Source organism: Rattus norvegicus, chromosome 2, assembly GCF_036323735.1.
Source record: "Rattus norvegicus strain BN/NHsdMcwi chromosome 2, GRCr8, whole genome shotgun sequence".
Classification (NCBI taxonomy): domain Eukaryota; kingdom Metazoa; phylum Chordata; class Mammalia; order Rodentia; family Muridae; genus Rattus; species Rattus norvegicus.
In genome coordinates this window covers 206,469,869-206,758,226 of record NC_086020.1, presented here as the reverse complement: position 1 = coordinate 206,758,226, position 288,358 = coordinate 206,469,869, and the positions used below count along the sequence as shown (strand labels likewise).

The following is a 288,358-nucleotide window of genomic DNA, read 5'->3' as shown; positions in this document are numbered from 1 at the left end:
TCTGGTTTCTTTGGAGACTCAGTTGTATCATATATGTTTTTCCCCCCTCTGGAAGCTGTGTGATGAGAGGATGTTTTGCTGAAGCAGACACATGAGAGGATGAGTGATATTTGGAAAGGGTATAAAAGCCCACAGACAGTGAATCACGTTCTTGCTGGTCTTTGTTGATGAAGCTCTTGCATTGGTAGGCCTTGCAATGCTTTACTGGTCTTCTCTGATACTCACTTGATGTGACGTGATAAGAGAAATGTGCCAAAGAACTTCTTGTAGTATTCTGGCTGCTTCTTGCCTCTTCCTTGATCTCATGCAGTTCCAGGGAGCCTCATGGTTTCTTCTGGATTGAGCCACTGCTACTGATTCATGTTTTGTGTTTGCCATTGGACTGGACTACCACTACTGATTTGTGTTTGATATTTTGGACTGGATTGCTGATATCCTAATAATAAATATTGGAATCACCTCAGAAAACTACTTCTAAACAGGTTCACAACTTCCTTGTCCTATTAACTATCTTTCTTCCCTACATTTGGTCAGTGGACTAGAGGAGAGGTTGAAGCATTTAAGAACCTTTATTAAAGTAGGTTTTGAAAAATATAAGCTTATAATTCCCTAGCCCTTTTTATGTATTATTTTTGACCCTAGCCCTTTTATCATATTAAATCTGTCACCTTTTTGAATATTTGTATTCTTTCAAAGGGAATGTTACTTTAGGTGCGTTTAATTTATATTATACTTCATTCTATTTTAACATTTTTAAATTTTATTTTATCTTTTACTTATTCACTTTACATCTACTCACTGACCCCCCTCCCAGTCACTCCCTTTCACAATCCTTTCCCACTTCCTCCTCCCCCCTCACCTTCTCCTCTGATCAAGTGGAGACCCTCTGTGTAGGCTAAGCACTTCCTCTTCCACTGAGGCCAGACAAAGCAGCCCAGCTAGTATAACATATCCTACAGGCAGGGAACAGCTTTTGGACTAGGTCCCTGTTCCAGTTGTTCAAGACCCACATGAAGATCAAGGCATCTGCTACATATGTGTGGGGAGGCCAAGGTCCAGCTTGTGTATGTTCTTTGGTTGATGGTTCAGTCTCTGACAGCCCCAAGGGTCTACATTAGTTCACTTTGTTGATCTTCCTGTGGAGTTCCTATCCCCTTCTGGACCTGCAAACCTTCCTCCTATTCTTCCATAAGAGTCCCCAAGCTCCATCCACTGTTTGGCTGTGAATGTCTGAATTTATTTGAGTCGGTTGCTTGGTCTAGCCTCTCAGAGGACAGCCATGCTAGTCTCCTATCTGCAAACATAACAGAATGTCAGTAATAGTGTCAGGGATTGGTGCTTGCCCATGGGATGAGTCTCAAGTTGGGCCAGTTAATTGCTTGGTCATTCCCTCAGTCTCTGCTCTATACCCCATCCCTGCATTTATTGTAGATAGGATAAATTTGGGGTTGAAAGTTTTGTGGTTGGGTTGGAGTCCATATTACTCCCTTAGGGTTCTTGCCTGGTTGGCTACAGGAGGTAACTCCTCAGGTTCCATATCCTCAGTGCTGTGAGTCACAGCTAAGGACACCACCAATGATTTTTGGGCAACTCATCTATTCTAGGTCTCTGTCTTGTCCTAGAGATGCTCCCTATCTCCCCACTCATCAGTTGGCAGATTTCCACTGATTCTCATGGTCATCTTGCCATTTCTCCTGCTCCTTCCCACATGGGAAATACTATGCAGCTAATAAAAACAAAAACATCATGAACTTTGCAGGCAAATGGCTAGATCTTAAAAATATTGTTTTGAGTGTGTTAACCCAGTCCCCAAAGGATATGCATGGTATGTACTTACTTATAAGTGGTATTAACCATATAATACAGGATAGCCATTCTATACTCCATAGACCCAAAGAAGTTAAACAAGAAGGAAGGCCCAAGGGAGGATGCTTGAATCTCACTTAGAAGGGAGAATAAAATAGTCATAAGATGGATGGAGGGAACTGGGCAGGAGAAGAGATGGGGAGGGGAATGGGGGCTCAGGATCACATCTTCTGACTTGGGCCCAAGTTTAAGATCCACACTGCCGAACACTCAGCCGTGGCCTTGCCTGTAACTTCCTTAGGAGACGGTGATGCTCCTTGTGTGCTTTCTCAGTGATGTGCACCCAGATCCTCTCCAGTTACCTCACTTCAAAGGATGCTGGAGTCAAAATACAGGGACCATCAAGGATCCACAGGAGAGTAGAAAGTAAGGCCAATTGCAAGACAGATTTCTAAAGCTTCACCGCAGTTTTCTCTACCTCTGGGATTAGCAGGATAATAATTTTTGAAGTGGATACCAGCTGTGTGTCCACCTGCCCAGCCAAAGCTCACGGGGCTCAACATTATTCCAGACACAAAAGGCTACTTGCCTCACGCAAGGAACCAGAACCCAGGATTCTGCTTAAAATCAACTTCCTGAAAATATGTTTTGCTACTTTTGAAAAGATGAAAACATTGTGGCAATTGCGAAACCCCCAAAGAGAATTTTAATAAAACCCTATTTAATTTTACTGCATGTGTGCTTCCGAACACCTGTTTTCTGAGCCGGGTAAAGATGGTTGATCAAGTGACCTGTGACGTCTCCATTGTCTGGAGGGCCTGAAGTGAGATAGCAGGCGTTGTTCTGAACATCATAGAATGAGGTAACTTAGGGCTGGCTCTTCTGAGACCTTCTGGATGAGGGGACTATATCTCTTAGGTAATGGCTCACAGTTTTAAGCCTTTCAATCTCCAATACAAATACTCATATCCCAGGATCCTCCAGAGAACTCTCCACCCCATTTCTAAGTTAAGCCTAATTACTTCCTTAGGTAAAGTAAATTTCTTTCATGACTAAAATTGGGGTGTATTCTCCCTTGCAAGCAGAGTCTTGACTCATTATCAAAATTGAAGTCCTTGTAACTGACAGTAATGCCTGTTTAAGAATGTCAGGAATGACCCTATCATGCTTTCTTAAGGGTTTAGAACCTCATGTAGATAAGAGAGGCATTGCAGTGTGGCCACTGGGGCTGCTATGGGACAGTACCAGAAGATGAAAGGGCCTTATCCAGAGCATTAAAAAAATGCAGATAGAATGACTATATGAATTCAAAAAACATTTGCTCCAGTTCAGAGTATTTATAAACTATTTTTGAGAAATCTATCATAAAATATCTTAATTTGGTTCCTTCTCCAGGAAAATTTGATATTATTCTCCATTTGTACAATCCCAAGGTTATTTTTGGGCTCTCTTTTGATATGTCTGACATACAAAGGCTAGCAGTTAAAAATTGTGTTGCCGTTGTTCTAGTGGATTGCCAGAACTTAGCAACTCAGAAATTTATATTGAATACCTGTGACAGTAAATTATAGACTTTTGTTGGTCTTTAGTTTTGAGGAAAAGTACTATGTCTCGTGCACCAGAATATAGTTAAAGGAGGCTGTGAGCATTATCTATCAATGAGGAGCATGTGTGCCCAGAGCATTGGCCTCACTCACAAAGGAAGGAATGGCAGCTTGTAGGAAATGTACTGCAAGAAACATAATCTTGAGCTAGGGAGATGACTCAGTAGGTAAAGCATTGGCAAATGCAAGATGAAGACCTGAGGATGACTTCCCACAACACAAGTAAAGCCAGATGCAGTAACCAGATGCAGTAGATGGTGTCTGGAATCCCAGTGAAGCAGAGACATCCAAGAACTCTGATGACCAGATAACTTTGTGCACAGATCTGTGAGCAACAAGGAGCCTCTCTCTAAAACAGCTTGAAGAATGAAGACTGATACCCAAGGTTATCTCTTGACCTCACACATGCACAGTGGTACATATGCTTCCACACTTTTATAACTGAATACACCACACACACACACACACACACACACACACACACACACACACACACAGAGAGAGAGAGAGAGAGAGAGAGAGAGAGAGAGAGAGAGAGAGAGAGGGAGGGGCAGGCAGACAGACAGACAGATTTAAAAATTCCCTACTCTAATCCTTCTCCATTTTGGGTAGAGGAAGTTTATGGGGGTTTGTGATGTCACCCAAAGAACAGAGAAGACCAGTATAGTCAGAAGTTTATACCAAGGCTCTTGGTGACTGTGAGGGTCCTACCTGAGTTCTGATCTTTCCTCTTTACTTGTAAAGTTGATGACGATCTTCACTATAACCCCACACTAAAGACAAGGTAGTAAAACAAACAAAAAACTTAATAAAATATTCTGACCTTATTACCAGCAATGCCACTTGGGTTGGATCCATGTAAAACCTATTTTCTTTCGACACATCTTTCTGTGATTTATTCTTCTTTTTGAGCAAAATGGGTAATATACATGAAGTCTGTGATCAAAGGAACAGCACATGTCTTTCTATTTCTTTTCTATAGGAAGAAAAGGAGACTTTTGGGGGTGTCATGGAGGGAAGGGGTACTGAAAGAAGTTTCTTTTATACTTACGTAATAACATCAGAATCCAGAGATTACTGGACAATCCTCTAGAATTGTTTCAGTGTATCTGAGGTGATGTCTGAGAATTTGCACTTGTAATGCATTTTTGCATGGTGCTGAACACATTTAGAGAACCCACTTCTTTTTTTTTTTTAAAAGATTTATTTATTTATTATATATAAGTACACTGTAGCTGTCTTCAGATACACCAGAAGAGGGCATCAGATCTCTTTACAGATGGTTGTGAGCCACCATGTGGTTGCTGGGAATTGAACTCATGACCTCTGAAAGAGCAGTCGGGTGCTCTTAACCGCTGAGCCATCTCTCCAGCCCGAGAACCCACTTCTTGACCACCAGTTATTCACCATTAAGGCAGCACTGTCTCCTGGTTGACTCATGTGATGGGTAGGCTATGAGACAATGTAGAAATGTCTGTCCTTCTTCCACAATGGCCTGCTTTCTGGTAACATCAACACACAGGAGAGAAAAAGGGCAACACACAAAGTAGTAAGAGGGAATGTTTATGCACAGTCATAAATTTCTCTAGGATTTTTTCACCATGGCTCTCATCCCAGGAAAGTATTATGTGGCTCCCAACATCATACCCCAGTGCCAAAAGGTTGTATGACACTGGTAGAAAGTCTACGTCACAAAGCTGGTCTAATGTAATAAAAAGGTGTTTCTTTTGGACAGCGCTTCATGGATTCATGGCAACATGCAGTAGCTAAAGGGTTCAGACGTGGACTAGAGTCTCTTTCTCCTGAGTAGCCGATACTTATTAGATGCTTTCTGCTTACAATTCTGTGAGCTACTGACTTCATATGTATTAGCTTATGCTATCCTGAGATGGATATTACTAAGAAGACCAAAATATGGGTAGAACAATTTGCCTGAGATTGGATATGGGACAACTATGATGTGTTTCTCCCAACCATACGACAGTGGAAAGCCATAAAACACCCTCCTTACTGTTCATGTTCTCAAAATGTCTGTATCTCCCAGAGGAAAAGCATGGAGAACTAGCTGTTTTATTGAGTGCCACTGAGAAAGGTTGAGTTATGGGTTCCTTCCTTTCACAAAACAAATCAAAGTCTATGTCTCACACTTATCAGTAGCTGCTTTATCTTCTTTATATTTCTATTTGTTAAGGAATTATAGTATCAAAATGACCATGCGCTTTTTCCCCTCTGATGACACACAAGGAACTATTTTAGTTTGACACGTAAGCCTCTGGTGACTGTTGCACTGTCGTAGGGCTAAATAGAAAGACTATCTGACTCAGTTTGCCTTTGCATCTAATGGAACAAGAGTCATCAGAAGGGCTCGAATTTTTCCTAGAATTTGTAGGATAAGTGACATTCATATTTACACATTCAGTTTGGGGTGAAATTCATATGTGTTTTGTGGAGAAGTAACACAACTATCACTGCAGACGCTTTCTTCCCCTGGCTGCCACAAACACAGTAAATAGCGACACGTCCAACTCTTAGCTCCCTCTCTGTGTCCTAGATAAGATAGACTGAGGGTTATCAGTAATTCCCAGAGGTGGCTCCAACCCCACCTCTTTCCTTCCAGTCAAGAAAGCACTCAGTGCAAGCCAGAGTGATGACATTCCCAAGGCAATTGTTTGCATTCTAATCAAATTTACTTCTTAAGAAGGAAACCTTTCCAAACAGCAGCATAGCTGTATTAATCATAAATTATTGGTGTGAGCATTCCGTCATGATCACCTCTGTGAGTAAGAATCCCGGGACTAGACAATTTTGAGACCTCCTCCCACAACTCATTTTTCATCTTGGACTTGCACTCAGTTGACCTTCGTAACGAACTTTCTAGATCCACCACGTTGAAAAATGTTATGCTGTGCAATAACTTCTAAGTTATGTCTAGTTTGGTAATCGAGAGAAGTGGGGGTTGGGTGGGGGGAACTCAGCGTGTTCCAGTCATCTCCTGAAATATTTACCTCTGAGATGAAGATGAAAAGTCTAGATTTCTTCCCCCTGCCAAATCGTGAGAGATCTGAAAGGTGTATGATTCTGGGTGGTGTGTGATGGCCTCAGCCTCAGATGATAATGATGTCAAGGGCCACTGCTTTATAGGTGAGGAGAAATCTCTTAGAATAAATTGCTTTCATTTCTATATGAAATATTCTACCCATTCACTTTTTATTTATTCCATTTTTAGGTTCTTAAGATCCTGATGGGAGAAATTTTAGGTTTGTAATGTTTCAGTTACAATTTTCCTTTGAAGTATTTTAATCACTGGGTTCTTGCCCTATCTATCCTGGCACAGAGGTAGCAAAAACAGGACATTCTCCCTAAGCCTTCTTTTAGCTATAATGTGGCAAATGACAATCCAACTTGTATGATATTTGATATGGAAGTCTTGGAATTTCCACACGTACGTTCCGAGCCAACAAAAATACACAGAGGCGAGGAACAGGAAAATTTTGAACTCTGTTGCCTCACTTGACTGTGAGACTTCTCTGCAGATAACATTTGCCTAACAGGATACCCGATTTAAACCATGATTTGAAAATGGAAAGCTATCTTTGTGAACTCAGAGGAAAATACGATGAAAATAGTTTACCTTGGATGATAACACCTCCCAAGATGCGTTATCGGTGAGGCATTCCTGGACTTTTTTCGGTACAGGAAGACCAAAAATGGTCTGGGGTTGAGCTAATCTGAGGTTGTTTCAAAAGTAGGCACAGTAGAAAGAATGGTTAATGGAGGCTTAACTTCTAGTGTGAGCCTTCTGTTACCTACCTATGGGCCTCCGAGTGGCCAGTTAGCCTTACTGACCTGTGTGTCTCTCCTTCTAATGAAAATAAAAAAAGTCATCTCCCATGTCTCCTAAGAGAAAGGCTTGTTAGCAGATTCATATAAAAGGGAAGGTCTTTAAAGTATGTCTCCTATGAAGCATGTTATAAATATGAGCTCGTCTTGAATGCCTTCCTACAGGTTGGTTGGTCTGAGCACACTGTATGTTTAAATTAGATAGGAGGGAAAGGTTAATTGGAAAATATTTACTCAAGAGGATGTGTCTTGTTTAGTATTAGCATTTATTTACACTTATATGTCTAGTTTTGGGCTCAGCTAAGTTCTGCTCTAAAACACAAGGGAAATGTGAATCCTAGAGTTCCTGTTAAGAGTATACTTGCCTGTTAGGTTCTTTCAAAGCCCAGTGAACTTTGGAAACAGGATCTCTCCATGCCTGCCTATGAAGTAGATCTATGAAACAGATGAAAGCTGAGGTGTCGTCTCACACCTTCCTCTAACAGCATCAGGGATAATTTCCTTACATCCCCATTGGCAGGTTGGAGCTCTATGGTAACCTCCTTATCAATACATATCAGTACACTCGTTATTCGGATCCAATTCTGGGTCTCTCAACACTTTCTTTGTACACTCTGCAACTGAGATCACTCATCTACAAAATCCTTGATGGTCTCACTTTCACAAAACCTTTTCTTCATCTTTTCATTCCCATGGAAGCCTGGTCTGGTTTGAAATATGCCATCAGAGCCCTGTCACATGGTGATTCCATGTGCACCAGAGCCTGGAGGTTAGACTAAGGAGCTTTCATTTCTCAATGATACTTCTAATACCCTTTTCCTTTAGACCACAACCCAAAGCCTATGTCTGTTAGCCTCCTGACAGTGTCTGAGACTCCACTCCACCCTTGAGATTTCAACACCTGGTTTAGTGTCTTCCTCTCCTCTGTTCTATCTATCTATGTATCTTGCACTCTTATAGATGTGGGTGCTGAATTTCTTGACTCCATGTCTATAACAGTCAACACACCTGGCAAACCTTAGTCATCTTCTCCCAGGGTCATAGCATAGCATAATGACCCTAACTAAAATCTTGACATCAAGGTTCTCATTTTCTGACCCGTTTCAATTACTATATTATAATTCCAATTTAATGGGTCTTTGGCTCCATTTTTATTGTTCTGTGTTATTTGTTACTGGTGGTCTGGGTCTGTACCAGGCATCTCTAGGTCCTTGGACTCCCATTCAATGGATAAAAATGAAGACACACACAGATTGTGATGTCTAAGGGAACATTTTTAATCAAAGCAAAGGGATAGCTCAGATTAGAAAGGAATATACTATCAAGATTAAGAGCAGCCCCGTGAACTAAAGTGCTCAAGGGCCTTGGTTATTGTTTGGTGCCACTTTTTAGCGGATTCAAGAGAAAGAGGACTTTGTTTACTAGGGACCTAATTTACGGAGATTTCTATTTTGGCTACCAGGCTTGTATTTGTATAATCTTTTGCATACCATATGCATGGTCCCATAATGTATCTGATTTTAATCATATATATGACCAGTAATGTTTAGGCATAAGATGGTAAATAGAGGATTCTTTGTAAAATTTCACTTGAAGAGAGGGTTTGTCTTATTATCTATGCACCCCAAAAAGTCTAGCGAAATATGTCCATGTCCTGTAGTTTGGGATTGTATTCCAGGATGAGTTTGAATAGAAACAGGCAGAACCAAGGAGTTGCTAAAAGGAGTTAACTTCCATTAAGACAAGTGTACTGTAACTCTACCTAGGTGGGGTCCTAGGCTGCTAACAGGTTCCTAGGTGCATTGTTCCGGGAAGGGTGTGTGTGTAGCCTCGGCGAGTGGTCCAGGTTGCTGAGACAGTCTTCATGCTTGCCTGCTTTAGCCGCACACCGTGTTCCAGACTTAATCTCCTTGACCCTCTGCTACCACACTGTTCTCATCTGGAAACCCTCAGCCATTGGTTAATCCAATGTGTCCCCATGGAGCCTGTATTGCTGCAGCTAAAGCCGCCAGAGTGTAGCCAACTAGTCTTTCAGATGCATGGCCACTTAACATATGTCAAACCAGCCACCAGTCTCCTTCATGACTACTTTGAGATATATCCTTGCTATGTGACCTTGAACTTGCTTCTGTCTTCTGAGTGAAAACCATAGTTTACAATCCTACATTTTATTTTTTCTCCATCTTCATTAAATTGGGTATTTCTTATTTACATTTCAATTGTTATTACCTTCCCTGGTTTCCAGGCAAACATCCCCCTAACTCCTCCCTCTCCCCTTCTATGCGGGCTTCCCCTCCCCATCCTTCCCCCATTACCACCCTCCCCCGCAACATTCATGTTCACTGGGGGTTCAGTCTTGGCAGGATCAAGGGCTTCCCCTTCCACTGGTGCCCTTACTAGGCTATTCATTGCTACCTATGCAGTTGGAGCCCAGGGTCAGTCCATGTATAGTCTTTGGGTAGTGGCTTAGTCCCTGGAAGCTCTGGTTGGTTGGCATTGTTGTTCATATGGGGCCTCAAGACCCTTCAAGTTCTTTAAGTCCTTTTTCTGATTCCTTCAATGGGGGTCCCATTCTCAATTCAGTGGTTTGCTGCTGGCATTCACCTATGTATTTGCTGTATTCTGGCTGTGTCTCTCAGGAGAGAGCCACATCCGATTCCTGTCAGCCTGCACTTCTTTGCTTCATCCATCTTATCTAGTCTGGTGGCTGTATATGTATGGGCCACATGTGGGGCAGGCTCTGAATGGGTGTTCCTTCTGTCTCTGTTCTAAACTTTGCCTCCCTATTCCCTCCCAAGGGTATTCTTGTCCCTTTTTAAAGAAGGAGTGAAGCATTCACATTTTGGTCATCCTTCTTGAGTTTCACGTGTTCTGTGCATTTAGCGTAATTTGAGCATTTGGGCTAATATCCACTTATCAATGAGTGCATACCATGTGTGTTTTTCTGTGATTGGGTTACCTCACTCAGGATGATATTTTCCAGTTCCATCCATTTGCCTATGAATATCATAAAGTCATTTTTTTATAGCGACAATCCTACATTTTAAAACAGACTAAAAGAATAGTCTGGGAAAGACTGTTACCAACTCACCACTATCTGATTCCAGGATTATTTCTACCTGTGTTTACTCTGCCTTCCTGCCTTGTGGACATAATGCTCTTTGCCTTTCTTTGTTTCAATCCCTTAGAGTGTGGACTCCAAGGGAGAGGGATGTCTTTCATTACTTTGCTTTTGAGCACTTGGCCCAGTAGTTGTTACAGAAGAGTTAACTTAGTAAATATTCATTCGTCTCCAACCATAGCATAGAGAGGGAACGGACATACCTGCTCATGAGGTCAAATAGAAACACTAGTATATGCAGAGTAAAGCTAAGAGCCTGTTGCTCGTGTCTGAAAGTCTGTCTAAAACACAAAGGTAACAAATGACTTAAAGATATGAATTGATGTTAGCCCCCTTCTCTCTTCAGTGCTGGCCATAGAACCCAAAATCTTGTGCATACAAGGTGGACAGTCTACCACTGAGCAATTTTGAACTAGGATTTTTTAAAAAACGATTTTCCACAAAGAACACACAACTTTCAAGAGGACCTCTGTTTCTTTGCCTGAAGTCATAAATCCTGAGACATTTAGGGCAACGTGGCCACTATTTGTTGGCTACTCATTATTGGTCTAGAACTCATCATGACCAAACAGAATGATTTGGAGAACACTGGATCTGCCCTCACCCCTCACCCCCCACCTCTGTAGATGAGAAAATTTTGACCTTGGGAGTAAAGAACCTTACCTCCTCTTACTCTTTCATGTACAGGACAGAGATGAAAAACTCTGCTTCCTCTTTTCTGACTACTTCGTTTTATCTTCCTGTATCCTAAAAGTGCTAAAATGGTTTTAGCATTTGCTGGTGAGCTGCAGTTCTTTTTTTTTTTTTATTAACTTGAGTATTTCTTATTTACATTTCGAATGTTATTCCCTTTCCTGGTTTCCGGGCAAACATCCCCCTAATCCCTCCCCCTCCCCTTCCTTATGGGTGTTCCCCTTCCCACCCTCCCCCCATTGCCGCCCTCCCCCCAACAGTCACGTTCACTGGGGGTTCAGTCTTAGCAGGACCAAGGGCTTTCTCTTACACTGGAGCATTTACTAGGTTATTCATTGTTACCTATGTGGTTGGAGCCCAGGGTCAGTCCATGTATAGTCTTTAGGTAGTGGCTTAGTCCCTGGAAGCTCTGGTTGCTTGGCATTGTTGTTCATAAGGGGTCTCGAGCCCCTTCAATGAGCTGCAGTTCTTAAAAAGTCATTAAGTTCCAAAAGGAAACCTTAAGTGTTGTTTAAGAAAGATTTGTACTATAATCAATTATTTGTACTATAATCAATTATTTGTAAAAGCTATCATATTTTAAGGGAGATTTCTAAAAGCATTATACCCTGGGAAAAATACTTGTGATATAGTTGTGTAGCAGAAAAATAGAATTTCTTACTTCTTTGATGTGATAAACTCTGACACCTACTTGCACGAGCCATTTACAAGTAGATACAGCACACTTGGTTTACAACAATTCCCCGACTCCCACTACGTTAGGTGTTCATTTTTTATGAGTTTTCTCATCCTTGTCTAATTTGAGCTCATCACATGACTTCTCCAAGCCTCTTCTCAGTAATACAAACACATTTTACAATCATTTAGAATGGACGAAGACCTAAATGTTTTCTTAAATCCTCCCATGAAAAGGGGAGTTTATTTGGCATCAGATTGAACGATTGAAGCGGGTGTATGGAATTCTCATCAAAAGAACTCCCAATTGGATCCTCTGGAGACAGCTACTAGATTAAGGGAGCAGGGGTGTTTGCTAGCTCAAGGACTTCACTAATTTTCATTCTAAGCTTCAACAACGGCCAAGTGGAATTCTCTACACTTAGATTCACAGTCTTAAGTTGCTAGGGTGTTCTCATACAGTCCCTCTTGTTTGTGGGTAACTACAGAAGATTTGGACTACTCATTGGCTGTTCCTATGGTATTAAATTACAAAACAGTAGCTCTAAGTTGGTACTAGGAAGCTATTACTCATCAGTTGAGAAGTGGGCACAGTCTTGGGTCATGATGAGTATCCTAGTCAAACTGTTAAATCTTATGGTGGCATTAATGCTTGAAGGAAAGGTGAAACCCTCCTGCAGACATTGAGGTGACTTGGTCGAATATTGTGTACGATGTAGAAATCCCTGGGTAAGGAAACGTGGTTTTAAAACACAACTCCTGGTACTTATGGCCAGGATCACTCACTGTCTGATATTTCCCAAACAATCAAACTTCTGAGTTTTCTGATCTTGTGAATAAAGTAAAAATCCCCTCCCTTTCCTCATAGCTCAATAGCAAAGACCGAAATGCGTTTTGGTTGACAGATTAGGTAAAGAATTGCAAAACCGTGAAATGTTACTAGAAACTGAAAGAAAAGTCTGAAATTACTGCCCCAGAAGGAATGTCTTGTTTATTTTATATCACTTTATAGACACTTGAAGCAGACCTAACATCGGGTCAGGTAAACGTGGAAATGATCGTGAATGCTTTCTAAGGGCCAGGAGGTAAAACTGTTGAAACTGGGAGAGTGAATTAGTTCAAGGAGAGCTGTTCTTTTGTTTGGATGCATGGTTGGGTTTTTTCTTCTTTTTTTAATAAAAAGTCACAGAAGTGGGTTAGTAGAAACCTTAGAGGTCATCCGGAGAACATAGAAATAACCAAGAGCATCTCTGTACACAAACACACCAGAGCACCAATGACAAAATTCAAATTCTTCTAAGTGAACTTACAAAGTGGAGAGGAGAATTTTTTTTTAAATACTGAAAACCTTTCTGATGTGTAACAAAACATCCTCTTTGTGAAAAAATCCAGAAATACCCATAGTGTGTGTGCATTTTGTTGAATATAATTTGTTTTCTACACTCAGTGATATCAGTAATGTTTCCCTCAAAATCCCTGAGAGTCACAATAGCGTCATGGCAGTAGGTATCTTAGCACATGATTTTCTGTATAGTTTAGTTTTAGAAAATCTTAAGCCTACATCACTGAAGAACATTTTTTCTTGACTTGCAGACAAACCAGTGGTCCCTTCATTGAGTCATCTATTGGCGATCTGTAAAAGTCTTTTATTGGCATCATGACAGTCAAAAATTATTCTCAAAACGCCATCCCTGTCAGTTCCTTCCAAGAAGGAGGCAACCTCCACTGCCTTTGAGTTTTTGCCCTTTACCTTCTGTATTTTATCCCTGAAACACATACTCGATGTTTTGGTGAAGGAATGACCATTGTAGAATCATGAGGCTAACCACATAAGGATTGCAGAATTAAGACTGGCTTAATCTTGGTCCTCAGTTTTGCTTCAAACACAATTGATCCAACTCCAAACATCAGGCCCTTGGGTCACTAATGAAGCTGCTATAAAAGATTTACGTAGCCACAGGCAGGTTCTTCAGCTACCTTAGAATAGTGATTCTTAAATGAGGAAGGATTTGACCTTGTGAAATCCACCAAGTGTTTTTATTTTTTCACTTCCTGGTGGTATTTACTATTCCCGTCTCCCAAAAAGGAATGATTCTTCCACTCACTTGGGTGAGAACTGATACCAAGTAATGTGAGTTTGAATGATCCAAGTAGTTAGTTTATTTTTAAGTGTCAATGACGTGGATTAAAGTTTTTTTTACATACCTTTGATCTATAGAGAAGGTAAGTAGCAGTAGGGAGTGGCTTAGAGCCTCCTTCTATGACATGGTGTTGTTGAGTTCCTCTAGGTTACTTGCTTGGCAGCTAATGTCATTTAACCCCTGGATATGTCATCATAGCCCTAGAATATACTCCTCAACCACCCTTCCTACCTGCCTTTCAGTGGGAGCCACATGCATTCCCGAGGGGAAGTTCAGAAGTCTCTCTTGCCAGTTTGGAGACTGCAGGTCTGTCTCACTTGTACCTTTGACAAATGACTCAGTATTGTTAATTTTACACGTGTCCAAACGTCTGGGAACTTGCACTTCTCTTGTGGAATTATTTCCTTTTCTCATGTGGCACTTACGTATTATGCTCAGTATTTTGAAAGTTTCTCTTCTAGATTTTTAAACATCTACTGCTGCAGGTTTTATAGTCATCATATATAAAACCATGCATTATATATAAGGAATAGAAGCAGCGATGAAGAAGAACTAGTCCTGACCATTCGGGGGAACTGATCATGCCATGTGGGAGGTAGCCCTGCACGTGTAGAATACAAGGAAGTGGCTATTCCGGTTTCTTTCTGATGGGCAAGCATTTTGCAAGGGCATGGGCTATGCATGGGTCTAAGACCTACAGAGAGAGTTAAGACAGTTAGTTGAGCCTTTCAAAAAGTCATTTCACGGGGGGTAGAAAATAATAAAAACTGGTTGTCATTTCATCTTCGACAAGAGAAAGCAAATCTGTTTACATATCCAATTTGGACTTGTGGCTAAATAATGTAGCCAAAGAAACCCACCACAAAAATTTAGTAGACAAATCCCATTCTTCAGCATTCAGGTCTGCAAAAGACTTCTATCATCCAATAACTGGCAAAAGGGCTGGGGCATCCTTAAAAGAAAAACATAATTTTCATGATTCTGCATCAACATCCCTTCATTTACTACTTCTGAAAATTATTTCAAGTTGATTTTTTGACAAAAAATACACTTATGAATAAGACTATAAAAAATAAGTTGTACTGTCTCCTATTCTAAAGGATTTTCCTTCTTGTCCTCTTGTTGAAAGATAATTTTTATTTTTTAAATGGCAAATGCATTTCTTAATGAAGAAAGGTCGGTGGTTATTTACTGAGTGATCTCTGTCTTTGTCTTACACACACACACACACACACACACACACACAGTGGGCAGTTTCGTTTTGCAATGATTCTTGTATCTTTTCAGGAAAGAAAACCCTTTCGGAGCTGAAGGTCAGGAAAAGCCTGAGATTTATGTACTTGGAAGTGTCGCATTTCCCAGGACTCAGAATGACTTCAGCCCTGAAAGCAGCTGAAAGGGTTAACGTGGGGACTTGGCTGGCTGTCAGTTAAACTTTTTCCCTGGCTCTGCCCTGGGTTTCCCCTTGAAGGGATTTCCCTCCGCCTCTCCAGCAAGACCCTTTATAAAGAGCAGACTTTCTATTTCACTCACACCAGCCTGGCTGGCTTTGGGAGCTGAACACTTTTCCCAGACACTTTCACGTGGGGCACAAAGAAGGCTTTGAAGCAGAGACTTGAAATGCCTGTGAAGATGGTCGCGATCTTCGGAGCCTCAACGGTACTTTGGATACTGTTTGCAGTCTGTAAGTTCCTGACCTATTTCCCACGTCTGCAGCTTCTGGTGTACCTCAGAGTTTTGCTGTAAGAGCCAGCATTCTCACAGAGCTGCGGACGGATGTTTTTCGATACCCTTTTCCACTGTCAAATGAGTAATTTGGATTATATCCGTAGTAGGTCTATCTCTTTAGTTTCCTGTACTCGACAATGAAATCAAACCGAGAAAGGAACAAAACAGCTTTGTGCAATGGGCTTCGAAGTCAGAACTGAGCATTCCTCCTCACGGTGACGATTCCAGCACCTTCCTCAACAGCAACTTTTGGGCTTTGGGTCTGTCCTGTGCTGTTAGTCTGAGACGATTTAAAAAGTAGATAATCCAGGCTGTGTTTCGGACACTGCATTGCTGCACAAGAGAAAAAGGACACAGCATGGGACAGACCGTGGTAAACTTGTTCTCTCCCTCTCTCTCCCTCTCTCTCGCTTTTTCAGCTCAAGCTTTTAAAATCGAGATCTCCCCTGAATACAAAACGCTCGCTCAGATTGGAGACTCCATGCTCCTGACTTGCAGCACCACAGGCTGTGAGTCGCCATCATTCTCTTGGAGAACCCAGATAGACAGTCCACTAAATGGGAAGGTGAAGACAGAGGGGGCCAAGTCCGTTCTGACCATGGACCCTGTCAGCTTTGAGAATGAACACTCTTACCTGTGCACAGCAACATGTAACTCTGGGAAACTGGAAAGAGGAATCCAAGTGGACATCTACTGTAAGTGCCCGAAAGGGCTTTTGATTTCTCTCAATTTTGTTTGAAAAAAAAAACTTAATGATTATATTTAATAGACACTTTTAAAGAATATTTAGATCCTTAGCTAGAAAATACATGATTTCAATAAAGTCGGAGAAAGAAGAAGCTAGTTGAGAACAGGAAACTGAATTTTAACCTCTGTGTCCTTGTTACACACACACACACACACACACACACACACACACACACACACACACAAATGGTGCCCACACCTTCTTGGCTCCAATTCTTAGCTGAAATGTGAACATCCCAATGGTTCTAGTAGGTTTTTTTGGTTTTTGTTTTTTTTTTAACCTCTAATCTTTCATCTGGTTGTATTTCTACAAACTCATGTACTGATGTATCCAAAGGATTGACGAGCTCCTTCTTTCTGGGAGTTTCCATTCACTTATTCTTGGGCAACTTGGTGCTTAAGAACTGCTTGCGGACTCAGGAACTCTGTGGGTATGCAAGCCTTCTCCACAGACATAATTAAACATCCAATTAGCATTTCAATCATTGGACGCAGATAAATTTGGGAGTTTTTGTTGTTGCTGCCAGAAAGCTTTGCTTTTAGTCCTCAAAGGGATTTTTGTTTAATAAATTAGATTTGTCTCTGGGATATATGAACAGGCACTCATATTACATACACTAGCCTAGCATCCTACTATCATCCTCAACTCGGCAAATAAAACTACCAAGGAGAGGTTGGGGGAAATGAGCCCCATAGAAATCATTTGTCTATGGTTACTGATGGTGTTGCTTTTCAAAAATAAAAATAAAATAAAAGAGGGACTCCCATAAGGCATTTCTTCATGAGCATCTTGTTTGATTCCTCTTCTAATCACCTTGGTTCTGTCCTATTGTGCTCAAGCCCAACTTTGCCGATTAGCCGTAATTGAAATTTCAGCAAGCTCCTTGTGTAGCTGGTCCTCCCAAGCAGCTGAGGAGCCCGGACGGCTGCTTTCAATTATGCTGGCTGTGCATGCGTAGTTTATGTCTAGGCGGCCTTCTGAGCTCCCTGGAAGGTCCCGTTATATAAATACCAGGAAAGAGTAGCAAGTTCTTATATTACCTGTCGTTAAACTGTGTGGATTCTAGGCACATTTCCTGAAGACTGCGACAGACATAAATAATTGGAGGGGAAATTTAAAATACCATGTTTTTAGATAATAAAGCATTTCCAGTTCCTTTGGCCCACAAGTACTATACAGTTGGAGACTTAAAAAAGAGAAGTGAGGACCTTTCTGGATTTAATTATATTGCCTGTTCTCTCCCATAACCCCCTGCAAGAATACCCATTTCTTGTTGCTTTTAACAGTTCTGTCTCCACTCCATATTTGATTGTAATATTCTGTGGATCTGGGACACAACCATGACAGATGCAATAAGAAGGATTAACTCTGTGTCTGTGTGTGGAGGGGGGGCAGGCATGTGTCCCATTGTCGTGTTGGGCTCAGTAAAGTGCAGATTAAAACACTGAGTTAGACTTTTAGGGGAATAGATCCAGTCTGGGGAGATTGCATAGGAATGTCGTTCTGGTGGATGAATTCTTGCCAGAGGTCTCATATTCAGAAGCCAGCCCGTTAAAGTCATTCTCATTTCGTAGGCAACCTTACATAGTAACACTTCTTTGTGATACCATTCTGAGCCCTGGGCTTCTCATCTGGAATGTGGGACTGTATCTGCACTAACAGTAGAGAATGGGGTGTGAGATGTCACTGGAATCTCAGTGCAGAGTGAGTGACAGAAAGCATGAACTTTGCTCCCAGCCTCACTATGGACTCACTGCGTGACCAAAGCTGGTTCTGCAATCACACTATGTCCAAGCTTCTTCCATATCTGTAAACTGTGGTCACCGTTGTCCAGGATCATCGTCAAAAAAGAGCAAACTTCTTTATGTTACACGTATAGATGAGTTTAAATAAATATTCTTTCTCTTTTCTTTAATAACACACACTCTTTAACAGTTACAGAATTAAAACTGAAAAGGCCTCTAAAGAGTGCTTCCTGTGTTCACCACAGAACATGACTAGCTACTTAAACCAATTAGCTTTGCTGAATTAAGCCCAGTATTAAAAATATTTGTTTGGACTCCGGTTGTGTTAAAACAGTCAGAGGTGTTCTCAGCAGAAGCCAAAAGCCTACTTGTGCATTTGTTTGGCTCTGCAGCATTCCCTAAGGATCCAGAGATTCAATTCAGTGGCCCCCTGGAGGTTGGGAAGCCGGTCATGGTCAAGTGTTTGGCTCCTGATGTTTACCCAATTGACAGACTGGAGATAGAACTGTTCAAGGGTGACCGTCTCATGAAGAAACAGGATTTTGTAGACGAGATGGCAAAGAAGTCTCTGGAAACCAAGAGTTTGGAAGTCATCTTTACTCCTGTCATTGAGGATATTGAAAAGGCTCTTGTTTGCCGAGCTAAATTATACATTGACCAAACTGATTCTATTCCCAAAGAAAGGGAGACTGTCAGAGAACTACAAGTCTACAGTAAGTACTTGCACAATGATCTCTGGTCTGTGGGAGTTTGGGCATGCATTATGTTATTTATTGTTACAATAAATGTATCAAGTAGTAGATTAACAAGAGATATGTTTTACTGCATCATTTAATCCAGGAGATGATATTATTGAAAGAACAAGATACTGGCCTTTGGGTTTAGAGCACTTGAGTGTCATGTCCCCCTGTTAGCTGGGAGACTTTAAGGTTGTTTAATTCCTCTGTTTTCCTATCTATCGAGGAGGAATCATCATAACACTATCTGCTTGAATAGGAGGAATAGGCTCAAATGATACAATGTTCTATAAAATTTTATAAGAAGCCTTGAAACATTCATTTCTCAGATTAAACAATGACAAAATGATTTCTTATTCTCTCTCTCTCTCTCTCTCTCTCTCTCTGTGTGTGTGTGTGTGTGTGTGTGTGTGTGTGTGTGTGTGTGTATGTTTACAAGAGGATGCTCACATGTAATAAGTGGGAAGGTGTTAGGGTTTGTCTTCCTAGAGACTGCTGGTGAATGTGAAGCTTCCTTCCTGTACTAGACCGTGTCTAACTGGACTCATTGCACCATGTTAAAGCTAAAATGTCTTCCACTTTGAGCCCTATATCTAAAAGCATTGGTGTCAAACGCACTTTTATTTACCCAGAGCACAATAAGGTAGAAAAGGGTTTCAACAACCTTTTGAGAAAGCAATCAAGAAGGGAGATATTTCTCCTCACAGAATATAGCCCTTTGAGAGAGGTGTGGCTAAGTCATTGAAAGCCAGTTGTGTGATAGAAGATCATCACCCATTTATCTGTAAGAACAGAATGCTAGACTATGACCACCGTATTCCAGGAAAATTTCAGTTCAGTGAGAGAATTTTTCAATAATTAACGATATTCAGAAGGCAACGGGTTGGTCCTGGGTAGATTGTCTCCCTCCATAAGTGCTGAAGCTGACCTGGATGGCAAGTATTTCTCCACAGGACTTCAGTTGTTAAGAGGCTAAAACACGAAAGGACTTCCCTTAATTTCCCTTCATTTTGAGGGCTTCTCTTAATTTCTACCTATCTGTGGCTCCCTGAAAACACTAAAGATCAAAAACTATAATTTACTGGTTAGAAATTAGCCAGCCTAATTCTGTAATGACTCGGTGATTCCTGACTCCAAATTGGCAGAGCGGTTTTGCCAAGTTTGTGGCAGCCATGAATACAGCGTGAAAAGAATGAAGTCATCGCCATTGGGTGGAGATGCTGATTCATGATGAAGGCTCTTACTATGGTCTGCCTTTTCAGCCTCCCCCAAGAATACAGAGATCTCTGTACATCCCTCCACAAGGCTACATGAGGGTGCTGCTGTGACGATGACATGTGCCAGCGAGGGTCTACCAGCTCCTGAGATTTTCTGGAGCAAGAAATTAGATAATGGAGTTCTACAGCTCCTCTCGGGAAATGCCACCCTCACCTTAATTGCTATGAGGATGGAAGATTCTGGAATCTATGTGTGTGAAGGAGTGAATCTGGTTGGGAGAGACAAAACAGAAGTGGAATTAATTGTTCAAGGTGAGTCAATGCCAATGATGAAATGCCTTCCATAAATTTGCGTGTTGGCACATCTGGTATTCATGTGCTTCACCATATGTGTATACATGGATCACCCTTATACTTCCTGGGACTCTTTTTTCCAGCACCTCCACACTGGTCCTTTCTAGCTCCTGTCATTTCACTATTGTCTCATGTCATGGCTTGGTCTCTGTCTCCTGCCCTATGGATACTGGCATTCCCAGGCGACGTCACCTCCTCTTCTCACTCCACATCCTCAGGAATTACACCGCCGCATACTTGTTACTACTGAATATATGCTCCTGTTCAAAATTACTTAATCTTGACCACCCTGCCTCAAAATGATTCCCTATGACCTAACTTCCTTTCCAACCAACTCTCTTGATGTTCCCGAATATAAATTTTCATTTGGGATTTTTCAAGATTTTCTTAAACATCAGGTGTACTTCTGGCATTTTATATAAGTTATCCACAGCCTCCAAGAAATAACTAAAAGGTATTTTCTATCCATTTTGCAGATGGGAGAATGAAGTCTCAGATTACTAATGGTCATCAATTGACTATACACCTAATGTCTGCCAAGAGTTTCTACTTCCTATATTGTCTCTGTCTTTACCATGCTCTGTGAGGTAGTTGAAAACCTCAGGTGCAATAGAATTCATCATTTGCCTAGGGTTAAATGGCTCTTAGTTTCATTTATAGGCTGTTCTTAATTCAAAATCCTATAGTTTTTCAATTGTAGCTAATTTTCTCTATTTCTAAATATTTAAAATAATTGACCAATCAAAACTACATGCATACATTGGGTATGGTGTGATATTTTGATAAATTTATACAATGTAGAATGAGTAAATCAAAGTATATATTTTAGTAAGAGCACAAAAAAGTATGTATTTGAATTTTTCCATTAAACTGTGAGGTTCTTAAACTCAGAAAGTCAGGAACTCATTGTGTTGTGTTTGTGACTTTGAATGGATTAATGGCTGACACAGAATGTTTAGTGAACATTTGCTAAATGAAAGCATGAACTGTAAGTATGGAGAACACATTCTTTTCTATCCTATGAAAACATGGGTTTTAAGTTTAGATGATTAGAAACTAGAATTCAGACACCATCAGTTACTTAATTCAGGTGGGTTGACTGCTCTTCTCATATGAACAGACAAGATATTTTTATTGGATATTTTATGTATTTACATTTCAAGTGTTATCCCCTTTCCCCCTGCTTCTATGAGGGTGCTCACCCACCCACTCCCTCCCACCTCCCCACCTTGGCATTCCTCTACACTAGGCTATCCCATGGATGCCCGACAAGGCCATCCTCTGCTGCACATGTGGCTGGAGCCATGGGTTCCTCCATGTGTACTCTTCGGTTGTGTTTTAGTCCCTGGGAGCTCTGGGTCTGGTTGGTTGATGTTGTTGTTCTTTCTATGGGGTTGCAAACCCCTTCAGCTCCCTTAGTCCTTTCAGAGAAGATATTTTAAAGCTAAAAGTATGGAAGACTTGCTGTCTGTCCTGGAATGATTGCATCCTGAAATGATTAGGCCTGTTTCAAATGGGCAAAAAATGTGTTCTAGGCATGGAAAGGGGTGGTATCATGTGAGCTATCAAGAGTGTCCATGCTGAAGTTAGAAGGTCCTTCAGCTACTTCAGGGGATTCTGTCCAGTAGCTTCAAGAATACACAGTGGTAGATGTCAGTCAGCCTCTATGCAGGCAGGAAGTAAATCTCCTACCAAGTTCCCCATTCTCACAGTAGCTTCTGCGGAACTTGGGCAGCTTGGCCACTGTTTTAAATAATATCTTTGAAAATATCGTGGCATATTAATGTATTTGGGGATAATTTGAGGACATCTTTGGAAAAATGCTACAATGCCACCAATTACACAAACTAAAATGAGAAAAGCCACATTTTCTGGCACAGAAAAGAACCATGCAAAATGGAGAATGTGTGCAGAGATTTCTGTCTGTCTCCAGCTTGCTAGAACACTCTACTGATTTTCTTTGGGGTTTCCTTTGTCACTTGCAGAGTTGCTCAGCCACTCCCAGGATTTCCAGAGGAGTAACACCAAAATTTAGAATTCTTTCTCTCAAAACATGTCATTTCATCCAAGTCTGTCTAAGTTTCTAGAAGCTAGAAAACACTTTGGACACTTGATCACTCAGCTTTCTACCCTGAATGGCTATAAAGTATTTTGATAATGCACCAAACATATTTGATGCCACCTTTATTTTGTTTACAGTGTGACTTTGTATGACTGTCAAAGATACTACTTTATATTGAAACTCCAATATATAGATATATGTGAATGTTTTTCATTAATTAATTAATCTTTCACTTTACATCCCAATTGCAGCCCACCCCTCTCCTCCTTGTCCCCCTCACATACCCCTCCCTCCCTCTCCCTTCTTGTCTCTTCTGATAAGGGGGAGGGACCCCTGGGTACCAACCCACACAGGCATGTCAAGTCACTACAGGATTGGCTACATCCTCCCCCACTGAGGCCAGACAAGGCACCCCAGTCAGGGGAATAAGTTTCATAGGCAGGCAACAGGGTCAGAGCCAGCCCCTGCTCCAGTTTTTGGGGAACCTGAAGGAAGATCAAGCTGCACATCTGCTACATATGTGTTTGGGGGGGTAGGTTCAGCCTGTGTATGTTCTTTGATTGGAGGTTTTGCATAGTATGTACTCACTTATAAGTTAATATTAACCATAAAGTACAGAATACCCACACTACAATCCACAGACCCAAGGAAGCTAAATAGCAAGGAGGGCCCATGGGAGGATGCTTGACTATTCACGGTTCCTTCCGTATAGTGCATCTAATTAGAGGACATTTTGGTGCAGTTTCCCCTGAAATCCTTTAAGATTTCATTTTATCTTTAAATGAGGATAACTTGATTTAGTTGTCTAGGAACAGGAAAGCTAGGATCTCGAGGCAGATCCATCTCACATCAAGTTTCCATTATTACGCTTGCAAATTTAGCCTAAGCCATTTAGCATTTCTGAGCCTAAATGTCTTAAAGGAGAGATAGGATGAGGAGATAGAAGAAGAGAAGGGGAAAGCACAGGAGCAGAAGCATGAGAAGGTAGAAAAGAAACAAGAGTCCCGGGTAACAAATTGTTTTGAGAATTGAATGAGCAGGCATATGACATCGAATGTGCGGTTTTTGACAAAAACCAGGGGACGATTTGAGGTCTTGAGGAACTGTGGAGAGCAAAGGGTGGGTTATCTTCCTGAAAAGATGCCAACCACATTCCTTTTTTATTGCATATTTTATTTATTTATACTTCAAATGTTATACCCTTTTCTGGTTTCCCCTCTGGAAACCCCCAACCCAAACCCCTTCCCCCTGCTTCTATTAAGGTGCCCCCCACCCACTCCCTCTTGCCTCCCCTCCATGGCTTTTCCCAGGACCAAGGGCCTCTCCTCCCATTGATGTCCCACAAGGCCATCCTCTGCTACATACGTGGCTGGAGCCAGCAACCACATTCTTTACAAGTTGTTATCTGCACTTATTCTGATAGGCTGACTCAACAGAACAGCACGGGTTTATTCTTAAAAGATGTGGTCTTATTCCCGAGATGGCTCCAAGATAGAAAGAAGTAATTTCTTCTTGGCACAGATAGTAGCTGAATAGAGATCAAGAAAGATAAACACTGAATATGGCAATATGATGCAATAAGAAAAGAATCTTATCTGTTGTTCATCTTGTTCTCTCTTCTTTTTTTCCCCCTCCAGAGAAACCATTTACTGTTGACATCTCCCCTGGATCTCAGGTGGCTGCACAGGTTGGGGATTCCGTTGTTCTGACATGTGCTGCTGTTGGCTGTGACTCTCCCTCCTTTTCTTGGAGAACCCAGACAGACAGTCCCCTCAATGGGGAGGTGAGGGATGAAGGGGCTACATCCACACTGACGCTGAGCCCTGTGGGTGTTGAGGATGAGCACTCTTACCTGTGCACTGTGACCTGTCAGCGAAGGAAACTGGAGAAGACAATCCAAGTGGAGGTCTACTGTAAGTGCTTTCCGAAATTGGTGACTCTCTGATGGTTTCCCTTTCCTCTGGCTTTTTTTCTGGAAGAAAAAGAATGCTAATCTGTAATGATAGCCATTTGTGTAGAGAGAGATTTGGCATTGTAAATCATCCCTAGATCTCTGAACGTAGTTTGATGCAATAAGTTGGCCCTGCTCTTCAGTATATGTGACATATGTTTACAGCGTGCACACATGCGTGACTGGTCCTAATCTCTGCCTCGTGCGCTTGACCTTACTCCACGCTCTGCTTCTCTCCCCTTGCACACATACATAGGGCGTATGGAGGTGACGGGTGAGAGCAGCCGGGGAACTGTGCCCGTTCAGATAATTACTACGTGACGGGTGACTGCCTCAGCTATTCAAATTGTGGGTGAGGCCTAAGTCTGCCTTTTTATTTCATTCCATTTTCTTTTGAAACGGTACACATGGAACTAACGGCTTTGCGCATGTGTGGCCAGTGCCCTGCAGTAGAGCTGTGGCCCCAGCCTGCCAGCCTACTGAGGTCTTTTGTTTGTTTGTTTGTTTATTTTGGGGTTTGTTTGTCTGTTTGGTTGGTTGGTTGGTTTTTGTTTGCTTTGCTTTGTTTGCTTTTTATTACCACTTAAAAAGTCTTCATTTCTCCATTTTTGGAAGATAGTTTTACTGTGTACAGTATTTATTTTTTTTTAATAGAATGGGAAATAACGGGCCACTGTGATTTCTTCCTATTCACCCGCGACTGTGTCTTATCCCTTCTCCACTGTCCCTTTCCTCTTCCCAAGTAGTTATGCTTCTTTTTATTGTATATATACATAATTTATGATATTACTATATATAATAGTCCATATTTATAAATATGTTATTTTAAATTAAACATATGTTAGATATTATGATTTTTTTTTCAAATAAGAAAGAATGGAGGACTGTAGGGTTGGGAGGAAGGTAGCAGGGGGAAGAGAGAATTTGGGGAAGAAGTCGAGTGCTTTAAGGCAGATTTGAGAAGCTGATCTGTAGGATTCTGGAGTAGGGAACAGTGGGAAACATCAGAGTGCCGGAAACACACAGAAAAGGACAGGTTTTACTTGCTCTGAGTGTGGAACAGTCTGTATGCGGAGCTGAGGCAGAAACAAGTGCCAACAGCAGCAGCTTTTCAGCTGATCTACCCAGTGAACAAGTGGCACGTGTTTTCTTGTCCCTTCCGTTTTTATCACCTTAACAGAAATCCTTTTCTTTCTTTTTTTTTTTTTTTTTTTTTTGGTTCTTTTTTTTCGGAGCTGGGGACCGAACTCCGGGCCTTGCGCTTCCTAGGTAAGCGCTCTACCACTGAGCTAAATCCCCAGCCCCCAGAAATCCTTTTCAACCCCCAGTCTCTATGACTTGCTGGAATCCCTCAGTCTACCCTGAGTGCGGAAAGAAGCCCACAGCGATCACGTGACCGTGACCACGTGATCATGACCACGTGACCGTGAAGTTATTTTTGTGGAGAGGGTGGTGTTGCCCAGTTTTGTTCACCCAATCACAGAGAACATATTGTAAAGCTTTTCCATCTAAATCCTTACTCAAATTTGTGTTGGCCTTCAGGATTTTGTACAGAATAAGACTGCCCATTAAGAGATTTAAATCTCTCAAAAGGAGTGTAAATTTTATTGCTTTATCATGTTACCAAGGCTCCAGGCTCTGCTGGTGTAGGCACATTCCCAAGAGCATGACAGCTTATTGCAATGTGGCTGTTTCAAAATCCACCACTTTAACAGGTTTTACTTAAGGAAGGAATGAAAAAAAAAGCTTAGTTTTGGTTTTTCGGGGTTTTGTTCTGTTTTGTATAACTTTTACCTTGATAATTATTTTAATGTCATTTTTGTTAATGTACAGAGAATATATTATAAATGTTATATAGATAGATGAAAGAATAAGTACTCAGACTTTAAATAATATGGTTGAATAGTTCTTTTACACCTTCTTATTGGTGGTTAAAGTTAGCATACAAAGAAGTGCCTTGATTGTGGCACCATCAGATCTCCATGTCATTATGCTTTCTTCTCTGTTCCCATGTTCCGTTGCCTTCTCATGCCTGTTTCCTCTCTACCTGCTTCCCTCCCTGCCCCCGGACAGCTTCCTCTTCTTCTTTCCTATTGAATATGTTCTATTACCCTTTCTATTTCCCACATCCCTTTAAGATGCCGTCCCCTCTCCTGATCCTCCTTAGTCCAATGACCTGCAAGCACCTACACATCAATGTATATATGTAAATAATTTAAAATTTAAACTCAGGTTCCACACATGTATGAAAACATACAGTATTAAGTAATTTCTTTTCTTTATTTTTTGAGATAAGTTTTCCCCGTGTATCCCTGGCTGTCCTGGAACTCACTCTGTGGGCCAGGCTGGCCTTGAATACAGAGATCCACCCCCCTTTGCCTCCCAAGTGCTGGGATCAAAGGTGTGTGCCACCATGCCTGACTGTCAGTTAACTAGAGGAATTACCTTATAAGGTGGCAGAGGTAGGCAGATCCCTGTGGGTTTGAGGCCAGCCTAGTCTACATAGATACTTCTAGGTCAGCCAGGTCTAAAAAGTGAGCCCCTGTCTTTAAGAAAGAATGTGAAAAGTATTTAAAACTTCTTGCCTAAGTTTAGTCATAAAGCAAATTGTACAGATTTTGATAAACTAACTAAACTGAGAATTGCGTTAAGGCTTATTTGATATTGGACAAACTGTATAGCCAAGACTCATAGCTCATAGGGACAGACTTTGACTAGTTCTGGTCTATTAGAGAAAGTCTTGTTTGTCCCTGTAAGTTTCTTTTTCTAGCTATGAAATAAGTTACACAATAACCATTTTAATCAGGCTGCTCAGAAAAAGGAGATAATGAAGGCTGAGGGGATTAGTTTATATTTAGTTGTCAATATGTTTATGACAAATATTTAAAATATTTAAATTATGTGGTTAATTAATAAGACGGCCAAAGCCATTGTGTCCCTAGAAAATAATAGGCAAGACGGCATTGTTATAAGAGAAAACTAAGGAGTAGAAGGATTTATTTCTCCTTGACTTAAAATGTTAAGTATTTTGTTTCTATTATTTTGATTATTATTATAATTGCATAGTTCTACTTAATAGTGTTATTTACTACTTGAGACCATGCTATTCCCAGCTCATCAAAAGCTGACATTTTGAGACCTTTGCATTTAATAGAATCTGGCTGTATATTCCCTTGAATAGCATATATTAATATTATTTTTGCTTGGTATCTGCAGCATTCCCTGAAGACCCAGAAATTGAAATAAGTGGACCACTTGTACACGGGAGACCTGTCACTGTCAACTGCACGGTCCCTAATGTGTACCCCTTTGACCATCTGGAGATTGAACTACTGAAGGGGGAGACAACACTGTTGAATAAATTTTTAAGGGAGGAAATTGGCACAAAGTCTCTAGAGACCAAAAGTTTGGAAATGACCTTCATCCCCACCGCTGAAGACACCGGGAAAGCTCTTGTTTGCCTCGCTAAGTTACACAGCAGTCAAATGGAGTCTGAACCCAAACAAAGGCAGAGTACACAGACTCTTTATGTCAACGGTAAGTGCACACATGGGGCGGGTACAATTGAATATGGATTTCTTTACTGTATTCACCAGCTAATAGTTAACAGAAGGTTAACAATCAAAACCTCTGTGAAACAGAAAAAAAACCGAATCAAGATAATAGTGATTATAATAAAAATCATTCTCCATAATGTAAACCAAACTATTTATTTATGTATGATTCTGTGCACTGGCATTCAGGAATGGGTCATCCAGGCAGAGACTCATCCTCAGGTCAATTCAAACATCTTCAGGCAAGCCAGCAGCTGGCTTGTCACAGACCTGTCACTTAACATGGTTCCACCTGTCATTTCTTAGTGTGCCGTAATCCTCAGGGAAGGTAGTCTTGATTTACTTGCCAGAACACAGCTGAGAAAGGTGGGGATGAAAGTAACTTCATAAAGGTCTATGTCAGGAGTATCCAGCCCTCCACCCCTGTGTCACGTCATTTACATCCCATTGATCAAATGATCAACCCAGGTTCAAGGGGTCGCAAACGGGCTTTTCTTATTCACAGGGGATATTCCAATGCCTCATGCTTAGGCCATGCATACCATTAATGTCTCTCTCTCTCTCTCTCTCTCTCTCTCTCTCTCTCTCTTTCTCGTGGTGTGTGTGTGTGTGTGTGTGTGTGTGTGTGTGTGTGTGTTTCTGAGCTCTTCTCTTTCTTAATAGAGTTAATCCTCTTTTATCCTGTTTCTTCTCTATGGGTCATGCAGAGACTTCTAATCACCATTTCACCCAAACACTGCACTATACTTGATTCTCTGTGCTTTAACATTAAGAGAGTTCTACAGATCTTTCTGCCATTTGAAAATATCCACATTTCATCTCTATTCTAACTCCCCTTGTGTCTCCTCCCCAGAAACATCCTGGGCTGGCTATCACAGTGTATAGACCATGCTAACCCAGAGTCCTTTGCCTGGTTTTACAACATTGTCTAGACTCTGGAATTCAGGGCATAAAGATTCAAGCTAAGTGTTCTTTGCTTTTCAGTTGCTCCGAAAGAACCCACCATCTGGGTTAGCCCCTCTCCTGTCCCAGAGGAGGGCAGTCCTGTGAACCTGACCTGCTCAAGTGATGGTTTTCCAACTCCCAAAATCCTGTGGAGCAGACAGCTAAAGAACGGGGAACTGCAGCCTCTTTCTCAAAATACAACACTCTCCTTCATGGCTACAAAAATGGAAGATTCCGGCATTTATGTATGTGAAGGGATTAATGAGGCTGGAATTAGCAAAAAATCAGTTGAACTGATTATCCAAGGTGAGCATTTCCTATTGAGTTACTGATGGTGAACAAGATCTCCTTTGAAAAGAAAGCCTCTGGGGGCAGAGAGACGGCCTATCCATAAGAAGGGCCTACTACTCTTACAGATGACTTCGGTTCTGTTCACAGTCCTCACATCAGGACACTCACAACTGCCCATAGCTCCACCTCCAGGGGGTCCTTGATTCCATGGGCACTGCACCCCATGCATGTACACAGACACATACAAATAAACATAACTTAATAAAAAAATAAGCCTTGAAAAGAAAGAAAAGTAAAACCTTTATTCCAAAACTTTATTCCAATTTTGCATTTATGTGCAAAATTACAAAATTAAAAATTAATTAATTATCAAGGCAGTTCCACACTGCTCCTGGAATGGATTTTCATTTCAGACCAATTTTTTTGCCCTAAAATCCTATTCCTATCAAATGAAATGCTCACTCCGGAAGCTAAGCTGGAAGCTCGAGGACTCTCAGGAATCATGGTTTTGGTGGAGAAACAAGGGTAGAAAATTACTGAGGGTTAAGACCATCATATTCGGCTGAACAGGATCCTAAGAAGCATCTTCCCAGAAGCTGCCTAGGATTTGCTTAGAGGCCCACGAGGGCACCATTTGAAAACTCTGAGATTAAGGGTCACAGTAATCATGCCCTCTGGCCTCTCAACCTACTGCTGAGAACCACTGGGGTGAATACAGATATAGCTCTCCCTTCTCCAGGAGAAAGACCCAAGATGGAAAACAAAACAGTTTCTGCTTGGCACATAGAAGCCATAGGGTTTCATGGACAAAATTATGCAAGCCACCAACTTGCATTGCCCCCCCCCGTGCTTTTTCTTTGGGGGGACCAGGGTGGCAGTCTCCTGCATCAGCTTCCATTATTCCTGTTAAGGCAAATACTAGGGTTTGTTGTTCCTGCTGCCTCGGTTCTCTGAGGTCTGTAATTCAAAAGAAGAACCAGGGAAGGGTACCACATAATCTCAAGGAAAGCCTTTAGGAGACTCTCAGGTCTGTCCGGGTGACACAGTGTGACCATCTGAGAGAAAAGGAAACCTAAGTGTGGATGTCACGGCCCTGTGGCCTTGGGGCAGGAGCATCAGTGTGACAAGGTCTTAAGCAAGTGTTTATAAAACAGACTAAGGGTGTTTCCCTCTAAGGTTTTTGCCCTTACAGAAATGTTCTATCTCTCAGGAGAGATCAGCCGGAAATTTGAAAATTAATTACTATGTTCTTAAAGACAGTAAAAGGAAAAATAATCTCTATATATCCTAATTTCTGGTCAGGGAGCACCTAGCTCATAAGGCTTTTATGCTTCTAGGAAAGTTCAGTGAACAATGTGGTTTTTTAAAAAAATAATAAAAAATAAAGGTTTTTTTCGATGTTTAAATTCTACAGCTACTTATTAAATACCTAATTTTTGTCTTTGCCTGGGTAAAGAATCATACTAAGGGTAGAAAGGAACCCTGAGATATGCCTTCTCTTGCTTACAATATTATCGTTGAGAATTGGTCCAATGCCCGGCTTCTGTGCTTGCCTTCCTTCCTTCCAGCTCATGCAGAAAGCCTCGCAAACAGCTTGGCAATGGCTGCCAACGTTTTCAGGCAGTATGGGATTGCTGTACCCCTCCCGCACGCACCAACTGTCCATTCTCTCTTCAGGCTCTTCGAAGGACATACAGCTTACAGTCTTCCCATCTAAGAGCGTCAAAGAGGGAGACACTGTCATTATCTCCTGTACTTGTGGAAGTGTGCCCGAAATATGGATAATTCTGAAAAAGAAAGCCAAGACAGGAGACATGGTGCTAAAGTCTGTTAATGGCTCGTACACCATCCGCAAGGCACAGCTGCAGGATGCCGGAGTATACGAGTGTGAATCGAAAACCGAAGTCGGCTCGCAGTTGCGAAGTTTAACACTTGATGTGAAAGGTTAGCTTTCGGTGTTTGCTTTCTTTTTTTTCTTCTTAATTTATTTTTAAAATGATTCCAAGTTTCCAAGGAGAGTAACAAGTTTCTACTGTTAGCTGGAGTTGGTAAAATGAGACTGAATTCTGTCCGCGCTGACCGCTTGTTTCTTAAACGCGTCTCGAAATAATCAGACGCAGCTGTTCTATCCTATCACGTTTAGCCAGGAAGTGGACATTAATCATCATTGATGTGGAATTCCCATTTGTTTTTTTTTTTTCCCTGAAGTTGCCAATTCATCATTGGTCTCTGTGGTCTTAGATTTGCTAAGAGTTTAACGACATATTTTACAACGTTTCCCCTAGGGTGAAAGGAAACTAAGGAATTGGGGCGGGCATAGCAGATGAACTGTCCTCTGCAGACCTTGCTCCCCAGTGAGGAGAAGTTCTGCTTTCAGAGTACAGAAAAACTGCGTGTATTTTCGGCATGGCTCTTTTGTGAGGATGCTAATTGGAGAGAGTGGCCTGGATCCGAGGCAGGATCTCTAGATTCCACAAGAGCTCCCTTTGAAATCCATGCCCCAGTTGTCCGACTTTAACCTGATGCAGAGGAAGGGGGCACAGTGCCCCTCACCCACGGACACATAATGGCACTCCTTACTTTCCTGTTCTCTCTTGTGAGTGCCTGCTAATTTTATTGATGCTAGCCTTGACTAATGAGCCTTGGACCCTTTGCACACCAAAGAGCTGTTGTACGCTGAAATCCAGTCGGGTAGAGGGAGCAACACTGCTAATGAATGCCAACTCTGAAGAAGGCTGGCCTTGACTATGAGAGTTAACGAGTCACACGTCAGTGCAGAGAAAATCTGAACATGCGTGAGAAAACACATACACACTGTACTAGCCACATTCTTCAAGATGACAGACCTTAGCATACACTGCTTTTCTGTCCTCATAGCACCTCCTCAAATCAGAGCAAATACATCTACTTAGAAATGTTAAAGGAAAGGGAAATATCATAATTACATGTCAGACTTCTAGTCTCCTGCTCATGGTGATTGTTCTGAAAACAATCTGGCCAAGGAGGCTACCATGAATTCAAAGAGCGGAACAGTAGCTCCCATCACGTCACTGGGTATGACACAGTGTGTGCAGCCGTTGCCTCCGGTGAGATGGACCGAGATCTCAATTATGCATAGGCTGAGATATGTCTTCCTCTGGCCAGCTCTAATTTAGCCTAGCCCCAGGAAATTGCACTTCTAAGATTTTTGTCATCCTGCGTGTGCCTGGCTGTTTCTCCTCAAGAACATAAAAACTGTCCCTTCCCACATTGTCTTTTCTAATTGCTTAATTAATTTCTTATGTATTTGTCACCTTTAATTTATCTTTTAAATGAACAATGAAAACATATTAGTCACCCAGCCAGACATCTATGCTCCCAATATGAAGATGATTTCAAATAACTGCATATGAAAAGACCCAAAGTTGACCTCCCTTCCTCCCTGCTCGATAGTTTAAACTGGTTTTTCTTTGTATTCCTAGCTGAATGTTTATGTTTGTTGTCTTGTTTGGTTTTGGCTTAAATGCATCCCATTGATGCAAATGATCAGGAATCGTTAGAACTTTCAAAGTTTATATAATTAACAGGAAAAAATGTGTTGGGACATTGTCCTAGCAACTGGATCCATTTTGAGTTTCTGACAGATGTCTGAGGGACAAACTGAAAGGCAAAGATAATAATTAAATTGAAAAGAAAACAATAGCAGAAATACTTCTTCCTAGTTTGACATCAATATTGACGAGTAACCACAATTATGATAAGTATCCCATTAAACCATTACCCTTCGATCAATTCTATCAAAGGAAAGCAGAGAAATGAGGTCATTATCATGATGCCCAAGGTGAAGCATCGTTTTTTATCCTTCAGTAATTTGAAACAATTCACTCATGAGATGCTAACGAGTCTTTTCTACTTGAATGACTTTCTGTGTTTTGAAAGTTCTGGAAGGAGTTGTCAATGTGCTTCAGATCAGATCTCTAATCCCTGCCCAGACTCAGACAGCATACCCTTCCACTTAGTGAAACATAACTGTGAGGCCACACTGTGGGGTGCAAAAAAAACAGAGGCAAGTCTTGGGAGCATGCCAGGCTCTCTGGAGATGTTTTTATGCAGCTTGGATGTTGCTCGAGGTGTTGCTATACTCGTGTGTTCTCTGAAAAGATTTTAAACTGTTTATATATTGTCATTTTCAGTACTCGATTTATGACCATGTAGCAAAATTATAAGATTTAGAAAGGCAAACACTTTTTTGGTGCTCAAATAATATTTTGGGACTATCCGGAGTGCCAAGACGTGTCTGAAGTGCTGGGTAGTTGTGAGGCACCTTCTATAAACACAGCTGTCTTTACAGAGTTTGCAGTTAGGGGAGGAAACCAGATAATTGCTCGGTCAAATATTGAATTACAAGCTATGAGGGGGATAAGAAGTTGTGCTGGTTGGATTTTGAAGGAATGGTGGAGTGAGTATCAATTTACATACTCCAGTTTAGGTGTAGGTCAGAGAATGTACTCTGCCAGTAACTACGACATTTACTTAAGTGAAATACCCAAAGACCATCAGTAAATGAAGAGAAGTTGTCGATGCTGGAGGGGAGTAATCATATAAAGATACTTTTGCTTCAGCCACTCAGAACACACCACACAAGCACATCCAGGCAACCACTGACAAGAATGCTCTGTCGTTAACCTTAATGCCCACACTGAGTGTTACATAGACTGTCTTATAGAACTCGTTAGGCATTGCTGTTCATGACTATCAGTGTCGCAGGGTTATTTCTGATTTCTACTCTTATAAAACAGGTCACTAAAATGTGCACTACCCCTTCCTTTCAGCACCCAGAACAATCTTTTAAAATCCAAGTTTGTAGAGTCAAAAAGTGTCATCCCTGTACCCATCCTGAGCATAGCAACCAAAAGCTGCTTATTTGGATATTTCAGGAAAAAAAGAAATGTGTTATATGAGTCTCGATGGTCCTCAGCACAGCTTTTACTGCCTCTTTTGAAGAACTAGTTGTACTGTTACAATCAAACACACACTGCGGTTGAATTATTTCCCTTTGTGCTAGACATTAATTGAATCCATTTGCTGATTTTCCAGGAAAAGAAAATAACAAGGACTATTTTTCCCCTGAACTCCTTGCACTCTACTTTGCATCCTCCTTGGTAATACCCGCCATTGGGATGATCATTTACTTTGCAAGAAAAGCCAACATGAAAGGATCGTACAGTCTGGTGGAGGCACAGAAGTCAAAAGTGTAGCTAACGTCTGAACTGTTGGAGAAAAGACATTATTTATAAACCCCGGACCCTTCATACTCTTTATTGCAGCACTGTTCCCCCTCCACAAACCAAGCTATGCATTCAGACTTCTCAGAACCCTTCTCGGCAAAGAAGGAAAAGAAGTGGCCACTTGATCCCTTGCTGAGTGCAAGAAGCCAACTAGAAATCTTCTGCTCGGCAAGTCCCCATTGCTGAAGAGACCGGAACAGTACCATGACATGTATATAAATAGCCTCAGTGTACATATGTAAAATAAAATGATGTCATTGCGAGGTCGTTTAGAGTAGTAGCACTCCAGATGTAGGTCAGAACAAAATCAAAACGTGTTGCTTGGACTGACTGTTGTAACTTCATGCTTCTTAGGAAAGTTTAATGTTGGTGTTAATGTTGAGTAGGCAGCTGACCAGTGTCACCTTTTTGTACTTTATTTTCTTCAGCCTAATTTTATTCCTATGCATTTTATTGACAATGATTTCATTTTTTTTTAAAGAAGCCAGGGTTTTATATTTTTATAGGCAAATGGTAAAAAGGTCACTGGGTTGACTTTCAGGTACTACTTTCCTAATTCATGGTATACTGATTAAGTAGTTTTCTCAACTGTACGGTACGGGGACGTGTTTCTTCATCAGGATCTTGTATAATGACTAACATGGTTTAAATGCAACTTCATTTGACTTATAAATACTACAGTAAAGTGAAAGTTTCTGAACATGGAAGAGCTGCATTTCGTTTGTTGTAAATTGTCTCCTTTAACTGTTGTCTTGTTCTTCTGGAATTGTCAGTTATCAGAGTAAAAAACTTCAAACTATTAACATAATACAGATACTCAAAACATGGTCTTCAGACCACGATTTATCAAAATTGCCATGAGAATATGACAAACAGATTTATTCATATCATCTCACCATAATACATTAAGAACTGTAGTTTGTCATAGACAAGAGCCTAGCATAATCATCATCAGAGAGGCTTCATCCAGCAACTGATGGGGACAGATGCAGAGACCCACAGTCAAACATTAGGCAAAGCTTGGAAACCCTGCAGAAGAGGGAGAGGAGGATTGCAGGAGCCAGAGGGGTCACGGGAACCACAAGAAACCCCACAGAATCAACTAACCCAGGCACACGAGGAGCCACAGAGACTAAACCAACAATCATGGAGCCTGAAGTGCATCTGACCTAGGTCCTTTCCATATAAGTTGTGGTTGTGTAGTGTGGTCTTCTTATAAGACTCCTGACAGTGCCTGCTTTGGGACCCTTTTCTTCCTACTGGGTTGCCTCATCCAGTCTTAATATGAAGGGCAATGTCTAGTCATACTGCAACATGATATGCCATGTATGGTTGACAACCCCGTGTGACCTGTCCTTTTCTGGAGAGAAACAGGAGGAGAATTGGATTCATGGAGATAGGAGGTGGAGAGGAAGGACTGGGAGCAGAGGAGGGAAAGGAATTTCTGGTCAGGATGTAATACAGGAGAAAAGAATGAATAAAAAAATTTAAAGATGATTTGTAGTTTAGGATTCTTGGAATCTAACAATTCGGTTAAAAAATACAGCAAATACAGAGGCGAATGCCAGCAGCAAACCACTGAACTGAGAATAGGACCCCCGTTGAAGGAATCAGAGAAAGAACTGGAAGAGCTTGAAGGGGCTCGAGACCCCATATGTACAACAATGTCAAGCAACCAGAGCTTCCAGGGACTAAGCCACTACCTAAAGACTATACATGGACTGACCCTGGACTCTGGCCTCATAGGTAGCAATGAATATCCTAGTAAGAGCACCAGTGGAAGGGGAAGCCCTGGGTCCTGCTAAGACTGAACCCCCAGTGAACTAGACTGTTGGGGGGAGGGCGGCAATGGGGGGAGGGTTGGGAGGGGAACACCCATAAGGAAGGGGAGGGGGAGGGGGATGTTTGCCCGGATACTGGGAAAGGGAATAACACTCGAAATGTATATAAGAAATACTCAAGTTAATAAATAAAAAAAATAAAAAATAAAAAACGGTTATGCAATATGTACAATAGATTGGCAAAGAATAAACTCTTAGGTACATACTACAAAGTCTAAAAGACAAAACTGTTATTTTTCAGGTCATCTTGTATGTGTAACACAGTAGCAACTCTCTTCCCACTGAGTCAGTAGGTCCTGAATTATGGCTTGGTCATTTTCCCTCTCTGGAGGATCTGTACCTGTATAAATAAGTAACTCTTAGTAGTACATGAGCTTGCTAGGCTTTGAATTGTATACAAGCAAAATCCAATGACATGTGTGCCCTGTGACTTTATTCTTTTTTCAAACTTTAATTCTTGCACAATTTAGCCATTGTTAGTTGTTACAGACAATATAGGTCACTCGTTTTCTCTGCTCTCCAGGGTTCTACTCTAAGACTTTATGTTTCTTGTTTGTCCATCCTTTTATTAATAGATATTTGTGTGTTTTCATCTTTTCTGATATGAAAAGAAGCTCCTGTAAGCGTTACTGCAATGTGAGAATTTATGAATGTTGCCATGGTTTCCCTAGAGCCTGTACCAATCAGCCAGTATTCTTGATGGTAGTTTGTGTGCACTGTCAGGTTCATCAGGGAAGCCAATCCTTTCAAAAGTAGTTACATAATGTCTTCCTTCTCTACAGTGAAGAATTCCCACCAGTGCTCACCCTGCTCAATGTGGCGTCATCTGACTTAAATAATTTATTTATTCTCAATTATTGTTTCTCAAAATGCTTTAACATTAAATTGACCTGATCATTAGTGAATTTGAACATTATTTTCATATATTTAAGAATGATTTTATCTTTACTGACACTTGAACTCTCTTCCCTAAAAATATCTATATATCAGACAAGAGTCTAGCATGGCTGTCCTCTGAGAGGTTCCTTCCAGCAACTGACTCAGACAGATACAGACACCCACAGCCAGTGAATAGAGCTTGAACTCATGGAAGAATAGGGGGAAGAATTGCAAGCCCCCAAAGGGGATAAAACTCTGTAGGAAGATCAACAGAGTAAACTAACCTCAACCTTTGGGGCTCTCAGAGACTGAACCATCAGCCAAAGAACATTCAAAGGCTGGACCTAGGCCTCCCCACACATGTGTAGCAGATTTGCAGCCTGGTCGTCACGTGGGTCCTGAACAACTGGAGCAGGGGCCATCCCTAAAGCTGTTGTCTGTCTATGGGATATGTTCTTCTAGCTGGGCTGCCTTGTCTGGCCTCGGTGGGAGAGGATGTGCCTAGTCTCACAGAGATTTAATGTATCAAGGTGAGGGGATACCCAGGGGAGCTCCCACCCACTCAGAGGAGAAGGGGAGGAGGGGATAGGGAAGGATTGTGGGAGAGGGTTACCGAGAGGTGGTCAGAGTATATTGACCTTTTATTCTGGAGTATAGTGATCTGTTTTTATTAACACATAAATACACACAAATACTCTTTTCCTTGATCCCAGTCCTTTGATTTCCTTTTATAATCGCTCAGCTGCTCTACATAGTCCACTACCCCATTTATGACCTATGGATTCACCTCTGGGGTCTCTTCAGATGACAGTAATTTAAATTCCACCATACTCAAATGTGTTGAGTTTTCTATTTTGGCTTCCAAGTTCTGTCATAATTAAAACATATTTTTCTGCTCAGAGGTAGAATGTTTACTACCCTGCCTCAAAAAGTTTTGTAGTTTCCTATGCATAAAATCCATGCGAGTTCAAGCCAGACCAAATGCCATCATTGAGAGGGGCATAGGATACCACCCCAGCAGAACAGCTACTGGTAACTGATAGTTGCTGGGAGGGGGAGAAATAGTCTCCAGGGAAGAGCACATATTATCTAATAGCAAATGGTCAGCACTGAAAACATACATACAGGTACCATCATATAGACTGAACAGGTTATATTTACAAATACATATGTATATACATATACATGTGTGCATGTAACAACGAAAAGGGGGCAATGGATTTGAAAGAGAGCAAGAAGGGTTGCGTGGGAGGGTTTGGCGGAAGCAGAAAGAAGTGGTTGTAATTATATGACAATCTCAAAAATAAAACTCAAACACACACACACACACACACACACACACACAAATAGAATATTATTATTCTTTTAATGACTGGAGGATCTTTATGTACTCCCCTGCATTAACGTTGGTGACTTGTGTTTTCTCTTTCCTTGGTTAGACGAGTAGAGGTTGATCTATGCCACTGAGCTTTGCAAAGCACTGCCTTCTCGTTTCCTTGATTTTAACCTACTGCTTTTGCTTCCTGTGCCACTGACCTTTGTGCCTTCTTATGACTTCATTTCCCTGTTTTCTTTAGATGGGGCTTGCTATTCTTTTTCTAGACTATTTGGGAGAGACCTTATTCAACTATTTAGAGCCTTCCATAGCTTTAGTATAAGCAGTTGAGGGATAATTATTCCATGTAATTAGCTTCGTGTCACAAACTGTTATGTGGTATATTTCATTCTCATTCAGTTAAAATATGTACTAAATCCCTGTGTGATTTCTTCTTTTTTTAAAAAACATGAGTTATTTAAAAGAAGGTCCCATGTATCTGGGGCCTTCCCATTCAGTCATCTCTCTATTAATTATCTTTAGTTAATTCCAGAAGTAAATCTGGGAGCTTACTTCTTATGAATTAAATATTGATTGAATTTGTTGAGGTTTATTGTGTTGTTCACAATACAGTCTTTCACAGAGAATATTTGATGTGTACTTGTAAACAATTTGTGTTCCCTAGCTGTTGGATAAGTGGAATTATAAAAACAACCAGGTCTAGTCATTTGCTCAACAATTTTCAAGTGTTCTGTATTGTATTTATTCTTAGTCTGTATCTCCTCTCAATCTGAGAGCATTCTGAATTATCCAGTTATAACTGTGAGTTTTGCCTCTTTCCCTTGATGAGCCCAAGGAAAGTAAAAACCCATTGGATATAACAATGAGAAAGGTGAGGCTCAACCATACCGCAGACACCCAGTGGAAAACAGCCAGAAAAAGAAAGATCCTGCTGTTATCAGTAATAGTGACAGCCCGAAACTAAATATTACCTAATAGTTCATCCACAAGTGAGTGGCCAAATGCCATATCTGTGCAGAGGGAAATGATGCAGCCTCAATAAGTAATGGACTTTGGAAACCCAAGACAACATAAACCTCCTTACTTTAATGGACAAAGGGAACCAGAGCAAAGAGAAGGCATGAATGAATGAGTAGCATATGTCTATTTAAATTGGGGGGCTGAGTGTACTGTGTCTAATGTGCAATCCCATCATTCAAGAGACTAAGGCCAGAGGAAGAGTTCAAGCTTTACTTGAGCTATACAGTGAGTTCAAGGTCAGCCTGGGCTACATGCTGAGTCCTAGGTCAGTATGGGCTATAGTGTAATGGCCAGATTACCTTACTTAAATAAATTCTATGAAATGAAACCTAATCTATAGTGATGGAGCTATAGGCCAGCCATTGCTTTGGGAGGGATGGAAAGCAGGAAAGTAATTGCAAAAACGTATGAAGAAACTGTAGGAGGTGACATATGCTAATAATGTTAATTTTGATGTTTTTGTAGCTTTGTGAACTTTACGATGTGGAGGTTGTCGTAGTCAAGCCTCTTACGTTCTATTCTGATCTCTGCCTCTGTGATAAAATTATCTGACCAAAGTAACTTGAGGAGGAAAGGGTTTACTTGATTAATATTTCCGGGTCATAATCCATCCATGTGGTCACTAAACTTCCCTGGGAAGTAAAGAGTCAGGACACTTATCTAATGTGTCAAGGAACTTTAGTATTTTTGTTTGTTTGTTTGTTTGTTTTTGTTTTTGTATGTGAAATTAAGATTTTTGGGGCAGTTAAATTTTAAGTTTCCCTCCAATTCTCAGGCATAACTATTCTTTACAACATAACATCGGCAAGTTAAATTTCATTTTCTTTCCCCTCCCTCCCTCCCTCCCTCCCTCCCTCCCTCCCTCCCTCCCTCCCTCCCTCCCTCCCTTCCTTCCTTCCTTCCTTCCTTCCTTCTTCCGTTCTTTCTTGTATGTGGGGATTGCATGCCACAGAGTGCTGTAGGGAGGTCAGAGAACAACTTGCCAGTCAGGGTTTTTCTTCCACTATGTGGGAACCAAACTCAGGTTGTCAGGGCTTCTGATGCCTTTAATCTGCTGAGCCGTCTAGCGGGCCCACAGTAACTTTTTGTGTGTGTGATTTTATTTCAGATGCTCTCCTTTTGTATTTAGCTCTAACCAAGGCCTCTGTAGCTTATTTTCATCATTGCATAATCAACTTTAACAGTCTTGAGAAGAAAAATGCAAGAGAAGCGAGTCCCAAAACCAGTTTATAGCGACTGCCGGGCTTCCATTATCACTGTTCTTCACTGCAAAGGAAGTGAGGCATTTGTAAAGTCCTTTGAAATGGCATTTGTTTTGGTCACGGGGTTTTGTGAGAACCGCACTTCTAAGAAACAAAATGCATGCAATGCCCTGTGAGTCTCTGCTGCCCATGAAGTGGAAGTTTGCAATGTGACTAATGTGCGGGTCTTGCTCGAGGTGTGTGACAAATTTGGTTCCGGGCTCCTAGTGAAGGGCGACGCTATTGGCGGAGAGCCCTGTACCATTTGCAATGCGTTCTTCATTGGCAGGGCCTCTCAGAGGCATTGTGGACATCAGAACAAGATGATTATGTAAATGAAAAGAAACACTTTTAAATCTTTGAACAGACGAGAATAATGAAGTGGCATTGACTTCGTGGGGTGGTGAGAGATGCTGTGAATCACTCCAGAATTGAATTGTATTGTGGAAAATTTCTCAAGTGAAAGTTTCAATCTTGAGGAAAAAGGGAAAGAAATTTTGAAAGCAACATATGTAATTAAAGAATGTTATGACTACTTTCATTTAATCCAACTTGCATGCAATTAAAATGCACTTAATTACCTGGATGTTGAATGCTGTCATGCTGGAAACCCAACAAAGAGTGCTATTAAATTTAGACAAGTGATAAAAATAAACATTATTACTTTGGCTTGAGACCGTATATACTGTTTAAAAGTTTAAGGACACAGCCATGACTCACTGAACGACAGAGTAATGGATTCTAAGAAATGTAGCATTGTATAGTTCCATTGCTGTGCAAATATGGGGTACGAATACATAAACCCAGATGGTACGGTCCAGTACAAACTCAGGATGCAAAGCTTTGCATTGAGTTACTGTACTGGATACTGGGGTATAGAAATGCCATCACAATTGTGTCTATATGTCTAAATATAGAGAAAATCAGAAAGGATGAAGTGAAAATATAGTGAAAAGGATACAAAAGGGTACAGCTATGTGGGGCATGTAGAATGGCAGAGTGTGTAGACCTGAATGTTGCCATGACCAGTCAATCAAGGGAGTGAGGAGGGGCGGGGCAAGATGGTGGATGGGAAGACAGGACATTACTGCTCCACACATAGGCTGCGCTAAACTTGCATCGTAGTTCTCTTCAGTAGTAAATTAAACTTAGTTTACTATAACTTGCTACTTTACAAAACACTTTTTTGTTTTGTTTTGAGGTAGGGTTTCTCCATGTCATATCCTGGAATTTGCTCTGTAGACCAGGACAGTCTCAGACTCAAATAGACCTGCCTGCCTCTGCTTCATATGTGCTGGGATTAAAGGCATGCAAAAACCCTTATGTTTTTGGTAAAAAACAAACAAACCATGATTTATTTTAATAATATGGCTTGAACACATCAACTATAAAAATATTTTTCTTCATACTTTTACTTATAAGTTTCTTAATGTAGATATTTATTTTTAAGCTATTGTTAAAAGCCCAAAACACAAACTGTACAAGGCTCTCCCAAGGCAAGCATATGTACATCTTCAGGTTCACCTTTCACGCCACTGGAGGATGAGAAGAAACATGGATGGAGCTGGTCTCACCTATAATGAGGCCTCCTTCTGGCTACCTCCTGAAGAATGTGAAGGACAGATCTGGGGCTCTTTCAGAGCTAACAATTTTTAAAATAATAAGAATATACTCTAAAATAAGAATATCATTGAAAACGTCTAATAGTCATATATATATATATATATATATACACATATATATTTCCCTGCTCTGCATCGACATATAAGGGATGCCTTGTGCTATGATTTAACAATGGCTATGACATAACTAACCACAGGAAATTTTCAGTCATGATACTGTACATCTCCAATTCAGATTCCTTCTTCCCTCTGCCCCCTCTGCATATAGAAGAATGCAAATAGATCCATATTTATCACCCTGCACAAAACTCAAGTCCAAATGGATCAAAGGCCTCAAAACGCACTGAATCTAATAGAAGAGAAAGTGGGGAAATCTTGGAATGCATTGGCACAGGGGAAAATTTTCTGAACAGAACATCAGTGGCTCAGGCACTAAGGTCAAGATTTAATAAATGGGACCTCACGAAACTGAAAAGCTTCTGTAAGGCAAAGGGCACTGTCAATAGGACAAAACAGCAACCTACAGGTTGGGAAAAGATCTTCACTAACCCTTCATTCAACAGAGGGCTAGAATAAACAACTCAAGTGACAGCACATGCTGGCAAGGGTGTGGAAAAAGGAGAATACTCCCCCGTTTTTTGGTGGGATTGCAATGTTGTAAGACCAATCTGAAAATCAATTTGGTGGTTTCTCAGAAAGTTGGAAATAGTTGTACTTGAAGGCCCAGCTATACCACCCCTGGGCATCTGCCCCAAAGGTGCTCTACCTTTTCTCAAGGGCACACGTTCACTGCAGCTTTGTTCATAATAGCCAGAAGATGGAAAGAACCCAGATATCCCTCAACTGAAGCATGGATAAAGAAAATGTGATACATTTACACAATGAAGTACTACTCAGCTATTAAAAACAAAGACACCAGGAGTTTCACAGGCAAAGGGATGAAACTAGAAAATATCATCCTGAGTGAGGTAACAGAGACCAAAAAGTACATGCATGGTATGTACTCACATGTATGTACTTCATGGTATGTAAGTGGATATTAGCCAAAAAGTACAGAATGCCCATGATACAGACCCAAAGAAGTTAGACAAGAAGTTAGACTCAAGTGAGGATGCTTGAACCCCACTTAAAAGTGGGGAACTTTATGTACTTTTGAGTTCTCTAATTAAGTGTATAACTATTTAAAATTATGTTCTCTTGAAAAATTGTCCCTTTAACAATTATGTAAAAATTCTTTATTACTTTATAAAAATGTTTCTCTAAAATCTAATTTGCCTCATATAAACATGACTACTCTGGCCATGTTTTAACTAATGTCACCATGCTGTATTTTTGCGTCCATTTACTATCAAGCTATTTCTCTATTTATTTTAGAGTAAATTTATTGTAGGTATACTTGGGTCTTTTAAAAAAAAGATAGTCTCTCCACCTTGATAGGAATATTTTAACCATTCACACTTATTATTGTTGACATGGTTAAGCTTAAATCAACCACTGGGTATTCTCTATATTCCCATGTGTTTATTTTTATTTCAATGTGGTGATGAAGAGAATGTAAGCAGCAAACCACTGAACTGAGAATAGGATCCCTGTTGCAGGAATTATAGAAAGAATTGGAAGAGCTGAAAGGGCTTGCAACAATGTCAACCAACCAGAGCACCCAGGGACTAAACCACTACCCAAAGGCTATACCTGGACTGACCCATGGCTCCAGCTGTATTGTAGCAGCGGATAGCCTTGTTGGGCACCAATGGAAGGAGAAGCCCTTGGTCCTGTCAAGGCTGGACCTCCCCCAGTGTAGGGGAATGTTGGGGGGGGCAAAAGGGAGGGTAGTTGGGGAGAGGAGCACTCTTATATAAGAAGGGGAGGTGGAGCGGATAGGGGGCTTATGTCCAGGAAACCGGGAAAGGGAATAACATTTGAAATGTAAATTTAAAAATATCCAATAAAAAATAAAGAGAATAAGGAGGAGAGGCAAGAACGCTAGCAGCTATTTCCCACTAGTCTGCCTCTCTGGTTTCCTAAATATGGCTTTGGGTGAAGGGACGATGGCATCAACAGCCTGCACACTATCACTCCACACTCTCCCATGTCTCAGGGTCAGAAGGTTCCAGGATTAACAATTTGGCAAAAAGCCACACTGAAGGGAACTGCCAGGGCTTACACCTCAAGTCTGGAACACTCGTAGCTTCAGCTAATTATTCTCACATTTTCTCTCAGGTGAAGTATAACACTGTTACTTAAGAATCACAGCTTTAAAATTGATTATTCTTGTACAGATTAAGGAGGATTTAAGGAACCTCTGTGGAAAGAGAAGTTTTACTAGATTGTTCTATAAAAGCATGTAAGCAGCTAGACTAATGCATTCATCTATTTTCTCCGTAATTTCAATGCTATAGACACAGAAAATTATTCTCATGTCTACCAATCAGGTCCAACCTTTTAAATAAAAACTATAGGTCAGACAACGGACTTTGCTAGGAAAGTTGGTAAGGTAGAGCTGGTCTGAGTCCCCAGAATCTCAGGCCCACACCTGAGACAGTAGGCGGCTTCCTGCTTCCTGCGAGATTCCTGGCCTAGGATACATCTCCACACTTCCATAAGGAAGCCTGACCTGTGGTCATGTAGGCCCAGACCAGAGTTCTCCATCCTGGTGAGGAACCTAAAGGCCCTGAGGATTTAGCCAATAAGCTTCCTTTCCCAGACATTCCTCCCTGCAAAAGGTATTCAATCTCCAGGCCACTCTGAGAAGTGGGTTTGGTATGTTACGTATACATTTCCTGTGATGAACAACCAATAAACAGTCTGGAACCAAGGACTGTCTCTTCTATCTACCAACACCACGGGGAGCATGGAGCAGGCCTTCGCCTGCAGAGCTGCTACCTGAATCTCCCTTAGAAACAACCCCCACATCCGCCATCCCCCCCCACCCCTTGCTTCCAAACAACTACCACTACCTTCACTGATGAGCTAAACTAGAGCTCCCAGCCCTGAGCCCAGGCTAGACTGTCCTCAACCCAAGGCCACCAATGTCCTGGCCTTGTTGTAGGCCGGGAACCCCCAACACTTTGTTCCCAACTTCTGTGTGCAGTTTTATAGTGGCCACTAGATGACTGGAAGGTAAGGAATTTCATCTCCCCATCTCAGACTGTGTTTTCCCACCCCTAGAGCAGTGTCAGAGCACTTCCCCAAGGGACAGCAGCAGCTTTGGGGAAATGGAGTCAAGCTCCCCATGTTTCACTTCTCCAGTGGCTATGCATGGTCCCACGACTACATTTTGTGTGTGTGTGTGTGTGTGTATGTGTGTGTGTGTGTGTTGTGTGTGTATGTGTGTGTGTGTGTGTGTGAGCGCGCACGCATGCGTGCGCTCTCGCACATGTGAAGGTCAGAAAATACTTAAATCTTAGGGATTATTCTCTGTTTCCTTGTGGGATCTAGGAATGGAAGTCAAGTTGTCAGGCTTGCATGCAGGCACCTTTGTCTGCTGAGCCATCATACCCTTCTTCAGATTCACCATTAATCTCCCCACACATACTTTTTTGTTTTTGCTTGTGTGTGGTGTGAATCCATGTGTACATATGTTCACATGTGTAGGGATCGTGTGTGTGTGTGTGTGTGTGTGTGTGTGTGTGTGTGTGTGTAGTGTGCATGGAGGCCAATTTTTAATGTCAGTAACTTCCTAGATGATGTTCACTTTTTATATGGATGTATTCACAGTTCACCAATCTGGCTAGTCTAGCTAGCAAATCCAGTAACTCCTTCTCACTACCACAGACACTGGATTCAGGCAGGTAGTAAAGCCTTCAAGTGAATGCTGGGGACCCAAACTCTGATCCACTTACACAGCAAGAATTTTTAGCTACTGAGCTGTCTTTCTGGTATGTACCATGTCCCATTTACTTATCATTTATTTACGTTTGCTCCTTTTCCTCCTTTTTATTAACTCATACACAACTACTTGTCTTCGGGTTTGTTGAAGCAGTAAGTCAGACAACACTTGCCACAGTATGCCTGTCAAAGTAGTTATCCATGAAAACTCCAGCACCATGTTCATCAGAAGGACATTCCCGAGGAAGTCGGCTGATTTTGTCATTTTCACCCACCTTATAGTGTTTCAGCACAGCCAGCTTAACCTTCTTCCTCCTATGCCTACTGTCCTTGGGTGTGGTGTAAGACTTCTTCCTTTTCTTAGCACAAGATGAAGGATGGACTCCTTTTGAATGCTGTAGTCAAAGTACGGCCATCTTCCAGCCACTTACCAGCAAAGATCGACCTCTGACCTCTGCTGATCAGGAGGAATTCCTTCCTCATCCTGGATCTTGGCCTTTACATTTTCTATAGTGTCCATAGTGTCCGAGGGCTCAACGCTAAGCATGATGGTCTTCCCTGTAATTGTCTTCACAAAAGATCTGCATTGTGGCTATGGCTTCAGTCATGAGAGCAGACAGGAAAGGCTACTTATTTACTTTTATCTATTTATTTATTTAGTCAGAATCTTATTGATATGTAGCTCAGGCTGACTTCAAATTTATGATCATCTACCTGCTCAGTCCCCCTCCTTACTGCTGAGATTATAGGTATAAGACCTCATACGTGACTTCTGGGTTCATTCTTATTGAGTGAGGTCTTTGTGAATTTTCTTTCTGCCATTCAAAGGAAATATGGGCTTCTCTAGAATTTATCTAGTTAGCAGTAGTCCTAATTTTTCAAGCTCTCTAAATCAAATAAATAAATGCTGTCTTAGAAAGTATTCCCAGAAAGAGTAAAGCAAAATGTGACAGCAAAGAAATTTTAGAAAATAGGTCTTTCTCCTTCTTGTCTCCTTTTTACAAAGTATATCCAGGCACAGAAGCTCAAGATAATAACAGCATAAACCAGTTTGCTACATTTTAATCAGCAAATGAAACCGAAGCCCAGCACAAGAGAGATGAGGAGGTCCTGAGTTTCCTGTTGTCAGTGTCCTGCTGCTTCAAGGTTGCCTTTGCTGTAATGGGGTCTCCAGCTGGCCAAAGACAGTGGTAAAGACTCTGGTATGCATCACAGATGTATTTTTATCTTTTATTTATTTTGAGTCAGGGTCCTACCATGTACCCCTGTATGTCCTATAGTTTGCTATGTAAGACCAGGCTGGTCTCAAATTCACAGAGATCTTTCTGCCTCTGTTTCCCAAGTACTAAAGTTAAGGACATTGAGCTAGCATGTCTGGTAACAACACACATTTTTAATGGATCTAACTTTTTAAAAGCATTGATAGTTAATGTTTATTGAGAAATCAATATATAACTGTTCTAGAGTAAAAGCTTTGAAAGAATTATTTTCATTAGTAATCATAACAACTCAATTTAACATTACTATTGACCAATAAGAAACTGCATGAGCCTGTACACAATTTTCTGAAAGTCATTACAAAATGGAGCTGTGATTACTAATACTTAGTCTGGCTCAAGATCCTGCGCTGTTGTTCTATGCACTGTTTCACTTTTAATTTGTTTACAAGATATAGACTTCCACAAGCTTGGACACCTCTGATAAACAGATGGTCAGAAATCTAAAAAAAGTACACTTAACTTAGGCCTTCAGTTTGTTTCAGGAAAGAAGAAATCCTGGTGCTTTAGAATCTCATAATACTATGCTAAATCTTTGAGATGGGCTCACTGGGCACCTATCCCCTTGTGCTACATTTTGAAGCATATGGGTTGCTATGTTAAAACAGCCATCTGCCATCAAGAGCAAATTCTTGAGGAAATTGCTTTGGACCTAAAAGTATAGCACATGTTTGCTCAAAATGCTTATCATATGTTTACAATCTGGAAGCTTAAAAGAAAGAGGTTAAAAAGGGGGAGGGTGTATAAAAAGAAAAATGAAAAAGAGAAGCAAAAACAAAAGGAAAACCCCAACTAGTTAAAGAAATAAAAGGGATCACTTTAAAAGGATCATATTGTCCTTTAACAGTGAGGGTAAGAGAGAGTTAAAGCTGACCAAATAGAGTGAGCCACAAAATATTATGCTGGAAGATGGTGTTAATGTGTGCCCAGGTAAAATTGGTCATTTGAGGTAAAGGAAGTTCAAATATTATGTATCTTATGTAGGCTTTCTATCATGGCCCCTTAATGATGTCCCAGCCCTAATCTCCAAAACCTGTGGATGTGTTACCTTACATGGCGAAAGGGACTTGTAATTAGATGAAAGCTCTTGACTTAAAAAATCTCCTGCATCCCTGAAGTGGTTCTAGTGGAATCACAAGAGTTCTTATTAAAGGGAAATAGGAGGAACACAGTCAGAAATGAAGATAGGCTATCAGCAACAAAGTAATAACTTTAAGGATGGAGGAAGGGACCACACGAGTCAGTTGGCCTCTGGCAGATGGAAAGTGTGAGAAAGTAGATCATCTCCCCAATTCCCGTAAAACAGCACAGACTACGGACACTGAGCATAGTCCTATAAAACTCATTTCTGGGGGTTGGGGATTTAGCTCAGTGGTAGAGCGCTTGCCTAGGAAGCGCAAGGCCGTGGGTTCGGTTCCCAGCTCCGAAAAAAAGAACAAAAAAAAAACTCATTTCTGGGTTCTTATGTAAATATCTCTAAGAAATTTATTTTTGTGTTTTAAGACACTGAGTTCTTGGTAATTTAATAGCCACAATAGAAAACTACAGAGAATTCCAAAACTTCGTAATAGAAACATACACATTCCTTATCCTCTTGTCCTTCATCTTTAGATCTAGTCCATGCCCCAAATCCATCTGTTTCCTCTGACCGTGTCTCCTTCCCATGCTGCTTCTTCTCTTCCACATCCCTTGGTCACCTTCTGACTGTATTCTCTAGGTTATTATCTCTATTCCCTGTAGTCTAACTGCAGGGTGCACCTCCTCTGCCAGGACACTGCTAAGTGTCTGTGTAAGAAAGTTGGTTGATGTATACTACTTAAAGAAGAAGGCCCAACTCTTCACAATGACATCCAGGACAAGCTGTTCTTCCATTCTCTGCATCTTTGTGCACTGTGACCCAAAACACAGCATTCAGCCTTCCCCTGGGCCTTGACTCCTGCCCGGGATACTTTTCTCCCTCTGGTTCAGCTCAACTCATCACACGGGATCAATGCAACTCAAGTTCAAAGTTAGCCTTCCCTAAATATTGACTGCCTCTGGCTTCTTGGTATGTAATCTGTTGTAGCTGTTTGCATCCGTCAAGGCCAATGCCAGATGGTCTTAGAAAACTTCCTCCACTCTTTCAGCTAGAAGTTAGTACTCTCATCTTGAAACCCACTTATTTATAAAATTACTAAAACACCTGTCACATTCTTTCTTGTCATAATTGCTCCTGTGCGCACACATTTTCATTAAATAAGCAATTAAAAACAGAGAAACTCTTGCACACCATTATTATCCAACTCTCCACAGCCTAGTGTATACACTGTTTGATAAATTATCGGGTTATTAAACTACTCAATTGCATGTGTTTGGAAAGATAGCAACCTATCTGCCATTCCTCTTCTTCCAGCTCAAGTTCTTGGTATAATGGAAGCTCCTAATGACCAGGGGAAACTGAGCACGGTGGGTCTTGCCGCCGGTGAGAACAACTGGTGGTTTCCTCTTCACAGACAGAGCAAAAACATCAGTTGCTATAAACCCTAAAAGCCAAAGTGACAATAGTTTTAGAGGACTGAGTCTTTTGAGGGGAAAGAGTGGAACAGATTCCCAAACTGTTATCATGTACAGTCCAGAAAATCTGTGTGGTGCTGGGTCATTAGCCCCTGTGGTAGAATTCCATCTATTTTCAATCTTCTGTGAACCTGCCAACACAGAGAAGGCTACATCAGTCAGATCCAAGCATCAATAATTTAGTGGGAGAAACCAAAGTGGGTTTCTTTTAGGGAGAGGGAGGGAAGAAGGAAGGATAACTCGATATCAAGAAGTCTGTTAACATAATTGATAGCAATCACTTTGAAGGGAAAATATCAATTAGATTTCAGTATTTGTAATTAACTATGGCTCCAAATGACATAAGAATGAAAAGAAATTGGGGATGGAAAGCTAACTCAGGAGTTAGGAGTACATACTGCTTTTGCAAAGGACCCAAGTTCAGTTCCCCACACACCCAAGTTGGACTCACAACTGCTTGTAACTCCAGCTCCAGGGGGATCTGATACTGTTGGCTTCTAATGATATCTACACACTACACACAAACATACACACACACACACACACACACACACATACACACACATACACACACATACACATACATACACGTACACACACGCATGCAAGTACACTTGAGCGCACACACACACACATGAAACACATGTGCAATTAAATTGTTTAAAAGAATGAAAAGAAATGAACTATAATAAAATTGCCTAAATCCAATAAAATATCCATTAGACTGTATGATAAAATATGAAGGTACCTTTACACACTACCATCAGTACTCGTGAATGTGCCTTAGAACTACTAAAATATGCAAGTTGACACAAATGTAAAATAATTGGTTTGAAAAAAAAATCGAATTCTTCTTTTGCAAATGACTGAAAACCTAGAATACCAGACAAATTTTAGCAAAATAGAAGTGATGTGAGATAGTTGGTTAGAAGACAGGGTGCCAAGGACCAATACTTTTTTATGCTAAATAGTAAAACTTAGAAGGAGAAAACTCAGCCCTCTCCCAGTTCCAACACTTCAAAACATCTAGGAAGAACTTCACCAATAAAGATTATAAAGAAAACTATAAAATTTTATTTAAAGTTATAAAATGAAATATAAATGGAGAAAATCCAAAGATAAAAATGCAACTGACTTACTTGGAAAGAATTATTGGAGTGGTAGGCCCAAGAGAAAGTAAATATTAATGATGTACAAAAACTTTATAAACTGGTGAGTAACTGAGCAGGAAGTTGAGCAGGGTGCATGGAAAGTCATAGAAAGCAGAAGTCACAAAGTGACACTTCCTGGATGTCCAGAATCCAGAGGCTGGATAGCCCGAGAGACCCAGGATAGAACCAAACTTGACTGGAAAAAAGAAGTCAATGAAACGATTCCTATTGGTGCCCAGCCCAGTTGACACCAGAGAGGCTTCCTCCCACAGCTGATGGGATCACAAGCAGAGACCCACAGGCAAATATAGGTGGAGCTCAGGGAACCCCACAGATGAGAGGGAGGAAGGATTATAGGACCCACAGGGGTCAAGGACACCAGGAGAACATAGCCCAGGGTTCCTAAGAGCTCATAGAGAATGAAGCAATCATGAAGCCTACATGGGTTTGTGCTAGGTCCTCAGCCTATGCTATGACTGAGTGTCATGGTGTTCTTATGGGATTCCTAACAGTGGGAGTAGAGGCTGACTCAGACTCTTTTGCCTGCCCTTGGGACCCCTTTCTTTCTCCTTGATTGACTTTTCCAGCCTAGATAGGAGGATTTGTACAATTGTACAAGTCAGTGTAACTAGTTACACTGTGTTCAGTTGCTATCCCTAGGAGAGCTGCTTTCTTTATGAAGGGAAATGAGAAGTAGATCTGGAGGAGAAGGGAGGTGTGTGGGGGAAGGGGAGGCAGGGATTTGGGGAGGAGTGGAGGGAAAAGGAGGGAGGCGTGGGAGGCAGGATGGGAATGGGAGGAGTGGAGGGAAGGGAGGTGTGTGTGTGAAGGCAGAAGGACTGGGAGGAGTGGAGGGAGGGGACAACTGCAGTCAGGATGTGTTGTATGAGAGAAGAATGAAAAGTAAAACATAAACGGGCTTCCAAGGATAAATTTTAGATTTTTCTAATGACTGGTATTGATCACCATACCTTATGTTCATTGGTTATTCATACACCTTCTTCCATAAAGTATCTATTGAAAAAACAAAGATTTCAAAGGTACAAAAGAACACACAAACTCAGGATAGTATAAACATGTAGTAATGAGGTTTTATTTAGAAAACAGATGCCTATTAAATATTAGCATTAGACACAGAATACTGGTGGAGAGCTCTTAGGCAAGAAGTCTTATCACGAGAGAGAGGGGGAGGGGTTCTACTGTGTTTGGGGCCAGGCACCTAGCAACAGTGATTAGCAAAGTGGAAATAATTTCCTTCTTGGTATTCTCTACCATTGAAAATATGGATCGGGGGTGTGTGGGGTGTAAATGTTAGGATCTGCATCAGTAGTCATGCTAGAAGTGAGTATGTTTTTAAATAATAAGTTGTATTTATTATTGTTCTCTGTGTGTGCCTGATGTGTGTGTGTGTGTGTGTGTGCGTGTGTGTGTGTGTTGGGGGTGGGGATTCTTATGAGGAGGTCAGACAGAGGACAATGCTATGGAGTTTCTTTTCCCTTCTTACCTAGTGTCGGTGCCAGGAATTGAACTCAGGTCTCCAGGTCTAAATGGCTAGTGTCTTTTCCGCCTGAGTTCTCTCTCCTGCATTCAGACGGTCTCTTCTGAATTTCTCCTAAGGGTCGTGTTCTGCACCCGATACACAGAAGTATGATAAAGAGCTCCCACTTTACAAAGGCTCTGCTTGTAGCTGAGGAGAGACTGCACAGGGACGCAGCAGCAAGGAGCAGATAATTCGGCTCCTGCAAATGGAAGCAAGGAATGGTGGGTAAGGTAGAGCTCATACTTGGGTAGGGGGAGGGCAGTGTGCCACCAGAGAGGACAGTTATATCCTGATTAGTGAAAAGAATTACTAATCCTGACAAACTTTATCGGGGAGCTTCACGTGGGCCATGGTTAAGACGCTAATGTAACAAAGCTGCAGTGGCAAGAAACCCCACAATTTTCAAGGGGCTGTGGAAGAAAGCCAAACTAAACTCATTTTTCACTTCCCATGAAGTCTCAAAGTAAGGGAAATGGGACGGTCGCAGCGAAAGCAGAATGTTTTCTGCAGATGTACAACAGTCATCAGGGCTGATTAAGTGACTCCGCAGTGTGTCCTGTCTGGGTGAAAGGGTCAGGCACATAGAGGGCATTTCCTAGGTAAACGGGAATAGACAGGCACACAGAAGTAAGCCAGGAAGCTGTATGTGCCTGGGAGCTGGCACTGAAAAGTCAATTAGCATGGGATTACTGCTTCCCTCTGAGAAATGCCTTGCCCACTGGCATTCAGGTGGTCTGGGAACAAGAGAAAAAGAAGAGAGCTGTGATTGTCAGAGAGAAAAGACATGTTCACTCCCCAAATGTCCATAAAGCATCTGCTGTCCACAGGGCAGCAAGAGATGAATCCGAATAGAAACTACTGGAATCTGCTAATCTTGTGGTGAGCATGCCTTGTCCCCCTTCTACCCAATTGCAGTGTTATGGTCTAGAACTATAATGAGCCTGAAGCCAGGAACAGGTAATCCATTAATTCCTGAACTAGATGGTTATAGGAGATCTCAACCTGCACCATGAAAAGGGAAGGAAAAAGACAATCATAAATCATACAAGCATTATGCTGGTCCAAATTTGTCAGAACATAATGGGAACACTGTGTTGAAAGTGTGCACAGCAGCCATTGTACTCAGGGCATTCATTAAATGTTGCTAAATTAGAGGAAGTCAATCAGGCTGAGACAGTGATTAAAGGAGCTGAGCTGCTGAACAGAGAAGAGCTGGGGTTACGGAATACGCCTCCAAATATATTTTATTAAAATGGGAAATCATAGAGCGTGCCGAGATAGACGGTGAACTACAGGATTTCTCTTAAACGTGAGATTGTAGGAAATTGTAGAGCGATTTTTAGATGGGCTAACTTGGGAAGGCTTGGGGCCCATTCCTCTGATATCAAAGACCAAGATCAGAGTCGACCCCTAAAGCGATGGAGCCTATGCCAGCACGGCTTCCTGTAGTAGCAATTCTGAAGAAGGCCATCCAGGGGACAAGCCCAGGGGCTAGCTCACAAACAGGAAGGTTGGACCAATGCCCCTGTGATGGGACAGCAGCACTCCAGTACTGATAATAATAATTAAAAATGATATTAACAATATTAATAAGTAATGCAAAAGTAACTGGAGAAGCCAAACTATCAGGATGTTATAACCAAGGGTTATAAAAAAAATAAAGATTGAAACTGATATTTTAGGTGGGTGGCAACGACTAAGTTCAAGTCAGGTTAGAAGAAAGTTTACATCATGTCAGAGTGTGTGACCACCATATGAAAGATGATTTCTGCCCAGCACACTCAGTAAACATGTGCTATTTTACTTCTATTTTTTTCTAATTAAATGAGACAAAACCCAAGATTTTCAACAACTAGGACATGTCAGTCTAGTCTCATTTTTGTTACTTCTATAAACCGCCTGAACAAGAAGCAACTTCGAGGAGAGGCCTGTACCACCGTATGCTTCTTGGCCACAAGTCCATCGCTGTGAGGAATGCACAGTGACAGGAGCTAAAAGCAGCTGCTCACATCAGAGCCACAGTCAAGAGAAATAACTGAATGCCATTTGTTTGACAGCTTGGCCTCCTGACTTGTGTATAGTTCAGGACACACACACCCTCCTCAGAATAATGCCTTCCACAGTGGGCTAGGTCCTCCAGTATCTGAATTAATTAGTGAAACCCTACAGATAACGCTTACAGACCCGAAGGTATATGAACATTGCTCTATGGGTATAGAAAATTCTCTCGAAGCATGTGAACTGGGGGGTGTTCGTGGAGCAGTACTCATGTAATATTTGTAAAGAAGATATGTGTAGAATAAGAGACTGGGCCAGCAGAAATGGTTTCTCACATAAAAAGAAAGAAAAAAAGTAACTGGAATGGTACATGCCTGTAATGCCAGCATAGGCTGAGGCAGGAGAAGACTGAGTCTAAGGCCAGTTGGAGATATAAAGAGAGTTCTAGGCCAGACTAGGGTACGTAGTGAAGTTCTGTCTCAAGGGAGACTAAGAAGTAGTACCATTGGCTTTTGTTGGAGTTGAGAGAAGCAGGGAGCATAAGAAAAAAAAAAAAAACAAGAGGGTTAATCTAAGCACACATTGCCAAATTGACGCCATGAAAAACTACGCCTTCATTCACACCTTTATCCTGGTTTATCCGGCGACAGAGCAGGTTGAGAGCAACCAACAAACACTACTCGATGGCTTCAAAACAAGATGGCCTCAAAACAAGGAGAATCTTAGGAAACCTGAAGTGCTTGCAACTGAGAGCATCGGTTCCTAGTGTGACTGCTTTCATCAGTGAGGCACAAGCTTGAAGAAAGTTAGAATGGCATTTGAATCTCAGCTGGTGAGGAGATAGGGAGTAGGGAGGAGACTGATCTCACAGAAGTGTAACTCTGTGGGGCTCACAGTGTCAGATGCTGGGAGGCAGCAATGTAAAGACTGAAGAGTGGCCAAGTAGTCAGAATCAAGGCATATGGCTTCCAGATTTATATACTCACGTCAAGATCAGAGGATATGATGTGATCTTTTAAACACATGGTAGTAAGAACGGAATCTTGTAACCATTAGCAAAAATTTGGAAAGATGGAGTTCAAAGTTGTAACATAATGAGGGATAATTTCAAACATTTTGCTGGATCTCTTAATACAGCACAAGACTTCATTGACATGATGGACAAGCCTGTCAAGAGGATGCATGGCATTTAAGACAGAGCGATCACAGCCAACGGTCAGAGGAGTACAATGGGAACAGTATCTGATTTCATGAGAACAGAAGTAGCCCCTGATACAGGCTTACCAAAAATATAAGCTGTTAGGAGAGTAATTCATTTCCTCTCGCATTTATCCAAGGAAATGTGACAAACCCAGCCTTTCCTTTAGGTCATTCAACAACCAGAAATTCCATAGAAATGGCTTGAGAGGTAAACTGGGTCCTGAAAGAGAATATGTTACTCCCAGTGAAGAGATGGAGAAAAACCTTCTAGTCAAGATTTCAAGTTAGAAGACACGAGTGAGTAGAGCCATCTCTTTGCTAGTAAGGTATTTACTGATAATAGAACACAATTCTTTCTGCTAGATAGGAATACCTTGAGAGTCGAGATAACTAAACCCTGGGAAAGGCAGAGACAGACAATTGGGACTTTGAAACACACACACACACACACACACACACACACAAATCAACACACATGCAAATAATTTTATCTCGTCTCCTCTGTATAGACAAGTTTCTACTTTCAGATGAGAGTCTCCATGAGATGTAAGAGTAGGTCTAGTTTATGGAAGCTCTTAGCTTTCTGGCCTGGGAAGAAAGACATTCCTTTCCTTTTATGAAATCCTTAAGACAGGAAGATGGATATTCCAGGCTACTTCCTTTACTATTCTCCTAAGTAGACTCTTCCCGTCTGAGACATGCCCATGCTGGGAAGGGTACCTGGCTCCAAGGAAATGATAACCTGGTGTCTCTTCATGTTTATACCCGTGGCATAAACAAGTGATGAGTATACTCTTAGAGGGGGCTGCAAGTGAACACGCTAGCTATGTTCCCAGCACAGCGGAAAGCTACTTAGGAGATCGCAGATGGAGCAGATCAGAGGCAGAAGGATGGACGTGAGGACATTAGAAAGTAGAATTAATGGAACCTGGTGATAGATTCAAAGTAGAAAACAAGGGAGGTGATAAGAGAAATGGAAACAACATCTAAGGGCCCTAGCTCTGGAACTTGACAAGGGCAAATGGGAGATAATAAGAACCAAGTAGACAGAAAACATGGTCCAATGGCAGCACCTGGATTGTATGAACAAAGATGTTAGTTGCATAGATAAACACAGAGTCTGGAGTGAGGAGTTAAAAAACAGATGTGCTATAATCTGCAAAGCACAGGCAAAAATTCCTCTACCATTTACCTCAGTGAAACCGATCAAACAACAGACCTTTGACAGAGAAGAGGCTGCTGGCGAGCTTCGCCAAGCACCGTCATGACAGCTAGGTGCTGTGTAGTGATGATTTCGGGAGTGAATGAGAGGCAGGTGGGGAAGGAGCAAGCATGCATTAACTGCTGTGAAAGTGTGTTTATGAAAATATCATTTAAAGAGGTCAGAATCACCCGAAGAAAGGAAGGAGTCATGAAGCTTAATTCTAGAAACATTTCAAAACAGTCATATAACTTCCTGTTATTACCACAGTGAGAGTCCCTCTTCACATCCTCACCAACACTTAATATTTCTGTACTCTTCAATTTAACCTCTTAGGAAATAGAAACGGTTCTATTTATTTATTTATTTATTTATTTATTTATTATTTTAAGAGATGACTGCTTTAAGGAAGATTTTCTTTTTTATTGGATTGTTTTAATTTATTTACATTTCAAATGTTATCCCCTTTCCCGGTTTCCCATCCATAAATCTCCTATCCTATTCCCCCACCCCAGTCTTCTATGAGGGCGTTCCCCCTCCCACTTACCCACCCCTTCCCGCCTACCCCTGACATTCCTCTACACTCAGGGGTAGGGGCAGCCTTGGCAGGACCAAGGGCTTCTCCACCCATTGGTGCCCAACAAGGCCATCCTCTGCTACATATGCAGCTGGAGCCATGGGTCTGCCCATGTGTACTCTTTGGATGGTGGTTTAGTCCCTGGGAGCTCTGGTTGGTTGATATTATTGTTCTTATGGGGTTGCAAACCCCTTCAGCTCCTTCAATCATTTCTCTAATCCAACTGGGACCCCGTTCTCAGTTCAATGGTTGGCTGCGAGAGTCCGCCTCTGCATTCTTCGTGTTCTGGCAGATCCTCTCAGGAGACAGAAGATTTTCTGTGCTCATGATGACCATTCTTGTAGTCTCTTTTGTTTGTCTTTTCAATTCTTCTTCCTATTTCTTAAAAACTAGACTGTGGTTTTAAAATTATCGTTGTTGTTGTTGTTCTTTTACTAAACCATTTCTTTTCTAAAGATTTATTTATCTTTGCTTATGGAGGTATTTGCTTTGCCTGCGTGTTTATCTATGCACCATGTGTGTGCAATGCCAAGGAAGGCCAGAGGAGGGCAGCAGATCCTGCAGAACTGTAGTTACAGACGGTCGTTAGCCACCTTGTGGATGCTGGGAACTAAACCACAGTCCTCTGGAAGAGCAGCTGGTGCCCTTCACCACCGAGTCAGCTCCCAGACCCAACTAAAGCATTTCTTCACACGACCTGGAAATAAGCCATTTATCAGATTCACATTTGAGAATAATTTCTCCCAGTCTCTGTCTTATACTTCTTTGTTGGTGTTTTATTATGAGGCAAAATTCTGTTCTTTGGGTTTGTTTGTTTGCTCTACGGAAAATTTATTACAACTCTCCAAGCACGCATTACTTTTTCTTTTCAACATCCTGCTCTTCTTTTGCCCTTTTTTACTCGGATGCCAAAGAGCCAGGCATTGGCACGGGCCATGGGAAAACTGGCAAAAGCCTTAAAGTTCTTCTCTTCTTCTATAATGACTCAGGCCTTTTCCTTTTTGTACACATTCTGGATGAGCATCACAGGTCCTGTTAGCTGGGTGGCCAATTTAAGTTCTTCAGCAGAACTGTCTCCCTTCTTCGGAGCAAAGGGCTTCCTGGGGAAAAGCATGAGCTTGGAGTGGTACTCCTTCAGGCACTGCATGTTGGCCTGCAGTGACTCAGTGGGTTTGTTTCGCTTCCTCGGGTCCACAGAGATGCCGATGGTGCAAGTCATTTTCTTGTGGATACCAGCCACCCTGAGTTCCTCCAGGCTGAAGCCCCTGGCATCCCCAACCTTGGTGTGGCATCTAACTGTAGGGCACCTCACGATGGGCCTGATGGATCCGGACGCGGGACAAGGGGCAATGCGGAGCGCTTTTGCTTGCTGGGCCTTGCATCTGCAGATCTTGCTTGCTGGCTGGTTGAACCAAGTGTCCACTCGCTGCTGCAATCCTTTTGGAAGTGGGGCTTCAGGATCATGCCATTCCGGCTGGGTATGGGAGAACGGCCGAGCGGAAAGGACCGGGCACCGCAAAGCACTCTGGGGTTTTGGGACAACAAAATTTTAATACTCATAGACTACAACAATTTTTCTTTATGACTATTGCTTTTCTTTACAACTATTTCCTAAGAAGCCTTCGTGTTCCTAAAAGTCATAGAGAGGGGCTGGGGATTTAGCTCAGTGGTAGAGCGCTTATCTAGGAAGCGCAAGGCCCTGGGTTCGGTCCCCAGCTCCGAAAAAAAGAACCAAAAAAAAAAAAAAAAGTCATAGAGATGCTTCCGATGTTTCATTCCCAGTGTATTTCTAGAGTATTAAGCATTTTAGTTCAGTCCTGTCAGCCATCTCAAATACTTATGGATCATGCATTATAGCAGTTAAGATTTTGTTCTCATCTGTATACATTTCTCAATGTTACAGTAACATTTGTTGGGAAGGGTGGGGATGTCTTTCTCCATGGGATTGGCTTGGTTATTTGCCAAAATTTGATTGGCATTTTGAAATATCCATGCTTATTTTTCGCCTCTATACCCAGTTCCACAGATCAGTTTATATACTCAACAGCACTTTGTTTATTCTGTGGTGTTCTGATAAAATTAGGTAAGTTTTGATATCAGTATAAGAACTACTAGTTTATCCCTAAGATTTATACGCTAACTTTTGTGTATTTGCACACAAATTTTAGATCCAGCTGATCGGTTTCTACCAAGTTAGGAATGAGTCTGCTTAGAATTTAAGAGAGATTTCCTTGAATATACACCTCAGTGTAGGGAACTCCATTATGTTAATGACATACAGTCTTCCAATGCATGGACCCATAGATACAAAAACATTTGTTTTACTGGAAATTGAGTCTAGCACGTTTGGACTTCAGTTCCCGTTAACTTTTGTTGTATGTTACTTTGACGCTGCTATTATGAACATATGCACTAGAGATGCTGGGTTTTCTTAGCTAATTGGTCTTTTTAATAGTATGAAATGCCCTCATCTTTGATGACGTCCTTTGTTCAGATGACTCTTTTCTTTTTTCTTCTTAAAGATTAATTTTATTTTTAGTCATGTGTGTATGAGTATGGGTATGTCCACATGAGAGGGCAGGTCTCTGTAATATCTAAGGAACTCCTGGAGCTGGAGTTACAGACAATTGCAAGTCCCCTGACTTGGATGCTGGGAGCTGGCTGTGTCCTTTGGAAGAGCACTACAGTGCTGATCCACAAACCATCTCTCCAGCCCCTTGAAACCTTTTCTTGGGCATTAATAGAAGACTGGTGTAACTATATTACACTTCCCTATTTTGTTGCAGTTTTCTGTCCTTTGTTTTTAACATCCTTAAACATATTTAAATTTTGTGTCTTCTTAAATGTGTGGTTCAGACCTTAAATTTTTGAAGGGTGATCCGCCTTTTAACATAGCTTTTCGTTGTGACTTAAGTGTTGGAATGTTTAAACGGATTTAAATCTGTCATTTGGCATTTGCTTTGCACCGCCCCTTTCTTTTCTATTCCCGTTGTTGGAGGACTGAACGACCTCTCCATTATCATGGTACTTTGTAGTTTGTCTCGAGAGTACAACAGGCACCCTCAGTTTGTCCGCCTGTGTAGATTGACTATCTCACTGACACACGTATGACCTGTGCTAAAGTCACCATACCTTACTGCTACAGTGTTTTGATCCCCAACTGCACTCTAAATATTTTAAGTCATATATCTTTTACAGAAATTAACAAAAGACAAATTTAGCATTTACAGAAATACCTAAAGATTTTTAAACTTCCTTCCTTTCCATCCAGATTTCTGTTCTGCGTTATTTCCTTTCAAGCTGAGCTTCCTCTGATGCTTCTTCCTGTACAAAGACACCGACAACATAGTTGCTTTGTTTTTGATTATCTAAAGATGTTCTGCTTTGTGTTTTCCTTTTAAAATACTTGTCTCTTTAAACATTTTTGAATGAGAATTCATGAGCCATATAACTCTAACTGCTATAAGTGCACAGTTCAGTTTCACGAAACACATTAGGAATGCTGTGCCACCATCACTGCTATTAATTTTATGAACTTCTTTTTTTAATTGGGTATTTCTTTATTTAGATTTCAAATGTTATTCCTGACCATAAGCCCCCTATCCCCTCACCCTCCCCTTCTTCTACAAGGATGTTCCCCTCCCCATCCACCCTCTTACCGCCCTCCCCAACATTCCCCTACATTGGGGGTCCAACCTTGGTAGGACCAAGGGCTTCCCCTTCCACTGGTGCCCCAACAAAGCTGTTCTCTGCTACATGTGCAGTTGGAGCCCTGGGTCAGTCCATGTATAGTCTTTGGGTAGTGGTTTAGTCCCTGGAAGCTCAGGTTGGTTGACATTGTTGTTCATATGGGGTCTCGAGCCCCTTCAAGCTCTTTCAATCCTTTCTCTAAATCCTCCAAGTAGGGGTCCTGTTCTCAGTTCACTGCTTTGCTGCTAGCATTCACCTCTGTATTTGACATGTTCTAGCTGTGTCTCTCAGGAGACAGCTATATCCAGTTCCTGTCAGCATGCACTTCTTAGTTCATCAATCTTATTTAGTTTTGGTGTCTGTATATGTATGGGCCACATGTGGGGCAAGCTCTGAATGGCAGTTCCTTCAGTCTCTGCTCCAAACTTTGCATCCATATCCCCTCCAATGGATATTTTTCCCCTTTTAAGAAGAAGTGGAAGCATCCACATTTTGGTCATCCTTCTTCTTGAGCTTTAAGTGGTCTATGGATTGTATCTTGGGTAATCCAAGCTTTTGGGCTAATATCTACTTATCAATGAATGCATACCATGTGTGTTTTCTGTGATTGGGTTACCTCACTCAGGATGATATTTTCTAGCTCAATCCATTTGCCTATAAATTTTATAAAATCATTGTTTTAGTACTCCATTGTGTAGATGTACCACATTTTCTGTATCCACTCCTCTGTTGAAGGGCATCTGGGTTCTTTCCAGCTTCTGGCTATTATAAATAAGGCTGCAATGAACATAGTGGAGCACGTGTCTTTTTTATATGTTGGGGCATCTTTTGGGTATATGCCCAAGAGAGGTATAGCTGGATCCTCAGGCAGTTCAATGTCCAATTTTCTGAGGACCCTCCAGACTGATTTCCAGAATGGTTGTACCAGTTTGCAATCCCACCAACAATGGAGGAGTGTTCCTCTTTCTCCGCATCCTCGACAACATTTTTTTCTGAACATCTTAGCACAGCAACCCCCCTCTATTCTCTAAGCAAGCAGTGAGTTATACCTTGCGATTCCATCATTCCTTCCAACCCTTGACAACCTCAAATCTGTTTCTTTCTCTATCCTAAAAATCTCCTATATGTAGAACCATACAGTAGCTGTTTTCTATTTTGAGTTACTTTATGAAGTATAGTTTTGAATTTCATCTGCATTACACATTTATTTTTCTATGAGCAAACTGAGTCACGCGTGGATATATGTATGCAACCCCGGTATGTAGGAAGCAGATTCAGGCAGATCTCTCTGAGTTCAACTACGGCTGGATCTATGTAGCAAGTTCCAGGTCATCCAGTGCTACATAGGAAGATCCTGCTTGTTAAAAGGATTGTATGACTAAACCATATGTCACACTTTAGTAACCCATCCATCACTTGACAGACACTTGGGTGACTTTCTCCCTTTTGATATTATCACAGGGAAATTAATACGAAGTAAAATATCTTGAAGTTCCATTTTCAATTTTGGAGGGCATATAGATATATTAATGTTCTTATTATTTTGACAAAAGTCACTTAGGGAAAGACAGGTTTGGTTTTGGTTCACAGTTTGCTGAGATGTGATCCGTGATGGTGGGGAAGACACGGAAGCAGGTGCATGAGGTGACAGGTCATCCTTCCTTTGACTTCAGTCAGGAAACATAGATAACTGTTAGTACTCAACTGCCTTTCTCTTTTTCTCATTATTCAGTCTGACACTTCAATCCCTCTGGTAGAGCAGTTGCATTAAAGGAGAGACTTCCGTTGATCTCTGGAAACATCCTTAAAGACTTACCCAGAGGTGTGTCTGCTCGGTGATTCCACATCCGATCCAACTACACAGTTGAGAACAATCATGATCACACCTAAGAACAGACTCACTGGATCACGTGGTGAGGCAGTGCTTAGCTTTTCCAGGGAAGGCGGAGCTGATTTCTAGAACAGCATCACACTCACGCCAACAGTACACAAGGGTTTATTTATTAATGTTTTGGCCCACATTTACTTTTCTTTGTTTTGCTTTTTAAATTACAGTCACCCGAATAGACATGAAGTGCTCGCTAGCCCTTTGGCTTGTGTTCCACAAATTACCAGCGATACCGAATGGCTTGCATGTGCTCACCAGCTACTTCATTACTGAAGTGGAAAGTTTGGTTTGGCAACTCAGTTGTGTCATGTGATACTTTTCTGAGCACTGTCTTTTTTTTTTTTTTTTTTGGTTCTTTTTTTCAGAGCTGGGGACTGAACCCAGGGCCTTGCGCTTCCTAGGCAAGCGCTCTACCACTGAGCTAAATCCCCAACCCCTCTGAGCACTGTCTTATGAGAGGATGTTTTTGCTGAAGCAGGCACATAGGAGGATGTTTTGCTCATGTGGTATTTTTTAAAGGCTGCCTAAAAAAGGGGGCGGGGGATATGATGTTTTGCTAGAGCAGATGCTTGAGAGAACAAGTAATGTTTCAAAAGGATATAAATACAATAAAAAATGAACAGGGCTGTGTGGTATTGGTTCGCCTTGCCACTCTTTGCTGGTCATTGTTTGTTGTGAGTTCAGGGAGGAGAGGAACACCAAAACCTACTGGTAGTATACCAGCAGCTTCTTGCTACCTCTGAAGACTCAGGCTGATTGGCAGAGCCTCACAGTTTCTCTAAATTGAACTACCATTGCTGATGCTGCTGATTCATAAATGGTGTTTGAGAGTGGATCAAGCTTCCACTGCTAATCCATGTAAACTAAACTACAGTATCCTGACAACACAGATTGGATTCTCTTGCCCCAAACTATTTCTTAAAAGGTCCACATACTCCTTTGACCTATTAACCTTTTCTTTCCAACACTTCTGGTGGGTGGTGGGCTAAAAGGGAAGTTAAAGCATTTAAGTACAAGTATATGCTGACAGGAGCCTAATTTAGCTGTCTCCTGAGAGGCTCTGCCAAATACAGAGGTGAATGTTCACAGTCAACCATTGGACAGAGAAGGGGTCCTCAATGGAGGAGTTAGAGAAAAAACTGAAGGAGCTGAAGGGGTTTGCAACCCCATGGGAAGAATAACAATATCAACCAATCAGCTACACCATAGCTCCCAAGGACTAAACCACCAACCAACAAGTACACATGGAGCAACCCATGGCTCCAGCCACATTTGTAACAGTGGATGACCTTGTAGGGCATCAATGGGAGAAGAGACCCTTGGTCCTGTGGAGGCTCTATGCCCCAGTGTAGGGGAATGGCAGGGCGGGGGGAGGCAGGAGGGAGTGGGTGGGTGACTGGAGGAGAACCCTCATAGAAACAGGGGGAGGGAGGAAGAGATGGGGTTTTCTGGAGAGGAAACCAGAAAAGGGGATAACATTTGAAATGTAAATAAAGAAAATATCCAATAAAAAAAGCATTTAAGTACACATATCACAGTAGGTTTAAAAAAATATAAGCCTATACACTATCTTGGGAAAAAGTCTCTAAGTTCTCTGCCCATTTGCAAGATTGGTTGCTTCTGCTGTTGCTGTTGTTGTTGCTGTAAGATGATAGATAAACCAACTGATCAGTCGATTATGGATGGATAGAAAGGCATTCTGGATGTTAAATCCTCTATAAGATACGATTTGAAAATATTTTCCCCACCCTATAGGTTGTCTTTTCTCTTCTGTAGCTGACACTCAGGAGAGGTAATGGAACCTTTATGAGGTAAAGCCTTTCTGGAAGAATCACTTCACTGGGCTTTAAGAGATGATAGCCCTCCCCCACATCTTGTTCCTCTCTCCCTCCAGCACCAGTGTGAATAAAAATTTGATCAGCCAGCTTTCTGCTCCCGCTGCCATGCCCTCCCCGCCTTGATAGACTGTATTGTTCTGGAACCTTAAGCTAAAATGGACAATGTCTCCCTTAGGTTGCTTTTGTTAGAGTATTTTATGCCAACACGAGAGAATAGCTAATACACTGCCCCATCTTTCCCACAGTCCTCTACTGCCCCATCGTTCCCACAGTCCTCTACTGCCCCATCTTTCCCACAGTCCTCTACTGCCCCATCTTTCCCATAGTCCTCTACTGCCCCATCTTTCCCATAGTCCTCTACTGCCCCATCTTTCCCACAGTCCTCTACTGCCCCATCTTTCCCACAGTCCTCTACTGCCCCATCTTTCCCACAGTCCTCTACTGCCCCATCTTTCCCACAGTCCTCTACTGCCCCATCTTTCCCACAGTCCTCTACTGCCCCATCTTTCCCATAGTCCTCTACTGCCCCATCTTTCCCACAGTCCTCTACTGCCCCATCTTTCCCATAGTCCTCTACTGCCCCATCTTTCCCACAGTCCCCTTGATAGCTGTGCATTAACCTTCCCTTCATTCTTCATATACGTCAAAGCTGGTTTTATCCTGGATCTTTGCATAACTCCTCTCTATAACTGGAAACTTTTATCTTTCAGGTAGTATAATGACCTGTTTTCTCACTTTCTTATGAATTTTGTTTACATTGGACATCCTCATAGAGCCTTTTGGTACTCTGTAAAAGCAGGTATTACATAAGTATGTCGTTACCTAACCCTTTATCCTGAATTTTTGTAGCACTTACTACTCCTTGATATCACATTATAAATTCAGTGTTTATTTAGTGTTCTCAGAAACAGAACGTCTGCTCCCGAGAACAGGAGTGTTATGTTATTGCCATATCCCCAGTTCCTGGAGTAAAGTACTTGATGAGCTCTATTGCTTGCATCAATGTCCTTCGATACGTAATCGTTCCATGGTTTGTTTTAATTATCTAGCCATCAATTAAAATCATGAAGTAGAACATAAAATAGAATATTGTTGTGTTTTATGTCCCCAACTATTGAGCCACGCTGGGAAATGTCCAGAAGAAGGAACTCATTTAGCCTGAAGAATAAATACATGAAATTTTGTTGTGGTTGTTGTTGTCTGTACAGAATACTAACATGAAGTACATGAAGTTCGGTGAACTTCTTGTGTGGCTCTCTGCCCTTCAAATAAAAGGGCCCAGGACATTTTTTTTTCTTTCTCAGTTCACATTGAACTTCCTGTTCACAGAAGTGCTGAATTCATGCTCAAACCTGCCCATTAAGCATTAGGTTAATTGCCAGTTCAGTGGGTTTAGCACAAGACATCTAGATTTTAATAAATAAGAATTACAATCAACTCACTATGAAAGCTGCACGTGGGAATCTGTAATTAGCTTAATGGAGTCTGAATCATTATATACGACCCTTTCTTAGGGACTATACTTTTATATCATAGTACAGTTTGAAAGTTTTCTTTAAAAACTTCCTGGGATATCTAGTTATTTTTTAAAATCTATGTATCAGTTAATATAAGTAACAATGCAAACTAACATCATGAAGACCAGGACTAGATTTGTATCATATGTGACCATTGTAAATGTTAACACCTGTTACTAACATGTTAGTATCATGTCCGTTCATGACAACTTTAGCAATACATATTTTCTCAGAGTAAGCTATAAAAAAATGTATGGTCAAGTGCTCTCTTTCATAGTTGACAAACTACAAGATTGCTCCCATGTGCTATGGGGGTGGGGTGTGGTAGGGGGGCATGACTTTATCACAGCTGTTAGAAAGATTTAACCCATAGTTCCCATGTTTTGATATTTAACTACCTTTAGAGTCAGGAAGCCATAGAACAAATCATAGTTCTGTGTTTTCACCTCTCACTGATATTTGTGTAGATTTTATGTAGTAACTTCACAATGGTCTTTAAATGTAGACATTTATTTTTCTGATGATAAAAGTGATACATAATCATGATGGAAAACTGCGGAAGGGATCATAAAAGACAAAAAATAAGGGAAGACTTCAGTTGGGAACTGAGTGGGGACTTTGTAAGTAACCTAAGTACTGTTAAATTATCAATACATGCATCTTTGTGTCTCAAAAATAAAAATATATTTTATTGAACATTGAAAGTTTTTATTATATTAATGGAAAATTACCTGCATGTAATGTCTACACATGTATACAACATAACTGTACTGTCCCCTAATTCCAATATTTCACAGATTTCCCTAAATTTCAGATATTCTAATATTGACATTTTATGCATTAATTATTATTAATAACTATTTGTTTTACAACATTAATACATCAGAAGCAGAATTCCATTCAGCTGCTAAAATACTTGTTGCCCAAACATGAAGACCTGTGTTCAATTCCAAGCACACAGGTAAAAAGCTAGATTTCATGGCTCATGTTTTTAACCTTAGTGCTGGGAAGGTGGAGACTTGGAGAGTCCCAGGGACACACTTTGTCACAGAAAATAGGCTGGACTGCTCCCAAAGAACAAGGTTAACCTCTGGCCTCCACATGCACAGGCATATGCCTCCTGTGTATCCATACATATGAACATGCACACACAATCAGTTAATTGTTAAACATAGAGTAGCATTTTGTGGCACATTTCTGAGCTTCTTCTCAGGGTCAAGTGTGATAAATTATCCAGATGAAGGCAGAGGCCTCATCTCATCTCTGTTGTCTGGGCTTCCCTGAACAGTTTTTATAAATATGAAGGCCAGGAATAATGGTCTCATTATACTTCACTTTGACTCTGTATTGTTAGCTCATGCTTTTATATTATTAGTTACTTCTTCTCTGTAAATAATACTGGTTTCTGCCAATTTTGCTCTTAGGATTCCTTTTTCTTATGGTTTTATAATGCTGAGAATATTACCTTGTTGCATTTTTTTTCTCATATATGTTTTCCAGCAATTTGTAGACTGTGTGCTCCATTCACTCTTGTAGTAAAGTAGCACATCCTTTCACACAGGTGTGTGTCAACATAAGTGGAAGAATAAAACTGCCTCTCCCAATTTAAAAGTTCGTAACCCGGGATTCACCTGAGTTAACATAGGCTGTATTAACTTTTCAATGAAGAGCTAAAGTGTGGCCTTTAAGAGTAATTTTGTGCATCATTCCAGTCTCCTCCTTTTATACAAAGTTAGAAAAAGGCAGGTGTGAAGGATAGTAAGAAAAGATTTGAGACTGAAGGATAGCAATGACCTTTGCCCTGCCAAATGAGATGCTGACTGGAAATGGAAAGTTTGCACAGCAGACGTCCAGGTGTCTGAGACTTTCTATTCAGCTTCTCCCACGTGACTCGTGCCATGTGTTCTCTGATTCACAGAATATGAGCGTGTCTGTATTTGTGTGTGTGTGACTGTGTAAATGCCTCTGTGTGTCTGTGTGTGTGCTTTTGTGTGTCTCTGTGTGTGCCTGTCTGTGTGTATATTGTTTGAAAATGTGTGTGTGTGTGTGTGTGTGTGTGTGTGTGTGTGTGTGTGTGTATCTGATTACTTAGTGGGAAGTCGATGTGATATGAATCTGGAAGCAAGCTATCTAAGTGCGAATCATGATATGTTCCCCTGCTCGTGGGGATTTATTCAAAAGAAAAAAAACCAAAAAGGCAGAAGTCTTTGATTAACATTAGCAAGAATGATCTTAAAGGGAACTAAGTTTAGAATGTCCACCCACTCCCAATCTGTCTGTCTTATTGTGTAGAGTTTTTATGTCAATAATTATCACTTCTTATTTTCTCTTAGAAAGCATTGCTCTCAGCCTAGGGACCCAGGTTCAGTACTGAGTCTTGTATGTCACACGAGGACAGCATCCCCAGGTTTTAGCTTCTAGGCTGCTGCTTTCTCTGAACCTTGGGGCAAGTCATAATAAAACACAGCATGCTCTATTCCTTTCAGTAAAACCCAAACCTTGTCACAGAACCGAGGACAAGAAGACAAGGAAAGGAGAGAGGCAGACACTCTCCACTCAGTCCCTTCGAAGCTCACGTTGAGAGGGCAAAGAGCTCCCTGCTGAGGGGTCTCTGGGGATCTAGAACAGTGGTTCTCCACCTTCCTAATGCTCTGACCTTTTAATGACAGCCCCTCCTATCATGCTGACCCACACCTATCCAATTACTTTGTTGCTACTCCATAACTAGCTTTGCTACTGCTATGAATCATAATGTAAATATGCGGGATATATGATATATGACCTCTGTGACCCCCAGAGGGATCATGACCCACAGGTTGAGAAACACTGGTTAGAAGGTGACCAGGAGCCATGTGCACGTGGCCCAAGAAGAATCACAAGACATTAAGATCCCCTTCTGAGTAGACACTTCTCTAAGCAAGCCTTAGTCGAGGAATGTCCTTCCTTCTCCATATACTGCTGAGTAGTCATCCTCCTGGGAAAGGAGAGGGCTGAGGAGCTCAGGCAGATTCGTGGGTTCTGAATGTTTGTCTGTGCACCAAGCTGTTAACAAAGAATCAGAAACAGCCACCAGCAGGGTGAGAGCGGGAGGAACTCAGTTTCACTCCTCCATATGTAAACTTCTTCCATACCACTTGGACATTTTGCATAATTAACTATATATTAATGTAGAGATTCTGAAGTATGGTATATATATAAACATTCCTCTCAGCCTATTCTCTTCTTTTAATACTTCCTTTTTATGTGCAAAGGTCGTCTGTGTGGATTTTTCCCTTAATATGGTTTCCACTGTTTCATCTTTTCCTATGGACTAGTTGGCTTTTTGTTTAACGTATGTTTATGGTTACAGGGTCTGTGCATGTGCCCTGCTGAGAGTAAAATATGTAGTAAAATACCATCTGGATTTTGTCAAGCAATGTATTAAAACACAGGATAAAGAAAGAAAGGCTTTAAGAAGACATGTGGGATTGTGATTAATGGAGGTTGGTTATATTCCAAAAACCATCTAGTCCCTATGGTCCGCAAGGGCCTAGTGCACTCTGAAGACAGATTTTATTTTATGAGCAATCTCACCACGTCCTTTGTCACACACTTCAGAATCCTTCCTGCGAAAGGGCCTCCGATTTGCCGAAGCGGCTGATAGAAAACTGGAGGCGAGGCCTCACAAACTGGTGACAATTTCTGAGTCTCCTACCACCTCCAACTAATCCAAGCAACAGAAGCAGTCACGGTAGGGCTGGATGATGATGGTCACAACCCCACCGCAGCCACACACTCTCCAGAGCGACTCCCTACATCTAGCCATGTGTCCCCGAGAATCTATGAACCTTCCAGATTGAGGGCCAAATGTTTTCTTACCACTGTTGCCATCTTTCCTAATCCTGTTTCTTTCCCCTTTTCTTTCTCTTTCCTACACCATCCTCTTCTCTTTTTTTTTAAGATTGTTTTTTATGTATATGAGTACACTGTAGCTATCTTCAGACACCAGAAGAGGGCATCTGATCCCATTACAGATGGTTGTGAGCCACCATGTGGTTGCTGGGAATTGAACTCAGGACCTCTGGAAGAGCAGTCAGTGCTCTTAACCACTGAGCCATCTCTCCAGCCCCACCATCTTCTTCACTTAGCTGTTGTTCGTGGGTTGTGTTGTTGTTATTGTTATTGTTATTTTATTATTGTTGTTGTTGTTGAGATAATAATATAATTATAACACATCTCCCTTGTTTTTCCTCCCTTCAAGCCCTCCATATACTCCTCCCCCCTCTTCAAATCCGTGACCTCTTTTATTAATTGATATGGCATGCATATGTGAACATACATATATTTTCCTAACCACAACTCTATTTCTCAAAGGGTGAGAAGGCAACAGAGCAACAAGTTAAACACCACTTTGTTTCCAATTCTCCTTTTATTAAAGATGGAATTTCAGAAAACTGAAACCTCCTCACATCCTATACAATTCAGTTTCCCTGGTTTGGATCTATAACTTGGGCACTGACTCTGTGTTCTCTACTATTTTACTTTTGATATAAAAGTGGTTTTCAGCCAGGTGTGGAGGTGCAGGACTTTAACGCCAGCACTCGGGAGACGGAAGTTCCAGAACTTTACAAGTTTGAAACCAGCTCTTTCTACATAGAGAGTTTTGGGGCACCTGAGGATACATAGTAAGACCCTTTCTCAAAAGATAAAACTGTTTTCAGTGATAGTAACTTTGACAACCCAAAATGTACAGAGACATCGAACGATAGGCGTCTTTCTTAGCAATTAAAGAAAGTAGCCATGCAATTCATCTTCTCCACAGTACGAATGTGCGCTCTTGAAAGTGCTGACTGTTAACTGCTAGTGCGAACAGGAAATTCATGCTGCTGCTATGCGCATGCCTTGCTATCACTCTGCAATGCCGACGACGCGGCTGTGTCGCGGAGACTGCTGAACTGATGGTGCAACCCCCCAAACGTGTACATTATCCAGAACTGGAAGAAACAAGGAGACATAAACATACGATAAAGATGTTCGTTGTTAGCATTGCCATAGTTCTGTGTTCCCAAATGCTCTGGCCATGTGTGCGAAAGAGCATAACCAGCTATCTAGCTTGAAGGTTTAATTAGCCGAGTGATGGCAAACTGTTGATGCTGGACTGGCTACAAGACAATGAGTCAACCCATATGCTTTCTGTCACTGGAATAGGAGCTTATAAACAGACTGTCTATGGGGGAAAACTCACAGATGAATGATACATGGATTTTGGCAGTAGCCCATGATCAGAACTGGCAATAACTGAGGAAAATATTGACATTGATAAAACTAGTTGAGCAGTCCAGAAATCCTCCTGGACCAGGGAGATTTTCAATTGAGCCTTTTTGGGTAGAAGGAGGGTAACAAATGGAAGCGAAAGCCTTTCAGTCTAAAGACTATAGACTGTGTGTGTGTGTGTTGTGTGTTTTCATCATTGTTTATTAATGATTCTCCAATGGATAGCTATGGTGAGTAGCTATGGACGAAGAAGGGAAATGTGTTAACCTACAGTTCCAAAGCCCATTGATCCCATTTGGACTTGAGAACTCTGCCTTCTGTCCTGATTTGCTCCAACTCAGGAGATCTCATGCCTTTCCTGGGTCTTCTCAGAGAGCTGTGGGGGAATAGATGGGAAAGGAATCAGTGGTGGCATCTCACAGAGCTTGAATTCCTAAGTCATCAGTGCCAGGTAAAAGCTCACTCCACAATTGCTTTGGAAATGAGGGGGAGAAGACAGCAGACCCAGAATAGCAGCGCTGTCCACCTAACTATTTGTGTCAAAATCCTGCCAGAGAGATGCCTGTTTGTTTCAATTAGACACTTTTGAGGCTTCAGTTATCAGAGATTTTTGTGCAGGGACATGGCATCTACCTCATATGACTGAGCTGTCACTTGAGAATAGCAATATATATACTTGTTAACCGAGCAGGAGATTTTCTCCCCTCATCCAATAGACACTTTTGAGCATTAGTTACACAGCGAACTCCATGCTGTCACAGAGAATGCTCAATAGCATAAGATATTCTAGGTGGCGCTCTCGATTTAGTAGGAAAGTGGCACAGGAACAGATAAGCTATTACACAATGAAAGTCATATTATAAGTGGAACAAAATGCTCTGCTAGTCCCTTAAACAGATGGACTTGGTCCACAGCTTCCAGGAATGGCTCATATAAGGGCTGAAGTTTCAGAAACTCGGTTTAAAGATATTTCCTAGCTGGAAAAAAAAAGTCAAAGGAATTGGAAGAGTTAGGCATGCTTATAGAACTGATTATGCTTACATTTCTTGAATATACAGATCTACAAACTCATCAACGTGATACATTAAGCGTGTAAATTCTTTTGCATCACAATCAAATATAGCCACACAGGCATCTGGAAAGACGGTTCAGTGGTTAAGAACTAAATGGAGAGAACTTGAAGCAATCCCACTAAAATCAGGGACTAGACAAGGCTGCCCACTCTCTCCCTACTTATTCAATATAGTTCTTGAAGTTCTAGCCAGAGCAATCAGACAACAAAAGGAGGTCAAGGGGATACAGATCGGAAAAGAAGAAGTCAAAATATCACTATTTGCAGACGACATGATAGTATATTTAAGTGATCCCAAAAGTTCCACCAGAGAACTACTAAAGCTGATAAACAACTTCAGCAAAGTGGCTGGGTATAAAATTAACTCAAATAAATCAGTTGCCTTCCTCTATACAAAAGAGAAACAAGCCGAGAAAGAAATTAGGGAAACGACACCCTTCATAATAGACCCAAATAATATAAAGTACCTCGGTGTGACTTTAACCAAGCAAGTAAAAGATCTGTACAATAAGAACTTCAAGACACTGAGGAAAGAAATTAAAGAAGACCTCAGAAGATGGAAAGATCTCCCATGCTCATGGATTGGCAGGATTAATATAGTAAAAATGGCCATTTTACCAAAAGCGATCTACAGATTCAATGCAATCCCCATCAAAATACCAATCCAATTCTTCAAAGAGTTAGACAGAACAATTTGCAAATTCATCTGGAATAACAAAAAACCCAGGATAGCTAAAACTATCCTCAACAATAAAAGGACTTCAGGAGGAATCACTATCCCTGAACTCAAGCAGTATCACAGAGCAATAGTGATAAAAACTGCATGGTATTGGTACAGAGACAGACAGATAGACCAATGGAATAGAATTGAAGACCCAGAAATGAACCCACACACCTATGGTCACTTGATTTTTGACAAAGGAGCCAAAACCATCCAATGGAAAAAAGATAGCATTTTCAGCAAATGGTGCTGGTTCAACTGGAGGGCAACATGTAGAAGAATGCAGATTGATCCATGCTTATCACCCTGTACAAAGCTTAAGTCCAAGTGGATCAAGGACCTCCACATCAAACCTGACACACTCAAACTAATAGAAGAAAAACTAGGGAAGCATCTGGAACACATGGGCACTGGAAAAAATGTCCTGAACAAAACACCAATGGCTTACGCTCTAAGATCAAGAATCAACAAATGGGATCGCATAAAACTGCAAAGCTTCTGTAAGGCAAAGGACACTGTGGTTAGGACAAATCGGCAACCAACAAATTGGGAAAAGATCTTTACCAATCCTACAACAGATAGAGGCCTTATATCCAAAATATACAAAGAACTCAAGAAGTTAGACCGCAGGGAGACAAATAACTCTATTAAAAAATGGGGTTCAGAGCTAAACAAAGAATTCACAGCTGAGGAATGCCGAATGGCTGAGAAACACCTAAAGAAATGTTCAACATCTTTAGTCATAAGGGAAATGCAAATCAAAACAACCCTGAGATTTCACCTCACACCAGTGAGAATGGCTAAGATCAAAAACTCAGGTGACAGCAGATGCTGGCGAGGATGTGGAGAAAGAGGAACACTCCTCCATTGTTGATGGGATTGCAAACTGGTACAACCATTCTGGAAATCAGTCTGGAGGATCCTCAGAAAATTGGACATTGAACTGCCTGAGGATCCAGCTATACCTCTCTTGGGCATATACCCAAAAGATGCCCCAACATATAAAAAAGACGCGTGCTCCACTATGTTCATCGCAGCCTTATTTATAATAGCCAGAAGCTGGAAAGAACCCAGATGCCCTTCAACAGAGGAATGGATACAGAAAATGTGGTACATCTACACAATGGAATATTACTCAGCTATCAAAAACAACGGCTTTATGAAATTCGTAGGCAAATGGTTGGAACTGGAAAATATCATCCTGAGTGAGCTAACCCAATCACAGAAAGACATACATGGTATGCACTCATTGATAAGTGGCTATTAGCCCAAATGCTTGAATTACCCTAGATGCCTAGAACAAAGGAAACTCAAGACAGATGATCTAAATGTGAATGCTTCACTCCTTCTCTAAAAGGGGAACAAGAATACCCTTGGCAGGGAAGAGAGAGGCAAAGATTAAAACAGAGACTGAAGGAACACCCATTCAGAGCCTGCCCCACATGTGGCCCATACATATACAGCCACCCAATTAGACAAGATGGATGAAGCAAAGAAGTGCAGACCGACAGGGGCCGGATGTAGATTGCTCCTGAGAGACACAGCCAGAATACAGCAAATACAGAGGCGAATGCCAGCAGCAAACCACTGAACTGAGAACGGGACCCCCGTTGAAGGAATCAGAGAAAGAACTGGAAGAGCTTGAAGGGGCTCGAGACCCCATATGTACAACAATGCCAAGCAACCAGAGCTTCCAGGGACTAAGCCACTACCTAAAGACTATACATGGACTGACCCTGGACTCTGGCCTCATAGGTAGCAATGAATATCCTAGTAAGAGCACCAGTGGAAGGGGAAGCCCTGGGTCCTGCTAAGACTGAACCCCCAGTGAACTAGACTGTTGGGGGGAGGGCGGCAATGGGGGGAGGGTTGGGAGGGGAACACCCATAAGGAAGGGGAGGGGGAGGGGATGTTTGCCCGGAAACCAAAGAATTATTATTAAGTATTAAATAAATTAAAAAATAAAAAAAATCTACTATTCTTGCGGGGGACCCAGGTTCAATTCCCAGAAACTGATGTAGTGGCTAGCAACCATGTGCAATATCAGTTCCAGAGGATCTGCCACCTCCTGGCCTCTGAGGGCACCAGACATACACATGGTCCACTTATATACTTGCAGGCTAAACACACATACACATAAAATAAAACATAAATCTTTAAAAAGTATCTAGATAGAACCTAAAAGTCATGAGGTAGACTGACAAGAAGAAAAGACAGTTTGCAATTAGCCTGTGACGGGGAAAGGCAACAGTGCTAGATCAGGGAAGGTGCCTCGAGGAGATACCTAGGTCTGGACTGGAAAGTGTTTTATAAGTCAGGGGACAACACTGGGTTACTTTCCCTGAAGGGGACGGGAAGCCAACAAAGATTTATACAGACAAAAGCACATGCCTGGATTTATGGCTAAGCATATAAACTCAGACTATGGTGGGGAAAAGAATTGAGTGGGGGAGAAACCGGTATCATGGAGTTGGCGGCAAGAGCAGCAAAATCATTAACCTTGAAAATAATTGGTACTGGTCTCTGTGAAGCAATGTGCCTATGGAAAGAGTTAGGTTTGTTGAGCACAGGACAGAGAACTCCATGAGAAAAGCCGAACACAAATGAAAGTAAAATGTTTTGCCCACGGTCATGACATACCCTTCTTTTATGGTCTCTCAAGTCTATATTATAAATAAAATTTCAGAGTAAGCAGCAGTTGCCTGCTTAGACTTTATGGCTCCAATTAAGTCGGGAGAAACAACACTTGCAGGCAAACAGGAAGCGATGCCCTTGCGATACTACCAGGAAATGCTCTCACATAACTATATCCACAGCGTCCAATCTAAGCTTAATAAATGGTGGGGAGCAATTCAAAGATGCTGCCTGGGAAAATGGTCCTGGCTAAAACAAGATCAGCCGAGATCCAGTGCACAGGGTGGAAGGTAACTGCTTGATTGAGATTAATACGTGGTAATTGTGTAATAAATACTGTTGATGGCTATTCACACTCTGAGGAGATGCTAATGGTTGGAATGTGAGCATAGGGACTCAGAGAAATAGCTTTTATAAAATTATTGTTACAAAACAATGACAGTAACAATATCAACAATGACGAGCATGGTTACTGGCCTTGTTTACTTAACTTACCCATGAATCATCTTGGCTTTTTCTGAGGAAATGTCTGTGTTGTTTAGTCAACTCCCTGGTAGAAACTAAGATACTAATGAACACAACCTCCACCCCATCCCACAGCACATAACCACGCTGCTGAACAATTGAGCTGGATATAAATCCGACCTTAGATTATGGTATGTGCTTAAGGAAAACTTAAACTCTCAGCTTTGCTACCAAGATCAATTTGTTCATGGACAGTGGCGAATACAGGGATTTCAAGAGAGCAGGAGATTGTTTTCATTCACAGAACGAGTCATATTCCTTACTAGATTTTTTTAACTCCTCATCTACTGAGATCCCCCTTTCCTGAGCAATCAAAGGGAACACGAGTAGTTTCATAACCTTTGTCCAATTGGAGAAAATTAGCCATATATCTCTTTCCCAAATGTCTTTCACACAAAGTTTCTAATCATTCTCTGTTTAAATCCCTAAGTATTTGGCCAAACCCAAGAATCAGAATCAGGAATCAATCACACATCTGGCCATTTCTCCTTCCAAGGAAAATGTATGAGCATGAGTTCTGCCTGAAGTTGTGGTCTCTGTGAAGGTTTCTTTTCACCAGTGTCCTTTAGGATTGTCCTAGAGGGAGCTGGAGTACTGCAGCTGCCCTCTTCTGAATGGCAACTACATCTGTGAACCACAGCTCTTGAGGCCAAAAGTGCATTCTTGGACATAGAAGACATTTTATTATAATTAGAAATAAAAGGCAACTGGAAAACTTCCTTATGCTACTCATTTGTATCTCTAGGAAGGATCTTCTGGGCTGATCGCATGTATACCACTTCCACCTGATGGTGGAGTGTTAGTGTGAACATTCACCATGGCTTGGCGAGTTAAACAACATCTAGCTTGGGATAGGTAGTTCTGTCTACCGTCAAATGTCCCATTAGCAAGACAAGAGCTGACTCTCAAAGAGAAAATAGCTGTATGCAGATGACGGCATCTGTTCCAAAATCCTAAGACCCTTTGCTATGATTCATCTATAAGTACCTGCCAGAGACCTGAAACATCATCCTTATCTGGCACCAATAGCTCAAGTACCATTGAGTATGCTGTGTCACATGGTTCAAGTGGCATAGAAGCCTGTGCAGAACCCTGCATCTATTCAAGAGTTTCCCCCACATTCCCTGACCCATTTAAATCTAAGAGTCTTCTAAGCCATTAGATATATGGACCAGAGTGATATCCTAGAGTTATGGGTATAATACTTCCCAAATTGAAATATACCACTAAGAATTGCACTTATTAATTTGTATATATATTTACTGATGGTAGAAGACAGGTGCAACAACTTATCCTTCACCTTAGATCAGTGGTTCTCAACCTCCCGAATGCTAAGACCCTTAATACAGTTCCTTATGTTGTGGTGAGCCCAACTATAAACTCATTTTTGTTGCTACTTTATAATTGTAATTTTGCCACTATTATGAATAATAATGTAAATATCTATGTTTTTCGGTGGTTTAGGTGGCTCCTGTGAAAGGGTCATTCAACCCCCAAAGGGAACATGGCTTCCTTAGAGGGAACATCTATCTCTAAGGTCTTTCAGTTTTGGTTGAACTTATTTCCTACCATCTAAGAGGATGCTTTATTGACAAATCTAGAGTGGTCGCTACCAAGTGAGTAATGGTGATTGTGGAAGAGACTGAAAATCAAGATCCCTACAAATTAACTTATGACATGGGGCTAGAGTCCATGAAGGTAGGAGAGTGAGATGTATTGACAGTTTTGCGAGTAGAAAGCAAATCGCTTCTACTCTTTATGATCTTTATCTGATCTTTATGGATGAGAAGCAGTAAGAAAGCGTTTAATTTTAACTGGTGTCTTACCAAAAACCTCTGCCCACAGTATGTTCACTCAGGGACTGCTTGAGTTTCTGTACATGTAAAACTGACCCTTGGCTGTTGACTCAAGGTAGTGAGGCTAAGTCTAGGTGGATTGAAGGAAATGTGAAAGATCTGAGTAGAGTAACTAGAGGAATTCAGGAGTTGCACTGAGGAGTAGTGCAAAGAACTTCTTGTTTTCACTACTAAAGGAAGCAAAACATGAGGTGACATTTACAGTTAGCTTAAACAAATACTAGCACATCAGAGGAATACACCTAATGTTATGACTTATGAACATGATCTTGGTCCTGTTTAAGAGACAAGAATATTCCTCCTAGGCCATTACGTTTCCTACAAAGACAGTGTGAGCATGTCAGGGCACTCCCTTCATATCCTTACTTTCAAGTGCATTCATTTTTCACAGTTTGTGTAGTTCTTTCTAGAAGGCTACCTGGTGGGAAGAATATTCTCCATTCTACCTCATCTTTAATTCTCAGTAAATTCACAGCTTTTTTGCACAGGTTTCCACACTCTACATGCCATTGTATTTCATTGTGGAGTGATTTATACACCTCTTCTCTGTCTTCATTTACAGTACCGTGTTCCCAAAGTACATAAGTTGTCTCTGGCTGCCCACAGACAGCATGATGGAGAATAGTGTTACCACCACTACCCTCTGTGATGGTTTGCATATGCTGGGCCCAGAGAACGGCACTATTAGAAGGTGTGGCCTTCTTGGAGTAGGTGTGTCACTGTGGGTGTGCGCTGTCAGACCCACTTTCTAGCTGTCTGGAAGTCAGATGAAGATGTAGACCTCGCAGCTCCTCCTGCACTATGCCTGCCTGGATGTTGCCATGTTCCAGCCTTGATGATACTGAACTGGACTTCTGAATCTGTAAGCCAGCCCCAATTAAATGTTGTCCTTAGAAGGATTGCCTCGGTCATGGTGTCTGCTCACAGCAGTAAAACCCTAACTAAAACACCCTCTCTGTCTCAATCAGCACGGTGTTTGAGAAGGTAGTAGACAATATTCCCTTGGAATCTTTGGCAACCTGTGAGTTTTGTAACTTCAAGAGTACTGGCTGAAGGAATCTTAGACAAACATTCCACACACTCCCTAATTACTTATATTGAAATGAACTGAACTCATTCTTATACTAGCGACTTAAAACCTTCTCAAGCTGAAACTGCTTGATTCTACCTTTGTTCATCAGTGAATTGCAACTGTGTTCATTACACACTTAAATATTACAGTGTCCACCACGAGAGTAACCAAGTCAGTTTGTCAATAGCAATGGATGAAGAGCTGCTCTGTTTTCAACAGAGGTATGACCCACTCTGTCAGCACCCAGACAGAGTTACTGGGGCTCTTTGTCTCTTGCTCTTAGAGCTGTTCATGTCACATTTCCAGAGTTTAATGAGACATATCTATGGAAACTTCCAGGCCAAAAGCACTCGAAGCTCCCTTTCTTCAAGAAACTCTTTATAAAGGGCTCTTACGTCTTCTCTGGAAGGTCCATGATGGTGGAGCTTCCATGGATCAAGAAGTGAAAGGCTGAACACAGAAACCGTGGGATCTCATCCACTTACTCCTAAGGGTATATATCCCAACTACACATCTTGAGGCCGACAAAATAAAAAAGATGAGTTTTAGGGATCCATTGGACCTACTGCAAGTGGACCTTTAGTAGAGATTCCATTGACCAGTTGTCCTGTATCATTACTACTTTAACTAGAGGGCTGGAGTATTGTTTGCAGCCACCTAAAATCAATGTCAAGTCAAAGCCAGTGTCTAGTAGGCCCTTCAAAATCAGTGAAAGGACATAAATCTTTTTGGAAAATGATTGGAAAAAAATTTACCAGCAAAGCCTTGAAGAATTGTAGTGAGGACCTTCCTTAAGGGGACCTGGCCTCCCCTTTATTTTAGGGGCTCTGCATCTGTAAATTGGTTCCAGTCTAGAAATTGTTTGAAGGGCAATGTTTGCTGTTGGTATAATTCAATATAGCATTTTATTAACTTGTTCTGTGATTGTTCTGCCTATAGATCAAGTGGCCCCATAAAATTTTAAGGATTGATTGATTGATTCAAACAATTGAATTGATTGTAAGAAAGCGTTTAATTTTTGACTGTTCAAAACAATACAAAAATAAAAAAACAAAACTTAGGTCTTACTGTGTAGTTCTGGCAGCCCTGAAACTCAGTTTTATGAAGAGCAGACTGGTTTAGAACTCACAATGCTCTGCCTTCTTCTGTCTGCCTCTCCTCTCCAGTGCTAGGATTAAATGAAAGCACCACTAAGCCAGCTGAGGAGATATATTTCTTTCCATAGCATGACACGTCAGAATTTAAATTGATTTCTTTTATTCATAAGTCTGGGCTCTTGCATATAAAACTGAATTTCACATGTTGGCCTTCAACATTGTACTGAGTGTGAGAAGCTGATTTAAATTTGGAAATGGCAGAGAGGTCACTTTATAGCATCAGCATACTGCAGTCACATTATTTTTAGGCCTTTCTACATTATCTTGCGCATAGAGCTGTTTTGGGAAGCTGTGTGAGAAGCCTGTTATTAGTGACACATTTAGTGCTGAGGCATACTACAAAGGAATCTTAACAGGACTTGAGTCAAGCAACAAGTATGAAATCGGAGGCAAGATATTCAACAATCTTATGAGTTGGGGTGAAAGTGGCTCATTTCTGTGACCCCAGTACTTGGGACTCAGTGTCAAAAGAATTAATTCAAGATCTGGTGCATGCCTGTAATCCCAGCACTGAGCATTTTTAGCTATGTGATTGAGTCTGAGACCACACTGAGATACATAAGACAAACAAACAAAAACGACATTCAGCTCCAAGGAGATGTTCTCCTCCAAGGTGTCGTCCTTATCCCGTTGCACTGAGTTATTTTCTGCTTTACTTCTTCCTGACTGCAGATACCAGTCAAGCTTGTTTTGAATGACCCAAAAATTAGCTTAAAATAGCAAAACCTGACTGCTTCTTTAAAAGTAGCATGTTCTGCTGAGGCCTTGTTTTTTTCAGAAATAAGCATCAGAGAGACATATGTAAGGCCCTACAGAATACAGCGGTAAATTGTAGATATGCATTTACCAGTGTACTTAGAAGGTGAGCTGGCCAAAGAAAGATATTAAAGTCAAAAGTAGCATGTTATCCCATGTGAAAGTGAACACACATACACACACGTACACACACACACACACACACACACACATACACATGCACATGGTTTTGACAGGCAAAAGCATTAAATTAGGAAAGAAATGCCAGTCAAGCTAACAATTTGAAAGCAGAATTATGCTTGTGTACTTGATTCTCTCAACAAGACTGACAGTAAAAATAGAAAACACCCGTACTGTCCACAAAATTTAGCTTCTAGGGTAGAATTTCAACAAACTCCCACCTTTCACCTATTGGAAATTTAAATGATGGCTCAATTTTTGGAGATGTGAACTCCAGAATCAGTACTTCTGTACAATTTTAGTTGTTTGTTGATGCCACAAACTAATAATGTGTACTGCTGAGCATTATGTAGACGCTAGTACCATGTGCTGCTGGTGTATTTATTTACAGGATTCTATTTTATCATAATGAGTTATATTTTCAAGTTTTATTCAATTTTTGGGTGAGCACCAGTTTAGACCCTGGTTATCATGAGGAACAGATTGCTGAGGGTGAAATTTATGTGACTTGTGATAAGAGGTTGATTCCTGTGTAAAATAATCTCACCTTTGTCCTGGGCCGGAAAACAAAGATAGCAATATGTGAAGGCTTTGTAAACTAGTGCCCCTTCCTGAATCAAAAGTATATGTGTGTGTGTGTATGTGTGTGTGAGGGATAAATATAGCCAAGTTCAAGGACTGTAAGGTTCAAGTGAGCAGGAGAAGGTAAATGAAAATAGACCACACAGAAGATAAAGTAAAAGAAAATGAACGAAAGGAAGGAAATATACTCAAGAAAGCAATTACCATTGTCAGACTGAAGGTGACTGAAGAGGAAAAAAAGGAAAAAAAATTTCCTGTTTTTATAATATTGAGGTAAAATACAATTGTCATAAAGGACAAAAGCCTCTAAAAATGTCTAAAAATGTTGTGTGTCTAGAAAAAATAAAGGTTTTCCACTGTATAGGTCAGTTTTGAGTAAGTCAGCATCTGGGATTCATTCGCTGATGTTTTTTATTCAAGTATGAGTTTTATATAATGTGTTCTGATCATATTCCCCTCCCAGACTCTTCCCACATACATCCTCCATTCTCTACTCACACAACTTTGTGTCTTAAAAGGAAAATCAAGACCAATTTGTGCTGCCCAATTATCCTTGGATGTGTGGTCTTCCCTGTGTGGTCGACTTTACCAGGGGCTACACTCTTAGACAAAACTGTCCCCCCGTTTCTCGGCAGCTACAAACTGCCATTAGTTCCACGGTTAGCAGTGGAGTTCTGCGACCAGATGCCCTCTCCATTCTGGGATTTGGTCTGATTGGACCTGTACGGGTTTAGGACACTCTGTGACAACCACTGTGAGTTCATATGTGCTGTTCCGTGTCCAGAAGACATTCTTCCTTGGATCACGCGCTATCTCTGCTTTACCCCTTCTTTCTCAATGTTCTCTGTGCCCTGGAAAGGGGTTTGGAATGTATGTGGATGTATTATGTATATTCCAAACGCCATTCCAAGGGATAGATATAGATATAGGTAGAGGTAGAGGGAGAGAGGGAGAGAGGGAGGGAGGGAGGGAGGAAGGGAGAGAGAGAGAGAGAGAGAGAGAGAGAGATCCTTTATGACCAAATATTCTGCTGTTTCCTGTCCTCTATGCCTTGGCCAGAGTGGGTCACTGTGTTAGTCACTATCTACTGCAAATAGAAACTTCCAAGATAAGGGTTAAGAGATATATTGAACTATGGGTACGATGCTAAGGAGTCAATTTAAAGACTACGTTCACTTTGTAGCATAACAATTGTAGGTTATCCTTCAGAACTACAATTTGCCTGGCTACAGGTTATGAGCCCATAATGTTAATAGTGCAATACGTGAATCTTATTTTTTGAAGCAGGGCTTAAATTCAATAGGAAAATTGTTGGTTGGTCTCATGACGTTCATGCCAATACGGCATCAGTAGGCACGGCTCTCTATTACAGCAATTACTGTAGCTCCAAGGGTTCATAGCTGAATACGACTGATAGTTTTCATCATTCTGAAAGGTAGCCAGAAAGGGTGAAGTTTTCAGGTCATACCAGCCTGATTTTGCCATGTTCTATGACTGAGATTGCAGGGTCTTTAATAATAGGGTCTAACCGTCACGTTTCAGATGGTAATCAAAACAATAGCAGTAGACTTTAACATTTTGGGGTCTATAGGACTTCATTGGCCCACAATTGCAAAAGAAATAAAGCATTAATAGCCCCCTTTTTAAAAAATTAGTTTACCTCTGGTGTTTAGTAGAATAATTAGTGCCCATTTATGGGGTAACCCTACCTTAACTTTTTTTGAATAAATATTTGTAAGCTTCTATGGTAGTAGATTTCCATACAATATATCATAGATCATATTATTAACATGCACATGACTATGCTCTAGGGAAATATTCAGTGTGACTCTATATAAACTAATTTCAATGGACCAGTTTCCAAAATACAATATAGGATAAACATACTTTAGCACACTGTGCGAGTACCCATTCTAGAGCTGTACTTGAGATATGAGTTAGACTACTCTAAGTGCTGACAAAGATCATTGAGAGCACAAGGAACAAGTAGAACTTGTTATAAAAATCTGCATGAAGCTTTTCTGAAAATTATTTGTAAGAAAGAGAATTAACAAAAATTCTGTGGTCAGTAAAAGACTTAGCAGAAATGTGAACTTAGGCAGACTTAAAGGTATTGTTAAGGCAGAAGCCTTACTCATTGATGAGAACATGGTTGCACTGAACCCTGAGGTGTCCAGGCCAGTTAGCTTGTTTTGTCTAAGACTCCCACAGGAAACAAGCCATGCAAATGACTATCTTTGACCCAATTGCACTAGGACTAAGGTCTTTTCCAAGTACAACGCAGTCAGTTCCTTCATGGAACAAGCAAGGAGGAAATCAGTCAGCTGATCAGTAGGACTATGACAATGAACGAGACAAACACTTCTCTCACTGCCCGGAATGGCCTAACTGGGGAGAGCATGTTTTATGTTTGAAAAGCACATGCTGCAGCTGAGAAATGGAATGTGCATTTGCATTGCAAACAATAACATGTCGACAGGAACAAAGCAAACCAAATCAAAGGCTTCTTGAAAGATTCTTAGAATTGAAAGGAAGCCAACTGTGAGCAAAGAGTAGGGAGGGCATCAGAGAACACTGAGGCTGGAGAGCAACGGTGTCTTCAACAGTAGTGCCTCGGTCCCCAGAGCCACCCAGAAGTGTCCGTGTTTCCTTGGAGCAGAGTTCTTACTCTCTAACTTTAGCTTATAAAAGGAACTGTGGGAGGAGAGACTGGGAGGGGGTCAACAACTGGAAGGTAAATAAATAAAAATAATTAAGACTAAGAAAATGTGTTCCTTGACCTCACTTTCCAGACCGATGTCCCTAATAAAATCCTATGTGAACCCAAACTAGTGGATCTCAATGATTATTTTATGAGTAGCCATTAAAGGTTTTGAAGCAGTGGTGTGAAGTAACCAGGTTTTCATTTTAATATCATGTTAGCTTCTCTGTATGTAAAGATGCTCACTTTAGAGCGGGCATCTGTCCCAGTAGCAGTAGAGCAAACCACAGAGGACAGTGATGTAGCTAGGGAGACCTACATCTACCCATGTAGATTTATAGCCAGTGAGGTCAGCTAGTGATAAAGAGCAGTCCACTTCTGGAGGGGAGCAGGTGATTAAGTATATTCAAAAGGTAAAATGATAATTGATAATTTAAGATAAATTATATAGATATTTTAAATATATTTCTGACACTCTATGAAATAAAGGTCGATTTTGTAAAATTATTCACTCATATTCATATTAATTTCATTAGACTAACACTTTCTGAATATGCAAATTATCTCGGGCATGGTTATTTCAACTCACGGGAGCCTTTGGTAAACCTAAAAGTAGCAGCACCTGAACCAGTGCTAGTTCAACATCAGGCTCACGGGAAATAACACTAAGGAGTCCCTAACTTGGAGCTGCAAAAGGAGGAACTGTGAAAATATGTTCTTTCTACTTCACAAATTTCATTGGGGATTAAAACAGGAAGCAGGAGATGAATGACGTGCCCCAGACAGCTCATGCTAAAAATAAAACATGTCTCCCTAAGATGAAATTTTTAAAAAGGTCAGGAATTTAAACTTTGGTCTCATTAATATTCAGATATCACCAAAAGCAGTGTTAGTCGTACTGAGGACTGATGGATGACTGACTTCGTTTAGGGACCATTTCATGTCCAATGAGCCAGAGTGCCAAACATAAAATAAATAAAATAATAAAATAAAATCAATTATTAGAAGAAACGCCTCCGTATCTGACTATGAAAATGGAAATTTTAATTTCTGAATAGAAAGCATTAGTGATACCTTGGCTTTGCGGTCAGTTCTGAAGTGAGACTCAGATAACGTGTTGTTTCCAAGTTGACTCTAAGTACCCGATTGGTGCCCTCAAGGGAAAGAGTTCAGATTGGAAATGTCAAACATTAGGGAGCTCAGTCGTGGTGAACGGCAACCCATGTAGTCCCTATCCAGTCTTCTTGCCAACATGCCTATTCCTCTCAGTGTGCCCTTGTGCCAGCACAAGAGTGCCTGACAACAGGGGCCAGATAATATAATAATTACCATCTTGGTTGTTTAGTGCCTCTTTCGTACAATACGTTCATGTGTGGAAAAGAAAAGACTTCATATGTTATATATCCAGTTCTTCAGGAGGTCACCCATATGCCTTGCCTCTAAATTTTCCATTCTTTATCTTCAGGTATTTCTTTTTCCAGACTCCTAATACACAGTTGAAGGAATACTGACTTGTATACATTCTTTTTTTTTTTCATCTTTATTAACTTGGGTATTTCTTATTTACATTTCGATTGTTATTCCCTTTCCCGGTTTCCGGGCCAACATCCCCCTAACCCCAACCCCTCCCCTTCTATATGGGTGTTCCCCTCCCCATCCTTCCCCCATTACCACCCTCCCCCCAACAATCACATTCACTGGGGGTTCAGTCTTGGCAGGACCAAGGGCTTCCCCTTCCACTGGTGCCCTTACTAGGATATTCATTGCTACCTATGAGATTGGAGCCCAGGGTCAGTCCATGTATAGTTTTGGGGTAGTACATTCTTATTTGGAGTACTTCTTCCACTCAAAGATAAACACACAGTCTATAGTGATCTGCTCAATGGAAAGATAACCCCACTGTTGAATTTTAGGGCCATCCATCCATAGGACCATGGCCCAGTGGTGAGGCAGTCTTTAGAAGTCTGGAGCTATGCGTTGAACCAACATATCGATAAATTAACATTGCCCTTTTCATCTCTTACCAGCTCATCGTAATGGAATCCCTGTCCTTGTTGATACAGGTATAAGCTAAGGACTTGGGGGCTCATGCAACAATCATGGATGATAAAGTAGTTCTGGAATGTTCATAGCTTCTTGTGCCTGTTACTCATGTTCCTTCATTCCTTCAGACATCCATGCAAAGAATGCATAAGATTCTATGTAATCTTATGACTCAGGTGGTTTGACAGAACTCAGAGTTTAAGAAGCCACTCTTGCCAAGTGGTTGTTACTTCCCTCATTTGTGAGATCTACTGTTCTTTTCATCTTAGTTAGACGTTAATGATTTCCCCTCTATTACTGACAATAAGATGACAATTTTCTAGACCTTCATTAGGTAATCAGATTATTCTCAATGGCAATAACGGATTCTAAAATAAAATTTTACGGAATATAATATAAAATTTTTCCAAAGACCAAACGTCCTGCCCGGAGAGCCATTGCAGGTGTGGCTGCTGTGTCACGTGTGTGTCCATAGGTGACTTGGTTCAAACCTATGAACATCTGAATGATTAATAACTTAACCTTCCCTGAAAAAAAGTGAGCCTGTCATGACAACCAGTCCAACTAGGCTCCCAGGACAGGACAGGGATCAAGTCACTAGCCTCATCCCCCTTGTGGTGGGCTGGACAAGAGAGAGATACCCTTCACCCCCTAGTCCCTCAACCCCTCAATAGGCAGGAGACTTGGCCCTGGGGTTATAAGAGCAGAAGAACTGCCTGCCCCACACCAGCTGCAGTATGCTGGAGAGCGGGCCCTGCACTCAAAAGATGTTGCATGGTGATATAGTGAGATTTAATCGTTATTGTTGTTTTATTAAAATCACCACTAGAGCATTGTTACAGTTTCTTATTACTGACTGCATAAAATCCGTCTTGCAGGTGATCAGCAGATATGTGAGATAGTTTACGGGTAACAAAATAAGGAAACTGATCTTAATTTTACTACCATATTCAAAGGTACACTAGAGACATGTATTATACATGGGTGTATATGGGTGAACACATACCGCTCACAAACTGTATCTTTTAAATAAACTAACTCACTAAGTAAGCCATTAAGAATGTTTCAAAGTTCCTCAACTCATACTTCTTTTTTAGAAGTTTTATGAAAATGTACCCTTCATTTCTTCAGAATTTCAAGGGGTGTGGAGCTGCAGAAAATGAGGTCCAAACATAGGAAGACCAACAACGTAGAGACTTAGATAACAGAGTTCTTAAAGAAAATATTTAAGTTGAATGAACAGAGAGGTCATGGGAGAACCAGCAGATGATGATGTCATAAACACGAAAGCAAGAACATCTCAGGGGGATGAACCAGTGGCATACTGTGAGAAGAGTTAAGGTAAGAGGTATATTTTAGATTGGTGGCTAAGATTTCACTTGGGTCCTTGAGATGGGCATTTTAGTACAGGCTGAGAATAAAATAAAATTGTTTCTCACATGAGAAGCAAAAGTGAGCTGAAAAAATATGAAGTACCTTTTTTTTTATTTTTTACCATTTTATAATTGTTTCATTAGTGTATGCCAATTGCATACAATAACGGGTTTACTTATGACAGTTTCACACATATATGTATAATGTATGTCAATCACATTCACCTCTGGTTACCCGGGAGAGGCCTGTGAAAGAAGAAGGAGGGTATTTTCAAATGATGTTAATGCAGTGTTTTGCATAACTTTTTCTTTTGTTGTGCTAAGGGTAGCAGCAACTTCCGAGAGCTTTTTGATAAAATATAGATATACAATAGTTTTATATATATTGGCCTTTTACTAATCTTATCGAATTCATTTATAATTTCTAGTAAGCTTGTAGTTTTCCTTTTTCTTTCTTTTTGTTGTTGTTGTTTTGGATGTTGTGGTTTTTTGTTTTGTGTTTGGTTTTGGTTTTAGGTTTTTTTTTTTCAAATTCCTTAGTATTTCTAGGTAAGTAGGTAAAGTGATTATGTTATTTGATTTTTTCCCTACTATCAGATATTTGCTTTTCTTCTTTTTTCTTATTTTATTGGTGAGCACAACATAACACCCAGTGAGAGTGGTACAGGGACATATATCCTTGCCTTGTGCCTGAACTTAGAGGGAACATGTCCTGTTTTCAGTCTTTTCCAGTATTTTAGTAAAGAAGTATTTCAGTAAATAGCTTTTGGGTTAAGAAAAATTTCCTTTATTTGTAGTTCAGTAAAAAGTTTGTAAAATATTGTAGGCATTTCACTTATCTATTGAGATTACATGCTTTTTGGTTTTGTATGTTAATGTGATGATTTATGTGTTTTAATAAGAATATGACTTTCTTGATGAGGTCCACTCGATCAGAGAATCAATTCCTTTAAAGTATCATATATATATATATATATATATGTATATATATACATACACACATATATATGTGTGTGTATTATATATATGTGTGTGTGTTATATATTTGTGTGTATTACGTATATATATATTATATATCCAAGAATCTTCATATATAGTGAATCGGGAAGTATTGCTTCTCCTCTACTGTCTATAAGAAGCTATGTACAGTTAGCATTTTATCTTTCCTAGCAATTTAATAGACTTGCCCTTTAATACCGCACAACCATGTCACTTTGTTGGTTGGCAGTATTAAGACTGGATTTATCGATTGCTCCTGGGAGTGCAAACGTATCCAGCCACTATGGAAAGCAATATGATCATTCATCAGAAGATTGGGAATCAATCTACCTCAAGGTGCCCCATTCTACCTTAAGGACACTTGCTGAACTATGCTCTTAGTGGTTTTATTTATAATAGCCTGAAACTGGAAACTTGAGATGACCCTCAACTGAAGAATGGATAAAGAAATAAGTGTTACATTTACAATGAAGTATTAACCAGCTGTTAGGGAAGAAAATGATATCATTAAATTTGCAGGGATAGAACTAGAAAAAAAGTCATCCTGAGAGGTAGCCCAGACCTAGAAAGACAAGCATGATATGTCCTCATTTGTAAGTGGGTACTTAGCCGATAAAGTAAAACCCACAGCTCCAGAGAACTTAGATAAAGAGAAGTGGTCCAGCAAGGAGACATGGGTCTCCCCTGGAAGGAAAAATAGAATAGATTTTGTTGGTGAACTGGGGTGCATGGATATGGGGACAGGAGGGGGAGGAAGAGATCAGAGGTGAAAGGCAAGTGAAGTGGTTGGATATTTAGGTGACAATATTAAAACCTAGGACAGTGGAGACTTCCTGAAACCTATGAGGGTGACCTTAGCAAGGATTCCTAGTAATGGCGCATATGGAGCCTGAATCAGCTATCTTCTTTAACCAGGCAAGGCTCCCAGTGGTAGGACTAGGACACCAATCCAGTCACATAATCTATGACCCATAACCTACCCTGCCTGCCAGATTCACTGGGGAATGGTGGGTCAGGGCTTGCGAGAGTGGCTAACCAATGACTGGTCTAACCTGAGGCCAACACAAGAAGAAGCACACGCCAGACACTGCCTCGATGGCCAGCATCCATCTAGAAGCTGGATGGCTCAAAGACCTAAGGTTGAGCTAAACATGGCTGATAAAGAAAAGTCAATGAATGATTCTTAGTGATATTCTACGATAATCATGGGATCAGTGCCTAGATGAATTGTCATCTAAGAGGCTTCCTCCACCAGTTGATGGGAGCAGATGCAGAGACCCACAGCCAAACAGCAGGCAGAACTTGGGGAACTGTGCAGAAGTTAGGGAGGAAGGATTGTATGAACCATGAGGGGTCCAGGAGAGCAGAACATTGCCCACAAAATGAACTAAGCAGAGCTCGTTTTAAGAACTGACAGAGACTGGAGCAGCAACTACAAAGCCTCGCATTGGCCTGCACCAGGCCCTCTGCACACAGACAGTTATTCATTAGCCTGGATTTTTTGTGGAGCTCCTAACAATGGAAGTGGGAGTGCTTCTGACTCTTAAACCAGCTCATGTGACCTATTTCCTCCTTCTGGGTTGTCTTTTCCAGCCTTGAGATGAGCACATATGACTAGTCTTACTGAATCCTGTCATGCTGTGTTCAGTTGTCATCACTGGGAGGCCTGCTCTTTTCTGAATGGAAAGGAAAGAGCTGTAGATCTGTCAGAGAGGGGGGGGTTGTAGGGATTGGGAGGAGAAAGGTAGCTGGGGTTGGGATGTATTATATGAGAGAAGAATAAGTAAAAAAGACTTGCTTTAATAGAATATGGATGGATCCCAATGATCTTTTTATTGTTTAATTAAGTTCATGAGTTTTCTCTTTCACTTACTTCGATCATCACATTTATCAATAATAATAATAATAATAATAATAATAATAATAATATGGTATCTGTAAATTCTGTGATGTCTCTGTACAATCTATAAGGTAGAGATTGTGCTGTGAAGACTCCCTTGAGGACTCTCAACCGGAGTGCTACCGGTCCTTATTGTGAGAAACATTCTTATGCTTCTGCTCCACAATGGTGGGACCAAAACTGTCTCCTGACATTACCAGGTACCCTGAGATGCAGGGAGGGGGGCATATTGCTCTCCCGAGGGGTTTAGCTTGAATTTTTCCCTCTATTGTTAATGTTTCCTTATTTCACGGATTTCTTATTTTTAAGCACACACCTACTCTTTGATCTTAATTTTTTTTAAAAGCTAAAGAGGTAGGGATGTTTACAATTGACTTTAGATCTTTCTAATGAAAGCATTTAATGATAAAGAGTTCTGGTAAACTTCAGTTTGGCAGCATTTCCCACACATATGGTGGTTTTGATTTCACTCCATTGAAATCACTTTCTGGTTTCTTTATGACTCTTTGTTTTTAAATATCTTTAGTTATTTTTATTTTATATTATGAGTGCTTTTCCTGCACTTACACAGGTGTACTGCGTGTACACCTGGTGCTGAAAGAGGCCAGAATGTGTATAGGGTCCCTTGGAACTAGAGTTATAGACAGCTGTAAGCCACCATATGGGTGCTGAGAATTGAACTTAGTCCTCTTCAATAGCAGCCAGTGTTCTTGACCACTTAGCCCTCTCTTCAGCCCCACTGACTGGTCCCCAGATGATAGAGCCCTTCCCCTCCTCCCTCCCTCATCTTAAATGATAAACAGCAATTGACTCCAGTAATTCCTTCCAAGGCAATGCTGTTTTCTTCCACATGCCTTAAAATGAGCCGCACTGGACACTGTTTCTGAAACAGGTCATAAATGATCACCATCAATTTTAAAACAGTCACTTAATTAGAGCCATATAATACAGCCAATCATTTTCAAACATTAACAATTATACATGAAGAATAATTACATTGAACTAAAGAATATGTATCAGATGGTTTTTGAGGAAATGTCACAGTCCGTTGTGATGGCTAAGTATATGTGCTCTATGAACTAGTGATTAATTTTGGGTCACCAATAATGTACTAGTGTCACATTAGGGGAAGAAGCAAAAGCACTTGCCCTCAGAGTTATTTAACTAAGATCGAGTCCAGATTTGAATTCTCTACTTTGTGTTCCCCGTGTCCTCTGCCTTCTGTCCATCTGTTGCATGAGCCTGAATCTGCGCATGCCTGAAGGCTGTTATATCTCTGTCCCTGTGTCTATCTCTGTCTGTATGTCCCTGTCTGTTGTACGAGTTCTGTGTGTCTGTTCCTAACGAAGGACTTTGCTCTCTAGGTATTGAACAGCACAGAAAGCATCTCGTGGGGAAAGGAGTGGGATACTTTACAGAAAGCTTTGACAGAGTTTTACAAGAGATTAAGTCGGTGACTCCAACTGGCCCAGATAACAAGCACCATTGTTTATCAGCCAATATCCACAAATAGTTGCTCTCTAATGAAAGACAGAAAGGGAGTAGATCTGGGTGAGAGGGGAGGTGGGGAGGGACTGGGAGGGATAGGGGAAACAATCAGGATATAGTACGTGAGAAAATATCTACATTCAGTAAAAGGAAGAAAAATGCCCATGGTGGTCACTGAGGAGATAACATTTCTCTGAATAAATTTGTAGAGGCCTCCCCATACACCCTCTCCTGAAAAGTGTACGCACACCAGCCAGTATTGTGTTTGGCACTTTAGTACTCTTAGGGAAAGATGAACCGCCTCTCTTTGTAGATGTGGTTTGAATGCTGGACTTCTGATCTTCCAGGACACAAGCATGCGAATTACCTTCTGCAAACTCACTGCTTCTCTTCTGAATGTGGGTCCCTCTTTTCATCTCTGCTCTCATTTATGCAAAAGAGACAAGTTCTGAACTTCATTCCTCTAATTGTCATAATAAACCAGTGAAAGGACATTAAAAAGTTCCTCTGTCTGACTGCCTGGTCTCCTAAGTGGTACATCAGCCGGCAGCCTTAATAGCTCCATGCTCTTGTAGTCAGCATTAGCTTTCAACTTAAAACTAATTACAGCATCACAAAGGAGTAGGTGAATGCAAGAACAAAGACAGCAGACGTGCCGAGCACCACCCCACCACGCACAGGAATCGAGTACAAAAAGATGAGCAGAGAGAGTTGCTAAAGACAAAGCCTTTAATTTAACACCAAGGTGTGGGAAAGGGGTTTTTATCGTGTTCATTAATATAAAAGGCTCAACACTAAGTTGTTATGATCTCCCATTAGAAATATGATTCATTGTCACTTGGGTTATGTGTTTGGGAAGAAGATGCTAATAACTAAATGAACTAAGTAAAAAACATAAAACGTGTTAAACTAGCATTGGTGTAGCAAGGCTGGTGTAGCAAGGCACAGACTCCTTTCCTAAGACTGGGGCTTTGAGGTGTCGTGTTTGAGCTGGTTAGCTAGTCACAGAAATGTGTACTCATCCAGGCTCATCCAAGACTGATGGCCAAAGGCCAAAGGCTACACAGAATTGTGTAGAATATAGAATTAGGCTTCAGACTGCCTGGAAGAGTTTTCCAGTGTAATCCCAATCTGTCCCTATTGAGTTAGCCTTTGCCAGCAGTTCAGTGGCTATTTGTTGGCAATGCTCTAGGTGACCCTAAGGAGCAGTTAGATATGAGACCTCCGTATTGATTTAGGATTTAAATGCTCACCCCCTCCCTCCTCTCTCCCTCTAACTCTCCTTCTCCTATCTCATGTGCGTATGTGTGAATTAGTCAAAAGGCAATCTTTGGTGTCATTTCTCATTCATTTATCTATTTTTTTGTTCTTTGAGATGGGGTCTCACACTGGCCTGGAACTTGACAAAGAGTCTAGTCTTTGCTAGTAAACCCCCCAGATCCACCTGTCTCCACTTTCCAAAGACTGAGATTAGATGCCTTAGTCATTACATCTAAATTTCTTTCTTTTAAGTATGGGTCCTGGAGATTAATCTTGTGTCTCAGCACTTACAAACCACTTTACCAGTGGAGCCATTCCCCCAACCCTAATCCAGTTATGTTGATGACTTCTCTGATTAGACCCCAATCATTAGGGCCATCTCTTTGTCCTTTAAGGAACGTGGTAAAGTGGTGGTTGTTTTTAAAATAACTTGAAAGATAAAATGATTACTCTGGTCTGTCTTATAAATATTTTATCAAATTATATATGGTATAGAGAATATGAGAAACTCAGTGTATTGTCAGATAAACAATGTTTAATCTGTTTAAAGCCTTGCTTGGAAATGAACTGAGTTTTGTAGACATAAGATAACTTATTGATATTCCAACAACTCTGGTGGCTTTCTGTGTACAGTCCCCTCCCCCGGTCTCTTTCCTGGTTTGATCCCATACTGTAATAATTTCTTGCCATATTTTTCATGACATATTCCCATTTACATAAGATTGTCTTCAATTTGTAATCATTGCTTAGTATCTATTTTCTTTACATTCTTCTCCCCTGATAGCCGTTCATCCTCTTTATTTATTTCTCAACTTACGTCAAATGACATAGTTGAGGTGTATTTTTTTTTATTAACTTGAGTATTTCTTATATACATTTCAAGTGTTATTCCCTTTCCCGTTTCCGGACAAACATCCCCCTCCCCCCTCCCCTTCCTTATGGGTGTCCCCCTCCCAACCCTCCCCCCATTGCCGCCCTCCCCCCATAGTCTAGTTCACTGGGGGTTCAGTCTTAGCAGGACCCAGGGCTTCCCCTTCCACTGGTGCTCTTACTAGGATATTCATTGCTATCTATGGGGTCAGAGTCCAGGGTCAGTCCATGTATAGTATTTAGGTAGTGGCTTAGTCCCTGGAAGCTCTGGTTGCTTGACATTGTTGTACTTTTGGGGTCTCGAGCCCCTTCAAGCTCTTCCAGTTCTTTCTCTGATTCCTTCAACGGGGGACCTATTCTCAGTTCAGTGGTTTGCTGCTGGCATTCGCCTCTGTATTTGCTGTATTCTGGCTGTGTCTCTCAGGAGCGATCTACATCTGGTTCCTGTAGGCCTGCACTTCTTTGCTTCGTCCATCTTCTCTAATTGGGTGGCTGTATATGTATGGGTCATATGTGGGGCAGGCTCTGAATGGGTGTTCCTTCAGTCTCTGTTTTAATCTTTGCCTCTCCCTTCCCTGCCAAGGGTATTCTTTTTCCTCATTTAAAGAAGGAGTGAAGCATTCACATTTTGATCATCCGTCTTGAGTTTCGTTTGTTCTAGGCATCTAGGGTAATTCAAGCATTTGGGCTAATAGCCACTTATCAATGAGTGCATACCATGTATGTCTTTCTGTGATTGGGTTAGCTCACTCAGGATGATATTTTCCAGTTCCAACCATTTGCCTACGAATTTCATAAACTCGTTGTTTTTGATAGCTGAGTAATATTCCATTGTGTAGATGTACCACATTTTCTGTATCCATTCCTCTGTTGAAGGGGATCTGGGTTCTTTCCAGTTTCTGGCTATAATAAGTAAGGCTGCGATGAACATAGTGGAGCACATGTCTCTTTTATATGTTGAGGCATCTTTTGGGTATATGCCCAAGAGAGGTATAGCTGGATCCTCAGGCAGTTCAATGTCCAATTTTCTGAGGAACCTCCAGACTGATTTCCGGAATGGTTTTACCAGTCTGCAATCCCACCAACAAGGGAGGAGTGTTTCTCTTTCTCCACATCCTCGCCAGCATCTGCTGTCACCTGAGTTTTTGATCTTAGCCATTCTCACTGGTGTGAGGTGAAATCTCAGGGTTGTTTTGATTTGCATTTCCCTTATGAATAAAGATGTTGAACATTTCTTTAGGTGTTTCTCAGCCATTCGGCATTCCTCAGCTGTGAATTCTTTGTTTAGCTCTGAACCCCATTTTTTAATAGGGTTATTTGTTTCCCTGCGGTCTAACTTCTTGAGTTCTTTGTATATTTTGGATATAAGGCCTCTATCTGTTGTAGGATTGGTAAAGATCTTTTCCCAATCTGTTGGTTGCCGTTTTGTCCTAACCACAGTGTCCTTTGCCTTACAGAAGCTTTGCAGTTTTATGAGATCCCATTTGTCGATTCTTGATCTTAGAGCATAAGCCATTGGTGTTTTGTTCAGGAAATTTTTTCCAGTGCCCATGTGTTCCAGATGCTTCCCTAGTTTTTCTTCTATTAGTTTGAGTGTGTCTGGTTTGATGTGTAGGTCCTTGATCCACTTGGACTTAAGCTTTGTACAGGGTGATAAGGATGGATCGATCTGCATTCTTCTACATGTTGCCCTCCAGTTGAACCAGCACCATTTGCTGAAAATGCTATCTTTTTTCCATTGGATGGTTTTGGCTCCTTTGTCAAAAATCAAGTGACCATAGGTGTGTGGGTTCATTTCTGGGTCTTCAATTCTATTCCATTGGTCTATCTGTCTGTCTCTGTACCAATACCATGCAGTTTTTATCACTATTGCTCTGTAATACTGCTTGAGTTCAGGGATAGTGTTTCCCCCTGAAGTCCTTTTACTGTTGAGGATAGCTTTAGCTATCCTGGGTTTTTTGTTATTCCAGATGAATTTGCAAATTGTTCTGTCTAACTCTTTGAAGAATTGGATTGGTATTTTGATGGGGATTGCATTGAATCTGTAGATCGCTTTTGGTAAAATGGCCATTTTTACTATATTAATCCTGCCAATCCATGAGCATGGGAGATCTTTCCATCTTCTGAGGTCTTCTTCAATTTCTTTCCTCAGTGTCTTGAAGTTCTTATTGTACAGATCTTTTACTTGCTTGGTTAAAGTCACACCGAGGTACTTTATATTATTTGGGTCTATTATGAAGGGTGTCGTTTCCCTAATTTCTTTCTCGGCTTGTTTCTCTTTTGTATAGAGGAAGGCAACTGATTTATTTGAGTTAATTTTATACCCAGCCACTTTGCTGAAGTTGTTTATCAGCTTTAGTAGTTCTCTGGTGGAACATTTGGGATCACTTAAATATACTATCATGTCGTCTGCAAATAGTGATATTTTGACTTCTTCTTTTCCGATCTGTATCCCCTTGATCTCCTTTTGTTGTCTCATTGCTCTGGCTAGAACTTCAAGAACTATATTGAATAAGTAGGGAGAGAGTGGGCAGCCTTGTCTAGTCCCTGATTTTAGTGGGATTGCTTCAAGTTTCTCTCCATTTAGTTTAATGTTAGCAACTGGTTTGCTGTATATGGCTTTTACTATGTTTAGGTATGGGCCTTGAATTCCTATTCTTTCCAGGACTTTTATCATGAAGGGGTGTTGAATTTTGTCAAATGCTTTCTCAGCATCTAATGAAATGATCATGTGGTTCTGTTCTTTCAGTTTGTTTATAGAATGGATCACGTTGATGGTTTTCCTTATATTAAACCATCCCTGCATGCCTGGGATGAAGCCTACTTGATCATGGTGGATGATTGTTTTGATGTGCTCTTGGATTCGGTTTGCCAGAATTTTATTGAGTATTTTTGCGTCGATATTCATAAGGGAAATTGGTCTGAAGTTCTCTTTCTTTGTTGTGTCTTTGTGTGGTTTAGGTATAAGAGTAATTGTGGCTTCGTAGAAGGAATTCGGTAGTGCTCCATCTGTTTCAATTTTGTGGAATAGTTTGGATAATATTGGTATGAGGTCTTCTATGAAGGTTTGATAGAATTCTGCACTAAACCCGTCTGGACCTGGGCTCTTTTTGGTTGGGAGACCTTTAATGACTGCTTCTATTTCCTTAGGAGTTATGGGGTTGTTTAACTGGTTTATCTGTTCCTGATTTAACTTCGATACCTGGTATCTGTCTAGGAAATTGTCCATTTCCTGAAGATTTTCAAGTTTTGTTGAATATAGGTTTTTATAGTAAGATCTGATGATTTTTTGAATTTCCTCTGAATCTGTAGTTATGTCTCCCTTTTCATTTCTGATTTTGTTAATTTGGACGCACTCTCTGTGTCCTCTCGTTAGTCTGGCTAAGGGTTTATCTATCTTGTTGATTTTCTCAAAGAACCAACTTTTGGTTCTGTTGATTCTTTCTATGGTCCTTTTTGTTTCTACTTGGTTGATTTCAGCTCTGAGTTTGATTATTTCCTGCCTTCTACTCCTCCTGGGTGTATTTGCTTCTTTTTGTTCTAGAGCTTTTAGGTGTGCTGTCAAGCTGCTGACATATGCTCTTTCCTGTTTCTTTCTGCAGGCACTCAGCGCTATGAGTTTTCCTCTTAGCACAGCTTTCATTGTGTCCCATAAGTTTGGGTATGTTGTACCTTCATTTTCATTAAATTCTAAAAAGTTTTTAATTTCTTTCTTTATTTCTTCCTTGACCAGGTTATCATTGAGTAGAGCATTGTTCAATTTCCACGTATATGTGGGCATTCTTCCTTGATTGTTATTGAAGACCAGTTTTAGGCCGTGGTGGTCCGATAGCACGCATGGGATTATTTCTATCTTTCTGTACCTGTTGAGGCCCGTTTTTTTTACCAATTATATGGTCAATTTTGGAGAAAGTACCATGAGGAGCTGAGAAGAAGGTATATCCTTTTGCTTTAGGATAGAATGTTCTATAAATATCCGTTAAGTCCATTTGGCTCATGACTTCTCTTAGTCTGTCTACATCTCTGTTTAATTTCTGTTTCCATGATCTGTCCATTGATGAGAGTGGGGTGTTGAAATCTCCCACTATTATTGTGTGAGGTGCAATGTGTGTTTTGAGCTTTAGTAAGGTTTCTTTTACATATGTAGGTGCCCTTGTATTTGGGGCATAGATATTTAGGATTGAGACTTCATCTTGGTGGATTTTTCCTTTGATGAATATGAAGTGTCCTTCCTTATCTTTTTTGATGACTTTTAGTTGAAAATTGATTTTATTTGATATTAGAATGGCTACTCCAGCTTGCTTCTTCTGACCATTTGCTTGGAAAGTTGTTTTCCAGCCTTTCACTCTGAGGTAGTGTCTGTCTTTGTCTCTGAGGTGTGTTTCCTGTAGGCAGCAGAATGCAGGGTCCTCGTTGCGTATCCAGTTTGTTAATCTATGTCTTTTTATTGGGGAGTTGAGGCCATTGATATTGAGAGATATTAAGGAATAGTGATTATTGCTTCCCGTTATATTCATATTTGGAAGTGAGGTTATGTTTGTGTACTTTCATTCTCTTTGTTTTGTTGCCAAGACGATTAGTTTCTTGCTTCTTCTAGGGTATAGCTTGCCTCCTTATGTTGGGCTTTACCATTTATTATCCTTTGTAGTGCTGGATTTGTAGAAAGATATTGTGTAAATTTGGTTTTGTCATGGAATATCTTGGTTTCTCCATCAATGTTAATTGAGAGTTTTGCTGGATACAGTAACCTGGGCTGGCATTTGTGTTCTCTTAGGGTCTGTATGACATCAGTCCAGGATCTTCTGGCCTTCATAGTTTCTGGCGAGAAGTCTGGTGTGATTCTGATAGGTCTGCCTTTATATGTTACTTGACCTTTTTCTTTTACTGCTTTTAATATTCTTTCTTTATTTTGTGCGTTTGGTGTTTTGACAATTATGTGACGGGAGGTGTTTCTTTTCTGGTCCAATCTATTTGGAGTTCTGTAGGCTTCTTGTATGTCTATGGGTATCTCTTTTTTTAGGTTAGGGAAGTTTTCTTCTATGATTTTGTTGAAGATATTTACTGGTCCTTTGAGCTGGGAGTCTTCACTCTCTTCTATACCTATTATCCTTAGGTTTGATCTTCTCATTGAGTCCTGGATTTCCTGTATGTTTTGGACCAGTAGCTTTTTCTGCTTTACATTATCTTTGACAGTTGAGTCAATGATTTCTATGGAATCTTCTGCTCCTGAGATTCTCTCTTCCATCTCTTGTAATCTGTTGGTGAAGCTTGTATCTACAGCTCCTTGTCTCTTCTTTTGGTTTTCTATATCCAGGGTTGTTTCCATGTGTTCTTTCTTGATTGCTTCTATTTCCATTTTTAATTCCTTCAAGTGTTTGATTGTGTTTTCCTAGAATTCTTTCAGGGATTTTTGTGTCTCCTCTCTATGGGCTTCTACTTGTTTATTTATGTTTTCCTGGAATTCTTTCAGGCATTTTTGCGATTCCTCTCTGTAGGCTTCTACTTGTTCTCTAAGGGAGTTCTTCACGTCTTTCTTGAAGTCCTCCAGCATCATGATCAAAAATGATTTTGAAACTAGATCTTGCTTTTCTGGTGTATTTGGATATTCCATGTTTGTTTTGATGGGAGAATTGGGCTCCGATGGTGCCATGTAGTCTTGGTTTCTGTTGCTTGGGTTCCTGCGCTTGCCTCTCGCCATCAGATTATCTCTAGTGTTACTTTGTTCTGCTATTTCTGACAGTGGCTAGACTGTCCTATAAGCCTGTGTGTCAGGAGTGCTGTAGACCTGTTTTCCTCTCTTTCAGTCAGTTATGGGGACAGAGTGTTCTGCTTTCGGGCGTGTAGTTTTTCCTTTCTACAGGTCTTCAGCTGTTCCTGTGGGCCTGTGTCTTGAGTTCACCAGGCAGCTTTCTTGCAGCAGAAAATTTGGTCTTACCTGTGGTCCCGAGGCTCAAGTTCGCTCGTGGGGTGCTACCCACGGGCTCTCTGCAGCGGCAGCAACCAGGAAGACCTGCGCCGCCCCTTCCGGGAGCTTCAGTGCACCAGGGTTCCAGATGGCCTTTGGCTTTTTCCTCTGGCGTCCGAGATATGTGTGCAGGGAGCAGTCTCTTCTGGTTTCCCAGGCTTGTCCGCCTCTCTGAAGGTTTAGCTCTCCCTCCCACGGGATTTGGGTGCAGAGAACTGTTTATCCGGTCTGTTTCCTTCAGGTTCCGGCGGTGTCTCAGGCAGGGGTCCTGCCGCTCCTGGGCCCTCCCCCACGGGAGCCCAGAGGCCTTATACAGTTTCCTCGTGGGCCAGGGATGTGGGCAGGGGTGAGCAGTGTTGGTGGTCTCTTCCGCTCTGCAGCCTCAGGAGTGCCCACCTGACCAGGCGGTTGGGTCTCTCTCTCTCACGGGGTCTGAGAGCAGAGAGCTGCTGCGGGCCGAGATCCGCGGGTGTGGGACTTCCGGTAAACACAGAACGTGCCCGGTCCTAGAGGAATTCTGCTTCCGTGTATCCCAAGCTCACCAGGCAGCTTTCTTGTAGCAGAAAAGTTGGTCTTACCTGTGGTCCCGAGGCTCAAGTTCGCTCGTGGGGTGCTGCCCACGGGCTCTCTGCAGCGGCAGCAACCAGGAAGACTGAGGTGTATTTTTTAATACAGAGTTTTGCCCTAAAAATAACCCAGGTATTAGAGTTAAGTATCGATCTTACATATTTAATGTCTCTTTAGTATGACTAATAGGAAAATTCTGTTTACTTGTCATTGAAGATCAAAAAGTCTATCCGGTAGAAATAAATGCTCAGTGAGTTGCTCAGATGAAGCATAAAAATAGAAACTAGAACTAAGTTATATTTTTCATCAAATTCAGCAGGACTCTTATGAGCCATGATAGGTCACTGATGACAGGTACAGCTGAAACATCTCCATCATAACAAGGAAATAGAACAAAGCGTTATCCTTGATTTGATTTTAAGTTCCATTCTGCTTGATGATTGTATGATGATGGGGAAGTCTTAACCTTTCTGGGTATAATTGCTTGTGGGATGCAGTTTCCTGTCTATGCTTGCTTGTTCGTTGTGAGCTAGACAAGTGTGGCCTGCACAGGTACATTCCTAACCCTAATTGCTGTTGTTCCAGTGAATAGAAATGGTCATAGAAGGCACTTTTCTTCTCAAATTATATGGCTACTTCCTGCAAGCTGTGTAGCTTTGGTGAAGTTACTTAACCTCTCTGTGCCCCCCCCCAGGGATAATATCAATGTCAATTCACCAAGCTGATGGGGGGAGCAGGTAAGATAATTAGGAAAAGGATTGGAAGTCTATAAAAAAACAATTTTAAAGATGATAATGTATTGGCTAGTTTTGTATTGCTGTGACCAGAATCCTTCACAAAGGTAGGAAGGTGACTTATTCTCGCTCACAGTTTCAGAGAGTTTATAGTAGAGTCCATGGCTAGAGCATGGGACAATAGTGCCTCTGGGACAATGGGGAAGCCCAGGAACAGGGTGCAGCAGGTAGACAGGGGCTGGGCTACATAAACTTCAAAGACCCACACTCCTAGTGACCTAGTAAAAGCAGCGAGCTCGACAACCTGGATTCTATAGCTTCTCAAAAACAGTGCCACAGTGTGGGGAACAAGCATTCAGAAGACAGCCCTAGTTGACAGTTCAGGTTCAAACCGTAACACATGCCTTTTGGACACATGTGGATGAGTACAGTGAGATCTCTGGAGTCCAGCAGACCTGATGAATGGTGTGACGTCTGGCAAGTTCCTTAATGACTTTGGACCTGTTTACTCTGATCATTGTGGAGCTTAGGTCAAAGCGCCGTGTTTGTGAGGTCAATAGTTTGTTTTCCATGGTCACTCATTCTTAGTATGTGAAAGTGAATATGGTGAAGAGAAGAGTGCAGCTTGCCAGCTCACATCTTTTAGCATCTAAGCTCTCGGGGATGGAGACGGTGATGCTGACTAAGAAGGACTAGACTAGTCATAGTTTGTCAAAGTCACGAGACTTGAGATCATTGTGTTTTAAGTAGAAACACTGTATTTGTTACAATGATCCAGTCCCCTGACAAATACACCTACATCCTTGTGTGGAGATGTTTTCAAAGTAATAGAGAATTTCTAAAAGGGCCCATGAGTATATCTAGCTACTGTACAAATGCAACAGCATTTGGATGGCGCTGTAATCACGGGCTGGCTTCTTCCATTTCATCTTTTCCCTCAAAAATGCCAAGCTGTGCATTGTCTTGTGATAAAAAGGTGCATGTTCCATTTGCGGTAACATGAATTAGAACACAGAATTGGAACATAGAGGTCTTCCAGAGTCACGTTGCCGGTAGCTACATATCACCAAGTTTCCGTGGGAATCACTCCTGCCTCTCTCTCTGATCCAAACAGGGTCCGAGGAAGCAAGTCCAAGTGACTCAGGGCTGAACAACCTCAAGCTCTCTCCTCTTCTGATAACCAAGGCTTCGGTGTTTGAACATGTGATGTCTGACTTTTACCCAAGTTCAGCTCTTTGCTAGAAGGATCTTCTTAGCACCGTAATGGAGATCGATTTGTTCAGCAGATACCTGAACTGCATGTGTAGATTTTCTCAGCGTCATGCAGAGAGCCCATGCACGTATGTGAAGCCAGGTGGACCACTGCCATGGAGAAGTTCCATCCATGGTATCGTTGTTATCGAAAGTTGTCACCGGTAGCTTATATGGTAGATTCCTGATTTAAAATTTCCTTTCCTCTGTGAGGTGGCACAAGCCTTCAGTCTCAGTACTCAGGAGGCAGAGGCAGGGGGATCTCTGTGAGTTCCAGTCCAGCTTGGTCTATGTAGCAAGGACGAGGCCAGTAAGGTGGATCACTGCACAACCTTGGCTCAAAAATAATTAATTGGATTTAATTTAATACAAGTTCCTCTCTGTCTCTGTGCCTCATCTGTATTGTATGCTTTTGAATCATTACTGTCAGAAAGTTTGACTGACTGATTTTGCAAGGTGTCATGCAGCAGAATGTCCTGTACACTGGGGTGGATTTACTCTTACCTCTGATAGAAATCAAGTCAGAGAAACGGACTCAGAATGTCTCATATCCGTTCCAATTCACCCACTATTGTTTTAAGATCTATTTTCAAACACTGAAATAGAATTTTCTTTCTGCTGGTGAATTTTCTTTTGGTTTTCGTCAAATACGAATCTTTAAACTTAGTGAGTTTGCTACACCATGGTGATTTCCCAAGGAAAGTGAGAGTGTTTGATGCACCAGGGACTTTTACAGCCTTTGATCTTTCTTTAAAGCACTCTTCAAGCAGAACATGTGAGCCAGACTTTCACTTAGCTGATACAACCATTAACATGTATTGTCTCGCTTCCTTCAGAAAATACTAAAGGGAATTTTCTGCTGTTTTTAGTGGACAAAGTCTAACAAAAACAGGGCCTAGTATAATAAGCCGTTGGGTGTTTCTTTTTTCCTGTGTTAATACAAACAGTCCCGTTTATAAACTTTTAAAATGAAGCCATTAATACCAACAATAAGAATTTGAGTTTCTATTTTCTTTCTAAGTTTGTTTACTGATTACAAATTCTATCGAAAATGAAGGCCTAAATAAAATATTTGGAGTGGAAAAAAGATTCATTTAACCCAATCACCTTTTCTTTTTTTTTTCTTCTTGCAATGCTAGGAACAGGGTTTTGGCCATTCTAGCCAAGTACTTTGTCACTGAGACACACTCCCAGCCCTAAACAAACCATTTGAGCATACATACTAACATGATAGCCAGAGATATTGCATCACTTACACAGAGCATTGTTTTTGTCCATTTGGAAGGCAGTAATAAAATCCGATAGACTCTTTGGCTTAAGTCAGAAGCAGTTTTTTTCACAATTCAAGTTAGGGAGTTTAATTAGTTGGATTTAAGTGTAATGAGGGTTTGCTTTGTGTTTCACAGACCTTGGTCCTCTGGATGTGTCCTTGAATGGAAGAAACATCAAGAGAGACCCCTCCCTGGGTTTCTTATTCCATTCATGAAGGCTCAACCCTCATGGCCCAGTCACTTCCCAAAGACCATTCTTCCCCAAACCATGGCTTTTGAGTTTGAGATCTCAACACATAAATCTTGGGCAAAGGGAACAAATATTTCATTTCCATAAAACACAAAGTTGGTTAGTGAAAGACTCAATTTATGGTAGTTTCCATGTGTTGTATGAAAATGTCTCTTTCAAATAAGCATTCATGTCATAAATATTTATACTGGGATAGGACGTCAGCAAGAGTTATGCTAAACATTGCTCATGTATTATGAATACATGCTAAGGCTCATTCTACTTGGTCACCATTCTGTAACAGCTGCATACATCTTCTGGTGCAAATGATGTGTTAAGAAAGGAAAAGAGAGCTAGAGAGATGGCGCAGAGGTTAAGAGCACTGTCTGATGTTCCAGAGGTCCTGAGTTCAAGTCCCAGCAACCACATAAACTATCATAATCATCTATAATGAGATCTGGTTCTGAGTTCTGGCCTGTAGGCATACATGTAGGCAAAACACTGTATACGTAATAAATAAATCTTTTTTTAAAAAAGGAAAAAGAGAGAAGTGTTTCAAAGTAAAGTACTAAAGTCTGAATTTGTGAGAAAAGTAACATTAACCTGTTTACCTCATCTTCTTCCCCCCAAAGGCATTGTATTTTTAGAGACTCCCAATGTCCCACTGTTGGTTTTGTGGCCTTGGTATTTCACACTGTAGCACAAAGAACATGGAAATTGCAACTTCAGCTCAATGTGCTGTATTTTCTAAAGTGACAAAAGCATCCGCTTCCACATTGAATGTAGATGTTCATCTGAAATCACCAGGGCTATGTCAAGTAAGGGTCTTTACTAGCGGAAAGGAAGGATACCATAGAAAACAAACTAACATGTATTCCAAGATTTGGCTCTTCAGGATGAACTGCAAACCTTCCCTTTACCCCTACCTCAGAGGGACTGGGCATTTCTTTCAGCTCAATCCTTACTTATATCAGGTGTCTATTGGACTCCACTTCAAATGCTTTTAACCTCCTGATAATCCAGTTCCCGCAGTAGCTGTGAAACGCTTGCTTCGGTCATTCCGACTGGATTAACAGTTCCCCTCTCTGTGCCTCTGACTTCCTCTTCTGCCAGGACTTCTCTGAAATCTGCAGTACATCTACGGCAACCTGCTTCATACTAAAATCTTTCTAGATTCAATAAGAGTAGCGGATCCATCCCTATGGCGGCCATATTTGTTGTAAGGTTCTGGCCTTATAAACCTACTGTCAGAGTGTGGCTAAAGTTCGTTCTAGTAGTTTTCTGACTCTATGAGGTTATAATCTCATCAAAGGTAAGGCCTTGGTTAACTGTTGGCTGCATGTTTTAATATATTTATCCATAAGAAAGGTATTCTGTAAATACATGTTAACTAAATGCATTACAATTTTTAAGTGGGTAAGCTTATCTAAAGGCCAAGATTAAGACTAAGATATGAATGAATTTAAAGGTTTATTAACAGTGTTTTCTTTAAGGGTAAAAGCTAGAACCACCCTTCCTCAGCCTTTTTATTATTTGTTTGTTTGTTTATTATTTTTTAAATTTTTTAAATTAGATCTATTTCTTTACTTACATTACAAATGCTATTCCCTTTCCTGGTTTCCTGACCATAAGCTTGCATCCCCACCACCTCTCCCATAAGGGTGTCCCCCCATCCACCTCCCTTACCGCCTCCCCGACATTCTCCTGCATTGGGGGTCCAACTTGGCAGGACCAAGGGCTTCCCCTTCCACTGGTGCCCCAACAAGGCTATTCTCTGCTACATATGCAGTTGGAGCCCTGGGTCAGTCCGTGTATATATAGTCTTTTGGTAGTGGTTTAGTCCCTGGAAGCTCTGGTTGGTTGGCATTGTTATTCTTATGGCATTGCAAGCCCCTTCAGCTCTTTCAATCCTTTCTCTAATTCCCTCCAAGGGAGGTCTTATTCTCAATTCGATGATTTGCTGGTAGCATTGACCCCTCTGGATTGGACATGCTCTGGATGTGTCTCTCAGGAGAGATCTATATTCGGTCCCTTTCGGCCTGCATTTTTTAGCTTCATCAATCTTTATCTAGTTTGGTGCCTGTATATGTATGGGCCACATGTGGGGCAGGCTCTGAATGGCCATTCCTTGAGTCTAAACTTTGCTTCCATATCCCCTCCTCTAGATATTTTTCCCCTTTCAAGAAGGAGTGGGAGCATCCACATTTTGGTCATCCTTCTTCTTGAGCTTCCTGTGGTCTGTGGATTGCATCTTGGGTAATTAGAGCTTTTGGGCTAATATCCACTTATCGATGAGTGCATACCAAATGTGTTTTTCTGTGATTGTGTTGCCTCACTCAGGATGATATTTTCTAGTTCATTCCATTTGCCTATGAATTTTAAGAAGTCATTTTTTTTTTGGTTCTTTTTTTTCGGAGCTGGGGACCGAATCCAGGGCCTTGTGCTTCCTAGGTAAGCGCTCTACCACTGAGCTAAATCCCCAGCCCCTAGAAGTCATTGTTTTTGATAGTCGAGTAGTACTCCATTTTGTAGATGTACCACATTTTTTTTGAATCCATTCCTCTGTTGAAGGGCATCTGGGTTCTTTCTAGTTTCTGGCTATTATAAATAAGGCTGCTATGAACATAGTGGATCATGTGTCTTTGTTGTATGTTGGAGCATCTTTTGGGTATATGATCAGGAGAGGTATAGCTGGGTCCTCAGGTAGTAGAATGTCCAATTTTCTGAGGAACCTCCAGACTGATTTCCAGAGTGGTTGTACCAGTTTGCAATCCCAGCAACAATGGAGGAGTGTTTCTCTTTCTCCACATCCTTGCCAGCATCTGCTATCACCTGAGTTTTTTTTATCTTAGCTATTATTTATTATTTTTAATGTATATGCTCTCTTGCTGTCTTTAGACTTACCAGAAGAGGTCATCATTGTATCCCATTACAAATGGTTGTGAGCCACCATGTGGTTGGTTGCTGGGAATTGAACTCAGAACCTCTGGAAGAGCAGCCAACACTCTTAATCACTACGCCATCTTTCCAGCCCCTCCCTCAGTCTCAAAAAAATACAACATGGTGAAACATTCTGTATTTTAAAGCTCTCTTATTAATAAAGGAATTAAAACTCTGTATAAGTAGCATGAAAATTTTAAGGCTGTGTATAAGATGAATATTTTTATTAATTAATATGGACACACACACAAACACACCAGACAGTGTAGCATAGAAAAAAAATCACTAAACTATACACAAAGGCTCACTGGCCATGAAAGAGACTCAGAACTATAAACAGCCCAAAGAAGCCATGGTGTCATGAGCTCTTCTTTTAGAAAGGCACAAACGCATGTTAAGAAAGAAGCTGCAAGTGGTGATACACTTGGTGAACTGCTTGAACTGTTCTGAGAAAAAACTTCATCCCAGAGGTGCAACTTGTGCTGTATAGTTCCCCGGGCACTGTGATATTTTCAGCAGAGAAGTGTGAGGCAAAAGGATGACCTTAAATTAAGGTCAGACCTGTTATTCTACTCTCCTCACGTACCAGCCAATTCCTCTGCTCCAGCTGACAGTGAATACCACCATGTACTTGTTTCTTGAATGAGCACAGAGGTTTAGGCACAAGCAACCTGACTCTAAGGCCTGTTCTCTTAGATGTTTTATATTTAAGAATATGTATATATATTCATATATATTCATGTATATGAAACAACTCATATATTGAATACTTGTATATTGAAGACTTGACCCCTAGTGCAGTAATTTGCAGATTTGAGTGGATCATGAAAACACTCACTTCATCTGTGAGTTAGTCAATGACAGATGTCTTCATAATTTGATGAGCTACAGGGAAATGATGGAATTTGGAAAGCAAGACCTTATTCTGTCTGTCTGCCTGCCTGCCTGCCTGCCTGCCTGCCTGCCTGCCTTCCTTCCTCCTTCCTCCCTTCTTTCCTTACTGCCATTATTCCTCACTTTCTTTTTTATGTAATAAAACACTCTACAGTAGAAATGAAACAACACGGAGAAAGAAAGTGATAACTTGGCTTATACTTCCAGGTCATAGTCTATCACCAAAGAAAGTCAGTGGAGGAACTAATGCAAAAACTTGAATCAGAAAACATGGATGAGTACTGCTGGCTGCCTCACTTGCAGGCTAATGCTTAGTTAGACTTTTTATACATTCCAGAACTACCTGCCCAGAGGATGGTGCCACCCACAGTGGACTGGGCCCTCCTAATCCATTATCAGTTAAGACAAACCCCCAGAGGCCAATCTGTTCTGGGCAATCCTCAGTTGAGGCTCCATTCTCAGATGACTTTAGACTCTGAAAAGTTGACAATTAGTGCTAAGATAAACCTTGTTGAAAATAATGGGTACTTGGGGACTAAATCTTGTCCCTATCTTGTTCCCAACCATGTTCTCTGGCTTCCATGTGTTTCCATGCTTTCCTTCACCATGACCTGCTGCCATGATGTTCTGCCTCACCATAGATGACCTCAGAAACAAAGGAGCCAAGCCACCACAAACTAAACCCTCAAATACTGTGACACACACACACAAAATCTTCCTTTCATTACATTGTTCTCATGTATCACATCATAGTGATGTAAAACTAACACAGTGTTATTAATTTTTAATAATGAAGTTGTATAACACAAATAAACATATTTCTCATAAAATAGCTGTATGTTTATCAGCCAGGACGAATAGGTATTAGCTTATCATATTTGGAAATTTTTAAACTTCTATTTCCTCAAAATTGTTTTATTCCCTGTGATCTCTCCCTTATCTTTTTCCCTTTGGAGAATTCAATTACATATATGTTACATCATCTTTACTTACTTATTTATACCTAATTATGCTTATGCAATATATTATCCTATATTACACTTAGTACTATCCTACTGTTCCTCATGATTTATTATTTAGTTATTTTTTTATCTTGGTTTAAAATTTGCAATCATATTTATGTATGGGGGCACATGTATGGCATGGTGTGCATATGAAGGCTAGAAGACAACTTGTGGGAGTCAGCCCTCTTTCTTTCTCTACCCGAGATCCATCTCAGTGACCTATTGCGGTTTTAATCCAGATGGCTTTTATTGAGTTGTTCTTACGTTCATCAATCCCTTTTTTCTAGTGATCTATCTACTCTTAAATATGCTGAGTGTGATTTTTACTTCAAACATTATACTTTCCCGTTTCAGAACATTGAAGGGTTTCCTTTGATTTTGAGTTTACTTACTATTAGTCCAACATTCTCTTACATCTTTTTTTTTTAATCAAATCAAATTAACCTGGGGGTCAATGGTGTTTCCTTTTAAAATATTTTTAGTTCACATTGTATCGTTAATACGTTAGGACTTAGAATCTAATTTCCACAAGTATGCGAAAGACCATATCCCTACCCCATCCCCATCCTTTTCGCTTTCTGAGGAAATGTTGCTTTGTAGTTCTAAATTTTATTTGGTATTCAAGGCTTTTCTAAATATAATCCTGTTCTGTCAAAGTTATCATCTAACACTGTCTTAGTTCAGTCTCTGCAACAATGAGAGACTTTAATTAATTCTTCTATTAATTTATTCACATACAAGGGATGTCTGTCCTTCCATCCTAAGAGAAAAGCAACCAAGTTTCTTTGACAGAACAAACAAAGCTCACTTCGGTTCATAGTTTAGTTTCAAAAAAGCTTCTCTGGTGTCCGTGTCTGAATCTCAGGGAAGGAAGACTCTATGGTTCCGGTTTACAGGCGAGCACTGGGGAAAATCGCGGTGGTAGGAACCCGGATAGCTGTTTGCGTGATTTCCACAGGTAAAGGTGTTCAGCTTCTTCTTCACTTTCACAGTCCTGAATTCCTGTCCAAGGAAAGGTGCTGACCATGGTGGGCTGGGTCTCCCCGCAGTAATTAGCATAAGACCGCCCACTATACTTACAGGCCAAGCTGATCAGGACAGGTCCTCATCAAGACTTTCTTCCCACATGATTTTGGCATCAAGCGGACAATTAAAGCTAGCCATTACACTACTTACTTTTTTCCCTTCCTGGTCCATTTGTTCTGTCCCTTCCCAGAGTCAACTATGGCCTGGAGGGTTATAGTTACTTTAAGCTTTCTATTTACATTATTTCAAAGTCCACAGGATATATTTTGGTTTTGAAATTCAGAAAAAAAGAAACAAAACAAAAAACAATGGTATCACACAATATGAATTGATGTCAGTATTCCTACACTTCAGGTAGAATCTTCAAAAAAGGGTTCTTGCCTGTTTCATTTACAGATGTATCTGAATTGCTAATTGGCATTAACTTGTTACTTGAATGAATGGGAGTTGATTTTTCTAGATAGTTTCATCTTTCTTCATACATGAAGCTTAGAAACTTGGCCTAGTTCCTATCCGAACACAAAGGTCAGCTGCTTTGGGGGATGGCTTACTAGTCTTTCTGAGGTAGCCATTTCCTTGTCTTTAGATAAAACTAAGCAGTACTAAGTAAGCCCGTTTTAGTAATATGATATGCCTGCCTGCTTATCTTACTGTGTGAGTATGCTGTGCCTATGCCAGAAATAACTTCTCCAAGCAATGAGTTTTGCCCGTCACAGGAGCAGGAAGGTAACACAAAGCGGAGATTTTCTTCCGTGTACTGCTAACTCTCCACCTGCCCTGCAGAATACTTGTTTAACCGAACAAGAGCTCAGAGATCTGCAGGTATCTGAGCAAGCATTAAAAGTATTAGTATCTCATAATATCTATACCATCTTATGATATAGCATACTATAATATCACTAGCATATTATGTTTAAAGATTTATTTATTTATTTATTTATTTATTTATTTATTTATTTATTTAATGTATATGAGTACACTCTCACTCTCTTCATATACACCAGAAGAGGGCATCAGATCCTACTACAGATGGTTGTGAACCTCCATGTGGTTTCAGGGAATTGAACTCAGGACCTCTGGAAGAGCAGCCACTGCTCTTAACCCCTGAGCCATCTCTCTCCAGCCCATCATTAGGATATTATATACATCTTTTCTTTAAACTAAGTCTCTCTGTGTAGCTCAGAGAGACCTTAGATAATCTTTTTTTATTATTTTAATTAATTACTTCACATTCTGCTCCAAACTTACCCCCACCTATGCTCCCAGTTTCTCCTTCTCCTCCCCATCCCACCGACCACTCTAGAAAGGGAAGGCCTCCCATGAATATTAAACAAGGAACATCTTCTCCTATTTGAGGTTAGAAGAGACAGCCCAGTAGGGAGAAAGTGTCCCAAAGGCAGGCAACAGAGTCAGAGAAAGACCCCACCCCCACATGAAGACCAAGTTATACAATAATCACCTATGCTCAGAGGACCTAGGTCAGTCCTCCCTGACTGCTTGCTCCCTGGGGACCCCTATTGGGAGTAGGGGTGAGGGTGGGGTGGGGGCGGGGTAGGAACAGGAGGGATTATATTGAGGAGAGTACTGAGAGAGACAACTGGAATTGAAGGCATCACTGGGACAAGCTAGAAACCTAGGACAATGGAAACTCCCAAGAATCTATGATAGTGACCCTAGCTAGCTAAGACTCCTAGCAATGGGGAATATGGAGACAGAACTGGCCAACTCCTATAACCAGGCAAGACTTCTGATGGAGGGATTGGGACACCAACAAAACCTTTGACCTACAACGTGTCCTACCTACAGGTTTGGAGGAGAAATTGAGGGAGTGGCTGACAAATGACTGTCCCATCTTAAGACCCATGCAATGGTAGGAAGCCCGCCCCTGACACTGTTAATGATGTAACTTTAATTCTTTCAAAGTCTATTTTTAATGATTGCTCTCAAATGTTTTAACCTCCCTTGTAGCCCACCACCCACCAGAGGTGGTAGGAAAGAAAGGACATGGGAAATGGACCTGTTTAGAGAGGTTCTTTGAAGCAACTCCCATCTGTGTTGTCTGGAAATTAGCAGTTCAGTTCACAGGTTCCACCCACAAACACTTCACAGGTATACCAGCAGTCCATTTCAGTAGAATCAGGATAGCAAACAGGAATCAGCAGCGGTGGGACTACCTGACAGAGACAGCCAGTCCTCAGCCTCAGCACAAGTCAGCAGGAGGAACCTGGAGGGATACCAGGAGAAGTTCTCAGCTATGCCTTTGTCAGGGAAGTGAAGATCAGCGAAGACTCGAGACCAATAAACACTGTGCATCTAGCTCTACCAGCAAGTCTCGCTCTGCCTCCATCACTGTCCATAGAGTTCTAGTTATACTCCCTCCACACATCACTTATCCTCCATGGGTCCTGCTTCCGTCATGGGTCTTGCCTTAGCACCTGTCTTACCTCAGCATGTGAGTCTCTTTCAACTGACATCACTTTGCCAATCAGCCCAAGTCCGCAGGAGTGGCAAGAAATTGCAGCACACCACCAGACATTTTTTGGTGCATTTCTCTCTATGGAGACCTGGCAAATGGAGCTCAACTATGCAATGTAAGGCAGACCAACACATGCATGTTATTAGCAAAGACTCCCTCATTATGCATCCTTTCACACACTTGCTTTAGCAGAACATACTTTTTCCTGTGTCTGATTCAGCAGAACATTCTTCCTTAGCCTTTCACCTGTGTCCACTTCAGGAAAACACTCCTTCATGTGTTTACCCCAGCAAAACACTATCCAACACAACTGACTTTGCAAAGAATCCTTAACGTTTTCACTTTATTCTGCTGTGCTTGCAGACAGGAGTTTAGCATAACCTTCACCAGAGAGGCTTCACCAAATAACTGATGGAAACAGATGTAGAGATCCACAGCCAGACATTAGGCTAAGCTTCGGAAATCCTATGGAAGAGGAGGAGGAAGGATTATAGGAGCCAGAGGGGTCAGAGACACCACGAGAAACCATAGAATCAAGTAACCTGGGCTCATACAGGCCTATAGGGACCTCAGATCCTTGGATTTTCTATGCAGTCCTGACTGGACTTGAGTCTGAAATCTGACTCAGCCTCACGACCCACTTTTTTTTTTTAAGATAGCATTTCACACAGCCTAGGCCTGCATACCTGAGGATGTCCTTGAACTTCAGATCTTCTTGCCTTCACCTTCAATGTGCTAGGATTGATTACAGGTGTATATCACCACTTCATTTTATGTTGTTACAGGAACTCAAGTCTAGGGGTTATGAATATTAAACAAGTTCTTTATGTGATGCACCATTTCTTTCTATTGAGTGTTGACTCTTTTTAAATATTAATTATTTTTTACTGTTTCTTACAATGCATATTTTATATGTACGTCATCTAATTTCTGTATTGTAGAATGGGAGCCTGAAGTCCTGTGGGATAAAAACTTCTAAGCTGCAGGATGCCTACTAAAAGTTGCTAATGCATTTAATCAGAAAGATACCACAGACGGTCTGAAGTTTTATAAACAAGGAAGCCTCGCAGTGGAGTAGGGATGGCTGCTTTGAGATTGCGAGAGCTCTGTAGGCTGCAGAAGGGAGCCGATCTTCTGTGTGTCTACTACGTTGCCATGGACGCCTATTCATTAGCAAGGCATTCCTGTGTGTTCTGCTTTGAAAAACTGGAAATTCCCAGAGAACTTTCCCAGAAAGCTGCAAGCCATTTAAAGGGAAAGAAAACTGAAAGTCCGCACAATCACAATATGTGGGCAATGAACCTAAGAAAGTAGAGGCCTGGCTTTTTTCTAAGGGGTGGTATTTTTGAAAGATATAATAATATTCTTCTGTCTTAGGCATGGGTGTATGCATTGTTGTCTCTTGTGCTGGATTTTTCCCAGTCTATAATCAACCAAAAATGTATTAGACTCCTAATACTTAGCACTGCTTGAGACAGTGGGATCTCTACAGAAGAATCTGTGTACTCTGCCCTTCCAGAGTTTCCCACTAAGGACAAAGAATAAAACCACCATGTTTAAGGCATAAGGCAGGGCAAGATGGTAGTTAATTGCTCTAAGTGCTAAACTGTAATATACAAACTGTTAGTACCATACAATTGGTTAGAGAAGGAGGCATGGAGTTCAGGAATTGCTTCCAGAATTCTAAAAGTCTATTTAGTCTAAAAGTCATTTCTGAGGGAGGCAGGGTTGTTCTTTCTTACACCCAGTGGGTAAACTGAACTCATTAGTTCAATTCACTTTGTTTATCTTACAGTTCACAATAGAAGTCTTAAGGGGAGATGAATAAGACCCACAACAATTTGGGGAAAAAACCCACAGAGGAAATAGAATTGTTGTGGGCATTAACGTTGGCAAAGAGAAGAACAATTCGTGTAAACACCGAGGGTGAATTGGGGCGTGGGGATGGTGGGTGCTGGCCAGAGTAGATTCGGAGTTTTGTGGGGAAGTCCAGAACCAAAATCAAAGTTGAACAAGCTGAGAGTGGGGTGGGAGAGGGGAATTAAGGGGTTGAATGACTTAAGATAGAGGCAAAAGAAGAAACTTGATGCATATTTTAAAATATCCACAGGTTGCAGGTTTTTAATTTGGTGACAACAGTCATTCGCAATCTTCCTAATGCTGCGACACCTTATGTTGTGGTGATCCCCGGTCATAAAATTATTTTTATTTTTGTTTCTACCTCATAACTGTACTTTTGTTACTATTATAAATCCTAATGCAAATAACTGATATGTGGGATATATTATATGCAACCCCTATGAAAGGGCTGTTTGACCCCAAAGGGGTTGAGACCTTCAAGTTGAGAACTTCTGGGTTACAGGAGCTGAAGGGAAATGGTTGTGGCTTTGGTGTCCTTGTAAAAGAAACTAGGAAGCTGGCATGATAAAGAGGCATCTGTGAGAAACTCTACAGAGAAGAAAATGCTCACATCCGGTAGACAGCAAGATGAAGGGATAGGCAGGAATGATGAACTCCGTGCTCTATGGTGCCTGGGAGATCTCATTGTCAGTGACAGCACAGAGGAGGGGAACTAGAATTCGATAGGATAATTTAATCTTTCCTGTGAGATGTCGACATGATAATGAAGCTGGGCAATGGTACTATGGTAATTTTGCAGAGTTGCACAGACACATTCTGTTGAACATAGTTAAATGCAAAATACCCCAGCCACAAAAGAATCTCCACAGTATATTATACAATACACGTCATTAAATGCCCAATAATAACAGTAGCTTTCAGTAAGAATGTCAGACAAGAAAATCAAGACCATTTCTCTGACTGGAAGTTGTCCCCAAACTTGCCACTATTCTTGTCCATTTCTGCCTCAGACTGGTTCGTGCATTATATATATACCTGAGTTAAAGACTGTGTACCCTACTGAGTGGCAAATGCTTTCCTTCCTATTGGTGGTAATGTCTAGGTGAGACAAGCCATCCTAATGATGTTTTAAATAAATGTGATTCTATGTCTTTTTAAAATGTGAAGAATAACACTATAGAAATGAAATCTATAAAAGTCCAAGGGTCAGATAGAATCAAGGAGGCAGATTTTGATTCAATACAAAAAGCACTTTCTAAAAATGTGAGCTACCCATAAATGGAAAAAGCTAAGCATATTCCCTCTTCTGGAAATCTTGTAGCAGTAGCTCTACTCTGTAAAGAGGCTATATATAGGATTCTTACTTGGGGCTTAGGACTGAGAGACCTCCACAGCAAGTTTTCTATTATCTTCCTCTTGTGTCATGGGTAAGGAGAGAAAGCTTGTATGAAAACCAGTTGTGTTCTCTTACACTGGGGTTTGGGGTCTTTAATTAGACATTGAGGACATAATAATGCACAGCCTGAACCTATCTACACGACTTTACAGATAGTGAGAGATGCAGGTAGCAGGCGGACAAATGCTGTCCTAGAAGTAAATATGTGGTACTTGGGGAGTATATAATTCAACCTTAGGGTGCCCAGGAATACTTTAGGGAATAGATGACATATAATCTAAAACATCAACCATTAAACTGAACTTGATTGATGAAGTTAGAGAGACTTCAGCCACTGTAATCTGTTTACATGTTCAGTCTTCATGGTACAAGACCACTGACTGACAGGTTATGAAGCTTAGGAGAGGGCTCTCTATGAACTACATTCTCAAAAGTGTAAAGACAGTCTTTATGCATAAGATAATATTGTTATTTATGATTTTCTTGTGTGTGTGTGCGTGCGTGCGTGTGTGCGTGCGTGTGTGTGTGTGTGTGTGTGTGTGTGTGTAAGTTGGACACTGAATCTTCCTTATCCAAGGCTGCTAGATCAAATTGAGTTGTTCCATTGACCTGAGCAGAGGCAAGACAGAGAAGTAGAGGGAGAGAGAGGGGTCATAGCAAAGCTGGAAAATAATAGCATCAAACTGTTGACTCTTTTTCACTGTAGATGTCAAGTAATATAAAGATATATTCAAGGATTTGCAGATAAAATTTCCCTCCTAGAAGGAGATAACGTGAAGGATTTTTTTATTGTCATTGAGTTTTTTTGTTTTGTTTTGTTTTGTTTTTGAGGTAAGGAAAATAAGAGGTTGGGAATGGTTATGGGAAACACAATATAAGGACTACTGCAAATCTATCAAGTGTCCCTGTTCCAGAATCTACTTCATCATACCAATGCCTCAGTGATTGTTTCTAATAGTTTCCTCTCATTGTAGTTTTCCCAAATCGATGAGAAAACAATGGGATCCCTGGAAAGGGTCAGGGCTTTGAGAATAAATTAAACTTAAACTGTTATGTAAACTTTAGCTATGAATTTATACCTTAACAAATTGAATCAATGACCTGAAGCTAGCAATGGACTGGATGATGAGGCTTCACTGTGATCAAGTTGGAGTACTTCAGGCATGCGGGCAAAGTGGGGTTGGAGAGATGACCTTGCCATTACAGGCTAGGCTCACAACTGAAACTATAAGAATGCAAAACTTGTAACACTTTGGAAAATTCTAGAATGCCATTAATCAGGAGGAAAGACTAAAGGAAGTAAATCTTGTGGGCTTTTTTCCTTGAAAACTTGATATTACTCCAAAGAATATTTGTTAAGAAGAAACTCAAAGTTCCTAAGTTTGCACTAAGGGTCACTCAGAAAACATAGTTTCTTTTAAAAAAAGTTGAAGAGTGTCAACCTTTACTAAGGATCTTATTTTAGTCAATTGCTTTTTATAAATTATTCTTGATACGTATATGAACAAATGTCCCACTAATTTAAAGTTAGTAAGATTGCCATGTTTTCTCATGAAAACGAAACAAAAACCACAAAACCAAAATGTTCTGAGGACTCTTGCCTGTTCCTCCTTTCAGTCACCATTACTACCATCTATGTCCTTGCTCAGTCCAAAACCGCAGGAGTCAAAACTCGGTGTGGGAGAGTATACTACTAATTCCATTACACGGGAGGATGATCGATCACAAGTTCAAGACCAGCATAGTCAATTTAAGATCAGACCAGCCCAGGGCTCTATAGCAAAATAGAATAGAATAGAATAGAATAGAATAGAATAGAATAGAATAGAATAGAATAGAATAGAATAGAATAGAATAGAATAGAATAGAATAAGGAGTCAACAGCCAACCTGTCAGCACATCCCATGAGTTTATCAGCTACCTCCAAATCTATTTGAAGTAACTGCTTCTCACAGCTTCCATTACTAACACCCTGACCTGAAACACTATCATTTCTCTTTAGAGTCCAAGACGCCAGTAGCATTCACAGTGCACCATCTATGAAAACCAAAATCTCCCCAATCCTTACCAAATACCCTCTGGGAAGTTAGAAGACACTAAGTCACCTCATGAATATTGTACATTATTACTCTTCTTAATTGCTCCATTTTACCCTTCTATAATCCACACCTGATTCAGTAGCCAGAAAAATCTTATTAAAGTATGTAAGAACCCTGAAAGACCATAGGTAGCCAAGTACAGTGATGAGATTTGTCTCTTGGGAGAAAGAACTTTGTGTTGAAGGAAGGTGCACAGGTTTGAGGTCAAAGATAACAGAAACTTGGAGAAATGAAAAAAAAACCATTCAGCTTTGGGGGTCAACAGAATGTTACTCTAATCCCGGCTCTGCCATTTAAAAGCCCCAAAGCCTTACTTAGCCAAGCTTTTGCCTTCTTGGGCTTCAGTTTCTAGATCTATCTGATAGGCATAATCACACTTACCCTTGGGGTGGCAGGAAGATTAAATAAGACGACATGTTAAAACATTGCATTGCGCCTGACACATTGTTAGCAGTAAGTGACTGGCAGCCATTACAGCATCTGAGGTAGTAATCACAGAGTGTTGGAGGAGGGTAGATTGCAGAGATCTTAAGATAAGCAAGTCTGAAGAGCTGACTCTTTCAGGTTTGGGGCTTAGGGAGAAGGAAAGCACAGCTTTCAGTTTCTTGACACTGCAGGCTTACAGGTAAAATGAAGTGAACACCATAAACTCTGTGAAGAAGAGGGGGAGGTCTTTCCTGCAGAAGGAAGTTTCCTCTGCTTTCCTTTTTCATGGATCCTCTTCCCCCACCATCCTGTCTTCTTTCTACCTCACGGTCTGTGTGTAGCTTCGCCTCCTCAAATTGTAGTACATTAAACAACAAAGCCGTGCTTAGAAAGAAAAAAAACTACAACTTTAATTTCACTAAACTAAATCTAGTGTTTTCACCACCTGTCCAATTAGGGGGAAGAAAAAGAAAACTACAGAAGGTAACAGTACCTATGACATAAAAACATCCATCTTGGGCTTGGTGAGAGGTCTCAGCAGGTGAAAGGCCACATCCTGATGGCCTGAATTAGATCTCAAGCACCTATGTGACTGAAGGGTAGAACCCACTCTCCCAGATTGTTCTCTGACTTGGACATGTTCGACATGATATATGCAAGTCCCCTGAATAATCATAAATCTAAAGCTACAAATACAATTTTATTATTTTGAAGTTGCCACACATTTTTCCAAGTGTCAATTTTATGACTGTTATGAAATTATAGCATTCTATGTAATCCAAGTAAACATTATTCTAAGGAGTCGCTAGACATCTCCGAATGAATACTCTCCAAATACATTTGGCAGGAAAAGGTTAAGACTTCCTGTTGGATCATTATGTGAGCCATGTGTCTGTCTCACTCTCTTAAGTTGTTGTTTCTGTGTACTCCTGTCCTTACTTCTGTCCCTAAGCCTCACTGTCACCCTGTGTTCCTCCGAGGCAAACGTCCCTGTGACTTCATGCGCTTTTCAATTGTTCTGACCACTCTTTGGACCCTTCACTTTTCACCCAGTCTTAGGATGTAAGAATGATGCAGGATCTGTCCACTCGCGTTCCCACCACCAACAGGCATTATTGAGCCGAGGGTCCGATGCTACTCAGCTTGCTGTTGAGCACTGACGACTGGCAGCAGTTTGCCATTTGAGGGCGATAGTCAAAAGAGAAGACGCTTATATGGAAGTTACCAGACAGCGTGCGAGTTCCTTTGCTCAAGCTCAAGTTTTATGGCATGCGAATTCCCGGAGATTCATCAGGCGGAGGCATTGAAAAGAGGAAATTCCATGAAAGAACCAAGTTGGCCAAGATTGGGCAATGTTTGTAAAGCTGTGACTGAATTTTCTAACAATCTTCGAGACATTAAACAGAGCAAAGTGAAGCACATTTCGTTCTCTGTCTTGATGGATTTAGCACAGTTGGTTAGAGCGGGCAACAGGTGGAATATTTAGGATATTTTCATTTCTTGAATCTGTCTCGAATATGATGTTGATGATCACTCTAGGTACAAATATTAGGCAAACATTCATTTTGCTCTGAGCTGTTGATTTTTTCATAAATGAATGCACGACACCTGCTGGCTGATTATGGAGTTTGCTTAGCTTATTGAAGAGGGGTTAATGAATTTTACATACAGCGAAATCCATCAATTGCGAATGTACGAGGCTATGTGTTCTTTGATCAGTATGTGTGCTTAGCTAACCGCCATCACAACCAGGATCCAGAATAGTCCTATCGTTTCCCATGGTTTCCCTGCACACACTCACAGTCAAGTCCGTCTGCAGGACCAGGCAATGCTGACTTGCTTTCTGTTCTTCTAGTGTCACATTTTCTAAGATGTCATGAGCGTGGAACCATATTGTACGTAGTCCTTTGAGCCCTCTTTCTTTTCTTTAACTTAATGCTTCATAGATTCAGCCTTGCTGCAGCAAATATCAGTAGTTAGCTCTTTTGTATTCTAAGTAACCTTTACAAAATGAGTAAATTACAATGTTTTATCCTTTAATAAATAATAGAAATGTAGGCTATTTTCATGTTCTCTCTCTCTCTCTCTCTCCACACACACACGTGTGCACATGTGTGTGTGTATGTGTGTGTACACTTTAATCCTAGCATGTAATTGTACATATTTATGAAGCACAGTGTGGCATTTTGATACATTTTAACAAAATGTAATGATCAGAGAGTGACAACTGGCCTATCCATTGTTTCTGTAATTAACCATCTCTTTGTGTTAAAAACATTCAAGATCCTCTCTACTAGCTATTTTGAAACATACACCTAGCTGTTCTTCACCATCGTTATCCTACTGGGCTATAGAACACTTGAAATCATTCAGCCCACCCACCAGAAACCCTGACCTAGCTATACCCTCTCTTTAGTCTTTCCTCCCTAAACCTTCTCAATCTCTGGTAACCACTGTCCTATTCTCGATAAAGTTAAATTTTAGCACACCTACATGCAAGTGACAGCAAGTGGCATCTGTCGTTCTGTGCCTGATGTATTTACTCAGCACAGTGTTCTCCAGGTCCATCCATGCTGCTGCATGCTATGGATTTTCTTCTTTTTGTGGCTAAATGGTGTTCCAGCATGAAACATAACACATTTTCTTTACTCATTCATCTGCTGATGGACACCTGGGGTGATTCCATAGCTTAGCTATTCTTGGCAGAAGATTATTGGAGGGCAGATGTCTCTGTGGAGCAATAATTTGGGGATTCTTGTTTCTCTAAAAAAACACAGAAATATTGTAAGAATTTGTTTCCATCTTAATCCCAGGGGTGTGATATGGGGCTGCCTCAGACAGCTGGCGATGATTTGCCTAGTGCTCTAGGCAGGGTGTGATTTTGGCAGCCGTAGATAGTTTCTGTGACTGTATGACATTTGGAATTCTGGAAACTTTTCAGAGGGCATACAAATGCTAGGGTCCAGAGAGGTGAGGTTTGGTTGTTAGTGGGTTATGGTGACTGCTGGTTATTTGGGGGAACTGGTTGCAGTTTATAAATACTGTGCTCAAAAAAGAAACAAGAAGAAATTAGATTCAGGGATCTTTTCCTCTCTCCCCTGTATCCTTTGTTCTCTCCTATCTAGTGTTAGGGAGTTGAAGGGGTGGGTAAAGGGTGGAAAAGGGTAGAAGCAAGAACCCAGAAAGGAGCAAAGACCAGTTATACCTCTTTAATACATGGATTTAATTTTCTTGAGTTATCCACCTGGTGGCAGAAGAATGCTCTGTGGCAGCTCTATTACTATATCCCACACGGCCATATTAATTATATTACCATTAAAGTACTAAGAATAAAGTATTCTTGCCTCCTCCTTACTAATATTTGTTTTGTTTTGGGGTGTGTGTGTGTGTGTGTGTGTGTGTGTGTGTGTGTGTGTGTGTGTCTGCTTGCTGTTACAAATCACTCACTATTTATTTTAACTGGAGTGGGAGGATATCTCATCATAGCTTTGATCTCTTAGTGGTGCTTAGAATCTTTTCCATACGTTCACTAGTCATTTGATATCTTCTTTCACAGGACACCAATCAGATCATTGTCCTTCCTGAAAAAAGATAGAAAGGGATCTCTTTATTTGTTGCACAAGCATATTTCAGTTCTATAAAATCTCACCTGGCAGTCTGTAGTCTCATTTGCTATCTGTAGTTTTTTAAATATATGTGTATTGTATATTTATATTAATATATATGTGATTCTTTCAGTCTCTTAGGCTATAAGTATCTGTGTTATTTTTTTAAAGCCGGGTCACACCATGTAGTCCTAGCTGGTCTGAAATTTACTATATAGATTAGGCTGACTTAGAAAGTCATTAAAGGCATCATGCTAACATAAAGCCTTGGTTGTGTTATTCAAAATTTTAGCCTCAATTTCATCTACTTACTGTGATTTTGTTCATTTGCCTCATTGAATTTGGGGCCCACTTTTCTCATTGCTTTAATCACAATGCTAGGCTGCTTATTTGAAACCTTTTGATTTTTATTCAGGGGGATGTTGAGTTTCTGACCTTCTTTCCTTACCTTCCCAGCACTGCACCAGCCTGTCCAGTGTATGTGGTGCTGAAGATTGAACCCAGGCCCTGTGTGTGCTAGGCTTCTCTCTTAGCATAGCTTGAGCTGTATGCGATAGCTTCAGACATGATGTGTTTCTATTTTCACTTGATTCAAGGGTATTTTTACCCTTCCTGTCAATTTCTTCTTAAAAATTCTTATAGTTCTTGAGATTATAATATAATGACATAACTTCCCCCTTCCATTTCCTCCTTCCAAAGTGTTGGTCAGAACCTTTGTGTTCCTTTAGGGTGTTGTGCTTCTGTTCCTTCCATGTTCCTTCTGCCCCCACCATTGATATGTGTGCATCTATACGACCATTGTATTTTTCAATTTTAGGGATTATTCCTTTCCTCAGAGAAAGACCCATCTTTGTGGGTGCTTTGTGAGAGTATCAGCTTGGTGTGTCAGCTACAATTTTGGATAGAATTAGAGATTCCATAACTCTCTCAGCTGAGATGCTCTGGACTGGTGCAGTACCAATGACCTAGGCTGGGTGGGTGAGTGGATAAAGGGATCACCTAGATGGGCTGTTGCAGGTGCTTGGGAATATGCAGTAGAACTGACTATGTTACAGGTTCACCTGAGAGCACAGGCTGGATACTGGGCCAAGCTAAAGTGTATGTGAGTCAGGGCACAATTGGTTGCAGGTTCATGGGGTGGTGTAACACTTCACTTTGTGGCTGGCTGGCCAGTGTAGGACCATATGTATTACCCTGTAATGAGCAGGGTATGCTTGGGAATGAAAGGGAGGGAGGTCTGCTACCTAGTTGGCTTTTGAGTCAGCTTCCCCTTTGTGCAAATCTGCAGTGGACAAAGGTCCCAAATTGTCAAACTCTCTTCTGTCATGCAAAATTCTGCTGAGCAATCTGCTGTCTAATAAGGATCAAAAGGGACAAAGAAAAGCAAGGAAGAACAATGCCAACACATAGGTCTGCAAGCCAGAGTGCCAGTCTTTCTTCTGGGCCTCGGCTCTGAACAGGGAGGATTATGGTACTCCAGTGATGAGTGTCAGGAATGGACTACTGGGGCAGTGGGTCCAGTGTTGAGATGGCGTCACGCCATAGATACTTATGGCACAGAGGGCAGAGAAACACAGCGTGTGTTCCCACTCTGTAAAGCATGTGAATTCTGAGAGATTCTCCAAACTGTGAAGGCTGCAGGGCTCTCTTGTGAAGACATGAACTGACCAAAGGACCACTGGGATCTTAGAATAGACTTTCCATGGTAAAGAGAAGTCTGCTTTGTCTTTGAGCAAGTCTGGATGGGACCAGAGGCAGGGTGCTTCTGGACTTGTCATGGTCCGCAGGCACGCTTACAGCACTTCTGTGCTTCCTCAGCCACTTCAGCAGGAAGAGAGAGTCTGTCGTTGATGTACATCCCTTCTGTGGGGACAATGAGTGACAAGCCACTACATTCTGTTTTGCTGAATTTACATCTGCTTTCGGCTCTTAGCGACTACCGACAGGATTTTGGTAAACATTTGTGTCTTTGTGTGCATACCCATCTCCATGTCTGCTTGGTAAATATTTAGGCCTTGGGTACTATTACAAGATGAATGCATGTTTGGCTTTATAAGAAACAATGTCTTCTGCTTTTCAAAAGTAATTTTTATACACATTCCTTATGGTGAATGCATGTTTAAAGTTTTGTGGTTCTCTTTATTTATTTTGTTATATTTGAGTTTGAACAAAGAGTTTGAACCCAGGTCATCAGGCTTAGTGGCCAGCTCCTGTACTGGCTGAGCCAACTCGCTCTCCCTAACTTGATCTCTCTATAACTTCACTGAAGAAGACATTCTTAGGGAAAATCGGGGACAGTATTCACTGAAGAAGACATTCTTAGGGAAAATCGGGGACAGTAGGTTTTAACACTGCTAATGTCAAGCTTTGCTAAGTTTGCTGGCAAGGAGCTAAACTGACAGAAAGCTTAGTCTATTAGACTGCACTGACATCTGCTGGTAAGAAAGTCGATTCCTAAAACTTGTGTTTTGTAAGTAGGACTTTGATCTTCAAATTTTGTAATTGCATTCTAGGTTTACATTAGTGTCTGTAAGTAGAAATTTATGATTCTTGCAAGGCTGTGGCAACTTTCCATATGTACCTTATAAACCAGTGGTTCTCAACCTTACTAATGTCATAACCCTTTAATAACAAACAGTTCTTCATGTTACAGCGACCCCCCCAAACATAAAATTATTTCATTGCTACTTTATAACTGTAATTCTGCTGCTGCTATGAATCGTAATGTAAATGTCTGTGTTTTCCTAAGGTCATAGGTAGCCCTGTGAAAAGATCTTTCCACCCCCCAAAAGGGGTAGCGACCACAGGTTGAGAACCACTGCTATAAAAGAAATGCTGTTAAGGAATGAGTGTCTTCAGAGATAGCCTGTCCCAGTGTACTGGTCATATGATGACCCATCCTCAGACACTATGACACACAGCAATGTTTACGTCAGATCTCACTCCAAGACCCTGCTCTGGACAGTTGGGCCTAGGCTGTAAGTTTCAGCACCAAGTTTCAAGATGGGGATATTCCAAGGTAGAATTTTCTCTTGCCAGAAAGTAAGACGTAGCACTACTGGTTTTGTTGAAGATAGGGTTCCACATAGCCCAGGGTAGCCTCAAACTTGCCATGTAGCTGACCCTCCAGTCTCCACTTTCTGTTGAGTAGTAGGTGTGTGTCCCCACATGCAGTTGATGCTGTGTTGGGGACCGAACCTGGGGTTTTGTGCGTGCCAGCTGAGCTAACTTAATTACATGTTCAGTCCATGGCTGCTCCCTTTAAGAACAACTGATTCAACACTCTGATTTAGGATCATCGAACTTTATAATTGGAAAGACATTTACCAATCATTTAGTTTGCGCCTTTCTTCCATGAGGAAGGTGAGAAAAGTAAGTTAAAATATCTTGGATACCTGGAAGGTTCTAGGAGAAAAGCCCGTGATGTTCCTATTCTGTATTCCTTCACTAGATGCATATTTGCTTGTGATTTAAATCAAAAAGAAAAACCCTTATACATGCAAACATGCTTTAAAATTTTATTTAGCCTTTCCCAATTCATTGATGTCCGCTTTCTCAAACTCAAGATGTGTTATTCGAATACACAGAGTGTTATGTAATGCTGCTATCTGGCACTTCCAAAATATGCTCCCCCCCATCCCCCAAGTCCTTCTCAAAAAAGCAAGATCTCTTCTGCATTTCTTCAGATGTAAGAATGGAGGGGGAATGTGGACCAGTCTGAATAAACCATCCCTGGGGATGTCTGTGACTTTCTGATGGGGCTGTGCTCATAGCCTTGCACACTGGCTGTATTATCAGACAAACACATTTCCCCTCGAGTTTACATCCCAATAGGCATTGTTACACAGGCAACACATTAGCATGAAACTTGCATGTGAGAAAGCATGCTGCGTAGATAATAACCAAATGACCTAAGAACTGGCGCTAAGCAGGCTTTTTCTCAGCTGTGTCACTGTCACATCTGCCCTGTTTATTGATGGGTACTGAGCAACGCCACCCTTAATATACAGGTGGTTAGTAGCATGTCTCCAGTTGTAACAACCAAAACTATTTTTCCCAAATTGCCAAATGTTCCAGGGAACAGACAGACAGACTGACAGACAGACACACACACACACACACACACACACACTCACACACAAACTCACACACACGATTAGTCCAAGTTAACACCTGGTATGAAATGAAGCTGGTTTCTTGTGAAACAAACAAACAAACAAACAAAACAAAAAAAGAACTAAAAAATAAAGTCCCAATTGAGTTTTTAATATTTTCTCTCAGCAATAAATGAAATGCTAAGATACAGAGGCTCTAGAGTCATGTAAATGCTTCATGCAAATTCTTTCTGGAGCCAGGCATGACACCCAGGCCTATAATCCTAGTGATCAAGAAGCTCGGGCTGGAGAGATGGCTCAGTGGTTAAGAGCACCGACTGCTCTTCCTGAGGTCCTGAGTTCAAATCCCAGCAACCACATGGTGGCTCACAACCATCTGTAATGAGATCTGATGCCCTCTTCTGGTGTGTCTGAAGGCAGCTACAGTGTACTCATACAATAAAATTAAAAAAAAAAAAAGAAGCTAAGACAGGAAGACCCTGAATTGAAGGCTAGCCCAGGTAACAAACTAAAGACCATAGTGGAGTATAGAGCAAAAACAAACAAACGAAAAGCAAGCAAGCACATCCCTTTGCTCTGGTGGGCTTACTAAAGTGTATTTTGGTATTTGCAGAGGCTTGCTCTCTCTTCACGCTGTAACAGTATGATTTTGATATACCCATACTTCACAACTAACTTTAAAAACAACCGCTTAGCTGCACGGTCCTTTTTCTGTGATTTCTGAGGGCACTGCCAAGATCTTTCTGGTATGTAGCATCCTTCACGAAGAAGTGCAACATGTAAAGTTTCAGGGCAAGTGCTTCATCCTTACTCTACAGGGAAGGACACTAAGAAGGGCAAGACCCAGTGTTAGAAAATAATTGGGTTTTATATTGTGAGAGACTTCATGAAAGGAGAGAAGATGGAGGTGAATCAAGAGCAGGCCGTGTGTGTGTGTGTGTGTGTGTGTGTGTGTGTGTGTGTGTGTGTGTGTGTGTGTGTGTGTGTTGGAGTGGGGTGGAAAGAGAACAAAGTTGGAAGTATTAATAAGACAGAAACTGACATAAGTAGTGAATTATGTGTCTATGCAACAACCTTGAAATAGTTTCTTTCTAAAGCTTCCTGAAGCTTCTTCCACTGCCCTTTGAGCTGTCGTTGGGACAGTTCTTTGCCTGCCCGTTTAGCCTTCTCAACATCAAGTTCTGTGAAAGAGAAGCCTTTAAAACTCTGTAGCCCTCAGATAGTTTATGTGGAATGAGTAGATGACAGGATGGCGGAAGTCAGGAAGGCTGGTGGGAAACAGGTGTTCTCAGATGGTCTATTAATAGTGTCACCATGGCAACAGTTCTAGAGGAATCTAATAGTGTGTCTCAAAGCCCATAACAGATGAGATGAATCCCACTAGGTAGATACAGATGTGCAATTTTGTTGGACTTCATTTTAAGGGAATAATCATGGGATGCGCTCATAGATCTGTAAGGTAGGGTGGTCTATCCAGTTTGATACTCCTAACCCACATGGCGGAATGAGCTAATTGATTCTGAAAAGTTGTCCTCTGAATATCATACACACATCCATGCCCACACCCATGCCCACATACGTGCAGGCGTGAAAACACACACAGATACACAGATACAGGGTCTTACCCTGTGGCAGGGCTGATCTTCACTGGAATTCTCCCTCAGCCTTCTGAGTGCTGGGATGACAGAGGTGAGCCACCACAGCTGGATCTTTGATTTCTTTACAGTGTTGTGACCATGCCCAAACCGATAGAATAAATACGTACTGCTTTGACGTGAAGAGCCAGGTGTGATGTCTCATATCTGTAATCTCAGCATTTTGGGAGACCCAGGCAGGAGGGGCCTTGAGTTTGAGGCCAGCCCAGGTTAAAGAATAAGACTGTGTGTCTCTAAACGAACAAAGCGAAGGGGAAAAGTATATGAGGAAAAGAATGAAAACAAGGAACAATTCTCCGGTTCCTGTGTACTGTGCACAGACAGTGCTCTCAGGATTTCAGTTGGTGGATATCAGGTTTTCTAGCATTAAAACACCCCAACAGTTTTAATGCTTTGAACATCTGAAATAAGGAAGCCACTGTACCCTAGTAACGCATACCATACTATTCTTTAAAACCAATTCTTAATAAAACTGTGAATATTAACCTATTCTCAGTCTTCCAATGTTTAGGGTATATAGGCATTTCTTAAGAAAAAAATGAAGAAAAACAATCACATTTTGATGAGGAAACAGGGGCTCTTTAAATGTGATGTCTAGCAAGGATGTCCACCCAAAGTCTGACAGCAGAACCTATAGGATTCACTCCTGAGCTGTGTGGCTTCGCAGGTGTAGTCTTGAGCCTGCACCGGTGAGTTTGGATCATATGGGGCATGAGTAAGAGGTTTTCATGGTCTTAGGAGGTCTAGCCAGTGTACAAATCTTTCTTGAATATACCTAAATGTACTTTTGTTGACTATTTATAACACGTGAGAACGTAGTCTAATTCACATGCTCTAATGTCACATTTAAAACAAAATTTTAGAACAGCAGGAAATCAAACACGGGACTATTTTTCCCAGTAGGAAACTTATTCCTGGTGAGCACAAGTTTTCGGCTTCATTGTGAGCAGTACTGCGGAGCACAGAGAAACATGGCACGAATCACCAGCGCAGCCTGCTTAGCTAGTAACATGGTGGACCACTGACGTTTGTTTATTTGACAGCGGACAACCAGAGGCAAAAAAATGTATTACCAAATTTGGAGAAAGCAGATAACTGACATGACTTTTAATGAAATCAAACGAAATATATTTCTGATTGCATTAAGACACACATGCACACACACACCCGCACACACACACACACACACACACACACACACACACACACACGCCATTGTTAGACAGACAGACACTGAACTGACTGTGGGAAGATCTTGTAGTGGAACTTCGGCTGTCAGTATTGTATTTTCACGCCTTTTGAGAATGTTTAGGCCTTAGATGAAGAGAAGAAGAAAAGGGACACTGGGATGCCTGATAGGGTAATCCTTTTCAGTAGTGGTGAACAGGTCAAACCAAAGGACACCAGGAAGGGTGCAGACACTGGCTCCCATAGCGTGTAGTAGGAACAGTGAACTCCTGAGGGTACCCCACAGCCTTCCCACATGAGGGCTCAGTCCTTTTTACTTTCTGCAACTATGTAAGAGAAATTTCATCGTGATGAATAGTGCCTCGGGGCTTGAAAAATCCTAACAAAATCATGGGTTCTGGATGGAAACACTTCTGTGTAATACTCACAAGATAGCCTCTGCTTTAATAATAAAGATCTTTGATACTATGTCTTTAAATTTCTGCTAGCTTCTATTTAACCGCTCTTTCAGAAGTTATTTATACATATTTACTCAACACATTCTGGAAAATATAAGAACTAATGTCGATTCTCAAGGTCACACACGGTGGCAGGTTACAGGAGCACACTGACTCCTTGTTGCATATAAGTTGCATCTAAGAAACATGGCGGGCACATTTTAGTGATCCATGCAGAGTAGGTTCACGAAAACAAACAAACAAACAAAACCCCAAACAATTAAACAATAGTCAGCCATGAAAACTTAACACTCCCAGTCACGACAGGCATAACAGCAAAAACACCAGCACTGACGGCTTTGTCCAAACCATGCTGGGCTTAGTCAATTCTGCTTAGAGGGGCCAGAAAGGACACTGGCAACCAGGAATGTTCCTGATTCTCAACACTGGGTTCAGACTAAACTCTCCTCACATGGCTTTTCCCTATACTGCAGGCATTTCAGGCTTCAAATAAAAACAATCAACCTTCACTGAAAAGTTGAAAATTGTCTCTTTTGAGTCTCTGGAAGCAGCTCGCTGTAGGTCCATAAGGCAAATGCCAGGGCTCAAACAAAAGCAGCCTCGAGATGTAAACAATAATATTACCGCCAAGGAATTACAACCTTGGACAAAAGCTCTTTACAAGAAATACTATCTGGTAAGGTCGGCTTTTTGGCTTTTGAAGTCCATGTGTTTTATACTTGAGAAGTACTGCATATTTTTTTCTATTATACAGACTTGTGGACTAGATAAAAGTTCACGGTGTTGCTTTAAAAAAAAAAAAAGCAAAAGAACACACAGCATGGAGAAACCACTGAAAACCAAGAGGTGTTTTGGGTTTGTTTGTTTCTGGTTCACATCTTACTTTTGTGGTTGGCATATGGAAAGCCAAACTGGGAAATCATAATGTTGGAGTACTTCAAGGGCATGCCACTGAAGATGTTAACAAGCTTATTCAGACAGTAGGATCTCTGCAGAAAGTGCTCTGCCCGATGCCACATTCCTGAATAACCGTTGGTTTCTTTCTCCAAATTGATGATGTTTATAGGTTTCACGAATATCCCTGAAGACTTGCCAGTGTGCTTGCTGACGATGAAGTTCATGGCGATATCGTCACAGTTTTGGGTCTCGTCGATCAGCGTGTGGACGGCTGCAGGCTGTTTCTGGAAGAGGTCCAGGTATTTGCTGTGGAAGAAGGAGGCTCCGATGAGCACCATGGAGTACTGGTCGCCGTTTCCAAGCCCAGGAGTCTGCAGCTCAAAGCCTCCGTAACTGTAGATACCGGAGGAAGTAGATACGTGTTTTCTAGGTACAAATCCTACGATCTGATCCGGAAATTGCTGAAAAGAGAAAGAAAGGAGCAGACATAGACAGAGATGCTTATGTATTACAGATGGTGTAGCTGGTTCGTCAACTTTCCCTTATTCTTTATTTCTGCATTTTCCTTATTTTTTCACTTTAACTTTCCCAACTCTAGACAGTGTTTGTCTCAGGCTAAGCTTACAGCTTAAATTCCATCACAACCAAAAACTCTCTGAAAAATTCTTACCTTACAAATATTCTCCCACTTCTAGCATCTGATTCAAACAAATTTTAATCCCCAGGGAGTCTAGTCCTTCAAAGTTTTCTCTAAGAAAAGTTGATCATGCTGGTGTGTGTGGCATGTACCCTTAATCTCAGCACTAGGGAGGCAGAGTCAGGAGGACCAGAGGGTCTATAGAATGAGTTCCAGGACAGGCAGGACTACATAGAAGAAACCCCCTCTCAAAAAACCAAGCCAACCAACCAAATGAACCCCAGACCCCCAAAACCAGCAACAATAACACAAAACGAAAGCAAAAAAAAAAAAAGAAAGAAAGAAAGAAAGAAAGAAAGAAAGAAAGAAAGAAAGAAAACTTGCTGTCAAGAATATTATTATAGGAGATAGGAGGTAAGTGATCCTGGTTTTCTTTTTTGAGACAAGGTTTCTCTGTGTAGCTCTGGCTGTCTTTGAAATCTTTCTATAGACCAGGTTATCCTGGAACTCACAGAGATCCACCTGCCTCTGCTTCCTGAGTGCTGGGATCAAGGGCTTGTGCTACCACCACCCAACTGTAGAATTTTTTTTACTGCTTTTCAACGTTGATTTTAATGTTCTTAAAAGTCAATATTGATTTTAAACAATATTTTATCCCTCTCAGATTTTTTTGATAGTTCTTTTAAATGATATGTATTCAAATGCTAAATACTGGCTCCCAAGATCTGGTTGTATATCAGCCTTTGTTGTGTAAACCTTGCTTCTAAATCTAAAGCTACTGGTTAAATTAAAGTGGCTACAGCCAATTACCGCAGAGAATAGAGGTAGGTGGAGTTTCAGTTACCTGGCTGGGAGACACAGGTATGGACCACAAGGAGGGGGAGGAGGGAGGGAGGAATGAAGGGAGAAGGTGGAGGGAAAAGGAAGAGGAGGAAGAGGAAGGAGGGAGGAGGAGGAGCAGAAGTAGGAGGAAGAAGCAGGTGAAGGAGACAAAGATGGAGAGAGGGGGAAGGCTACATTCATTAGGCCATGTGGATCCTGAGCACATGGTCAGGAAAAGTGGGTCCTGAGGACAGGCTGAAGGAGCAGAAATAGGGCAAGACTCAAATAGCAAGCACTTGGGGAGCACAGCTGGGGAACTGAGCAGTCTAGCATATAGAAAAATAGATTAGTAATTTGCCTAGTTATTGAGCTAAAGCTGATTTTAAAAAAAATCCATGGGACTCTGCTTCAATTATTGGGGGGCTTTCCTGGTCATGTTAATAACTAGTAGCTTATTAAAATCCATTTATAAGTTCCTTTTCAAAAATATGAATTTATATAAGTAAATATGACATAAATCACATATGCATATACATTCAGATAAGGGATATGAATAGATAGTAGCAAAAATAAGTCTATTAAGGAGGGACTTAGCAAAGGTAAAACAAACAAAAGAAAACACTGAATTTACAGGATTGAAAATTTGCAAGTTTAATTCATTCTTGTGAACTATGTGAACTTCACCCAGTTTGAGTTTCATCTGCCAAGGAGAGGGGTGTTACGTTCTTTGCATTGTACCGGATCCTATCTTTATATTTAGGGAAGGGTGATTTAAAAACAAACAAACAAACAAACAAGCAAACAAACAAACAAAAAACCCCAAAACCTTAAGTGGAATTCTCATAAATGAAGCATTACATTACAACTTTTTGCCTAAGACGATTTCATTTGGGGGCAGGAAAAATCTGTTAGCATAGAAAAAAGGTACAATTCATTGATCAATAGGTAGGCATGAAATTGAAATCAGCAGCTTCTAGAAGGCCGATGTTGGCACAGCACCGTCACCGCCTGCCCTTCCTATCCTGTGGTGTTATGTGGCAGGTGGCCTTAGGGAGGACTTACAAATATGAGCAACTAGGAGAGCACAGCATTCAATCAGAAGATCTGCACACTTCTGGATTCAGGTAATCTGTAATATAGCTTGTGAAGCTCAACTATGATTAGTATATGTTCAGTGGGAGAGCTAGCAAGCAATTTATGCCAGCTCATTCAAGCTGGCATTTAGGGACAACAAAGCCGAAACAAACACCTGCCACCACAATGGTACAGAAATATGACCTCAGAATTTCTCAACATGGGCTCAACTAGTGTGATGGTTTGTATATATGCTTGGGCCAGGGAGTGGCAGTATTAGTGGCCTTGTTGAGATAGATGTGTCACTGTGGGCATGGGCTTTAATACCCCAGTCCTAGCTGCCTGGAAATCAGTCTTCTTCGAGGCCTGCAGATGAAGATGTAGACCTCTCAGCTCTTCCTGCACCATGCCTGCCTAGATGCTGTCATGCTCCTGCCTTGATGATAACGGACTGAATCTCTGAACCTGTAAATCAGCCCCAATTAAATGTTGTCCTTATAAGAGTTGCTTTGGTCACAGTGTCCGTTCACATCGGTAAAACACTAAGACAACTAGTATGCAATTTTGTTGAGGCGATGAATGCTTTCTTGTATAACAAGTTTCTTACATTGTTAGTACACAAATACATTTGGCATTTGGGATACAGATGGTCTGGGGGAAACTTTACTGCATTGTAGTCTTGGCTGCACCAGATCGTTTCATTGTTCTTGGAAGGTGGTTCCAATTTTTCCTCCTAGTACAAGAAGATGTTAAAGCCAACCTTCATGCTGTCTTAACTAAGCTCTGAAACTCTTGATTGGCTTAGGACGATTTCAGCTATGGTTTTAGATACTGTCTGTACTGTCTTCAGTAGCCTCCATTAAAAAAAACTAAGCTGCCCTGGTTAGGTATCACATGGATTAAACTTTACCCGTATGGTATCATGAAAAATATAGGACCATTACCTGCCAGATTGAGAAAGCAAAAACAAGGTCCTGGGCGCTAATGAGCACGTCATCGTCTACCATTAACACCGCTGTGAGGAAAGGAAGAAAAGAGACACTGAACAGACGGAGATGCAAAACGCAGGAAGATGAAGTTGTGTCTACACAGACCATTCAAACTGACTGTTTCTGAACCCAATTACTAAGTCAAAAAATGTATTCCTACAGAGATTTGTCCCCTGGGGGGAAAAAAGTTCTGCCTGAGGGGAAAATACCATCATGCAATTATAATCCATCCACTCAAAAAACTAATGCACGCTTAAACAAAGCCAAGGTGCTTTCAAGAAAATCATACCCAGAGAAACTGTTACACATACATTAAATGTAAATGTCATTGTGCTGGCTTTATGTCAACTTGAGTTGAGAGAAGGGAGCCTCAACTGAGAAAATGGCTCTAGAAATCAGGATGTAAGCAAGCCTGTAGGGTGCTGTCTTAACTAGTGATTGACAGGGGAGGGCCCAGTGGGTGGTGCCACTCCCTGCGCTGGTAGTCCTGAGTTCTATAAAGAAAAACCAAGCTGAACAGGCCAGTAAGGAACACCCCTCCCCCCAACACACACACATCCTCTGCTTTAGCTCCTGTCTCCACACTCCTATGTTGACTCCTTCAGTGATGAACAGTGACGTGGAAGTGTCAGACAAATGAACCCTTTCCTCCCCACGTTGCATTTGGTCATGGTGTCTCATCACAACAACAGTAACCCCGACTAGGACTGCCATCTTATGACTTTTCCTGTAGTGAGTAATATACACTCTGTGTGTACTGTGCCACACAGCATACCTTCTACAAATATTTTAACATTGTCCCCTTGGTCATCATCATAAGATGTCCGTGCAAGCCTCCCCCCGCTGCCCCCTCCCCCGGAAGCTGCTTGTTGAAATCTGGAAATTCCTTCTTAAGTGTTTCAAAGTGCCTTTTGAACGGTGCTTTCCCTGAAAGCCGGAAGTCCGCCCACACACCACAGGCGCCCTGTCAGACCTATCAGATCAACTTTGACTCACCGTTGGTCTCCACCTCAGGGAAGACCTGGAGTCGATTTCTCATTCTGTTTGCCGTTTGTGGTTTGAAGAGGACAGGGATGGGGTGAGGCCCTAGAGAATTCCACAACTCCTCTGGTCCCTTCTCTCCCACATTGTTCCACACCACGATCACTTTGTGCAGATTCGGTACCGCCTGATAATGATTTAAGAGTCTTAGTAAGAGGTCTGTTCTGTTGTACGTCTGCATGATGAGAGTGAACGAATCCAGGGCCGACTTGCTCTGGGATTTGATTTCCCTACGCACAGTGAGCATCTTGTCTTCTTTGATGTTGGGGAGTAAGTTGGTCAAAGCTCCAGCTACTAGCAGCAACACAAGGATGATCACCAGGGAGAACCGGAGCACACGGATCCCCATGACTCTTCCCGGAAGTTTGCAGATGTGGCAACCCCTGGAGTAGAGATGGCAATATAATACAGTTACTGTTTCAATTAAGTCATTGATCACTTTTGTCAGGGATTTACATTCTTTTGTAAAGTGATTTGGCCTGACAAATATTTTTAAAAAAAGTAGTCTTACATCCTTTTAAAAATGTATTTTTACCAATTCTTTGAGGACGTCATATAATGTATTTGGATCATAAGCATTTCCCACTCCTCCCCATAGCTCCGCCCCAGCTCCGCCCCAGCTCCGCCCCACAGCTCCTCCCCAAGGCTCCGCCCCACAGCTCCTCCCAGGTCTACCACCACTTCCCACACCACTTCAAGTTCTTTTTAAGCTTTTTAAGAAGAACCCACTGTTGGGGTAACCTTTTTGTACTCTGCGTGAAGGTTGTCTTTGTATTTTTCCATTGCTGATTGCTCTCCGTGCAGTCTGCTAAGTACGGGGAGGATTTCGGTATTGTTATTCTTAGGGGTCATCCCCTGCCTCGGTATTTTGTGGACATTCACCTTCCTCACTTGCTGGTCGGCTTAATAAGGGACTGATGAGCAATAGTTAGTCAGGAAAGAGAGGGCGGGCCTTCTGGGCTGAGAGAGGGTCTCAAAGAGGAGAATCAGACTCAAGGAGATTTGCCAGCAGGACACCGAGGTGGTCAGATGTACCCGGACTGAGTGAGTTAAAGAACTAGTCAAATGGTGGTCTTGACCTAGGATAATAGGATTAAGTCAGTCCAGCTAGCTGAGCTGCAGCCTAACCTAAGGCCTAAGCAATAATAAAAGTTAGTAAGTCGCTGGCATTATTTTCACCACTGGTGGGTCCAGAAAGTCCCGCTATAACTCACAGAGACCAATTTGTGCTGACCATACGTGCCTAAGTTTGGGTCTACCCCTGGAGTATAGTCCACCTCCGGGGCCATACCCTTCAAGCGAAAAGGAAAACCATGTCTCTCTCACCCTGAAGCATCAACTATCAATAGCTCTCATGGGCCCCTCCACTCATGATGAGAATGTTGTCTAGCTTGATATGTGCAGGCGGTAGCTACAGTTTTCCTCTTCCTCCCCTCCTTCTTCTTCTCCCACCTTTGTCCTCCTCCATCTTCTTCTCATTTGACAGTTTAGATAGCTCGTGGGGATGCAGTAACTTTTCTGGGACTACTCACCAACTTGAACAACAGCACTAGGTTTTCCCTCCAGGAAGCCCATGCCTGTCTGCCAGGCTGTTCAAGCCTGTGGGCCGTGCTGCTCTGCCAGGATTCACATGCATGTTGAAGTAGGGGTCACGGTGGTTTGAATGGGAACAGCCCCCACAGGGACTAAATCATCTCAGTTGATGAACTGTTTGAAAAGATTAGGAGCTGTGGCCTTGTTGGAGGAGTGTGTCAACGGGAGTGGGCATTGAAGTTTCAAAAGTACCCCCTGTCCCCCCAGCTTCCCCCTCTCCTTCCCTTCTTTCCCCCTCTCACCCCATTCTCTCTCTCTCTCTCACTCTGTCTTTCTCTGTCTCTGTCTCTGTCTCTCTCTGCTATCTATAGACATCAGAATGTAAAGCTCTCAGTTACTTCTCCAGCACCACCTCTGCCGGCCTGCAGCCATGCTCCCCACACCATAGTAATAGAGTATCCCTCTGAAATTGTACACAAGATCCAAATAAAATGTGATCTTCTGTGAGAGTTACCTTGGCTGTGGTGTCTCTACAGCAATGGAACAGTAACTAAGACCCCCAGGGGGGCTGTTGTGCTTCCACAAGACCAGGTCTCACAGCACAGATCCCAAGGTACAGTGATGCACATTGCAATCCCGGCATTCAAGAGGCTGAGGCAGGAGGATGGCAAGTTCCAGGACAGCCTGGGCTACCTAATACAGACTAAGACCTTATCTCTAACAAAATAGAGTACTCTTCCTGAGCTAATCATAGTAGCGGTGAACACAGCCGAAGAGGATAGCTTGTATCCTCACTAGTCAGAAGGTTCTAGCTAATCAACCTAGCCAACGTATGGGTTAAATCTTACTGTCAATTTTACAGACTTAGAAATTATCTCCTGGTTCCACACATTGTCATTTCCTGGATTGCTACCTCCTGCTCCAACACTGGTGGTTTTTAATTAACCCTGCTTCTGATTCCAGACGATTTATTACACCCACAAACCTCCACTAAGCTTTTCAGGCATGTCCTTACTTTGTTATTTTGGTAACTGTCTCGTATCCACTTTGCCAGTAGGTGAATCCAGCTTGCTGTAGCTGTAACCGTCTTACAATATAACCCCTAGGGCTGTCTTTGAGTAGGAAGCAAGGCTTCCCTGCATAGTTTCCCAGCGCACCATAAAGAGATAAAATCAGTGGATTCCTTAGGCTTTGCTCTCAGAACCTGCTCTAGGCAGGTACCTGAGTCTTTAATATTATTTCAAGATAAACCAAGTACAGTCTAGATAAAATGTCTGCCTTTTTCCCTCACTTTGGGGCCAGTCCTCACACCTTAGGGGCCTAGTCTACAAGTATAAAACCCAGATTTGGGAAAATAGATTCTTCAAAGAAATTCACTAATGAAGAGACTAGATTAAAAAAAAGTCAACTAGGAATTTCTGGTCAACACAAAAGTACCTTTAAGTCAACAGAACAGATTTCTCAGGATGACAATGAATAGGAGAGTCTGGGAGAGACACATCAGTGGATGAAGTTAGTCACACAAGCTTGAGGACCCGAGTTTGACCCTCAGCACTCCTGTGAGAAGCTGAGTGTGGTAAGCTCTGCAGAGACAGACAAGTGGGTTCTCGGTGCTTACTGCCCAGTTGAGCTTAGTGGGTGAACACCATATCCGAGTGAGAGAGAGAGAGAGAGAGAGAGAGAGAGAGAGAGATCATATTTCAAACAACCAAGGTGGCTGGCGCTTAAGGAAGACTAGATTTATTATTATAGATAATTGCAAATTATTGACAATGTCAAACACACTCTGGACTGACAGTGTCACCTTTATACACCAAAGTTGGAGTCTGTCCCCTGTACCATCACACAAGTCTTGTCCTTCAAACACCTTCTAATCCCCTACTTTACCTGTATCCGAAAGGTTTCTGGAGATCTGAATAATTTATGTCTTTAGAGATAGGTCATAAATATTTCATTTGGCGTGTATTAACTAATGCAGCAATTAAATTATGCAAATTTTAAAATTTGCATGGAAGTGCAAAAGAGAGGACTTTCTAAACTTCAGTACCAGGGGCACACTACTTCGAGAACAGCTGAAGTCAAGCACTCTTGTAGGCCCATTGCCAACCTTGATGCACTCTGGAGAACAGTTCAGCTTCTTGTGTTTTGTTTCTTTCTAAAGACCGACCCTATCACCTCATTCATAGCTTGTGCTCTCAGCGGGACATGAACGAACACATCAGTGAGATGTGAAGACGTGAGAAATAAATAAGCCCGGCCGCCTCGCTCTTGCTCTCAATCCCAATTTTTCTCCTTTATTTTTTTCCATTTAAAAAATAAATATACACATGTCTGTGTATATTTATTGATGCTCTGTCTTGTTGGGAAACCCTGCGATTTTCAGTGAAAGTCCACCATGTCTGGATAGCTCCTCTGAGCTAGTTGAAAAATGGAGGGCTCCTTTGCCTCTTTTCTACCTTATCTAGGGAGCCCCAACCCCCACACTCTACCTGAGGAATATCACATAATCCTTTGCAAAATTACAGGTTCAACTTCCTGGGAGCCTCTTTATGCAAATGAGCTATCCCCAGAACCTTAAACTTCAGCCAATGAAACTTCACCCTAAGAAGAACCCCTTCCCACTTTCCAAGGTTTATATAGTCCCTGTTCACCCCAATAAACTGTATTGCATAACCCGTTTCATCGAATACCGTCTGAGAGAGCTGTCTGAAGCTTGTCTAAAAGAACTGTAGCACTAAAAAGCTGTAACACTGGTATCTTCAGATGAGACCTCCTCCCTCCAGCGTTCACTGCCAGACCAGAATCCTGCTGATCCACCTGTTCCAGATTTGCCTCATCCTCTCTCCTCCCCCAGGAGTGTGCACTGGGGTCCAGACACCCCAGGGGAAGACTCGAACCTCGGAACTCGGCTCTGCTGCTCCAATCCTTCCCTGCTTGGTGTGCAGCAGAGCCTGGGCACCCAAGGGAAGGAGCAAAACCTTTTGGTTATTTTGATAGACTGTTATCCTACACAGGAGGTTTTCTTTTTTCTTTTTAAGATTTATTTATTTATTATATATAAGTACACTGTGGCAGTCTTCAGACACACCAGAGGAGGGCATCAGATCCCATTACAGATGGTTGAGAACCACCATGTGGTTGCTGGGAATTGAACTCAGGACCTCTGGAAGGGCAGTCAGTGCTCTTAACCACTGAGCCATCTCTCCAGCCCACAGGAGGTTTTCTAACCAGGGATTATTGTACCATCCAGGCAATAGCTGGCCCAGTCTGGAGATGTTTTGGGTTGTCATAGTGGAAGTGGGGATACTGTTTGCCATCTAGAGGGTAGATGTCCCAGTGAGCGGGATGGCACCCACATCAGAGTGCTACCTGGCCTGTTACGCCCAAGTGCCAAGGCAGAGAAGCCTGAGTGTTCCCTTGTGATGTGCAAACACGGGACAAAGCTGTCAAAGATGCCCCAATATTTACTTGCCTCACTGTATAGATTTATGGTTTAGGGAGAGACACTTGCCTAAGGTTGTGCAGCCACAGTGGGATACATGGCAGTGGCATCAGATCCAAGGCCAGTTTTTCTGGGTAGCAAGCCTGCCTACTACAGCATAGCTGTCACTAAAGTACCTGGCAAGGAATGTAAAAATTAATTCTTTGTGTACCAAACATTTTTATAGCTTTAGCAGGAATGCTATATTGCATATGACACATCCATCTAAAGAACACGAACATCTTGTTCTTCTAACATCCTCACGGAGGATACACAACATTTTGTTTATGTTTTTAGTTGTTGTTGTTGTTATTGTTTTGTTTTTGTTTTTAAAGATGGGGTCTTGCCATGTAGCCCAGGTTGACCTCAAATTCTAACTTGTGCTCCCTCAGCATCCTGAGTGCTGAAAATGCAGGTAAGTGCCAATGACTTATTTTCAAAACACTTTCAGTGTCCCAAGGGAACTCAGGACAGTCCCTTCAATCCCCATTAATCTCTTCCTTCCCCAGCCCCAGACAACCACAGATATACTTCCTGTCTCAATGAATATGCCTAGGTTAGTCATTTCTGTGAACGGAACTATACATTATATGGCTTTTTGTCTTACTCCTTTTACCTAGCAAAAATATATTAATCTCATACACAGATAGAGGCAAGTATGTGTATGCAGTGTGTGTATGCATGTGCATCTTGAATGTGGGTGGGCACATGTGTGTGAACTCCAGAGGCTGACACTAGGTGTCTTCCTCAGTTATCCACTTTATTAAGTGAGGCAGGGTCTTTTACTGAGCCAGGAACTTGCAGATCTGCCTCGTCTAGACAGAAAGCTTGCCCCAGGGACTCTGTCTCTGCCTCTGGAGGGAGCACAAGGAATGGGGTCGGGGGTGAGGTGAGGGGATACCATACCTGCCTGACATCTATATAGGCCCTGAAGACCCTCACATTTGCACTGCAAGTACTAAATAGTGAAGCATCTTCCTGCACTCCCCCTGTTCCCCATACCCATTCTATTCTCACTGCTAGATAACATTCTATTTGTGATGGTTTGCATATGCTGCTAGCTGCCTGGGGATACTCAGTCTGCTCCTGGCTTCCTTTGGGTGAAGATGTAGAACTCAGCTCCTCTTGCACCATGCCTGCCTGGATGCTGCGATGCTGCCACCTTGATGATAATGGACTGAACCTCTGAACCTGTAAGCCAGCCCCAATTAAATGTTGTCCTTTATAAAACTTGCATTGGTCATGGTGTCTGTTCACAGCAATAAGACCCTAACTAAGACACTATTATACAGATATTTCACATTTTGCTTTCCTATTCATTGATGGCTGGGCACTTTGGTTGTTTCCACATTTGGATTATTAACAGTATTGCTGCCGTGAACATTTGTTATCATTTCTCCTGGGTGAGTGCTGAGCAGTGGAATTACTGATTTATGGTGTTGAGGAATGTTTCAACTTCTGAGCGAAGCGGTTTCTGGGTGATCATTATTGGAGTTTTTTAATGAGGACATAAGGTAAAGTAAAAAAGAAAGCAATACACAGCGAATGAACTGTGAGTTACATGGATGCATTTAGATGGTAAGGAAGATCTGAGTTTTCTAAGACTCGCTATTTATCAACGGTCGCCAGAAGCAGTGCTGCTGGATTCTTTTCTCAGGGCTAGTTTCTTCAGACTCCAAGAGCAATGATTATGCAGAGAGAAGCTGTAAACAAATACGCCAGAGTGGAGCAGGAACAAAAAAAAAATGTCCTCTGGCTCATCAGGTAGAAACACAGCAAGCATCTTGGCACCCGACAACGAGGATCTGCCGCGTTCATCTTGTGCCACAGATGGTAGGAGGCTGATAACGATTCTGCCATTTCGCTGCGAGATCTGCCCGATACAGCACAGACTGTTTCTCTTTGGGCTCCTTCTCTAGGATGTGTACTTGCATAAAAACTGATGATTACAGACTACAGATGCTCAGAAAAAGGCCTTCGTCAGCCAGGCCTCCCCCCGCCCCCCCCCACTATCCCAAGGTGGGAATGCGGAGGTCCATTCACACCGTGGTCTTCCATCTACAGACATGCAGGACGAGAGCTGGAGCAGACAGATGCCAATGCCAATGGCCCAGCAGCCTACAGCTCCTGGCCAGGTATCGTGCATGCAAATAGCACTGTTCAAACTATAGCACTGTTCAAACTGAGGCAAAGGGGCAAGCCGGTCTCTGTATTTGCCACGTACCTACAGAGTGCCTCCTTCTGCCCGGGTGAATAAACGTTTGCTGATTCTTGCAAATACCACCCGTGCTGTGCAACTTTCCCTCACTGCTGTTCATCCTGGAACTCCATACATGGAGACAGATACTGTTTCCGGTTTTACAACTGCACCCCATCACCCTTTCTGGAGTGGATGTATCTCTTTTCTTAGATATATTTGTCTTGTGTGGGGAGTGGCCCTTATCATGCATAAGGAGGTGAGGGGACGACTGGTGGGAGTCATTTCTCTCCTTCCACTTGTGTGAGTCCTGGGGACTGTGCTCAGGTTGACAGGCTTGCCAGCAGGTGCTTTTATTTGCTGAGCCATCTCACTGTCCTACTGTGGGGCAACATTTTGAGGAACTAGGTGGCAATCTTTAGGAAACACAGTAACATCTGTCTCACTGAGGCAGTGTTGTCACTCCAAATAGCTGAACAGACTGAGGAAATCTGTGTTGAAGTTGCCCTAACTTGGGCTGGGGAGATCGTTCAGAAGTTAAGAGCACTGGGTACTTTTCCAGAGGAGCTGAGTTCAATTCCCAGCAACCACTTGGCAGCTCACAACCATCCATAATGTGATCCGATGCCCCCTTCTGATGCATGTAGGCATACATGCAGATAGAGCACTCATACATTAAAGAAATCAATCTCCAATTGCCCTAATATTTTGCAACTGATGCCTAAAGAGATAACAGGATAAATTCAAATGTAAATTAGGTCCAATCAGGAAGGCATTCAAGAAATGTTTCCCTACGTAAAAGGCCTGGGCTGTCACCGTTAGGTGATGAAACAAAAGAGTCATAAATGGGACCTCAAGCCCAAGCCATAGAGGCTACTTTTCTACTTTCAACACCAGGATTGGGACTTGCTTGGTTAGAGAATACATATGCTCAGGAAAGGGTGGTCACCTGCCAGGAGATAAAATCATCTCAAAGTGGAAAGAAGAGCTCGGTCCAGAACCTGGGCTTTGCTTCTTTCTATACACAGACGTGCACAGGTGTAGCCACGGTGCTTGAGTAATAGACAGCCCAAGTCTCTGGCTAGTTTTGTTCGCATTTGCAACTCTGACCCCACCCCATCTTTCTGCGGTTACTCTGAATGGAAATATTTTTTACTATCTCAGTTTCTACAGAAACTCTTGGTGAACACGCTTATTTATCTTGGGGGGAAAGCACCATCTGTTGGACATCATCATCCTTTGAATTTCCCCAAAGGTTTAGGAGGTAATGATAATCAAGGAGTGTCTGACTGACTCAGGCTGGCAGCAGAACAAATCTGAGCAGACAAAATTCTTACCTGCTTGACTGTCACAGTTTGGTCCTGAGCTTCCTTTCATAGGTTCATGTGACTCAATTCTGATTGTGGAGCCTTTAGGAAGTGGGGCACTCAAGGGTAGGCCTTATGGGTTATCGATCCTCCTGGGTCTAGTGGACCTCTCTGTGACCTCGCTGACCCCATGTAGTGAGCAGCACGGTCCAACCACCAACTGCCATGCCTTTCCTCCCATGATGAACTGTAACCTCCCAAACAGTGAACCAAAATAAATCCTTCTTCCATCAAGATTGTCTCTATGAGCAATAAAGTAATGAATGCATTGACAGATTAAAATTTAGTTTTAGAATTTATTGCAATCTGAAGTTTTTTTTTTCTTTTCTGGGTGTTTTAGGGTAGCTTAAGAAGAGAATATTGTTGAAGATTTATTTATTTTTATGCATGTGAGTGTTTGCCTACATGGTGCGTAAATACACAGTATGCATGCCTGATGCCTGGTGGAGGCCAGAAGCACATCCTCTTTTGCCAGATGTCATGTGGGTGCTGGGAACCGAACCTCTGGAAGAACAGCCAGTGCTCTAAAGCACTGAGCCATCTCTCTGACCCTGATTTTTGAGGATTTTGCCAACATTCAGGAATTCCTTCTTGTCACTGTTACTGTAGAAATGCCACACAGCTCTTCTTACATTCTGTCTCTCTGTCCTCTCACTTTATACCAGTGAAGCTTCACTTCTGTTACCTGCTTGGCAAGTCTAAACATACCAACAATATTTTGCTATTTTGTATTCATATTAAACTAACTACAAAAGGTAGAATAGACACACACACACACACACACACACACACACACACACACACACACCCCGTCACACATTATCATTGATAACCACCTAAGCCCTACCCTTTAGATGGCCTAATTTCGCCTTTAGTACATTTTTGAAACCACAGTTCTGAAACAGAAACTATAAAATGTAATTTTTAAAAATCTCCATGTACAGCATCACCTTTGACTGGGTAAGCGCTGCTGTACCAGGTCATTCTTCAGCACAAGCTGCGAGAAAATCACTTCTGGACCAATTACATTTCGTCCAAGCCCTCTGCTGTGGGCAGCCAGGTTGAGCAAGCCATTCCGTTACGGATAAATCAAGTTGGAGGGAATCACACTGGCAGCTTTCAAAGCAGAGCATCAGTCACGAGACACCTGTGTCTCCATTTCCCTTCCCGCTCTCCCCGGCCTGTCTGCACCAAAGCTCATCAGTCTTGGGTTTTCTGCTCTTCTTGTCTTCCTTCCTCCTTAAAACAACATTCTCAACCCTGCTGTCGGGAGCTAGTATCAATAATTAGAATTTACTATCAGTGATTTATGGAGAAAATAAAATATAAACATGTATAAATTGTTTTTAATGCAGCCTGCCTCCTCCAATCTCGTCATTTATCACTGAGGCACGCAAGGAGGTCCCCTCGATCGTCAAAGTGCACAGGTGTCAACTATTGCAGTAAAGAGTGTACCTAGCCTTGCTCCTTTCTCTTGGAACTGTCAGTTAATTACAGAGGATCAAGATGCTAATGATGTGTTGGGAGATGACCAACCCAACGCAAGCTTACTAGAAGAGGCTCGGGGGTGGCCTTGTTCCTAAGAAGAACATTGCAGACACGTACAAGGGCCCGAGGCATCAATGGATACTAAGCACAAAGCTGGAAATAGAAAAGCATTTTTAGCCCAGCAGAGTCTAATGCAAAATTAGTTTGAGAATTGGGTCAAAAAGAAGTCAAGTCCATCTGCAATCTTGAAATTTTGCCATTTCAGGACACTGGTGCTTTTCATTTGAACCTCTAGCTGTTTTAGTAATAGGAAGACTGGGGGAGAGGAGAGCAAGATTGTTAGGCAACAAAGTCCTGGACTGTCCGGCAATGCTCTCCCTCCTAGCTGAAACTAGTTTCAAAGTCACTTCTTGAAGAGAAATAGATTCATGCACATGAATTATGGCTTGTAAGTATTTTCAGATACTAAGCCTAAGATGAGTTCTTCCTATTCGTGTGAGCTTTTTCCCTTTAGTGGGGAAAGGTCACACAATCCCAGGTGCTCTATCCTGTCAACAAATATTCATAGGTTCCTACCATGTGCCCAGCACTGTGGGGGAAGAGAGGCAGACTTAGCTCCTCCCCTCACTTAGCCTAGGGATAACAACACAAGCTGTCTAATTAGACAATGGTTCCAACTGATAGTACTTCTAATTTTTGAAGAGGAAAAAAAATAAAATAGGCACACTTCATTTTGTAGATGTGATAGGTAGGATAGAATATGAAAAGTATTTCCTGCAGCACAGAGTGGTGGGACAGAACCAAATCCCCAACTCACCTAGGAGCCACTCTGTATTTTCTCTGTGTTTTACAGGACTCTGTTTTCAGCTTTATTCCAGACAGTAAGAGTATTCCATATAGAGAGATAATGGACGCAGCAGTGTACAATCAGTGACAGGGTGCATACGTAGTGTATATATGGAGCCACAGGCCCAATCCTTAGATAAACTGATAAAAACAGGTACTACATTTGATTTTAGCCAAAAGGCCAATACACAATGGCTCAATCCTAGAAAGGCTTCCATCCACCTTAAAATAAACAAACAAACAAACAAACTACAAGTATTGATTTTATCTAACATCTGGACTATGACTTCGGTGGATCCACCTTAAAAGAGGTGTTATGGTATTTTCTAATTGGTTCTGTCCCAGCCACAATTTTTATTTTTTGGAGACAAGGTCTCATTATACAGTCAAGATTGGCATAAAATTCACAGTCCTCGTGGTCTAACCTCCCTAGGGCTGGGGCTGCTTCCGCATCTGCCAGAACTTTCAGTTTCAAGGAAACAAACCAACCAACGGAGAAAATCTGAACTAAGCCAGGTATGCCACACCTGCCATTGACACAAGCCTTTGACCCAAGGACTCATAGTCAGAGCCAGAAGCAGGCAGATCTCCCTGAGTTAAGAGGCCAACTTGGTAAGCATACTGAATGGCTTCTTGGCTAGTCAGGGCTATGGAGGAGGCCCTGTGTCAACAACAACAACAACAACAACAACAACAACAACAACACATCCAAATGAAAAACAACCTCATACTAAAATGATGGTATTTCACTAATGTCATACAGAGCAAAACAAAACAAACAAAACCAGTCACCCAAGTGTCCACGGATGAACAAATAACCATCCATTTGGGAAGCGCGCTATACACACACACAATGGACTTTTAATTCAGCCTTGAAAGGGAAGTTTAACTATGTGAAACAAATTCTCACACAAAAGGGACCACGACTGTCTGCTCTCACTTACACGGGTTATTTAGTACAGCCAAAGTCACTGAAACACGATGTACACTCACGGTTGCCGAGGGTTGGGAGCAGGTGGAGGAGGAGAGTTTTATCTGGAGATCAGTTATACAACAATATAAAAATACTTGAGACTACTGAACTGCAAGAACGACTGAGATGGTACATTATGTTATATGTATTTTACTGGATTTTTTTAGTTGTTTTTTTAAAGAGACAGAACTTGTTACTTACCTCATCGTATTATTAATTTTTTTACAACAGCATTCCTTACAGCTTCAGGGCTTCATGGGAACAGGCTCTCTTGGTACTATTAAAAGACAGCAAAGAATTCTCTGTGATGCTTTGAGTGACTTTTAAATGAAAATTTGCTATTCTAGGTTCTAGAAATGACATTTGGAGACATAAGGCAGAGAGTGTTTTATTGTTGGCTGATACTAACACTGCAGCGATCTGGTTTTTAGATTTCTCCGAGGGTCCGGAAACAGAGTAAACAGAGACGATCCCAATTGATGCACTCGAAACCAGAGCATACACAGTGAAGGGTCACCAAGGCCCGTGACTGTAATTTGCATCACCAGTTAATCTCTAGCCCTAGCGTCTTTACTCTTACCCTGTATCACAACTCCTTTTTAAACCAACACTTCACAGGACATTGATCCGATGTATCTCATAAACCATGGGCCTAAAATAGGGTCGCAGACAAATGCCACAGGGATTACTGAGGTTGACAGATGGTATCCTTCTCATTCTTGCTGTCTATTACTGGACCCAGCATGGGAGGAATTTCCGTACTCTAATCTTCTCTGCTTTCATAGTTCAACCTTCCACACACTTCAATCAACCCCCTCCTAAAGTGTGCACAATTCATCTAAAGCAACTGACTATATACATAAATATTTAAAATAGAAATACATTCATCAATTTATTACCATGTCTATTTTACAGTCTTCCCTAGCCATTTAGTCCCTGTGATGAGTGAAGGACCTCTGACTGGAGACTTCATCCGGTCGCAGACTTGCTTAAACACTGACCACTAAATCAGAGCCGAGGAATCAAAAACATTGTCCCCCCACTCGCTTTTTGTAATGATAAGAATTACTGTGGGAGAAGAAGGAGTGGGTGAGCATATAGAGAAAGGCTCATCGAGCAATAGCTGTCTCTGCTCGCCGTTTCAAACTCATCCCTTGTGCACAACTTAAAGACCATGCAATTCTCAAATACCGATGAGCTTGTCTTTCTCTCCACCTCTCTCTCTTTGCATTAATTTGTCCTCTCCATAAAACTCTTCGAGGAGAAGAACCCTGTCTTATCTCAGTTTATAGTCTCAAAACCCAACACAGAGCCTGACACATACTAGATACTCAATAGAGTCCAATTTTGACAGGGGGGCCATATGTTAACATGTGGGACATATGCTCACCTATACATAAGTTAACATGTACAGGGCAGATACCATTTCAAGATTACAAAAGGAAGTGAGGCACAGGGGAAAGAACTTCACGTTTCCTGGTTTGAAGCCTGTCCTTTCGTGCTTTATATTGCAAACGAAAATGCCTTTAAGGCTGAATTGACCTTTACATTGTCCAGGGCTAAGGATGAGAAATAGCACTGCCACAGTTTGCAGGGAGAAGATCCTGAAGAGCAGAGCTACCTCTGGGGGAAAGGGGTGTTGAGGGAGGTAAATCTAGGAGTCTCTGGAAACTGATAAAGCTGAAATTAAATTCCTTTAATGTCTTTCAAAACTATTCAATAACGGGTAATGTGGGTTTCTCCCTATGCCAGCTAAGCAATTTCAGATTTACAACAGTGCAAGATGGAATACAGAATTTATTTCCAAAGGCGGAATAAAAAAAAAAAAAAACCCACATAGGCTCAAATTGCAGCTGACCTTGATGAGAAGGCTAGAAATCAGTTGCTGAAACTTGATTATTTCTATATATCATTCCTACCACTATACTGAAAAAAAGCAGTCTTGAAGGGAAAAAAAATCAATTGCAATAACTATTTAGCCTTTAACGACCTAATCTGCAACCAGTTAGAACTGCCCCAGCAATGCAGTGGGTAAAATTGAAAGACTCATCTAAACAAACAACAAACAAAAATATCCTTTCAAAAGTAAATAAATGCTACTCATTGAGAATATTTGCTTAAATAAAATAATGGCAAATAACCCAAGAAAGGCAAAGACAAAAGAGACATGTTCGTCCTACAACTTACAGAATCAAGCCATTTGTTACCAGCAGCTTTTAAAGACGAACATTTCAAAACATTACAAAATATATCTTCAAAAAATTCAAGTTACAGAATAAATCCTTCCAACCCACAAAGTTCCAAGAACGAGGGCAAAATAGGTATAGGTCCCAAATGGAAAAATTAAATCAACGAAAGAGAATTTTACAGTTGCCTCACCTCTAGTGCAGGAGATTGAAGTGGGGCCAGCAGGGTTTATTTGCAGCTTGGTTAGCATAGATCGGAAGGGGAGTCTCCTTTGCTTGCCTCCTTCCCACCCACTTCCCTAAACCGGGCTTCCAACCTCTCTGCTGGTCTAATTGATAGAAAATGTGCCGCCTGCAAAGTGAGTGCCTGGAGCAGGGGACAGTCCCTGAATGGCCACCCCTCCCTCGCTTTGGGTAACGCTCCACTTCCTGTTAGGCAAAAAGGCATTCCCGAGAAGCTCCGTTTTGTAGTTTCCAAGCCACCTCTCTAAAGCCAGACCCCCTTTCTGGGTTCCCCCTTCTAGGTAACAACTTTTAATCATACATGTTGACGGGCTAGCTGACCATGTCTAAATAATCCCCGAGAAAGATGCTGGAGTGTGCCCAGGCCCACAAGGCTCATCCCCAGCATCACTTCATCCTGGTGTCCCACCCAGCCGGCTTGTGTCTGCACCTCCAGAAATAGACCATAGTGACAGCTACTGTCTTGGGGTGACAAGGATGCTAAAGGAACGTGTATGCGGTTGTTTTCAGGGCTGCAACCAATTGAGGTTGTTGGGGAGAAATAGCATGGAGCGGACCTCAAGGCCATACTCTATGGCCCTCTTCCTAAAGGATGTCTTTCAAATACCTTTAAGAGTTTCTTTTGCAAGGCACTCAACGATCGCGTACCGCATCACGGTTTCCGCGGGTAGCGTGGGCTCCCTTAGCGTTGACCTCGTGAAGCCATCCTCGCACATCCCGCGCAGTGGCGGCGCAGCATGTGGCCGCCTGGGTTTTTCAATGATGCTGCCTAAGGCACAGCGGGGATTTGAGGTCCTTAGGGGGTTAATGCTGAAGGGGCAGGAGCGGGCTGCACTGCATCCGGGGACGTTGGTGGTGGACGATCCGGGTTGGTGACACGGGCCCTGAACCACTCAGTCACGTCTGCAGAGAGCCAGCAGGGATATCATTCGTGAGTTCAGGTGATAGGACCCCCCCAGCTTAGCTAGTGATAGATCCCCAAGCTCTCAGCCCCGACTTTCCGCAGTCTTCCACAGTCCCTCCTCCTCCCCGTAAGCCCCGCCCCTGCCGAAGCCCCCGCCCCCGCCCCCGCCTCCCGCTTTCCCGTCCCAGGACGCGTTGCGCGGCCCGGGCCGGAAGTCCTCGAATTCCCGGGTGTGTGTCTGTGTCTGTGTCTCGCGGCGGTGCCGCGGCCGTCAAGCGCTTTGGGATCCGCGTCTGAATCGTCTCTGCTGTCACTGCCGCCACCATACCGAGTCACTTCTAGAGGGACAGAGACCCGGCCTTTCGCCGGGTGGAGAAGATGTTGCCCCTGTCCATCAAGGATGATGAATACAAGCCACCCAAGTTCAATCTGTTCGGCAAGATTTCAGGCTGGTTTAGGTGCGGGGTGCTGTGTTTGCTGGGAGGGGGCTACCCGGCCGGCTGAGACAAAGCTGGGAGCTTTGGATGGCCTGAGGTCCAGGATGGGAGCGTCACCCTCCTGCTTTGGTGGAAGAAGCATGTGTACTGGGTGGATTTTGAGAGGGGAACCCGATTTCAGGGTCCCGGCCACCCCCTTGTCTCCTGCTTGCTTCTAATCACCTTTCTCGTACCCAGGTCCATCCTGTCTGACAAGACATCCCGGAACCTGTTTTTCTTCCTGTGCCTGAACCTCTCTTTCGCTTTTGTGGAACTACTCTACGGCATCTGGAGCAACTGGTAACCAAAGGGGAAGATGATTGGGGCGGAAGCAGAGGGTGAGGGAGACCAGCCACTATTTGCTTAGTGCCACGTAGCTTCTTACAGGCAGGTTCTTGTCTTACCTTTACCACTACCACTTTGGCTGCATTGCTCTCGCATACACTCACCAAAGGGCAGGGTTGCAGTTCTAAGATCGGGGACCCTTTCATTTCCTGAAACTCCATTAAGCAAAACTGACAGGCAGGCCCCCTCCTCTTTTTGGGGGGAGGCAGATGGAATGAATCTCTTTTCTAACAGCTTGCCTTTGCTATGCCTCAGGAAAAATGGGAGAATTCTATTAGCTAACTTAGCCTGGGTGTGGTGTGGTTTTTCTTTCTTTTCTTTTTTCTTTTTTGGATTTCACCCTTAAGATTATGAGAGTGAAGAGCTGAATGGCCCACATTAATTTGGTCTTTGAATGGCTTTTGAAGAGGTTTGTGAAGAGACCTTTGACAAAGCATATGCCACTGTCTTTTACAGTGAAACTAACCTGTCTCAGGATTTTCCTCATGTCTTTATTGCAGTAGAAAAACCCCTTACAGTTTTCTGAGAATGCCATTTTGATTTGATGGCTTTTGGTGTCACCTTTGGGCTTTTTGCTTGTTCGTTTTTGTTTTCTGGTGTCATGATTTAGGTAGAAGAGAATCCAGTGTGACTAAGGAAATAAAGTCACTAGTATTTAAGTATTTGCTCTGGGATTACTTCTGGGCTTGTGAAATTGCTCTGCAAATAACAGAATGAACACACCTCTCAAGTGTGCTAACTCCATTTCTAGATTTTATTCCCTTTTAAGACTTAAATAAGAGAGGGGCTGGAGTTAATAGTGCTCGGTGCTCTTGCAGTGGATCAGAATTTAGTTCTCAGCTCTATATCTGGTGGCTCACAACTGCCCGTAGCTCCAACTTCAGGAATCTGACACCCTTTTCTTGACCTCACAGCATAAACACACATGTGACAGACACAAACAGACATGCACAGACAGACAGACACGTACACACATGCAGGGATAAAAACAAAATATTAAAGAAAAAGAATCTAATAAAAGATGGGGGAATATAACTCTCCCAGAATCTTTAGGTGTGTTATATAAGGTCTTGGACTAACCTATGCCATTTGTGCTTTATTTTTTGTTACTTATAGTAAGCTAACTTGGTCTCTGTCTTTTAAAATCCATTTTCAGAGAGAAAAAAGATGATAGTCTTTGGTCTCTTGCTCTGTTGTATTTGAGCAAAGTAATTGTTTCAGCAAGGTTATCATGACACCTGTTCTCTGGTGTATACCTTTGATCCCAGCAATTGGATAGCAGAGGCAGGAGTGAATTCAAGGCCACCCTGGTCTATCTACATAGTTCCAGGACAGCCAGAACTAAGGGATCCTGTCTCAAAAAAGAAACAAACAACATAAAAGCCCCCAAACAAACCAAAACCTTTAGTAAGTAGTAAATCATAAAGATTATTGGCTTTGTTATTGCTTGGGGTACAAAGGTCAAATGAACATTAGTAACTTAATTTATTTAATAACCATTTTGATTCCCCTGAGAATTGTGTGTACATTACAAAGGATTCCTCATAACAGATTATTTTTAATCTCATAAACTACTTAATACTTTCAATATATCATATAAGTTGAAAACACTACGATCTTAACTTATATTTGAATATAATATGTTAATAGTGAATATATTCTATTTATAAAATATTTCATATTTTCTTTTTACATTGTGTCATAATTATGGCATATGTGCTGCTTAGTCTATGGCTACATTGTAGCTTATGTACACATATACACGTTTTACTAGCTGCTTTATATATATATGTATATATACATTTATAGTACATACATAGTATGTTTCATTATGACCTTTCATTGGCATAAATCACTTCATGGAATACCTGGCTCTAGGGATTCATAACTTAAGTGTCTGAGCCATTTATTTCATGGAAAGCTGGGCGTATAGAACCTTTCCAGTCTGATCACTTAAAGGACTAAAGCCACTTTTGTCCAAGCTGTTGGTCAGTATACATCATTGCACAAGGGAAATAATTAGTGGAACCTGACTTATTTATTATCTGTCCTTAGGTGATGTGCTCCTCTGTTTTTTCGGGTAACTTTCAGGTGACTTGTTCTGTCATACCCTAATGGTTTATCCTTTCATTGTGTTGTTAAATCGTTCAGCGTTGTTGCCTGTTGTGCTGCAGTCATCTGTACCTTGTATATTAAGTTTCATATCCTTAGTCTCAATATTGGTTTGTGTCAGTGGCTACGAAACAAATTATTTGGTGCTTGGGAGGAGTTAGAAGTTTGTTGTTGTGGTATAGCTTTGTGATATAGTTCTTGCCTACCATGTGCTAGGCCCTGGATTCAGTCCCTAACATTGCTAAATACAGACACACACACACACACACACACACACACACACACACACACACAGTACTATAATCCTGTAATCCCAGAAGATGGAGGCAGGAAGATCAGAAGTTAAAGGTCATGTTCAACTACATACTGAATTAAAAAAAAAAGAATTTTCTTAACTTGGGTCTTTATATAATTTAACTTCCTATGTTATTTGGACACAAAATTTTTCAGGTTTTTTTTTTTTTTTTGATTGATCGACCTCATTATTTCTTTATGATAGTGGATTATTTCTGCTTACTTCTCACCTAAACTGTACTTTGTCTTGGCCATTTCTATGTTTGACTTCATTCTTCAAAAATAAGTTTCAGGTTGTTGAATATAAAAGGCCAAGGAGTTTTTCCCGGCATAGAGGATTAAAGTGTGGACAGAACCTTCCCTTCACAGAGATGCAGAGAAATATGTGCTAGAGTAGCAGCAAGTGTTAAGTCCTGCCTTTGGACCTCCGTTTTCAAAGAAGAACTTGGTTATAGTTGGTCCGTATATACGATGGTGAGGCATCTTCAGTGGGAGAAGAGCTCAGTTCGGTGCACTTCCTCCCACTGACTTTGCGTAAAGCTCACACAGTGCCATCTGTGACAGTGGCAGTCGGGCGTCCCGGCACACAGTAGGAGCTTACTGTATATGTATGAAGGAAAGAATGAGTGATTGACCTTGTGACTCACCTGTCTATACTGACTGCTAGCTGCTAAAACACCAGAGGCAAAAATTAAGCTTCTTTCTTTGGTTCTTAGAAATTGGGAGGGAAGTGTAGGCATACTAGCTGTAATTTTTATTTCCTCCTAGAATGCTTTTCTTTCTAGTATTTTCTCTTTTTTCCCTTTTATTGAAAATAGATTTCTTTTTCATGTACTATAGCCTGGTTATAGTTTCCCCTCCCTCTATTCCTCTCAGTTTCTCTCTACTTCCTTTCCCCACTAGATTCACCCCCTTTCTGTGTCTCATTAGATAATGAACAGGCTTCTAATGGATAATAATAAAATAGAATCTAAGATAAAGCAAAACCCAACAGACTGGAATTGCACAAAACAAACAAACTGAAGGAAAAGAGCCCAAGAAAAGGCACAAGAAACAGAGAGCCACTGAGGAACCCATTAAGACACTAAACTGGAAGCCATAATTCATATGCAGAGAACCTGGTGTGGCCCAGTGCAGATCCTGTTAATTTTCATCCATTTATTGTTGGGTAACTGCATAACTTCAAGGTAATATAAGAGTGTAGTTTTCTATCATCAAGGATATTTTTTTCTGAGTTACAGAAAAAAAACAAACCCAATAATTGTTTGAACAGACAATACCTTTTTTTCCAAGATGGTTGGCAGAGCTCTACCTCTCCCTTGCACCAGAATGCCTGGAGCATCTAGAGAAAAAAAAAAGTCCATATTGGTCCATGGATTTATCTGTGCGCTAACACACAATGCTGTCCCTCACACTGTATCACATGGTCATGTCTAGAAGCAATGTGGTTTAGGGGATATATACTGGAGAAAGAGATAAAGCCATTTAACAGAGGAAGTGGAGGGGTAGTGTTTTAGTTTTCTTCTTTCCAAAGTTAGAGTAAGGCCTCCAGCTCCCTTTGTCTGGGTTGTTTGGTGCCACCCCTCCAACCCACCCCCATATTCTAGTAAGCCACTGTGTCTGGTTTATGTGGTTCACTCTCTGCTGCTGTCCATTGGCTTCACATCTATTTAAGAATTAATTTCAGTTATATCATCTACCACAACTCTTGGAAATAGTCTCACTTAGATACTGATGAAGCTAAAGATTGATGTTTCTGCTTTAATAAATATTTGTCCTAGAAATGCTTAAGGCTATATCGGGTTTATTTGGTTCTGTTTTTATGGAATGTACATAGAAGATTCTCGTAAAGTAATTTCTTGGTGAAAAGTATTCTTGTTAATTGCATAGTTTTCTATTATATTAAAATTTAAAGTTATTTTAGTCTTTTTCAAACTTCTTTTTGTATGACAACTTAACCAGCTGTGGTGGTATTGCTGGCAATGAATTTGCTTATAGTTTTATTTTACATCTTAAAAGCTTAGATAAATATTTCATTTTGAAGAACATTAAGGATCATAGAATGCTGTGGTGTTGTAAGTTATTTCACTACAGATCATCACTTTACTAATAATCAGAATTCTTGTTTTCTTTTCTGTTTTTTAGGTGTGTTCATATGTCATTGTTTGTTTGAGTGCACATGTGTTTGTGTGTGTGTGTGTGTGTGTGTGTGTGTGTGTGTGTGTGAGAGAGAGAGAGAGAGAGAGAGAGAGAGAATACCTGAATTTGAATTTAGTAGCTTTCTCTGTCACTTCCCACCTTAAATTTTGTGAAAGATTCATTGACAGTCTGCTTTTCTAATATCTTGATAATAAATGTATTCTTAGCCCTCTTATTTCACATTATGGAAATCAGCTGGGCAGGGGTTTGTGACTCAAGATAATCCCTTGTCTTCAAATGGGAATTAATAATTTAACAACCACCGTGAATAGACGATTAGCTCAGTTACCAATAGACCCTTTGAGAAAGTTTTTAGGATGGAAAATCTTAAGCAGATATAAATAGTATGGTGGACCTCGTGGAGCCATCGCCCATCGTATACAACCTACAAGCTGTCTTACTCTGTCTCTGTGTCCACTGCTGAGTGACCTGAACAGATATGAGGTGCAGTCTTTCCATATTTGCTTAGTGCTGATGCTTTAACAATGACAGCCACCCCTAAACAATTGTAAATGTTCACGTGTCCTCTATTATGCATTCTTTTTACATTATATTATATAGAGAAGAATCTAGATAACACCCATGCCTAGTGTTTGTTTAGCTGATTGGGAAGATCTTACATCTCTTAAAATCGATAGGTTTTTCTTTTTGCCTTTATTTTCACAAGTGGATTTTTTTTCTTTTTCTTTTTTAAAAACTGGTCTTATACTAGGCCCGTCTCAAGCATCCCAGGGCCAGATTATAGATTCATGCTACCACTCCGAATGTAAAATGAAATACTTTTCAGAAGTTACCTTCCCTTTTCCTCCTGCCCCTACCCCCTCCTTATTTCGGTAAAGGTTAAAGAGGATCATTTGCTCTCAGTTCCTGCAAGCTGGATTGCTCCAGTTGATACCCTGCTCTGACGTCCGCAAGCCTCCCACTCCTGGCTGTCTTAGCTGCCCTCTCTGTGTGGTCCTCTAGGCAGTAGTTACCATGCCTGACACTCACATACATATCTTGTTCTGCAGGCCCGGGCCTTCTCACTCTGCGAAGGCAACAGAATCAGATCCGCACACTCCAATTGCCTCTCAACCATTTCTTTCACACACTGTCCTCTTTAGCCTAGTAAAATCAAAGTTCCAGAAACTTGTAATTTAGCAATTAGATTTACATGTTAAATTCTCAATCCAAAATTCATCCACATAATAAATTCACTGCTAATTGATAAAGATATAAACCGCCCACCCTGACAAGATAAAATCAGTCTAGTTCACCTACATCTGAACCATCCTCCTCCGTAGACTCCAACCTGATCCCTCTCCTTCCTCCTCCTCCCTTCTTCCTAGACTTGTCCCCACCTACCCTTCCTTCTCATCCAATGGTAGGCTATGCCTTACCCTGGACTCGCCTTGCTGCATAATAACATCATCCTGCATCTCCTACCCTCTTTCTATTCTGTTCTTTGTAGGTAGCAAAACACTGTAGCCTAGGCTAGCCTAGTACTTATTAGGTAGCCAGGCTAGACTTATAGAGGTACTCTCTTCTCAGGCAAGACTACAGGTGTGAACCATGGGTGATTTCACTTTTGTTATGTAAGGCCTGTTCAAGTTCTGTTTTACTTATATGTTGCTTGGCCTTTCTCCTTTATGCTATAGTAAATCTCTCTCATTAAAATGTCTTCAACGAGTCACATAAAAACATATCATGACACTTTTAAAAAGAGATTACTGTTTAAAGAGGAACCTAAAACAAGTATGCTGATTATAGGAACTTGTTTTTTCCTTATTACATTTTACTTCATGTACACATCCATAATCTTAGGTAATATCTGTGCCACTTTTATGTTTTACTTTGCTTTTTATTTTTCAAAAGTTTTTATTACATTTTATTCAGTGTGTGTGCACGTGTGTATGTCTTGGTGGACATGTAGAGACCAAAGGATAGCCTGTGGGAATTGACTCTCTCTTTCCACCTTGTGGGTCCTGGGCCTTGAACACAGGTGTCAGGCTTGGTGTCAGGCACCTTTCCCTTCTGAATCAGCTTACTGTCCCTACCTTTATGTTTTAAAGAACACTGCTGTACAGTCCAAATGAGAACTCATAGTGAGTAATGCTTGCTAGTACTGAAGACGAGCAATGACTTTCACATTGTCCTGCCAGTATTCTTACATAGAATGAGAAGCGGAGGCTTTTCATGTTGTTTTTATCTACTCATCTGTAGCTAAGTGACTTTCACATCATGACCCTAGGCTCAGAGAAAGGGCTTCATATCACCTGCTCTAAAAGAACATGGTGCTCTTCCATTTCAGAAGAGGAAGTAGTTTTTCAGGTTGAGTTACATTTTATTAAATGCTAAAAACTACCATTGGAATATAATGCAGTGGTACATCCCGGTTCCACAAAATATATAATGTGTGTGTATGTATGTATGATGTATGTATGTATGTATGTATGTATGTATGTATGTATGATGTATGTATGTATGTTTGTATGTATGTTTGTATGTATGTTTGTATGATGTATGTATGTATGTATGATGTATGTATGTTTGTATGTATGTATGATGTATGTATGTTTGTATGTATGTATGTATGATGTATGTATGTATGATGTATGTATGTATGTTTGTATGATGTATGTATGTATGTTTGTATGTTTGTATGTATGTATGATGTATGTATGTATGTATGTATGATGTATGTATGTATGTTTGTATGTATGTATGTTGCCTGCTATAGTCTATAGGATTAGAAGTGGCAGCACAGCAGAGTCTCTAGTCGGGCGGTAGATCTAAGCTCCAGGGTGTGCTTTCCAGGTTATCTGGGGAAGAAGCTGCTCTAGCGTCCTGTGCTTCATTGTTCACATTTGCCATTTCCTTGGCTGCTGCAGCATTATCCTCATTTCTGCTTTACATCACTCGGTCTCTGTGGGAGTCTCTTCCAAACTTCTACATCTTTTAAATAAAGACACGAGTCAGGACCTCTTCTGAGTTCCTCCTAACCAAGTCTGTCTGTGGTGAGCCTGTCGGAACAAAGTCACATTCGATCTACTGAGGGTCAAACTTTAACAGTCCATGGCAGTGTTTTATTAAATGAATAGATGATAGATAGGTATCAGTAAATGTTTATTAATTTATATTTATCTAGAAAGCATTCTGTTTTTAAAGATGATTTATTGTTGCTTAAAAGCCATTTATAGAATAAAACATTAAGAAATTAAAACATGGATTTAATTGCAACCTCCTGATTTCTGAAGATGGCGAATATATAGACCACATGTAGCTGTGAGGAATCCATCATCCTTGCTGGAGTGAGGTTTATTTTTGATGGTATAGTAGTATTTTGGGAGTTACACACACTTCAGCAAGTAAGCCCTCACCCATGGTCTGCAATAAATAAATCATTGGCTGTTTCTTACAGTTACCAGTAAAGCCATTGGTTCCCCAGATTGGACTTAGGTAGAACTGTGCTTTCATTTGTTGTTGCCACCTCATAAGGAGGAGGTGTGTCTCCTCTGGGAAGACTGATGGCATTGCTCTTGCTGAGCTCAAGCTGAGGGATCTGAGGGTAGCACATGTGCAGACCCAGTTATGGTTCTGTTTCTCTGTGTGTGGGCAGTTGTAAGCTCCATTGCTGTAGCAGCAGTCACTGTGTCCTGATTCACTTAGTGAGGTGTATGGTTGAGGCCAAGATGGCTGCCCAGAGGAAACTTGGTTTTGGAAAGGAGGAAACAATTATAACACGAAAGAGACATAAGGCTACCCCATCTGGGTTAGCCTCTGAGTTGGAAAGTGGGGAAAAGGATGAAGTTGAAGTGTCGCCTTGCCATTCCTTAGGGCTGTGGGAAACAAAGGAAAGAGAATACACAGGTCTATGGTAGGAAGCTCTTTCTGTGGTCCAGAGCCTTGGAACTCAGGGGAAGAGTTGAGTAGTAAAGAGTTAAAACTCAGTGAAAGAGAAAGGTGGTGGATGGAACCCAGTTCCGCAGGCAAGAGAGGACAATTTTCATCAAGAAAGGAGGATTCGGCAGTGAACTTGGGCCTTGGACTGACTGAGCTTTAGTGGCTCCGATGAGACTCACTGTGCCTGCTGCTATGGAAGGAGCCTTTGTGGAATGGGTGAAAACCATGACAACCATTGCCTTTGGCAAGGTGGCCAGAGCACTGATTGGTAGGTCCTGTTCTCCACCCCTCACCCCTCCTCTACCCCCGCCACACCCCGTAAGCCTGGTATTGAAGTGTAGATGTATTAGTGTAGGCCATTTTATATTTTTCCCATTTTTTAGGTAATTTTTAATTTTATCAATATTTTATAGTGTCAGAGTATAAGTTTTAGCATTTGTTAAATTTATCCTTCAAAATGTTAATTTTTCTTTTGAATGCTGTTGTTTTTAACTTTTAAAGTTAAATTTTAAGTTAAATGTTTAACTTTTGTTCTTTGTTACCATGTAGGAATGAAAATTATTTTGATGTTGATTCAAGCAGGGTTTTCTATGTATTCTTTTTAATATTTTTATATGTAAGATAATAGCATCTATAAATATACATAGTTTCTCTTTTTTTACTCCGAGGAACTTTGATTTTGTTTCCTACCTTACTGCTCTGTTTAGATTCTCAGTAAAATGATGACTAACAAATGAAAAGGGGCATCACTGTCATGTTCCTGATCTTGGGGAAACAGCTTTTCGCTTTTAGTCAGTGAATTTTACCATTTAATGGCAGTACCAGCTGTATCTTTCTGTAGCTGTCATAAAGAAAGTCAAGGAGAGTCTTTGCGTTTCAGTCACCAGGTATGCTACATTTTATGCAATGTCTTTTGTCTGTTGAAATTTTTGTCCTTTATTCATATGATACATTGATTGATTTTATATAGTATCCATGAGTTCTTGAATTTAGTCACATTTGGTCAGGATATGTTTACTCTTGAATCCCATTATTGGATCTGCCTCCTGGTGTCTTGTTGAGGGATTTCGGATTCATATTCATAAGAGGTACTGGTACACAGTTTCTTTCTCATTGGCTCATCTGGCTTTGGTCTTAATCTAACACTGGTCTTACCCTGGGGACGTATTCTCTTCTGTTTTTTTCCAAGTGATCATGAAAGATTCATAGTGTTTTTAAATGCTTGTGGCTTAGTGAGGCCAACAGGGAACACTTTGTTGATAGTTGTTGCTGTAAGCTTTCAAAGAACCAAGTCAGTCTTTTCTCACCATAGGGTTCAGATTAACTTTCAGATAGATTTATGACATTTGTTGCCTCTCAGACTTGTTTTTAGATGGTTTGTTACATATAGTTCATAATCTTTCCTTATTATTCCTTTCCATTCTGTAAAGTCAACAGTATCCCTCCTTGGTGTTGGTTTTAGTGGTAAGAATGTTTCTGTTGTCATTGGTGTTTTTGATAAAAACTCACTGTGTGGCCCAGCCTCAACTTCCCTTAACTTCTGTCATCTGCAGTTACAGCCTCCATGCCTGAGGCTTGGGTCTTTTTCATGGATCAGTTGACATAATGGTTGCCAATTTCCTTGATCTTGTCAAAGAATAAACATTTGGTTTTGATATTTTTTCCCATTTAAAAAGAAATCTCAGTTGTCCTTAAAGAATAGAAGTAAGCCGAACCCCTCATGTCTTGGAACATGTTGTCATATTATGTTCTGACTTGAATCATTTCCGGTAAGGATAGTCTGTGACTTACATTTCCCCTTTCTGTCAACATGTAGGTCTTACCCTCTCCCCATGGTACTCACTAACTAACTACCCTGGATTATGATTCACTTTCTTTCAGAAATTTTGGGTAATTCTCAATTACTTCATCTGATTCTTTTTTTTTTAAGTCTTTTTTTTTTTTAAGATTTATTTATTTTATGTATGTGAGTACACTGTAGCTGTCATGAGTACGCTGTAGCTGTCCATCTGATTCTTTCATGTAAAGTTTCTGTTATGGAAATTCTCCTTTTGTTCATGAATGTTCTCCAGCTTCACAGCATATTTTTTAATGCATTCTTTATTTTTTTATTTGTATTTGTCTGTGCATCAATGCATGCCTGGTGCACACAGAGGCCAGAAGAGGGTGTTGGATCCCCTGGAACTGAAATTACAGGCGTTTGTGAGCCACTGTGGATGCTTAGAACGTAATCTGATGTTTTCTAACTACCGAGCAGTCTCTCCGGTCTCTAATCATATTTATTTTAAAGCTCTCTGACGGGGTTGGGGATTTGGCTCAGTGGCAGAGCGCTTGCCTAGGAAGCGCAAGGCCCTGGGTTCGGTCCCCAGCTCCGAAAAAAAGAACCCAAAAAAAAAAAAAAAAAAAGCTCTCTGACAGTTCTAAGATCTGGGCGCTTTCTGGTTCTGACTCTGCTGCTTGCCTTAGTTCTTCACTGGGAGTCTTTGATAATAGTACTCATCTTCTCCTCTCTTCTCCCTTTAAGTACTTCACATAATGCTTGATTATGTCACAAATAGTTACTACATACTGAGTATTATATTTAAAGTAAAGCCTGAGTTTATAGTTACTATGTACAGAAATGGCTCACCTCTGTACCTTCATGACCGTAGACTGTAGTAGGGATTTGAAGGTGGTCCGTAGTTGATCTAGGCTTGAGTCTGGGGGTTTATTTCTGATGATGAATTTTCCTGACAGTTCAGTTTTCTTGTTGCTCTTATGGACCTGTGCTTGGTGTAAGATTTAGAGTAGTAGAGTACTGGATACTTGATCATATCTCTCCAGCCTCTAATCATATAATCGATCATGATGCTTGATCAGTTCTCAGCTTTCAGCAAGTCTGTACTACAGCCAGGTCTCTCTGTGGTCTTGGTAGATTTCTCTTGCCATGTCACAAGCTTGCTGAAGACATGCTGTCATTTCTGCTGTGGTTTTCGATTCAGTTCAGTTCAGGTTCAATGAGTGTCAGAGTTCTTTTTTTTTTTAATTTTTTTTTTAAAGATTTATTCATTTATTATATATAAGTACACTGTAGCTGTCTTCAGATACACCAGAAGAGGGCATCAGAGCCCATTACAGATGGTTGTGAGCCACCATGTGGTTGCTGGGAATTGAACTCAGGACCTCTGGAAGAGCAGTCGGGTGCTCTTAACCTCTGAGCCATCTCTCCAGCCCCCGAGTGTCAGAGTTCTTGCTTGCTTGCTTGCTTTCCTTTCTTTCTTCCCTCTTCCTTTCTTCCTTCCTTCCTTTCTTTTAAATAAAGAATGGAGGTTTGGTGCTGGAGAGATGGCTCAGAGGTTAAGAGCACTAGTTGCTCTTCCAGAGGTCCTGAGTTCAATTCCCAGCAACCACATGGGCTTCATAACCATCTATAATGAGATCTGGTGCCCTCTTCTGGTATTCAGGCATATATATATAGGTATATACATAATAAGTAAATAAATTTTAAGGAAAAAAGTAGAAGTTTGTTAAACTTGTAGTTCTAGAGGCAGTGAAATCCAATATGAAGGTTCTGACAGCTGGTAAAAGGGTTTTCTGGTTGTATCAGCACAGAGAAGCTATCACAGATTGAGAGCTGAGAGTGGACAGTTAATAACAGACATGGGCCTGAAGAGACAACTTAGTTTTAAGAGTACTGGCTGCTCTTGCCGAAGACCCAGGCTCAGTTACTAGCATCCTCGTGGCAGCTCACAACTGTCCGTAACTCTGTATCTAGGAATCTAACACTCTCTTCTGGCCTCCATGGGCATCAGGCACACATGGGGTACACATGCATGCATGCAGGTGGTCATACATATAAAGTAAAACAAAAACAAATCTTTAACAATAATAATGACAGCAGGCTTCTTTGCCCTAGGATAAGGGCCTCCCCCACGTCGGCAGTATGGACCTTTGTGACGGACAGTGGGCGAGTTCTGTGCTGCTGCATGTGCACATGGCTGTTTTTACTGTTCTCAACAGCGCTGGGCTTTTAGTTAACAGGGCCTTTCTCTCTGTGTCGTACTTCAGTACTGCCTTAGGAGGTAATTCCAGATGGACCTTAGTTGTTAGGGAGAGGCTACTCTTTGCTTTGTATTATAACGCACCATTATATTTGTTCTTTTTCAGCCTAGGCTTGATCTCCGACTCGTTCCACATGTTTTTTGATAGTACTGCCATATTGGCTGGATTGGCAGCTTCTGTCATTTCCAAGTGGAGAGATAATGACGCTTTCTCTTATGGGTAAGTCTTTAAAATACGTTTATTGAACTATTAAGATACACAGAAAAATATACAACTCTTAAAGCCGTGAGATTTTGAACTTACTTGTCAGACTTTTTATAGTCCTTCCTATGCACCTCCCTCAGGGCTACCTTCTAACTTCCTGGATTAGATTTGCCTGTTTTAAAAGTGTATGGAGGAAGGAAAGGTAATGGGGAGATGAAGAATTACATTAGAATCCCAAAAATAAAAGATTTTTTGAAAATATATGATCAGACTCTGTAACGTAATGTTTTTCGTATAGAACTTTTGTTTGGGGATAAGACAATGTAGGGGATATGTTGTTGCTGTGTGAGGGCTTCCTCAGAACCTTTTTCTTTTTCTGACAAAGAAAATGATATGAAACCTATGTTTGTTTCTATTCTGTTACTAAAGGGATACTTTGCTGTTATTTCAAATCATTTCACAAAATGGTTTTATTTGTCTTTTTAGCTTTGTTCTTATATATGCTGACTTCATCTCTGATTTGTACACTCAGTCACTTACTGTGTAAGGACCTTTGATGATCCAGATTAGAGCAGAACTGACTTCCTGCCCCACTGATTGGGGAAGCAATGGGGTTTTCATTATTTGATTTAAACTTCCTGATTTTCCTGTTTTGAGTTCAAAGGCCATTTCTTACTACCATTCTGTTCATCAGAAATGAAAACTAATATCCACCTTTGTCATGGTGTTAATTCCTTCCCTCCTTCATTTCTTTCCTCGGGCCTTTCTCATGTCTGTTTCTCACCTCCTGCCTGTCTGTCTGTCTGTCTGTCTGTCTGTCTGTCAACTTTGCACCATATCCTCATGCTCATCCCTCCTGACTCTCACTCTTGCCCTCCCCTCCCATACTCCTCTTGGCCTGTCTCCTTCACCCTCTTTAGTCTGTGCTTCTCGCCTTGGCTGAGGAGTTCAGACATGAGCCATGCTTGGGCAATCTTTCATAAATTGCATTTTAATTCTAAGACTTACTCCGTTCAGGTAAACATGATCATCTATGATCATTTGTCTAGCTTTCTTTGTTTTACCAGATGCAATAGTGTACTAAGCTAACCCATGCACCATGAGAGTGCATGAAACATGTCTACCAAAAGACGCCTAAAAACGTTCTTGCCTTTGATCGTGAAATTTAGTGAGCTGAGAAACAGACGCTTTCTGTCAAGTATTAGCTCTGGGACTAGAGGGAGAGAGCAAAAATGCTCTTGTTTGAACAGTAATTCTACTGACTTATTAGATAAATCTCTTTTAGTGTTAGTTATAGAAAACTGGCTGTATATTACTTTAATTTAGTAAACTTTTCTCCAAAAAAGTACATGCTTTAATGAATAGTACATGATTTATTTTCTTGTATCTGTTTAAAATGGAGTGTAAAGATTCATACTGTGCTGCATCAATCTGATGGGATGGACTCAAATGTAACTAGGTAGAGGGGCCGTGACAAGTTTGTTCAGCCCAGCATGGTTGATTGCATACGGTTGTACTTCCAGAACTTGGAGGTAATTTCAAGCCTAGCTGTAGCTTCTCACTGAGTTCCAGGGCATCCTGAGAAGGTCTCTACATACAGCAGTCTTCTATTAGAAAAGAAAATGTTCTCTTTACTTGAAAAAAAATGTTTTTACAGCAGAACATTACATTTAGAAGTTGATATAGAAAACTAGCTAAGCCAGGTGGTAGTGGTAGTACATGCCTTTGATCTCAGCACTCGGGAGGCAGAGGCCAGCCTGATCTACAGAGTGAGTCCCAGGATAGTCAGGGCTATACTGAAAAACCCTGTCTCCAAAAAACCTTAAATAAATAAATAAATAAATAAATGGAAACAAAAATAAAGATAGGCTCTTTACATAGTCTCACTTGGCCTAGATGTCACAATCCTCCTGGTCCAGCCTCTGCTGGGGTTGCAGGTGAATGGCACCACACAGTATCTGAAAGAGGAGTTTTGCTGCTCTGCAGTGTTGATGAAGGACTAGTGGACGTGAACACACTTGGACTAACGCGAAGATATGTAAACATAAAGTAAAAGTCGTTTCCATGCCTGTAACATGCCGTAGAGATGAGTGAGATCTTCCCCCAGGGCTTCACCTACGTAGGAAGCAGAAAACACTGGATGCCAGAGAGAAAGGACAGGCATTTAAAAATGGTCTCCTAGAGCGATGTGAAGACAGAGTCAATTCTAAAAATAGATAAACAAACGTTTAGGCTGATATGTTAGTCTTAGGAAAAGATAACAAACATCTCAGGTTGTCTCTGCCACGATGCAGGGATGCAGGGATGCAGGGGTGCTTTAACCCTGCTTGAGATCAGCGCTCCATTTCCTGAAGACGTCATCACTATAAGGTATGAAGCAAAGCGTGCATTTTCAGAAAGGGAGGAAGAAGTATGTGTAAAACAGATGTCCTGGGCACATTCTCTGACTTTCTTTGTCCCTTCAGCGGTGACTTGAGACTCACAGTTCTGTGACAGGCCTTTTATGCTCAGTTACTATCAGGAGGCCTTTTGCGTTCTGAAGTCTGTGTTTTGTGACATTTGGTATTAAAAATCATTCACAGTAAATTAGTTTTCTCGTTTTGTTTACATTATCATATAAATGTTTTCTATAAATAAAAAGACTTTGTTGGCACTTAAAATTATGTAATATGCTTTATAATCTCTGAAATGTATGTGGTCATTTGGATTTTAAGACGTATAATTCAGTTTACCTCATTCTTCTTCTTTAGGTATGTTAGAGCGGAAGTCCTGGCTGGCTTTGTCAATGGGCTGTTTTTGATCTTCACTGCTTTCTTTATTTTCTCAGAAGGCGTTGAGGTACAGTAGAAAATCGTTAAAGTCAGGAAATGACCTTTTCAATGAAAGCCTTTTAAAGCTGTAATAGTAATTGAGACCTTTCCAACTATCGTGTATTGAGGTTTGTCTTGTGTTTAGAGGAGGACTTAGGAAATAGTTGAAACATTTACATTATATGAAATGTCTTGAGATGGGAAGCAAGGAAACAGTAAACGCTGTGAATGAAGCGTTGCTAGTGAGCAGTAGAGGTGCAGTCTGTGTAATGAGGGCCTTTAGGAGTTGTTTTTTAAAAAAGAACAACCTGGAGTCTAGAACCTGGGAGCTTTGCTAGTGAACTTTAAATACTTGGTGTACATTTTGTAAAAATGGAAGGAAGATGTGAAGATTAGTGAATTTACAGAGGGCAAGAGAAACAGGTTTAGAACCACATATCCTCACACCTACTTGCCTTCGTTTAGAAACAGTAATTGTTCCTTTTTCTGTAATATGCAAAGAGTAGTTTGAGCTGTCTCAACTTTTAGCAGGAGTTTTAAACACTTTTACTTCTAAAATTTTAACACTGCATCATATTGCCACCAGTTGCTCAATCTAGAATTGTATCAATGTTGTTTCCCTGTATTGTGTGTTTTCTAGAGAGCATTGGCTCCTCCAGATGTACACCACGAGAGACTGCTGCTTGTTTCGATTCTTGGATTTGTGGTAAACCTAGTAGGAATATTTGTTTTCAATCATGGAGGTCACGGACATTCTCACGGCTCTGGTATGATGGTTAGAACTATTTGTTTCTTCATTTTTTAGCTGTGTGTGTGTGTGTGTGTGTGTGTGTGTGTGTGTGTGTGTGTGACCACACACGTGCACAGAGATATCAGAGGACAGCTTGGGGATAGTTCAGGGCCATGTATGTATGTATGTATGTATGTATGTATGTATATCTCTTGCATGTTGCTGTCATTACTCTAGAAAATAATTTTAAAGTTAGAAAAGTATGCTGTCTAGATCTCAGAAATGTCTTCTTGAACCAGCCCTTGTACTTCTCCATAGCCCTCCATCCCAGTGCCTTCCAGAGCTTCTGTGTGCGTTATATTCATAGGGATCGCTCCAGAGTTCTGCCTTATGTATATTTAATTCATATGAAAAGACCAGTGTCAGAAAACCACAAATCTAGTTATTAAATCAAACTGTGTATTTGTAATTTACTATATAATGTGTTTCTAAGATCCGTCCATTGATAGATGTTGGTCTACTACCTTGCATTTTTTCATTAATTTATGAAATCATTTTATTATAACGAACTCACGTTGTCAATGGCCATAGAAAACTCCGTGTTATGAAGCCAGGATGCTTACAATTCCAGCACTTGGGAGACCAAGGCAGGAGGATTAATGCTAGCTCCAACTTACCTGTTCTACATAGTGAATTCCAGTCTATCTAGGGTATGTAGAGAAAAACTGTCTCAATCACAAAGCGAAATGAAAACGGAAACAAACAGATTAAACCCCCAGAATAAGAGAGGATAGGAGAGCATGTGAAGCTGCTGTGCTGCACAGTTCAGATCGACACCATTTCCAGCTCTACAGTCAGTTCTTTTAATTCAGTGTGTGTAAGTAGAACTCGTAAAGCATGTACACACTTTTAATACATAGATGTTTTTAGTTTTCAAATTGCCTTCCAAAATGACTGTCATTCAGTTTACTCCCAGAAACAAATGTAACTTGTTAATTTTGTAGTGTTAATTTTTCTCCCCAACCCACATCAACCTTTAATATTACAGATTAAAGTGGTTTTGCTCACATTTGATAGAGGGTAGCTTTTGTCCTTTCATGTTTCTGGTTAGTAGTGAAGATGAACAATCTGTTGGTGTGTTCCTAGGCTATAAGCGCTTCTCTGTTGTTTTTTTCCTACTCCGTTTATAAGTTACAGTATTACTTATAGTATTGCTACTTTCCTTTGTTTTATGTGTTATAAATATCTTTCCCAAGTTGATGCTTGTATTTAAGGTTTTATACAAATTAATTCCTATAGGGATTAGTCTGTGATGGTTAACATTAATTGTCACAGACACAATCTATATTTTGGGAAGACGGTCTCAATGAAGGGTTGGGTACATTAGGTGGGCATACCTGAGGGGGGTTTGTCTCAGTGTAGGTAACTGACCCGAAGGCACCATTTCCTAGAAGGGGTCCTGAACTGAGCTTAGCAGCAAGCCAATGTAGCTTCCCTGGAGAGGTGCTATGGATAGCTGTTAGAAGTCCTCGTCCTGACTGAAACCTAGCAGAGCAAGCTGAAACAAACCCTTCTCTTCACAGCAGCAGAAATGAGAGTACAATGTAGTCTGACTTTTGGTTTTTGTTTTTTGGTTTTTGTTTGTTTCTTTTGTTTTTGTTTTGTTTTGTTTTGTTTTGTTTGTTTTTTTTGGTGTATTATATTTTTCCTTTGTTTCATGGATTTCCTTTTCTAGGGCCATGGATACTAAATCCTCCATATTAATACTTTCATTTTGGTTTGATGGTTTCTTGCCACCTCTTTTGCTCTTCCATCTATACATTATTTTTTCTAATGAGTGACTTTGAGATATTTCTCCCTTAGAAGGAATAAACATTTTCCAGTCATTTTCATGTCCTGGGAATAACAGCATCTAGTTCAGGTGCTTAGTAAGTTAACTCAGTAATATACAAGCATTCCGCCCACTCTACTTTTGTCCTCTTCCTCTATGATTATTGAAATGCATGCTTGCAACCCATTGGTACAGCTTTACACTAACTGGCGCGGGTCACTATCTTTTCTGTGTCTTTGTGCTTGTCTTCCCAGTTTCCATTTTTCTTAGTGTGGGTTTGAACTACTCTTTAGTGACCTTTGATTTACCCCCAAAGCCCTCTACTATTCTGAGTGAGCAGTCGTTCACCTGGATTGCCTCAACCTCTCCTTTATTTTAAAAGGAGTTCTGTAGATTATAGAATTTTTGATTTCTGCACCTCACCATTTCGATAATTATCCATTGCCTTTTGGCCTCTAGGATTTCTTTCATTTGTTACATTTTTAAATTATTTATTTAATTTGTATGTGTGCGTGTGTTTTTGCATGTGTGTATGCATGTGTGTATGGCACATATGTTGACAAAGGTGTTATTTGGCATGTGGAGGAACATCCAACATTCTATTTGCTTATCAGCTTGGCTGTCCTGCTTGCTGCGGCTGTGGCTTCTCTTCCTCTTCCTCCCCTTCTTCCTCCTGTACGTCCTCCTCCTCTTCCTCCTTCTTCCACCTTTTGTTCTAGAACCATCTTCCTCAGAGCAAACGGTAGGCAAGCTGTCAGGCTACATATGTGTGTGCATACTCCTGTGTGATGTGGGAGTTTAGCTAAGACCCTGAGTCAGCTTGACATTATGTCTAAACAGTAGGAGCTGTACCTGTAATTCCAGCAATTGGGAGGCTGAGGCAGGATTGTTATTTCTGGGCCAACCTGGTATACATGGTGAGATCCTCAGTACTTGGGGTTTTGCTGACATCTAGAAGATCCACCTGAGTCCTGCTCTCAGTGCAACACATGCTGTTAATTGAAACAGGAACAAGGAGAGGACTCACCTTGGTCTGGTCTCCCTGAGGACTGCTCTGTGAATCTGAGATTTCAATTAGTATCTGAACTGTGGGTGGACATTAGCTATATAGCAAGAAAATCTGACCTTCAAGATTGTCTCATGTTTGGCTTTCATCAACTGATGTCTGATTTGACATCACATTCTATTTGAACTTGGATGGATCTCTTGCCTGTAATGATAATCAAACTGATAATTTCCAGCCACTGGCTCCTGTTTCTCTTGTCTCTTTCTCTTGTTTTCTGGAGACTCTGACTAGTTTTCTTCATTCCCTTTTCTTTCTGCTTTTGAGAGTGTGATTTCTATTTTCCTTTCTGTACATTGGTCTCAGATTCTGCAGCTCAGAACTCTTACCGAGTCCTAGGGATGACTGTTTTATTTCGCTGTAGTTCCAGAATCTCTGGTATTTAATTTTTTTCTACCCTTCTCCTCTCTGTACCTCTTCCATATATATTTTTGTTGTTTTGAGACAAGGCCTTGCTTTATAGCCCATGCTCAGCTTTTGACTGCTGCCTCAGCTCCCTGAGTACTTAATTATAGGCATGAGCTACTGTTTCTGGTTTTATGATTTCTATGCTGTTACTGTTAGTGACGTACTATAGTGAGTCTTCAGACCCAGTTTCTTTTGGCTTATTGAATGTGGTTATAATAGCTGGTTAAAATCTGCCCACTAAGTCCATCTCTGGGCCTTTCAGTCATTCCCTGGACCAGTTGACAAATCATATGCTTCTTATAGTGCGTGGCTATTGAGTTGTCTCGTAATTTTTACTTTAAAAGTTTTTCTTTTGTTTTTATTCTGTCTTACTAGTGGGCACACATAGTAGTCACTCAGAGTTTAGTCAGGTTCCTTAAGTGACTTGTAAATGCCCCTCTTTTGACAAAGGGATCTTTGTGAGAAAGTCCATCTTCCAATCCCACCTCCTGGTTTACGAGACAGCCCTAACATTGATTTCCCGCTTGCTCAGGGTCAGTAAGATGGAGGGCAGTTCCTTGTTTTCCTGTCACACTCATAGCCTGTGCACACCCTTTTACGTTCTCAGGAGTGTGTTGCTGCTTTCCAGAGTCCCTATGGAATCTGTCTCCGAGGTTTTCCTGAAGTTCCTAGACTCCAGAGCAGCTTATTCCCTTCTGGGATTTCCTACAGCTGTCTTAGTGCCTGGAGTTCAGGAGCTCTCAGTCAAAAATGCAGACTAACCAGAAGTTGGTGTGCACTCAAAGCAACCCGATCGATCTCTCTGTTAGCTACCGCTTGCTGGCTTTGGGTTGTTTGGGGGCTGGGGAGGAACTGTTTTCCCTAACAAAGCCCAGTCCCTGCATTCCCTGGCTCTGACTGAGTGCTAGAGCTCTGACACGGTTACTTTATTGCTTGTTTTTTCTGTGTCTTTGTGACTTAGGAGAGGGGCGATTGGCTGAGCTCCTCTTTGGGGCTTACTGGAAGGCCATCAGGAATGCAGGTCTCCCATAGATCCTGCTGGATTTGCCTTTTCTGGCCTGCAGAGTTTATTCCCATGCTCCATGGTAGGAACTCGGGATTGTTTGAGAAGCAAGTGTTGGCCGCATTGAGTCTGGAGACAGGATTCCTAACTAGTATCATTGTAATCAATTATGTATCTTTACATATATTGTTCAAATATTCTTTTTTTCTAGGCCATGGACACAGTCATTCCCTCTTTAATGGTGCTCTAGATCACAGCCATGGCCATGAAGACCATTGCCATAGTCACGGAGCCAAACATGGAGGTGCACACAGCCATGACCATGACCATGCTCATGGACATGGGCACTTGCATTCCCACGGTAAGAGCTGCTGGAGCACCAGCAGAGGGCAGCAGAGGGTTCGTCTCCAAACAAGGAGGATGAGGTGACTTTTCCTAGTTGAGAAGGGAACCTTGCAGTAGCCTGACGAGTGAGACCTCAGTTTCCTAGCTTCAGAAACAAGATTCTGATCACAAGTACAATTTGGGCTCTATGGGAACAATAAAAGACGTATATATTGAAGAAAAAAAATCATCTGCTGGAAGGACACAATCAGCCTCTAGTGAGTCTGTCTAGCTGGTTTCCAGGCTGAGATTCTCTTTTTGTACCATAATGTGAAAGTAAGGCAGTGAATTTGCTTCTTTCTTTTATTTTTTCAGTGAGTTTAAGACAATGCTAGGCCTTTGATTGTGTGAAAGAGAAACAGTTGAAGCTTAGCAAATGAAAATTATGATTAAGTCTGACAAGGTCTTTTCTAGTATATGTTATGAAAATAGTAGAAATTTTTCAATTTTTATTATAACTGGTTATGCTGATGGCCTAATACTTCCATATCCCTTCAGAGATTTTTCTGTAATAGCAGTAGATAGTAAATTATGAAGTATTTATCAACATTTTATTTCAGATCATTTATTTACAAGTTCTTAGTATACATTGATACAACTGCTTAGGTAACACAATATGACCACATCTTAAATGTTTACTGGTACTGGACATATTGACAGAATATGAAAACTTTGCATATAAAAACAACGAGAAGAGCCTTGAAGATCAGATATTCTAAGGCCTAATTGCAGTCTTCAAAGTTTCAGAATTCCTTATTGAAACATGATTGGTAAAGAAACTGCTCTGCACATTCATTGATTATGCCTGATCTCAGGGATTAGTTTGCCTGACAGACATTTCCTTCACTTCTTCATTCCATGTTCATTCATTTAGATTAGAGCACAGCATACCTACACTCCCGACAGCCGGAAGTGTGGCCGTGTTATCTGTAATTGCTCCAGTGTTGTACAGCTCTCCAGGCTTTATGCATAAGTAGTGTAATGAACCTTGTGTCCTTTGGCAATTACTTCTCCAACCTCCAGCACCTAGAAAGTGCCAACCTCCTCTCTGTTTCTGTGTGTTTGACTCTGTTAGCTTCCTCATATGGATGGTATCTGGTCTTTATCATTCTGTTTTACTCATTTCACATGTCTTCCCAATTTATCCTAGATTGCAGCTTTCTCTTTTATAAAGAAGAACGACCCCTGTTCATCCATCAGCACATTTGGGTTGCTTCTGTGGCTTGAGTGTGGACTCTTAGGCTGCAGTGAGGGGAAGTACACCTAGATGCTGGGATCTGGTTCGACTCCTTTGGTTATGTGCAGAACTGACACTGGTGCTCGTGTCGTAGCTCTGTTCACTGTTGGGGAACCACAGACTACTATTGCAGTGGTTGTGCCGTTTGCATTCCTACTAACAGTGCATAAGGATTTCCTTTTCTCCATAGGCTTGCCAGTACTTTTGAAAAAATATATTCTAGCTCTGAGTCTTCCTACAAATTTACTTGAGATTTTGGTTTGATTTTTCTGCCTAGTATTGGTGTTAAATATCTTTTTGTATACCCACAGAGCATTTTTTCAGTCTGACAAAATTTTTCCTTTGCGTTGTTTGAGTTCTTAATGTATTTTTGGTCTTAACACTCAGACATACAGCTTTTGGGTATGTTCTGCACACCTAAGACCACTGTTTCCTTTGTTGATTTGTTCCCTGGCTGTGCAGAGGCATTGTAGTTTGGTATAGTAATCCTATCAATCAGTTTGTAGGACGTCTTTCAGTCTAGTATGCTATGTTTTGAAACAGACTGGCAGTTTTAAAGACCTTGATCTTTCAACATATTTGCTTACATATATTATGCTAATAATTTTGAAAAATTGCTTACCTCTCACAAATTTATAAAATAATTTCTGAAGTATTACTGCAATTAGAAGCAAAGAATATGATTTCTGGCACACAATACTTCAATTAATTAAACAATTAATTTGCTTACTTGATTTGGCCTTTGGAGACAGGATCTCAGTATGTGGCCCTGGTGGCCTGGAACTCATTATACAGCCCCAGGTGGATACAGTTTGCTCTCTGCCTCCTCAGTGATGAGTTTCCAAGTGTCTCCTTATAAATAATATTTTAGGATGAAACATCTACACGATTCTATTGAACACTGTCCTAGTTCTATTTCTGTGTGGTAAAAACACTGACCAACAACAACTTGAAGAGGAAACCCAAGTCTACACTGTAATTCCAAATCCTGTAGCTGATGCCTGCCATCTGAGACTTATTGTCTCGTGGGCTCAGGCAGCCCCTCCTCCAGCTTTCTCATCCACAACTTGTCGCCTGGGCGCAGGCTGGCTCCTCCTCACTCCTCCACTGTCCTTGTCAGGTGTCTCCAGTCTGTTGGGGTCTCTACTGCACCTGATGTTGTACCTTCCCCAAGGGCTGAATGGTCTCTCCTTGGAAACTATAACCCTGCCACATGATGCCAAGCCTCGACTTTATCCCATAATCCCATTTAATCCTTAGGTCTCCTCAAAACTAAAGACATGCCTTCATCAGTGGTCCCTCTTGCTCTCTTACAGGACCAAGCTAAAGCTGCCATCATTGTCCATTCAGTCCTGTAGCTTTTGTGTCACCAAAGTCAGTACTATGTGGGAGACGTGCACCCTACCTGGTTCCCCTGCCAGCTTGCAGTACAGCCTTAGCCTGCTTCAGGCCACAGCCTCTGAATCCTGCTCCTGGACAGATACTTCCCAGAAGAGCTCATCTCTGATGCTGGTCTTTTCTTACTCAAAGCTGATTCTTCAGCCCCAGAGAGCCAGCATCAGCTGTCCTGGTAAAACAACAGTTTCGGCTCCACAGATTTTTAATTGAAATACCACATGAATGGGTCTGTAGGTCCCACTAAATTTCCCAAGGCAGACCGTGATCATCTGCACTGCCCAGGCCAGTCCTATCTTCCAGGCTCCTGTCACAGCTTAGGATGAGCTCTGAGCAGGCCTTATAGACCAGAGTTCCAAATACTTCTGTGGTCCTCCCTGGACAGGATTAAGCCCTAAGTATATCCTATTTGTTTCCTGCTGCTGTGATAAAGACCACAGCCAAAAGCAATCTGGGAAGGAAAGGGTTGACTTTACCTTATAGGTGACAGTCCATCAGCAAGGGAAGTCAAGGCAGGAACCTGGAGCAGGAACTAAAGTAAATACACTCAGTGGATTCACTGCCTTGATGATCTGATGCCCACCTGCCAGAGCCATAGAAAATTATAAAACTCACATCATCAGATTCCCCTTATTTCCTCCATTTCACTTCCTTTCTAGAATTTCTTATTAATGGAGTATGCTTGTATGCAGTCCTAACTGATTACGTGTCCTGCATCTTAGCAATAAGCTATGAGCACTGGACAGACACAAAGACCTTAGTTTGGTCCTCAGTGTCCTCATCAAATGTTGGGAGCAGAAGGTGTTCTGCATCTCCACCCCTGGGTGAGTAGACACAGACGGCTCCCTGAAGCAGACAGTCTAGCTCAGTGGCTCATGACCTTCCTAATGCTGTCACCCTTAGTACAGTTCCTCATATCATGGCGATCCAGCCGTAACATTATTTCATCACTACTTCACAACTGTTGTTTTGCTACTGTTATGAATCATAATGTACATGTCTGATATGCAGGGTATCTATATACCACCTCCAAAGGGGTCATGACTCACAGGTTGAGAACCACTGGACTCTAGCTGAGTAGATGGGCTTCAGGATCAGTGAGAAGCCTTGTCTCGAGAAGTAAAGATGGAGGAAGTCATGAAGGCTGACCTCAGGCCTCACACACATGTATATGATGTGTAGACACACCACATACAAAAATGATATATAAATCAATAAATACATATTCTATAAGTCTAACTTTCTTTTTCTCTGAGAACTAATACTTCCCATTCAGAGTTTTCTTTTAACGAGAATTATTGTAGTCATTAAGGAAAAAGTCAATTAAAGTAGTTTTATCTCAAATTCTGTTAGTTATGACTTGTATTTTACTTGATATATATTTCTAAATTAAAGGTTTTTTTTGTTTTGTTTTATTTATTTCCTTTTTTTCTGTTTTGTTTTTCAAGATAGGATTTCACTCTGGAGTGCAGGCCGCCCAAAACTTACTATGTAGCCCAGGCTGGCACTTCTCCCTCAGCCTCCCAAGTGCTAAGGTTAAGGAGGTTAAAGTTTTTTTTTTTTTTTAACCTAATTTACTAGAAAAGGCACTTTGTGTTTAGATTTGATAAAAATAGACACTTTGGAGTTGAGAAAAGCTTTAAAAGTTGCTCAGTTTCATTCATTTTGTGGGAGTTCAGTTAGTATCTATGGCAGTGCAGTTATCCTGAGGGCCCAATGGATACTGACCACATTCTAAGAATTTTATATGTGTTAGCTTTTAGAACTTTCTCATAGTCTATTGATGCAGATGTAGCTCCTGTCCTCATTAATTGAGGCACAAACAAATCACAGTAAATAATGAATTAAAAAGCTAGGATTCTGGACCAGTGAGCTGGCTCAGTATTTAAGGGATGCTTGCTGCCAAGTCTGATGACTTGAGTTCGATCCTTAAATCCCACATGGTGAAAAAAAGAGAACAATGCCTTAGGTTGTCTTCTCACTTCCATGTGCGTGAGTGTGTGCACACACGTGTATGCAGACACACATAACAAATGAATAATTGTAAAACAGCTAGAATTTGACCATTACATCATGCAATGGGATATGAAAGAAAATGTCCCTTGATTTTATTTTGCCTACGACCCTTCTGCATCTCACTGAGGTTTGTAGTTCCTGGAGTGCGACACTGAGGGGCCGTGTTGTTCTTAAAACTCTTTTTCTTTTTTTAATTATTTATTTTATGTATAGGAGTACACTGTAGCTGTCTTCAGACACCAGAAGACACCATCAGATCTTATTAGATGGTTGTGAGCCACCATGTGGATGCTGGGATTTGAACTCAGGACCTCTGGAAGAGCAAGCAGTCAGTGCTCTTAACCACTGAGCCATCTCTCCAGCCCGGTTTTTAAAGCTCTTAAGCCAGTTGTGCAGCAGGCAGCCCAGTGGCCCCTCTGCAGACCCCTTGTAGACATTCCCCAGCCCCTAGAAGAGGGTATGTCTTGTACATCTTTATTCACAACCCCCCACAGCACTCTCAAAGGAAACAGTTACATTGTAGACTCAGGAGGCAAAAGAAACAAGTTTAGAGAACAGTTATCGAGCCAGCTTCTGCCACAAATACCCTACAAGTTAGGGTACAAAGGAGGACTTTTAACTCAACGTTAATTGAAGGTAGGTTTTGTCAGCGACTATCCCTTTCAAGATACTGATGTTGATAATGACTTTTCTAGATCGTTCATACATCTGGAAGCTCAGACGCTAGAGTTCTACAGTGGCTCTGCATTTGACTGCCTGTGTAGGACGCTGTCCTGCTCTTTACTCTGCTGCATTTGCCCAGCACTCAGCCACTGGTTCACTGCTGCAGTGCTCAGGCCTGCTGTCAGCCTCCAGCCAGTGAGTCCTCACTCACAAAGCTTGTCTGGCCCCCATTGATCCTTTTAAACAAATGCTGCCCATCTTTTTGGGTTTTGTTTCATTGTAAGATTGATTAGTAGTCTCTGACGCAGTTAAGTATAGAGATTATAGCAATTTTTCTTTTCATCAGGAAGAAAATTTTGTGTTCTCCAAAAGGAATTTTATTGGGAGAATGGACCCCCCTACACACACACATTAACCTACTGAACATGGGACGGATCTAAAATTTAACTTTTTTGCATGTTGCTTGGCAGCACATGTCATTATGTCGCATACATACATCATCCTCTGTCCTCTTCGCCTTTCCCACAAAGTAAGTCAGCAGTGAACAAGTGCTTCACAGGTGCTTATTGACAGCTCGGCTAAAATCCTTTGCCGCTCTCGCAGGCCGTGCTACACGGCCTGTCTGCCCTTTGAGACGCCAGAGCACATCTCTGGCAGGAACTTTGCTCCTGCCCTTGTGGACAATGGAATTGTGTCGGGTGGTTCACACGATGAAAGGCAGGGTTGTAGTAAAGTGGCTGTCTTCTTCTGTCTTCTTCGTAGAAAGTGGAACAGGCGTGTGGTCTCTGAAAGCCGCTGTTTCACAGCTACCTGCTATCAGGCCTGACTTTCAGTCACAGACCTCGTCAAACTTCAAGTAGTAATTTCATTCTTTGTGAGGTTTCCAATTATGAAAGTATTAGAAGGTATTACATTAGTACAATATTGCTAGATTTTCACAACATTTTTGAATTCCATGTGATTTTTATTTCTAGTACAATAATTTCTAGAATATTCTATAACCTGTTACATTACAAAATTGTCCTCACTAAATTCACCTGTATCTAATTACTTGATTAAATTTAAAAAATAATTTTATAAGTCTACTATGATCGTATGTTCATACATCCACCATACAGTTGAGCATAAAGGACTCTGAATTGCAAACATTTGGATCAGGAGTTGAAGGGATGTTTTAAAATAACTCAACTATTTCTCTACAGATGGCCCATCCTTCAAAGAAACAGCAGGACCCAGCAGACAGATTTTACAAGGTATGTCAAGCAGTTGTGGGTTTCTTGTTTCATGAAGATGGCTTCATGGTTCTCGGTTGCCTGGAGTTCTCCTTTAAGAAAAATTAGTGCATGATAATAATACTGAAAGTGTTATCCTTCCTAGAAAATGCATGCACGCATGCACACTCACACACATGCACACTCTCACACACACACTCACACATGCACACGTACATACATGCACACTCACACATATACACTAACATACACATGTACACTCACACACATGCACACTCATACACATGCGCATGCACACACACATGCACACTCAAACACATGCACACTCACACACACATGCACACTCACACACATGCACACTCACACACACATGCACACTCACACACACATGCACACTCACACACATGCACACTCACACATACATGCACACTCAAACACACGCACACTCACACGCACATGCACACTCACACGCACATGCACTCACACACATGCACACTCACACACAAATGCACACTCACGCACATGCACACTCACACGCACATGCACACTCACACGCACATGCACACTCACATTTTGTGTTGGGTATATTAGTGATATTTTGTCACTTGGCTGTTTTCCGAGGCTTAATTTTAAAAATACAAGAAATTGAAAACTGCTAAAGGTAAGTACTAGGTCTAACTACAGTGACTCCAAGGAAGTGTGTTTGCTTCCCTAGGATTACTACAGTTTTCTAAGAACAACGTTCAAATGTTCTTAAATTGTAAGAAAATTTAGAGCTCAGAATGCAACCCAGTGAGACCTTTATCATCTGTGAAAGCATTAATTATTGATACGTAAACAGGAGCTTAGTGTTCCGTAAGTGACACCAGCTAGCGAAAACCCGTCTGTCTGTGAACTCTGATACTGTCCTCTGGGTTGTAAACCAATCCTTTTCAGTTTCCCCTAGACTGTATTGTCAAGTCTTTTAGGTTCTTATCTCCCTGCTTCTGGCTTTTTAAACCGACTTTGGTCTGGTTTCTCAGTGGCTTCAGATCCAGCCTCTCCTGCATGTGTTTTGTTCCACTGTATCTAGGTTGAGTTCTTACTGTTTGTGTTTCTCCATTACTAAGGAGACTTCTATACTACAAGGCTTTGGCTGCCTCTATCACCAGTTTTCCATTTGCAGAGTATATGGCATTGCTTTTAAAAGAGCCTTGTACATTTTTGAGGCAGCCGTAGCAAGTGCTATCATTGGCTTTGATAATAACTTATATTTTATGAAAAATCAACATAAATGTAGGAAGAAAAGCTTGATATAGCCTTCTAGTGTCTTTTGTACAATTTATTATGAAAATGAATTCATATTTCTGAAATGCACGAGCCTGTTGGTCTCAGGAAGGCCTGGAGGAAGCCGATGGGCAGCTGCTACTCCTGATATAAAAGCTATCCTACCCAAGAGCTCGACAGATACTTACGCATGAGCCCCTCGAGCTAATGCAGTTTTTATCTTCAGTTTAGTGTACCAAGTTTTAGACGTGTGAGACCATTGGTATATTACAAGTACTGTAAGGTTTAAATTTTCTGTGAGTTAAACCTATTTTATATATTTCTTCAATGACTTTTTCATGAATATTTACTATAAAGTAGTAATGATGTATGCTACTAAAATCCTCTTTCTGGCTAGGATTACATGCAGGCAGGGACTTTCCAACGTCAGGAAAATGAACAAATGATTTTTCCCCCTTTTTTCATTGTTCAGAACTATTTTTATTTCTGTTTCTACCAGTGATTGGAGAATACAAAAGCTTAAAACTGTGTTATTACATTTAAGAGTTTGTAATGTAGAGATTTTCAATTGTATTTATTTATATTCATCTTTTTCATTTTTAGTTTTTGAAACCAAAGTGGTTTTGATACATAAACATTTTATTATTTGGTATTTAAGGTACTGTAGAGAAGCTTGTTATTTACAGGTATTTACCAGTAGACACATACATTTCATTTTTATTTGCCCAAACAATAGCACTTGTTATGGAACAACTCTGGGGCCTGCGAGGTGCCCGTGTAAGGGCACATGCAGCCAAGCCTGACAACCCGAGTTCAGTCATCAGGCCCACATGGTGGAAGGAAGGAGCCCACAAGTTGTCCTGTGTCCTCTGCACATGTGTTGTGGTCTGCACATACATTTACACACACAGCCACACACAAATGTAAAACATTCTGCAGAGTGATATGCACGGATTGAAAAGGAGTAGGAGGTGTAAGGCCGGAGTGCATTTTGCTGTGACCTGCTGTAAATTTCACAGTGGCGGGTGAAGTGTCTTTTCCCAGCAATGTTAAGATTTAATGTGACTCAGTAGTGTTCACATTTTAAGCTGCTCCAAAGTTTCCTTCAGTTTTAATTGGCACGCATTTACTTTTTATTGTTCAGGGACTGTGATAGGAATTTCTAAGCTGGTCACATATCTGCCATCGTTACCAGTTCCATATAGAGCAGTTGCATTGAAGACCAGTGGTTTATGTTTTTGTTTGGTTTTGGTATTATTGATACTTATGTTTATAGACTGTTTTGCCTTGTGAAAAATTTTATTCATTAAAGATCTACATGTTGAATGAGTTACTGTCTTAGGTAGTTTCAAAAGGAATTGCATATGTAATTTCTTTCTTGACATTTTTATGGTTTTCCAGGCAGATGTTACTTATTAATCTTAATAGTGTGTTCGAGTTCTTTAGCAGTTAACCAGTGTCTTACTTAGTACTTAATTTCAAAGCTTCAATATGTATTTTCTCGTCATAGTCAGGTAACTGCCTCTTTGCATGGTAAATTTGGGTATAGTAACGAATTTAGTTAGTGGAACGTTTTGGATAATTAATGTCAGGTTAAGTAGAGTTCCGGTCCATATGAAATTTTAGTTCTAAAGCAATATTTTTAACCACCAGCAGAGGGCTCTATGTGTACATGTATTCACAATTAAAATGCTTTCTTAACCAGTTTTTTTTTTTTTTTTTTTTAAAAACACGATGCCCTTTCCTTCCCAGAACAGATTATTTAACCTTTTTTAAAGTAAGGATCAATGTTCATAAACAACATTTAAAACTAATTTTCTCTACTCTTTCACTTTTATTGTCCTATGAGATTGAGCAGAATCTGCCAGTTAGATGTTTGAACAGGTCAGTGTGAAAACAGTTATGTCCGTTCATAAACATTCTGCTACCCAGTTACTACATAGTCAGCACTCTTCCTGACGGACTTTTTCCTTTGATTTGTATTTCTTAGGAGTATAGCCCTAAGAAAGCCTCCTCTTTCATTATTCTGATCTCTGCTCTGCTTTCTTCCTAGGTGTATTTTTACACATTCTGGCAGATACACTTGGGAGTATTGGTGTAATTGCCTCCGCCATCATGATGCAGAATTTCGGGTTGATGATAGCAGATCCTATCTGTTCGATTCTTATAGCCATTCTTATAGTTGTAAGGTAAGTGGTCCAGTTGTGTGCTTACTGTCTGTTACCGAGTGAGAGGAAGGCGACAGCAGAACTAATGGCTGGAGACCTTCAGTGCAGATTTTCATGTGGGCTTCCCTTTGTTCTTTAAAACAAGTTCCTATCCAAATTCTCTTTACCTCTTCACATTTTCGTGCATTTTCCATTTCTATCTTACCTGGAGTTTTAACATTTCTTTTTAATTTTTGACATGTAATTTGTTGATCATAATTCAAATTTTAAACCATACACTCTAGCTATAGAATAAAATATTGGCAATGTAAACTGCATTGAATATTATAGTTTATATCAAGATCTGACAATGTCAAACCCTAGTATGAACGTTGCTCCTGCTAGACCCGTCTTGAACTCTACCATTTCATTGTTCTTTCCTTTGCTCACCTACCATGGTACTAGTGCTTTCTGAAGACATTATGTGTAGGGACGTCCATCGCCAATGACCGTTTGTTGCAGTGCATTGTGTAGTTAATATTATTATCACCTAAAATCCTTTGTCCTAAAACAAACTTTATTGTTGGCTTCGTTTTTATTTTAAAAATTAGAACCATATTCTTTTATCTTGCTGCATTTGATTATTTTAAAATTTGCATAATGTGTCTCAGTTGGAGTATTATCATTTCTCAGGATCTCTGCTGTCAGTGGAAGCTTTTGTAGTGAGATGAATGCTGATTAGAAGTAAGACTGCAAGACTCTGACTCAGCCTTGACTAGGATTGATGGAATAGATTGCTGTGGAATTGCAGTGCTAAAGTTAGAAGTGGTTGTTTTCAGTTTCTGCCCTAAAAATAGACATATTTTAAACATGCAGATTATTCTTTAACTATTTGCACAAGGAACCAGGTGGTGTTTGGAGGCTTTCTAAAGCTCAGAATGCCTTTTCCTCATTTGGAGGTCTTACCACACTCTCTTGAGTTAGCTTGGATGTGACCAACTCCTGATAGATTGCTCACTTCTGTGACTACCTGTCTTACTGCGGGTGTCCTGAGTGCACTTTGTTGTGCTGTGTATTATAGCGTTAGTTGCTCCCGATGGTTATTTAAGAGTATGATCCTAGTATCCTCTTTGTTTTGTCTCCACTCATTGTCACCAGAATTCTGGCCCCTGCTGTTGTGGTTTGGTGTGATGGCCTCTTTGTCCCCTCTGTCTTCCACTAGACTTGTCATGCTGCAGTGACATTTCTTTGATGCGGATTATGTGATAAACCACAATTATATCCTTCTCTGACTCTTAAAATTCAAGAATCCTTAATGAGACTTTCTGATATGGTTAACCTCCCCCTCCCTCCCTTTCTCCTGCCCCGCTTCTAGTCTGTCTTCTCTAGTGAGTTGTTTCTTTCCAGTTTCCTGAATGTGCTATGAGCCCCTGCATTCCCGCTCATGTCTCCTCTCTCAGCTCTTTCTGCATTTAATGACACACCCTTTCCCTCAGCCCTATAAATGTGTGCACCCCAACCCCACATCCTTCCCATGAAATGCCATCTTAATAGTACCCTGCAGGGAACATTTCCTGATTTGCCTGTCAAGGTGGGTAGAGCCCTTCCCTGTAGCACCTTCTACCAAAGCCTCCTTCCGAAGCACTTAGCATCTATGCAGAGTCTGCTTATGTTTCTGTAGCTCTGGGGGGGAGGGGCGGAGGGGTGAATCAGTGTCCTACTATTCTGGCAAAGGAGTTGGCACGCTTCAGATTTGAGTTGGAAGAACTTAGGCTTTTTTACCCTAAGGAGGTGCAAAACCTCTATTTCTATTCTATTTTCTATTTCCAACTTGGATTTTTTTTCGTTATCTTCTTACTCATTTATTATGCAAGCAAAAAATAAATAATGGAAAAATTCATATGCACACAACGAACTTATCTTGCCTCAATGTTGAATACGTTTTTAAAAGAATCTTTATATACCATCTTCAACAAGTAGCTTCTTTTATTGGCCTGAGAACCCTACTATTTTGATTTTATCTTATGATAGGGGAGAGACAATCAAGTCAATAAATTAAGACAAGCTGATATGATTATTATATTGTCCTAAGATAGGACTTGATGCTGGTCACTGAGATGTCATCTGAGACTGAATGATATGGGAAATCTGCAGTCCTAAATATTAGTCTCAGGAGGGCTTTCTAGTCTAGGGACCAGTTGGTTTAAAAACAAAAACAAAAAAACAAAAAACCCACAAAACCCCACCTGCCCTAACAGAGGCCAGCATGGCCGAAGCACGGGGCGGATGAGGAGAGTGGTTTGGGGTGAAGCTAAAGAAATACACCGGGGGAAATTACAGCACTCGGAGGTTGGATTTAATTCAAGTACAGTGGGAAATCATAGCAGAGTGGCCCTTCTATATGTTTTGTTTTGTAGTGCTGGACACCCACCACTCATCTGCATCCTCCTACCTTGGTCTGTATTGCTTAAATTTATTTTATTTTATGTACACGAGTGTTTTACCTGCTCGTATGTTTGTGTACCATGTTTTACCTGCCCATATGCCTGGCGCCTTGCTGAGGTCCAGAGAGCTTGTTGGATCTCCTGGAATTGGAATTTTCAGATAGAGTGAGCCACCAGCTGGGTGTTGGGAACTAAGCATCAAGTGCTCTTGGCCACAAAGCCATCTTTCCAGCCTCCTGATTTGATTTTTTAAGAATAGTTTTTAACTGGGCATGGTGGTACCTTTAATCCCAGCACTTGGGAGGCAGAGGCAAGGAGATCTCTGTGAGTTTGAGGTCAACTTCACCCTCAAGCAAGTTCTGAGCTACACAGAGCTACATAGTGAGATCCTGACTCTAATAAATAAATCGAGTAAAATAAAAGAAAAATGCTATTCTAACCTAGCTTGCAAGGGGTACTAGTATAAACAAGTGGAGCATCTAGAAGATTCCATAATGGACCAGGGGAGAGGCCACTGTAGCTAGGTCCAATCAAGCAATGGAGAAGCCAGAATAAAGCCAGAAAATGGGGTAGAACTAATGAGATTTGCTCGTGGCTATGGATGTGTGGGCCAGGGTTGAGTGAACGGGAGCCAAGGCAGTGCCTAAAGCTCTTACCGGGATGGATGGGGTTGTCACTGAGGGAAGACTGGAACAGAGCAGTACTTTCCCTCCCTTTTGAAGGCACTGTAGACAGCAGCTGTGTTCTGCTCACTGCTGGCCTGACATGCTTTGTTAGTACTGATGCAGGAGCTCCTGTAGGTGGCGGGGGTGTAGACGCAGGATTGCTGTCATCACTCCGCTAACAGAGCAGCGGAAAGTCACAGTCCGGGGGTCAGCTGGCAGCAGTGCCACCACGCCACTCCTTCCTTCTCTGAAGTGTCCCATAGTCTGTGGCTCTTTCCTTCTGAAATTGGCCTAACAGCAGTCCCTCTTCAGTATGGTGCTTTGAGCAGCCTAAGTCAATCATAACAAGTGTAACTCCTTTCTAGTTTTGTGTCCTACTGTTCAATTTCCAAAAATTTTTAGTTTCCATATACTTAACATATTGAGAAATGGAGGTATTCTGATTATAATATTATTCGTTACTGGAATATATGATGTGGCTATTAAAATCTTACCTCCTTGGGATAGTGAGTAACTATAGTGTATCTGAGAGTCAACGCTGTAGTACCTACGTAGCTGGGCAGTTGATCACTTAGCAAGGCCCTTACCCGAACCAGGAGTCAGTAAAGCAGATGGCTATACAAGGAGATAATAGGCACAGCACAGTGCAGCAAGACAGGGCAGCCTTTCACTAAGGTGGAAACCGTGATTGCTGGGCAGCACCCAGGACCCACTTTGAGGTTTGTGGCCATGAATTCAGAATAGAAACAATTAGCATGGATGTTTGTCCTCCCGTCTTATTTAGCTGCTTGGTAAATATTATAGAATGATACAAAGAATTGGGTTTAATAGATGTGCAGTTTTTCCAGATGAGTGTTACTATAACGGGGTATAAAGTAAGGGATTATAGAAATTAGCTGAGTGAGCTCCCTGCCTGTTTGTGATGGGTACGTCACAAATTATACCCTGATTTCCTGTGTGTGCTCACACACATACAGCTACTTACATGCAGGTAGGGCACTCATACACATAAAATAAAAATGTGACGTGCTTAAAATGGAGAGCTAGGGTCTGAGTTATAATCAGTGGGGTGGAGGAAAAGCGTTGTATAGAAACCCAAGATGGTGGTCCACATGAGTACCTAAACCAAGAGGAAAGACAGAAAGCAGTAGAGGTGGCAAGGCCAAAAGGACAGCTGCTCATTCTTCAGTGACCTAGGGGAGTAACCAAAAATGTGCCCCTAGTTCTCAAACAGTTGGGAGGTGTGGCGTGTGCAGTGGAAGTATGTGGGGTGAACAGCAAGATAAAAGTAGAAATAATGACGTCCCCCCCATCTTCCATAAGCCTACTTGAGGAATCTTAAACTTTATCTAAAGCACCAGCTTAGTATTACATTTCCTGTAAAGCTGTGCTTGTGTAAGGAACACCATGCGCAGCGTAGAGGGGCCCCATGCCACTCACAAGACTTCCCCCCTGGTATAACACTGAGCCTCTGGACTCTGGGCATGGTGACGGGGGCCCCATGCCACTCACAAGACTTCCCCCCTGGTATAACACTGAGCCTCTGGACTCTGGGCATGGTGACGGGTACCTGTGGTCCTAGCACCGGGGAGGCCGAGGGAGCACACTTCAAGTTTGAGGCCAGCCTGGGTTTTACAGCAAGAAAAATGAAAAGAGTATTTTTCTTTCCAGTCTTTATATGTTTTTTGTGTCATGTTGTCCAGGTAAAGTGTGCTTTGCAAACCTGCTCTGTCCTGTCTCATTTATTTAGACTCAGTTTTCCCTGACAGTAAAGGTCTTTTCCCACAGTTGGTTTTCTCCCAACATTTTTGGCCCAAGCAATGAGAGAGTGAGAATGTCTGGGTACTGGTTTGTACTGTGGTGGTGACTTGTGTTTCTCAGTGAAGAGCTGGAGTGGAAGCTGCAGGGAGAGAATGATCTTAGTTCCTGGAAATGGATCGGGTGCAGTTCACAGTGGTTTGCTCCCTTCCCCCCCCACAAGTAAAGCTGGCATTGGAAGGAAGGGGAAAGCTGAGGATGTGGTTGTGTTATTGCAAGTTCTAAGTGGTCCATTGACTTAGTGGGATTGCGTTCACCACTCAAATGAAAGGGAGCCCTGTGTTTGATGAGGGTACACAGCAGGACACAGACACAGCAATGCATGTTGTTACAGTGTGTTTCTGAAGCCTGCTGGACTTTTATTATTATCAGTTTTCTGAAGCTTTCCAGTTATCATCTTTATTGTGTTTTGTACTCATTAAAACAAAAATATAGTCATGTAGATGTAAAATAAAAGTTTTGTAGACAAAATAGTACATTTGTTTCTTAGCAGATTGAGGGAAAAACACTCATTTTTAGGGCAGGTTTTAGAGGTTTCAGCAATGATGAGCACTGGTCGTAATCACAGGTGAGAACTAGAGGGGCTGTGCATGAAGCAAACAGCTATGCAGGTGACAGTCTGTGAAGCTACCGGCCACAGTCATTGTTCATACAGATAGGATTGGACCAGGACTCCAGTTTCAGCAAACTAATTGATTCCAATTATTTGTGCTTTATAATAAGCAAAAAGCACACGTAGGAAACTACTCTGTCTTCATATAGTCAGGTATAAGAGATTGTAGGCATTGTATCTCTTTTAGAAATGTTTTTAGGCGTTCCTAACAATCTCCGTTGTGGTTGCCTTTCAATGGCTACATTTACTATCCTTTGGGCAGTGTGAGACAGAAGAAAACAGTCTCTTAGAGCTTTATTTGCTGCTTGAGTAAGTTTTCATCTTGTAAAAAACGCATTGGACATCATTACCCAGGAGTTACATTTTTTAAAAATCATATCTAAGTCATATTTAAAGCCCCTATACTGAGAGGTAAAGACTGGTCAGTCCAACACCATTTTCCAACTAGCTTTCTGGGAGGATCCGAGGGCAGAAAGTGCCTATTTATAGTAATTATCATTTCCCTCCTGTGCATCTGCAAAGTGCTGAGCTTCTGTTACTCTTGGGGAACTAAGTGGCCCTCACTCTGACCACATGTGTGTAGTGGTTCAGATGAAGAACCTGGGAATAGGAGATACTGGCCGAGAGGGTCTCTACAGATAGTGAAGGAAACCAATAGCATTGACTCAAAGATGTTGAAAAGGATTTTCAGTTTAAGAATCTATTATGTAATGCTACCATTTAACAACATGCAGTGGTTTTATTGAATCACCTTTTTTTTTTACATTCAGAGGACAGAACACTAATTCAGTTTTTAGCTGTGTGTATAAACCATAGTGAGTATATTTAGAAACTTGTTACTTCAGCAAACTCTCCATTTTTTCCCATTCTTCCTGTACACACACACACACACACACACACACACACACACACACACACACACACACACACGGGGGGGGGGTGGAATGAGAGACAGAGACAGATCATCAATACCCCTCAATTGTTAGTCTGTGTAAATTACGTAAAGTATGAATTAGTTACTTGAGGACATGGTTGTGTCTGCCACAGAGAGGAGGCATCAGGGTTTTGGTTAATAGGATCACAGTACAGGAGTAAGTTTTGTTTTCATTTGATGCTCATTGAGTTTCCTTTGAAGAACATTGGTGGCTCAGGTGCCGTAGTTTACCACCAGATGTTAATATGTGGTACAGGTCCACCTAGAGCCCACTGCCTTTGCAGTTTTCCTGGGGGGAAATGGTGTTTTTTTCCCCAAACAACTGATTAATACCTTAAGACCCAAGCTGTTTGTGGGTTAGGAGTCACTTTACCTGGTCTTCAAGTGCTTGTTCTTTGCTGAGGGGAGCACTGGGCCCCGAATGTAAAATGATTCAGACTGACGAGAGATGAGTTCTGTGAGGTGTGGTCTTCCCATGTGGCTTCTCAGCAATCCAGTTCCCTTTCAGCATCAGGCACACCGTATTGTTTTCCTCTGTCCTAAAGTCAGATGTCACGTGCATAGAGCTGCACATCCATACACACACGTGCGCGCGCGCGCGCACACACACACACACACACACACACACACACACACACCATGAAATACTAACAGAATGTATATGTGCTCCAGTGTCTGGACCTGAACTGTCACCCAGAGAAAGATCTGTGTGGTAAAGGCTTGGTCTTGATTGGGGCACAGTTGGGAGATGGAGGAGCCAGGTAGGGCCTGGCGAGGGTCCTCAGAGGGTGCTCAGATCATTGGGCGTATCCCTGAAGGAAGTAGTGAGACTGTAGCTCCTTCTCTTGTGTTTGCTCCTTGTCTCTGTGAAGCGAATGGGTTTGCATTGCCACTCCTAGTCTGCCATGAAGTGCTGCCTTGCCATGGGCCTGAAAACAGTGACTGCCTGTGACAACAGTGAGCCAAACAACCTTTCTTCTTCGTACTCCGGTAGCTCGGTATGTTTGTTATAGTAATGAAAACTGACTCACCTAACAAGGGAAGTATTGATCTGCTGATTTTATCAAGTAGACCTTTCAGAAAGTCTGTAAACCTATGAGTACTTACTGATGCTTCCAGAATAAATCTCTTAGGGTCAGAAAGCTGCTATCAGCCCCTTGCCTGTTTTTCAGGCTGTTCTTGTTTTCCATCGAAGTCCTGTTCATAACTGACACTTTGGCTTGTTATTATGGGAAATGCACTTGCTTGCCTTCATTGTGCCTTCAGTCATAGTATCCTAATCTATGATCCCCTTCTACTTCCTGTTTCCTGTCAGCCCGAGGATTCCTGAAAGCCCAGACTTCTGGAGCTCTCCCTGTTCCTAACTACTTACACCTCTGAATTTATCATTCGTTCATCATCCCCGTTTTTCTAAAAACAGTGGTGCTGTATGTGGCAGGGTCACATGGGATAGACGCGACAGTACAGCCTGACACTGGTGTACTTTGTTCACAGCAGTGTTTTGAATTCTGGAGACCTAGCTAAGGATTGGAAGGCTTGGGTTACGGTTCTGCTCTGTCATCCATGAATGTGAATTTTGTTGTTGTTGTTGTTGTTGTTGCTTTGTAAGTTTCATGATTATGTGATTAAGTGCCTTTTCAGGGATTGTTAACATAGGATATACTTCCAGCATGCTATAAGCCAAGGCTAATCATGGAAAATAGGAATTGACATACAATAGATTGCTTTACAAAGTAAAGTGGGTTTTCAGAACCAGAGGGCAAAGATTAGTAAATAACAAACAAATCTGACATTACAGTTTAAATGAAGGCAGCCAAAGGCTGTTTAGATTTGAACTGCAGAGATGAGAGAATTGAGTCTTTGCATTAGAAGCTGTATTAAAACCTTTCAACCTCTGTGTATAAATAACATTGCAAGAAGTACAGAGTTTTACTATTATTTTAACAGAAGCCTCACTCTTCCCTTAAGCGATGGAGGAGGTTGTTAATTACATACACACACACACACACACACACACACACACACATACACACACACACACACATACACACACACACACACACACACACACACACACACAAATCCAGACAACCTAATATAGAATTCTTCATTTCTGACCACCGTTCCTTCATAAGACTCATTATAGCATTATAGAGGAAGGATAAACTCTACCCTACTTTTTTTGCTCTAATTAAAGGCTTATAAGATGCCACTATTTCATACGTTTTCCCAGCCCAAAGATCTGAAATCCTGGAGTAGTTCTCTACAGTATTATTTGGGATGAACGAGATCTGTCTTTGTGAAGTGGCTGAAGGCTTCAGTGTGGAATAGGAAGGGAGCTGTAGGGGACAGCTGACTACACGGATTGTCCAGCCTGGACAGTTAGCCCACAGTTTCCGTGATCAGTATTCTGGGCATAGCCCAGCTGCCTTCTCTGCTCAGACCTCACAAAGCTGTAACTAATGTGTTGGCTGGGGTTCCAGCCTCCTCCGAGGCTCAGGGTCATCTTGCAAGCTTATGTGGTTGTCAGCAGAAATCCTGAACTTGCAGCTGTCGAGCTCATGGTGGCTACTTCTTCAGAATCGGCATGGGAGCAGCTGACCTCAACCCACACTTTAGTCCCTCTCTTAAGGGCTTGGCTCTGATCAAGTCAGGCATACCCACGGTTTTTTCCTTGACGAACTAAAAATTAACTTATTTAAACCTTAAATGCGTCTTAAATTCACTTTGCACTCGTTGTATTCCGTTCCGTTGGAGCCAGCCACAGGTTTTTCCACGCACTTGAGAATGGGGGATTCTATATCTGAGTGATTCACTGAGGGTCACGTTAAGGCATGTGACTCTTACTTTTCTTTCTCTTCTGTTTTGAGTGTCCAGCCCCATACTTAGACAAGAGCTAGGGTTCTGTCAATGAATAGTTGACAGGTGAAAGAGCAGAAAACCACAGGTACCGAGCACTTCCTCAGGGTCTCTGCCTGCTTTCACTCTTCCACTGAGTGTCCTTGTGCAGGGTGTGATTTGTCTTGCAGTAGTGTGGTTCTGGTTCCTTAAAATAAATCAACGGAATGGCATCATTCTTCAGTGTTTGTCAAAGCCATCGAAATGATTGGTGAATCCATCCCTGAGGCCTCAGATTTGTAGTTTGTGGAATGATTTTCAAGCTACAGAGGTTAGGAATTAACCGATATTTATTCAATTGCAGATTTATTATAATTTGGAACATTCAGTGCCATTGTCAAAAAGTATTCTGGAAATCATGTACAATTTGTGTTCATTCTAAGAATGCAAAGGTAATTCAGTATTACAGAGTTTACACATATTATTCATCAAATAAACAATGGAGAGAGAAAACCATGAGATCATTGCCAGAGATCCAAAGAGACATTTGGACAAATGCAGTCGCCCTTCCTCCCTCCCTCCCTCCCTCCCTCCCTCCCTCCCTCCCTCCCTCCCTCCCTTCCTTCCATCCATCTCTTGACAGTGGCATTGCCATTATCCAAAGTGGAAAAAGATACACTTGGAATTGTATCTTATGTTTTAGACCTGGAGAAACTGCCAATGGCTTTGAGCCAGAAAAGTGAAGTGTAGAAGCATGTTAGCACTAGCAGAAGCCAGGCCTGAGTGACTTAGCCGCATGAGAGTGCTACTGATGGCTATGGCTAAAACCTAGAAAGTGTGTGAGGTGAGTCATATGGGGGACGGCAGACAAGATGGCTCCGCTGGTGCTTCCACCAAGCCTGAGGACCTGAATTCCATTCTGAGACCTCCATGGTGAAAGAAGAAAACCAACCTTCAGAAGTTGTCCTGGGACCACACCTGTGACACCTGTACAACCACACACATACATACAGAATAAATAAATTATGTGTAACAAAATTAATAAATAAGAATTTGGCATAGGTAAAAGCATAAAAGGAAATTCAGAAAGCATAATCAACTTGGATAAATATGTCTTGTATAAAGACAGCCTCTAAGATCAAAAATTAAACTAGAAGCCATGTAGCTCAGTGGTAGAGTACTTGCCTCATAAGTCCCTGGGTTTAATCTCCAGTATGCCAGAAGAAAAGTAAAAGATTAACACAGTGGGAAAATAGGCAGAAATATAAGTTTACTTAGTTCACAGAAAAGATAAGCTACAAATGATATATCTATACACATATTCATGTGAATTTGAAAGCCTGTGTATATGTATGTGCAAGGCTAGTTGGCAACCCTGTTTTTTCTTAGACACAGATATGGATAGACTAAACCATCTGTCCAGCAAGCTTCAGCAATGTGCCTGTGTGTGCCTGTGTTGGCCTTGGAACTGCCGGTGTGTACCGCCACATCTGCCTTTTATTGTGTTGGACTTGGGAATTGAACTCAGGTCTCAGGCATGCCCCATAGACATTGACCTATGCCCACAGCTTACAAACGACTTCTTGTAAAATAGCAGCAACAACAAAAAAAGACAAATTCAAACTGCAATAAAACGGCATGTCTTACTGATCAGGATAAATTTCCAATCTTGTAATAGAGTAGGCCTTCTAATATACTGATGAGAGGAGTAAGAGTTGTCTCTATAAAGAGAAATGTTAAGATACTGGCATTTGTGAAATCAACCAATTTTATCCTACAGACATATCTCAGAGATAAATTGGCAAAAACATATATTCAGAAAATTGTTCTTGTGGCTGTTTGTTTCTGAGAGCAAAATATTGGGAATAACACAGGTATTTGTCAGTAAGGAAGCTGTGTGCAAGGGAGTTCTAAAAAAGAACATAGGTGGTGTCTGGTGATATGGTATGATTTCCAAGATGCAGTCTTCTGAGAACAAGATAGTCCATAAAAAGCCCTACTTCCACGAGAGAGATGTGTAGCATACATTCTATAAGGGCTCTCTAGCCATTAACATAAACAGGAAAATAAGCATAATCTACATATTCTGTAAAAGAAACATTGGAGGGAAAAAAAACCAAGTAAATAGGACGACAGAAGGGAAGGTATTTGAAGTGACATTTTACATTTTAGTATTCTTTCTGTAAATTTTATATTATTATTGTACATTTGTGCAACGTGTGAGTAGGTGTGCCACTGTGTAAATGCGGAGGTCACATGAAACCTTTGTGAAAACTGTTTTTCTGTTGGTATCAGAAATAAGACTCATTTTGCCAGGCTTGCAAGCAAATGCCTTTACCTTCTGAGGCTCTTGGTGCCTCCTTGATGTCCCTTTGACTAGAGAATCGTCAATAGTTTCAGCCTTTGAAAATAAACACAAATTAAAAGCTTGAAAGCATATCGTCATGGTCTTCATTTACTTGCTGCAAGAAAAGGATGACCTTTAGGTTTTCCGTTTTAATGGCTTTTGTTATTAATCTATATGTAGCTTAAAATTATCTGCTGCTAGGTGCAGTCTGCATCAAGGTCACTTTGTTCTTTTGCTAATGAGTCCTTTGAAAATGGTTTCATTTGCACATCCAGCACTCCTCGGCATTTCTGGGGAACCAGCATCCAGTGCAGTGGGCCGGTTAGAAACCCACTTTGAGATTCTCTGTCACACACACTCAGGGTGCTTTCTTAGTTTAGGGAAAGAATTAAAAATAGATTGCTTTGCTTCTTACCTCATATGTGACCCTTACTTCTAGCAAACGTGCAGTCTCTGAAGTCCGCACTGGGCAGTTGAGGGTCAGAGAGTCATTTCCGATCTATTCTCAGGTGTGAGGATGTCCCTCATTGCTACTACCCCCACTGCCAAGGTCCTCTTGAGTGTCCTCTGCTCTTCAGGCGCCTCTGAGACGCTTCATTTCTTTCAGTAGTCCAGGCCTCACACACATTTGAGAGTCACGTCTTTTCTGTAGGGAAAGGTACCTTGAAGGAACTAGAGAGCCATCTCCATGACTGCGTTATGTAGTATCTCAGACCTGCTAGAGCACCTCATGTGTGGCCTCTACTTGTTGGCTTTGGCCTGTGCCTTCAGATCTTACTCTTTCCCACACATTTGTTTTCTGATGCTTAGTTCATATAGTTGGAATTTATTCCTACCTCTTCTCACAAAGCTACGTCTTTTGTGGAACCATTTTGTTTTCTTCATTGATTGTGTTGTCTCTGCATTTTTTTATTTCATTATATTGATGGTTTAATGACACAATTATTAGTTTTTTATTCATTAAACTGAAGAATACATTTTATAAGAGAACAAGTTATGGTCTGTAGAGATGGCTCAGTAGTTAAGAGCACTTGTTGCTGTTGCAGAGGACCCTGGATTAGTTCTAGCGTCCATATGGTGGCTTTCAACTAGGGGATTCGATGCCCTCTTAGAGCTCTGTGGGCACCAAGCACAAATGAGGTACACCTGCATTCGTGAAGGAAAAACACACATTCACATAAAAATAAGGTAAATAAGTCTTTTAAAAAACCCAACTTTTAAACAAAACATAACAAGTTGAAATGGGACACAGCCATGCCTGTAATCTCAAACTTTAGGTGGTTGAGAGACGGGGTGGGGATCCTGTTCAGGGTCATCCTCAGCTGTGTAAGGAGTCCCAGGGCAGCTTTGGCTACTTGAGACTGTCTCAGATACACAAAACAAAACAAAGACAATGAATTATATATCAAGATCTGAAAGTGCTGAGCATTCCTAAATGGAGTTCTTTCTCCCCTGTGTGTAGTAAGCACAGAATAAAATGCCAATAGCCTTTCATTGACTAGAGGTTCTTTTTTTAAGAGTTACAGAATTGGGGGGGCACTTGACTCTTATTTTGAAGGGTTCTATGTCATATAAATAAAAGATATCCTGTATTCCAATACCTATATTGTAATTCCTATATTCTCATTACCAACTGTCTTAGTCAGGGTTTCTATTCCTGCACAAACATCATGACCAAGAAGCACGTTGGGGAGGAAAAGGGTTTATTCAGCTCACACTTCCACATTACTGTTTACCACCAAAGGAAGTCAGGACTGGAACTCACACAGGGCAGGAACTTGGAGACAGGAGCTGATGCAGAGGTCATGGAGGGGTGCTGCTTACTGGCTTGCTTCCCCTGGCTTTCTCAGCTTGCTTTCTTATAGAACCCAAGACTACCAGCCCAGGGATGGCACCACGCACAAGGGGCCCTCCTCCCTTGATTATTAATTGAGAAAGTGCCTTACAACTGGATCTCATGGAGGCATTTCCTCAAGGGAGGCTCCTTTCTCTGTGATAACCCCAGCTTGTGTCAAATTGACACACAGAACCAGCCAGTACACCAACTAAATTTTTTTATCTTGTGTGTCTGTCTTGCATAGGTTTACATGTGATTTATGTATGTTTTTATGTGTGTGGTTTATATAAAGGCGGGTGAACACTTATTGCACATGCATATGGGGTCAGGGAACAACCTCCTATGTTGATCTTTTCCTTCCAGCGTGTTTGGGGTTGAGCGTCTTCGTTGTTTGCCCTGCCTGTCTCATACCAGCTGTCCCACAAGCTGGAGACTCTCCTATCTCCGCCTCCCATCTTGTCTCAGGTTCACTGCGTTACAAGTGTGTTGTGTGAGGTTTCTGGTGACTCAAACACAAGTCTCACACTTGCGTGTCATTTGCTTTACACAGTGAACCATCTCCCCAGCCCTCGGTTGGATCTTTAAGAGATAATACATTCAATTCGTTGTTACTCATTCAGTGAATGTGTTATCTATTCACTGTGTAACTAGATGGGTGCTAAGTGTGTCCTGTGTTCAGATCGCTATGCCAGGACCTGGGAATAACGTGAGTGTAACTGGACTCAACCCTAGGATACCTAACTGAAGAGAAGCCTCAAGCAGTTCCAACGCTTGAGCCTTGGCCCTGGGTCTACAGCTTCTCACCCAGCTGTGATAAACCACAGCTGTTTGTCTGTCAGAGTTGGTTTCCATCTGTAAAAGGAGAGGTAGGGCTCAGAGACCTCCAGAGTTGTGTTTTCAATAGGAATGCTGTGATCCCAACATTTTCTTAGGATTACTTTCGGCTGTCATGGGGGATGAAATCAGACATTTTTTATGAAATTACTTTAAAAACTATTAAGTGTTATATAAACAAAAAAATATTACACTTTACTAATTTGATGTTATAAACTGATATTTTTTGTTCCAAAGAGCAAACACGTGAAGTGTTATAACCATGTCCCAGATGCTTAAGGCAAACCTCTTCATGGCTGTAGGGTTCCATAGTGTCTGTTACTGTCTCATTACTGGGTAAGAACCACTTACTGTACTGGGTACTGATTTAGATCACAGGTTTCAGAAGCTTAGTAGAGTCATACATGAACCACATTTCCAGATGAGACCATTTTAAGGGATCTGTTCTCTACCAGGTTTATAAAATTCTACATTAATTGTAATCATCCATCCAGCTAGGTAATGGTGCTGGTCTTAGCAAGAGTACGGAGTGCTCTTTACCTTTGAGCCCTCTCTCCAGTGCCACTACATTACTTTATTTATGTGTATCTAAGTGTCTGTATGCACATACACATCTATGTCCATGGAGCCCAGAGGTGGGCATCAAATCCCCTTGGAGCTAGAACTGTGGCAGTTGTCAGTTAGTAGGTGTGGACTCTGGGAACTAAGCTTGGTTCTACTCATTCTGCATGAGCAGCAAGTGTTCTTAATTGCTGAGCCATCTCACCAACCCCAATACTTAGTTCACTTTATTTATAGTTCCTGCTAGATTATTTAATTTGCTTTTGTAATGTGGTGAAAATCTTTCCCTAAAAGCTGTATCTGAAGTAAAACCTGAATTTTTCATTGCAAATTACTTGCAGCAACGAGTAAATGTTGCTCATTTAACCTGTTAAAAGGCTTTGAGATTAATTTGATATTTATTGTATGATTATAGAATTATGTTCAGCTTTTGAAAAATGAAACCATTACTTTGTATTACTGGTAAATTCATGCCTAATGAGTCATCCTCCTTGTCATTTATGATAGGAAAATAGAGTTCCATTGTGAAAGCTACAATTGAGTTAGTCAACCAGAAGCGAGCCTCTAATTGTTTCCAAATGCTTACTTTTCCTTTTCCTGTAGGGTTTGGATGCAGCTCTAACCTTAGCTCAGTCAGGAATTTGCTAAGCTTGTCTTTTCCTCCATATCCTTTCATTATGGCTAGATAGATCCATGCTAAAATCTGTTTTATGATTCCCCGTTATGATAGTTAATCAGAAAAATATGGGCAGAAACTCCTGAGCTAAACACAATTTTAAAAGGCAAAAGCTGGCATTGCTACAGACTATTTTTTGACATCTTATGGACTTTGAAAATGACCTGGTTCTGGATCGTATCTCCCTCTGTGAGTGAGGAGGCCGTCCCCCCCACCCCCACCCCAGCAGCTGGGTGTCCAACCGCAGCTCCTGCAGCTGACATTCTGACACCATTTCAGCCGTCATTAGGAAAACTGTGCGGCATTTTCATGTGCTGCGGTGAGGTTTTTACTATGATATACTAGCCATTCCAGTATTCCTAGAAGAGCCAAACAGGGAAGGTGATGGATAGCCCTGTAAGTAGGTAAAGCCTTTTCTGACTCACCCTTTTCTTTTCATGAGAAATGAAGACCTACAGAAGAAAACAAAAAGTATGGATTAATTGTACCATAGTCACTTCATCTCTTTGCCCCGCTCCTTTACTGTACCCGAGGCGTCTTCATCTGCTTCTCAGTGGTGTGCAGTAGATAGAATCAAGTGTTGCTTTTCAGCTGAGGTGCCAGTCTTCTTAACTGTCAGACTTAGTAATTCCCTCTCCAGTTGGTTTTCCTTCCCAGCCTTCTCTGACCCGTGGAAGGCCTGGAGCAGCACTGCGTTGTTTTGTAGGATGGCCTTCTGCTTGTATTTCCTTCCTTCTGTGACTTGTGTTCTGACAGAGATGTCTTTCCCATCCCCATGGGTTTCACTGACTGAGCCTTTACTGTCTGCATGAGTGCTTTTTCTCTGTTAATAATTTCATCTCTTCTAAAGGGGTTAGTAATTTTTCTTGACCTTAAAATGTACTCTTTGAATTATGTTTAGTGGAATTAGCTGTAATGTATGTTCTGTAAACATTTATATATCAAACACTGAAATGCGGGGGACACAAACGTAAGTCATAGTCCATAAAGTACTTCTCAGTGTGTATGTATAGAAAAACAACTTGGTGATTTTGCAGTATAATTCCATAGATAGCCCTAATCGTTTCCTCTTTTTCGGGACAGTCTTCTGTGCATCCCAGGTTGGCCTGAGCCTTAGAGGGCGGGGATTGCAGGCATGTGCCCGCCGCATGTGCCCGCACGTGCCCGTATGCCCCGCATCCTTCACGCTCTTACAGGAGCACAGAATGGACATCTCATCATCCGGAGGTCAGGTAGTAATCAGGAAATATACCCCAAAGGAAGTCAGACGTGAGGTTTTAAGACATACTAGAAGTCGAACAAAAGGCCACTTAATAATGTTCTAGGCAAGGATTATCGTATTAGCCAAAGCTTGAAAGAAAAAACAGCACAGGGTCAAGTACAGCGTTTTTGAAGAACTTAAAAAACAAGCAGGGATGGGGAGGAGGGAAAGGTAGAGGGGATTAGAGGCCTCCATCCTCTCCCCCAAAATAGTACCCCATTATGGAGCTTACATTTCATCCCTGAGGAAGCGGAGAGCTCTTGACCCAGCCTTAGTAGGGAACAGATAGGATCAAGTGCTTGTCTTATGACGGTCAGCCTCATAGCTCTGTAGAAAGCAGTTATGTGTAGATTCATACACAATCCCACAGAAGCCTGGCCGTGAGTATATATTATTATCATCTAGTCTCTGGGCACGGCCATGAGAGTTCTCACAAGGCGGCAATCAAGTTGTCAGTCCAGGCTGTCACTGCGGGCTCAAGCTGAGGAAGACATTCTAGATTCCCTGGAGCGGGGGCTGACAGGCTTCTGTTCTTTGGGTCTAGGGGGCTGGATCCTAGTCTCTCTGCAGGTGCGCCTTCTTCTCTTGCCCCATGGGCCTCTTTTAAAGGAGCTCACAGTATGGCAGCTGTGAGGGAGCAAGTGAGAGTGGAGGTGGAAGCTGGGTCGGAGGCCAGAGTGTAGAAGCTGACCAGGGCAGCCCTTCACCACTCGGCCTACTCAGTGCCTGTCAGTACTAAGTTGTTAGGTCTCCGTCCAACCTAAACACAGCTTGGAGTGAAGACCACATGGGCACATGAGTCCAAAGGGTCTTGAGTGCCATCTTTGAAGCTACCTACCCAGTGGACTTAAAGGATGTAAGATTAGATAGCAAGGAACACTTTGGAGGCTAATGTAGTAATCCAGGTGAAAGGTCTGGAAACCACTGTGTCTGTGGAGAGGGATGAACTGGCTAACAACTGTCAGGACAGTGTTTTAGTTCGTAGAGCACAAAGGCTATGCAGGTTAAGGAGTCACAGGTGACGTTTAATTCTTGGTTCTTATTGCTGTCTTACTAAACAAATGTTTTCGATTCCTGTCCATGTTGAAATTGTCTTGTCCTTGTTCTACCTTGCTTCCAGCCTTTCGTCCGTCATCTAGCCTTGTCCTCAGCCTGGCTGTCATTGTGTCTCACTCTATTGTAAGATACCAGGTGTTTAACTCTCCTGTCTTTGTCCCCGTTGCTATTCTTCAGTCAAGAACCAGTCTGTACGTAAACGTTGGAAATAGACTTCTAATTCTTTTTCTGTGTCCTTTTCTTTAATCTAGATTCTAAAATGCCTGGTATCTGAATCTTTCAGTCATTCAGCCAACACTTTTCATGGGCACACTGGGTGACCAGCACTTACTAGGCCTCCTTGGGAATATGATGGTGAGCAAGACCATGCCCTGTCCCTTTGGTCCGCATTAGTATTTCCTCTTCCTTCTCACCTGGCAGATACCATGAGTCCTTTAGGCACAGTTGTGAATGCGAGCCCCTGCTCCTTTTGGTCTGCATTAGTGTTTCTTTTTCTCATCTCTCAGAGATAGCATGAATCCTTAAGGCACAGTTACACTTTGACTCTTCTGGGAGGTGCTGAGGACTCCCAGGCACAAATTCCCTAAGTCTCCTCCTGTAGCTGTTCCCAAGAGATTTCTCTATTTGACGCTTAGAGATTGCATAAGGTTAAAAGTAAGCAGTGGCTTCAGTTGTTAAAGGCAGTGAAGCTGTTTCTGACCTCTCCCCTCGGTCTATAACCAACAGTTGAGCCAAGAGCCCTTCTCTGGCTTGCTGGGATCACCTGCAGAGCTTTGCAGACCTGTAGACATCTGGGCCTTCCTTAGCTATTCTGAAGTCAGTCTGTTAAAGTTGAAAGGAAATTAGCTTCAAGGTAAACCTGTATCTAGCTGGACGCTGGGGCCACTGCACTGGCACCACCCTTAGCCCTGTGCCGTTTGCTCTTTGTGTACAGAGTCATCCAAATGGTCTAAAGTTGTGATCCGACATTATTAGGTGGTGATCGCCTGTGCCAGCCTTTCTGCTCCATTCCTAGAGGTGCCCTCATTCCTCTGTGGAAGTAAACTGCCTACTCTAAATTTTAAATAATGAAACTATGCTGTCAGGGCTAGGGGGATGAGCTCAGTGCTTATGAGCACCTGCTGCTCTTGCAGAGCAAGAATTTAGTTCCCAGCTCCTACATTGGATGACTCAAAACTGACTCCCTAGGGGGTCTGGTCTGAAAGCCTCTTCATACTTCCTAGGTACCCAGAGGCACAGGTGCATGAGTACACCACACACACACACACACACACCACACACACACACACACACACACCACACACACACACACACACACCATACACACACACACCACACACACATACCACACACACCACACACACACACACACACACACACCACACACACCACACACACACACACACACACCACACACAAACACACACACACACCACACACACATACCACACACACCACACACACACACACACACCACACACACCACACACAAACACACACACACCACACACACAAACACACACACACCACACACACACACACACACCACACACACCACACACACACACCATACATACACACACACACACACCACACACAAACACACACACACACACCACACACACACACACACACACACACCACACATCTCACACACACACACCATACACACACACACCATACACACATACCACACACACCACACACACACACACACCACACACACCACACACACACACCATACACACACACACACCACACACATATACACACACACACCACACACACACACACCACTCACACACACCACACACACACACACACACACACACACACACACACACATCACACACACACACACTTTTTAAAACTATGACTGGTAAATAACCAGATAGAGAAACAGTAGATGGATCAATGGCTCCATTCGTGGATGTAGTCTCTCCAGCTCCTTTACTCTAATAGCTTACTGATTCTATGAGAAATGTGGAACAAAGACTAGTAGATTGGTTTTTTCCAGAAATTCTAAATACTTATGTTCTGTTCTTTGAAGAAGTATATTATCATCTTGCAAACAGAGATTGTTAAAATGTGAATTAATAAAGTTGTGTTTCCCCCTTAGTGTTATTCCACTTTTAAGAGAGTCTATTGGAATATTAATGCAAAGAACTCCTCCCTCGTTGGAAAATGTGCTTCCCCAGTGCTATCAGAGGGTAAGTTTTGCAAAGCATTGGATTGTATGTTGTTTCCAAACTTTTAGGGTTTCATCTTTCATAAATATGGGTAGTGTATGAATATAATTTGATCTTTCAAGATAGCATGGTGACCATGAGTATAGTGTCATTTGTATAAGCCCGGGTGAATTCATTAGAAAATAGTGAACTTTACTAAGAAAATGTGTGCACTGTCTTCATCAAGAAACTGAGCCATTACAAAGCATTCCATATGGGTGACAGAGGAAATAAGTGTATATTCAGCTGTCTTAGTCAGTGCTTTATTGCTGTAAAGACACCGTGAGCAAAGCAACTCTTATAAATGAAGAGTGTACTTAATTGGAGGCTTACAGTTTCTGAGGGTCAGTTTATTGTCTTTACAGTAAGGAGCACGGTGGCATACAGGCAGGCATGACACTGGAACAGTAGTTGAGTTCTGCATCCTGACCAGAGAGACACAGACAGACAGACACATAGACACAGACACACACACACACACACACACACACACACACACACACACACACACACACACACACACACAGAGTTTAATGTGGTCCTTTGAAACCTCAAAGCCAACTCCCAGTGACATACTTCCTCCAATAATGCCATACGTCCTGTAACAAGGCCACACTTCCTGATCGCCCATACACCCTAGTAAGAAGCATTCACCTATATGGGCCTATATTCACCTATATATGAGCCTATGGGTCCATTCTCATTCAAACCGCTATATGAATGTAATTGAAAATACGCATTTTTCCTTATGTGTATGTGTGTTTCCATGTATGTATGTCACATGTGTGTGGGTACCGTTGAGGGCGGAGGGGGATCAGAGCCCCTGGAGCTAGAGTTAACAGGAAGTTGTGAGCAGCCTGACGTGGATGCTGAGAACTAAGCTCCAGATCTCTGAGGAGCTACAAGTGTTCTTCCCTGCAGAACCATCCCTTCAGCCTTCTGGATGCTTTTTGCTTGTTTGTTACATTGTATTTGTCTTTCTGGCATCCACTGTGTATCAGATTCTCTTCTACAATACTGGAGGCCATGGTGAACAAAGACACTGGCAGCCTAGCTGGGAGAAGTAAATGTTAGGTTCTGCTGATGGTGAGCAAATGCCAGGGATGTGCTAAGAGAGGAAATGAGAGTGAGGTAGATATGGATGGCTGTCGGACGGCTCAGTAAGGAAGCCATAGCCAAGGAAACTGAAACCCTGGTGACCAGAAGTATCCAGCCATGTACAAATCTTCAAGTCTGCGAGAAGAATGTCCCAGGGAAAAAGAAAACCGCTAATGTGAGGCAGCTATGGCTGGAACTAATTTAGTGTATTTGGAGAACAGCATAACAGGTTTTGTGGCTGCAGCATGATAAATAAAGGGAAAGTGATTGAAAGGCTGGAAAGAAGGCGAGGCCCAGATGTTAGGAGGACCTGGTCATCCTCCGAGTCAGACTTCATTACTGCCTCTCAGTGGAAGCATCCGGAACGCACTGAGTCTTGTGCTTTAACATGATTGTCCCACGTGGAGAGCACGTTTTGGGAAAAGCTGGCTGAGACGACTGTCATTGGCAGCAAGATAGAGGCAAATAGACATTTGGGTGTAGCTCTGGAGGGGGCTTGCATTAGTGAAGGGAAAGGGGTGTTGTCTCACAGCTTGGTATCTAGAATGCTATCGAAGTTTGCTCAGCTGTTGGGGCTGAGACTAGAGTGGGAAATGTTTGCGAGTAGGAAGTTATTCCAAAGTCTATAATGTTATTCTGTTTATAATGTATTAAAAACGAAATACCAAACAGGCATTTAGGGAGAATGCCAGCTAAGTAGCACATTTGGAATGGTGGGCACTGATTAGCACTGAAAAGATTTCAAGTGAGACCAGGGAAGTAGCTCACGGGTAGAGAGCGATCCAGCATGTGCAGGCCCCAGGTTGGGTTCTCAGGGCAGGGGCCTGAGGATGGCACAGCGTCTGAAGCACTGACACAGTGTGTGGTGAGGACCATGCAGAGGACATGGTTCTGTTCTCAGCTCTGAGTTCACCTCCAGATCCAGCACAGGGGGACGAGCCAGAAAAGGAGTTAGCAGAGCTGAAAAGTAACTGCATTCCTTCTGCTTACAAAAGTATGTCCATTGACGTCTCTATTCAGGATTGTGTCCTGAATAGACACAGACAGACAGACAGACAGACAGACAGATAGACAAACAGATCAAAAGTCCCTCTATCCTGTTAACCTTTTCTCCAGGAGCCTTTTCTGTGTAATGAATTCTCTCATTTCTATACGTGTTGATTTCTGTCCTTTTCCCTCCCCTTCATTTCTGTGGCCTACTTTTTCATTCTTTTTCTAGCTCCATAGTTTGCCTGTACTCTGATTAATGTGTTGAAGTTAGAACTTCTGACAAGTGTTCATTCATTCTGTCCCTAACCTGTCTCAGGGTGACCTGCAACATACTGAGTCCTCCATAGGCATTTGACTGAACATGTCTTTACAAGTAGGGGGTTGAGTCCAACTTTCTGACTCTCTTCACGATCATATTTGGGTGGGGGCCAGCTTGTTCTCGATGCTGACATCTGCCTGGTGTTTCAGGTGCAACAGTTACAAGGAGTTTACAACTTGCAAGAACAGCACTTCTGGACACTCTGTTCTGATGTTTACGTTGGAACCTTGAAGCTTGTAGTAGCCCCTGATGCAGACGCCAGGTGGATCTTGAGCCAAACACATAATATTTTTACTCAGGTATGACTTGTTATAAATCTCTTTTAAGAAACTTATATTTCTCTGTACCTTGCTAGCTTTAAAAATCCTATATTTAACGTATCAAATACAGAAACTACTAAAGTAAAAGAGGAGGAAACATTCTCAATCAGAGTCAAACTTAGAAAGTCTATTTTCCTCAACGAAATCCACCCCACCCCCCTTCTCTCTCTGTCTTTCTCTTTTTAGTGCTTTTCAATTTTAGTTAGTATTGTTGGCTGGAGTGGAAACATTCCAATAAGCAGAATTATTTTCTGTGACATATGTCACTGTGCACATATTCTCTTTCTCTGTGTTCACATCTTCAGACATGAATATGATATGCAGTCTAGTTGAATTCAAGGCATTACATAAATTAGAGATTGCCTCCTGATGAGAGACACACATGCTTAGGTTCCTTATGAATGAATTACTGACAGATATGATGTTAATTAGAAGTTACATAATCCTTATCTTAGATGCAGTTAAGACTGCTATACTGCGCACTAGCTTTACTTGTTCAGAATTTTAACAGCTTTCTGAGAAGACATTGTATATAAATATGTATCCTTGTGACTTTCATAATGAAGCCTTGGATGCCCAGGCAGGATATCTGACTACTTCTCATACTGACTCCATGAGTCAGGGGCAAAGGAGAACAATGTGCAGTAAGCAGCAGGCTGCTCTCTGCAGACCACGGTCTTCCCTTGTCCTGTGACTTCTAGTGCTGCTCACAGCGGGGCTTCACTGCTTTGCCACTCACTCAGTTTTCCCTGTGAGAAAGAATGTACTTCCTACTCTGAGACCTGGGCTAGCAGCCGCTGTCTGTTGGGGCTGCTAGGACTGTAACCTCGGAGCAGAGCCAAGGGAGGCCTCCCGAGGCACAGACCTGGCTTTTGGAAACAGCTGCCTCTTCTGTTTCAGACACTACATTTGGGCTTTCTCTCAGCCTTTTTAATCAGCTAAGGCCCTGATAGTTGATTTCATTCCTTGTAGCTACCAGAGATTCCCTTCGAAGTTAGCTGAGAGAATATCCAACCCATTCCCCACCTTACATGGGAGAGGAAATGGGGGAAGGGCATGGTCACATCTCTAAAACAACTTTTATTACTACACTCAGTGATTTTAATATTTTTTAGTTCTCACATAACAGAATAGAATATTTAAATAATTTATTTCTTTTCTGCAATGTCCTTGTAGCATGAGTAAATGTCAGGGCTTGCTGTAACATTTCATTTCATGAAATGTAAATTGTTAAATTACTTTGTATTTAAGTTACATCTTACTCATAACTCTCACTTATCAAAATTAAACCCCCACTTGCTGCTTTTTTGAGGGGAAAAAAAATCTTGACCCTCAGGTAAGTGAAATGTCTCAGCGGGTAAAAGACCTTGCTGCCTGGGGACCGACCTCAGAGATAAGAAGAGAGAATTGACTCCTGACCCACCAAACACTGACACACAAAATTAACACATATAAAAGTAACTGGGTCAAATTTTTAAACTCACGATGCTTTTGCTTACAGAGAGTTTCTAGAATTGATTCTGAGGAAGGAGAACTTCCTGCTGGGTCTCCCCTGTGGCTGTTGAACTTTGTCTTCCTTACAACTGACCCTAAGAATGAAAGAAATGGGCTTTGGTTAAAGAAATTGTTTGAAAGCTTTAAATTAAAAGAAAGAGAAATCAGAGAATTGTAAGTTCTATTATTTAGTTACTGGATGCTAAGTCTTTAGTGATTTTTAGAACCCTAGGGCACTGTCCTATTTAATACGGTTTTCCAGGGTCACCGATTTCTCCTAAGGAGGTAGAGAAATGGGCTTATGTATAGATGTATGGTGGAGGGAAGGGAGCTGCTGCGAGTCACTTTGGTGCTCAGACTCCTGGGGAACACCAGTAAGGTGTAGTCCAGAGCTTAAGCCCTAGGTTTTCTTGTGAGTCAGTCTTCCTCATTATCCATCTAGTTTTCGAAATTGATTATCAGTTGATAGCTGGAGAAACAGAACAGAAGTGAGGCCCAGGATTAGAAAGAAGTTCAATGATCTAAGGTTTTTGTTTTAAACTGGCCAAGATCACTTTTTAATCTTTTCATGGTATACTTCACAATTATAGTTGCAACCTTGAATTTTTAAATACGCTGTTTCCTTAGAAATGATGTTTGAAGAGAAAATTCTTAAATATATTCAAAGAGCTAGAGTATGCCTGAGGTTCATCAGGATCCTTGACCTCTCAGAGCACAAGAGACAGCCAGACCTCCTCCACATTTTCCCCTGGCAGAACCCTACTTCATTTCCCAGCTCTCTCTCCCTGCTGTGCCTGTTTAAGTCCAAAGCCCCCAGCATCCTGAGCCCCCGGCTTCCTGCTTCTGCCTTTTGTGCTCTGTTCTCTGACCTCAAAATAGAAGTGAGCAGTTATATCCAGGAAGGGATTAAAAAACCTCCCCCACAGACACAAGTCAGGGTCCCTAAATCACAGAAGCCAAGCCTCCGCCAGTCTCCTGTGTTCATGAGCCTCCCTTTCACTGACCACGCTCATTCAGGCCTGTGCTGTCTGCTTGAGTGATGCGCACAGAAGAAAGGGTCGTCTCCCCTTCTCTAGCTTGCTTTCTGGTCTCTACCCCTTCCACTTTGTCTTTTAACCCTTTGTAATAGGCTCTAGTGTTTAATGAGTATTGATTTTGCTTGCCTGCTCTGCAAACTTTTTTTTCCGCCCTCTTTCTCTTGCCTTTCTTCATCATATGGACCTAAAATTCAGGAAGCCGAGTAGACAGCCATGGGTCTTCTCTGTCCCTAGGTTTGCTGCTGTGCATTAAAGCGTAGAATGCAAGTGCTCATGGACTGCTCGGTGGCAGGGAACGCAGGGCTTGTACCAGCAGCAACAGCAATGCTGGCACCTCCAACAACCCACTAGGGACAGGTACTGGGACAGAAATTAATGATCAGTTACCACAGGGTGGGCTACAGAAAACAAAACTAGATCTGTTTTCTTTCCTTTTATTATCATTATTATTCTTTTGTTGTTGCTGCTGCTGTTGTTGTTGGTTTGGGGACGCTAAGTAAACAATGAACTAGGTCCTCAGTTCTTGGTTTTTCTCCCTGTCTCACTAAGTAGCCCAGGCTGGCCTTGAAGTTGCTTTGTAGCTAGGACAGCTTCAAAGTTGTAATCCTCCTGCCCCTGCTTTTGCTTCTGGAGCACTGGGATAACAGGTGTGTCATGATAACCTGTTATAATTGCTATTCTTGACTTACAATTTAGTCACGTTTAGTTACATTTCATTAATTCTGTAGTATCTTTCATAGAAAAGTAAATAGTTTTATATGACTTCATTTTACATTTTAAAAAAATGTTTGTGTGTGTGGGGGTGTTTGCCTGCATGTTTGTCTGTCCATCATATGTGTGCCTAGTGAGCAGAGGCCTCTGGAACTGCAGTTACATACAGTTCAGAGCTGCCGTGCGGATGCTGAGTGACCTTGGATTCTTTGGAAAGGCAGGCAGTGCCCTAATCTCTGCGTTATCTCTCTAACCCTCCTTTGCATTTTAAAGAGATAAAGTTTAACGTGTCAATTAAAAGCTCAAAAACATGTTCCTGGCATTGGCCCATAGAGAATACAAGTAAACCAACAATCTCTATCGTCACATGCCTGACTGCTCTCCCGACTGTAACTTTTTACACAACAATGAACATTGCTTGGAGATAGCCCGAGCCTGCAGTACCAGGCTGACTTTGGGGGCAGAGGCAGGGGCAGTGAACTTGGAAGGCTTAGAATAACTAGTTACCTTTCCCGCTCAAGAAGCTGCAGACCACTGATGCTGTAGACTTCTGGGGTAGCTGTCATGCTTTCCTGGGATTAAACTCTACATTCTTTGTGTCAGGGAGGAGGTCTCTTGCCAGAAGATTTCTTGGAAATTTCTCTTTCCTTTGAAGGAAGTTGAAGTGAACACCAGGACCTGGAGAGCCAAGCTGCTGTCCCTACTGGGACAGGTGGATGCAGCAAATGGCTTCTTTATCTTTGCTGTGGGATGGGGCTTTGGTGGAAAGCTGCTATCCCCTGGAGCGGCTGATACCAGTTTGAGTAATTAACTCATGATTATGCAAAGATAATTTATCTAGCCCCTTTGTTTCTCTCTTCCCTATTCATCGCCTTGGGCTACTCATTTCTTATGACTCTTCCCCAGGAAGACTGGGGTAATGAAAATGGCAGGCAATAAAAGGAGTCCAACTGTTAGCCCATTTAACTTGCATTAGCAATTTTGTTTAAAAAGAAAAGATATTATATAATATGTTTGTGCAATAATTTTTTTATTTTCTATTAAGATTACACATATAAGAATTTTTCAGAATAGTATATTCCTTAGTCATTTCAGGGCCATCTGGACTGAGTTAATCAAATCATATACTTACAATAAATCAGAATAATTTATAGTAACAGCCTTTGCAGTGTGGAATTTTTTCTCATATACACAGGATCATGGCAGCAGTGCCTAGTCTAGAGTAGCGGATTTACTAACTGCTTGTTAAGTATTAGATAGTACATAGAAAACTCCACAGATTGGTAGTGCTGATTTAATCAACACTCTTTTACAGTGAGGAAAACTGGACTTTGGTTTTAATGTATAAGTAAAGATCATATAAATGTTACGTTCTTCTCCACTGGTCTGTTAGCTAAAGTAGGAACATGTTCATTTTTCTGTAAGTTGAGGAACAAACGTTGTAGCTTGCTGTAGGAAGGCTTTTGGTGGGGAGGCAAAAGGCTGTTTTTTGTCCTGACAACCTAGGATCTGTCTACTACTCTAAAGCTAGCGGAATCCTGAAGCTGTCTCATGCAGTCATCAGTATTGCACAGAGCCCTCCCGCCTGAGTTCCAGAAAAAACAATCCGTAAAAGAAGGGCGTTGTGATGAGCCATCCACTGCTGCCATAGGTCACACCAGAACCTCTGTCTGTCCGCTGCTTAGCATCTCTCCTCTAAAGCCTTGGCAAGAACAGTCTTGTTCCTTTTTTCTCTCCCCTCCCCCACTGCTACTTAAATGTACGTTTTGGTTGGAAGAAAGAAATTAATAGGATTTTAGTTCATTCAGTAATGCTTACTGACTACTTGCTGGTGTGTCAGATATTACCGAAGGTTCTGGGTGTCTGGAATGTAAGAGGACAAATATGTTTCTCTTGGAGAGATTACATTATAGTAGGAGAACAGAACTAATAAACACACTGAATCTTTACGATTTTAAGGGACAGTGTAGGTGCTTTCAGGGTGTAGTGGCTATACGCACTACAGTGTGTGACAGTGTGGGAATTTGGGTAAGAGTGAAAGGGGAGAAGGCAGGGATGTCTGAAAACTCCGCCTCCTCTTAAATAGTACGTCTGTGTTTCCTCTACCGCATTAGCAGTCAACGAGAGGTATTTTCTTCCCTTTTTCATTACCTCTTCTTCTCCAGGCCTCTGATAGAATATGAACTCTGTGGAAACAGGCAGATTTCTAAAATATTTTCTTCTCTGTCTTTTGTATTCTTAGGTGAGAGACTTATTGCTTGGAAAACAATAAATGCAAAAAATATTGTTGGATTAAAAAGTGAATGAATTGTATAGTGGCTTCCTCAGCCCTCACTGTCTGGTTAGGGTGTAACAGGAATGTGGTGGTTATAAGGAGCATAGCTCACAGGAGGGCACAGGAGGTCAGGAGCTACATTCCAGGGCATCATGGTGACATGGGAAGCACTAAGGGACATCAATGGTGAACAGTAAGGGGCACACAGGGATACTTGTCACTCTGGTTATACTGAGAATAACCAGAGATGTGAAAGCCTGGCGAGGACATTGACCAAATCTAGACAAGAGTTGCTTGTGGCTAGGGTAGTTTCAACATGGTGGAGATGGCGTAAAGTGGTCAAGTTCTGGGCTTGGAGGGAAAGCCACCAAGTTTTGTAAGTAGGTTGGGTACTGGGTATAAGAAACAGAAAAATCTTTCAAAAGAGCACTACTGACGGTAGGTAGTCGGCAGGTTTGATGATCCTGTGCTGCTTCTTAGACTCCTGCAATAGAACTGTCTCTGTCGTGTAGGTGCAAGTTTCCGTCTGGACATGCAGACATGGAGGTGGGAATGCATGCAAGGCTGACTTACAGTCTGGACATGCAGACATGGAGGTGGGAATGCATGCAAGGCTGACTTACAGTCTGGCTGTAGAGATCAGTAGAGAACAAGTGCAGACTGTAGAACAAGGAAGACTAAGCCTTTGATGTGGCACTGTTTATTTAATGATAGACGAAACCGGGAAGGAGACTGACAGTTTGGCGTGTGACTGGCCAGTGAACGTTGTGTGGAAGCATCACAGGGAAGTGTTTGGCACTGGGAGACTGTACTGGGTATCATTTCTGCTACTGAGGGCTGAGAGCTGGCTGTGGAGCACGAGGGGCAAGTTGGAAGTTGCTTGGCAGGTGGTTGTAGAAGGCGGTGAGAGTGTTGAGGGCTCGCTGACTGACTGTAAGAGCAAAGGGACTAGAGACAGTAAACATGAGCATGTTTGGGGAGGTTTGCTGCCCACAACAGCAGATTGAATACACCAGGCAGGCAGGGATGGTGACTTAAATAAAAGCTGTTTGTTTTTTTTTTCTTGTTGTTATTTTGTTTTTTACAGTAGAAGTTATAGAGTGTTTGTAATAGAAGTGACACAGTTGAGAGGATAAACTTGATAATACAGAAGAAATGGGGTGCAATTTAGACAGCAGTGCCCTTGAGTAGCAAACTCATATCCCAGACTGAAGGAGTTGCAGTGTAAAATCAGTAAGCAGTTGTCAGTTGTGGTGTTTAAATAAACACATATGCTGCCATGGGAAGATTTGGCCCGTGGTGAGCTGGGTGGCTCATGGATCCAGCACTGTGGTGTCCTCTAAAAGCCTTGGCGCATAGATAACCCCATCCAGCAGCACATGCCCAGGGCATGTGGCTAACGGCATGGATCTTTTTTTCCTGTAGTGGTTTGACAACTCACAATGAAAATAGATAGTTTCCCAGAAGCAGAAGACAAAAGTAATTCCATTTTTAAAGTTGTTTGCTTTCCTACCGCTTTTCTAAAATGTTCATCTGTTTCAGGTTTTCAGGTTTGATGTTCTAATTTTTCTTTCTAACTTTCCAGGCTGGAGTGAGACAGCTTTATGTACAGATTGACTTTGCGGCAATGTAGTCAAAGAAAGGAAATTGATGGAGGACCAAACTTTCCAGTACTGTACAATCCAAGGCATTGTACTACCCAGTGCTCTGCGGCAGACGTGACCACTGCAGCCCGGAAGCACCAAGCACGCAGGTAGAGCCAGTGTGAGCTCGGGGGTCACAGCCAATCCGCCCAGACCTGCCTGTGTGCTTTTCCCTTCAAGCCATTCTGACTGCTGAGGTTTCTGGGTTCGTTCTAGGGTACTGGGTTATCTCTCCCCCTGGGGGTTCTCGCTGATCACTTCACCCCATCCTTATCTCCCCACCCAGCCAGTGAGAAATTCAGACCGGAGGCCTTCACCCTTCTGAATGTCTTCACTACAGCTGCTGGAAACCACTGCTTTTATCCCCATAAAACCAGTGTTGTTTTTACAAAAAGAAGTGTTTTCTATGTGATGTCACAGTTGCTGACGTTCTTCAGTGTAATCATACGTTTGTAAAAATTGTTTGTACCTTGCAAACTTACAAACCAAACCATATTGGGTTTTCAAAGTGCCTTTGTATCAGAAATATATTTGCCAGCATAGAAATGTACCAACAAAGGTCATATGTATGTTTTTTTTAAAAAGGATATTCTGTAATTTGTACAAAATAAGACTTGCTAATAACATACATAATTGTCTTTGTGTATTTCCAATATAGACTTAAATATATTAAATTTTTGTCTTGTGAAAAATGACATTATTTTGCTTTATAAAAAAATCCAGTTATTACATTAAGTTACTTTGTAGCCTATTTTCAAAAATGCAAATCCATTAGAAAAATGTATTTAGACCTAAAACATCTGCTCCATCACAGATGTCTATAAAAACCTTCACCTGTCCATGGTAAATTTCCCAGTGGCTCTCCTTGCCACTTTTAGATTCTGTTAATGACAAGAAAAACCACCTCGGGGTACCAGTGCCATCTCATGACTTCGTATTCTCTAGGTACCACCTAGGACAGTTTTGCTCTCTGTTTTCTTTTTTTCACAAATACAAATTACTTCCAGGAATTCTAGGACAGCCTTTGATTGCTTAGGACCTATCATCACGACAGAGCAAGTTTGTTGACAAAGAATCCTTCCTCACATGGCTGACTTACAGTGGTTGACCTTCCAGGGTCCTGAGTATATGAAAAGTATAGTTGTGAGGGGCATGGCGGTCCACACTTTTAACTCCAGCACTCAGGAGGCAGAGTCAAGGAATCGGTGAGTTCAAAGCCACCCTATCTACTTAATGAGTTCCAGGACAGCCAGGATTACAGAGACAGACCCTGTCGTAAATTATGAGTAAATTGCCGTTTGAGATGGCTGGTGTTTAACACTCAAGTGTTCTTGGTGTTTCCTGGTAAGCAATTTGGATGAACATTTTCACATTGTACTTCACATATTCCAATAAATGTTCGCTGTAGTTTTAAGTAAATTGATAGCAAAATTTAAAAACCTTGACATGCAAATATATTAAGAGTGCAGATCAGTGACAGGCACTTTATCACTAAGGTGGCATAGTTTATTGTTGATGTCTGCCTGACTTTTCAAGTACCTTCCTCCTAGTTCTGACCTACAGTTTATCCATTAGAGCTATATCGCGCTCAGCAGCAGTAGAATGCCACACCATGTTCGTGGCGCCCTTTTGTAAATCAGGTGGTAATTTCAGAGCCTGTTCGCTTTCTGTCAGGCAGTTCTAACGCTAAGAATCCCTGCAGTAGATTGTGTTTGATTGAAACAAGTGCTGTGGTCTTTGAGGAGGGCAGGTATACATGGGAACGTCCTGATGCTGTACGCCTTCTCATTTCCGTTCTGATATACCCCAGAATATTCTGCTGCTTGGGGCATACTGCTGAATGGAGGTCTAGATGAAGGAAGGCAGAGTCCCTAGATGTGAGTGAGCCTTTACAAGCTAATCCTGGCAACTGTCGACGCTGTGTGTGTAGAATTAGCAATGCTGTCTATGAAATTTACCAAATCTGCTTTCTTCTGGGCCCTTACTTAAGTGAAGTTTTTGTCAAAATGTGTCATTGTGTTTAATGAGGCCCTCAGTGCACAAATCCGTGAATGTTGCTGGTCCTTTGAGGAGGCATAGAGCTGTTTGGTGTGAACTCATTTTGTTCCAAGGGCTTGCCAGTTCATGACACTCACCAGGTTGGCTTTGACAGTTTTCGCTTAATTAAATGTTAGCACACCTGTGTGTATTTTTTAAAAAATGTGAACAGAAACACTTCATAGATAAAAAGCTTGCCTTTTAGTATTCTAAACAAATAGGTGTATTACTAGCAGGTGGATTTACTAAGAAAAACTGTCTGGTTATGGTAATAAAATAAGTTTCAAATACTCCTAACGTTAGGCTAATATTACCAAACAAAAAGCCGCTCTGGGTGTACAGTTTACCAGTCTATGAATAACCAAAGTTTTTTTTTTTTCTTGGAATAACAAACCTACATTGTTCAGGGAAACTTTACCTTACCAGATAAACATCCCCAACTGGGTATATTTTAAAAAATCCATTGTACTTCGTGATGAAGAACTTGACCTAAGTCCAGCTTCCTCCTTTTGCGGTCTCCCTGTCTGTCTTTCTGAAGGACAGTATGTAGCGTGTGTAGGTTAGTTTTCCCTGTCTCTCACCACCCTCTTCTTAGGTTGCAGCATGAGAACATGGCAACAGATGTCATTTTGATTTCTCTTTATCTAGTACTTCAAAGCCTACACATATGTACCAGGAACCAGAATACTGTAACGTCAGTAGCCTCTGTAGAGCAGCTGCTCCCCACAGTGTAACTGATCAGAACTCAGGATTTTACAGATAGAACATGGGAACCAACCTAGGTACAATGCTGGGATTTAAGAGGAGTGCATTGCCTAAGATAGAATTTCACACCTAAGCAAAGACTGCTGGGAGCGGGCTGCCCCTACCTCTCATTTTCAGATGAGAGACCTGAAGTCCAGAAAACTGTCATTTTGGTAAGATTACAGGGTCAGTGGTGGCAAAGCCACCCAAAGGTGATCATCCAGTCGAGAGTTCTTTACACTGCTCTGTGTTGCTCCCTTGTGACATTGCCGTTCTGTAAATGTGATGAAATATGGAACTCTGACCTCTAGTTTTGGTTCTTTAAGGCACTTTATACATGCAATGTTGTCTCATTTCTCGTGTATAATTACGTTTAGATTATTAGTATTTGTTGTGGAATAGATTATAGTAATTAATTTTTATTCTTCCAAAACCAGTTCTTGACTTGAAAAAAAGGAAAGAAATGTTCTCTAGATACTTTGAATTTGAGAGTAAATTTTTATTACTTGCCCACGCTCAGACCAGTTTCATACTGGCTTCCTTCCCTAATGTTTAGTGCTGTGAGCTGGTATCCTCCCCGACACCAGGCTGGTTCACAGGTCATGCCATGTCAGCCCTGCCCGACACATTACTGTCCAGTCGCTGGACAGTGTTTTTACTTTAAGGGTTTTCAGAGCTGTGCCAAGTGGGGCAGTGATTGGATGGGGTGGGGGGGTGTCTTTTACTTCAGTTGGGTAAAATTTTGAAATCGTAATCAGAACTGCAAATACTCAGCCACTGCTTTCAGCTCCTTGTAAATGCATCACCTTGACTATGCTAAGCTTTTTTTCCTCTTTCTACAAAAAGTCACCATTGTCGAGATACATTATTTTCTAATTCATAAGAATCTTAGTTGGGCGGGGGGCATCCTTTTATTCTCTGAAGAACGTTCATTCAAAGTTCTGTGAAGCATTCTCAAGATGTGATTCCCAGAGGCCACCATAAATGACTCAGATCTGCTTAGAATCAAGACAGACAAAGACTGAAGGATTGTGTATCACAGTGTTTGCAGAAATGTAACAGGTATAGCAGCTCCGTTTAAAGGTCAAATAGGTGGGGCTTTATCAGTGAGCTCATTGGTTTTTATTTAGCCATTTCCTAACTGCAGAAAACAAGGCAGGGCTCCTGTGCTAAGTATTTATGTATCCGGGTATTTAGGGGCTTTGCTCATTTTCTCCTACATTTCTATAAAAAGAATTTTGCATGATTTTATGATTGACAGCATCTTAGAATCTAGTTTATGATCCTCATAGCACGAGGAAGGAATCTTTATCTGGGGAAAGTCTGTGGTACAGTAGCAATCCAGTCTTCTCTGATGACTGTGTTCTTAAAAGACTGTCGGCAACACTTTGAAGATCCAAGAAGCTGTAACTGGTCTGGGTAGACTTCCGGAAAGTCAGCGGACACTAGTGATGCCATTGCTCTGGGGATATTACAAACTGCCTCCCGCCTGTGTCCTCCTGCGCTCTAAGATGTTTGCTGTTAACGTGGTCACGGATCCAAACCCACGCTGGGGAAATGGTACTAGAACTCCTTACATTCCACCTAAAAGGCAATGAGGAGAAAGTTTCGTTGGAAGTCACGGTGGAGCTGTTCACTGACTGACACTAAAGATAGCATCCTCTGGGCCAGCACGAAGAACAGAGTGGCTGCCCTCAACACCTTCGCTGGGGAATCGTCTGCCAAGCAGCACAGATCCATGTTCAGAAGGTTTAAGTAGTGTCTGGTTTACAACTGCATTTTACTCAGACCCTGCCAATGAAAGACATCTATGTCCTAGATAGAAGCCTGTGCCTTCACACAGCTTTAAACATGAGTTTGTAATTTTGATTATGATATTAGAAAGCCTGAAAAACAAAAACAAAAACAATGATTGCATATGCTTCTATACCCCAACTCATTGGGCTGTAGTAAGTAACATGGTCTTGAAATAGTTACCAGGAACCCTTGGTAGAGAGTAGCCCACACAGACTGAAGCTGGAACTCACTGCAAGAACCATCTCGGCAGTTCTGGTGTTTCTGTAGAGACGGGGTTTCTGTTCACCCTGTCCTCTCCCCCCAGGTGTGAGTTACTCACTCCCACGTTGGTGGGATTTGGCAGAAGCAAACCCGAATGCCGTGACCGGGACTGCGGCCGCCATGCTGGGGATTGTTTGGGTGGAGAGTTGCCCTATTGTGTTCCATTAAGAACAGTCACTCTCGGGGCTGGGGATTTAGCTCAGTGGTAGAGCGCTTACCTAGGAAGCGCAAGGCCCTGGGTTCGGTCCCCAGCTCCGAAAAAAAGAACCAAAAAAAAAGATTTAAGAACGGTCACTCTCTCTGGATATTTTGTCATTCAAAACTCTTTCGGAGGTATTTCTTGAAGGTGCGTCTAATAAAAACACCATGGGTATTACATGATTTTAAATGTCGCTCAAATACACTTAACCTTTTTTGTCGTTTCCCTTCAAATATGTTTTCTATATTTTCTCCCCTAATTTGGAAATGGTGTGACTGAAATTCTCCCCTTCTTCCTGTATGCCGGACACCACTCAGCACTGCACTTGCTTGTCTGTAATGGTGGAAGACATACGGCTAGTTTTGGACTTGGGGTTGGCGCCTTGGTGAAGATGAGGCATCAGAACATTTCTAAGTGTTTACATACAAGGCTAGGTGGGGATGTCACACGTAAGACTTGGATGGTTTGAAAATGCTGCTGTGAATAATTATGACTTGCCCACGTGCACTACAATAGACCTACTATGTATCTTTTGCCTTTTCTACTTGTACACATTGACATACGTGTTTTGTTTAACTGCGGTGTATTTTTAAATGATCATAAACAGCTGTATTGAAATTTTGTTTTCAATTAAATTTCTGTGTAAAAGCCTTCCTGAGTCATGTCTCTGAGTGAAATGGACCAGAAAGAACACTTGCAGAATGTTCAGGAGAGAGATGCTAAGCTGTCTTTCTTTGTCCAGAGCCTCTTCCTACATCCTCTTCCTTCAGTTCAAGTCCATTTAGGGTGTGTTCCTTTTCTGAGATCCCACTAGCATTGACTTGTTCATGACCTCATCTGACATAAAGCTGACCCCTGTATGACACCAGTCTACATGACCCTCCCAGGGTATGTATACATCTTTAATCTCAACACCAAGGAGGTACAGGCAGGTGGATTTCTGTGAGTTTGAGGCCAGTCGAAAATAAGTAATTTTTAAGATGAAAACAATTCTCTTCCAGAAAAATCTCATGCCACCCTGTCAAAGGGACTCCTACCCAGACCTCAGTTGTCAGTCCTGCCTGTCCTGGGGCTACAGCCTCGGCTGCACCCTGCAGTTCCAGAGTGGATATGCGCTTGTTCTGAGTCGGCAACTCCCAGTACTCTGGTTTCACTTCTGCTTGGTCAGAGTTTTGTACATATATGTTTTGCCAACATACAAAATCTGAACAGAAATGAAATCCTCCCGTCCACATTGCTCTGGAGTGACTGTTCTCTTCAGAATTCCTTAGAGAATCCTTGAGATTGAAACATCGCCACCTCTACTGCCTTGGCCTGCATCACAGAGTCCTTCCTTCCCTTTCCAGGAATACTACTGGGATCCCAGACTTGACTGAAAACAGGATGAGAAATGCTCATCCTTCCATCCGGTCCGTGTCTGCTTCAGCCCCTCCCACCAACTGAGAAAGACCTGGGCCAGGGGCCAGGATGATAAGGCATCTGCTGGGCTGGCCTTCCATGGGACTGGCTGGATCAGGGAATGTCTGCCTTCACTCTGTTTCCTAGAATTAGTCTCTGAGTCAAAGTCCACAGTCGCCTGTTAATCTTTCGCCTCAATCTCTCACACGGGTTGAGACAAGCCGTTTACTACATACAGTTCAGTGCTGTGGCCATCTTGCTTTTAAAGGAGTCTGCTTCATTCCTCAGAAGCCTGCCCGTGTTACTTTGGCTGTCAAGGCGAGCCCCCCCGGTATACTTGCAGTCTCTAGCTCAGAATGCTGGTTCTTTTTCTTGATGCTCCCCTTCGACTTGTTTTGGTTCTTCCCTGGAAATAATCATTACTACTTTCTTGTTTTAAAAACTGACTCTACATTCGTGGTTTGACTTGTGGGGAAGAGGTAAAATCCCTGGTATAGAATGCTGCCATAACACAGATTCCTATGAACTCTAGATTTTTTTTTTTTCTTAGCAGGTGGCTGTCCTGGAATTCACTAGGTAGACCAGGCTGGCCTCATTCGGATGGATCCACCTGTCTTTGCCTCCTGAGTGTACCAGGTCCAGCTAAGGGTTTCTTCATATATACAAGTGCTTTGCCTACACACCAGGAGGGGCACTGAACCCCTTTATACATAGTTGCAAGCCACAAGTAGTCCCTGGGATTTCAACTCAGGACCTTTAGAAGAGAAGAACAGCCAGTGTTCTATACCACTGAGCTACTTCTTCGTCCCCTATGGAAATTTAAATGTCTGTTTTCTAATTTTGTCACATTTCTTATAGTGTAGCAATAAACAAGCTTTTCATGGAGACAACGAAAATGGAGAAGCAGATATACAACAGATATAGCCGATACCACAATTTACTATTTTGCATTCTATTCAAGGGAAAATAGAAAATTAACACTTTGATGGTTCTTTTGAACATTGTCAGTTCGACTAGCCCTATCTCCAAGCTTAAAAAGAAAATCTACCAGTGGAGGCTGGAGAGATGGTTCAGTGGCTAAGAGTGGCTGACCTTTCAAAGGTTCAATGCTCAATTCCCCACATGCAGTTCACAACCACCTGTAACTTCAGTCCCGGGGGATCTGGTGACCTCTTCTGGTCACCATAGAAATTGCATGCATGTAGTACACATACATGCAAGAAAAACCACACACATAGAAAATGTACACTTACACAATGGAGTATTACTCAGCTATTAAAAACAATGACTTCATGAAATTCATAGGCAAATGGATGGAACTAGAAAAAATCCTGAGTGAGGTAGCCCAATCACAGAAAAGCAAAACAAAACAAACAAAAAAACATGGTATGCACTCACTGATAAGCCCAAAACATTAGCCCAAAAGCTTGGAATACCCAAGATATAATTTACAGACCTTTTTGAAACTCAAGAAGAAGGAAGACCAAAATGTGGATGCTTCGGTCCTTCTTAGAAGGGGAACAAAATAAAGGAGGGAATATGGAGACAGAGTGTGGAACAGAGACTGAAGGGAAGGCCATCCAGAGACTGCCCCACCTGGGGATCCATCCCATATAAAGCCACCAAACCCAGTCACTATTGCTGATGCCAAGAAGTGCATGCTGACAGGAACCTGATACAGCTGTCTCTGAGAGGGTCTGCTCAAGTCTGACAAATACAGAGGCAAATGCTCACATAGATCCATTGAACTGAGAACAGGGTCCCCAGTGGAGGAGTTAGAGAAAGGACTGAAGTGGCTGAGGGGGTTTGCAACCCCAGAGGAAGAACAATATCAACCAACCAGACCCCCCCAGACCCCCCAAGGACTAAACCACCAACCAAAGAGTACACATGGAGTGACCTATGGCTCCATCCACATATGTAGCAGAGGATGGCCTAGTTGGGCATCAATGGGAGGAGAGGCTCTTGGTCCTGTGAAGGTTCGATGCCCCAGTGTAGAGGAATGCCAGGGCAGGGAGGGAGGGACAGGGTGGGTGAGTTGGAGAGCACCCGCATAGAAACAAGGGGGAGGGGAGTGGGATAGCAGGTTTCTGGAGAGGACTGGGAAAGGGTATATAACATTTGAAATGTAAATAAAATATTCAGTAAAAGAAAAACGTAATATTTTAAAGTCTACCATGAAACTCATGCTTGTTTGTGTCACCAACATTTAAATAGACAACTATATCTAAGAGCCTGATGCATGCATACAGTAGGAGGTCAACATTTATTGATAAAAAAAGAAAAAGCAAGCAGGAGAGATAGCTTGGTGGGTAAGAAGTTTGTTTGCTGGACCAACATTCTGTCATGAGTTCAAACTTAGGCATGACCACTGTCTTAGTCAGGTTTTCTATTCCTGCACAAACATCAGGACCAACAAGCAAGTTGGGGAGGAAAGGGTTTATTCAGCTTACACATCCACTTTGCTGTTCATCACCAAAGGGAGTCAGGACTGGAAATCAAGCAGGTCAGGAAGCAGGAGCTGATGTAGAGGCCATGGAGGGATGTTACTTACTGACTTGCTTTTACTGGCTTGCTTGGCTTGCTTTTTTATAGAGCCCAAGACTACCAGCCCAGGGATGGCACTGCCCACAATGGGCTGTGTCCCCTTGATCACTAATTGAGAAAATGCTTTACAGCTGGGTCTCAGCAAGGCATTTCCACAACTGAGGCTCCTTTCTCTGTGATAACTCCAGCTTGTGTCAAGTTGACACAACAAAGCCAGCCAGCACAGCCACACTGGTGGCTATAACGCCACCACAGATGAGGATCGCTGGGGTTCATTAGCCGCCAACCTAACTTCAAGTTCAGTGGGAGACTGTCTCAAAGGAATAAGCCACAGACACCCAATGTCCTCTGGCTTCCACATGTGAATGTACACACACACACACACACACATGTTTTAATGGGAAATTTAAATCTTTGGAAGTAGTATTGAATGAATCACTAAGATGAACCTTGTTTTGTTTGTAAGCCAGCTATTGCTAAACCTAAAAGATTAAAAATAAGATACAATACAAAAGCATTCTGAATGGTATTTCCTGAATTTGGCAAGGAATATTACCTTTGAAAGTATAACATTTTATAAACAGAACCGTATTTCCATGTAAGCATAGATACAGTTTCATGGCAATTAGAATTACAACTATGCCAATTTTTTTTTAACTTTTAGAAATGTGATCATCTAAATTTACAAGTAAAATACAGACAAGCTGATAGGCTCCAGTTGTCCTTACCCTAGGCAGTGAGCTAGCTCACCACATTCAACTTTACAGGAATTCCCTACGTCATGCTACTTCCCCTTGATGAGCAATTAGTATAAAGGTCACATTGGCTTAGGAAGATCCCAAAAGGCAAGGTTAACACATCTGCAGTCCGCCAGCTTGAGACTTCTCAGAGGCAGCGCCGTGTGATTGATAGCCAGCGGCTACGGAAACCAACAGAAGCCTCAACTCCTAAAAAGGGCAGATTTTTTTTGGGGGGGGGGGGGGGGCAGGGGGAGTTGGAAAAGCTATGGCTTCAAAAAAAACCAATCTCTCTCTCTTCTACATACATGGGTGAGGGTGCAGTCTCACTCAGGCCATTATGAATTGAAGAGTAGTGAAACTGCCAGGCTCCTGGCTGAGGATGGGGAGAGGGAGCCCAAGGAACTGTGGGGTGAAGGAAGACTGAGGGGCACAGTAGCCCCGGAGAACCATGTAAATAATTTATGAACCCCAAGGATCACCTTCAAATCATCAATGCTTTGATGTGGATCCTACTTAGCAAAATAAAAAAAGCCCTGTCCAACTCCCCAAGTTCCAGACTGAGTAAAGTAAGTTACACAGGGCCAGACCTGCAGTCTTTGACCAGTATACATTCAATACTAGCATTCACACACATCCTGCCCTTCACTACTGCTTCTTATGAGAACAGAAAGGCTGCCTTCACCGTAGAGTTTTAGAAGACTTGGAATTTAATATATGATATTCAGAATGTCCAATTTCAATCATCCCACATGCTGTAACAACATGAACAATGGAGTAACCTACTAAAGATCTTGATGTAGCCACCATGAAAATGTACAATTACACAGTAACAAATAATCCTGCAACAAAAACTAATGTAAGAAGTTGGGGATTAGGGCTGAGGAATTTGCTCAGTGGCTAACAGCTACTGTTCTTCCTTCAAGAGGACCCAGGACTGGCTCCTATATGATGGCTTCAGAATGGTCTATAACTCCAGTTCCAGGGGATCTAACATCCTCTTTTGTCTCTGTGGTCTCCTACAGATAACTCACACACTTGTACACATATGCACATTAAAAAACCTTTAAAAATGAAAAATTAGGACAATAAGCAAAATTTAAAAACACATAAAATGAACCCAATAACAGTATAGAAGAAGCAAGAGTCAATAACCTTGAAGACAGATCAGGAAAACTTACCCATTCAGAACAGAAGCCATTTTAAGAATAAAACAAGAGAAACAGAACAGAGCTCAGTGACTGTGGGACAAGCAATGTCTGTCATTCCTGTTATCAGACTCATCAGAGATCAAAAGAGGATAAGGTGTTCAGTGCAAGAAAAATGTAAAGAATGGCTGTATACTTCGCACATGGGATAAATTCCAAAATATCCACACCATATGAAAGACCTGCAGTCAAAATCTCACGGCCATCACCGCAGGTACCAGTAAGGTCATGCTGTCATGTGTGGGACAGCAAAGGCACTAGCAAACAAATAGCTTCAAAAAGAAGGGATGGGAAGCTCACTGCCTCTTTTTAATATTTGACCCAAAACTAAAAAATGTCAAGAGGGTGGGGCACTGTGCGGCCTGTCTCCAAAAGTGAATAGGGACACAGGAACTAAGTTTACGTTGCATTTTACTACAGTCTGTGATCCTTTATAAACAACCTTACATCTAGTCTTCAGCTAGCAGTGTTTGGGAAAGGGGGACAGAGCTGTCTTGCAAGAGATAAGCAATAAGAACTCACATGTGATACTGTGAAAATGCAGAAAGAAAATGCCAGTTTGGAAGCCATTTTGGCAGGGTGAAGTCACTCTCATCATTGCTGGAGTAGAGTAGGCAGTGTAATGGAGGGAGGTGGCTCTATTTGGCTTACAGTTCAGGGTATACAGTCCATCTTGGTGTGGTGGCGCTGTGGCAGAACTAGCTCATCCTTGGCAGCATGAGGCGGGCTGGAAAGGAGGAAGTAAAATGCTGGTGCTCAGGTATTTATCTTTCTCCTTTTCCCATTTGTTCTGTCCTGAACTCAGGTTTATGGTATTGTCCATATTCAGGGTAGGGTTCCCTCTGTCACGGGATCTACTGTAAATACCCTCAGACACATCCGATGCCATAGACATTTCTTAATTCAACCAGATGGATAATCAAAATTAAAAATGTATTAATTTTTTCAGGATTGCATAAATGCATAGAGTGTACTTGATCGAATTTGACTCCCATACGTACCTTCAGCTCCATGTGGATATTCTACATGGCATTCCCAGCTTGACCTTTTGTTTGCTTGTTTTATAACCCAGCGTCTCATTTGTGCTGCTCATTTGCCATTCCTACTGGAACATGGGTATCCCACCAGAGACTACACTCCTGAATAAATCTAGACACCCTCCTCTGGTAGTCCATGACTGTGTGAGAACTCTTAAGATAGGGTGAGAGCTTACGTGCTCCTCCCCCATCCATGGTGCTTAATATTGTGCAAACCACCACAACTGCCACAAACTCAGAGGTCCAATGCTTGTGTCCAAAAGGCAGTTTCACTCTGACCCTTTCCTATCTCTGGCTTGTTGATTATTTTCGTTCCCTCTTTCTTTATGTTCCCTGAACCTTGGCAGGGAGATGTAATATAGACATCCCATGTATGGCTGAGAGCTCCACACATACTTGTCTTCACACTTTGACCAGTGGGGAATCTCTGTTATCAACCATGCACTACACAAGGACTTCTCTCTGTTGAGGCCCAAGAGTTACACTGTCTGCGGGTGTATCTATTTAGAATACAATTTGGTATTATGTCTACTTAGCAAAATAATAGTAGTAGTTTAACTCCTAGAGTATATGAGATTCCCAGACCTGTTCCACTTGTGGAGCAGGCCTTAAATCCAATCAGAAGTGATTATTTATCCCTATAATATTCATGTCACTATTGCACTGACAAACATATCTTGCTAGGCCAGTAAATAGGTAGTTTCTTTTAGAAGTAAATGTACTCCTATCGTCTGAACCAGAAACCCCATTCTTCTAGGACAACCACACAAAAGCCTCTGTGTGAATGCTTTAACAATTATAATCATTACTAAAAAGTAGGTTGTAGAACTCAAATATCTCTTAGATGATCACTGGAAAAACAAAGTGCAGTCTCTCCATAGCAGAGAACTCTACTAACCAGTAGAGAAGGAACACACTCTTGATACCTGGAGTCGTGTACATGAATCTCAAGAACACCATGCTTATGAAAGCCAGTCTCATTTTTTTTTTTTTTTTTGGACATTCTCAAAAAGGCAAAACTCTTGAAAAGGAACAGATGGCTGGTTACAAACAGTGAGGGTGAAAGGTAAATTGACAGAGGGAATTAATTCTTGAGGACAGAACAGTTACTATCAAGACCGTAAGGTTTCACTGTATCATTATTTTGATACATTTACACCTAGCTAGGGTGGAGCAGTGTGCTAAAATACTAGCCTAGCACAGACAAGGCCAAGGCTTGTGATCAAACATCCTTTACCCTAGCACTGCAAAATCAAAATCAAATTTCTAGACCAAAACTTCAAGACAACAAAAACCAATAAAGAGCTCAACTATTAAATAAACATCAAATGTATACACCTTTCTAATATCTCTATTTTAATCCTGGGATTTCAGTGGACTCCAACACTGATCATCTCTTCAGACTGGTGAAGTTTTCATTTTACAACTCTTTTTTTAAGGCTAAACTCCATGCATGTTTGCCAAGTTGAGAAATAAACAAAACTGAACTTTAATTTCAAATTGCATTGGGTAAGCTCAATCCTGCAAGCATCTTGCCAACTAACTTGGACTTTTATCAGTTTTAACTGACAGGTATGAATTCCCTACTTACTCTGCTTACAGTTCATTGGTATATGGATCAATGTATTGATATGTTTACTAAATTTGAGGAAATTTAGGCTGTCATTTCTATCTCTTCCTCCTCCTCTTTCTCCTCCCCTCCTGCCCTCCCCTCCCACCCCACTACTTACATGCTTTTTAAAACTGTTTGATATTGGAGCTGTTGATGGGTCACCAGGTAAAAGTGCTTGCTACCCAACCTAAAAATCCCAGTTCAATTCCCACAACCTGCTTGTAGAATATGTCCTCTCACCTCCAAACATGCAGTGGCATATGCACACGTGTGTATGCATGAGTGTACGTGCGAATGCATGTATACGCACACACAGTCTCTTTCTGTCCAGTGAAGTGTGGAGATGAAAAATGACTCGATCAGAGCTGATACCATCCCACAGTTCCTGCACCCAAACCACCCAGGAGTGCAGACATCCTGAAGCCGCAGGGTAGACTGCCACCTCTGCACACCTCGTCCCACATTCCTGGTCCAAGGGGAAATTGCACAGTGCCTCTGGACACAGGGATATAGGGACAGACAGCCGCTGGTACCCCCAGGACCGAACTGAACTGGACAGACAGCTACCTGTACCCAAAACCCGTCGGGTAGAGAGCTGGACCCGCATAAGTGTGGATACTCCTGAGAAGTCAGAGGAGACTACCCTCTGCCCACACTCCAGACCCAAAACAGAATCACAACTGTGCCCGCTGGATGCAAAGACCTACATAAGCAATCAGGGCAGGACCCTTTGATTCCTACCCATGCCTAGAGCTGGAAGACAGTCTCCAGGAGCACTGACACACCTGAAATCAGAGCACCTGTTCTCAGGAAAGGCTGGAAGAAAACAGGAAAACTGTTCTACAGGAGTGCTGACACAGAGGCCTACAGTAGGGTCAAGTCACTCCCAGAAATAGCAAGACAAGCAAACACCAGAGACAACCCAATGGCTAGAGGCAAGTGCAGGAACCTAATCAACAAAAACCAAGACTATTTGGCATAGTCAGAGCCCAGTTCTCCCACCAAAAAAATACAGGATATCCAAACACACCAGAAAAGCAAGATTTAGATTTAAAATCACTTTTTTTTATAACAATGGAGGACTTTAAGAAAGACATAAAGAACTCCCTTAGAGAAATGCAGGAAAATACAAGTAAACAAGTAGAAGCCCTTAGAGAGGAAACACAAAATCCCTGAAAGAATTACAGGAAAATACAACCAAAGGGGAAGGAATTGAAAATGGAAATAGAAACAATAAAGAAAGCACAAAGAGAGACAACCCTAGATATAGAAAACCAAAGGAAGAGACAAGGAGCCATAAATACAAGCATCACCAACAGAATACAAGAGATAGAAGAGAGAATCTCAGGAGCAGAAGATACCATAGAAATCATCGACTCAACTGTCAAAGATAATGTAAAATGCACAAAGCTCCTAGCCCAAAACATACAGGAAATCCAGGACACAATGAAAAGATCAAACCTCAGGATGATAGGTAAAGAAGAAAGTGAAGACTCCCAACTTAAAGGGTCAGTAAATATAGTCAACAAAATTGTAGAAGAAAATGTCCCTAATGTAAAGAAAGAAATGCCCATAAACATACAAGAAGCCTACAGAACTCCAATAGATTGGACCAGAAGAGAAATTCCTCCCGTCACATAATGGTTAAAACACCAAATGCACAAAACAAAGAAAGAATATTAAAAGCAGTAAGTGACATACAAAGACAGACCTATAAGAATTACACCAGACTTCTCACCAGAGACCATGAAAGCCAGAAGATCCTGGACAGATGTCATACAGGCCCTAAGAGAACACAAATGCCAGCCCAAGTTACTGTATCCAGCAAAACTTTCAATTAACAGAGATGGAGAAACCAAGATATTCCATGACAAAACCAAATTTACGCAATATCTTTCTACAAATCCAGCCCTACAAAGGATAATAGATGGAAAACTCCAACACAAGGAGAGAAAGTATAGTGTACAGAAAGCAAGAATATAATTTCCTTGCAATGAAACCGAAAGAGAGACAGACATATTCCACCTCTAACAACGAAAATAACAAGAAGCAACAATCACTATTCCTTAATATCTCTCAACATAAACAGACTCAATTTACCAATAAAAAGACATAGATTAACAGAATGGATATGTAAAGAGGACCTAGCATTTTGCTGCATGCAGGAAACACACCTCAGAGACAAAGACAGACACTATCTCAGAGTAAATGGCTGGAAAACAACTTTCCAAGCAAATGTCCCAAAGAAACAAGCTGGAGTTGCCATTCTAATATCAAATAAAACTGACCTTCAAACAAAAGTCATTAAAAAAAATAAGGAAGGACACTTCATATTCATCAAAGGAAAATCCACCAAGATGAACTCTCAATCCTAAACATCTATTGCAAGGGCACCTAAATTCATAAAAGAAACCTTACTAAAGCTCAAAGCACACATTGCATCTCACACGATAATAGTAGATTTCAACACCCCACTCTCATCACTGGACAGGACATGGAAACAGAAATTAAACAGAAACACAGTGAAACTAACAGAAGTTAAGAACCAAAAGGATTTAACAGATATCTGTAGAACATTTCATCCTAAAACAAAGGGATGTACCTTCTTCTTAGCACCTCATGGTACCTTCTCCAAAACTGACCACAAAATCGGTCACAAAACAGGTCTCAACAGATACAGGAAGATAGAAATAATCCCATGCATCCCATCAGATCACCACGCACTAAGACTGGTCTTTAATAACAATAATGACAGAAAGCCCACATATACATGGAAGTTGAACAATGATCTACTCAATGATAACGTGGTAAAGGAAGAAATAAAGAAAGATAATAAAGACTTCTTAGAATTTAATGAAAATGAAGATACAACATACCCAAACTTATAGGACACAATGAAAGCGGTGCTAAGAGGAAAACTCATAGCTCTGAGTGCCTGCAGAAAGAAACAGGAGACAGCATATGTCAGCAGCTTGACAGCACACCTAGAAGCTCTAGAACAAAAAGAAGGAAATACACCCAGGAGGAGTAGAAGGCAGGAAATAATCAACCTCAGGACTGAAATCAACCAAGTAGAAACAAAAAGGACCATAAAAAGAATCAACAGAACCAAAAGCTAGTTCTTTCAGAAAATCAACAAGAGAGATAGCCCTTAGCCAGACTAACAAGAGGACACAGAGTGTGTACAAATTAACAAAATCAGAAATGAAAAGGGAGACATAACTACAGAATCTGAAGAAATATAAAAAACATCAACTCCTACTACAAAAGCCTATATTCAACAAAACTGGAAAATCTGGAGGAAATGGACAATTTTCTAGACAAATACCAGGTACCAAAGTTAAATCAGGATCAGATAAACCATCTAAACAGTCCCATAATTCCTAAAGAAATAGAAGCAATTATTAAAAGTCTCCCAACCAAAAATAGCCCAGGTCCAGATGGGTTCAGGGCAGAATTCTATCAGACCTTCATAGAAGACTTCATACCAATACTATCCAAACTATTACACAAAATAGACAAAGAAAAAGCACTACCAAATTCCTTCTATGAAGCCACAATTACTCTTATACTGAAACCACACAAAGACCCAACAAAGAAAGAGAATTTCAGACCAATTTCCCTTATGAAGATTGACGCAAAGATACTCAATAAAATTCTTGCTAACCGAATCGAGGAACACATCAAAACGATCATCCATCATGATCAAGTAGGCTTCATCCCAGGGATGGAGGGATGGTTTAATATAAGAAAATCCATCAACATAATCCACTATATAAACAAACTCAAAGATAAGAACCACATGATCATTTCATTAGATGCTGAGAAAGCATTTGATAAAATTCAACACCCCTTCATGATAAAAGTTCTGGAAAGATCAGGAATTCAAGGCCCATATCTAAACATAGTAAAAGCAATATACAGCAAACCAGTAGCTAACATCAAACTAAATGGAGAGAAACTTGAAGCAATCACACTAAAATCAAGGACTAGACAAGGCTGCCCACTTTCTCCCTACTTAATTCAATACAGTACTGGAAGTCCTAGCCAGAGCAATAAGACAGTGAAAGGAGGTCAAAGGGACACAAATTGGAAGGGAAGAAATCAAAATATCACTATTTGCAGATGATATGATAGTGTACTTAAGTGACCCCAGAAGTTCCACCAGAGAACCACTTAACCTGATAAATAACTTCAGCAAAGTGTCGGGGTATAAAATTAACTCAAACAAATCAGTAGCCTTCCTCTACTCAAAGGAAAAACAGGCTGAGAAGGAAATTAAGGAAAAGACAACCTTCACAATAGTCCCAAATAATATAAAAATATCTTAGTTTGACTTTAACCAAGCAAGTGAAAGTCTCTGAAGAAAGAAACTGAGGAAGATCTCAGAAGATAGAAAGATCTTCCATGCTCATGGATTGGCAGAATTAATATAGTAAAGATGGCCATTTTGCCAAAAGCAATCTACAGATTCAATGCAAGCCCCATCAAAATTCCTACTCAATTCTTTATAGAGATAGAAAGAGAAATTTGAAAATTCATTTGGAATAACAAAAAACCCAGGATAGCGAAAAGTACACTCAAGAATAAAAGAACTTCTGGGGGAATCACCATCCCTGACTTCAAGCAGTATTACAGAGCAGTAGTCATAAAAAGTGTATGGTATTAGTACAGAGACAGGCAGATAGATCAGTGGCACAGAATTGAAGACCCAGAAATGAACCCACACACCTAGAGTCACTTGATCTTTGACAAAGGAGCTAAAACCATCCCATGGAAGACAGACAGCATTTTCAATAAATTGTCCTGGTTCAACTGGAGGTCAGCATGTAGAAGAATGCAAATTGATCCATTCTTATCATCATGTACAAAGCTTAAGTCCAAGTGCATCAAGGACCTACACATCAAACCAGATACACTCAAAGTAATAGAAGAAAAAGTGGGGAAGAGTCTTAAACACATGGGCACTGGGGAAAATTTCCTGAACAAAACACCAATGGCTCATGCTCTAAGATCAAGAATCAACAAATGGGACTTCATAAAACTGCAACACTTTTGTAAAGCAAAAGACACTGTCATTAGGACAAAGCAGCAACCAAGAGATTGGGAAAAAAATCTTTACCAATCCTACATCTGATAGAGGGCTAATATCCAAAATATGCAAAGAACTCAAGAAATTAGACTCCAGAGAGCCAAATAACCCTATTAAAAATGGGGTACAGAGCTAAACAAAATATTCTCAGCTGAGGATTATCGAATGACCAAAAAGCACCTAAAGAAATATTCAACATCCTTAGTCATCAGGGAAATGCAAACCAAAACAACCCTGAGATTATACCTCACACCAGTCAGAATGGCTAAGATCAAAAACTTAGGTGACAGCAGATGCTGGCGACGATGTGGAAAAAGAGGAACACTCCTCCATTGTTGGTGGGATTGGAGACTGGTACAACCATTCTGGAAATCAGTCTGGAGGTTCCTCAGATAATTGGACATTCCACTACCTGAGGACCCAGCTACACCTCTCTTGGGCATATACCGAAAAGATGCTCCAACATACAACAAAGACACATGCTCCACTATGTTCACAGCAGCCTTATTTATAATAGCCAGAAGCTGGAAAGAACCCAGATGCCCTTCGACAGAGGAATGGATTAAAAAAATGTTGTACATCTACACAATGGAGCTATCAAAAACAATACTCAGCCATCAAAAACAATGACTTCATGAAATTCATTGGCAAATGGAACGAACTAGAAAATATCATCCTGAGTGAAGTTACTCAATCACAGAAAAACATACTTGGTATGCACTCATTGATAAGTGGATATTAGCCAAAAAGCTCAAATTACCCAAGATGCAATCCACAGACCACAGACAGGAGGCATGAGAAGGATGACCAAAATGCAGATGCTCCCACTGCTTCTTAAAGGGGGAAAAATATCCATAGGAGGGGATGTGGATGCAAGGTTTAGGGCAGCGACTCAAGGAATGGCCATTCAGGGCCTGACTCACATGTGGCCCGTATATATACAACCACCAAAACTAGGTAAGATGATGAAGCTAGAAAATGTATGCTGAAAGGGACCGGATATAGATCTCTCTAGAGAGACACATCCAGAGCATGTCCAATCCAGACATCAGTGCTAGCAGCAAACCACCAAACTGAGAACAGGACCTCCTTGGGGGAAATCAGAGGAAGTATTGAAAGAGTTGAAGGAGCTGGAAACCCCATAAAAACAACAATGTCAACCAACCAGAGCTTCCAGGGACTAAACCACTACTGAAAGACTATACATGGACTGACCCAGGGCTCCAACTGCATATGTAGCAGAGAATAGCCTTATTGGGACACCAGGGGAAGGGGAAGCCTTGGTCCTGCCAAGGTGGACCCCCAGTGCAGAGGAATATGGGGGGACAATAAGGGGGATGTATAGGGGGAATACCCATATGGGGGAGGGGGAAAGAAGGGAATGGGGGCTTATTGACAGAAAACCAGGAAGGGGAATAACGTTTGAAATGTAAGTAAAGAAATATATCTAATAAAAAATTTTTAAAAAAGACTTGATCTTGCCCCCATGACATTACAATTCTGATTAATTTTTTTCTTTAATTTTCTTCCCGAGGTTGAACAATTTCTCTTCCTCTGAACTTTGGCCAATTTGGATTTCTCTTTTTGCTCTTGGATGATAGTAGTCATTACATGCATTCATTTCTTTTTTTTTTTTTTTTTTTTTTTTTTTTTTTCCCCGGAGCTGGGGACCGAACTCAGGGCCTTGCGCTCCCTAGGCAACATTACATGCATTCATAAAAACACTTTTGTTTTCCATCCATACACAGTTCTAAAGTGCTAAAGTCTAGTTCACTTTAACATCTCTGTTACCCAGCATTCTTCTTTTCTAGTCATAAAGTCATAATACATATTCGTTCTATGGCCATTGTTGGTATTTACTGATTTTTGTCATCATTTTCTGAGCCATATTAAACTTTGTTCTAGCTGACATTAAACTACTTGCTTATCTATCCTTGCTTATCTTGTCTCTATCCTATGGAGGCTCAACTTTACATCCCATCAAACACTGTCCTTAACTGAGCCCCAAGCTTGGTCTTTCCTAGTACATGGCCATTCTGCGTTTCTGAAGGAAAGCATGCATATTTATCAAGCCCTCCTAACTAATCATGAGTCAAACTTGAAGCTCTTTTCTCTTACAACAGACAGCAATGTCTGTTTCTTTAGGCCCCTGGCCCGGCTTTTCACCTAGATCCATGGATGTTTCTACACATACAGAAAATAAGGCATAAGGAGAGGATGTAGGACAGAGATCAGAAGACTCGCCGCTCTAGAGCACCTAAGGGCTCCTTCTTCAGTTTCCAGCTCCCTTTGGCGCTCACAGTTCCATCCAATAACCATCCTCAAGCCAGTGTGACACCAGCTAGGTTGAACTGAGCTCTGGGACTGTCTCCACAGGAAAGCCATGGAGTTCTCAGCCTGTTCTCTGGTTCCCCAGTATCTTTGAACAATCATGCAGTGTAACAGAGTTTATGATTGGAGGGAGTGTGAGCCATTCAATACCAAACATAGAAGTCCTTTACATTTAAGACATTTAAATTAAAAATATATATATATAGAACTGACTTAAGTCACTTGCTCTTTTCTCTTGTGTGCATAATAGTCTGCAAATGCGATGCTTTGAACACATTAAAATATCTCATCCCAAATGAAATGTCAAAATGGTTTCTAGCTAATGTATATACAATCCAGAAAGTAGGAAAAATGTCAACCAATATTCATGAATATACTGAGCAAAAAGATCAAGTTGATTATGCTATGGAAATGGTTATTAAACAAATGAGCCTTTTAAAATTGCTAAGTGTACAGTGAGTGTGTGTCCATGTGTACATGTGTACTTGTGTGATGACTAACACCAACAGTGGGTATTCTCTTCCTCTATCTTGTTCCACTGTTTGATGATGATGGTGATGATGATAATGATGATGATGATGATAATGATGATGGTGGTGGTGCATGATGTGGTCTCGCATTGAATAAGGCACATGGAAATTAAAGGGAAAGCTCCAGGGAATCTGTCTGCCTCTGCTCTCACACTTGAATTTTCACATGAATACTGAGGATTGCAGTTCTTAAATGTTTACATAGAGGCACTTTACCAACTAAGGCATGTCCTCAGTCCCTGACAGCTACCTTTTTTTAAAAAAACTTATTTTTTTTATGTTTATGAATACCTGTCTCTTCACACACGAGAAGAGGTCATCAGATCTCATGTGGTTGCTGGGATTTGAACTCAGGACCTCTAGAAGAGCAGTCAGTGCTCTTAACCATGGAGCCACCTCTCCAGCCCAACAGCTACCGTTTTATAAAGGAGATATAAAACAATCTATGAAGAGTTAGCAATCTTTTATTTGCTTTTCTTTCTGATTCATGCTGCTTTGTCCCTGAAACACAGAGCTCAAGTGATTCATTGTCTAATTTCCTCACATTATTCTTGGTCCCAACCTCCTTGCATTGACTTGTTTCACTTTTCCAGTTTGGTCTGCCCATGTGTAAACCCCCACAAGTAGCCAACTGACGCCACAACTCATGGTGGGAGGCGGGAAGCTGCTGCAGGAAACCAAATGCAGTCGCTCAACCTGCTTCTTCTTGGTCACTTCTGTTCTAGTTTCTTCATAAATGGCAGAACCATGCCATTTGTCATATAAATATCACACAGACCCCCATCTAACGGAAATTATTGTGAGAACAGAAAATGTCCATGTTCAGAGTCCATCAGTACTCTGGGATTCCGGTATAGAGAAGAGACTTAGCATTTCCATCTCCAGTGGGTGCAGGTTGCCCCCTGTAATGACCAAAGAATGCAATGGTTCTCCCAAGCTCACTGTACACATTTGCTGTAAAGTGCCTGCTGCAATTTTCTGGTCTTCCGCTCCAACTCTGGCTAAGCCGACACAGAGTGTCTCCTCAGTGATTGCTGTTTAAACAAGGGTTTGGGGAGGGAGACAAAGAGAGATACTGCAGATCAATTCAGCAAATGCATCTTATTCAGCATTCAAAATGACTGTGACAAGTGCACTGAGACTGCCGGACTACTGACTGTCGCTACTGACTGACTAAGACCAGACACTTTACCTTTTGAGAATTTCAAAGGTTAACCCTAGCTTATGTTTTAACAACTGGAAACAAATTAGCTATATTTGTACTCCACAATGATAGAACATTTGTCTTAAAACAGGTTCTGGGTGTACATCTTTATGACCCATACATACTGTATTATTTGTGTGTGTTGGTGTATGCACAAGTGTGTGTGTGTGTGTGTGTGTGTGTGTGTGCTTGCAGGTACCCAGGAAGGCAGAAGAGGGAGCTGCAACTCCTGAAGCTGAAATTACAGGTGGTTGTGAACTATTCAATTTGTGTGCTTAGAACCAAACTCGGATCCTCTTCAAGAACAGCTTGTAAGGACTGAATCATCCCTCCTGCCCCAAACACTTATATTTTAAACAAATTCTTGAGATACATTTATACTGAACCACAGTAAAAATTAAGAGACCCAGAAACCTTCACAGATGTGAGTTTCTGCTAAGCCATCTAATTGGTTACAATACTAACTTCCTCTTTTATTTCAAAAATGTTTTGTATCTTAAGTTGAAGTTATGATACAAAACACTGTGTTAACAGAAGTTAATACAATGAATACAGGAGTACTTCATAAACTATAGAACCCATACAAATAACAGCATTTCTGGAGACTTAGGCTTTTAAATTAAGAAAAAGAAATAGTCCCTTATTTATCATTTCATGATTATTCATTTAGGTGCTACAGCTGAAGAGCTGACTTCTTACTGCTTTTATCCTTTAGTTTAGAAAGCTGTCCTCACTGACAAGTGCTTTAAAAAGAAGTGGGACAGGATTCATATAAGGCAAAGAGGGCATGCAAGGAACTCAGAAGGGATAAAATATGCAATGACTGGGCCAGCAGGATGGCGCAGGAGGAAAAGGACTGCGGCCATGCCTTGATGGCCGGCGATGAGTTCCTGCGACCCACATGGTGAATAGAGAAGTGACAGTTTCCCTCTGACCCCTATACGTACACTAGGGCAAGTGTGCGCACACGTAAAAATAAATACATGGAATAGAGACTTATAGAGAATGAACACTCAAAACTACCTCAATGCATGTTCTCATGAGAGGTCAGGTGCTCACAAGACAGTGCCCATAGGAGAATAAGACAGGTCCATTCAAGTGGTTCTCGGCAAACAGTCCAGTCCAGGCACACTTTACTGTATACCACGGACTTGGTCTATCTATTAGATGTGTAAGATTAACTCTTGTCTTTATCCTAAAAAAAACTATTCTGTATTTCCGTGTTGAGAATAAATGTATTTATGTAGGACATATCATATTGATTGGAACTAAGTGGTGCCTAGCTCTATTTTATCAAACATTTATGCATTAGCATTTTAACATAAAACCTGATTATAAGTCCTTGATAAAAACTCACTTTGAAGAATTTAAATTATGACAGATTTAGTATTAAGAGCTTGAATCGTGTGAGATTTTAAATAAAAAAAAAACAAAAAACAAACAATAACAACAACAACAACAACAAAAACCCCAAGAAACATGTAAGGAGGTAGGCGCTGGCCCTGCTTCAGTGCGGTCTGAGTGTGCATCAGGTACGCCATGACGTGTGTATCTATAGGGGATAAAGTAAGACTCCCGCCGGGTCCTGAGTACCTGGTGCCTCCCCACGTGCTCTGTGATTTTGAACAATTTCTAGGAGCTGCTGTGCTGCCTGGTTCACACTCATGTAACGAGGAGGTTCATAGATCTTCCTTCCCCTGTAAGCACAAAGCGGATGTCAGTGTCCTTATCCAGGACATTTCGGTGTGGCATTCCGGGCAGGTCCTCCCAGGTCCTGCCAAGTGGCACAACCCTCACATGATACACACTGCTGTACAAACCAAGTCTGGGTCTAGTGACAGTTTCTTAAGCTTTTTTCTATTGTTCTACTCGTGCTGTCCTCAATGACACTGCAATGACGGCCAGATGAACATTCTGACAAGGATGCATGTCCGAATCAAAGTTACTTCAGGGTTTGCTATTTTCATGGTGCTGGGTCTGGACCCAGGGCCCATGGCATGCTAGTCAGTTCTGCATTAAGATGTTCCTATATATGGGCACTCCTGAGGCTGCAGAGCGGAAGAGACCACCAACACTGCTCACCCCTGCCCACATCCCTGGCCCAAGAGGAAACTGTATAAGGCCTCTGGGCTCCCGTGGAGGAGGGCCCAGGAGCGGCAGGACCCCTACCTGAGACACCGCCGGACCCTGAAGGAAACAGACCGGATAAACAGTTCTCTGCACCCAAATCCCGTGGGAGGGAGAGCTAAACCTTCAGAGAGGCAGACAAGCCTGGGAAACCAGAAGAGCCTGCTCTCTGCACACACATCTCGGACGCCAGAGGAAAAAGCCAAAGACCATCTGGAACCCTGGTGCACTGAAGCTCCCGGAAGGGGCGGCACAGGTCTTCCTGGTTGCTGCCGCTGCAGAGAGCCCGAGGGCAGCACCCCACGAGCGAACTTGAGCCTCGGGACCACAGGTAAGACCAACTTTTCTGCTGCAAGAAAGCTGCCTGGTGAACTCAAGACACAGGCCCACAGGAACAGCTGAAGACCTGTAGAGAGGAAAAACTACACGCCCGAAAGCAGAACACTCTGTTCCCATAACTGGCTGAAAGAAAACAGGAAAACAGGTCTACAGCACTCCTGACACACAGGCTTATAGGACAGTCTAGCCACTGTCAGAAATAGCAGAACAAAGTAACACTAGAGATAATCTGATGGCGAGAGGCAAGCGCAGGAACCCAAGCAACAGAAACCAAGACTACTTGGCATCATCGGAGCCCAATTCTCCCACCAAAACAAACATGGAATATCCAAACACACCAGAAAAGCAAGATCTAGTTTCAAAATCATATTTGATCATGATGCTGGAGGACTTCAAGAAAGATGTGAAGAACTCCCTTAGGGAAACACAGGAAAACATTAATAAACAAGTAGAAGCCTACAGAGAGGAATCGAAAAAATCCCTGAAAGAATTCCAGGAAAACACAATCAAACAGTTGAAGGAATTAAAAATGGAAATAGAAGCAATCAAGAAAGAACACGTGGAAACAACCCTGGATATAGAAAACCAAAAGAAGAGACAAGGAGCTGTAGATACAAGCTTCACCAACAGAATACAAGAGATGGAAGAGAGAATCTCAGGAGCAGAAGATTCCATAGAAATCATTGACTCAACTGTCAAAGATAATGTAAAACGGAAAAAGCTACTGGTCCAAAACATACAGGAAATCCAGGACTCAATGAGAAGATCAAACCTAAGGATAATAGGTATAGAAGAGAGTGAAGACTCCCAGCTCAAAGGACCAGTAAATATCTTCAACAAAATCATAGAAGAAAACTTCCCTAATCTAAAAAAAGAGATACCCATAGGCATACAAGAAGCCTACAGAACTCCAAATAGATTGGACCAGAAAAGAAACACCTCCCGTCACATAATAGTCAAAACACCAAACGCACAAAATAAAGAAAGAATATTAAAAGCAGTAAGGGAAAAAGGTCAAGTAACATATAAAGGCAGACCTATCAGAATCACACCAGACTTCTCGCCAGAAACTATGAAGGCCAGAAGATCCTGGACTGATGTCATACAGACCCTAAGAGAACACAAATGCCAGCCCAGGTTACTGTATCCTGCAAAACTCTCAATTAACATAGATGGAGAAACCAAGATATTCCATGACAAAACCAAATTTACACAATATCTTTCTACAAATCCAGCACTACAAAGGATAATAAATGGTAAAGCCCAACATAAGGAGGCAAGCTATAACCTAGAAGAAGCAAGAAACTAATCGTCTTGGCAACAAAACAAAGAGAATGAAAGCACACAAACATAACCTCACATCCAAATATGAATATAACGGGAAGCAATAATCACTATTCCTTAATATCTCTCAACATCAATGGCCTCAACTCCCCAATAAAAAGACATAGATTAACAAACTGGATACGCAACGAGGACCCTGCATTCTGCTGCCTACAGGAAACACACCTCAGAGACAAAGACAGACATTACCTCAGAGTGAAAGGCTGGAAAACAATTTTCCAAGCAAATGGTCAGAAGAAGCAAGCTGGAGTAGCCATTCTAATATCAAATAAAATCAATTTTCAATTAAAAGTCATCAAAAAAGATAAGGAAGGACACTTCATATTCATCAAAGGAAAAATCCACCAAGATGAACTCTCAATCCTAAATATCTATGCCCCAAATACAAGGGCACCTACATACATAAAAGAAACCTTCCTAAAGCTCAAAACACACATTGCACCTCACACAATAATAGTGGGAGATTTCAACACCCCACTCTCATCAATGGACAGATCATGGAAACAGAAATTAAACAGAGATGTAGACAGACTAAGAGAAGTCATGAGCCAAATGGACTTAACGGATATTTATAGAACATTCTATCCTAAAGCAAAAGGATATACCTTCTTCTCAGCTCCTCATGGTACTTTCTCCAAAATTGACCATATAATTGGTCAAAAAACGGGCCTCAACAGGTACAGAAAGATAGAAATAATCCCATGCGTGCTATCGGACCACCACGGCCTAAAACTGGTCTTCAATAACAATCAAGGAAGAATGCCCACATATACTTGGAAATTGAACAATGCTCTACTCAATGATAACCTGGTCAAGGAAGAAATAAAGAAAGAAATTAAAAACTTTTTAGAATTTAATGAAAATGAAGGTACAACATACCCAAACTTATGGGACACAATGAAAGCTGTGCTAAGAGGAAAACTCATAGCGCTGAGTGCCTGCAGAAAGAAACAGGAAAGAGCATATGTCAGCAGCTTGACAGCACATCTAAAAGCTCTAGAACAAAAAGAAGCAAATACACCCAGGAGGAGTAGAAGGCAGGAAATAATCAAAGTCAGAGCGGAAATCAACCAAGTAGAAACAAAAAGGACCATAGAAAGAATCAACAGAACCAAAAGTTGGTTCTTTGAGAAAATCAACAAGATAGATAAACCCTTAGCCAGACTAACGAGAGGACACAGAGAGTGCGTCCAAATTAACAAAATCAGAAATGAAAAGGGAGACATAACAACAGATTCAGAGGAAATTCAAAAAATCATCAGATCTTACTATAAAAACCTATATTCAACAAAACTTGAAAATCTTCAGGAAATGGATAATTTCCTAGACAGATACCAGGTACCGAAGTTAAATCAGGAACAGATAAACCAGTTAAACAACCCCATAACTCCTAAGGAAATAGAAGCAGTCATTAAAGGTCTCCCAACCAAAAAGAGCCCAGGTCCAGACGGGTTTAGTGCAGAATTCTACCAAACCTTCATAGAAGACCTCATACCAATATTATCCAAACTATTCCACAAAATTGAAACAGATGGATCACTACCGAATACCTTCTACGAAGCCACAATTACTCTTATACCTAAACCACACAAAGACACAACAAAGAAAGAGAACTTCAGACTAATTTCCCTTATGAATATCGATGCAAAAATACTCAACAAAATTCTGGCAAACCGAATCCAAGAGCACATCAAAACAATCATCCACCATGACCAAGTAGGCTTCATCCGAGGCATGCAGGGATGGTTTAATATACAGAAAACCATCAACGTGATCCATTATATAAACAAACTGAAAGAACAAAACCACATGATCATTTCATTAGACGCTAAGAAAGCATTTGACAAAATTCAACACCCCTTCATGATAAAAGTCCTGGAGAGAATAGGAATTCAAGGCCCATACCTGAACATAGTAAAAGCCATATACAGCAAACCAGTTGCTAACATTAAACTAAATGGAGAGAAACTTGAAGCAATCCCACTAAAATCAGGGACTAGACAAGGCTGCCCACTCTCTCCCTACTTATTCAATATAGTTCTTGAAGTTCTAGCCAGAGCAATCAGACAACAAAAGGAGGTCAAGGGGATACAGGTCAGAAAAGAAGAAGTCAAAATATCACTGTTTGCAGATGATATGATAGTGTATTTAAGTGATCCCAAAAGTTCCACCAGAGAAGTACTAAAGCTGATAAACAACTTCAGCAAAGTGGCTGGGTATAAAATTAACTCAAATAAATCAGTAGCCTTCCTCTACACAAAAGAGAAACAAGCCGAGAAAGAAATTAGGGAAACGACACCCTTCATAATAGACCCAAATAATATAAAGTACCTCGGTGTGACTTTAACCAAGCAAGTAAAAGATCTGTACAATAAGAACTACAAGACACTGAAGAAGGAAATTGAAGAAGACCTCAGAAGATGGAAAGATCTCCCATGCTCATGGATTGGCAGGATTAATATAGTAAAAATGGCCATTTTACCAAAAGCAATCTACAGATTCAATGCAATCCCCATCAAAATACCAATCCAATTCTTCAAAGAGTTAGACAGAACAATTTGCAAATTCATCTGGAATAACAAAAAACCCAGGATAGCTAAAACTATCCTCAACAATAAAAGGACTTCAGGGGGAATCACTATCCCTGAACTCAAGCAGTATTACAGAGCAATAGTGATAAAAACTGCATGGTATTGGTACAGAGACAGACAGATAGACCAATGGAATAGAATTGAAGACCCAGAAATGAACCCACACACCTATGGTCACTTGATTTTTGACAAAGGAGCCAAAACCATCAAATGGAAAAAAGATAGCATTTTCAGCATATGGTGCTGGTTCAACTGGAGGTCAACATGTAGAAGAATGCAGATCGATCCATGCTTATCACCCTGTACAAAGCTTAAGTCCAAGTGGATCAAGGACCTCCACATCAAACCAGACACACTCAAACTAATAGAAGAAAAACTAGGGAAGCATCTGGAACACATGGGCACTGGAAAAAATTTCCTAAACAAAACACCAATGGCTTACGCTCTAAGATCAAGAATCGACAAATGGGATCTCATAAAACTACAAAGCTTCTGTAAGGCAAAGGACATGGTGGTTAGGACAAAACGGCAACCAACAGAATGGGAAAAGATCTTTACCAATCCTACAACAGATAGAGGCCTTATATCCAAAATATACAAAGAACTCAAGTTAGACCGCAGGGAAACAAATAACCCTATTAAAAAATGGGGTTCAGAGCTAAACAAAGAATTCACAGCTGAGGAATGCCGAATGGCTGAGAAACACCTAAAGAAATGTTCAACATCTTTAGTCATAAGGGAAATGCAAATCAAAACAACCCTGAGATTTCACCTCACACCAGTGAGAATGGCTAAGATCAAAAACTCAGGGGACAACAGATGCTGGCGAGGATGTGGAGGAAGAGGAACACTCCTCCATTGTTGGTGGGATTGCAAACTGGTACAACCATTCTGGAAATCAGTCTGGAGAATCCTCAGAAAATTGGACATTGAACTGCCTGAGGATCCAGCTATACCTCTCTTGGGCATATACCCAAAAGATGCCCCAACATATAAAAAAGACACGTGCTCTACTATGTTCATTGCAGCCTTATTTATAATAGCCAGAAGCTGGAAAGAACCCAGATGCCCTTCAACAGAGGAATGGATACAGAAAATGTGGTACATCTACACAATGGAATATTACTCAGCTATCAAAAACAACGACTTTATGAAATTCGTAGGCAAATGGTTGGAACTGGAAAACATCATCCTGAGTGAGCTAACCCAATCACAGAAAGACATACATGGTATGCACTCATTGATAAGTGGCTATTAGCGTAAATGCTTGAATTACCCTAGATGCCTAGAGCAAATGAAACTCAAGACGGATGATCAAAATGTGAATGCTTCACTCCTTCTTTAAAAGGGGAACAAGAATACCCTTGGCAGGGAAGAGAGAGGCAAAGATTAAAACAGAGACTGAAGGAACACCCATTCAGAGTCTGCCCCACATGTGGCCCATACATATATAGCCACCCAATTAGACAAGATGGATGAAGCAAAGAAGTGCAGACCGACAGGAGCCGGATGTAGATCGCTCCTAAGAGACACAGCCAGAATACAGCAAATACAGAGGCGAATGCCAGCAGCAAACCACTGAACTGAGAATAGGACCCCCGTTGAAGGAATCAGAGAAAGAACTGGAAGAGCTTGAAGGGGCTCGAGACTCCATATGTACAACAATGCCAAGCAACCAGAGCTTCCAGGGACTAATCCCCTACCCAAAGACTATACATGGACTGACCCTGGACTCTGACCTCATAGGTAGCAATGCATATCCTAGTAAGAGCACCAGTGGAAGGAAAAGCCCTGGGTCCTGCTAAGACTGAACCCCCAGTGAACTAGACTGGTGGGGGGAGGGCGGCAATGGGGGGAGGGTTGGGAGGGGAACACCCATAAGGAAGGGGAGGGGGGAGGGGGATGTTTGCCCGGATACCGGGAAAGGGAATAACACTTGAAATGTATATAAGAAATACTCAAGTTAATAAAAAAAAAAAAAAAAAAGATGTTCCTATATATTCTTTTTTTTTTTTTTACTTCTTCCTCTAAGAAAAGGAACTGTCAAGATCTGAAAATCCTCAGGGGTGATACACGTTTATTTCTGCAAGCCTCAAAAGCCTGGTGAGTTTACCAAATGATCAATAACAAAAAATGGAAGGTCCTGAAACTTTCACTCTTCACTGACCATTTTTTTTTTATTAACTTGGGTATTTCTTATTTACATTTCAATTGTTATTCCCTTTCCTGGTTTTCGGGCCAACATCCCCCTATCCCTTCCCCCTCCCCTTCTATATGGGCTTCCCCTCCCCATCCTCCCCCCATTACCGCCCTCCCCCCCCAACAATCAGTGGGGGTTCAGTCTTGGCAGGACCAAGGGCTTCCCTTTCCACTGGTGCTCTTACTCGGCTATTCATTGCTACCTATGAGGTTGGAGCCCAGGGTTAGTCCATGTATACATGGACTTTGGGTAGTGGCTTAGTCTTGGAAGCTCTGGTTGGTTGGCATTGTTGTTCATATGGGGCCTCAAGCCCCTTCAAGCTCTTCCAGTTCTTTCTGATTCCTTCAATGGGGCTCCCGTTCTCAGTTCAGTGGTTTGCTGCTGGCATTCGCCTACGTATTTGCCGTATTCTGGCTATGTCTCTCAGGAGAGATCTATATCAGGTTCCTGTCAGCCTGCACTTCTTTGCTTCATCCATCTTATCTACTTGGGTGGCTGTATATGTATGGGCCACATGTGGGGCGGGCTCTGAATGGATGTTCCTTCTGCCTCTGTTCTAAATTGTGCCTCCCTATCCCCTCCAAGGGTATTCTTGTTCCCCTTTTAAAGAAGGAGTGAAGCATTCACATTTTGATCATCCCTCTTGAGTTTCATGTGTTCTGTGCATCTAGGGCAATTCAAGCATTTGGGCTAATATCTACTTATCAATGAGTGCATACCATGTGTGTTTTTCTGTAATTGGGTTACCTCACTCAGGATGATATTTTCCAGTTCCATCCATTTGCCTATGAATTTTATCGCTCCAGAAATTCTCCCAGTCAGTACTAACTAGCAGAAGCATAGCAAACGCTCCAGGCACATGAACAAGTTAGATGCAAAATTGGTTTTAATAACATATAAATATATTTAATCTAATATCACCATACCACAATATTATATTTGAATATCTAATTTACAAATAAGTATTAAACATTGTTTTTATATCAAGTCTTTGAAATCTGATAAACACTTTCAGAATATTTTTATTTATTTATTATGTTTTGATCAGAAATGTTTAATATGTATATAAAATGTATGGCCATAAAATGTATGGTTCTGAGTTTAAGTTGGAGGGAGGGCATAACTAAATATATTATACACATGTATGAAATTCTCAAAAAATAAAAATATATTTAAAAAGCAGATTTATATATTAAAGTTGTTTCAAACAACCTGAAGGTTTTGAGATTACCGGTGTAAAATTAAATGAAAACTTGGGTTCCTCAGCTCCCTCAGCCGTATTTCAGGTGCTCCTTGGCATGTGTTGGGGGAGCTGCTGTAGTGCACGCTGCCTCACTAAGAGAGGACTCTGTCCTCATACATGGAGAGAAGTGAGCCCCAAAACAGCACCAACCAGAAGCTGATGTCAGCCTCAAACCAAGGTTCTAAACTCCCTACACATTCACTCAGTCCACCTACATTTCCTGGGTGACCACTAAATGCCCATCACTGTTCTCGGTGTTGGTCTATGAATTTTACCCTTACTTTTGCCCAATCACCCCGCTCTATCTTTTGTAAGAGTCAAATATTTACTGTGTAAGTGTTCTGAGAGCTCGTTTCTCAAGCATCTTTGGACTTGGGTACCTGAAGGAGACCTTACGGACTTTGTCAGTGACTTAAAACAGTTGTGCGCACCCTCAGGAGAGACTTACCTGATGAGGTTCTCCAGAGACTGCTCCTTCACCTTGATATCTGTAGAGTAGAAAAGACAGCTCTTTCAGCTCGGTTATTTCCCCACCAACCCTTCATCTTCCAGAGCCCCCAAATGCTGATCCTGGCGTTGTGGTATGTCTGCTCGGACCTGTGTGACTATTTTCCTACTAAGGTTAGAGAAGAGTGGAAGCCTGTGGCCCTGACACCACCCTGCAGGAAAGGATAAGGGGAAGCATTAAGTAACAGTAGCGTGTGCACTGCCTAATGGCTAACCAGAATCTTCCTTTTCAATGGGACCAGCTGACAACCACATAGCCTTGCCCAAACCTCTGCTTGTACTCCTACACTTGCCTGTGTTTCAGGCATCACTTAGAGAAGCCTCAACCATGACACCTAAGTAGCAAATAGATTCTTACCATAGTTTGAAAAGAAATGTTTGCTTTCTTACAAGGGGAACAACATACCAAACTAAGGAATGATACTTTAGTAACAGGGCTTCCTGGTTCTTTGCCAGATCCTGGGTACAACAGTGACCTGCACACAATCGCTGCACTGATGTCTGACAGGGCCCGTAGTAAAGGTTTGGTCCTTAGCGTTACACTCCCACCGCTGCCTCCCTGCACTACTCGGGAAACGCTGAAGAGCCAGGCTGGCTCTGTGTCCTCGGAGGAACTTCACACAAGGTCAACAGCTGCTTCCTGCTTTACATACAAAATGGATGGTTCAGCCAAAGTTTGTTACTGTAAAAATAAATGTTACAACTGAAGACTCTCTGAGACTTGGACCACTTTCTAAAGTGAGAGCAAAAGTTTTTCTTATTAATAATTCTAAAAAGTGTACCTAGAAATTATAACAATGATCAACCTCTAATCTGGTTTTCAATGTCTGTGGTACTAATGTTAAGTATTCTCAAATGTGAAATATTATTTAATGGTTCTATTTGCCTGGCACATAAAAAAAGTGAATGCCATAGAAAAATGGCCTCTGATACAATTAGTAGTAGAAATCATATTTTACTTTAAATGATGTCTTCAATACTAAGGTAAACACCTCTATTAATCATTCACCTTGAACTTGTAAAATGTAACAAGTTTCCTGAAAGAGATGTAAACCACAGATGGCTACTGAATATCGGACACTGCTCCCCTACTGCCTTCTCCCAGGCCCGTCTGAAACCATGCTTAAGCAGTAAGTTATTTCATGTACTCTAAAGCTTTGGACTTAAAAATATCTACGTAACTAATGTTCCACTAACTTCTGACTACATCACTTTCGTCTTGTCTCTAAATAAATTATAAATTTGCTGTAGTTTCCTCCTATGCTTTTGCTCCCTGGTCCCTAAAGAGGCAGACTCATAGCAGGCATTCAACAACTACATTCTAATTTTAAATGATGAGACCCACGGTTTCAGAATCTGGGAGCCTGGGGTTGGGGATTTAGCTCAGCGGTAGAGAGCTTGCCTAGGGAGCACAAGCCCTGGGTTCAGTCCCCAGCTCCGGAAAAAAAAGAAAACAAAACAAAACAAAATAAAAAAACGGAATCTGGGAGCCTGACACCCTACACTCCATACCCAAATAAATAAATTAAATGAAGTAAGACAAACAACTGTCTGAGTCATTATTCCATTGTGGTAAAGAAGCACTGGGACCAATTCTTATGGAACTAAGTGTTTAAATGGGGCTGGCCTACAGTTTCAGAGGCTCAGTCCATTATCATCACAGCGGCAGTGCGGCTGCACGCAGGCAGATAGAGTGCTGGAGAAGTAGCTGGAAATTCTACATCCTGATGTACAGGCAGCAGGAAGAAGCTACAATGGGCAAACCTCAAAGCCCACCCCCATTACACACGTCCTATAGCAATGACAAACCCACACTAATAGGCCACACCTCTTAATCCTTCTAATCCTTCCAAGATTCCCACTCCCTGGTGACTAAGCAGTCAAATACATGAGCCTATAGGGGTCATTCTCATTTCTTATTCAACCACCATCACAACATAAACAAACAAACAAACAAAAAAAGAATCGGCCTGTGATTGGGGGTTGGTACACATACTTGCTGCTTACATGGATGAGCTGAATTTCATCCACGGGAGCTTTACCGTGTAAAGAGAGAACTAACTCCACAAGTTACCCTCTGACTTCCACACATGTCCTGTGGCATGTACATGCATATACACACATACAAATAGAGTAATAAAAAAGCTTACCACAACTAGTTTGAGCAGCACTACCTCACAGCCCTGAGGAAGGGTGGTTTGTTTTCATTTGATAATATGAAGGCAAAAGCCAAGAACAGCTTGTCAATCTTTTCCAGCTGGAAAGCAGAGACCTAGGATCTTATCTGCTGCTTGCTATCAGTTCAAGACTCATTTAAGACGCCAGCTGTGCTCTGGGCATCTGGGGGAACATCAACATCTGTTTCTAAAATTCCTTTCTATAATATGCCAGCTTAGCAGAGGCTCGGAGGCACGTGACTTGTTAAACCTTGTGATCTCTGCTAGAAGGCAAAGTCCACGTGCACAAGGCAATCCTAGCCATCTATGTTACATAGGAAGTAACATTTGAGCAGGAGCGTACAGTGATGAGAGCTGGGAATAACAGGGCGTTTGGATTCTGTTCTGTTAATGAGTAAATGAATGGTACTGGAAAAAGCTCAATACCCAACAGCATCTGCAAAAACAGCTTCTAAGGAAATGATCCTGGAGTGTCTTCCAGAAGGACCATTCTGTGATTCTGATGCAGAATGGTTGGTGGCAAGAATAAATGCTTACTACATGTCTGCTAACTGTAAGAACAATGGACAAACTTGTAAATACAGACTCTTGAAAGGATCTACAGGTTATAAGAGGGAGCAGCAAGTCACAGCATGAACACAGGATTTCTGTGGTATTTGGTGCTGAGCATCTGGGAGAGCACTGCGTGCATACAGTGGCTAGCCCATGTCCTTTCCCCATCACCCCTACCTACTTATTCATACAATAGGTTTAATTCTATCACAAAATGAAAATTCTGACACTTGCATTGTGTAGAGGAAAGGGGGTCTTCCCAATGCTTACCAAGTAAGCACAAAGTGTGCATGCCATTTTCTCGGTTCTTCTTCACCTTGTCAAAGAAGCTCTCTGGTCTCCAAGTGTCCGTCCAAAAAACAATAGAAACTGTTTCTCCAAACCTGTACAACTAGAAAAATAACACATTACTTAATTACATGACAATCACTATTGTTTTATAGGCCAAGAACCCTGAAATTGGGCTGAAGACAGGGCTCAGGCTGAGAGAAGGCTCAGCTGTTAATTGCTAGTACCACACTTGCAGGGGACATGTCTATGACGCTCATAATCACTGCCAAGTCTAGCTCCAGGAAGGTCTGAGCCCTCTGGCCTCTGTGAGCACTTGCGCTCACATGAACTCACTGCTCTCATACACATTAGAAACTAAAAAAGAAAAAAGAACACAGAAATAAAAATAGCTTTCAGGTTTCAAAAGATGAATATTCCCTTTCACTGATAAGACTAAGAACAATTGACTAAGCTAAGGTCACAGAGCTAAAAAGTAAATAAACACACAAACTTAGGTTTGAGCCTATGTTCTTATCCATCACATCAGCTCAATAAAAACTGCAAGCCACATACTCACTCCTGATATTGATCATAACCTATACCCTCCCAATTAACCAATATCTTTGTCTTTCATGTCAAAGTCCACCAGTAAGGGCCTTTCCTGGATCTCCATCTCACCCTGGTGGTTTACCTCATTTCCCTATTGCTATAACCACAGAGCTACACTAGCCCACTGAGGGCAGGGAAGCTTCGGAGGCTGGCTCTGTAACTCACTAGCTGTGCAGGAACAGGGCCAATTCACCTCAGCCCCAGCTATGGGGGTCAAGTGACACATAAACATCATTCACATGGTCAATTATATATTAATATTATAATAGCATTTATAGAGGCACTGTACAAATGAGATGTTTTCCAAGACAATGTACAGTAAAGCACAATGCTAATTATAGAATGACTTAATTCTTCAACTTAAACACTTTAAAAAGATTTGTAAGAAATTAGGAAAAGTGTAGACATTGAAATATAGAAACATTTCACAAATTAGAAAGCATTTAGCTTTCCTAAGCCTTGAGCTCTTCTGTGAAAACAAGGAGTTGTGTCCCAAGTGGGCACTGGTGATGCTGTTTCCTGTACTACAGCTTCCTTCTCACCTTGGTTTCAGAAGCTGTGGCAAGAGGTGCCAGGAAGCAGACAGGAAGGAAGTGAGAAAAGGTGGGGCACTCAGGGCATCCCTCCCTACTGCTCCAGAGAAGCTAACAGTTCTCAGGCTCTGTATGTGTCTTAAAAGCTTTACCAGTCACCACGTCACCTCGTGAATCCTAAAGGGATGGTCATCATGTCCCTAGTACACTACAGACTCCAATTTACCTACCAAGGAGATTTGTTCTCAGGGCCCATTTGACAGTTATCCAAACTCATCCTCAGAGAAGCCACACTACTCTGTAGCAGCCGTGTCACAAGACTGTACAAAGACCATGCTGCTCCAAGTAGTCAGTGTTGTGACTTCCTGCCCTGTATAACAAGATTTCCTCTGTCTTTTGCAAAGCAAATTTACCCAATAAATAGTGACTATAAATCACCTACTATGCACCATGCACATAGTAGACAGAGGTTTAAAATGATGAGAAAATTCATCTCTGGCCCCGTGGAAAAGGTGATAGCTCACAGAGCTGACAAAGGTCTGGACTCAAGCAGCGGTTCTGGTTAGCTGCGAGGTCACTGACAAGTCAAATGACATCTTGGATGTGGTAAAGAACCTCTTGTACGGCGAGCTCAATCAGAGTACCTGTAAAGACTGAATAACCAAGTGCAGGTCTCGAAACACAGCCAGGGCTCAGTATATGATGCAATAATGTTCATGATGATTATATGAAGATGCTCTGAACGCTGGGCCTGTAAAATCCAACTGCTCTCTTTATTAGCTAAGCTTAAAAATACTAAATATGCAAAACTATTCGTAGAAAGCTACATTTAAAATGAACAAGCTCAATGAGACATCTTAAAGGGGGTTTGACACCCCCCATCAAACTTGAAATACTTATGCTATTCCATAGAAACCTTCAGGAGAAAACTATTTCAAAACATGGAAGCAGGGAAGTTTATTTCTTCATTCAAAAAGAGAGTGATCAAGCGTGGAACAGAGGATTAGGATGCTAGTCACATCTAACGGAACAGGAGTGCTCTGTGTGAAAGACTGTGAACTGCCCAGTCTCACTTAGGCACTGCCTTTAGGACCTGATTTATAACTGTAGCCACTCCTGTGGCAAGGGTGCAAACTTCTACAATGAACACTGGAACATTATGCAAACAGTTTCACCACTGAGATGTCAGTACCTCAAGGAACAGAAAGACCAGCACTCTGTGTTTCACAACCAAAGGTCTTACCAGTAACTGTAAAAGGCAAATAGAGCCAATCTCAGTGACAAGAACTGAGGTTGCAGAAGCCTGAACACCAGCTGTCTTACAACTCTGGCCTGTGTGCTACCGCCATTCTTCCCAACAATATTATTGCTTCAAATTTGGCAATGTTACTACTTTAAACCTAAGTTTGAAAACTACAAAAGCAGCTATTTTCTCAGAAATACTAGGGGAAACAGATCTGTTCTGCCTTCATCTGTAATAACCTAGAGAGAAAGCAGCCAATCTAGGTTGATATTAGATCATATTTTGTTAAAGAAAAAAAATCAGGAAAATAAAACCCTTCATCTGACAACCATTCAACCACAAACCGACACACTCAACGACTAGTTTTCCTGTCTCTTCAGAGACTATGATATGCCACAGAAGAACTACAAAAATCTACGATTTCATAAGTGGGAACCCACTTATGGTGTAAATATAAAGAATTATAATTTCAGGCATTTTACTCCAAAGACAAAAACTCATTTGGAAAACAGAAGACACATGAGCAATTTGCCTCGGGAAATACCTGTCTCAAACAGGTTGTCTTTATGATGCGGGAGAAGATGCAACAGGAGGTGTTAGGTATGTAAGCTGAAGAACTAATGGTAACTATGTGACCGCCAACACTGCACATGGGAGAGGCATTTGCCAAGCTGTGTGAGCAGAACAGCTCAGTGAGACCCACGATTTAGAAAGAAACTACTGAGTAGGAAGAAGGATGAATCGCACTCTAAAACAGTGGGCAGAGGAGATGTGGTGGTACATAGGTCACGCCAGCACTTGGGAGACTAAGGTAGAGAGATGGTGATTTTAAAGCCAGCCTTGGCTATATAACCAGGCCACGTCTCAGAAAACTAAACCAAGAGTGAGCAAGATGGCTCAGAGGGTAAAGTCATCTGCCTCCAACTCTAATGACCTGACTTTGACCCCTGAGATGCACATGAAGGAAGGAGTGAACCTATTATACAAGTTGTCGCATGACCTATATGCATTTACTGTGACACACATGTATCCCCCCCCACCACACATACAAATTAAAAAGCAAATTAAGACACAGAAGGAAAATAAAAATAAACAAAAACAGAAACAAAATCAAAACAAACAATTAAATAAAAATGAAAAACAAAGTTAATGGGAAGAGGAAATGTTTAATAAATATGCTAATGAGTTGTCAAATAGTCAGACAGAGCTTAGGTGAGTTCTGTGGTGACGGCCATGCAGAGCTTGGCCACGTGGAGCTCTGCTCTCCTCATGACCTAGTTCAGTGTCCTTTGCTGAGCTGCATTTTCACCATTACTACACTAGGTCCTAGACCACGATGAAGCTTCCCAATGCTTTGAAGTCTAACCGTAGGAATACTACATCAGCATCACCGAGTATTAGTGTCATGGAATGAAAACAGAAAAGAGGCCATGAATTTTTGAAAGTAATATACATCTCTCTAGAGTAGACATGCACTATATAAACAAAAGAACACTTGGCAATACTCAGTGTCCCTTAAGCAACAGCCAGAGAAAGTGCAAGTGTTTCACAAGAATGAGAAAATCAGGCAATCATCCGCAAGCTCCTCGAAGACAAGGTTATTACTACATCCTTGCAAGGATAATGTAGTTATTACTACATTACAAGCAAGCAGTGAGTAGATATACAGTATTTACTGAAGGAATGTCTAATCTGTAAGCTTCTAAAACAAACTTTGACTAAGGATGATAGTTACAGTATAGAATCCTATGACCCATCTATAATAGAATGTTCATCCGTGGGTTTGTGATTGTATATACGTGTGTGTGTGTGTGTGTGTGTGTGTGTGTGTGTGTGTGTGTGTGTGTAAGTTCTGTAGCTATACATTGCCATCAGTAACACAGATCAACAAGAATCTCCCACTGTCCAATAAGCTGCCAAGATAAGGAGACTACTCCGTGGTCTACTCTAATTCTGAACACTTGCAAGCTCCTTCAGAAAAGAACGAAACAGACCAGCTTCAGAAGGGCGACAACTGACAGCGTAAAGGTCGTGCCCGCTCTTGGTTTAGAAACTGTAGCTGCTCTGCTCTGAGGCGGAGCTGATGGGAGGCATGTTTGCTAGGTCTTCCACAGCACTCCAAGCAGGCTTTTGTTTTGACAACTTGATGATATTTTTGAAATGGTAACAAAGCATGCAGAGATGGCAGGACACCTCCCAAGAGTGAAACCTACTTCCCTTTCCAGCCTTAAGCAAGAGAACGTAAGGAAGAGCCTGCTAACACTGTCCATCTGGGAGGCGCACTGCTGGTAATCGACTTCTGCTCTTTCAGTCACAACGGACACTTTCTAAGATCTTTACCGGCTTGTGTTGGTGGTTCTCAAGGCATGACCTACAGAGGCAGTAGCACCTGAGTACTTGAGAAAAAGTAAATTCTCTTGGAGTTTGAGATGGCGCTGCAGAGTGTGTACTGCTCTTCTGGGGGGCTTGAGTTCAGTTTCCAGCAGCCAGGTTGGACAGCTTATAAGTGCCTATACTAGAGTTCCAGGGGATTCAATACCTTCTTATGGCTTATGTGGTACTCACATGCACCCCTACACACACACACACACACACACACACACACACACACACACACACACACCCCAGAAACACATACACACATGAACACTATCTCTGAGAATCAGTTGTTCAGACTACTATTCCAAATAGTAAAGACAAAAGTCCAAAAAAGGAAAGGAATTCAACTGAAAATCTTTCATTACACATGATAGATGCATTTATTTACTAAGTGTGCCATACATTCATAGCTGACCCTCCATGTCTATGCTTCTAATTCAACGAATTTGACTAACTATGGAGCAAAATATCTGGGGATGGGGAAACTGTTTCTGTAATTAATATGTTCTACTTTCTTATCCAGCCCTAGACAATGTGAAACTGTGCTTTTCCATAGCACTGCACTGCAGTCTGGCAATGACTAAAGTGTATGAGAGCCTGTGCAGGTTGTATGTATGCAAGCATTACAGCATTTTAAAGAGGGAACTTGAGCATCTGCAGATCTGCTCTTCAGGGGTCTTGAATTAGTAATTAGTGCTCGTGAAAAAGACTTGTCATTTCTTAAAATGCCTTTTAGTTAGAACTGTGAAAAAAAAAACCCACTCCCTCTTCCCCTGGAATGTGACTATTTTGGGTGGCACAGAGGTCTGTCTCCACAGAAGCTTCCTATGGAACAGACAAGCAAGGCACTGCCTTTTCATATACAGTTATGAAGGACACTGTCATTTCATAGACAGTTAGATAATAGGACATGAAGATGGGGACATGGTTACAGCTGTCTAGAGAAAGTCCATATTCAATCATGAAAGCTAAATACTTTAAAACAATATATTAAACACAAACACAATCTCAGGGGCTTACACAGAAATGGTCAAATCTCATAGCAAATTCCTTCCCAAATAGACCTCTTCCATTTTAGACATAGAACAATTACCTCTTGGACCAATTCAAAAAACTGTAAAGACAGGGCCAGCTAATTTAGTTTTGCACAACAGATACATGTGGGAGGTACTTGGTTTTAATGTTTAAGAAAATAAAACAAAAACAATTCTCCTGGGGAGACATGATAATGGGCTACTTCCTTCACACAGCCTAAAATTAAAATCTGAAACATGAAAAGCGTATCCTCTATTAGTTTGATGTTTCTACATCTTTCTTTAAATCACACGTTAATTTATTTTCTTGTTTTTTCTTTTAGTAACCATTAAATCTTTTAAGGTATTACTGCCCAAAGGGAAGGGTTTTTTTTTTTTTCTTTTTAGTTTGTGTTTTGTCTTTTTTTCCCATCTCTGTTACCAACTCAGAAACATTTTTAGGAGTCCATTTTCTCTACCCCGCGCGTTCTTTGTAGCGTTAACATTTTAGAGTTCCATCCTGCTCCAAATCAGAAATGCTTTCAACTATAAAGATGAACTGGCAAGAGTTTAGTGTGTATTATAGACAAAAGGGATCCACATTTCTACACCAATGCGCATGTAATAAATAACTAAGGCCAATGGCTTAAGTACCAAAAAGACTTGTGTAAATGTTTTACGTGATTCTTCACAATCAAACGATTTTAAGATAGATGGTGTGTATTAGTCAGTAAAACTAAGATATTCGCCCGAAATACAAACAGCTGGTTTAACATTCTTCTTAGACATTTGTTGAGTTTCAGAGGGGCATACCGCACATGCGCATGGGGATCAGAGTGTTGAGTGTCAGAGGGGCATGGCGCACCATGCGCATGGGGATCAGAGGACCACGTGAGAGTCAGCTCTCCTTCCACCATGTGGGCGGGTCCCAGAGTTTGAACTCGGGCTGTTAAGCTTAGAGGCATATTCACTGAACTATCTCATGGCAGCAAATGTGTCCTTTAAAAAATATCTCTCCACAGGTGACAGATTTCAGCAAGCTATATCAGGGAAGGTGTTACTTCATAGATTCTAAGATGCGCTTTTTCCCTATTAAGAGATTTGGAGTATGCCCTCATAGACAGTTTCTTAACAAGACACTGTTGCTCATGCGGGACCACAGCTGCCGTGGATCATGCAGATCTGAGTAGCGGAACAGAGACCACACTGGAAAAGTGGCTACCAATAGCTTAGGGGTAAATCCTGGCAACATCAATAGAGCAGTCTTTCAAGCTCTCTGAGCCACAACTGTTAAGAGTTCAAAGTAACTAACTCTGCACTCGAGCACTTGTGACATGGCTAAGGCCTTCCTCACCAGCTTACCGCTCTGTACTCATGTAAGAAGCACTGCATCATCTGCTCTCAGTGAAGGAGAAAGGGATACTGTGTGGGGAACTCAGGTTCAACTGTACTGATGAGGTCACTGACAGACTGTAAAAAGCGTTTAGGAATACTTAATGCAATGTGTTTAATCTTTCCTTTTTATGTACATACAAGATTGACATAAAGTTAAAATAATTCTATAGCCAAATTAAATGGCTTGTTGAAAGAAAGGGTTAATGGAGAGCTGCAAGGAAAGATAATAAATTATCGGAAAACAATATTTAAAAATCCAGCATATAGAGCTTCCAGGGACTAAGCCACTACCCAAAGACATGGACTGACCCTGGGCTCCAACCTCATAGGTAGCAATGAATAGCCTAGTAAGAGCACCAGTGAAAGGGGAAGCCCTTGGTCCTCCCAAGACTGAATCCCCAGTGAACGTGATTGTTGTGGGGAGGGCGGTAATGGGGGGAGGATGGGGAGGGGAACACCCATAAAGGAGGGGAAGGGAGGGGTTAGGGGGATGTTGGCCTGGAAACCAGGAAGGGGAATAACAATCAAAATGTAAATAAGAAATACTCAAGTTAATAAAGATAGAAAAAAAATCCAGCATATGTTTAAGAGTACATTCTCAAAATTTTAAGTTTTACAATTTATGAAAGAACAATAAAATCAGCAGAGCTAACAGGAAAACAGAATAATTTTTGCTGTGTTCCACCTAACACTTCCCTTGGGGCATTACCTGTAAACCACAGCAGCCTACAGCGTTCATTATGGAGGCATTGTGAATAACTTGATAAGGGATGCCCAACTTCGTTGCTCTCAGAATAAGATCACTGTGTGTTGTAGCCCTGTGGTGAGAAAACAGGTTGAGTTAAGTGAATGGCATTAACTTAACAGAAGAGTTTCTGTCCTGGCTCATGAATTCAAGTCAAAGAGACAACTGTTCTTCCTCGGATTCCACTGGGCACCTGCAGTGGTCCTTTATTTGGGCTTTTAGGGATGCAGTGTACGTCTCTCCACATCCCTCACAGGATGCAAGTCCAACTACAGCACCGACAGAAAGGGATGTGTCCCGGTATCTGCTAAAGATGCCTAGAGAGTATAAACTCAGCAATGTGATTCCTGTCTCAGAACTTCTTTGGATTGGTGTTAAGAAATTCTAACTGACCATTAGTAATGAATCCAATTGCCATTATGTACATGAGTAATGATCAAAGTGACTATTACCTCATTTATTATTTTCTTGTGTTCAGAATACTCAGACTCTTCTCTACTACTTATTTCAAAATACCCAATTGTCACCAACCATAGTTTCCACCACCTTTTAAGTTATTAGAATTGCTCCGGTCTCAGCTTCGTCCTGTGCCCAGTGACCATCCGCATTCCAGCCCCTACCCAGGAATCTGCCCAGGCCCTGGGAACAATTATTCTAATGTCTATTCCTATCCATTAATGTTCGGCTTCCACATGTAAGTGGAACACTTTAAATGACTGAGTTTTCTCCTTTACAGTTCTATACGTGGGACAGCTGAACAGTTCTTTACAGTTCTTCTGCCCCATTAGGATTTGATTTCCTATCTTAAAACTAAAGGTAAAACACAGGACATGTTCACAGCCTGTTGGTCCTTCAATGTATTAAATTCTGCCTGATAGAATTCCATTTGGAGTTTATAACTGTGTGTACTCTTTCTGTTTGTAGCTCTTTTCAATCTGGTTACTGTATATATATAATGTGTGTGTGTGTGTGTGTGTGTGTGTGTGTGTGTGTGTGTGTGTGTGTGTGTGTTTTCTGACTGTTAACTTTCCTTTGTGAAATGTGTGATTAGACCTAAGGAGGCTGGGGAGGAGATGGGGGAGGGAGTATATGTACATATAAATTGAATACTGTGACATGTAATCTCACATCAATTTAGAATGGCATTACTAAAGGTTTTTTTATCTTGATAAAAATGCTAAGCCCTACTGGGGAAAGCAACATTAGCATGTTTGAGAAACTACTTAGAAATAAGCAGAATCTGTCAACTGGTCAATGCATACCAAGTAGGAAGATCAAGGGCTTACACCCCATGAGGCAGCCAGCTACAGATTAAAACATGCCCACTAGGGAAGCCTGTTTTTAATCACACACATAAAATAAAGCCAGTATAAAAATTATCAGCAATTTCACTTATAGTAAGTGTTTAAAAAAATAACAAGAACATCAGATGTAAAGAATGTTTTTAATAGTACCTTGAACAGAATCTTACGACCTAATTTAAGTATAAGGAAAAGTAAATTAGTTATTTAATGAGGGTTTTATTTTTTAATTTAAATTGCTTTATGGGTGAGTTACTTAAATAGATGAAAGAAAAACTGGTTTAAAATTTATCATCATCACAAACTCGTTCGAAATAATCACTAAACAACACAAACAAGGATAGGTTTACTGTTTTCCAAAAATAGAGACTTGGTTACATAACTAGAACTAATAAGGAAAGTTTGCCTTTACAGCACACTTGTTATCTGGAATTCTTTTAAAGACAATTTCAAAAGAAAAGATGCAAAATGATGTCACTGATGGAAATACCAAGTACACGAAGGCATCAGCAGTGCTGCCATGATGGAGGAGGGGAGCTGGGGGTGGGGAGCTGGGGGGTTTGCAAGGGGGGGTCTGGCAATCTGGAAATTTACTGTTTCAATGTGGATGAGACAAGCAAGAGCTCTCAGAAACATTATAAGTTAAAAACTCATTTGAGTTGCTTTACATGCTAGAAAATGTATCCATAGATCTTTATTTTTCTTTTAAAACCTATTTGAGACAATCTACCACAAAGTGATAATGCAAAATGTAAAAACGTAGAAAAGAAACTGAAGTCAGGACGCATTTGTATAACAAGCTTTTTGGAGAAACCAACAGCTTTATTTGTTGCAGGACAGAACAGACATTGATCCCATGCGCTGGACAGTTACTGGGTGCCAAATGCTGGTCATATGAATTCCATGGAACGGGAATCATCAAATGGCTTATGTTAGGACACAGAGAAGAGTGGTAAATAAAGGAGCATCTATATACATGTTCCATTAGGGAAAAGATACACAGCATGAAAATAAAAATTACAAATTCAGTATATGTATTTATAGTGATAGTGTATGTTAAAATATAAAATGAATAATGGGACAGAGCCATCATTAGAAAGATCTTCAATGATAATTCCTAAGGACAGTAAGGGACAGATTGCCTGATACTCTTGGTGTATCCACATGTCTAAGCCGCGTATTGATATCATACCATTAGAATCAGCAGAATCGCCCTGTGGTTAAATTCTACTTCCCTTTCAATAACCTGAAAAGAGGGGGGTGGGGAGTTTTGCTTTTAATTATCTCCTAAAAGGATGTTAGGCCATTGGAGACAGTGATGGATAGTGATAATGGGGTACGATCCTGTGAATGTTCGTAAATCCGGCCATCTGGGTATATTCAGGTGAATGCTAGGTATATTTTACCACAGTTCAAAAAGTTAACAGAATTTAAGACTGTGCATCTTAATTTCTTTTCATAGTTTTAAATTTTTATTATTACATTTTGTGTGCATGGTATTTTGTGTGTGTGTGTGTGTGTGTGTGTGTGTGTGTGTGTGTGTGTGTGTAATACATGGAACACACGTGGACGTCAAGGACAGCTCTAGGAGTCAGTTCTCCCCTTCCAGTCTGTGTGGGTCCCAGGCTGACACAGTAAACATTTCCCATCTAAGCCATCTTACAAATCATCTTTTCACATTCCACTCAAGAAAACAGGAAGATACTTAAACTTAAATGAAATATTTTGCCATATATATTGTAATAAAAATGTTAGTGTCTTGTTGCATTTCATTTTTCCCTGCTTTCGTCAAGTCAGAGAACTTGTTCATCTTGGCCTGACTAATGAGACAAAATTTTAGTGTAGTTATGTGCCTTCAGTCCCAGTTAGTTACTTAGAAAGCTGAGGCAGAAGGATCACTTGAGCGAGGCGAGCCTGGGCAGCATACTGAGACCTCATTTTAAAAACAAAAATAGAACTCACAAACAAACAAATTTAATTAATTAATTGGATTTAATGACATCTTTCTTAACATCCCATTTCCAACTACATCCCAGCAGGAAACCCAGCAGGAACCAGAAAATAGCTACAATATAGGAAACTTTACTTAAACTTGAATCTAACACAAGGTTCTAGATGATCAGTCACTGAGATGGGGCAAATCGATTAAAAGAGTTTCAAAGGAACAAAACAGAGTAAAATAGTCCCAAAGAATCTAGAATTTGCATCTGGGCATCACCTGGGAGGTGGAGGGCTGGTTTAGGAGACTAAATGGTAGCCTGGGTTGCAGGAGGTTATCTCAATCCAAACCAAAAGAGCACAGACAAAACCCAGATAGCTGGGCCAATCCTCAAAGAGGGCAATACTGCAAACACAGCTGAGAAACGCCCCACTGTACAACTTACGGTCTAGCACTGCAGTGACAAAGCTATCCCGGGAAAGTAGAGACTCAAAGTGAAGCATGTCACTGCGATTATCAGGGAGCCTATCAGTGTTTCTTGAACAGCATTCTCTGCCTTCCTTCCCACCGCTCACCCTGTAGTCCTCTCTTCAGAACTTTATCCAGATCCAATTCAACACCCACTCAACGTACATTCTTCTACTAACACACTCACATCTTTTCCAGCTTCTGTACTGACATCCTCTGGTTTTCCCCTCTGCTCTGGCCACAGAACACGGAATGCCCACCTTTTCTAGAGGTTGTTGGTTTTTTTGTTTTGTTTTGTTTTTCTGTTCTAGGCTTGGCTTCTCTTGTCTTTAAACACTACCCATACAGCAAAGGCTTCATGGCAATGATCTGCTTTCCTGCTTCTAAAACCAGTCCTTAAGTCAGAATTCCTTCCTTCTTTTTACATATCTTTAAATCCATATAGTCTTTCTTATAAATATGTTCTATAATGTTCTTTTCTTCCTTTATTAGAAATACCCCTGCCTCCTTAAAAAGCTACTTACATTAAGCAAGTCAAGAATTTTTAGTAAAATTATATATCTTGCTTTAAAATCCTCCAAAGGTTTGTATTTCAATCAAGATTCCCTATCCCTCCAAAGCCGTAAGACGACGGCTCTTGTTTGCCTCTGTAGCACCTTCTTATACCCTCCACCCCATCATGCTCTCGCTGCTGTGGCCTTCAGCACCTTAGCCAGTCTCTTGGTCTGCTCTGCCTGGAATGATAGGCCTCTAACCCCACTTCAGTCATTTGCTTAAGTATAACCTTCAAAGAAGGGCTTTTCCATATGCCTCTAGGTAGGTAAGTCTCTCCCCACCATGTACAGACTTCCCCAAATTTAATTTTTTTCTTTTTCTGTGATTACCGTTGACCCGTCCCACTCAACCATGGGTTGTGTCTTGCCAGCACAGTGAAGCAGGATTTCACATCCCAAGAGGAGAATGAAAAGGATCTGGGTCAGAGTATGTTTGTCTTTCTTTATTGGCTTTAGGTAAGCTATCCCCAAGTTCTTCAATTAATATTAATTAGTAGCAACTGCATGCCAAGTATTAAGAATAAATGAGAGAGCTAGAGACATGAAGGACTATATACAAATCCACAGGAATAGTAGAGGTGCGTGGTTATTGTGAAATATTGTGAGGAACCATGTGGAAGCTGGCAGAGTGAGGTCTAAGTCTAAAGTGTCCCCTGAAAAGAACCACAGACTGTGGCTTGTTCCCCAGCTGTCTGAGAGGTTCTGAATACTTCAGAAGGTAGGACCTACCTGAAGGCAGATTGCTGGGGGCAGGTCCTTGGTGGCATCTTGTCTCTGGCCCCTTTTTGTGTCTATCTCCTCTCTCAGCTTCTTGTCTGGCATGGCAGGAAGAAGCTCCTCTATCATCTGCTACCTCTGTCATGATATTATGTCCAAGAGCATGGGCCTAGGCAAGCCCAGTTTGAAACCCCTGAAACCATGAACTATAATAAATCTTTCTTCTCGCTGCTCTCTGGGGGACTTCAGTCACAGTTACATCCACAATACTCTCCATCTGCCAAGTGGAGCTATAACGTCAGGTTGGAGTGACAAAGGACAACAGCATGGAGAGCTGTGAGCTACAGATGTGGAGGCCTCTGACAGACATACATGAACAGAGGAGCCGATCTAAGGCGTGAAGAGTGAAAGAGTATGATGTCATAAGTTGGCTGGCATGAGTGTGGTCTCAGTATAAGAATGGCAGGGCACAGACTTAAGAGCAGGTTGGGAAATTTTAAATATTAAGCTAATAATGGAACTTGTATAGTTCTCAGCTGAGGTTTTCAAATTATTATGGTTTTACACATACAAATTTGACCATAACATGGGAAATGAGTTAAAAGTCTGTATGTCTATATGCAGACCAAGCAAAAGGGACAGAATATATTCCTGGTTAAAATAATGGTATTAAAAGTAAGAAGAAATGAAAGAATATGAAAAATCTGGCCAATAATAAGTAAATGAATAAATAGACAAAAAGCCAATGATAGTGTTCCTCAGAATATTGTGAAAACTTTTTTATTTGCTCATATACTCATAAATTTTCTAAAATACAAAAAAAAAACAACTTAAAAATAAAATGTGAGATGAGACAATATAAAGTAGAAACTACATTTCTTTACATCAATAGAGAACAAATTTTACTTTTTAATTGGCTAGACTCGTTTCTAATGCTTGCTCTCAACTTCTCAACTATTTCATCTGGACTGGCAAGTCTGTGAGCCGAACCAGTCCAGAAGCCTCACTTTGAGCAGCAATTTTACTGTACCATGGATATAGCAGTGCCTGAGCCAGCTCCCCAGGTGGCTGTAAGAACTGCAGTGCTACCAGGTTAGAGAGTCTGGGCCGGAGGTTCTCTAGAGAAGACACCGATTTTAGACAGACGGAGTCAGTGTATTACTGAGAAAAATTCTATATAAAAGAAGACATTTGCTGGCTATGATTTTATTTTCTTTTTCATTTTATTATCCTATTGCTTAAAAGAAAAAGGTACCATGAAATTTGAGAAACCCTTAATTTTACAGAAAACAATGTTAGACAGGGGCTAAAATAATTTAAATATTTTTATAGTGACTCACCAATATAATTTGCAATTAAATATAATAATCATACAGACTCTATGGCCCTGCATACTGACATAAATTATTTTCTTTATGACAGACCCATACACATGTAACTCCATTGTTTTGAGAAATATCCTTGATGGTGGGCCCAGAGTGATTTAATTGTCCTTATGTTCCCCAAATCTGTGACATAAATCTTGGGTCACCAGCTGTAGACAAAGAACTCTTGTGTTTGGCTTGACACTGGAGATTGATGATGCTTGACTAGGCAAGTAGAAACCCATCTTCCTGGTAATGAGGAGGAGCAGTGCTCCCAATGGAGAAGGGACATTGAAATCAGAGGTTTGATAAATGATAAATCCAAGGCAAGTAACTGACAGTATTATTGCCAAATATTAGATTATTAAAAAAGAAGGGGCGGGGGAAGTCTAGAACAAAGGAAGCCAAAGATGGTTGCAATTATCAAAGCAAATGGCAGACCTGACTTTTGATAGCACAGAGCCTTACTTAATAAAACACACTAGTTAAAGGTACCTGACGCCTTTATAACCTTGTATGAAAACGAAGCATGAAAGAAACAAATGTTAGAGCTGACACTTGCTAGGACATACTTACTTGACATCTTTATCAAGTAGATGGTCTTCATTGAAAATTTAAATACAAAATCTTAGGTAAAACTCAAGTAAACTTATCAGGCCCTAGCAAGGAAATGTTTAAACAGAATAATCATGGCTGGCAAATAAGAAACTCACACCGTCTATTTACACTTACCCGAATGGATCACCAACCACGAGGAATGCAACATCACTGACATCTGCATCCTTAAAAATATTATCTGCTTCTTGTTCTACTTCTTCTCTGTCAGCAAGAATCAATTTTCTTCCATAAAATTCTTCCTACAGACATAAGTAGGATATCTAAATATCAAAATGATAGGCAGCAGGAGAGGTTTTAACACACACATATACTACTGAACAATCTTTGTCTAGAACTAGGTGCAAATCCTGGCAATCATCCAAACACAGATCATTCAATACAACTCATCAGTGAGCCAGTACTCCATGTTATGATGCAATTAAACTCTGTCTTTGGAGCTATCATCATATCCCTAGAGAAAGCAGACCTCTTAACATCTGAGGCCTCAAAATGTGTGTCTAATCGACTAGGCAGATCACCAAAGGATGAACAGAGAATATGGATTCATGAGCTCTATTCCAGAAACATGAAAATATGGAATACATTAGCAATAATGATACACGGTAGTGCAGATGTTTCTACCAATTTCTACAGGAACATTTTTGGTGTGCTGGCTAAAAGACAATGTCAATAATAAATGACAGAAAGTTACTATGTAGCTGTTCACAAAGAAGTGACAGTCTTATATAATAACAGGAAAAGAAATGAATTTAAATACAAAGAAAGTTCCCATTCAAGCTGATTGTCAATTAATTTCTTGAAGTTTAATTCTAGAGAACAAATCCAGGAGAGTGAGCCAGTGAACTGGTATGATACTGACTAATGATATTATGCAAGATCATGTAACTGAATCTTATAACTAAGTTCCCATGCAATTCAAACATCGAAGAGGATGAATAAATAAATACATAAAATTATCCCTTCACAATGAGAAATCTGAGTAATTAAAAGTTGCAGACATGCTACAGTTGAAGAGCAGCAGTATCCAAGATTGATCAAACAAGGAAATACATGACAAACAAGTATCCGAAGATAAACGCTCCAACTCCAAATGTGGGAATTACTTCCTAACACCAACATAGAATCTGTTACTCAGACGGAAAAACAACCTCACCCTATAGAACTGTTTCATAAGCTCATAATAACACTGTTTAGTTGATTAAAATAAAAATGCATGGTTTATTTTCACTTTTGCTGCATGCCTTTTTCTTAATCACTAATCTTTACATGTTTAACTTCGCCCTTAGAAACCAGAAAACTTACAGTCACAGGATGACTACAACCATCTATCTCAGAGAAAACACATGATCTCTGGACACCGTGGTACAATGGTCTTTGCTGAATTAACGTACCTTGAGAACGACCAAGAAGCCACATGCCACCAATGTAATGCTAATAGTAACCCAGTCTCCCATATATGGAGGTCAGAGGGCAACTGGAAGGAGTTGGCTCTGTCCTTTTATGATGTGAGCTCAGGGACTGGTTTAGATTGTGCATTCCCAGGGCACTGGTTTAGATAAAACCTCTTCAGTTATTTACAGACGTATTAGTTTCTTCCTCCCACTACTTTTATAAATTACTTAAGTCTTTCGTTAAGTTTTCTTAGGTGTAACGCAGACAGACCATGAACCACTTGTAGACTGTGCTGCTTCCGCATCTTTATATAAAGCACAGATGCATCAACCAAGAAGCATGGAAGATTTAAAGTACCAACAGAAATTACCTAAGGACGCCGAAGCTGCACATACCAAAGCGACAGTCTTTCCCAGATTTGCTGTCTCTACATTTCTTTTGGAGACTATATTAACTATACTACATATTAATCACTACAACAACAGTGATTAATGTAAGAACAGACATATTTGGAATTTCTTTAGCAACATCTGTATGTGCCTTTTATAAAATCTTGACTGGCTTATTGTTAATAAAAAGAAAGCATATGCTCATTATAGAAAATAGAATTATCTATCTTTTCCCTGTAATATAATTATCTATAGCTGAAACCAGACTTCATATAGATATACATCAACCATTTTGAAAAAAATAATCAGTTTGTTTTAACAAGAAAATGTGGAGATGAAAAACAAAAGAATGTGACTGAAGAGAAAGAGGCTCTCTAATCTTTTTTTTTTTTTTTTTTTTGGTTCCACGTGGAGAGGTTTAATGAGAGAAGAAGAGGAGAGGAGAGGAGAGGAGGCCGGCCATGGTCACGTGGAGGGAAGGTGGGGGGAAGAGAGAAGGGACAGGGAAGGGGGCAGGAGGAGCGAAGAACAAAGAGAGCAAGGGGGGTTCTCTAATCTTACTGGGAATATAAGGCATGAACTTATAAACGACTGACTTAAGGCAGATGTACAGATGGATTCCTGTGGCAAACTACTCAGGGAAAAACAGGAACCAGGGACCTGCAGGACATGAAGGCAATTCTAGAAGAATTTTGTGATAGGATAAGATCCAGGCCAGACCATTTTGCTTGTTCTAACTTCTCTGTCAGTGCTTTCTAAAGTTATACTTTGTGTAGTTATTATCTACAGCTAAGAATACAGAGACAGTAGGAAAGTCTGGAAGGACAATTCTCAACTCAGAGCTACTTTAGTTTGTACTTTGCTTCTGTTACTGTCTGTGTGATACTGGAGGAGTTTTGGAACATCTGTGTGCCTACAAAATGGAAGCAGTAACTATAAAGGGTAGGGTATTGTAGCTCAGTAGTAGGGCACTTGCTGAAGCATGTGAGAGACACTGGGTTGAATTTCAAGCACTGTCAGGAAAATAAAACAGCAAAATAGATGTCTTAAAAATATCAACACTTCTTACTATGAAATAACAGATATTCTGGTACCCTAAAAAATTACACATAATTTACTTACAGCTAAGGTCAGCCCAGACCCCTAATAATTACATTTATGTTTGGGGAGAGACCTTGAAAATTAATATTAACACTTATAATTCACAAATGCTTTTTACATATACCTTAGTAAACACTATATATCTTCCAACTGGTTATTTTTCTTTGAAAAAATGAAGAAACTAGCATTCAGAAATTTGGAAATATATCTGCGAACAGCTAAAATGTCTGAAAACTTTTGTGGTGGGCACTGTTCTAAGAGCCTAGGAGACAGAAACATCTGACCTCAATTTGTATAGTAAGAAATTAAAAGTGACGGAATGGTCAAGGACATGTCACGAGGCAGAACAAGCTATATCCCAATTTTGCTCTAACCTATTGTCTAACATTCTATTCGATTAACCCGCCAATCTGCTATCTATTCTCTCAGACGGTTTTAAACCCATTACAGTTTTTGATCACCGATCAGCGACATGTTTCTATCATCTTGAAGTAAGTGTAAACACCAACAAGTGTGGTCAGCTAGTCAAACTGGCCATTAGACACTATCTTTTCTTTTCTAATGTGTGGCCAATTTAAGAACAAGCCTAGTTTAGAATTCAAGATTTTTAACATAACTCTGAAACCTTCAGAATTCTCTGAGTTGTGAATCTGAGAGATATGATTGGAAGTTCTGTGGCCCACACTTTTATATGGAAGACTGACAATTAAAAGAACCCTTCCCCTCCTCCCATAACAACCCGTCAGCCCTTTATCTCAATATATGGTCCACTTTGAGTTTGACAACCAACCAGAAACTGAACCTTCTGCTCATATTTATTATTTACATATTTACCCTCAATGAGAACCTGCTTAAGGTACAGAATGCACTAATAAATCTTCTGGTTACTTCGTCACTCTATATGTACATGTGGAAATAACAGCCTTCCTGGGAGAGTGTAAGTAAGGTCTCTTTGGATATGTTGCAGACAAAAATGAGATTGCTGTTCCCTGTGGAAATACTTCAAAGGCGGAAGCTTTCAGATCGCTTGCTGAATGTATAAGCAACTCATTATAGCTGTGTCAGCACCTCATTAGCACTCAACTCGGAAAGGATTTCTGGCTAGCTCATGAAATAACGGATTTGATAACTATCCCCAAGAGTGTAAAATAACTTTCCTTTGCTTAAAAATTTTACTTACTGGAGAAAGGCACAAAATTAGACTTGTAAAGTAGGACAAACCACCGTTTCGTTTCCCAAGTCACCGAGTATGAATGAGCCAGACCGTAATGAACAGGGTGTGTGTTTTTAAAGGGTCTAAAAAGCAGACGCTTAGAGTCTGTGCAGTCTAGTGTACGAGAATCGCTAGCTAGTTGTCTTCCCCAGAGGCCTGGGGACTTTAATCACGTACCAGGGCTTCCTTCCCTACAGTCAGGACTGAGGTGTAGGCTTCCAGATACACGCGACTGCAGCGTCTCACAACTTCCAGGCCCTTGACTGTGATGTCCTTGGCATCTCCCAGGCCCAAGCCGATCAAGTAAAGCATTCCGAACTCCAGGGAGGGGGAGACTGTGGAGCGAAGTGAACAACAAAAAGCGTCAGCTATCACCAGGGACCTAAAGTCTAGGGATGAAGATAAAAACCAAAGTTGCACCGCGCGTGCGTCTGACATTCATATCCTGCATACTCTTACAAAAGAGTGGAATGGCTGTTCTAGATAAAGTGTGCTTCAATTACCCGTTTATAGACTCGTAGGTGATTCGCTAATGCCCCTCAAAGTCTCACTACAATCTTTCTGTAATTGCAGACCCAAAACCACGTGCCCACCAGGGACCGATCTTCCGGGTTTCACTTACGGCGCCGTAAAGCGCAGAGCCCTTTACAGCACTTTACGACTGGCAGGAGGATTGCGGTTCCAGCAGCGAGCGATCGCGTCCCGCCAAGGCCCGCCCGGACTTGCAGACGCTAGAGCAGGGGTCAAGGGTCAGGAATGGGTCCAGCTGTGTGTCTGGAAAGGACCCAGCGTGCCCACGCTCCCGGCGATACAGGGCTCAAACATCCCCAAGGGCGTCCGGGTCGATGACGGTAGCTCCCAAACGTCCTCCAGATGCACGCTTGCCAGGAAAGCTAGAGGGACTTCCTTAACCGACCCAGCGTTTGCTCAACTTTGAATCCCGGCTCTGTGGATCTGCCTTAATTTAACCAGAGGTCACCTTGGTGAGGAGACAGGTTGGCTAGCCCTACTGAGTGTAGTTATTAAGTTCCCACGGAGGAAGGTTGTGACTCCTACTAGGGGTTTGTCCCTGGGATCTGATACCGAAATGCCCCCAGGGAATCTGCCTTAGTCACCCTGGGTCCTGAGTGACCTTTTAAGAGTGCTCAAGAGATGACTAAGTACGAATGTGATGACATATGGGGATGAAAAATGTCATAACGAAGCCCATTACTTAGTATGCTAACCAAAGGATAATTTATAAAAAGAAAGTAATGCTATGGCGGGGGTGGGGGAGCGCATAACAGGAAAGGAAGAGTGCTTCAATCCTCTCAACGGTTGTTGCAGAGATTCTTATAAAGAGATTGGTTACAAGCAGTTCCACTAAGGGAAAAGTCTGGACTCTTCCTAAATTCGCTGGTAACTTCATCCAAGTTGGAAAGACAGTTCATTGCTTCTGTTGGTACAGTGTACAAGCCATTCAGATTTCTCCTGCTTCCTTAGGTCTAGCCTTTTCCTTCAAGGGTGCACTTCAGATCTGATTCTCGCTGTTCCCACTAAATTGATTTATTCTTTGCACCATATTAAAATACGTACGTAAAATAGACTGTGGTGTAAATAGAAAGACCTAAAATTATAACAGAAGAAAGCAACAGAAAACAACAACAAAAACAATTGACCATATCTTAGGTATGATATCAAAGACATATTTCAAAGAGAGAAAAATAGTTGTACTTTAATAATAAAACCTCCCTTCAAAAGACTAAAGTCATACACCGAGAGAAAATGTTTGCAAACAAGAAATTTGACAAAGGATTTGTCAACAAAATAAAACAAAAAACAAAGCAAGTCCATCAAGATGCTGGTAAAGGAACTTGTCACACAAGTCTGACAACTTGAGTTTGATCCCTGGAACCCAATTAAAGGTGGAAGAAAAACTCCACAGGATTCTCCCCTGACCTCCACAAGCTGGTATCCCACACACTCTAACACACTAATGATACGCTAAAAATGAATTAAAAATCTAATGGGTTCTTAAATGCAACAAGAAAACAAACTCAATGTGAAAAAAAATGTGCAAAACATTTTGAATGACAGCAAATAAGATATGCTAATAGCAGATAAGCATTTTAAAATCTTTCTAAATCTAAGTACTAGAAACATACTTTTGAAAGTTCTTACATTTCATGTGTGTGAATGATTTCCCTGTGCATATGTCTCTGTACGGTATGTGCTTCTGGTGCCCATGGAGGTCAGAAGAGAGTGTCAGAATCCCTGGAACTGGAGTTACAGATGGTTATAAGCCACCATGTGAGTGCTGGGAATCAAACCTCAGATAACCCAGAAACCTCTCCAGTTCTGTACAGGTAGAGCTGGGCTCATCACCTTCTCTACCTGCTTGGTGTTTGTCTGTATTGGGTAGGTTAGACATTCATCCAAGCCAGATGTTAGTCACCCATACATGGAGCCTGAGTCTGCTCTGTCAGAAACCATACTTAATATTGTCGTGTTGGTTCAAATCCTAGCTCTATTACTCTGTTAGCTGCCCATCTTGTCCCCTTCAAATGTATCCTCAGAGGAAACATGGGTACTAGTAAAGATACACTCTAAAAATAGCATCCCCCTTCCAAAAAAAGTCTTTGGGAAGCCAAAAGAAACACCATGCTCTTTTTAAATCTACCAAAGATCGTCTGTGAGGCATTCAGCGCCTGACTTCCTGGCCTCCTTATGCAAGAGCTTTCCTACAGTGGTATTGACTCGCCTTCGGCTCTTTGTCCGACGCATGCAAGTATGTGTACCGTGCTGACACTTCAGCTCCTCCGAACATTGAACCCTGTGGGGTCATCAGCCTAGATCCCCACTACCCGTTCTTGACATTTAGGCAGTCTCCCCAGAGGTCTCCAGCCTCTAAGCAAAGGAGTCTCCTCTGCTGAAATAATGTGTCTATAAAAGAGTTAGGTCTCTTTAAAATTGCCTACTGTCCAGGTCGAGCGCTAGGTACCCAACACAAAACAAACTCAATGGTGTATTTTAAATGTGTGTCTCACATTGCTTTGCTTGAGGGTTTTGTTTTTCTTTTTTGTCTTACTCATTAGTCTTTTGCTAGTATATGAAGGTTCCCAGTTTAGTTTGTTATGGTTTTTGTTTTTACATCTGTATGTATCTGTGTGGTTTTAAAGACATTTTGTTTTACTTTTCTATTTGCTGTTTGTTTTCTAAAGAGGGAGAGAAGGCATGCAGTTGGATGGGGAGGGGAGGAATCTAGGAGGAGATGGGAGAGGGGAAACCACAGTCAGAATATATTGTATGAACTTTCAATGAAAAAAATAAAAATAAATAGTTAAAATTGTCTTCCTGTATTTCTTCTTCATGGGAGTAATTTTCTGAAGTCAAGTGAGTGTCTTAATCATGTCGGCTTCTGTAGACTTAGCATTGTGCACACCCACAATTGATGTACAGTAAGTGTGTATTTGTAGATCATTATGCATTCAAGCAGTTTCTTTGAATTAGACATCCTGTCTTATGCAGTGAAGATGTGTGATATGTTTTAAATAAGTATCAGAAAGTCACTGATAAAACCTCAGACACGAGCATGTCTTGTTCACACCATTTCAGGAAGCAGTTTGTGTCGAAAGGCTTATGATATAAGCCATCCATACTTTATGCACACACCTCGAATATGTCAGCAAAGTTTTTAATGTACAGTAGGATCTACAAAGTTTACTATGTCATTTTTATAGCTCTACATTTTATTGGCTACTTTCTTATTGATTCATAGTAAGTGGATATTGCCAAAAAGAATATTTAGGTAATCCAAACTATAGGGGGAAATGAAGGTGTCCTGTATAGCAAGAAGTTAAATATATGTTAAATAAAGAAGAAATTTTAGTTTCTATTCAAAATTGTCCCGTAGGGTGGGGACCTTAACTTTGGTGTAACATTTGTAATAAGACCACTTTTCTACCTGCTTTGTCCCTCAGTAGGAGACTTAATACCTTTTTCTTTCCAGGGTGTCAAAAAGAAGAAAAGTTATTGCAACCCTTTCCCTCTTCAACTTCACAAGAACAAGCAGAAACTCTATCTAGTCTGTTTTTGTAGGGCCATTCCAGGGGTGCGGGGTAGGGATTGGCTGTTTCTCTCCCAGTCTTTTAAACAGTTTTCAAATGTGATTGTTTCCTCCCCCTATCCCCAACAACTTATTAGGGAACCTGATACGCTTAGGAATTGAAACAATTTTGCAATAAAGCTGCCCCATCGTCCTAGATTCCACAGCTGTTAAGAAATCGTTGTATTTGCTTCACAATATATTTCGCCATCTAGCTGTACATCAGCCCATCTTATTTTTTGATACATTTCCGAAGGTCGTTTGTTTCTTCTCCTAATCCAAGCCGAGCTTCAAATATTTTCTATTAAAACAACTATTTGTTTTAGCATATGTTGTTGTATAATAAATAACACTAATGACAGCAGTCAGAGTGCAGACAAATTTACTTATTAGAGCAAATTGCAAGTCTTGGGCAACAGAAAGAGTGCAGTAGTTACAGTAACAATAAGGGTAGACATTTATCTTTTTTTGAGAGGTTATTAATGTATTTTTATAACCTTTGTCAGTAGTTCAGTTTTAGTCTTGTCACTGAAGGGACCAGTCCCTGTATGTTCTTGCCGTGCTCACAAATGAGTGCCTCCGATGCATATTGTCAGAGCAAGTTAATCCCCATGCCTTTTCCATTCTACCATCAACATCGTACTCTACTTTTATCTTACAGAAATAACATAGCCGAGATGCTTCATTACATCATGGACAAATTGTAATTACCACACGTATAAAAGAAGCCATCCTTCAGTCTTCCTATTTGAGCTTGTTTGTCTGTTGAAAAGAAACCATCAGGGGACTGAGTAAACTCCATCTGACCTTATTGTGAATGGAGAATATTATTTTACCGTGACACTGGCCTTTTAACCTACATGCTCCCACAGATTGCCTTTGTAAGAAGAAATCTGCATTAATATTCGGAGAGTCTGGAGCCCCTGAATTGATTTATAGTCACTATTTTCTAACGAATAAGTGGTAGTTAAAGATAACACTCCTCTAGAGGAGACTGCATTTACTGAAGCTAAAAAAAAGACTTGTAGTTACTTTATTGTGTATTCATTTACTTAGGTTAAAAAAATCACTTTGTTTATTCAGTGACGTTATGATTTATTATATGGCCATATAAAGTAAACATGTAAGGAAAAAAAGAAAGGAGCAAATCTAGAATTATTTTCTGTGAAATATAAGGAAAATTTTATTATCAGTAATCTTGGCTCACAAGGTTGAGAGTAACCACAGAGAATGAGTCACCTAATGCCCTATGCTGTTATGTAAAGTGACTTCCAGAGATGTTACACACACACACACACACACACACACACACACACACACACACACACGTGTTTATTAGCTGTTTCTACACCATTTTGATAGGTGATAATTCCTTCAAAATCTCTGCTTAAAAAAAAGGTGTTATGCCTTAAAACTATGTAGTGTCAGCTTATGTTTAAATACATATAAATTAGCCATGACTTTGTAGGGGAATAGCCTCCCTTTCACTCAAAACCCACGATTGAGTTATTGGTATTATATTTTTGTTTTCTTTTAAATTTTTGCTTTGTCTTTATGTATATGAGTGTTTTGCCTGTATGTGTACCGTGTGTATACAGTGCCACAGTGCCCCTTGGGCCAGAACATATCAGATCCCCTAAAAAGACAGGTGGGAACTACCGTATGTGTATTGGGAGCCAACATGTGAATACTGGATACTGAACTTGGGTCCTCTGCAAGGGTAATAATCATTCCTGACCAATGAACCATCCATTTAGGCCTGTTATTTCTTATAGAGAGGTTTTATTTGAGTGGGAGGGTAATTATGTAACACTAAAGAATAACTAGTTTGCATTTTCTCAAAAACAGGGTACATGATAACATTTGTTTGATTATTTTAGAATCTGCTTCTTGGAGGTTTAACTCTCTTACAGCTTTTATGATCCTGTCCAGAGGTATACCAACAATGTTTAGTTACTTGTTATATCATGGGTCCTTGTTCAGTGAGTTCATTCACCTTCTTCTTCTGGTCTAATTTTTAGCTCTTTATCATGTGTTTATTATTAGGCACAGAATCTGCTCGAGGTATATACTTGTATTTGGGATGTCCACAGAAGGGTGGTCAAATACCATTGCCCGTTACTAGATGTTAAAACCAATTTTGCAGTTGTTGTCATCTGCAAGAGAAGACTGCATAGGTTTATGAGAAACACAAAATAGAGCCCTATTTTGGGTCAGAATCAAATGTTTCAATATAATTCTTTTTTATACCATGCACTTGATTGTCACTGTTGCCATAGTGTGTCAAAAGTGTTGTCAAGTGATGGAAAAAAGAGTTTGAAAATGAACCAACAAACTGAGGGCTGGAGAGATGGTCCAGTAGTTAAGAAGACTGAGGTTTGATTCCTATCCCAGATGGTTCACAATCCTCTGCAACTCCAGTGTAAGAGATTTTTTGGTGGTTTGTATGAGGATAGTTCCCATGTGTTCAAAATTTTTAATGCTTGGTCCCCAGTGGGAACTGTTTGAGAAAGATCAAGGGGTGTGCTCTTGTTGAAGGAAATGTGTCACTGGGGGAAGGTTTTGAAACGAAGAGCCCACTCCATTCCTAGTTAGCACCTCTCTGCCTCGTGTCTATGGAGAAGTGTGAAAGTCCTCAGTCACTGCTCTAGCACCATAACTGCCTGCCGGATGTTGTGCTCCCTGCCATGACTGTCCTGGACTTACCCTTTAAAACTGTAAGCCCTCAGTAAATTAAGTTACCTTGGTTATAGTGGTTTCTCACAGCAATAGGAAAGTAACTAAGACAGAAGTTGGTACCATGAAGCATCCTATTGCTGTAACAGTCTTGACCTTGACTTGGGGAGGAATGTGGAAGACTTTGGACTAAGTAAGTGCTTGAATGCTTAATAGGCCAGTCTATTAGGAGATTGGAGGACAATGGCAATGAGAGCAGTGTGGACCGTGGATACTTAGCTCAAGCGGTTTCAGAGGGGAGCACACTAGCAACTGGACTAGAAACCAGTCATCTGGTATTTTGGCAAAGACTGTGATGCTCTTTGCCCCTGCCCTAAGAATCTGTCGAGGCTAAGTTAGAAGACTTTGGGGCTAACTTCCTTGACAGAGGAGATTTTAAAGCAGCCTGCTATTGACATCATGGTTTGGTGACTAGTGGTTATTCTTATGTAGACCTATAGTGAAAAAGAACAAGGAGGGAAAGAAGAAATAAAAAAGGGCCAGATTGAGGAGAAAAAGGCACCAGGGAATGCAATATTGGAGCCAACACTTGTGTTGACACAGGTAAGGAAAGACCATGCTCTGAACGTAATAAAGGAAGTGTTCTCAAGGCAAGATTCCCACCCAGCTGATCCCGTGGCTTGTGAAAGGAAAGGGCCTAAGGGATTTTCTGATCCTAAAAAGCAACAACAAATCAAAGTTTAGGCAAATGTAATTCAAGACATAATTTCATCTCAAGCAGGCAGCATGGGGTCATGCAGTTTGGGGTCATGAAGGTTACGGGAGTAAAGGGGTTTGGAATCTCTCTCCTCACTTAAGGAATGACGTGAGTCATTGAGATTGCATGGCTGCATGGTGGGGAAGTCCCTACATGGAGGCCAGGAGAGACCATTGCCTGAAGCTCTGAAGGAGAAGCGTTGATTGCATTGGAGACTCCAAGATGTTAGAGATAGCAGAATTGTGGAATACCTGCCAAAAAGAACTCCAGACAGAGAGAGGAGCCAGTCCAAGAGAAGTGTGTTGAAGTCAGCAAGACTGGAAGGGAAGAGCCATCTACCCTTTGACAACAGGCATAGAGTTAAGGACTTGGAGTTTACCGTGCTGGGATTTGGTCATGTTTGGGTCCAGTATTTCCTCACTATGCCCTGTTCTCCGCTTTTTGCAATGGTGAATTCTGTGTCATCGTATGTTGGAAATATGTCAAAAAAGAAATACAAATACACGCAAAAAAGGAAATATGTCGTTTTCTTTTTATTTTACAGGGGTTTACAGTGAAAAGGGAATTTGGAGTTTAGACCTTTAAACTGAGTTGAAACTAGGAAAAACTATGGGGACTTCAAATTTGAACTAAATGCATTCTACATTATGATATGGTCACAAACCTATAGAAACCAGGGAGTGTGATGCTTTGAAGAAGAATGGTTCCCACAGGCTCAAATATTTTAATGCTTGGTCTCCACGTGGAATTGTTCAGGAAGGATTGGGAGGTTTGGCCTTCTTCGAGGAAGTGTGTCACTAGGAGTAGATTTTGAGGTTTCAGAAGCTCATGCCACTCCCAGTTAGCCTTCTGCGCTTCATCCCTGCTTGTCCGCTGCCGTGTCCCCATCCTCTGAAAATGTAAGTCCCCAGCAAAATCTTCCTTCTGTACATTGCCTTGGCCATGGTGTTTTATCATGGCACAGAAAGGAAACTAACACAGGATATGAAGCTCCCTTCTGGTGTCTGGAGGCACTGAACATACATGGAGCACAGATGTACATGCAGACAAAATTCCCATACGCACAAAATACAAATAAATTAATTTTCAAAATGCCTTTAAATGTACATCTAGATACACTGTTTTCATTCTACAACCTGACATCTTGCCTCTTCCTGGGCCTAACCAAACCACATTTCCTAGAAGTGGCTTACCAAGCTCTCCAGTACCAATTTTTTCTCTCAAAACCATTTTTGTTTTCTCTAACTTCAACTCACAGATATCTGTATGGGTCTAACTCCAGTTTTAAATTTTTTTTACTCAAGGTTTAACACCTGTTGCAGAATATTTGATCGCACTGTGACCTCTGAGATTGTGTTTTGTACTGAAACAAACCTGTTTCTAGTTGTGGTGTGGTTCATCCCTTAGTGCCCACCTTTAATCCCTCTGACTGGAGTACAAACCCACCCTTAGTATCCCTCTTGAATCTCAAACAATGAAGGTAAAGTTAGTTTGTAGAAGGAAGCACCCAAGTTTGAAATTGTCTAATTGAGTAGCAGACAAAGTGAAAGATTTGACAGAATAGGATATGCCCAACTTTCAGGAGAAGAGAGATGAAAGGGAAGCTACTTAAGAGAGACCAAGGCAGAGAAAAAGAGCAAGAGGACAGTTTTACTGAGACCAAACAGAGCAATTCAGGAGAAGCTGAGAGAAGCCAGATTGAATCACTTAGTGTGGAGAGGAGTTTAGAGCCAAAACAGCTGAATTGACCCAGCCAGCCAGAGTTCAGACAAAAGTAGGAAGTGGTGAGCTTATTTGCAGCAAGTTTCAGAGGCTGAAAACATTCTAGGTATAGATTAGATTGTTCTACAGTTAGAAGATTCCAGGACTAGGCCTAGGTTAGCAGACAAAAGCAACAAAGCTTCAAGATGACAAATACAACAGGAGAATAAATGATACTGTTTACATATTCCCTATAAACTTCCAACTACTGCTACTCCCATGGGCTCTTAGCCATCTCCTAATACAAAATGTATTCAGTTCAGCTTTGAAAGCCCTCAGAGTCTTTGACCGGTAATAACATTGTTCAAATGTTCAAAATCTCTTCTGGGACTCAAGTCAGTCTTTTAACTGTGAGCCTCTATCTTCCAATAAACAATTTCACAGAACGAACATTCCCATTCCAAAAATGATGGGCAATATGACGAGGAAAAATTGGGCTAAAGCAACACCCAAGCCCAACAGGGCAAATGCTAATCTCTGAAGCTCCATGTGCAGCATCTGGATCCTTGGTGGCATCATCTGGGCTCTGAAGGGCTTGATTAGCCCTGCCCCTCCATCCCTGCTGCCTGCATCTGATGTAACTGCTTTCTGGATAGCTCCACTCTGTGCTTTCTCAGTAGACACTCCTATGGTCCAGGCATCTTCAGTATCCTGACATCTGCACCACAACTTCGAGTTTGCATCTTTGCTAGTGGTCTCTCTTGTAGGAAATCCAGTCCTGCTACGTATCACCTGGTTTCAGGGGCTTTCTAGAAAATTCTATTTTCAATATTTTATTTTGTTTTGCTTTATAAAGTGGGGTCTCATGTATCCTAGGCTACCTTTCTAAATCGCTGTAAAGCTAAATTTGACCTTGAACATCTGATCCTGCAGCCTCCGCTTCTTTAGTGATAAGATATAGCTGTACGCCACCACAACCATATTATGTGGTTTTTTTTGGATGGAAGCCAGGATTTTACACATGTTCAACAAGCTTTCTAACCAACTACAGAGCTTGCCCTAGTCTGCTTTTAAATAAAAAAACAAACAAGCACACAAAAAACAAAACAGTAATCAAAGGCTCTTCTTGTAGAGCTGAAGAAATGGATCAGTGATTAAGAACACTTTGTGTTCCCACAGAGGACCCAGATTCTGCTCTCAGTACTCATATCTGTGCGTCACAAGTGTCTGTAACTTCAGTTCCAGGGGATCTGGTGTATAAACTGGCTCTATAAGCACCTGTGTGCAAACACATACATGCAGGCACATACATACTACTAAAAAAAAAACAATTCTTTTTTAAATGATTACTCTTTACCAAAGAATTTACACATGAGGGTTTTTTTTCAGAATTTTTAGAAGTAATTACTGTATAATAATCTTTGTTAGTAATACATTTATATAATCATCATTAGCTTATAAGTAAAGATAGTCTATTCTAGTGTTAATATAAAAAAATAAATACTTTGTTAAATTTCAGTTTTATTTTTAAGATCCAATAGCTTTCTCCTGACTCCTGGAAGTATTCTTTAGGGAGTGGTTTTAGCCGTACAGAGGCCAGTATCTTCTTGTGTCTGAAGATATTAAATTCCTATGTCAAACAAAGTTCTAATGATTATGAAATGCATGTCTTTTTGATGGCAATTTTACTCACAGTAGTATTTTCTCTTAACTTCATTACAGATAAATATGTGTCTTGATTAAAAACCAATTCAACTTTTATTTTGTTATCACAATGAAATCATTCTAGGTAACCACTCTCTCTAAAAGTACCTTTTATTAAATATGTTTGCATTCATTCAGATAAACTTTAAGTATGGCCGCTTAACAAAACTAGGTATGTAACAAATATTTTCCTTCTTCCCTGACATTGAAAAATGCTTAGACTACAATAGGGAGTTTTAAGGCAATGGCATCAGTATTGAACACATTAGCATTTCTTTCAACAACAACAAAAAAATAAAGAAAAATCTGTGGATTCTCTCTCTGAAAGATATTACAAGTATTTCTGTTGCAATGTCTAATTTTTCACCGGTGTCATGAAACTAATTTCCATAATGCTTGGCATTTAAATAGCCGTGACAGCACCTGTTGCTGGACTAGCCTTTTTTGGAGTGGTTGAGCCTTGGGGAAGGCCCAAATAATTTGATGATGGGAGGGGAAGCCCCAGCCGAAGGAAGGGAAAGCAGCCTTTGGAACATTTCAGTTACTGTGCCTACAAATGTATTGTGGGCAGGCATTTACTCTTGCCTTTCAACTTGACACACCCTGCAACCAATTCCCTTTCCCTAAGCATCATAGAAACAGATCTTGCTTGATCACAACTGATGAGAAAATGCCAGCAATCGTGACTATGTTTAGGCTTTTATGACACCTTGTCATTCTGCCAGAGTGCTGGTCTGCCAAATGGTGTCTGCAATCTTTGGCTTCTTGAGATACATTTCTTTGAAAATATGTACTTTGTATGCATACACATATACACGTTTATCCTGTTGGATCTCTTTCTCTAGAGAGCTTTGATTACAAATCCCTTAGATTTTATTTATGCTGTCTTTATAAGTCATCTATAACTTTGAACCCATGACTTTTTACTCCAGTTTCTTACCTGAACTAAATCTCAGTTTGACTTTGAGACGTCTCCTCTGGATGCCTGCTTTGTTAGCTTTTCGGCACTGACAAAGCACTTGAGGAGATAAACGTAAGGAGGAAGACTGATCTTGGCTCACAGTTTCAGAAGCTCCAGTCTTTAGTCCTTTGTCTGCATCGATTTGAGGCCGAAACAAAGCTGACCATGACAGTAGAAGAACACAGTAGAGAGAAGCTGCTTAGAGCAGCAGCTGGCAAGAAAACAGCAAGGAACCCAGGATAAAAGCCCTGAAAAACATCCTGTCAGCAACGGGTTTTCTCCAGCTGGGCCCCACTTTCAAGTAGTCTACTTAGCCCTCCTGATCCAACTACCCCCTGAACATTGTTTCACTGAGAGAAGACTTTGGGGGACATACCAGATCCAATTTATCACACCTATCCTCATCTTAACTCTTTTTTTGTTTTATTTTGTGAGACAAGATTTCTCTGTGCAACATCCCTGGCTGTCCTGATCTCACTCTGTAGATCAGGTTGACCTCGAACGGACAGAGATCTGCCTGATTCTGCCTCCTGAGTGCTGGAATTAATGGCATGCCCCACTGTGCCCCATAGTCCATGTTCATTCCCTTTTAAGTCCTAATTGAACCTAATGGGATGCTTTCTTCTCTACACTCCCTCTTTATTGCTTACCTCAACCAGTGACACTTCTGTACTTCAGTAGAACTCTCCAAACTGTTGTATTCGTCCTCCTTTTATTATTTCTTTACATCACGACTTTTGTTTAGCATGCAATATAATTGGTTTCATTATGGCATTTCCTTATGTTACATTAGTGCTACCTGGTTCTAGTTTTCTCTCTCTCATTACCCTCCCCCACACCACCATTCATAGATGTATTTCATTAACTTCTCTTCACCTTGCCTTAACCTACCTTCCGCCCTCTCTCAATCCCCTTTCTAACTCTATGATTCACAGGCACACATACCAATAGAATTTTACATCTAGGTTCCGCAAGCGAATGAAAATAAAGCATTTATCTTTGCGAATCTGGCTAAAGATTTCTAGTTCCATCCATTTCCTAATGGATGTAATGATTCCACTTTTTTTTTTCCCTTTATGGTGGCATAAAAATTCCATTTAGCGTGTGAAACATTTCAGTTTGTCCAGTCATTTTCTGATGGACACTTAAACTGGATCCATTTCCTGGGTTATTATGAATAGAGTAGCAGAAAGCACAGATAAGTAAATGCATCTATGATACATTGACTTCGAGTCCTTCAGATGAGTAAATGAATCTATGATACATTGACTTCGAGTCCTTCTGGTATATACCTGAGTGGAGTAGCAAGTCGTGTGGTAGTTTTATGTCATCTCTTCAAGGAGAAAAACCCTCAGCAGTAATTTCCATAGTAACTCCATTAGTTTACAGTCCCACTGGCAGTGTGTGAACGTTTCTTTCCCCACATCCTCACGAGCATTTGATGTCACTTCCTTTCTTTGCTTTCTTCTTTAAAGCGTTTGTTTGTTCGTTTGTTTGTTTGTTGCATGTGTGAGAGAGGAGACACAGCGAGGTGGGTATGTGTAGGTGTGCACTGTCAAATAAAGTGTACTGAAGTCATCTCTTGTACCGTATCAGATCACAGTGCAATAAAAGCAACAGCAAAACCAATTGCAGGATCTACTCGAGTACACGGAGACAGTAGAGTGGCTACTAGAGTAGCTTGTTCTGAGTATCTGTTTCCTTGATAGATTATTTTCCAATCATTGACTATCAATCTGTGTGTATCCTTATCAAAGAAGTATGTTTCTTGGAGACGGCAGGTAGTTGATCTTGGGTTTTTAATCCACTCACTCAGTCCATGCATCTTTGTTAATGAATGAGGCCACGAAGTTAGTATACACTAAAAATCCAATGCAGGAACCTCAGAGGACATTAAGATTAAGACTTCTGTCTTAATTAGGGTTTTACTGTTGTGAGCAGAGATCATGACCAAGGCAAGTCTCTTAAAGGACAATATTTAATTGGGGGCTGGCTTAAAGGTTCAGAGTTTCAGTCCATTATTGTCAAGGTGGGAGCACGGCAGGATCTAGGCAGTCATAATGCAGGAGAAGCTGAGAGTTCTACATTTTCATCTGAAGGCTAGTAGCAAAATACTGGCTTCCAGGCAGCTAGGAGGAAGGTCTTAAAGCCCACACCCACAGTAGCACAACTATTCCAACAAGGCCACACCTACTCTAACAGGGACACACCTTTTAATAATGCCACTCCCTGAACCAAACATGCAAACCATTACACTTTCCTTAAATGAAATGAAAGGAAGAATATGAAGGTACTGAACTATGTGACTAGGAGGCTATCTTGATTTCATAGTTAACGAATGACCATAAACAGAAGGTCTTTAAGTAAGAAAAAACTACACAGTTCTCAATGACAGAAGCCCAAAATCATGTTGTCAGCAGAAACTTGCTCTCTAAAGTCCCTGGCAAGAGCCCTTTCTGGCCTCTTCTAGCTTCCAGTGTTCTGTAAATTCCTGGTCACTGTGGCTTATAGCTCCATAACTTGTTTTTGCCTCTTCTACACATGGACATGTTTCTGTATGTCTTTGCCTGTATGTCTAAATGGCCATCTTCTTGGGATGATATTTATTCTATTAAGGCCCAGCTCAATCCAAGATGATTTCATCCTAACTTAATTTTATGCAAATATCCCAGTTTTAAGTAGAATAGTTTTCACAGGTTCCAAGCAGACAAGAGTTTTTGGAGGGCACTCTTCAATGTAGTACATAGTTACTTCAGGGTGGTAGAGCAGGGGCAAACTTAAAATAGAAATGACTATTTTCTTCTTGGATGTTTGTTAGAAAAAGATAAAAATGAAATGTAGTTTGGGGTAAAAAGCTACATTAAGAAGGATGGATGTGATAAGTTATGTAGAGTTAAATATAGGCTCAGAAATAGACTTATAAATAAACAAAGATTCCTATATGCTATAAAAGCTAAGTATACTTCGAGTCAACATTGAGTGACAGAAGGGTAAGTCACTAGGTACAGGGATATTTGTCTAGCTGTAAAGGAGATAGGCAACTGTTCCTCAGAGATAAGAGGGTAGGCTGCATTTTGCAGTTCAAGAAACTGAAGATTGCAGTTAATCTTACAATCTTCAAAATGCTATTTGCTTCAGTGTTTTGTCTGACTGTACTTTGTAGATATCAGTCATGTTTTTCACAAAAATACTCTCTCCTTTCTCTCACAAAGCAAATCTCAGAAGAGTTACTTACAATTAGAATTGACTATCACCCTCATGTTGAGATCCAAATTGTGCTGTGTGATTTTCTTAAAGAAAATAATCATTTTAGACACACTAGAGAACTTAGAGTCTTGAAATCTATAATTTCATACAGCTTATATGTAAATATACTTTTAAAATACAATTACTTATGTGGTTATATTCTAGCTCAAATTAAAATCTGTATGTCTGTGATGCTGTGTGCATTTCAAAACTTTGGAAATGTTACTACACAGTCTCCTGTGTATCCTTCACACTGTGAGAGGGAATCTAATGTCATTCTTTGTAAGAATCTTCATGAGAGGGAGGAGATAACAAATTTCCTGGTACTGGCATGGCTGTGTTTCTGTGGGCCCTGATTTAATGATTTGATTTTGCATAAGCAATGATGAAAATGTCCATTAAAACTAAATATGTTCGCATTATACATTTATGAAAATTCCTTTTCTAGCTTTTCATTTTACAGATTTGATCACCTTTTAAAAATGACTAGAATTTGACATCAAACTGTCTTATAACCACTCACGTTTATAAATATCTTTTAGCCTTGGTCAAAGAAGTCTCATTTTTTTTTTTGCAGTGGGAAGGAGTTAAGGCAGAGTCTCATAACTGGTCAGAGTGCTAAGAACAAATGACTGTTGAGAACTTAGCCTTAAATGGAATTCTTATATCAACCCCTCTTAAGCTCAAGGAACAATGGTGAAGGAGAACAGAAAGAATGTAAGGGCCAGAAGATGAGGAGAAAGGCCACGAAGCTCTGTCTTCTAGATAGAACACATCATTGCAGTCATAAGCTTACTGCAGCTGTGACTAGCAGTACAAAACCTGCATAAGATTGGTCCCACTACCATTCCATCCTGGATGAAGCTTGCATTTCACAAGACTCCACCCCTGTCTTAGGAGCTATGGGCAGTTAATGGCTACTGGAAGAAAGGGAGTCATTTTCTTAAGTCCTGTATTCACCAAGAAGTTGCCCATGTTCCAGGAAATAATCTCATACCCACGATGAAGCAAGCAACCATAAACAAACTTAAGAGGGTCGTTTAGAAAAGTCCATGAAAGTAGGGGGGAACATGTTGGGGAGAAGTGTTTTGAGTGTGTGAGAGAGGAACAAGAGAGGGCAATAGGGGGTGAGTATGCTCAAAATACATTATAAATATGCATGAAAGTATCAGAGAATAAATAAATATTTAAGGGCTGAGTAGATGGATCACTGGGTAACAGCTGCACAAACATGATGAACTAAGTTTGTTTCCCAAAACACACATTCAAAAACCCAGATGTTGGGGTTGGAGAGATGGTTTAGAGGTTAAAAGCACTGGATTCTCTTCCAAAGGATCCTGGTTCAATTCCCAGTACCCACACAGCAGCTCTCAAATGTTTGTAACTCCAGTTCTAGGAGATCTGACACCCTTGCACAGACATACATGGAAGTAAAAACACCATTGCACATAAAAAATTAAGAAGTTATCGAAAAACAATAAAACCTAATGTGGTGGGCTATATACATAATACATATATATCTATGTACATATGTGTATGTGCACTGAAGTTGCCTCAAAAGCAAAGTTGAAAGAGAGAACTGAGTTTGAAATCCCTCTGACCTCAATATATGCACCACTGCCCATGGGGATACTCACTCAGTAAAATAAATCAATAAATAAATGTTTTGAAATATTGATTTAAAAGGTAGAATTCAGTAAACACTATATTTACAATGAGAGAATAAACTGTTTTAACACTGTTAGCTTTGTTAAATAATATATTTTAACATGATTTTAAGATACTAAGATATATTTCTTGTGATAAAATACAGCTTACATTTTATAAGATTGAGGTTCATAAGCATTAATGTTTAGATTTGCGATGGATCACGGAGGTCACTGTTTGTGCCATTTTTCAGGCTGACAAGTGATTGTGCAAAGCCGTGCAGTGGGTTACCCCGAGCCAAGAATAACTATGCTGTGGATTCCATCCTCCAGGCTCTTTCCCAAGCAGCTTACATGCATTTTTACATACCGACTCACTTGCTTAATTTTCAGAATCCAGTTACTGTGCCATTGCTGTGAACAGACGTCATGACCAAGGTAACGTATAGGAGGACTTGCATCCATTTTCAGAGGATGAGTCCATGACCATCATGGAGGGAACATGGCGGTAGGCAGACAGGCATGGTGACAGAGCAGGATCGGAGAGCTTACATCTGATCCACAAACAGGAGGTAGAAGGAGACTGAAACCTCAGAGTCTACTCTTAGAGACACATCACAACATGGTCACACCTCCTAATCCTTCTTAAATAGTTCCACCAACTAGAGACCAGACTTTAGAACACACGAGCCTATGGGGCCACTCTCATTCAAACCACAACAATCACCATTTAACAAACAAAATCGCAGATGTGTGGAAATCAGGCAGGCTACCATGCTAAAATTCCAAGTAAAGGTACTGTGATGGATTTCATGGCATTTGCTCATCTGAAAAAAAAAGATTTGTGTTTTGCCTGCATTTTTTTTAAAGAAAAAGTTATGAGACTGGGCTAGTAGGTTAATGGTTTTGTTTTTCCCCTTTCAGTACTTTGAAGAGTCTTTCCACGGTGTTTTGGCCTGCATAGTACTTGATAAGAAATCAGCTGTCACCTCAGTCTTCTTCCCTTTGAAGACTGCTTGTGTGTTTAAAACTCTAATCACTGAGTTTCAGAAGTTTTGCTATGGGTTATCTTATAGACATCTCATTTTTTGACTCTGCTTGGAATTATTTTGATTCTTGAATTTATAGGTGTATGGGTTATATTGGAATCAGTTTAGCTATTATGTACCCTTTATAAAATTTAGATATTTCCCTCTGGAATTACAGTTATGTATATTAGATTATTTTTAAATGTCATGAATGTTCTATTTTTCTGCAGCTCTTTTTCCCTCTGTGTACTTTCAGAGTTGATATCAGATGATTTCAATTTTATTTTCAATGATTTTTCTTGTATGGCATCTTATTTATTGTTACTATCTCATATAGCCCTAATTTCAAACATTACATTTTCATCTCCATAAAAATTTCTATGTGGGTGGTTTTTGTCTCATAGAATTTCTCTCCCTAATCTCCATGTTTTCCTTTACATCTTTGAACCTGCGTATAATACCTAAAGCAACTACTTTTAAGATCCTTTTCGTTCTTTCTACCATGACTAAATTTTTGTTCTCCTTGTTATGTGTTGCAGTCTCTCCCTCTTTTGCATGTCTAATACCTGTGACACCCCACCTGTGAATTTTACCTGTGTGTGGTTAATATTCTTATTGGTCACTTTATTTTGTTCTATTTCTTTACAGAGTGCTGGAGTTGTTGTGTTGTGCATTTAAATAACTCATACATCAATTATATTCTCTTAAGACTTGTGTTTAAACCTAGTTATTTTAAAATTGGTGTGAGCACTGATCTGACTTCCCTTTTGTGCAATGTCTGAACACTAGTGTTTTGCATATTTTGTCTGGTTTTCTACTTGTTTATGGTGGTACAACAATGCTCATGGCAGATATTCTGGGTATTTTTGTGGTTGTTGTTGCAATAACCAACTACCAGAAAATGCCTGGGTTATCAGCAATGGAGATTTACTTTTCTCAGTTATGGAGACAGGTGTGTTTCTCTGTTTGGGTCACCTTTCCAGTTATATGTGGTATTTCTCATCATATCCTTATATTGTAACAATGGCAAGACAGCTCTCAAACCCCCTTCTTTAAAAGACAGTAATCCCTTTCAAGATGACTGTATCCTCATGATCTTTTTTTCTAATCCAAAGGCCTGTTCTCTAATACTGTCATACTAGTGATTAGATTTAGGCATGTGGTTTGGAGGAAAGAGGAACAGCTATTCAAATTGTTGCTGTAGGAAATATTCATATGTAGAAACAGGCCTGTTCTTCTTGTCTCTCTTTAAAAACAATTTTTAGTCATAAAACATCATCAATACTGTTTTTCTAAAATAATATGGTTATTGTCAAGAGTTTGAATAAACCTCTTTTGCATTCTTGAGTTAGACATTACTTCCAATGTGAGGAACCATGGGATATGTTCATTCTTTAATATGACTTACTGGCCTGTATTTTGTTTAAGGCAGTCTTGTTATACAGTCGAGGCTAGCCTCCTTATGTAGCCCAGGCTGACCTCAAACTTGCATCGATCCTCCTTCAGACTCCCAAATGTTGGGGTTACAAACATGTACCACCATGCCTAGCCACTAATTAGACTTGATCTCACTTAGTTAATTGTGACATATACCATATACAACCCTGAAGACTGCACAAGTCTGATCCACTACCCTCACACAATATATCTCCAAGTCCACTTCCTGTTTCCCTCTATCCTAACACTCCGTGTGTTCACTTCAGCACAGCGGCAAGAGAGGAAATGAAGTCAGACCCAAATTAGTCTTTGCCAGTTGCAATTACCTGTCTTACTTTTACACATTGTACAAAAGCGTTAATGCATTGCTGGGGCTCTGTTAGGGTCTTGGAAAAGGCTTGGCTAAAGGACCCTGGTCACTTGGGCTTCATTTGTTTCATCTTATTCTGCCCCTGACTTTATCATCCATGTCTTTAAAGATTAGTTTATGCCACATATAGACTCAGAATCTGATGATTTTCTCCTCAGTTATAATCTTAGACTGGAAGGTTGATTTATTAAGCGCTGAAAAGAAGAATCAGGAGACATTGCTTCTGAGGCTCCCCTTGCAGACATCTCATGCTGACAGGAAGCAGCACATTGCTCAGCTACTTACTGAGTTTTCTCATCTTTCTGAAAAAGTCAAAGTTAGTGAGGGTTAGGTGAAGAAAAAAAAAATCCCGCTTGTATCTTACATAGCAGATGACTTCAAAACAAAAAGAAGTTAGGTAAAGCCCTGATTAATACCCACAAAGTGCTTGGTTTTACTTTTTTTCCATCATAATTTATTTTTTTATTAACATTACATCCCAATCACAGATGCTCTTCCTCCACCCAGTCCTGCCATATAAGTCCCTCTTCTATTACCCCTCCCATTCTCCTCAGAGAAGAGGGAACCTCCCCCCGCCCCACCTTGGGTTCTACTCTATCCTGGGACATCCAGTTCCAAAAGGACTAAGTACCTCCTCTCCTATTGCCTAAGTACCTGAGGCTCAGCCAGGCAGTTTGGGTAGGGGAATGGGATCCAAGGGCAGGCAACAGAGTCAGAGACAGCTCCCACTCCAATTGTTAGGGGACTCACATGAAGACCAAGCCACATCTGCTACAAAAGAAGTGGGAGGCTAGGTGCAGCCCCTGCATGCTCTTTGATTGGTGGATCAGTCTCTGTGAGCCCTCATGGCGCTCAGATTAGTTGACTCTATAGGTCCTTTTGTGGTGTTCTTGACCCCTTTGGCTTCTATCCCCCACTCTTCCACATGACTCCCAAGTTTTACCTGATGTTCGACTGTAGCTCTTTGCATCTGTTTCCATCCTCTGATGGATGAAGCCT

At 41.2% G+C, this 288,358-nt stretch overlaps 4 protein-coding genes, 1 long non-coding RNA gene and 2 pseudogenes across 16 annotated transcripts; 3 read left to right on the top strand and 4 right to left on the bottom strand.

Moving 5' to 3' along the window:
* Positions 1-15,443: 15,443 nt before the first annotated feature.
* Vcam1 (vascular cell adhesion molecule 1) lies at positions 15,444-35,177 on the top strand. Its single transcript, NM_012889.2, has 9 exons — positions 15,444-15,564; positions 16,028-16,303; positions 18,494-18,814; positions 20,101-20,367; positions 24,109-24,384; positions 27,639-27,959; positions 28,961-29,227; positions 30,890-31,156; positions 34,289-35,177. Exons 1-9 carry the CDS (start codon positions 15,501-15,503, stop codon positions 34,447-34,449), a joined length of 2,220 nt encoding a protein of 739 aa, NP_037021.1. The 5' UTR covers positions 15,444-15,500; the 3' UTR covers positions 34,450-35,177.
* Positions 46,345-46,872, bottom strand: Rps27a-ps24 (ribosomal protein S27a, pseudogene 24; annotated as a pseudogene).
* Rpl13-ps18 (ribosomal protein L13, pseudogene 18) lies at positions 58,599-63,311 on the bottom strand (annotated as a pseudogene).
* Positions 63,312-103,435: 40,124 nt separating this feature from the next.
* LOC120100923 (uncharacterized) lies at positions 103,436-133,495 on the top strand. The gene is made up of 2 exons (XR_010064392.1): positions 103,436-103,771; positions 131,344-133,495. It is a non-coding gene; the product is annotated as an uncharacterized LOC120100923 (long non-coding RNA).
* Positions 126,366-151,121, bottom strand: Extl2 (exostosin-like glycosyltransferase 2). Of its 9 annotated transcripts, none has more exons than XM_039102428.2 (6): positions 150,700-151,109; positions 147,824-147,899; positions 135,976-136,120; positions 135,693-135,864; positions 134,652-134,722; positions 126,366-131,635 (listed from the first exon to the last, which is right to left on the bottom strand). In XM_039102428.2, the coding sequence occupies exons 2-6, from the start codon at positions 147,826-147,828 to the stop codon at positions 131,150-131,152; spliced, it is 879 nt and encodes a 292-aa protein (XP_038958356.1). In that variant the 5' UTR covers positions 147,829-147,899; positions 150,700-151,109; the 3' UTR covers positions 126,366-131,149. The 9 variants fall into 9 exon arrangements, with proteins under 9 accessions (XP_038958356.1, XP_038958355.1, XP_063138002.1 ...); XM_039102427.2 differs by having other exon boundaries at positions 150,659-151,085; XM_063281932.1 differs by lacking the exon at positions 150,700-151,109 and adding an exon at positions 150,002-150,579.
* Positions 151,122-151,139: 18 nt separating this feature from the next.
* Positions 151,140-213,427, top strand: Slc30a7 (solute carrier family 30 member 7). 2 transcript variants are annotated; one of them, XR_005500303.2, is made up of 12 exons: positions 151,140-151,413; positions 151,630-151,731; positions 164,410-164,523; positions 167,259-167,346; positions 167,959-168,085; positions 172,565-172,714; positions 179,251-179,301; positions 182,600-182,735; positions 202,697-202,787; positions 205,362-205,511; positions 212,635-212,802; positions 212,979-213,384. XR_005500303.2 is itself a non-coding variant. In NM_001191715.1 (11 exons), exons 1-11 carry the CDS (start codon positions 151,334-151,336, stop codon positions 212,680-212,682), a joined length of 1,137 nt encoding a protein of 378 aa, NP_001178644.1. In that variant the 5' UTR covers positions 151,184-151,333; the 3' UTR covers positions 212,683-213,427. The 2 variants fall into 2 exon arrangements, 1 of the variants encoding a protein (NP_001178644.1); NM_001191715.1 differs by having other exon boundaries at positions 151,184-151,413; positions 212,635-213,427.
* A 4,209-nt stretch (positions 213,428-217,636) lies between these two features.
* Dph5 (diphthamide biosynthesis 5) lies at positions 217,637-268,671 on the bottom strand. 3 transcript variants are annotated; one of them, XM_006233214.3, is made up of 8 exons: positions 268,253-268,386; positions 267,927-268,084; positions 263,769-263,893; positions 256,658-256,766; positions 248,777-248,897; positions 245,719-245,758; positions 237,020-237,123; positions 234,669-235,256 (listed from the first exon to the last, which is right to left on the bottom strand). In XM_006233214.3, the coding sequence occupies exons 2-8, from the start codon at positions 268,059-268,061 to the stop codon at positions 235,045-235,047; spliced, it is 846 nt and encodes a 281-aa protein (XP_006233276.1). In that variant the 5' UTR covers positions 268,062-268,084; positions 268,253-268,386; the 3' UTR covers positions 234,669-235,044. The 3 variants fall into 3 exon arrangements, with proteins under 3 accessions (XP_038958011.1, XP_006233276.1, NP_001017449.1); NM_001017449.1 differs by having other exon boundaries at positions 234,671-235,256; positions 268,372-268,671; XM_039102083.2 differs by lacking the exons at positions 234,669-235,256; positions 237,020-237,123 and adding an exon at positions 217,637-224,347 and having other exon boundaries at positions 268,253-268,384.
* Positions 268,672-288,358: the final 19,687 nt, after the last annotated feature.

Excerpts from the sequence above, each read along its gene's own strand:
- Extl2 (XM_006233216.5), bottom strand. Across the intron at positions 134,723-135,692 it reads CCCTGAGGTGGAGACCAACG|CGGTGTTAATGGTAGACGAT; the intron begins GTGAGTCAAAGT and ends CTTTCCTCACAG. Across the intron at positions 131,636-134,651 it reads TTGCTTTCTCAATCTGGCAG|CAATTTCCGGATCAGATCGT; the intron begins GTAATGGTCCTA and ends TTCTCTTTTCAG.
- Slc30a7 (NM_001191715.1), top strand. The coding sequence starts at position 151,334 with ATGTTGCCCCTGTCCATCAAGGATGATGAATACAAGCCACCCAAGTTC. Across the intron at positions 164,524-167,258 it reads AATGACGCTTTCTCTTATGG|GTATGTTAGAGCGGAAGTCC; the intron begins GTAAGTCTTTAA and ends CTTCTTCTTTAG. Across the intron at positions 202,788-205,361 it reads TTCCCCAGTGCTATCAGAGG|GTGCAACAGTTACAAGGAGT; the intron begins GTAAGTTTTGCA and ends CTGGTGTTTCAG.
- Vcam1 (NM_012889.2), top strand. The coding sequence starts at position 15,501 with ATGCCTGTGAAGATGGTCGCGATCTTCGGAGCCTCAACGGTACTTTGG. Across the intron at positions 16,304-18,493 it reads AATCCAAGTGGACATCTACT|CATTCCCTAAGGATCCAGAG; the intron begins GTAAGTGCCCGA and ends TTGGCTCTGCAG. Across the intron at positions 27,960-28,960 it reads ACAGACTCTTTATGTCAACG|TTGCTCCGAAAGAACCCACC; the intron begins GTAAGTGCACAC and ends TTTGCTTTTCAG.
- Dph5 (NM_001017449.1), bottom strand. The coding sequence starts at position 268,061 with ATGCTTTACTTGATCGGCTTGGGCCTGGGAGATGCCAAGGACATCACA. Across the intron at positions 245,759-248,776 it reads GCACACTTTGTGCTTACTTG|ATATCAAGGTGAAGGAGCAG; the intron begins GTAAGCATTGGG and ends TCTACTCTACAG. Across the intron at positions 235,257-237,019 it reads AGCACGTGGGGAGGCACCAG|CAATCACTGAGGAGACACTC; the intron begins GTACTCAGGACC and ends TTGTTTAAACAG.